This window comes from Opisthocomus hoazin, chromosome 8, assembly GCF_030867145.1.
Source record: "Opisthocomus hoazin isolate bOpiHoa1 chromosome 8, bOpiHoa1.hap1, whole genome shotgun sequence".
NCBI lineage: Eukaryota > Metazoa > Chordata > Aves > Opisthocomiformes > Opisthocomidae > Opisthocomus > Opisthocomus hoazin.
This window is the reverse complement of record NC_134421.1, coordinates 64,514,440-64,802,797: the sequence shown is the minus strand read 5'-3', so window position 1 is coordinate 64,802,797 and position 288,358 is coordinate 64,514,440. Positions and strand designations below refer to the sequence as shown.

General features: G+C 38.5%; 1 protein-coding gene and 1 long non-coding RNA gene across 2 annotated transcripts; one reads left to right on the top strand and one right to left on the bottom strand.

Annotated features, from left to right (window-relative positions):
* Positions 1-67,018: 67,018 nt before the first annotated feature.
* Positions 67,019-79,461, bottom strand: LOC142362164 (uncharacterized). The gene is made up of 5 exons (XR_012764728.1): positions 79,174-79,461; positions 78,878-79,080; positions 71,394-71,474; positions 70,992-71,262; positions 67,019-70,252 (listed from the first exon to the last, which is right to left on the bottom strand). It is a non-coding gene; the product is annotated as an uncharacterized LOC142362164 (long non-coding RNA).
* SEMA3A (semaphorin 3A) lies at positions 78,848-249,603 on the top strand. Its single transcript, XM_075428134.1, has 17 exons — positions 78,848-79,088; positions 127,426-127,583; positions 130,294-130,356; positions 146,939-147,058; positions 180,715-180,808; positions 187,387-187,506; positions 210,930-211,072; positions 212,226-212,340; positions 212,439-212,508; positions 213,599-213,743; positions 220,067-220,286; positions 225,437-225,528; positions 228,518-228,559; positions 234,109-234,266; positions 238,439-238,506; positions 243,603-243,745; positions 245,307-249,603. Exons 1-17 carry the CDS (start codon positions 78,977-78,979, stop codon positions 245,760-245,762), a joined length of 2,319 nt encoding a protein of 772 aa, XP_075284249.1. The 5' UTR covers positions 78,848-78,976; the 3' UTR covers positions 245,763-249,603.
* Positions 249,604-288,358: the final 38,755 nt, after the last annotated feature.

Genomic DNA, 288,358 nt, shown 5'->3' with positions numbered 1-288,358 from the left:
AGTCAAAGTTAGTTTTTCTTTATGTATTCATGTGTGTATGTATGTATGGGTGGGCTGGTTTACCTTCACATTGCTGTGTCTGAGCCATAAAAAATCTGTTTGAGGAAAGTGTCTGAAAGAGGAACAAGAATGTTGTCAGTCCTTCATTGCCTGGAGAGGTGGACCAGTAAAGATGTTTACAATCAGTGGTACTCATTCTATTTATGACTGGGAGGTTTGGATTTGGCTTCATATGCATAAGAAAGAAATGCATGCACCTGCAACAGGAATTTCAGAAGGGATTAATAATGTTGGGTGCTTAAACTTCTGATGCCCCTCTTGAGAATGTTAAAAAAAGCCTGATATTTTCTTTTCTTTTTTAATGTGTTTTCTGTGATGCCAGAAAGTTAGCTTAAAAAGCAGAGAAAAGAAACCTTGATGCTAGATTGTGTAGTTTATTTATGGTTTTGTGGCTTAGAGATAAATTTTGGATCTTTTCCACATCTGAAGTTAAAAAGCTTAGTTTCTTTGACACAGAATTTTAATTGGAAACTTTAGTATGGAGAATGCTTTTCTGCCCAGATGATAAAATTCTAAAAGTACAGCTGTTACCATATTTCCGGAAAGTGTTGATAGAACTTTAACAGAAGCACCACAATAATAATCTTTTAATATCACTCTAATTCTACTATAATTAAGAATATGCTTTCTTCAGCTATTGTGTATTAAAGTCAATAGTTTATTTATGTGCATACATATCACAGGTAATAGAGAAACTTCAGATTTACAGTGTTTAAAAACAGTTCTTTTTAGTCTTTTTTTTTTTTTATTTTTAGGAAAAACATCATTGTCCAGAGAGGACTGGATTAGTGGGATGTTCATAGAGCTAGTGTAGTGATTAATAAAGCTCTAGAAGAGTTGGATTGCTGTATCTGTTTAATAGTCCTAGGACATTCCCAATTCTCTTCCCAAATACTTGATAAGGATCAGATTAAGAAAAGAGAAAATATGTATGTAAAATATGTAGACGTATCTCTTATGAATTCTCTGCTAACTTTTTAAAGGGTCTGTGTTAGCCTCTACAGTTCTAGGTCTCTTAGATTTGATGGTTTTGCACCAAGTTTGGGTCTTGCTTCCATAGCTCATTGAAATGTCTTCCACCTCCTTCACTGGATTTTGTTCAGGTTTTAACACAAGACAGAGTAAGGTCTGAAATTTGTCTTTAGCCTGAAAACAACACTGGGGAAAAAAATTTAAGAGGATCCCTGGAAAGCAACACAGCAGCTATTGTATGGAATAAAATTATAAAAAAAAAAAAAAAATTATGATCTTTGTTCCCTTTAGAAGATAAGGTAATTTTTCTCCTTTTAAGTAGTTGACAGTCTAGGTTACAGAAGATCAACTCTTGTATTTTTGAGATATTAAAACTTATTTTTTCTAATTACTTTAATTGTGCATGTTGGCTTCTGTTTGACAACTGATGTAGGCAAGTTCACAACACTGATTTCTTCCACTGGATGAGTTTTTCTTCTGCCAACTCTTTCAAACTAGAGGCTAGACTGCATTTCAGGAAATTTCTTGTAACACATTTGTGCAAGAAAAGTATCCTGTAACCTCATATGATTCTTCTTTATTTAAAAAATTTATTTAGCACAGTTCCTCCTGTGTCAATCACATTTAGAAAGCCAGAGCACTTCAGTGAAACTGTAAATCATGATACAAATACAGAAAAAAATTTTTAACCTATACTTACATGTAACAAGCAAGACCTTGTGTAATTTTACGTGAGAATGTTACTAAGATATTTGCCAAAGAATGTTAGGCATTTTGCAAGCGCACATTAAAAGACAAGATGTATCCTCCAGAACTGTAGAGTCCCATAGGATCTGCCGTCAGAAATACAACAGCATTAACCAACACAATCCACGTGTTCCAAACAGAAATTTTGAGATGTCCAGTGAAATGAACCAACTGTAGACCAAACTGTGTTTAATTCCACTTGGACTTGATCTTTTGTGGATAAATTCCATACAGAGAGTTTTGAAAAGGTTTTTTCTCTGTTCATCTGTAGCCCTTTCACTCTTTTGCACTGCTTAATCCAGGACATACTGTAGGTCCCATAGCTGGAAACTCAGCCCAGGGTGTTTGTGTTCATGTGATGGGCACCAGGGAGTGGTAAGTTTGTCATATTGCCACTGAAAGTTATGTTCGAGTGCCTGGAAGTTCCATTTACGTGAGCAAAATTCTTGCTAATGAGTAGTAGAATGTCTTCAATATTTTTCATTTAGCTTATTTTCTTCCACCTTTTCTTGGAGAAATAAAAGGAACAGACTGGGTTGAGAAAGGTGGAATCATATAGTCTGAAGTTAATGTAGGAAGGTGAATTATATGAGTTTTTCCAATAAAGAAACTGAGGCTTTTCTACAACTGAAGTTTAAGGTTCGGTGTTCTGAGCTACTCCAATATGAACTTCACTTTCGGATCAACTTGCCTTGGTCAGAGTTAGCCTTTGGGAATGCCCACATATATGTCTGAGTAGACCTGAGAGTCAAAAATTGCACAGTAGTTCTGCCTAGCTCCTAGGCACAGGCAGCCTACATCTGTGTTGCAGCATCCTGACTAATACAAGCTCAGGTTCCCTGGCATGTGCTCTTGCTGGCTGCTTTTTTTCTGTAGAGTTATTTATGCAATGCTCCACACCTGTGCTGCGTGTTGTTCATACAGCACTCTGAAACTGCGTGTCCCCTCTCCAAGCAGGAGTTCCCCTTCTCCACCTTTCGTGTGCAAGGTTGCATGGGCCAATGTGAAGCCATGCCATAATGTTTTGAAAAGTGAGATTAATTTTGTTCAATGTCTTATGTCTAGGCTTGGCTTTATAAGGAGATGTAACTTCATTCCAATAAAAACTGATGAATTTAGAGGCGGGGGGGGTTCTATTAATGAGACAATCCTAACAAACTGCAGTTGCAAAGCAAATTGACTTCATTACAGCAAGAAGGCTGATATTTTATACAAGAGCAATACAACTGTGTTTCTTCACAAGCCCCCTACCGTGCACTTTACCATATCGTATTGAATTTATAATGTTCCCTGTTATATAGTCAAGGCTTTGGATGCTTCAAAGCAATACTGTGGTAATTGGTTATGTTCTTACTTTTTAAAACCTGTTGGTAAGCTTTTATATTTTTTTCTGTAAATTAGTTGTCTTATTCAACTATAAAATTATTTTCCTCTAGGAGTATCAAAAGAGATATCAATCAAACTGGATTTTTTTTCTTTGACCATTGAAAACTTGTGGCTGTGTGAGGTAAGCTCTTTTTCTTTTCTTTTCTTTTTTTTTTAACATGTATTTAAATAAGTTAAAGCTAATGGTTCATTCTTATTTATTTCCCATTAATGAAGAAAAATGTGCAAAATTATGTTTTTTAAAGATCCTAACCAGTACTCTAAAATTTGTTTAAAGGGTTGGGATGCTAGTTTTGATTAATTTTCTGTTAAAACCTCATCTAGAAGTTCATACAGACACAGCTGATTTGATGGAGACAGACAGATAGCATGGTTATAAGAAGGCATAGCTACAGCCTATGATATGCCCTACAGTTCTGGAACTTTGTATGTTTCGTGACAATGTCATGCCTGCTTACTGAGGTGGAACCCAGCTCATTAAGATGTTTGGTTTGTGTTTTGCTTTTATTTAGGAAATTTCAGTGGACAGGCACACCAGGGTCCCTTCCTCCTGGGCAGCTGAGAAATGAGACTATAGTATTTCTGCCTCAGGGTCAGATGTGTCCAGAGTGTGAATGTGTGACAGGACTGTAGATACACTACTGCTCTGAACTGTAAACGTTATTTTCATACTTGGTAGCCTTTTTCTTCTGGAGAAAGTAACATTTACAAGATTTCACTCTGGCAAGTTAAGCTCTTGCCTGAATATTTGTGTCTGAAATAGTTTCAGGTCTAAGAGCTCAGATATTGCATGTATGATTGATCTGAGAAGTACAAGTTTTGAAGATGAAAACTTCAGATGGGAAAGGAAAACCATAAAACGTTTCAATAACCTCACAAATCCTCTATGCATCTGGAGATTCACTAGTGAATGCTCCTGTATTTTTTCAGTGTTCCTCTTTTTATAGGAATTGTGACCGTCTGTGGGGTGAACCATGGAGTAATTATGATCACTATGCATATAGGTTCTTCTCACAGAGGTAGGCTTTGAGTAGTAGGTTTATTTAGATACTCTGAATCATTTTCTGGAGCAGCTTCTTCTACCTAATTGCAGTGCATTCGTTGTACAGATGAAACCTAATGCTAAATGGTATGAATATTTGTTTGGGGTTGCATCCTTCCAGTATATGCTTGGGTGAAAAGACTAAAGCAGTTCATCTCTTTTGTTGAAGAATTTTGTTTCTCATACTATGTATTAGCTGCTGCATATGGAGCAAGGTGCACCGGAGTCTTCTCATATCCCTGTCCTTTCTCCCTGGAGCTAAATCCACGGCGGGGGGGTGGGGGGGTTGGAAGACTTCTCCCTCCCTTGCATGAGCAGGAAAGAGTTATGATAATTTAGGCCTAAGTGTTTAAGCCATGGTCCAGTGCTGCTGAATCTCACTGAGCTTGGCATCATTTGAAGGAGCTTGCTGAAGTGTGAAAGACACTGATGCGGCTATGATTAAAAAGTTTTGAAAAATTATAGACCACACTGCAAGAGGCCCTTATTCAGGTGGATGAGGTCAAGACAGGTTAATGCACAAGCAACACTTTTGTAGTTGATGTTTGTGTACGTCAGTCAGACATATTAGGAGTTACTTCTTTGGGTGCATCCTGTCCTTCGCCTTACTGGCCAGACTCGAACTGGCGGAATAAATTTTGCAGTCATAAAAATTGATCTTGCTATTTATGTTTTTGGAAGGGATTATGCATTGGCAGGAGCCCTTCTCAATACCTGTTTCTCTCCATGCTATGATTTGATGTAAGTTTTTTATTCCTGGCTGAGAACCTGAGCAATAACAAAGAAAAAAAATAGAGCATGGGGCACATGATGTAACACAACAGAAAGCACATGTAACTAAATTTCTAGAGATGTGATGAATTTTAGGGACACTCCTGCTTTCTTGAGCAACTGTTCCCAAAGCTTAATTATACATATTAAAAATGTAAAGTAAGGGGTATATTTTGGGTTCATTTAAAAGTAAAAGCAGTATGTTAACAAGTGGCAAACTTCCAAGTTAGCTACACACTTTAAGATAGGACGAATGTCATTTCCAACACTCTGGAACTGCGATTGACCCCAATGTACAAATATCTTTTGATACTCAGTAACATTTTAGTCCCATTTTCATGGCTGTATCCCAGAGTATAGATGAAAGCTAAGTATCTGTTTTCTTTTTTTGGCAAACAATGATGTCCTGATTTTTCCAATCTAAATTGCCCTCCAGGGCACTAATAAAACAAGTCATGGCTCACAAAGTAAATTTCCTGTGTACTAATTGAAAACAGTTTCAAATTTATTAGGGTTTCAATCATCTTCCCAAGATCTAATGCTTGTGTTCACAGTAGTCAACGTGACTGTTAATATATTTACCTGAAAGGTGAAAGAAGTGTTTAAAATATTTCTCAGGTATTTTACAATGGGGGGGCAGGGGGGTAAAAATAACAAAAACAGAAAACCACACATTTCATATAGTTGAATGTGGTTTAAGACAACATTTGAAACAGAGCACTCATTCTCATGAAATATTTAGTTTTATTGTACTGCCAAAACCATTCCTATATGTGTTCCCAGATGCTGGCTGCAACGCATGATCTACTAGAATTTGCTGGTAGAAGTTCTAAGATGGTAGAAAATGTAGGAAAGCGACAACATTGGTATCTTCCTTTTGCTAGGTTTCGGTTTGTCATATATTAACTGCAGGAGATGAAGAGAGACGGGTTGTCGAACAGCTCTAACTTTCTTCCCCTTCAAACCACACCACAAAGAAGTGTAAGCGCTGTGCAAACCATCCCCCAACAACCCACAGAAAGTCTGCCTTCTGCTCTGTGCTTCCTCTCTCCAAAATATTGTACTGGGAGGGAGGGCAGTTGTCACTTTTTCTGGCACCACATTTCATAGCAGAGTTCCTCTAGCAAGAGAACCACAACCTCTTGTGCAGACTGAATTAATAATGCAACAAAAGCCTTTGGCCTCCACGTGGCTGAGGGCTGGCTGGAAAACTGGAACTCTGGTTTCTGAAAGATTTCATGGTTTGGAGATTTGTTTTAGTATCTTCATGCTAAATCAAATTGTGTAAAGGAAAAACAGGATCGGAGAAAAAAAAAGAAAAAAAACCCCAAACCTCCATAACCCTATGTCCTTATTTTCCTAGTAATACTGATATATGAATGCTCTAAAATAGGTCAATAATTATGAAGATCACCTATGATTAAAAAGCAAAACAAACAAACAAAAAAATCTATTTTTCTCTCATGTCTCTGATAAATCCTGGAATAAAATCATTCTCTTTTCACTGCTTATGTTGCAATTGTTTAGGTTTGTGAAATTACTTAAATGTTAGTCCAGAGTCCAGCTGTCCTGATGGTGCTAAAAGAATGAAATTGCTATGGAGGATCACTCTAAGTTTCAGGAGATGTGGAAGACTGCAGTTCAAATCTCACCCTTGTTTTTGTTCATGGTGATGCCTCAACAAGGGGGATGGGGCAAAGCCCTGTTTGTGCAGTGTGTCCAAGGATGTCGCTCTGTGTGCTGTGTGTCCAAGGATGTCGCGCTCTGTGTGCTCTGTATCTTTGGAGAGACATAGATAGATGGCACATTTATAGAAATTATCTTCACTGGACCATGACACCCATGAATTGATTCTCTGTTCTCATGTTCTGTGTAAGTAAAAGTACAGTCGAGGCAAATGTATTCCTTTGGGATATTCTGTGGCGAATATACCTGCAAAAAATTTCAGAAAAAAAATGTTCTTGAAAATTATTAGTTTTCAGTAGGAAAAAAAAAATATTGTTCTGACGAATCATAATTTTTGGATAGAAAAGGGACTTTGCTGGAAAAGTCCCAAGCACCTGTAATACAGATGGCCTTTGCTCTGTGTATGTGCCCTGAAAGCTGCAGTTGAACGACAGCAGTCCTCATGAGAAGGGTTCCAGCGTTGTGTGTTGCTCGCGTGTGCTGCCGTACCTACCGTACCTTTCACCCAACCTGCCTTTCCTGTCCTGACACAAGAAAAAGCACTCCAAGTGTGCAATCCCTATTTTATTCAGCTCCAATTCTGAACACTCTGGTTTGGGCTTCTCTCTGCTTACAGAGGCATGTTCTCAACTAGTATACCTAAGGGGACTACATTAATATCTGCTAGATATTTTATCCAGCCACAGTTTCTCTGTCAAGACTCATGTTCACGGCAAAGACAGCAGAAGACCAGATGAGCAACAGTTGCAATGCTATAAATGAATTCCCAGATGTAGAAGAGACTAGTTGTAATGGCTGTATCCTACATGTGGAAATTAAGTCTAAACATACTGCAGTCCCCATACGCTTGTGAGCTAATTAAAATGTCAGTCATGACAGCAGCCTAGTAGATACTGTGTTTCTCTTTCTGTACTCTTGTATGCATATCTTCTTGGTATGTTCATGATAGTTTATGGGAAGATACTACAGATATTTCACCATCATATGCTTTCTGCTATGCTACAATACTACACTTAATTCCAACATCTTTAAGAGATGCCTATTGAACTTCAGTAATTCTAATTTCTTTCAAACCATTCTAAGCAGTAGTTACACTTTTTTGGTCTTGCATAGTATTAGTGTTACTAGTATTGTCCTATAAAGCTGCAGTAGGTAATTTATCATTTTACTAATGTTAGCACATAAAATCCATGTTTTATACAGATACTTCTTTTTTTCTTGGCAGGATTGTACTCCAGAAAGATGGAGTACGGAATCATGATGCCAGTACGAAGTCAGTCCATAGTCAAATAATACCTGATGCGAAAAAACTCAATAGCCATTGTGTAGTTTCTCCCAGATATGAGCTTAGTTTTGAAGTCTTAGCAAAAATGTGTTTTATTCTAGTGGACAGTTTATACAGAAATGAAAACAGGTTTGATTTTCAGTTTTATTTCACATCAGTATGGAAGAGTAAAAGACCTTCAAAGTTACTGTAATTTTTGTCCACTTTTTGTATAATTTACTGTGATTAAAGAGTGTAAAGGTATTTGTTGGTTGTTTTTTTTTTTTTATTTTAAAAATCCAGATGATTAAAACCGAGTCCTGTAATACAGATTATTTTACATTCATCAGAGAAAGTAGCATTGTCAGTTCTCTTTTTTTTCCTATTGCAAAGCAGGGGGTGATGAACACTATTTTAAAGGGCACTGAGGCTGTGAAAAGAAAGGGTCATAGAATTGTTGTCCTGCATACTACCATGCCTTGATGAGCAGGGCTGTTGTGTTCAGTGACAGGTCAATATCTTTCAGTGAAGTTTAGCTTTATAACAAAGTTTGTATTTTCTTTGTTTCTAGAAGGGAAGTGTTTTTGCACCAAAGCCATAATCTCAGTTGCTCAATCTGCAGTTTATTGAAAATGCTGGCAAATGAGTGTTTTTCTTACACTGAAGAGTCAATCGCTTCTGTTCTGAGATTTCTTCCACTTCTGTCACAAACTTTGATCCTTTATATTCTGGTTCCAAAGTGCTATCAACTATCTGCCAGTCCTTACAGAGTGTGCCTTTATTTTCTTTTCCATGCAGAGACTTTGATAAACTAACATACACATGTCTAAATGAAAAACAGAAAAAAAAAAAAAAAAAAAAAAAAATCCTTGTATTTGTGTAATGCAGAGGATGATTTAGCAGCAGCAAACTCTTGAGAAATAAATTCTTAGATTTAGCAGACTAAGGCTCAATTGTCTGTGTTCCAAACAAGTTAAAGGCTGTAACTATATGTAGATGGAAAATGAAATCACCAATTTCCCTCTCCTCTTTCATAGCTTATCTATATGCATCACTTTGTGGTTTTCAAATGGGTATTTGCAAAATCAGCTACATCCTTTCTGTATAATCTTTTTTATCAAGAATGTGATTGTGCAATTGCTTCTGGACTAATGTGATCCTGAGGGGAGTAGTTTCAGGGTCCCTTGTTTCTGCTGCCTTTCCTTACATTGTTGCTTTCCTCCTTCCAGCGGAGCTTCGCTGCTTTCTGTTCATCTATTTGTTTAGGTCACACTCTGAGCTGCAATTTTGGGCTTAATTATGGTGGGGTTGTTTTTGCCACAATTTGAGAAATGGAAAGAGAGAAATATTAATAAGGGATGACTTTAATGTTCCAGATCACTATCTTGTGTACTGTCATAGTCATTTGTGCTTCTTGGAAAGCAATTAAAAGTACTTAGTGAATTTTGATGGTATCCTCCTATTTCCTGATACCTATTTCCATCTGCCACTTCTGGTCACTTTGTTTGATGTCCTATCTGAAAGCTAAATTTACAGGGATGTTGACTAAACCTCATTTCTGAAGGCTTCTTGAAATGGGGTGAGAAAATGATAATGACACTGAGCATTCTTAATAACGCGTTAATTTAGTTTCATGGGTTTGGTCGCTAGTATCTTTAATAATTACTTAACTCAATTAGCTTCTTTCACATTATGGTATTCACTGAAGGAGAACTTCTGTTTAGATAAATAAAGAATAGAATTTGTCCCCAAATATCACAGAAAAATAGCTAGACACCACTTCAAAAGATTTATATACACTTAACACTCAAGAATATTAAAAATTGCTCTGAGGTCACTAGTGCATTTCTGTTCCTCCAACAGTTCTGTTTCAGTGGGGGTCCAAATATTTTGGAATCTGAGTCACATACTAATGCTGATTAAAGAACTCTTAAGAAAATAAGCTATACCTTATCCTGTTACTTTAGAACTCTCATGAAAACTTTCCCCCAAGAAACACTCATTGATCTATCTAAATTTCGGAATAGCATTGCATTTTTTAATGATGTATTAGACACAGGCAAAAATGGATTTTAAAAAACCAAAAGTAGTCTGTGTTCCAATTTATAATTTAAACTTCTATAAAGCTGCTCGGAAGAACTTATGCTAGATTTATCTCCCTATTGTGTTTCCTTTTGTCTCTACATTCCTATGCTAGGAATCTGGCCCAGAGGGAAAGCTGTACTTTTAGCCTAGCCAGGGGCCAAGTACCGATCAGCCTATCTGAACATTCCTCTTCTGTTAAAGGCAAACCTCACTCTAATAGAAAATCTCAGCTATGTCCCCAGGACAATGCTACTTCAAAGGTCAACATGTCATTCATGTCTAACTTCAGGGGCATAAAAAACTGACATTTGAAACCACAAGCCACAATGTTTCCTTGGGATTTTTTTAACACGTAACCAGGGGTGGCTGCAGAGTCACACAGTCAGAAATACAATGTGGACTCAACGAAGAGGGAGGCGTACAAAAGGAAAGCAAAAGCAAGGCAATTTATGCAAGGAAAAAAATGTTTCTAAAATGCCAAAAGAATATTAGTTGCTATTCTATTCTCAGTATATGGTAGCTTAAGTCAAGGGGGAGATATAGATTTTTAGGAATGTCAGCATGAAGATAAACATCACACTAGCAGGTCAAGGGGTTGGGGAAGAGGATATGTTCACCACATTTTCTGGCTTTCTGCCCTGCCTATGAAGCTGAACATACTTGTACAAGAAGTTATATGTGGTTATGATAATCATATTTAGAGACATATTGGCTATTTTGTTATTAAAAAAGTACATCTGTATCTCTCCAAGAGGAAATGCAGATTTGCTTCTGAGTCAGCTGACACAGCAAAATGAAAATCTGGACCATCTCTTACTCAGCTGCACAGATATCCTTTCCTCACTGCCTCCTATTCTGAGTCAGTGTAGGATGAACTTAATAGGTAATTAATTTGTGCTGGCTGCTTTGAGGAAGAGCTTGGGTAGGTCTGTTTGACTTCTTTTACCGAATTAGTGGTAAATGTCTATTTTTTCCTTTTTCATTCTTTGAGTATAATTTCTTAGTTTTACGTGATTCTTAATGTAATAAAAAATAGAGATAAGTTTCCATGGTACTCAGACAGAGTTTATTTATACTGTACATTGCAACACATTCCATCCTACCATGTAGAGTATATGTCACATATAAATGTGTCTCTTAGCTCGAAAGATGTGTCTGTTTGGAATTCAATGCCATCAAATTTAAGGAGGATTCAAACTGAGATACTTGTTTATCCCTGTAATTTGATGTATATCTGAGTTGTTTTTTTTTAAATGGGTTATACCTGTATCTGTTGTTTTGATTCTGTCTTTACTGTTCTTCCATTTGAAGTATGCTTCTATAAAGTATTCTTTGTGCACTCTTATATCTACAGATAACCTTCCTTGGAAATTAAAAAAAAAAATCCTTCACTTCTCATAATGAAAGCCCTCTAGAACAGATTTATGAGGCAACCTGTGAATGTTTCTGCTACCCACTGTTAGAAGTTACATGGACATCAGATCTTTCTTTTCCATCAGCTCTTGTGTCTATTCTCTTATTAAGACTTGTCTTTACAATTACAAACTGTGAAATGAGCTGTCTATATTTATGCACAATGATCAAGAAACAGAGCCTATTTTTGCAGAAGTCGCTGTATCCTGTTTGGATATAAAGTTAAATAACAATTTAGGAAAGCTGCACACATACATGAATGCACATTCTCAACTCCCCTGCCAGTGAAGCACTGGCAGTCATCGATTTCCCTTTACCCTTCTTGTCTTCTGAGTAGTAGACTATTAAACAATCTTAGCTTTTTCGTAAAGCCTATCCTCCCAGTTGAAGCAGTATGAAAGGAAGCTGTGAGGAATTTAAAAACTAAGAAAAACAGAGCAAAGAAAGAAATATAAAGATTGATTTCTCTTCCCTTAGTGAGTGTTAGCAATTAGGTAAACTGACTTGCAGTGAGGTCATCAGTCACAATTGGAAGGTAATCTGAAAATGGATTAGCTTAGGAAGCAGCAATTTCTGCTCCATGGGTTTCAGCAGCAAGTGATTCAACCCTGTAACGGACCTCATAAACTGGCTGAGATCAATGCCTACCTAATGTGCCATTGCGCACGGGGCATACTCCAGTGACAGCACGCACAGCTGTGGCTTCAGGGAGTTTCCATGCAGGGTTTCCTCTGCTCGATACTCCCTTTCCCCAGGTGTGTTAGCTGATTATTTCACCTAAGGGAATAAACAGTTTAGGAGAATTAGAAGGGGTGAAACAGTTTCCCCTTCTCTTGAGAATGAGCTTTTCAGGTCTGAGATCGGTGGCAGCAAGTGAGAAGGATTAGTTAGCATACCCATGTCATAGAACAAGACCTAATCTGCTCTGTGAATGCAGGAGTCTACAACAGCACACTAGGGACCTACACAGGAGCACCTCATGTTTCCAGTGGCAGAAGGACTTGATTCTGGTCAGAACTTTGGAATGTGTGTGCACATAGGAGGAGAAAGACCCTTTCTCCTGCCCTGTCCACAGGTTTTACCTTTTCCCAGGAAGACCCCAATACCATTCCATCACCTTCTTTGAACTGCTGTGCCTCTTGAAAATTAGGACTGTAGCCATATTACGCCATCTATCCTTCTTGGGTCCCCATCTTGTTCCCTAAGGTCCAGCTAGTGTTCCGCAGCTAACTTGCTGCAGATCCCTGCAGTCAGCACAGTGATTAGAGCAGGTTACAGAGATTGGAGCCTGCAACATTGCATGGCCAGCCAAGCAGCTAATGGATGGCAATCACCTGAATGAAGCTGCTCCGGCCTTTACCATCAATTACCTCTGATGAATACAGAGATATTTGTGTAGCCACTCAAGTGAGAGACTGAATGCGCTAATTGCCACCAATCCACTGACAGTGACCAGTGACAGTCTGGAGGGACTCAGGTGCACTGTTCATATAAGGTTTTTTGGGGAGAAATTGAACGGCAGGATCAAAGGTCCTGCTGGTGTGAAACATCTTAAAGAGTTTGGCATGCTATCAGTGGTAAGAAATCTGCGGTTGGAGCTCAGGCTGAATTAGTAAGTCTGGAGGAATATGGTTCTCTTGCAGTTAGAATTTTCAAGATTTTGGAGAACTTTATGCTCTAAGCTTGGTCAAAACCTTTGGGCTAACATATTTAGAATTTCATGTTGGAGGTCCAGTCAGATAAATCAAACATCTTTGTTGTGATACTTCTATAGTGTTTCCTTGAAATAAATTTTGACTTAAAATGTTTAGGGGATGGGAGGCTAGCTGTACAAAATTAGATTTTGAAATGGAAATTGATCTTGGGAAAAAGGAGGGAATCTTTCATTTTAAAATGTGAAAATGTCAACAATTCCAAAACTTAAAATGAAAGTCTACACAAATCACTTATTTATTTTCTGACAAAAACTTTTAATAAACTGATATTTCTAAAGGGTAAAGATAAATTATGACCATCACCTAGTTACTGAGCTATAATGCTGATATAAAATTGAAAGCAAAAAGGGGATAGATAATTGAAGCATATAAAAGATTAGACTTCATGCCATATACCCAGGGCATGTGCAGTTTATGGTTACATTTTACAGTGGAATAGTCAGATACAATGCCAAAACAAAGTATTGAGATTTCTAAAACTGAGACTCTGTTTACCTAGATACTTGTTGCATGAACGACATAACTTTGCACACAATAATGAATTGCATTCAAACTTCAGACCTTTAGTTCCTGTTGCTAGCACTTCTTTTTTCAAAGTGTTTTTCAGAAAAATGCAATAGAAATCTTCGGATAAAATATGAAGAACTCTTCAAATTGAGTCCTTAGGAACATCAAACATTTCTGTCATCAGACATTAAACTCTTAGGAGGCTATCTGATTACAGTCTTTTTTGAGGGTAATCAAGCAACTATACAGTATGGCTAAAGTCTCGTCCCACATGCCCAAGACTTTTTTGAAAGTGAAATTCCATCTCTAAAGTGACTTGGATGCCTGTTAGAATTTTGCTGGGTATTAAGGGAAAAAAAGAAGTAATAAAAAATTTTGGAAAAACAGAGGTAATATGTTTTTTGTCTAAACTGTCAGAACTATATAAAGGTACACTTCCTTCCCTGCCATGCTTTCCTTGGAAAGGAAGCACATCCGCCTGGAACCGTAAGGAGTCACAATCTGTTCCTCTATGTCTTTTTTTTGTAGCCAGTTGAGGAATTAGGGTACCAGCGCATGGTATATTTGGTGCAGTCTAGATAAACACTTAGAAATCATCTCTTGTGCTATTCTAGGTTCTAGTTACCCACAGCAGCACCAACTTTAATGCAGCAAATGCAATAATTTCATGGAATTTCAGAGTAAATGTTTCAGATAGATGTGAAAAGATGTAGTTCTCTTGTTTTAAGTGCATTTTTACCTATGAAGTTAATGATAATGTCCGTTTTCAGAAACAGCTATTCCATGAGACTCCCTCTGAAAACTCAGAAAAATTAGCATTATTACCTTGACTTTTCTTTGCTTGGAATTTGTGACCAAAAAAATGGGAACAAAATACCAAACTGAGTGATAAAGGAAAACAGAAATCAAAAAAGTAGGGGTAAGGTGATGTTTGACTAGTTTCTGAAAGAATTGTATGAGATCAATGACTGCAACAGCAGTGAGGTAGGCTGTGACTTTCTGCATTTTCACAGCAGCAAATACACTTCATTTTCCTGTGTCACTTTTTTTCATAAATTTTTTAAGTTTGATAATCATAAGAACTGTGAGATTTGGAAATTAAATCCCTGGTTTTATTCCTGAAGTAAATATTACGTGTTATCACCACAGCTGGTTTCACAAAGGCTCCTATGAAACCACCAAGAACTGTAGCCCTTGTTAAGATGTCTTTCTCTTAATAATATCATGTAGAAAGTCTCTCACTCACCTATTGTCACACTGGTACAACTTTCTGCTTGTCTTTGGCAGCAGCGTGCTGAGTTTGGCAATTGGATGGGACTACACCTGTTTTCATTGTAGAAAGGGACATTATTTGAACCAAATCTAGCTGCTATGATTGGACTGTGGGGTCACTTTTATACTGCAATCATATGTCAACATCTGCTTAATAAACAAAATGACACTTTGTGATTATTGCATAGCAAATTAGAAGTGAGGTGAAATTTCCTGCCTTTTCCTTAAAAGAAAATCTGTGATGTTGGTGACACTGGCTCCCATTTTCAGATCCTACAAAGTGAAAGAGTCTGGTTAGGGGATTAGATGTAGGAAAAGCAGTTTTAGAGGAAGCGTTGGCTAAACATCCCAAGTAACATTCATGCCTACTATAGCTCCATGGATCACATGGGAATAATACCATAGACGAAATTTCTCTAACCTTGTAAACAAAGTTTCCCTTTAATTCTTAACCATTTACTTCGAAAATCCTAACAAGTTCAACTTTTCAGTGTGCCTAGTTCATCTATGCACAGCATGAAAGAACTTTGCAGCAAAGACTTAGAGGCAATTTGAATTTGCCTTTTTAGCACAAAGTGTATTAGCGTATAAGAAATCCTCTTGTCCTTTGTTCATGTAGTCACAAGTGTCCAAGTACTTTGCTGACTTCTTGCAGAATGGAGCCATAAGTGATATTTAAGTGGGGACATCCATCTCCCATGTAACCAACTGAGGCTTCATTACTCTCTGCAGTTGGGCATTGATATCCTTGGCCTTTCTCATTCCTCCTTCCAGGCAGTGAGCCATTGGGATATCTGATCTGTAACAAACTGTGACTCACAGAATCACAGAATGGTAGGGGTTGGAAGGGACCTCTGTGGGTCATCTAGTCCAACCCTCCTGCCAAAGCAGGGTCACCTACAGTAGGCTGCACAGGATCTTGTCCAGGCGGGTCTTGAATATCTCCAGAGAAGGAGACTCCACAACCTCCCTGGGCAGCCTGTTCCAGTGCTCCGTCAACCTCAGAGGGAAGAAGTTCTTCCTCATGTTCAGACGGAACTTCCTCTGCTTCAGTTTGTGCCCATTGCCCCTTGTGCTATCGCTGGGCACCACTGAAAAGAGCTTGGCCCCATCCTCCTGACACCCACCCTGCAGATATTTGGAAGTATATATTAGGTCCCCTCGCAGCCTTCTCTTCTTCAGGCTGAACAAACACAGCTCCCTCAGCCTCTCCTCGTAGGGGAGATGCTCCAGTCCCCTCACCATCCTTGTAGCCCTCCGCTGGACTCTCTCCAGTAGCTCTTCATCTTTCTTGAACTGGGGAGCCCAGAACTGGACACAGTACTCCAGATGGGGCCTCACCAGGGCAGTGTAGAGGGGAAGGAAAACCTCCCTCGACCTGCTGGCCACACTCCTCCTAATGCACCCCAGAATGCCACTGGCCTTCTTGGCAGCCAGGGCACACTGCTGGCTCATGGTTAAGCTGTCGTCCACCAGGACATCCAGGTCCCTCTCCGCAGAGCTGCTCTCCAGCAGGTCCACCCCAAGCCTGTACTGGTGCATGAGGTTGTTCCTCCCCAGGTGCAGGACCCTGCATTTGCCTTTGTTGAAGCTCATCAGGTTCCTCTCTGCCCAACTTTCCAGCCTGTCCAGGTCACGCTGAATGGCAGCACAGCCTTCCAGTGTATCTACCACACCTCCCGACTCACAACACCTTTGACTTACCAAGAGTCCTGTCAGATGCCCTGGAGACAGATCCACAAGTCAGGATGTAGAATGAAATACATGTGCTCCCCGATCCATTGTGCAAAGTAGAAATGAAGGTGCCCGGTTTGTGTAAGCTGACATCACCCCACTGATTTATAGGAGGTAAGTGCCAGAGTGTCACCTGTGGTGCTTCTGTTGCACTTCTGGTCTTATTGACTTATCAGAGGTAGGAAAAAAAAAAAGAATTATTATAGGATCTGGACAACTCTAAGTCATGTACTAGATGTGGTATATAATGAAATTTCAGAAAGAGTGAAGGAATTGAAGCCAGTCTGAATGTTTCCTTCCTCACAGGTTCTCAAAGAATGTGTTCGAGTCGCCCTGTAAATCAGGTTGGCACTTTTGTCATTTTAACTGTAAATGAGTATCACCTCATTTCATGAAGCCTGGTCATTGAATTAAACTTCTACTGACCTGAGATATTGTGGCAGGAATGAGAACATATCACATATCGTTGCTGTGTCTGCTCAACAATACCTGAAGATATAAGTCTATTTTCTGAAATATTCTATAGTCTAAGTGTCAATGTTATTGTTCTGGTGGGTTTTTTTAATCCATTGTGCCCAGTCACTTCAAAGAGGGAATAAAGCATGGCTGTTTGCATAAAAAGATTTCAGCTTCATGAACACATGGAAATATTTAAAATTAAATACTGTTTTAGATAGCTGGAGAAATACCAAGTTCCTGTTATGTATGCTTCTTGGTTTCTCTGTAGGAACAGGAATATAAAGCAAACCAATATGTAAGCAGTTGTATGTGAGTTTTCCTCTGAGCTGCTTTAAAGATTATTTGAAACCCACTATGTGTATTAATTTATGACCCATAACTTACTTCCTCGTATCAAATCCAACATCCACAACTAACTTTTCAGCTATTTAAGAAAGCTAGGGCATGTCTTATGTCAAAAATATCAGTGGAGAAAATAGTGTCCCTAACACTCAAAGCCAGCAGAATACTTAGTTTATATTTATAAGTGTGACTTAGAGTTTCAGATCCTATTGGATCTCAGATTGTATAGAGTCAAGAGAAATGCACGTCGGGTAGTAAACATCTTTTAAGCAGTTACAAGTTTCCTCTGTCTTAGTGGGAGAAGAGTCCATTTGGTTTCAGAAGGGAAATGGCAGAGGTGTTTCACTCACGCCAGTTGCCCTAAACTATTTCTTTTACCATCCCCTTAGATATTTCCATTACATGAAGGAAAGCCAAAGTTGTTTGGGCTGTTCATCTACTCCTTGTAGCTTCCTTTACATCTAGGGAATCCACAGGTGTTGTTTTTGCTCTTGATTGATTTTGCTCTTGTAACATCACAAAGTTTGCTTGGGGATTTGGCTTGCAGTCATTGAAGTCTCCTTATACAACCACACTTTTCTTTGTAAATAGTGACTCACCATGATTAATTCTCGGCCTGGAAGCTAGTGTTGACAGTAGACTAAGAGGGATGGGAAAGCAAGATGTTAAATAACCACACACTGAATTCATAAGGGACTTCCAGGAATATAGAACACAGCCTCTTTTCACCATGAATCAGTTTTGATATTAACTGGATCTCTAATCTATAGCTACTAACCAAATCAACATCCCATCATCTATAGAGTGGATAAATATACCACTCCCTTTACTCAGTCTAAGCACACATAATACAATCTGATGAACTTCAGATTGTTTATACAATGGTTTTCACATGAATAAGCTCTGGAATCTACTCCATTTAGCTCTCCTGACCTAAAAGAAAAGGAACGAAAATTCCAGTATCTTTCTACCCTGATCATATTTTTTCATTCAATCTAGTGAACAAGAGCTGTGGCATGCATTCTCGGACCTGCTGTAGCTGTGTTTATCACACGTCTATAAGACTGGTGCACAAAAGTGTGTATCACCTTTTCCTAGTGCCTAAGGAAGAGGTCTGGTACAGAGCAAAGGCAGAACTCATCTTTCACAGTCCAGTGGCTTTGTTCAGAGCAATGTGCCAACTAGGTTTAACATATAGCCTGTCCCATTAACCCTTGCTCTGTTCAGGTCCTCTGTTGACAAATTGCAAGATAGGTAAAACTTTCACAGCAAGGCAGGTCCACAATGGTGCATTGCAAACTGCCTACAGGCTCCCTCTCCTGGACATTTATGCATCCATGTGCTTTAGGAACCTGTCGTGTTTTCTGCGCACGCGCAGCCATGGGTTGTTCAAGTCTTTACAGCGTATGCTTTCCTCGTGTACCCTGCATGCTATCTCGTGATGCATGTAATTACACAGATCCTTTAAAAGGTAAATTTGATATTTTTAATAAGCCCTTTGAATTCTATCCTTCAGGTGATTTTCTAGTTATTGGCTGTTTGTTCATTATTTTGGGTTCCTGTTTTAAAAATTATGACTGCTATGCACTTGCATTTCAATATTTCATTTAATAGTGTGGGGGTGTTGTCTTGTTCTATTAAACACACTCTAGAATATTACTTTGTTTCCCCACACACAGGTGTTATGAGGACTATTTGTATTTTAAAAGTATATTTATAGTATGGTCACTGCAATTTCATATTCTCCTTTCCTTCCAAATGAAAAAAATACATCTTTATTAATCATGAATGGTTTAAATTTGTCTATTTAATGCATCTCCCAGGAACTTGAAACACCTGCTGTGTTACCCTATGCCTCAGAAAAACGGAGAAGTTATATATTAGATTTAGACTTGTGTATTAAAATAAAGCATTTCTTTATAGGAGTTCCACCTGGGAATGTCTGCTCTAAAATTCTGTAAAAACAATGACAAAATTTGCTTCCAGCCACAACTATTTTAGAAAATAAAAAAATTAACACAAAAATGTACCTTAAACACAATGGACAAAAAGTGCCATAGGAGAATCACAAATTCTGCCCTTCTAACAATGTTTTGAGACCTGCTGTTTTCCCTGTAGGTGTCCACATGGCTTTGATTTTCTCCTGATTAAAAAAAAACATAAACATTGGCAAATGTAGTGAAGAAAGAGTGCTGACCCCATTGTGTGAACTAGCACTGGATGCTGTCTGCCTTGGTAGAGACACAGTTTGACTATAAAGATGTATTCATTTGGTTTTAATTTGAGGAAGTTTTGTATTTCAATATAACCAAAATGAAATTCCCTTTGTTCAGATTAGTAAATTGTGACAGTTAAGTTTTGTATAGATTTGCTGACAGTTAACTGTGGCTCTGTCCTTGTTTGGTTTTTTTTTCTTAATATTTAAAGGAATATGTATGACTTTGTTAAGAACATGCAAACAAAAAGTAGAGAAAAATGGAACAAGTCTATAGTACAATAAATCAACACTTTGTAATTTTCTCTGTAGCTTGTGTACAATGGGAGAATCAAATTTAAGGTCATATTCAGGGCTGTAGGCAGCTAGTTGCGCGAGACGAGGTGACAGATTTAGTCTTAGAAAACTTTGGCCTCCTGGTATTGTGGCTGCAGTTGCTATTTGGCTAAGTTGTGGTGTTGGCAGCAAGAACAGATTTATGCACATAAAGCTGCCATTCTGTTAGGGCTTTTATAACACAAAGTACACTTCTGAAGTTGTACCTTGGTCTGAAAAGAGCTGAAAGAAAGAAGCAATTGAGTACCAAGAGAATGGTACCAGATGCTGGCCTTTTGACATCAGCCAGTGGGCCATGGCTGAGCACTTCCTCAGCAATCCCTGCTTTCAGCCACTTCAGTTACCTTAAGAAACCATCATAATAAAAAAAAACTATCAAAACCAAAGAGTTTCATAAGATCCATGTGAAAAAAAAGAAAAACAAAAGAGCAAAATAAAAGGAGTTAACTAAACAAGGAGGTGAGAAAACATAAAGCACGCTGCTCTATTCGGTTCCTAAGCTAGACGTAGGTTTTCGAAGGACTGTTTCTTACCTTTCTTAACACCAATAAAATCAGCAATTAGACTTCATGGCAGCACAGTGGGGAGACCGCAGAGGGACTGTACTAACCAGAATATCCTCTGTGAAGCCCTTGGAATGGGTTTCAGAGCTGCCCTCACATCCCTGCATCCACCGCTGTTTTTCTGCACATCATGAAACAAATATATCAAGTTGTTCATGTTTCACTTCTTCCTCTGTAAAATGGGGATGATAATTTTTAACTTCTGCCCTTTCATCTGCATTTTCTGTTGGAATTGTATGTTCTTTTGGGCTGAGTGTGTTTTTTACATCTTCAAATTCCACAAGGGTGAGGTGAAAAATCTGCCCATAAACACAGAGATACACATTAGGAATTGACTCCTGTATTTTCAATTAAGTCCTTTGCACTTTTACAGTACCTTTTAGCCAAAAATCTCCAAGTAGTTTACAAACAATGCACAATGCTATGTTCAACCTCACAATACTCTTATGAGTTCATTAAAAATTATTGCTGTTTTGTAGATGGAAAAAACAGGGGGACATAGAAAGTCTGTGACAGAAAAATCATCAGGCCACGGATATTTCAAAGTGCCTGTCCCCTTTCCTAACAAACAGACCATCTCTTCTAACTTTCCTTCTGCCAAAATATTTGCAAAATAATTGTATGGGGAGAAAGTAGACATGTCAAACCGTAAGAGATGTTCTCTCTCTAATGAAAACCACAGGCGCATATATTGCTAAATTATTACAACACCAACATATGAATGAGTGATGAAACACATGGAAATCAGTTTCTATGGTAGAAGTTGAGCACACCCTTCTGTGGTTTGGTTACAGAGCCAGACATAGTCTTCTTTAATGTAGTAAAGAGTCCATAACTGAGCAATGGCAACTTTAGCCTTAGACCTAGCAGGGTAGAACAAAGTGAAAATGGGCAGCTTAAGAGTAGAAGGAGAGTGAATGTTGGGTCTCCTGGTTTATCCCTGTTGGACTTAGTCCTCACTGCTACCTGCACACCAGAGGACAGACACAATATCCTGTTGACGTGATTGACTGAGTACTTTCTTTTCTCCAGAAAATAAATTTCTTTTTGGATGTGAGATTAGATCTTTATATTTCTTTATTATATGGTATGTGCTTCATTACATATTCTTCATTATATTACATATATCTATATCTTTGTTATATATTTTGCATTATATTACATAATGATCCTTCAGGGAAAGAAATTATGTCATGCTGAAAGCCGAAATCTGGAGACCTGGGTTAAGTTCCCACTTCTGCCATAGGCATCTTATGTCACTTAACTAAACCCTCTCATGATTTGTTCTTTTCTGCCTTGCATATTACTTAGTTTTTTTGAAAATTCTGTAATTAGTCCAAGCTGAAAAATATTCCCTTCTGCTGAAAAGACTATCCCAGGACAACTCTGAGTACGTGTGTGTCTATGTATATCTCCAAGAAATTAGTACAAATGAACAGGCATAGATGTGTATATGTCTGTATAAGTTTATATACCCATAAATAGGGACCACTTCCTCCTTTATGGAAATTCGGTCACCTCTCAGACAATAAAAGGTAGATGTTTTCTGCTAACAGTGTTTCTCAAGGATGTCTTGGAAGAGAAAGTGAAGAACAGCTTCTCCAGTTGGGACCTCTTGGAGAATATTATAATATAAATACGTAAACTGAAAGTAAGCCCGGACACTGGGGTTAACATCCGTACTCAAGTGAAAGGAGTTAGGGGACCATTCACAGCTATAAAAGTGGTCAAGAGCTGTGGTTTTAGGTTACATCCAAAATACAGGTAACTCAAGGATGTTGCTAAATGCATTGCATTTAGTGCAAGCTCCACTTATGTCAAATGGCCTAACATGCTTTTTATAGTCATGAATACTTGAAGTAAGCTGTTTCAGTTGTTGCTATTTGTGATACAGAGAGGTCAAGAAGTTAAAGACAGAAGGAAAAGTTATATTCAGTTCAAACAGGTATTTATTTCTGATCTGAGTGAAACTGTAGGGACATTTCCCTGCTATTGAGCGAAGCATCAGACTTGGTTTCAGTTTGATTGTGCGCAGTTAGGTGCCTAGCAAATAAAATGTGAGTCTTTCTATATGAACTTCTTGTTATAGAGAGATTCCGACATGATGAATGTGGTTTTGGTTTTGTTTTATGTGACTGTGTTCTGCCTGAGTGTTTTCTCAACACACAAAAAGTGCTTGGGAAAAACCTTTTTACATTAAAAGGGAAGTGGCTGTATAGTAAAACTTCTAAACACTTAAAAGTTTTTATAAGAAGTTTAGGAAAGAGATTAGTTGTGCTGCTGAGCATTTTCATTAGCTTTCTTGCCTTTACCCAGTTGAACTAAGACTGTTTGGTGTTCAGAAATCTCATGCCCTAAATTAAGTATACACACGGACTTGACTTGTTAGACAGCCTTATATCACACCCGACTTAAGTTGCACTAAACTAATTGAGAGCAGGATTGGCATACCTTTTGATATAATTACCTAAAGGTTACAGTGTTGCTTCAGGAAAAACAGCACTCCTTGTTTCCACACCACAGTGCAGTGCCTTCAGACACTATCTTTTCTGACATGTTCTGGATGAAGGGATTTTTCATCTATCCTGTTAAATTTGAGACAACTTATGACCAGCAATGCAGGAACAGAGGGACGTGGCCCGTAGATGTCCGTATCTAGAAATCAGAATACTCAGCTGGGGAGTCCTATTTCTGTGGGAAAGTCTGCTCCTCATTGCCTACATTATTCTTGTTTTCAGCTTGGTGATGTAAAATGTGAAAATAATTTATCTAAACTGTCTGATCATGTTTAATTCAATAGGTAGCTTTTACTTGATAACACAGTGCTTCTTAAACTGACCTGAGTGATTTTGCTCTAAAAAGAATGCAAAATGCTTATGCACTCTGTTCCAGTGACAACGGCTCGCATTAGAGCAATGGCTACAAACTGGTGGGGACAGTAATGTCTGACAGTGACCAGCTGTTTCCTCAGGGAAGGTCTGATCATGAGTTGCACGTGCAACTGTCAATGGAGGTGTGCATAATCAACAATACTGACAGAGAACAAGAGATACTAGGCACTTCCAGAGAGGAGAGGACTTGCCTGTGCAGAACTGTGTGAGTCTTAGGAAAACATCAGTGAGAGATGCTTGTCTTCCACTGACGTGAACCGTGCTACATTTTGCTGCGTTTCCCTTGTTTCCCAGCCAGACATGCTTAGCTTGGCAGCAGTCTGACATGTACGTACACCATGGAAACTTCTGCGGCAGCCTCAGTACAGCTGTGCTCAGCAGGCACACAGGTGTTTCTGCCTGTACTTCCTGTCTTGCCAACACTGGAATTGTTTTTTTTAAGAGGAGCTGGGATTTTTGGCAGTCCCACTCGGATGTTCTGCAGATACAGGGTGAGTGGAGCCCACCCAGCAGGAACAAATGAAATCATCCTTGTTCCTCATTGACTTCCTGGTCATTCTCAGCCTTTGAGGAAGAAGTCAAAGGGGACAGGTGAATAATTTAGGAAATGTTTCCCTATTAGCTTTCTTATTTGACTGTTTTGTAGCTTAGCCTGAAAGGCTTGGACGCGGCATCTGGCATTTAGTGAGATCTTGCCTTTCTCCCAGTGATACTGCTGGATTACTAAGGCACACAGAGGTCAAGAGACTGTCCACAAGGTCATCCAGTGACTCAGTGCCTCAATTCAAACTCAATCCCAGCATCTGCCTCACTCTTGATTTTTTGTTCTAACTATGAGACCCACTCAAAATTAATTGGTGGGGAATTCAACGCTGGTTGGATTAAGTAGGTCCTTTTATGTTTGTGACAATAGTATGTCAGTGTTTTCATGATGAATAGAGGAAATCAGGGACACAACATCAATCGTTATAGAAAAATTCAGTCCTTATAGGTGGAACAAACTTTAGAAACTCAGCCACACATACACAAACAAACGAGAGACAGTCTTGGGGCTATTCATCGACTCAGTCAAAGACAAGTTTTCTTTGCTAATAGCTCTTCTGCTTCTGAAACATTTTGTACTGTGACCAAGGTCAGCATAACATGGCAGAAATCACTCTGTGGTAGGAAAGGGCAGTGTCAACTCTGTTTTGTATCTTTCTTTTTCTAAATATTGCTTTTTAAACTTTGGGTTTTTTGAAAAATAAATGTTACACTGAAGATAAATCTTAAGTTCTTGTTAAATCCTGAAAATGTGAATATTCAGAAGTTGAGAACATGACGTCTCCTCCCAAAAAAAGTCTTTAAGAGACAGAATATAAAGTACTCACCTTGATTTTATATTTTACATATTCCCTTAAGAGAATACATAATTCTGTTAAGCGATTTTCTGTTATCCCATCAACAATCTGACACAATCCAGAACAAATTTCTAAAGAGAAGGAGATAAATCTGAAAGATTGTTTTATGAATGGAGTTTCTTGAAGTTTGTTTTTGAAACCAGTAGTCGCTTGAGGAAGTCGGGACTTCCAATGTTACCGAAATAAAGCATAAAATTGCCGGGTATTTATTTGGTTTTATTTAGTAAGTGCATCATAGGATATACACAGGAAAGTGTTCTGAGGGATGCTAACTCCTATGTAGATGAAGTAACTTAAGGTCTTGGGTTTTTTTTAGATCAGCCAGCTCTCATAAAAGAGAATTTCACAGGTTTATCCCATTATGTCAGAGAGATAGCAGCTTAAATTGAGAATATTTGCTTCTCCTGCAGGAGGGGTAGGTAGTCTTTCTATTTGCCTATTACTGCCAAGTATCACCTTTTCCTTCCGTCTTTGCTGGAGTCAGGAAGCTGAGCTGAGTTCTAGATTAATCTCAGGGCGTAAAATTACACACACCCACCCTAAACCATGAGGAATCTCGCTGTTTTCTGTTTCTTCTGGAAATATTCCTTCTGCTTTCATAGGTTTTGAACAGTGTAGGCATTTAAAACTCTACCAAAGCAAAGCACAACACAGCATAGACTGCTTACCCTGGGAACTACCGACCTGTCAGCCTCACCTCTGTGCCTGGGAAGATCATGGAACAGATCCTCCTAGAAGATAAGCTAAGGCACATGGAGGCCAGGGAGGTGATTCGAGACAGCCAGCATGGCTTCACCAAGGGCAAGTCCTGCCTCACCAACCTAGTGGCTTTCTATGATGGTGTAACAACAAGGGTGGACAAGGGAAAACCTATGAACGTCACCTATCTGGATTTTTGTAAAGCCTTTGACACGGTCCCCCACAACATCCTTCTCTCTAAATTTCAGAGCCATGGATTTGACGGGTGGACCGCTTGGTGGATAAGGAATTGGTTGGATGGTCGCAGCCAAAGGGTAATGGTCAACGGCTCAATGTCCAGATGGAGACCAGTGACGAGTGGAGTCCCTCAGGGGTCCGTACTGGGACCGGTGCTGTTCAATATATTTATCAATGACATGGACAGCGACATCGAGTGTACCCTCAGCAAGTTTGCAGATGACACCAAGCTGAGTGGTACGGTTGAGACACCAAAAGGACGGGATGCCATCCAGAGGGACCTGGACAAGCTGGAGAGGTGGGCCTGTGTGAACTTCATGAGGTTCAAAAAGGCCAAGTGCAAGGTCCTACACCTGGGTCGGGGTAATCCCCGCTATCAATACAGGCTGGGGGATGAAAGGATCGAGAGCAGCCCTGCTGAGAGGGACTTGGGGGTACTGATAGATGAAAGGCTGGACATGAGCCGGCAATGTGCGCTGGCAGCCCAGAGGGCCAACCGTGTCCTGGGCTGCATCAAGAGAAGCGTGGCCAGCAGGTCGAGAGAGGTGATTCTGCCCCTCTACTCTGCTCTGGTGAGACCTCACCTGTAGTACTGCCTTCAGCTCTGGAGCACTCAGCACAAGAAGGACATGGAACTGTTGGAGCGGGTCCAAAGGAGGGCTACAAAAATGATCCGAGGGCTGGAGCACCTCTCCTATGAGGACAGGCTGAGAGAGTTGGGCTTGTTCAGCCTGGAGAAGAGAAGGCTGCGGGGAGACCTGATTGCAGCCTTTCAGTACTTAAAGGGAGCCTATAGGAAAGATGGGGACAATCTTTTTAGTAGAGACAGCAGTGATAGGATGAGGGGTAATGGTTTTAAACTAAAACAGGGTAGGCTTAGGCTAGATATGAGGAAGAAATTCTTTACAATGAGGGTTGTGAAACACTGGAACGGGTTGCCCAGAGAGGTAGTGGAGGCCCCATCCCTGGAAACATTCAAGACCAGGTTGGACAGGGCTCTGAGCAACCTGATCTAGTTAGCGGTGTCCCTGCTCGCTGCAGGGGGGTTGGACTAGATGACCTCTAGGGGTCCCTTCCAACCCAAAACTTTCTATGATTCTATGATTCTACGGATAGTTCTGAGGAGAAGTCAAGAGAGAAGTTACCTATGACAGGAGTCTGTCATATTGCCTGATGCTATTTTGAAAAAGACTAGGTTACTCCAATGATAAGGGTGTCAAGAGCCTAGGGAGACTATAGCAGAATTTCTAGTCCTTTGTAACTTGCTTTAACAGATATGTCATTTTGATCAACTCTTTAAAATATGTCTTTTCTGTTTTACATTTCACTGCAACCAGACTCTAAAACCGGTTATCAACCTCCTGATTTTTAAGGAGTTTAAACTTGGAAGTATAAGAGTAAGTTTTGAAAAGTTAGAGACAGTTAAAATTTTCAAAGATTTTTTTTTCCTCTTTAGAGAAGTATTTTTAAGCAACTTCTCATTCAGCTCTTTACTAGCTGTTTTAAAATGCTTGGGAATGAAACAGTCTGGCTTCAAATAAGTGGCAGCATTTGTCCTGGAAATGAAATTCATTTTGCTAAAGCGTTTACGGAATACATGGAATGAGAGCACATAAATCACAGTCTCTCTGTGTATAGTTCAAAAACTGTGTTTCAAATGTTGCAGGCATGACAATAAGTTGTGCTGAAAAATAATGCACCATTTCATGAGGGCAGGTGCGATGGAACTGAAAAAACTTTTACCATGTGTAGCAAAAAAATCTAGCTTTATGTGCACCTAAAACATACACTTGATCGGACTTCACTTGTGAGCCTCTTTTAAAAACTTCAAAGATATCACTTATAACAACACTGAGACACTGGTGGTCTGAAGATCACACACTCATTGCTAGCTTTTCTTTAAAAAAAGGGGGAAAGACAATACCATATTTACTGTAATGAAAATAACTACATTTCCTCAAAGCATGACTCAGAGTGGGACAATTTTTTTCTCTTCTTACTTTGGCAACACTGTCAATTAGTTCCGATCTTTTAATGAATTTGCTTTTGTAGCAGAAAATGCAAGTGGTCAGACGTGATGATAGTGATGTCTGTTCTACTGAATCTATAAATGAATTATACTAATTTTTACCATTTCCAGAAATGGTGTAGAATGACTGGCTTTGTGAATGCAGGTCTTAGCAGCCATAAACAGATGGAAAGGAATCACAGCTTCAACTAACCCAAAATCCAGTGTGTAGAAAATGGAAATTATTTTTCATAAACATATTTAAGACTCTAAAAGAACGAAATCCGTTGTAGACATAAATATATCTTATTATGGTATTACTTTAAATAGCAGGTTCTAAATTCTGATTTTTGGATTCCCCATATCTTCCATTGTTTTGTAAAAATGGACTGCAATTTCAAGTCAAGAATACCTGAAGTCAGCTTCCTCATGCTGTTCCCAATTGCAGTTAGATAACTGTGTTCAACAGGAGAGTATTTGGCTTCTCACTGTACAGTACATAAATCTTCTCAAATTGCTGTTTCAATTTTTGTCTTTCCTTTGAACTCTTGAATGGAGGGAAAGAATTTCTTAAAGAGTTCAGTAGGAATGTCCCATTACGAAACATCAATCATCAAATGCCTATTGTACATGGAAAGTGAGGTGACTGTAATAAAATTGACATAACTAAGTAAGCAGCATCTGACCTTTAGGAGCCAGAGCTTATGATCAGAAGACCCAGTCTTCCAAACCTTTAGGAGTTAAGAGTTATCATCTCCCCCAAAAAATACCTCAGTAAATGAAGTGCGACATATGAATGTATGTGATAAAAGAGGTGGAATAAATTCTTCCCTGACCCTTAGTAGGGGAGTGTTGACAGAACAGAGGTAGAGAGTGACTTTTGCAAGGAAGGAAAAAAGGAATGTATCTTTGGGTCTAGATGGGAGCAGCTGCTCCCCTTATCTTGCATCAGTGTTAAAGTAGTTGCTGTTCCTGCCATGTCAGCCGAGTCACAACACAGCATGCAATGCTGCCTGCAGTTTTTGCAAAGAAAAGGCACAACGGGTACTGTCAAAGTGTTGTATCCACAATGTGAACATAAATCTTTCTTGTGCTTTGTCAACCTGTTTGCTTTTGTATGCGTTCTGTTTTCCATGTAACATGCTGTCATTACCATATTATTCTTTCCGAGCTTGCCTTCAAGTCCTTCAAGTATTACCAGGGCTGGTCAGAGGAGGCAGAGCTACTGTTGAGTTCTGACTCAGCATCAGACTGCTGAACTAATGCCTTTTTAATGTTATTTTATTTAGTTAGTTATTCCCTCCTGCTTTTCTGTTTTGATGAGTCAGCACATACACAACTGATGTAACTGATTAGTGCAAACCAAAATGTTCAGAGTTTTAAATCTTAGCAGAAGGCCTACAATCATCCCTTGAAAGGATTGCTCTTCCCATTCAGGTGCCACATACTTTTTTCAAAATGTGTGACCATAGAACAGGATCTAATTGACTCTCTGTGCACATACTTTTCCATGAATATAAATGTTACAGGGTTATACCAGTCCCTTCCTAAAGATCTTGTGTAAATTCATAATATCGACCAAAAGAAAATTATCGAAATTTAGAATGTAATATTTCCAGAATCCTTGAGAAAGTTATCTTGTCCCATTACAGAAGCCCTACTTAACTAAAACCTGGGTCAAATACGTGAGTTTTAAAATATATTGTATATTATAATAATTACAATAGAGGTGAACTGCATAGGGACTATTCACAGAAAAGTACAAATTTCAAAGAATTCTAGCAGAGCCTTACAAAAAAAAAAATCACAAAAAAAAAACCAAAGAAAAGCAAAACAACCCCCAAACCTAGCCTGTTTCTGGTGTGTGCTTGAAGTTTATTATTTTTTTTAGGTTTCTCTGTTAGAAATATTTTGATGATTTAGGATTACTTGACTACTGGCTTCTGGGGGTTAACAGTAGACTTAAGTGGCAAGTGATATTCCCTTATTACACCTTGATTGACAGAACAGTATAGAAGATACAAGAGTGGGAAGAAAGTACCTAGTAATAGTTAAATCTTTCTGTTCCTTTATCCTGGTGTTTGTATCTGAGACATCAGTCCTCTGAGAAATGTTATATGCAAAGCAAGAAAAAGGGTAGATTGACCTCTGTGTTTTTACATCCATCCTTCTGTCTCCATGTTCTCGTGGCCTCCATTCCTGAGGTACTACAGGATTTGACAATATACACAACGGATTCAGAGAGCCATTTGTAGCAGACAGTTACTATGGTCTCTGTTTTGCAAACAGGATACTGAAGTACTGAGGAACTAAGTTGCAAACAGGTCATCCAGATATGCCACTAACAAAGCAATGCATTAAGCTCTTCCTTGGTCCGTCAGTAAAGTCCTATTTGGGAAAGCACTTCAGGCGGTGCTTATCTAGCCCTCGCTTTCCTCATTCCCCTAACACAACTTATTTTCCCCTGAGCATAATGTTATAGTACGGATCCTTTGCTTGGTCTGGCTTGCTAGTAGTGTCTCTGTTCAAGGGCGGATTTCTAGGGTTCAGAATTAAGTATACTTATATCTCACAAACAAGTTTGTAAATAAAACAAAAAGAGGACGTAACCATATGCCATCTTCCATGGGCCCCGATGGAATGCACCCATGAGTGCTGAGGGAGCTGGCGGATGTCATTGCTGAGCCACTCTCCATCATCTTTGAGAGGTCCTGGAGGACAGGAGAGGTGCCCGAGGACTGGAGAAAGGCCAATGTCACTCCAATCTTCAAAAAGGGCAAGAAGGAGGACCCAGGGAACTACAGGCCGGTCAGCCTCACCTCCATCCCAGGTAAGGTGATGGAGCAGCTTATCCTGGAGGCCATCATGAAGCAAGTGGAAGAAAAGAAGGTTATCAGGAGTAGTCAGCATGGATTCACCAAGGGGAAATCATGCCTGACCAATCTGATAGCTTTCTATTATGACATGACTGGCTGGGTAGATGAAGGGAGAGCCGTGGATGTTATCTACCTTGACTTCAGCAAGGCTTTTGACACAGTCTCCCATGATATCCTCCTAGGGAAGCTGAGGAAGTGTGGGCTGGATGAGTGGTCGGTGAAGTGGATAGAGAACTGGCTGAATGGCAGAACTCAGAGGGTTGTCATCAGCGGCGCTGAGTCTAGTTGGAGGCTGGTGACAAGTGGTGTCCCCCAGGGGTCAGTACTGGGCCCAGTCTTGTTTAACTTCTTCATCAACGACCTGGATGAAGAGTTAGAATGTACCCTCAGCAAGTTTGCTGATGACACCAAACTGGGAGGTGTGGTAGATACACCGGAAGGCTGTTCTGCCATTCAGCGTGACCTGGATAGGCTGGAAAGTTGGGCAGAGAGGAACCTGATGAGGTTCAACAAGGGCAAGTGCAGGGTCCTGCACCTGGGGAGGAACAACCTCATGCACCAGTACAGGCTTGGGGTGGACCTGCTGGAGAGCAGCTGTGCGGAGAGGGACCTGGGTGTCCTGGTGGACGACAGGTTAACCATGAGCCAGCAGTGTGCCCTGGCTGCCAAGAAAGCCAATGGAATCCTGGGGTGCATCAAGAAGAGTGTGGCCAGCAGGACAAGGGAGGTTCTCCTTCCCCTCTACACTGCCCTGGTGAGGCCTCATCTGGAGTACTGTGTCCAGTTCTGGGCTCCGCAGTTCAAGAAAGATGAAGAGCTACTGGAGAGAGTCCAGCGGAGGGCTACAAGGATGGTGAGGGGACTGGAGCATCTCCCCTACGAGGAGAGGTTGAGGGAGCTGGGCTTGTTCAGCCTGAAGAAGAGAAGGCTGCGAGGGGACCTTATAAATGCCTACAAATATCTGCAGGGTGAGTGTCAGGAGGATGGGGCCAAGCTCTTTTCAGTGGTGCCCAGTGACAGGACAAGGGGCAATGGGCACAAACTGAGGCAGAGGAAGTTCCGTCTGAACATGAGGAAGAACTTCTTCCCTCTGAGGGTGACGGAGCACTGGAACAGGCTGCCCAGGGAGGTTGTGGAGTCTCCTTCTCTGGAGATATTCAAGACCCGCCTGGACAAGATCCTGTGCAGCCTACTGTAGGTGCCCCTGCTTCGGCAGGAGGGTTGGATTAGATGACCCACAGAGGTCCCTTCCAACCCCTATTATTCTGTGATTCTGTGATTCTGTGATTCCAGTTTGTGTTTTCAGGGAATATAGTTCCAAGAGCTCTTTGAACTTGAGAGCAAATATCCATTCTGTACTCCGCAGATGTTACAGCAAACTATAACCCATCATTGTTTCTCTGGACTACAGTGAACTGTGACTTTAATTCAGCAAAGTACAGCATGTCAAATGTCAGGTTGTTATGACAGCAATAAACTTGTGATTCCCTTGAAGGAGATGTTTTAATTTGTTAGGTGTTTTTTTGGGGAAGAAGTCTGCTTGCATTTAAATAGATGTTCAGATTGAGAAAGGAATTTGCTTGAAAACATCTTTTCCACCTGTATGTAATCTTTATCAGAGAGGCTTACGACACATATGTGAAGCGGTGCGAGAAATCATTGCAACGATGGCTAAATTACAGAAATCTCCTTCACACATGAAATATGACCTTTCTGAAGTCACTTCAGTATGGGAGCCAGATCTGGATCATGGAAAGGCCATGTTTAATATATCTGATATTGCAAAAAGAACACTGAAACCAGGAGTCTGCTGAGGGATCTTCCTCCCGGGGTGAATTTCCAGTACGTGGATGGTCCTTGCTGCTGTGAATTAACAGCATTATCTTCAGCTTCTTCACTCCTTCCTGTGCTGTCACTCCTATCCTTGTTTGTAGTGCTCAATGAGTAATATGATTTTAAAGCAAGTGCTAAAAGTGAAAGTCTTTGATGGCTTTCAAATACAGGGAAGAATTACATACCTGTCTGAGATGCAGGTAAAGAATGTTACAGCTATGGAAGCACTAATTCAAATAATTAATTTATCTCACTTTGCCGTGAAATATTTATTGGACCTCACTCTGTCCTCAAAAGATGGCAGGGTTGTCCCCAGGCATAAGTCTGATTTTAAAGTTCATAACTTGCTGGATCCATGTGGAAGGCAAAAGTTTAAGGAATAGCATGCCACAATAAACAGCATACATAGACAAATGCACTCAAAAGATCGGTCTAGGATTGCTCTTGGTCTAGGATTACATACTTCAGGTGTGGTCATTATTGTATCGTATATGTTGGCATAGCCTTCTCTCTCTGATAATGTTTTTTGGAGTTAACTACAGTCCACCTAGGATTAAAACACTTCAGCAGATGCAGCTGTGCAGGGTAAAAGCCCCAACTAACCAAGTTCAGCCCAGTGTAGACTGATCCCAGAACCAGCCACTCAGAGATATTGTGGGGCCAGTGTGGATTCATCAGCAGTGGGAGTACGAGCATTTTTCCACATTATTTTGAGTAGCTTATATATTGGAATGTCTGCCTACTAGATATCTCTGATAACTAAATAAGGGACCCAGTTAGATGGTTGCACAGCAAACAATCTTTTTCTTTTGTGGTTAATTTTGTAGCCTATGAAAAATTCTTGCATGTTTAATCTCAATACTTATGACCACTTGCATCTGAAAGGAGTGTATATATCCTGCAGCAGCGGGCAAGGAGTCAGAATGGCAGAAGCCTTTGAACAGAAACCTGCCTGTTTCTTGTTTGAAATACGTTTGAAATAAGAATTTGGGTCATCTGTAGCACTAACATAACTTAATGGGAATTTACTTTGGAAACTTCATTTTCATGACACAATATGGCTAATAATCTGTTTCCAAACACAGCAAACTTGACAACACGTGGTCTGTAAGTAGAGGGGACTCTCTCACTCCTGCTCTCTCCTCCCTACCACGCACGTACATCTGTGGTCAGTCTGAGGATTTTAGAACTTTGCTAAATGGATAGCCTCCCAGCTCTGTACATCATTGCTGTTTTGCTGGTAGTGTGTTTATCATTAAAAATCACGACATTTGACCTGTAGTCCATGGCCACAGCATAATTGCGTTCACCCTACCTCATTTATGAATGCAAATCAGGACAATTTAACTCAGCATTGTGTCTACTCTGCATATTTTTAAAAGACTCCTCTTGCCACAACATGTCTTTCTCCTAGGCTCCTGCACCTTGTGGTAATTGCAGAGCTCTCTGTCACACTGGAATTGCAGGTATGGATGGTTTGTGTGGTGATAGAGTTTGAGTGGTCTAGAGATGCTTTGTATTTGTCGGTAATGAGATAAATTTGAATGGGACAACTTTGCCTTTGAACATCTAACTGTACCCCAGAACAAGCTTTACTAGAACTAATATACCTTGTCAATAAAACTGGTACACCTTCCCTGAAGTTGTTTATGCTAGACGAGGATCTAACTCCCTGCTTGTTGTACAAGAGAGGAGACTGCAGGTTTCAGAAGGCCCTACCCCCAAAACTTGTCTACAGAAAGCCATTCTTCACTGTGCCTTTGAACCCTCACCATGCCTTGAGGTAAACTCCTCCCAAGTGCCAGTGGATTAAATCGCTCTTGTATGGAGGGACACAGGGAGAAGCGAGGGGAATTTCAACTGGTCGTTATCAATCACACAGCACAAACAGTTCGGAGGAGTAATCAGTCTCTCTGTCCTTAGCACAAAGAGGTTTACAACACCAGAGGAGTTTATTATTATTGTTAGTCTAAGATCATCAAAGTAATTTTGTTTCATTTTGAACAGTAGTCAGAGGGGTTAAAGCGAGGTTAAACTGCCTAAACAAAATGGAAGCAATTACACAGTGGGATCATGGAGGACTATTTGCTTTAACCCTCAATGACAAAAAAGGTACTATAAGAAATAAGTTCCCTGACTCTTTACAGTCATTTAATGCGTCTGTCTGTTTAAGTTCACACCAAATTTCTTCACCTAAATCTTTTGGGGAGTGTCACCGTTTTCAGCACTATCAGTTTCTTCACAGTTCCCAACACAGCCCCATTCAATGTCTGATCTTTGCAGTGTTGTTTTCACCGTACAAGCTGCTTTGCAGGATAGGACTTACACTGTGCTGGAGATGTGCCTGTAAATGTTATGCCTTGGCTTTTTCTACTTAGTGACTTGGCAGGAAAAGACAAGGCTATGTGGAAGAGCAGTATGATGGAGAATGCACATTTGGCCCATTCCAAGCTTTAAATTGCAAGATGGAGAACTGACTCTTCTGCTCCCTTCAACGTTATATCACAGCTGAACTGTCAAACTTGGCCTTCCAGTGACCTACATCATGTGATGGGATGAGCTCTGCCCTTTACTAGTTTCTTTTTTTCTGTTCCTTGAAAATGGAAGGTAGTAGCATAAACAGCTTTCACTTACAGTTTGAGCACTGCTGTATCATGGGTCTAAACAGATTCTTTGTTTAATTCCCTGCAGGTTCATTGTTGTTAAGTAGAAAAACACATCAAAGAGTCCTAGAAAGGTTGTGTGTTTAAAGAACGAATAGGAAAGAAGTTCTTCTAACTCTATAAGCAAGTATCGACACAGTGTTTATTGAAACTTGTCTGTCTGAAATGGGACTCAAGCTTCTATAGATAACCCAAATGAAGAATTGCATGCCTAATTTTATCATTATGAAATATGCTTGCAGAATGGTTCTTCTGTACCCTGAAGGAATGTTACTGAAATAGCTCCTGTATAGATCCAAATCTTTGCAAAGTTAATGGTGAAATATTTCTGTGATCCTGTGTCACACCTCCAAACAAGCGGTGACTCTTTCAAAGAGTCCTCTGTATCCTGTGAAGTGTTTATCCTGTTCAAGCTTGTTGCGAGACTGAAGGACAAAACCAGCAGGGAATAGGATAGGAGGAGAGCACTGCGTTTACTATTTGTAAAAGGGCTTGCAATTATGTGGTGTATCTTCTGTTGGCAAAAAAACATCCCTTTTTTTTATGCAGAGAACACAATAAAAACAACTTGTCAACGGAGTCAAAATGTTCAAATACAAAAAAGATTTAATGGGTTCCCAGTAATGGAAGTGGGGTTGCACAGGGATGAATCAGGCTCTTACTTCTCAAAACATTACTGTAAATGGTAAAGACTAAATAATATTCTTACACAAATATCTGAGCATCTCTGATAATTAACCACAGCCAGTGCATGAAGGAACATATTTCAATGTGTCTTGCTCCAGATTTAAAGCAATGGAAATTTTTTTGATTCAATGGGACTATTCTTCATTTAAAACTCTGAAGTTGCAGTGTGCTATTAGAACAGATCTTATCATTTATGAGGAGCTGCTTTGAAAATTTTGAAGCTACAGATGACAATACAGGTAAACTCATGTAAAAGGGCACTGATTTGACTGAGGTTCTGAGTAGGTGGAGGGTAAGACTGACACCTGTCATGGCTTGTATGTTAAAAGGAAATAAGAGTCTAATTTTTTCTGACTTGTCTGAGAGAATATAGCATTAAGGCTTCGTGGAAATGTGTTTTCTGTTACAATTCAGGAGCATTTGAATCTGCATAGTTAATACTAAAAAGCCAGCCAACCATGTTACAGCAGTGTAGTATGCCACTTAATTAAATAAGTTTCCTTTCCCTCTCTCAAATGAATGGACTACTGGACCATGGCATGATTTATGTATCCTCTAATACAGGCTACTTAGACACAAGGACAAAAATGCGATAGTGCAGACATTGTTTTATCAGCAAGCAGACTAGATATGTGAACAGAAATAGGTAATACTTCCATCACGTAATGATCACAATGGCAAGATCCTTGTTCTTGTGCAGTATCAGTGTAGCATAGAGGAGAGCCTTATTCCTTTAGCCTCTAAAAGTTGGATAGTCAAAGTTCGTGTGAAGCTGCATCTGAGCTAGCAAACCTGCACAAGCTCAGATTCAGCAGCTTGTTTAATCACACCTGGCATAGGATCTTTATATCACGTTTCTATCAATGCTTTTTCGTTGTACAGTCCTGAAATATAAATTATATTAGCCTGAATGTAACTGCAGGCTAGCCTGGAAGGTAATTTAGCCTGGCACAGGTTACTGGCATTTAGTGATTTTCAGACTATAACTTACTGTCACTGTCTCACTGCTGGCAGCAGATAAAAGAGCTGCTGAACTGCCCTGCAAGCTTCCCGTCACCAATGCATCTCCTCCTGCTGAACCCATCTTCCAGCAGCTGCCTCCTCCACGCAAAAGGTCACTGTGAATTGCTATACAAAAAATAAACTTAGCTCAGAACAGGACACACCAGGAAATGCTATTACACAGGATGAAGTCAGCTGAGCCGCAGGACCCATTTCTTGAGGCAAACTGCATCTCTGAGAGCCATACACAGGTTTTGCGCTGAGGTCTCACAAAGAAGACATTTCCCCAAATTTCAGTGAGGATGTCTGTTGGATGTCTGATTTGTGAGCTGAGAAACCAGGTTACTCTCATTAAACACTGAGTGTCACTGATTTTCCTGCTCTGTACTAGCTGGTCATCCATCTCCTGTAAGCACAACATCAGAAAGGGATGCTGCACTCAGGATAGGGGACAGTATTTTTGTCCTTGATTCTAGCACCAAGAGGGAGCAGTTATTTAGCAAAGAAAAATAAGAAGGGGTCATTTTGTCATCTGAGGTCGTTATTCCTGATACATATTATCTTGTGCAGAAAGGAGAGATGAGACTTTTGGATGGCTCCCCAGTAATTCGTTGGGATTTCATTCTTTCCCCTTAAAAGGGCAGGGAGGATAAGACTGATAGGTATTTTCGGGGCACTGCTTTGAATTAACAGTTTCAGTAGCAGGCGCTATAAACAACCAGTCTGGGTTGTGCCTTCTGATCTCACCCTCTGTTTAGACGCTCTGAAGCCAGCCGATAATTTTCTTTTTCTTCTTTTTTTTTTTATTTCCTTTCACAGACCAATTCCAAAGGATTCTTAAACTATAAAAAATAAAATTACTCCCTATAAAATATAATTGGAGCTGCACTGTACTTCAAGTGACAACCAGATGCTGGAAAAAAAACCCCAAACTATTGGTCCAATTATATAAGTTTCTTAGTACTCTCACTGCACAGAGTCTTGTCCAAAGGACATTTGCTTCTGCTAAGATCTTGCTGGTAATTTTTATTCACTCTTAAAGGCCTTTTTGATAGTTTTTCTCCTTCTGAATCTGTACTTCTTCTCCATATACTGACATTAAACATGTGTGTGTTCTGTAGGCTGGGAAGCAAATTTGTAAGTATAATAGGTACTAGAGAAGGCTATATAAAACCCATAGTGGCAATTACTGCAGCTGTATTCCCACCATCCCTTAAAAAGCACAAGTCACCTCACGAAACCAATGTATTTCCATCGGTGTCTAATAAATACAAAATAAAGAAAATCAAATCACTTAAGTTTGCAGATCTGGATCTTTTTATTAAGTAAAAAAGTATGTGTTTTGTGCTAATCAGATACTCTGGGGTTTGTTTTTTTTTTTTTTCTGTGAAGAATTCCAGTCCCTGGCTTTGAGTGGCTGCCCAATCCACCCAAACTCTGTTAGAAGCAACACTGTTATGTCTAATCTAGTTATCCAAGCTGAACACTGTGTTAGAAAATTTATTTACTTCCAGGTGAGTAAAAGCTGAGTAAAATGGTTGTCCTCTTTCTGTACTAAATATTTCTTGTAATGCTGCACTAGCAGCAGTTTCAGGGTGGTTTACTGGCACAGTCAGAGATGGAGGTCTGAGCAGTAATACAGCTTCAAGGTGATAAAGACATGAATAACTGTTGGATGGTTGCTGTCCAAAAGCAAGTGTCATAGCCTGTGCCTGTGCAAGAGGATGCATGTGCCTTTTGCCACTGTTACTTCTTAAATACAGAAGTGTAGTTTGCTGTGATCAATGGGCAAGTTCATACTCCTTTGGAGGGCTGAGGATTCCCTCCATCTCATTAACTGACAATTCACATTTCTCTCTTGTCTCACTTGAAGCACTCCGAGATGACCACAATGTGTTTTCAGTCCCTGCAGACCTGGAGTAAAGATTTTTACTGGGAGAGGAGAAAATGTTCAGAGTAGCAGAATGTAAAAGAAGCCTTTGGATTTTTACCTTGCACTGCTTTTGAATGAACTTTAACAACCAGGGCTGGAAAACCACAAACATCTAGCTAACAAAGAACGAAAATCAGAACCACTTGTTTTCTGGTGTCTGAGGTGCCTTGGTATCAGCTGTCAGAAGCAGCATTGTAACAGGAAGAATAGTTATTTTAAAAAAGGAGAAAAAACAAACAAACAAAGAAAAGGAAATTGCTTTGAACGGACAACAGTGTATGTCACATTTCTTCCCAAGTGGTTGCCATCTGTATGATATACATTATCTGCAGCATGAAGCATAAACAACCAAAAACAAAATCAGGAAAACATTTGCAAAGTTTTTAACAGGACTTTTTGAGTATTTTTTGATTTCATAGTTTTTAATCTTTTGAACAGAGCAACTTGTAACTAGCAGTGTAGACCATCATAACTGTCAGATACTAGCACTGGAAACACATTGTGTCTCCATACATACATACCCACCCTTTGATGTCTGGTCTGTCTTTCTATCTATCTATCCAAAACTGTACAGATATTGGAGCTATAACACATTAAGTAGTGTGACATACTGTTCATGACCCTGCATAGTTGCCCTGTGTCTTCCTGGAGATATATCCTCTTTAAAACTCTCAGACTAGATGATCTGTAAAGGTCCCTTCCAACCCAAATAGTTCTATGATCCTATGAAAACAAAACCAGAAAACTCAGCGTATTCAAAGCATTTTTTTTTTTTTTTTTTAGGGTGACAGCATCTGCATCTGAGCTGGGCTGGAAAGGTGAAATTTAAGTGTGAAAATGGATTTTGCATGATCAGATATAATAATCATTCTGTTTACACACTTAAAAATCTATGAAAGGTTGTTATTCTTTTGTTTGTCTTTTCTGGTTTCAAATCCTGCTAATATATTCAGCTTTCAGCTACAAGCACCTATTTGCATTGATATCTGTAGGCCTAAAGGAAGTGTGAGTTATGCACTAATGGTTCAGACATTTATGTTGCAAACTTTCTGGGGCAGGCATTCTGTCTTACTTGGTGTGTGTAACGTCTGAATCTCTGAGGACCCTGGGTCCCAGTGTTCAGTGAAAGCCATTAGAATAGAATATTTTGCTGAACTGGGCTTTGGATGAGACTGTCTTATTCCCTGAAATGCAAAATAGAAATAGAATTAATAATTTTTTTTTTCCCCCACCCTCCCCAGGAAGTGCCTATAATCTAACTATTCTTTGTCTTAAAGTCAGGCTATAAATTTTATGATAACATAGATGCCAGACGGCTTTGCACGCAGACAGGTTTCTCTGCTGTCATTAACAGTTTGCATCACAATGGGAAGTTTGACTGCTGTCTTCGACACTCAAACATAAGTGGCAGAATCACAACTCACAGTCATAATTTTATGAATAAATTAAATTTTTCTTCAGGTCTTATGGAAATTATTTTGTTTGGATTAAGATTTGAGCACCAGCTCTTCTGGCTGGTTTATATTTAAATTCAAGTCAGCTTATTCATTTGCAAATATTGTGCTAGAGGCAAGTGGAGCAGAGTAGCTGGCCTCGTACTTTGTTACCCAAAGAATGGTCCATGAAGCATGCTCATGGTGCTCTGCAGAAAGGCTGTGTTTCCATTTATATGTAACAAAAGTTCCTGTAGGACCTGGCTCCGCCATGAGCACGCCACTCACCTGCTTTCAAAACAGCTGTATCCTTCCCTGCCTTCTGCTGTTATGCACCATGTACCATGGAGTGACTGACAACCTTTCACAGATCATCCTGAAACAGTTTCTGAAAGCCACATCCTTGTCCTTTCCATTCTGCAAACTCATAGCGTACCTCAGACAGAACGACAGAAACATAATATGTCATCAAGATGGTTGCGATTGCCATGAATTATAACAATATCTCAGGGTGAATCTATCCAGCATCCATCTTTTCCCCCCAGACATTTGTGAATGGATCCGATAGAAATTCTTTCAAGTGTTTGCCAAGTGAATATAAATATGAACATCTGGGGCCAGGGAGGGAATCTTTCCTTTTTTTTCTGTTATACATCAACATTTAATTGGTTTGTTTAGTTGGTTTGGGCTTTTTGTTTTGTTCGTCTGTAGATGTATGAATTTTAATGAACAGAGCTGTCTAGTATGAATAAAATACGTAGTGAGAACATAGACTAGTGATTAAAAGACAGTGCTGGTGTTCAGGTTATTTAGACTCCATTTCAAGTTGTCTCACCTTTGCAAAATTTCTTCAGTTCTAAGCACACGCCCGTCACCAGTCTTTCTCTCATCTTTGCTTTTGCTTACAGTGTTTTTCACAATTTTCCTTTGTTTTTGTTCCATCTTATTTCACTGTTTGGCCTTTTCTCATCACGTCCAGTTCAAGTCCTTATAAATGAAAGGGTATAGAAGATATCAAAAGCTATTCATCACTTCCAATAACCTAGGGTTTAAGAGACAACAATAAAATTACCAAGTAGTATACATTTTTTTAGTTAATTATCCTTGGGCACAGCAAAAAATATGATCTGAAGCCTGTTGTTACTGGGTTTTGAGAAAGCCAAATCAGTGCAGTGAAAATGGGTTAAAAAAAAAAAAAACAGCCATGACGGAGGAGAGCCCCACCAGCTGCACACTTTGAAGATCTGATCACATGATGCTGGGAGGATGGCTCCCTTCATTCTTTTCATTTTACTTATTTCCATAAATGTCAATTTATATCTTCCACGGATAGGAACTGGTCTCTTGATCTGGACAGCTATGGCAGTATTAAAGGTTGAGCAAGGTGAGGATGACATTCCATCTGCTTTGAATACCTATGTTAGGAACTGGAAGAAATCTTGCAAGCAAAATAAAACAAAATGAAGAAAAATTGCAAGGCTCTACCAAAAATATTCCAGTTATCTTGTCACATAGAAGGAGTAATACCCAGACAAGGCTTTAGACTTATTCCCGCCAATAAATTTCTTGTAAAAGGACCAACCTGAAACACAGATGTCCCATCTCATCAGATGTATATCACGACTGGCCTTAAGCCATGCTGGAGTCTTACTCACAACTGATTGAGCATTTCAGAAATCCCTGTATCTCAATCGGAAGAAGCAGCTTTAGGAACAAGAATGTGTGTGACCAGGAGCTGCCCTTCAAATACTGCTTTTCATTTCTTACAAAGTACACATGCAGGGCCAACCATAGCCTGAACCTGACGGCAGAGTGCAGTTACAACCTGCACAGCCCTGATGAAGTTGTGCCCGGACTGTGGAGTTTGATTTCACAGCACTTTTTCGGTGTTAACAGGAAAATATATTACTTGGTTTTCCCTGTCTATGCTGAAGAGTCTTTGAGAGAGCTTGTTCTCACTCTCACTCTTTGCATAGGCTGAGCCTCATTACACAGGCTGACTCCGTGGCATCTATGACTTCAAATGTCTTACAAGAGGTTGTACAGGAGCAGAAAATCTTTTTTTTCCCTTTTTTCTGTAGTAACATGATTATCAGGGTAAACTTTTGTAGCACAAATAGTGCTTTTGTGGGGATAGAAAATGCCCCAGTAGGTTTCTCTAATCCTTCTTGAGAAAGACATCCTGGGGCAATCAAGTCATTTATACATTCTCTACATTTTTTTCCTCCTTTTTGTCTAAGAAACAAGCTAGTTTGTTGCCAAGACCTGTTTAAGTGGTAACCTATGCAATTCATTCTAAAAACACTCATTTATCATTCCCAAATTAATCTTGTAACAGGATAGTTGCTCTTATTTTCATTGTCATTTTGCCCTTTGCATAAGAGATCACAAACATAGAGATATCCAACCCAAGGATTCTAGGAAGCATATATAAAAGAGGGAAAATAGGAATGGCTTTTCTATAATTATAAGCAGAAACAAGTAGTCATACATCTTCATTTCTCGCATACAACATCTCTTAATAATAAAATGAAATGTAATTTGTGCTGAATATTGTTCAGAGTCCTGTGCCAGAAGCATAATTGTTTTCAATCAGATTGGGAGTTGGGAGGAAAAAGCTTTTTTTAAACCTGCAGTAAACACTCACTATCTATGCAAAATGATTAAAATTTGATACCTTCCTTTTTTTCTGGCACACAAAATACATTTTGACACGAAAAATTATACAAATAATGAACAGTTTGGTATGAAACTACCATGTAGAATTTTAAAACCATATATACGTGCTGTTGTGGGTGTAGAAAATCATCTTGGCACTGGCAAGAACAGCTTGCTACAATGAAAAAGTTATAGATGTAACTTTTTTACTCCAAGCATGCAGCCTTTTTCAAGCTATGTCTTATAAAAGCATTGCAGACAAATTTAAATGAAGGGTCAAGGTTTCTGTGGCAGGTTTGGACTCTCGATTCTTCCTTTTTTGGGGGGGTGGGTGTAAAATTTTATGGGTTCTGCTCACACACTTAGAGGCTTTTCTCTCAAAGGACTTTCTTGTAGAGGAACACACTGCAAAATGTGTGATTTCTGACACCTCTCCTGTTCCCAGCAGCACAGGCCTAAATTTATGTTCTCTGTCCTGCATCCCACTCTGTAGGGACATGAAGAAAATAATGTCTTATTTTTCCTTCACTTCCTCATGCACCCCCTTTCGTTTCATGCACTGACGTATCTCTTCAAACTGACTTTCCTTGTCTTTGGATGTCACACACCTCGATGTGTTTCAGACAGTCCATCTCCTTGTATAGTTGGAAGGACTAATAATTATGAGTTTTTTAACACACTTGAAAGTAGGAAGTATTCCCAAAACTCACTGAACAGTGATTCTTTCCATTGATTGCAATGAGCTTCAGACCAAGATCTCGATTTTCACTCTTCATTGTTAATTTTTTAAAAAATTAATTTCTTCACTAAGCTGTGAGTTACTGTTCTTTGAATGGTTTATGCAAATAAATTTACGCTCATAGATTTTTTATTATTTTTTTATGTGAGAAATCACTTTCTTTATCCGCCACTGGCTGCTCACTGGTTTGTCTGTGATGGGTCATTGAGGTCAGTGGTACTCTTTCTACTCCATGAATGGAATGACTCAAGTGTTTGAAAGAGACTAATGACTCTAATAGCCAACAAAGGATGAATTTGCTTATGTATAAACATCCTTGTTTGTATGCCAGTTAGGACATTTATGCACAGTACATCTATTCTTCAAGCATAGGTGTATGCAAATTGAAATAAAGCTGGGGGGGGAAATGGCAAATGGAGCTTACATCTCAGATGGAGAGACCTGGGAGCAGCCCAGCTCCCTGGCGAGAGAGACGGCATGGTGTAGCAGGCGCCTCCAGTCCCCCCGTCTCTGCCCTGCGTTTCCCACAAAAGAAAATTGCTGTAGGTCCCATCCAGTCTGCAAGTCCCAACAAGTCCCTAGTTAGGATGTTCGGAGCACTAGGACTCCAGGGCACAGTACTGCACAGGCCCACAGGTCACATTATAATGAGCTGGAGATGATCAGAGAGATGTAATGGACAACTCCAGTTCCTGAAAACAGCTTGAGAGTGTTTTTGGTGTGCGTTAGAAAAAGAAAAAATAAACATAAAAGCAAAAAAACCTTTCAGAAGTATCTTCCACCTCCCTACAGTTGGAAATATTGTAAGACGTGTTCCTATCATAAGAGTCTGCTTTTCAGTATTTTTTTCTTCTTTTTTACTTCTCTCATCAGAAAGTGATCTCAGAAACCTTCTCATTTAAAAATATCATCAATATTGAGATGTTTCTTAGCTTAAATAGGCTAGAATACATAGACTAAATTCTCTTTGGGTTAAAGTGTTCAAATTATCTGCAAAGGCAACCGTCTTCCAAAACTGTTGTTCAACTGAAAAGATTAAAATGATAATTTTTCAATCTCTTGTGTACTTTGTACTTCTGTCCTTGCATAGCCTGAAGTATTTGTTTCAATTTATTTGTTTTCTCTAGCATCTGATTTATTTTATTTAGTGTATCCATGAAAATGTTACACAAAATAGCAAAAAGATGAAATATCTTACATTTGACCAGTGAGCATATTTGTGGGAGGAAAGTTAAACTTCTGTAATTGCTGCTTGTATCAAACACTAGCAGCAAATGAAGAAATGAACATCTTCCTTTGAAAAAAAATTTACTTTCATTCTGTCTTTTTTGTCCTATCTCCTCTCTTCAATGCATTCTTCCATGTCTTTATCTACAGTCTTGACTACAGCATACTATTTTGTCCTAACTCACTTCCTTGGTAAACCATGAAATAGAAGCTGGAGCTCCATAGCTCAAACCTTAAAACCTTCCAGGGCTCTGAGGGCCAGACAAAGCTTTTGAGAAGTAGAAGCAGCAATGCAGGACCTGCTCAGGTGAGACCATCACAGACCCCAGACCCACCTCATGCCTTCATCTAAGAGCAGCACTGCTGAGTGCCGCCTTCTCACAAACTGATGCCCATTAACGCCTGAAATCAAACCTGCCACTTCCTAAGATCTGTCTGAAATCAAACATCTCTTTGGGGTGGACCAGGAGCATTTTCAGAGTTAGGCAAGACTGCCAGCAGCTGGCACCATCATTTCCCATAGCCTGCCAGCATGATGCCTGCCTGCCTTCATAGCGCATCCAACCCAGGGAGCTCAACACACCCTCGCCCAGAGCTCCAGTCTAGGGCAAATGTTTAACATAGGTATTGCCATAGACTGTCTTTTCTCTCTGCACTAGTGGTGATTCCAAGCTTCCACCCACAACTTGCTTTAATGACAGTATTGTGGAGGACAGTGACGCCCACAGTTTGGTACTAAGTCTGCTGTCAGCTCTCAAAGTTTCTCACAGAGTTTAGCTCAGCTATTTAAGGCTGATGAGATCATGCTGTTTAACAGACCAGAGACCACATACGGATGATTTACCACCACTTTGGGGAACCACAATTTCAAAGTCATTGAGCAAAGCTAATCCTGGGACTTGAAAGAGCAGGCAGGTAAGATGCTGGCAGGTAAGATTGGTTTCTAGAATTGCTTCTGTCTAAGAGGTGAAAAAAGCCTTGTCTAAAGCAGTATTTTCTGGATTTTCTTCTACAACAGTGTTATGACTTCACCGATGCTTGCAGTAGTGTACGGGAATGAAAGCACTGCCGTGATTACTACAGATCTCAGCTTTGGCATCAGCACTTTCAGAAACTTACAGTTTCTTCTTGTTTCTTAGCTTCATTCTGTTTATCTACAGCTGCCTCTTTCCTCCAAGCCTATGCTGTGTCATTCCTGTGAATTGAGCTGTGAAATCCCCACAAGCAGGGATCTGTCCCTTCTGGGTGAGTGGGTATTGGAGGCATTTTATAAATAAAAAGCTACCAGGAGCCAACGTAGTATAGGTGATTCTCACAGCTTGCAGTGGGTGGTCGGTCATGCTGAGTATTGAGAGGAGGGGATCTGGCAGGCCTAATTCTGTCTTGGCACTTGGCAGCGAGCCCCACGCATGTTTGTGCAGGAGCATTGGGGCAGGTACCTGTGCTGCAGTGGGTTTCCCTGCAGAGGCACAAGGGCTGAGTGCCTATGAAGCTGCACAGCCGCTGTATTTGCCTAACGCTGTGCGGTGCAGATCCCAGCCAGGGCTTGGATTTGTGGCTGGGCTCAAAGCCTGCAAAGTGAAGGATTCAGGATTTGGCCTGGATCTGTCTGTGTATTTATATAATGACAGAAAAAGCAAATTCCTTACAAGCAAATATGAGTCAAAACAAAAACACTGTGAAGGTCAGCTGAGCACAGCAGCGAGATGATGTTATCCCAGCCACACGTTCAACTCTTGAGCTGCCAGACCAGCCAGAAGGACTCCCAGCCAAAAGTCATGAGAAGATGCCAGCTGGGAAACCACCCACCGACACCCCAGCTGGCTTCTCAAAACAACTGGAGCCTCAGTGTTTGACACTCAGCTTCAGGCACAGCTGCAGGGCATAGCCCAGCCACAGAGCAACACCAAGGGCTTTTCATCGGGTTTTCCAACAGAAATACTGTATATGGGCAACACTGCCAGAAATCCTAATTTGTAAGGATTTCCTTTTTTCATGAGAGGAACAGCTATGTATTTAAAGCTAAATATTTTTTTGGGTTTTTTTGTAACCTAGCTGGCATAGCATTAATCCAGCAAGTCAAGCTCTGTTTTAGGGATTTTTTTTTCCCTAAATATATTGGTTAGCATCTTACTTTCAGCCAAGATACTATAAACAATTCAGAGACACAGATCCAATCCAGAGTTAATTAAGGTTGATCAAAGCTTACGTGCAGTCCTCAACTCCTAGTGTTGAGGATAAAAGCACTGAGGTCTTTGTTAAGGCTGTAGTGTCCTTAGAAATATGTATCCCCCCTTATTAGCTTTAATTTAATTTAATTTCATTATAACCTTATGTCTATAAATGCCCTTCCATTAAGTAATAGCAATCTCTATGCAACTCTTCTTTGAAAAGTTTCGAAATTATCTAGAGGCATTCACCATAAATGTGTATTTCATTTTTAGAGATGTAGTAATGTGTTTGCTATAGTAATTTTGAGAAGTTATACTGCATTGTCATCACTTTTCTTGTAGGAAGGCCCAGCTTTGGCCAGTCCTATAAGTTAGGCACTATACTTCGGGAGATACAATTGATATCTCAAAAAGTTTCCAGGCTACATGAACAAGACAGGCAGAAATCCTGTCCATATTCTACAGACAGATCATAGAGACATCAGGTCTAAATCTAGAGTTAAAAATCTGAAATCCTGGTGGTAGGGCTGTCTGTCTGTGAGCTCCTCATCCATTCTGGGGCAATGCCAGCATTTGCACCAGACACTTGTACCTCCTTTTCCAGGTGAAAGAGAATCAAACTTATCTGGTGGAGGAGAATTTAGCAAAGAGCAGCTGGATATCTGTTGCAAATAATTTGCAATTTTCATGCTACATATTTGCTATTCAGTTTAGAGAAAGCCAAAGAAATTTAAATCTTGACTTTTAATAATAGTTTTGTTTGTTCAGTGTCATACAGAACAAGTGAAGTGGCCAGTGCCTCCAGCGTGCACAAACTTAGTGTTTAAATTAGGTTGCCTTTAATAGATATAGACTCTTCTTGCAGACAGTATGACACTTTACAGTCCTAGGTAACAATTTCAAGTTGTTTTACTTCTCCGCACTTGCAGGAAGCATCACTCGGAGGCATTATCCTCTACATCACTGCCTAACAGGTATTAAACCATGCTCAACTTTATGACCTTCAAACTGTTCTGAGCCTAGTACATGTTTGTTCCTGAAGAATTATCCACAAAGTAGGTGTATTCTCTGTTCAGGGGAGTAATTTTGTCTGTGAGGGCAGAATCTAGCATGGAAAGGCCCTGTGCCCCACCCTTTCACAGGACAAGCGCTCATATGCAGCACCCCACAAAAGAGCTGTTTCAAGTTACATACAGCTATGGACTAGATGCTTCACCCTGAGCATAGCCACCTGCCTGTTCTGTTCATGAGCCTACTGACTGCAGGACAGTTACTCACTGAAACACTGCAATGCAAAATTAATAAAATTGGTTGAATACGGTTCTCTCATAGAAGTGGCAAGTGGAAAATCCTAGACCCAGCCTGCCTCAGTCCTCACGAATGTAACAGGAAACCTCTCCAAAAGCAGCAAAAGTGTTCTATTATTCTTTAACGCCAATGTGCTAAATTACACAGCCAGATATTTTGCTTTTCTTTTTCTTCACTTTTCTTCCTGTGTGAATTTTGTCTGTTTGGTAGTCTTCAGAACAAAAATTTCTCCTTATACTATAGCACTGGTAGTTCCTCACAGAACCGGCATTACGTGTAGAGGTAACTGCTTACTCTTTTCCTACTATTGAGTTTGCGAGTAAAAGTGCAGATTTTGCAACGTTGCCCCTAAGAGCTTGATAAATGTCACCAGACTTACTCCAATAGGCCAATGAAGAGTGTCTAGACCGAAACAGAGCTTCTGTTTGCTAATGCTGGAATATGATTTTGAACTGCAAACCCAGAAACAGAAGGATTTTCATTCTATTGTTCTGAGCCATTCACCAGTCTTCACTTAGTTTTACTGTCAGGAGGAAAAAGGTTATAGTGAAGTGTAAAGCAAAATGTCAACATTTATTGCCTGCCTGGTTTTGTTGTTGTAATGGGAGTTGATCAAACTGTTAATGGGTAGAAGCCTTGTGCTCACAGTTACTAGAGAGCCAAAACTCTTGTTTAACTTTGTGTTCTGCCTAGAAAAGCACTCTGGGCTACCTGGCTACTATTTCATGCTCCTCTGTAGAAGTGAAACTGTTGAAGCAACAGAAATATTCTTCTCTTTCATGAAAAAAAAATGGAAATTAAAAAAAAAAAGGAAATGTAAAGAAAAAAGGATGCCATCACTTTGTTGACAGTGTTTCTTAAATAGCTAGGGAATTGTAAACATTTTCTTTAGGCTATATTTAGGGAAATAATCCAACTCCTTGGGCTTGGATGAGTTTGCAGTTAGAAAGAGGGATTCTGCTATTATCTACTGTATATAAATGAAAAACTGCTAGTGGAAACATGGCACAATGAAATGTCATGTCAAGTCTCAAATTTGAAATAGGAGAAAATGGCACTTTTTTCTTCAGATTTTTTCCATCTAGGTTTTTCAAGGAAGATGGTTTATGCTGCCTGTGAAATGAATATCTGGTTCTGTGTTTCCTTCTAAATGGCTTGCTATCTATTAGTCCTCCCTTAACCTCAGTCTGTAAGGACAGCTGTATGTACATTTGAATTCTTCGGGTGCTTTAATTGGATGTGTCTCCAGTGTGGTACTGTAAGCATCTCATTTAGCGTCGGTGGTTTAACATCCTCTGCAGCAAAGTGAACCAATGACTTAATTAACTTCCACTTGGGCAGTTATCTGCACTGGGAACCTGCAGGAAGTATTATTCTATTTGAGGGTGACAAATGAACGTACATGAGGTACCACACGCCACCCAGTGGGAGATCTGACAAGAAACATAATTTATTTCATTAGTGATGCCAAAATGGGCTTTCAAGCTGAAAACCTAAATATGTAGCAGTTTCTTAGGAGAAGAGGAAACAGCATGGGCTTTGTCTGAAATAATTGATTGTGTACAGTTCGTAACATATATTTCCATGGGAAAGTTTAAGTTTGGTGTCGCTCTTCATCCATCATGCTGGAGTTTGTTAGGTGTTAGACTAAGTGGTGTATAGAATAAACAGTCATAAATACTTTTGGATTTGGTAATATTTATCAATTACAATGTGAAAAAATAGGTTTAAAGGAAAATAACTAGCCTTGCATCAGAATTAACTTTGCCGTTTTAGAACATATTTATAATTATTCTAAGTGTGGTAGATACTGAAACATGGCTAGAATCTCAAAGATCCGTGCCTTTCTTCAGATTTGTTGTCATTTATAGAGTAAAAGTTAGTGGCAGCCTCTAATTACCCACAGAACCAAAGTTTCCTGAGTGAAAACTTAGATCAAAGGGAATGAATAATAGCCTTAAAGGCATCTCCCCTTACACAGGCAACTCTTAGCCCCTCTGCTGTCCTTTGGTATAAATTAAGCACCTTAGGATGAATAAAACATGAAGCACAGAAGGTTTAGATTTCACGTAAGATGAATGGTTGGATTATTGATGGGAAAAGGAGCATGGGAAAGTATAAACCATGTAGATCTAAAAATTTTAAACTCTCTAAGCAATCACTTTTGCTGTAGTAATTTTTTAAAATTTTCTTTTTCATCATTTTGTCCAAATCTTTTCCGTTGATAAGGCAGCTGGGTTGTTCTGTGTCACTGAGCTGCACTTTTAAGCAAGCTCAGAAGCCTTTCACAGTTCATTCTGTTGATTTCAGTGGGCATACGACCAGGCCATAAAACCACAAGAGCAATCACTGGTTGTTAAAAACCATACAAGCACTTACATTCAATTATAATGAAAAAGGTGCATACCTCTTGTGTCTCATGAAACTCAGACTTGAAGGCTGTTTGCTTCCTCATATAGCATGCATCCAGTTCCTTCCTGATGTAAAGTTCATTGCCTTTCACTAGTGTTACACGTGCTGAATTTAATTGATTTCGTATCCTGTCACAGTATAGATGTACAGAGCTGTAGGAATTAGGAAAGTAGGATCAAAACCCTTTCTACTGTCGATGTTTGTTCATAGAAAAAGATTTTGCAGGATGGATGGGTGCATGAGGCAAAAGCTGTGTATTCGTTTTGAACAAAATTTTGTATTTGCTTGCTACGAAGAATGTTTTCTTTGAAGGACAAATAAAAGAACAAAAAGTCAAATAAGTTACTGTTCTGGGAAACAGTAAAATGAAATGTTTCTCCATGAGCTGTGAAAAAATCTGTTTTCATCTTGGCCGTATTTTGTTAGTAATCAAAAGCTTAACTTTTTGAAATGTGGACAGCTGAAAAATGATTGGTTTCGTGTTTACCTATACTGAAAGCAATCACACCAGTCTTTTTCTACTGACAGTCAAATTCCCAAACCAGCTTCCCTTGCAAACCAGAGAGATGTGCTATTGTAATCACATCTCATTAAATCCCATGGCCCAGCTATCAAGTCAGTCACACAAACATAGGAAAAGGGGTTTACTTACTCCTTCTGCTTGATTAACATTAGGCCTTTGAACGAAGGTCATCTGCTTTCCGGGAAGTTGAGTCAGGCTTTGTCTCTCCTCTTAAAGCTGTTCCACTTTTTAGAATATAATTAAAAATTCATTGGACTGGGAACAGGAACCCAGGTGCCTCGCATCCTTTGGGACTGGTCTAACCACTGTCTTACAGAGTCATTTTCACTCTCTCTCGCTGGCTCAGTAAATATTAAAGTACTTTATGCAAAGCAAAAGGCTTTCTGTAGAAGAAATTTTTTTCTGGGGAAAAAATGCATTCAAAGAATACGATAGACTGTGATGATTACAGCAGCCTCAGGGGAGGTGGGACTCCTGCCTTTAATCCTTGCTCTGAATCAAGAAAAAGGAGTTCTGAATCTCTCCCTTGTCACATGGGATTGTGCTTATTTTTGGAAACCATATAGAAATTCAAAATTAAAATGAAAAGGTGTACTGAAAAGCCCTCATGCTATCCCTCTGAAGGGGATTCCTGATTCTAAGGGCAGAAAAAATATAATTTAGAAAATTGTAATAGCATTGTTAGGGGTGTAATTTTTTTGTTGGGGGGAGGCTGCAATTTGGCATAAAATTTGCATTCTGTTCAGCTTATTTATGCAAAAGGGCTTAGAGTAACATAAACGGCATTTTTTCATATTCTCATTATTTAAAAGGTGATAAATAGATAAATAATCAACCGAAGACATTAATCAAAAACATTTCCATGCCTTATAAGCTTGTGTAATTTTTTTGTCAGGCCCTTTTATTTGGAAGAAGATCTGTGAGTCAAAGTTTTTTGTCTCGATCATAAGACAAAAAAATTGAAAACTGTGAGGGGGGTGGGATTCCCCTGCGAAGTATGATGCAAAAAGCACCATTTTTCAAACAGTTTTAATCTTATCTCTGAATAGGTGTAGTTATGCTTAAATTGTCGGGTTTCAGGAAAACTTTGAGCTCCCAAAGCTGATCTAAAGCCCTCTGAGTGGGTGACAGTCTTTCTGTTGACTTCATCTGTCTGTGGAGGGGACGCTATCAGAGTTAAAACCTACTGACTGAGAATCTGTGTCTGTGTAATCTAGTATATTAAGATGGAGGTTTACAGCAATGAGAGAGATTCCTCAAAGTTATCTCAATATTACAGAAATTTAATTAATTATGCTTTTGAAGTAAGGATATTTTTTATTTATTGTGTGGTTGTTGTTTTTTTCCTGCTACATTACAGACGCAATATATTGATGTTGAGGACGCTGTAGAGGCTAATGAATTCCAATCAATGCAGGCACAATGAGCCAGGCAATATGCACACTCAGAAACCCTCAGCAGTCAAACAGTTCTAGCAAACAAAGCCATTTTATAATATATCGTCACACTCTTTGCATTACGCTGTGGAATAAAAGGGGTAGTCAGTTTAGACGATCGTGAAAAATAAATCTCAAAGAGCAAATATTCTCGCTTACAACAGTTTTCTGACAATAAGGCCATTTCAAAAGGAAAAGGAGTTCACAGGTCATTCTTATTAAGTGCTTGACTGATTTATTTTAACACAACTCTCGCTTCTGCTGGAGCTGGGAGAACTGAGGTATATTTTTCCTCCAGAAAGGCCTGCTAATGCTGTGCCGGGCTGCTGGACAGGGAGAGTGAGCATTGCTATCCTGTTGAATTAGTTGCAGCACACTTCCATCAGTGCAGCCAAACTGCTCCTGGAGGGACAATTTGCCAGCTTGAACGCACTCCTCTCTCTGCCTCTCCCTGACCTTCAGAGTCTGCCAAATGCATCTTTAAGAACAGTTAGATGGTCAATGTACTTGTCCTTGCAAGCTGGATAAAATCTTTGCTCTATTCACTGCCCTTTCCTACAATATTTATTTAAGGAACAACCCTATTCTGCCTCTGGAAGCTGGCATTTTTTTATCTGCCCTAGAGCATTTGTGATGTCTCATAAAGCCAGACTGTACTGAATATTGAAAACATAATTTGGGATACAATTCCTCACCCATATCATAAACTATATCTTTGGAGACTCAGGCTTTGCTTTTAGTTACATCATTACCCTAATTATCTTACTAACATCCTCTGGTATAGGCAGCCCTTTATGGAAGAATAAAATAAAGACTTTCTTCTTTGCCCCTGTGGCAGGCTCATAATTGAATGTTCAGAAACTATTACTCTAATCATAAGCATTTCACCCTTATCTTCCGTTTTCCCCATCTGTTTGCCCATATCCTCTTGTCTCCTGCCATATCCTCAGACTGCAAGCTCTCTGAGGCAGGGTGTCTTGCAAAGATTTGCACATTTTTTGTTCCTAATTGGTGTGTGTGGGTGGTGGAACAGTTGTGACGATAGAGTTGTTTTCCAAATTATCAATAACATAATTACCTTGTATTAAATTGCAATATTTTTGTCAATGCACTTATTTGCTGTATAATCTTGGAGTATTGTGTAGCAGTTCCAAGTCAATTGGGATCAGTAATCCTTTTATTAATTAAGCAGATTGATAAATAACAACTGAAGCAGTTTGCATATAATAAAGGCAAATGTTTCTTCCTTTAGTGATAGACGTTCATGAGCTCAACACACTTTGCAGAAGTCAGATATGAAACACTGAAAAGAGAATTTGATTACGTATTATCACCCCAATTCACACGTCTCATTTCTCACAATAAGTTCAGGCCCTCCACCTATTCATGTCACCCATGCAGCACTTCTACACTCATTGTTTATCACTTTCTGCATTTTTTCCTGCCTTGAAAATGTGACATTTTTACAATATTGCTTAGGAGAAAATTATAGACCAGACTAGCTGGTCACATTTATTTTATTTTCTTTTTTTTAAAGCAAGAAGAAATGTGAATTGAACCCATTTTCACTGAACAGAGCATTGGTTTGAGAACACTGGATGTTGGTTTCAGTAGTAAAGGAGTACAAGCTGAAAATATGATACAGCTGTGCTGATCTCTTTGTGATTATTTTGAAAAGTTGGCTATCTGCCCCATCTGACTGTCTGTGAACATGGCAAATAATTTAACATTCATGCTGCTCCTGTTTGGGCATAATATATCTGAATCATGTGGTCACCACTTTCCAAATTGGTAGAAGATTAGAAAAGAGTTAATGACTAAAGTTTTGGTCATGACTTGTTCCACTGTTCCTTAATAAAAACCATTGTAAAATGAAATATCAAGGCACAAAAGACATTTTGTGCAGTGACTCAAAAGTCATGGCGGACTTCTGTTTTAGTACATCTTAAGGATTTGATTTCTAACTTTGGAAGTTTCCTGGAGAGTTGATCAACTCGGTATTCCTGAATGCCAGGCACAGTCCAAGTATTCATGGATTATTCTTTGACTACATAGGCTTCTACACCACTGAATAATCAGGCATTTGCTGTCACTTCTAGTGAGTCACAAGAGAATATGCTAAGTCGTATTTGATCTGTGCTTCAAAAGTCTATTGAAGATTTGCAATTAGATTTTCTTAAGTTACAAAACACCCACTTATTGTTTGCCTGGATTTTTTTTAGTATAGCTGAAATATGTGAGAAAGGCAGCCTTCACAAAGTTACGTGGTGAAAGGATGATTTTTGTCCTGAACGTTGCTGCAGCAAAGATTGTATGGCCTGGGATCTTTTCTAGGTACGGGTTTTCATTACACTTACACCTTTTGTGTTAAGGAAGTTTGAGTGTGAAAATCCCCCTGGGGAGTAGCACTCTTGATCCCAAGTCCACCTGGGCACTGCACTTCTCTGCACGTCATTCGGAGCAAAGCTGATAACCTAATTAGATTACATGCTGGGCGATTCTCAACACAGCAGTGAGCCATATCACTTCAACAATTCTTCCTCCGTGATTCATCATTACCTCTGAGGACGTGTGTGACCCCAACAGCTGACTTGAGAGGAGTTTTTCTGTATCAGCATCGCAAATTGGCCCTGATAGAGAGAATTATGAGTTTCTACTTATCTGAATTTTAGCTTTTGTCTTTTTAATGGCTGAGCCAGCAGAAGGTAAAAGCAGGGTTTTGTGTGGAGACAGACCTAAAATTAGACTTCAAGTAAACTGGGAGATTTCAGGTCAGAAAAAGCACAAAAGGGCAGTGGATACTGATCCGGCTATGGCAGACATGGCCTGTATATCTGTGCTTTGCAAGCAGGTACCTCACATGGAGTAAGAGTTGGGCGATCTTTTTGCTTGCGTTTGAGAACCCCGTTAAACTGTATATAAATCACATTTACGAACAGGGGTAGAAAGAGGATGCCTCTACAAGCCTTAGCATAACATCCAGTTTCTTTCCTTATCTGTCCTAGTAAGCAGTAACCACAGTCTTGGTTCTTGACTGCATGGAGAACAAGGAGGGAGGAAATAGTTGCACCAGCCATCCTAGACCCTGTGGAAGAGCCACCCTACATTTCACACTGAAGCTGACAAGCTCACGAGACAATGTGTAACAGCCGTCTCAAGGGCATCGTGGGAATTCAGGCAAACATTGTCTCATCACTACCCAAAGAACAGCCTGCCTATTTCATCAAACAAGGACTCTAGCTTGCTCGCTGTTGGTACAGAACACATGCGTACACCTGCCATATATTCGGCATCAAAGGCATTGTAGAGCTTATGTTCCAAACCTGAAACTGATACAAAACATAGCAATCAAAAGCAGGCAGTGCTTCAACTTGATCTAATGCAAGAAACATGAATTTTTTAACAAATATGCTGATTTTATTTTTGTCTTCTAGTGCTATACAAAAACATTCTTTTGATGATAATCTGAGCAAATAACAAGTCTGTCAAAACTTCTATAGTGAGAACACCAGGAGGACAACATTTTTGGCTTGTGAGGTTGTTTGTTTGGTTTTTTTTGTTACTGGTGGCAACTGGAAATGCTCACTTTCCCCTGAGTGATGGGAAAAATTGTCAGCATCGCAGCAGTACCCACTGCCCTACCCCTCCGAAGGAAAACACTCTCCTTATTCATCTGTGAAAACTCATACACCTACAGCCTTGATCTGAGATTTACCAAGTCAGTTCCTTAGCATTAATAGCATTCTTAGGGATTGCATGGGAGGCTTAAAATCCTTGACTTAGATTTTATCCACCTAATACCCAATCTGTTTTACCCACCTAATCTGCCTCTCTCTAAATAGACATTTGCCTGTCATAACTAGGATAAAACAAGCTCCTAGGTAGAAGCACAGTCGTGCAGTAGACGTTAGAAAGATTTGAACATAAATGATAGCTGCCCAAAATTTAAGAGGTCACCTTAACTTCCCGCTGCATCAAAAGCCATGACTGACTGGAAGGTTAATATAAGGAGATAATGATTTACGGCTTATTCATTGAACAATTCTTTGAAGTTGTCTTTACATGGAGATTTTTGATTTATTAATTAGCTCTGTTAACATTTCCCTTCAAAAATATCACATTAGTGTGAAAATAGCAAAGAAAGAATCACAATGAAGCAAAGTTTTCCTGACAGTAAAATTGATGTCCATGAAAAAATTAAATTCCCAGCTGAAACGGTTATGAAAGTACTGTAGTGACAAAAAACATTGTCAGGGCAGGGCATCTTAGAGTACGTACTCAACACAAATGCCATTCAATGACTGCAGTGGAATTTTTTGTCTCCACATAGCAATCAGATGACTAAGGTGTTATCCAATAGATGAAATGCAGTTGGTTTCATCTTCAATGTATTACTTCATAATCGTTATCATGTATGATACACATACACACACACACACTAAACTGTAACCCGATCAACTACAAACACACTTTTGAAATACTGGTTTTATGATAGAAGAATGGGGATAATTTGTTATTAACGACCTAAGGAAACAAAGATAAAACATCAGCAGCTATATTTCACAGCTGCATAAAAGCTTCAGCTAGGTGACCTGCAGACTCTACTACCTGAATAGCTGCTTTTGCTATAATACAGCTGATCCTCTTCTGATGATGATAGTAGCATACTAGCATATTTTAGACTCTTGGACTAAAAAACCAATTTTTTAGAAGATAAGACATAGCCTAATATGAGAGACTGAATGACAGTCTTATAAGTAATATATGAATCAACTGTAACCATTTTAGGGTAGATGTGTCTTTGTAAAGTCAGTGGCTTGAAGGTTCATTCTCAGGAATATCAGAGGCAAGAGTCCACCCAATCTACACTACCTGCGAGAAGCATACTCGTCAGTGGGCATCAAAGAAGTGGAAGCTGATTCATCCTACAGAAAGCATCTTATCCTGGTTAATGCTACAGGAAGACAACTGGGAAAACAAATTATAGAAGGAATTGGAAAGACAAGTTAGGGTAGCATTTTACAAAGCATCTGCAGCACTAAATATTTCAAATGTTGACAAAGATGTAGGAAAAGTATTTAGATAAATCTTTTTAAAATAAGTATTAAATGGTTCCTCTGGATGGCACTTAAATATTTTTATTTTCATGTTGCTCAGGCTCCTCTACCACTGCTGTTTTACCCATGAAATTGAGTATGTTCATCTATTTGTTGTGCTTTTCTTAAAACTCACTCTCAGATGGGCTGGAGAAGAGAAGTAAAGATATTGCCCTAGCTCTCATAACTTTTTTACTGCTGTATTTCTCTAAAATTGCTCAGAGTCCAGAAATCTGAGTAAGCTGTTCATCAGTTAGATCCTAAGTTTTCTCACTAAGCAATACTATTTGTGAGATACCACATAGCTTCAGTATTATTTCAACAGACGTGAAAAGGCTTATTAAAAATATAGAATCCCATGTCTTTTTTTCACAGCCAAGCATTAAAAAAAATAAGAATTATCATTAGCATAATGCAGAATTTCAAACATTTATAACCACTTTTTTACTTATATTTTATTCATTAGTTGTAAATGCTCTAAAGTGACCAACAGCTTTTGACACGCTGTCCCAGAAATCTTCATGCCTTCCCACTGGGACCATCAGTCCCATTTATTTTGGTTATGCCATGTCCACAGATTTCACTGTATCAATTTACTGCAACTCTTTCCCAAGTGACACTTCCTTGAGGGAAGTGACCTTTTCAAATGTCTGTCCAAGCTTTGTAAAGATATTACCCTTTCTTCAATATGTCAGTTTGGAGCGACAGTTTCATCCAAAGTATGCCAACGGTGACCATCTATTCTCAAAACATATTCTCACTTCATTTTCATAAAACAGTGACTTCTCTTGGTGGCACTAGGTCAAATGAAGGGTTTTTTTTTCCTAACTGTCTCTTTACTTCTAGCGTTGGGTCTGATGTCCTGTTAGTGTTTTCTGTTCTCTGTGGAACAAATAGCACCTCGTGTCAGATTCCTGAGTAGCACTCCACAAGTCAGTCATGCTTAGCATCATTAAGAGCCTGACTCCACAGGTTTTTTACTGGGGTCTTTTTTTTTGTTTTCATTTCAGTATGATTTTCTTGCTTACCTATAACATTAAGGATAATACTAAGTAATGGTTGCATTCTAAACCTGTACTAAAACTGCTTAAAATAACACTAGCTAATATGTTGCAGAGTCTACTATGTAATAGGCTTCTATTAGAGGTAGAGCAGGCAAAAAAAGATTTAGTGCATATGGCTACATGTTTAGCTGCAGTATTTTCTGCTAAAGTCATCTCTAGGGAGCTGGCATTATATTCTAACACGAGTATATTTGTCCTTGCCAATTTAAACAAGATCATCTATGTCTGCTTTACTTCAGTGTGCTGATTTTCCTTTATCATTAGCATGAGTTTATCACACTTTCACTTAGTTTTGGCTCATGTGGTAATCCTTGCCAATGTTCTTTATTTCACTGTTCACTTTGGGTTGTTATAAAATATTTTTGCCCTTCCTCTAACGTGCTCTTAAACCATAAAATTACTTTTATATATGCTTTTGAATATATATTCCTGTAACACCTTAGCAATTGCCAGGTTGTTTCCTTTAAAAGAAAACCCCATATAGGACTGAATAGACTCTCTTGAAAAGCTTGTGCAAAATTCTGATCCTACCATCCCATGCTGGTAACATTGATGATTTTCCACAGTGTTATCTCAGAAGTAGCTCTGGCAATCGCAGTCCACATCTAACCTGAGACCTGATCAGTTTGTTCATGTGTTGACACCTCCATGTCTAGTGATGGACCTTGTTCCACTGTGTGTTTGCCCAGACAGTGTTACTGTAGTGATTAAATCTTTCCCACTTTTTTATACAGTTTGAAAGTGTAGTTTTGTATCTGAAAAAGTAATCATTTCCAGGTTCTCAAACCCTGCAACGGTTTGCCAGATCCCATTCTAATAGCAGTAAACAACATCTGACCAATTTCTTTGTAAAAGGGCATAAAAAGAGTTAGAAAGAAGGATGTGGAGCTGCTTATTTCCATTGCTCAAGGTCAATGCCTCCTTTTGAGCAGAATGAAACTCAGTTTTGGTTAGTGGTTAGAGTGGTTAGCTTGATACATGAACCAGTGCCGATCATTTTCAATCATACTACTGTAAGTAGACTCTGCCAGAGCCTTTCTTAGAACTTTTGTAGAAAAAAATAGATTTCTGTCTTCTGGCATAGTAGCTAAGTATTACTGGGTCTTTTAATAAACCTATGAGTTTCAGAATCTGTTTAAGATTCTCTATGATAGCCATTAGATTTTTTTGCACTGTTCAACTTACACAGCAAGATTTATCACAAATGTCTCTATGATTTAACATTGAGAGGAACTTGGGAAACTTTTTGTTGCATCAGGCATTTTACTGATGACTTTAGCTTTATTATAATCTGCACATAAACCTAGCTGTATTACAGTCTCCACCAGATATGTTATGTCTATTATTCAGAACCTGCATTACAGTTATTCAGATTTGGGCTACAATCTCTGCTTCTTTTCAAAATTCCAAGAGATCAGAGCTGTTGGTCATGGCTGTCTAAGGTTTTATTTTATTATTCTAAAGCAAAATATTACTCGGGCAGGACTCAGTATTGTCTACAGTGTAGATGTACAACTTGTGTTATATAAACCAGCTACATACAGCCTAAAGAAATATATCATTCAGTCCCTGGCCCCTTTGTATGTTTTTTCTTTTCCTGGATAATCCAGAAAAAGTCTGTGAGCCAGAAGGGTTTCCCAGGTGATGCACTGGTCCAGGTCTCTACCTTCCTCAAAAGTCTCTTAGGTCATTCTCTCTGTCATGACATTTGTGTATAATGAATGCAATTATTATTTTAGAAGTGTTCTGTAAATCCATTTGTCTCAGGAAGGCCAGATTTAATGAGGGTGCAGCATGTTTTAGTTCTGTACTTGCACAGTAAATCCGATATGCCTAGAACAAGTGTACAGTATATCTGGAGAATGAGTGTCGCGCACTGAGACCACTCATTGCCCATCTTTTAGCTGATGGTGCTACATCAGCTCAGTGCTGGCAGAGATGTATATTCAGATGTACCCAAGAAGACAGGAGGGGAAATATAGGCAGACAGTGCCACGAATGCCACCTGCTTGAAAAGTGTACTTTGCTTGGCATTCTTCTTACAAGGGTGCTAGGGGACTCACTCTTTTTTCACTGCAAATTTGATTTTTACTACCCTGAGACAAAGTTGGGAGCAAAAATTTAGCCAAGACTTAGGTAACCAAAATATATGAACTCAGATATCGCCAATGATTGTTCTGCAAAGTTAAAAATGCTGGGTTTTTTCTATGTTTGTGTTGAAAAATCCTCCCTCAACTTTAAAAGTTTTGTGCTTTTCCTCAGATATGTGTGTTCAAATGTGCTGTGAGTCTCACTGTGCAAGGCGGGAACATTTCATGTGAAGCCAACTTAAGAACTCCTCCTTCATAAGTTTACCTACTTATTCAGCTACTTTCTTGAACTGTCACTGTACTGGCTCATAGTTATTCCAGATTTCTTTGGCTCCACTACTGCATGAGGTTCTTTTATGCTTACCAGATTTTTGGGTATACGTAATTGCAATACACAGAGTGTTCATGGAATCTTCAGAAACTCCATGGTGGCTGGGAGGAGGCATCCACCTCTACTCTTAACAATTAGATGTGATCAGATGGGGTGATTTTGTGTATTAATAGCACTATTTATCACCACTTTGATAATTTTTCTGATATTTTCAGTCTTCTTTTCAGGTATCTCAGTTCCTTATTAAGGCTACTGCTCCTGCATATGGCAGGTACAATATTTCTCCTGAGCGTAAATAAGACCAACCTTCTAATTCTGCTGTTTTTTATGTCCATATCTCAGAGCCATCTCCACAATCAAATGCACAGAGTATCCATTTGTTTTTCAAAGTAAAAATGTAAGACAACTTTTACTAAAGGAAACAGGTTCCCATGATATACATTATTAATGTCTATTATTCCTTACATTAAGGTGATACATAGAAATGCCACCTGACAGTAGCATTCCATCTTGCCACATCCCCATAGAATCAGCAAATGGTTCACACAGCTTTTAGTCTGCATCTAAAAAGATGTCACAGAGACAATACATCATATGCATTTTAAACACAGATAACTAAAGGCTGAAATTCATCCAAGACTCTGCAACATTTCTCTAAGAAAAATAGTGATTAAATTTCTATCATTAATGAAAGAACTTTGTTGTGAAATTCAACTCAGATTCCAAAGGATGTAGGTAGAACACAGAGATATTTCTTCATTGTTGAATTTTTTAACTATCATCTTCCCTCCCAGCCCTGGAGGCAGTTCACCTGTGGTCAATAAAAACACAGAGCAGAAATACAGAATGCTAGAAACATAGTAGAAACAAAACCCAGATATTATTTTGTTTTCCCCTGAAGTGATGAGACTCCTTATATTGCAGAGACATTGGAGAAATACCTTTATTTTTGAAAATTAGGTTAAATGGAGTGTTTGTGAAATGTTCTTCATCAAAAAAAAAAAAAGTGGTGAATCTAAGATAGTTTTTGAAGGGGAGCTTATTATGCACTGGAGAATTACATCCTTTTAGATACATAGAAAGAAGCAGCATAGATATAGCAGTGTATACTGCAAATCTCATCCCATACACTAAGCTGTGTTGTGGGTGCATCATCCTCTGGTAATACAGCGTAAGACAGTCTCTGTGCTTCTGCAGTTTTTGTTTCTCCTTTGACAATCAGTGTTATGACAGAATTTTTTGTAGTGTGAACAGTTGTCCCAGAAAAAGCACTAGAAAATCCTTTAAATGGTAAACGCCATCTGCCTGGTCCAGATTCCTTAGCTGACCGACGAATCTGTAACCCATATTATTGGCTGTTCTGAGTTGAAGTTTGTGTTACTTATTTATCAGCATTATAACATTAACCTGTCCTGTTCCAGACACTGCTGATATTCAGGCTTACATGTGCATAACAAAGAGTTTCTTCTGATTGAGAGGTGTCCTAACAAATTGCTGAAATGAAATTACAGCATTTCCACTAACTCCCAACTGCCGTGAAGGAGGCAGAACCCTGCTGTTCTCTCTAACACGATTTTCTTCATTTCTGAAAACAGCTTTTATCTGATACTAGCTGTGGTAGTAAAAATTCAAAATCAGAAGTGGATCATAGCCAGCTCTTCCACTTGTCCACAAGTATGCCATTAACCACAACTCTTACAGTTATTTATCTCATGCAGGCAAATGAGTTCAGAGCCCTCCATTTACTGTCATATTGTTGTAGATATCTTCTATCAGGTCTTTGCTAGCTAAAGTTGGGCACTTGACAGGGAGAGAAGTGGAGTTTGCAGTCCAATATGGCCCATGAATATAGGTTGTTTGTAAAATAATATGTGGCAGCTAATAAAAACATATGCCCGCTTTCTTTTTTTTCTCTCACTGTTTCTTTAAGTATGTATGAAGTACAATATTATCATCAGCCTTCTCCTTTACAGGTATGTATCCTGGCATGCTTTCCTCTGTTGTCTTGAGACCTCTCAGAGACACAGAATGGTCTAATATACGTAATACACTGGACTGAATTTATAGCATTTCATGGGAAATTATCTTCATCTCTGCACCTCTGTTTCTCTCATTATTTGACTAGTTCAGATTCTTTCCTCTTAGAGGAGGTACAAGATATAGTACAAATATCAGCTCGAACATTAATGCCATTACTAATCATAACATTCTCCAGGAACAACTTCATTTTCTTTCCCCACCACGTAAACAGTCTCTGAACTTGGAGAACTTCACTAGGATTTGGGGATTTTTATCAATTCCTTTCTCCATCCTTTTCCCTCCTGCCTCTGCTGAAAATTCCAACTAGAATTCTCAATGCTAGGTGAATTGTTTCTGTGATCACAGAATCACAGAATCACAGAATAGTAGGGGTTGGAAGGGACCTCTGTGGGTCATCTAGTCCAACCCCCCTGCCGAAGCAGGGTCACCTACAGTAGGCTGCACAGGATCTTGTCCAGGCGGGTCTTGAATATCTCCAGAGAAGGAGACTCCACAACCTCCCTGGGCAGCCTGTTCCAGTGCTCCGTCACCCTCAGAGGGAAGAAGTTCCTCCTCATGTTCAGACGGAACTTCCTCTGCCTCAGTTTGTGCCCATTGCCCCTTGTCCTGTCACTGGGCACCACTGAAAAGAGCAAAGAGCTTGGCCACATCCTCCTGACACCCACCCTGCAGATATTTGTAGGCATTTATAAGGTCCCCTCGCAGCCTTCTCCTCTTCAGGATGAACAAGCCCAGTTCCCTCAACCTCTCCTCGTAGTGGAGATGCTCCAGTCCCCTCACCATCCTTGTAGCCCTCCGCTGGACTCTCTCCAGTAGCTCTTCATCCTTCTTGAACTGGGGAGCCCAGAACTGGACACAGTACTCTAGATGAGGCCTCACCAGGGCAGTGTAGAGGGGAAGGAGAACCTCCCTCGTCCTGCTGGCCACACTCTTCTTGATGCACCCCAGGATCCCATTGGCTTTCTTGGCAGCCAGGGCACACTGCTGGCTCATGGTTAACCTGTCGTCCACCAGGACACCCAGGTCCCTCTCCGCAGAGCTGCTCTCCAGCAGGTCCACCCCAAGCCTGTACTGGTGCATGAGGTTGTTCCTCCCCAGGTGCAGGACCCTGCACTTGCCCTTGTTGAACCTCATCAGGTTCCTCTCTGCCCAGCTTTCCAGCCTATCCAGGTCACGCTGAATGGCAGCACAGCCTTCCGGTGTATCTACCACACCTCCCAGTTTGGTGTCGTCAGCAAACTTGCTGAGGGTACATTCTAACTCTTCATCCAGGTTGTTGATGAAGAAGTTAAACAAGACTGGGCCCAGTACTGAGCCCTGAGGGACACCACTTGTCACCAGCCTCCAACTAGACTCAGCGCCGCTGATGACAACCCTCTGAGTTCTGCCATTCAGCCAGTTCTCTATCCACTTCACCGACCACTCATCCAGCCCACACTTCCTCAGCTTCCCTAGGAGGATATCGTGGGAGACTGTGTCGAAACCCTTGCTGAAGTCAAGGTAGATAACATCCACGGCTCTCCCTTCATCTACCCAGCCAGTCATGTCATCGTAGAAAGCTATCAGATTGGTCAGGCATGATTTCCCCTTGGTGAATCCATGCTGACTACTCCTGATAACCTTCTTTTCTTCCACTTGCTTGATGATGGCCTCCAGGATAAGCTGCTCCATCACCTTTCCCGGGATGGAGGTGAGGCTGACCGGCCTGTAGTTCCCTGGGTCCTCCTTCTTGCCCTTTTTGAAGATTGGAGTGACATTGGCCTTTCTCCAGTCCTCGGGCACCTCTCCTGTCCTCCAGGACCTCTCAAAGATGATGGAGAGTGGCTCAGCAATGACATCCGCCAGCTCCCTCAGCACTCGTGGGTGCATTCCATCGGGGCCCATGGATTTGTGGACATCCAGATTGCTTAAGCGATCCCTCACACAGTCCTCCTCGACCAAGAGAAAGTCGTTCTCTTTGTAGGCTTCATCTCTTCCCTCCGGGGCCTGGGATTCCTGAGGGCCAGTCTTAGCACTGAAGACTGAAGCAAAGAAGGCATTCATTAGCTCTGCCTTCTCCGCATCCTCCGTCACCAGGACACCCGCCTCATTCAGCAGCGGCCCCACGTTGTCCCTAGCCTTCCTTTTGCTGCTGATGTAGTTGAAGAAGCCCTTCTTGTTGTTTTTGACATCCCTTGCCAGCTTCAATTCCAGGTGAGCCTTGGCCTTCCTCGTCGCATCCCTGCATGCTCTCACTACGTTTCTGTACTCTTCCCAAGTGGCCTGTCCCTCTTTCCACATTCTATGCACCTTTCTCTTCTGCCTGATCTCCGCTAGAAGCTCCTTGTTTAACCATGCAGGTCTCCTGCCTCCTTTGCTAAATTTCTTTCTCAGGGGGATGCATTGCTCCTGTGCATGGAAGAAGTGTTGTTTAAAAAGCGACCAGCACTCATGGACCCCCCTGCCTTCGAGAGCCCTGGCCCACGGGATTCCTCCCAGTAGCTCCTTGAAGAGGGCAAAGTCAGCCCTCCTGAGGTCCAGGGTGCATTGAGATGATGTGGTGCATTGAGAAGAGTAAGGCTTCAGCAGTGAATGGAGTTACTGTGCAGTGGAGAGACAAGAACTATACCCCATAGGTCTTTTTTTGCATTAGTGACAGAGGTAAGAGCTCACACATTTTTACCATGCATTGATAGGCTGAGTGTGCACTCAATCAGATGAGGCATAACAACTCCCAATTACAGTCTTCTAGCTCAGCCTGACATCCTGAGCCTCAAACTACGCAGCCTGCTGAGTAGTATTAAGATGTTTCATATTTCAGAAAAAAAAAAACAACTAACTATCCAAGAGCTGAGCTACCTGTTCTGCTCCCTAGACTCTTCATACATCCAGAGCTGTTTCTAGGCGAGTAGTACTAGCACCACTAAAGCCTGATGATCAGGGGAGCTTGCTACACCCCACTTAGTGTGAACAAACACCCCTGATGCTAGTCTTGCAGGTAACTCCATGCCCTAAATCCTTCCATGTCTTGCTTCTACCTCATGCTAGCTTTAAATAAGTCTTTGGTGCTCTAGCTTACATGAATGCAAAGAAAAATGCTCCACAGAAGACAGCAAAAATACATAAAGAAAAATATTTCCTGTAATTTCAAGTATTGAAAAGAAGACTCTCGCTTATTTGTCTGCTTGCATACAGAGACCCAATAGTACAGAATTTTAAATACTTTAATTCCCCAATTTTGAACCCACGAATAATGCTTTCCAGGAGGTTTGCAGAAGTAGTAACTAACTTTACTTGCCTCCAAATGTAACATTCTACGAAAGACACTTTTCAGGCCCCCCTTTATTTCAAATTCTTTTAATTTGGTTCAGATGGAGGCACTCAGAATTAATACATACTTACGAAGATGACGGTACATATTGCACAAGAGCAGATGTGTCAAAGAGAGCTGTGTAATAGATTTTTCAACTGCCAGCAAGAGTATGTTCATGACGTGATCGTGTGCAACTAGTGTTTTAACCTAGCTGCTCGGTGATTTTGCCTGTAACATGCTAGGTACAACCATTATAACGTGTAAGCAAGAAAAAATGCTTGAAATAGCAATGATAACAGCAACTGCAATAGGAATAATGTCATTTTAGGTATCTTTATTCTAAATGTTAAAAAAAGGTAAGGAAGATGTACAATCTCACACACACACAAAAAGATCTAGAATGTTTTGTCATACAAATCAATGCAAGATAGAAATAAAAGGTCAAATGCATGAGGATGAAATAACTTGCACAGAAAGCTATTTCCTAGTCTCCAGACTTGAAAATGGCAGAGAAGAACATGTGGCAATTATAGAACCATTTTTATTGCTTGAAAACAACACAGTTTAATTGGTTAGATATAAACATTGAAGCATATCTCAACTATGAGCAAAGCAGTGTACTCAATCATGTTACTTTTAATGGAAGCAGTCTTGAAAATAGGTTGCACAAAGAACATTTGTCATAACTGCTGGCCTAGCAAGTCATGCGAGCACATCTAGATAAATAAGGTAATGTGTCCTGCCGCTTGCAACTTAATTCTGCAGCATATTTCATTAAAGGGTCTTAATTTTCATCTGAATGTCTCCGTCTTAATGAGAATGAGACTTGCACTTGGCTGGAGCCCAGATCAATCTCGTGCAAGAACAACAGTAACCATCTCAAACTTATCCTTTCCAGTGATTGAATTATATAATATGCTAAAAAGAAGAAAAGCATATAAACAAGCAAACAAGTTAACAGTGTCTATCAAACTGTTCTTTTAAAGCTTTGTTTCAGGAGTCTTGAAAACGTGAGCAGTGGAGACATATGGCTTTTGAGGCAGTGGCTGTTGCCTACACAAAATTTTGGGAGAGATTAATGAAATAGATTTTGCATTTTTTACGCTGTTTTCACAAGAGATGTGCTGAAAGCCATAAAGATATGCTTCTTTCTCCAACTAATTTATTTCACATACACAATAATTTGCAGTCAATAAATCTAGGATGGATTTCCATGGTAAGGCATTGGTGTGGCAAATAGAATGGATAACTTTATCCATAATGTGGTTGCGGTATTTTTATAATCAGTTTTGTAATGTGATATCACTGGAGAGTATCATCAACCAGTGTTCAATATTAAACAAAGTTTTCCAAAGCAACACATGCTATATACTAATTCATGTCATCGAAGATCCATCTTATGGTGTAAGAGACTCATCTTGTGTGCACATGGTTTTCCAGGAGATGACAGCACAGAGAAATCTGCTTTTACAGTTCTGTAGCTGGGCACTCCAGATGGAACTTTTTACCATAGGAGGACCAGGTACCAAGAGGAAAATAACTCCTTCACCAGCCAGAGTTCTCTTGACATAGGAAAACAAAACCTGCGGGAGGGTGGGAGCTTCAGAGCTCTTTAATGAGAAATAAAGACTTCAAAATAACAATTGCAGTAAACATTATTCACAAAACATTAGTTTATTTCTTCCACCTGTTCATTTCTATGTTTAGCATCTTATAAAAACAAAATATCTAATTTGAGGAAGTAATTTCCTTAGAAATATCTATTAAAGAAGGAAACATGTTGAAATCCAGTCATTTAAACAATCCAGAGTTTAATGTTTGCTAAAAATAACTTACAACTCAAATCTCTGTGTAATGATCTACTTAAACATGAAACTTTGAGACTTTAGAAATCTGTGTCCTGCATCTGGCTGAGTTAGTTATTCGACTTAAGTTTAGGCACAGTCTGCCTTTTTTCAGGTGTTTTCAGCTGTCAGGAAGAGAAGCTTCAGGCTACGCAGCATCCGATAACCTGTTCCCCTAGATTCCTGTTTTTCCTGGAGTTTCTTCCTTAAGGTCCAAAGTGTGCTAAAGAACAAAAATTGGCTCTCCCTGATTCTGGATTGTGCTAGCTGTCCAACTCATAACAAAATTTCAACACATATGGGCACAGACCCAGCAAAACATGTGCAGAATTTGAAACCTATGAATAATTCTGGTTAAAGCTGTCAAAGATGATAGGACGAACAGAGAAACCACTCAATTTCAGAGCAAAAATATAGTACAAAACTGTCCTCAAACATAAGACTGTAAAATTTAGAAGGATATTCACTCAGCACTTGTTGAGAAGGATGTTGCTTTTCAGGTTATTCTCCTAAATCATTATGGCATCTGAAGTTCTTTGAACAATTAATGAGAAATGTATTTGCATTTGATTTTGCTTTTCTTAAGATTCTTCTCGTTGTGACTTTTAACTCCTGTGGGAGACTGGACTGTATTGTATAAGTAATGTTTTTCTACTTCGGCAAAATCATTAGACTTGCATAACCAACCATTGGATAGAGAGTGGATAGAGAGATTTTTAAAGGTCAAATCATAAAACCGTAAACTCCTGGGGGAATTATCTCTAGGGAGTTATATCCAGTGCACCACTCCCTTGTATGAAAACTTAATTGATGTCATTTGGTTGAAATTATTATCTCTTGAGCTGAAAGTTGATATGATGTCATGTAAGATATCAGAGTAAAATGCATTTTTCGGATCAGATTTTAAGCCCAGCTTGTAGTACCACAGTTGGTCATTGTAAAAATGATTAATATGTCACAAACAGAGGATTACAATGTCAGGTGGGGAATAAGTGGAGAAGCAGATAAATTCTTAAGAAATAACAGTGATCTGTTTTAAAGCACTGTCTTCAGAAAGAAAGAATGAGCAAAAACAAGTACAGGGAAATACACTGCACAGAAGAAAGCTTGTTTCCAAATAAGATATTTCATAAAGTTTTCCATAAGGTGACAGCTGCTTTTTCAAGCACCACATTCTGTTCTCTGTTACATCAGCGTGAATCCAGAGGAATTTCATTTGAATTGTTGTTGCTTGGAATTGACATCAGGGTAACTGAGAGTAAAATTTGGCTTTAACACATTTTCTCTGAAATAGATCCCATTTACTCCCTTCAAAACAGAGATGGGGGAATTACCACACATCATATGACATCATGTTTCGTTCAACACTTCGGAAGAAAAATGGAGAGCAAGATTTGTTTGAAGTCTGGGATGCTGGCTTCTTCCTCTTCTTCTCCTTCCAATTTTCACAATTTATTGTGAAACCTCTCTTTGCTGAAGCACAGTACAGACCTTTTGGGCACAAGGGAGCTCTCCTAACAGTTGGTTCTGCCATCATAATAAACCCTTTAAGGACACTCATTCTAGGCTTCAACATACTGTTCCATGTCGTTAGCAATATCATGCAAGGAGTTTCAAGGCTCTTTAACAGCAGCTAAAAGCGACTGTTTAGAACAAAATTGTCATTGGTAAACTTAGGTACGAAGTGGAACACTGCTTCGAATGGGTAAAGACTGGCTTGTGTGCCTCAGCTTTTGCAATTTCATGCGAAGTCACCCTCCTGAAGTCACCGTATTTCCCATAACTTTGTTCTGTGGCGGGGGGGGAAGGAGAAGAGAGGTTTTAGCTGCTAAAAGCAAATGACAAGTAGCTTCAGAACCTAAGCACTCACACACCAACCTGCTGTCTTCATTTGTATTCAACAGATGCCTTGTTTTTTCCCCCTCGCTGCCTAGTCTGTACCAATCAGTATAAACAATGGAATTTTTGTCTTTACGAACATATTCTTGTTCTGTTTCACTTGAAGATAGAGGTAATTATGAAAAAAAAAAATAGAAAGAAGAGAAGCAACCTTCGTAGACATATATTTATAGTTTATAAGATTGTTATGTAAAGCTTTAAGAAATACTCTGGAATTTGGCTGAGAGATTCATAAAACCAGTACATGATGCAAATAAGCTTTAAACAGAAAGAAAAAACAACAACAACAAAAAGAAAACCTAAGGGATCCATCTGTGAGATATTGTGAAATGCCAGGGAAAATGAAGATAGCTAATTATGCTGATTTTATGTTATACTATCCATACACAACACATATTGTCTCTATGTATATAAATAGACAGTGTGCGTGTGTGAGTCCAGTCTTTTCCTTGACTGCTTTTTTATAACATAGAATGTGCTGTGATTACATTATTTTGCATGTAAAGAATACCTGGCTTATTATTAAACAAATTTTTTCCTTCCTAGTCTGATCACAAGTCACTAAGGTGTTGCTAAGTAGCTAATTCTGGTCCAAAATTAAGAATTTCTATTGTCATGGGAAATATTTACCAGCAGTACCAGCATCTTTGTCTTTCCTTCTCCTCTGGTAGAGGGAACAGGGCAGGCTCTGAGAGATCAGAAAGGTATTACACAGTGTAAGCAGATCTCCATTATCGTATGATCTCCAACAATGTCGGGCTGCTGTGGTGCGGCGCTCCTCCCCACATCTGGCCATACGTTTCCTTTACCACTTTTACCACCTTTACCACTGCCACTAGTCCTCAGTCACCATGTAAGCTGCTCCAGGGAGCTCTGAGCACTGAAACTGCAGCTTCATACCCTGCTTGGAGAGAAGAGAGAAGGGGGAAGATGGACTACAACTGTTCAGACTTAGGTTTGACTGCACTTTCACCAAGTCCAAGTGCTGATTGAAAAAACTCTTTATATAGTCAGGGAGGAGGGTTTTATTACCTGATACTCTTTGCAGCAATGCTTTCTGTATGCACGTCCAAATGCCAAAATAGCAAAGTATTTGAAGTATTTCTAGAATGCCTGAGAAACAGAAAATAAGTTGGGTTTTCAGTTATTTTCTTAGAGAATTACCCTAATGGTATATGTGCGTGCATGTGTTCAACCTGCATTTGAATTTCTACAGACAAGATTTATGTGACTGACTGGTCCAGCTCCATCCTAAATTTGTTTTGGGTTTCAACACTTCAGGAGGCAGAAGGAAGCTTTCTTTCCTGTGTCTATATTTACCTGCCCAAAGTATCATGAACTCTGATGTCAGAGAAACAAATAGGAAAATAATATAGTGGAAAGGTTTTCTGAAATGGTTACAAATTCAGTCCAGAGGAGGAGGATAACATTCCCCGCCCCTGCTGAAATCCCTAGCCACTGGGGATTCAGAGAGGCAAAGAGAGAGCTAGTGCTTTCTTAGAGCTTATTTTTCTTTGAATTCCTACGCCCCCCCCCCCCCCCCGCTTCTAGCACACATTTCTACATATTGCTGACTCTAAAAGCATTCACAGAGGTCAAACTATTGAAAGTTCAACTGAGTTTTCCTAAGCTATCACAGTTTACCTACCATTCCCAGTTTCCACAACCTATCTGAGTGGTGATTAAATAGCTATCAGCTTTGGCATCAGAAGCCATAAACTGACTCTTTAGCCCCTACATTTTGTGTGATATTGTTTGATCTTCCAAAGACGATATGTACCGATACACTCTGTTCAACAGAATCAGACTTGTAATTTATCTATGAAAAAAAACCCATCCTCATTAAAAAGTTTTCCACTGTAGAAAGTCAAATAGGGCAGATGTATGAAGGTGACAGCCAGTGGTTACAGTTTTGTTGGTCTTACATCTTTGTCATATACTAATGAACCACTCAGCACAAGGAGAGGAAAAAAAAACAAAACAGAGAAGAAAAAAGGTCCAGAAAAGAACAATGAACATAGCAGATGTTGCGTACGCTTTTGGTTTGTGGTTTGCTGTAATTCACCTGGACTATTTAAAAGCCTGTGATGAATGGGTGACACACAAGATAGTGTTGTCTTTCAAGTCTTTGACAGTTGGCAGTAAAGGTTACTAAGCAAAATTACATAGGGCCAAAAGGTTGGCTGTGACGGATCCCAGATACAATAGAACTGAGGATTTTCTGTATATGGAGTGATAAGGAGGGACTTTCAGGGCCAACAGGAATGACTTGCATAGTGTGAAAAATGAAGAGGTAAGGATGCAACTGTTGGCATAATACATGAGAAATGCAGGATCAATTTCTTGTCATGTTAACATCTTAGTGTGTGGCCCTGAGCAAATCCCTTAGGATCAGACCTTGAAAGGTATAAAGGGGTCTAAAGATGCAAATCAGAACATAAACAGACTTTCAAAGGCAGGTAGAAAATCCTCAAAATCATATTTGATGTATTTGATGTTGATCTATGTCTTATTTTTCTAAGTTGTAGCAGTTCCTTGGGTTTTGTGCAGGAAAATATTTTATGTAGCATCAGTTGTTCTAATTTTGAAAAAACGTGGATGCAAAAGCCAAAATTGGATTTGCGTGCCAAAGTAGCTAAATCTGTAATGCATATGCGTGTAATACACCTTGCAATCAGGCTCTTCAGCCAGCAGTGGGGAAAAGGACAGGGCTGGTTTACTATCTAACTTTTCAGAGATCCATTAACCATTAAATCTGTTGGATTAGAGGAGCAAGTCATTCTGCAGCTGGTCATTTGGGAGGAGACTTTCCAGCTTGATTAGACTTCCCTCAACAAAGTTCAATACATCAGGCCTGGAATAGGATTTAAGGAGCCAAAAGTTTCATGGCTGCTGTTGTTTTGTTTTCCCTTTTCTAACGATTTTTCTTAAATTGGCTTTTCTCTGAAGAATTAGAACATCAAATATTTTTTTGCATTTCCCTTATCCCCTGTAAAAAAACATATGTCCTTGCCAGTATTTCTGCAATGAGGGCCCAACAGCCAATAAACGTGAGCAATCAGAGCAACGGAAGTCTCTGTGCTTTGAAAGTTAAGAGACTTGGAAGTTTTGTTCAATTTGGATGAGTATCCCGGAGTTAATCCATTGGAAACAGAAGCTACTGACCCATAATAGAGGTTGGTGAGAATAAGCTTTTCCTAACTCTTATTAATGCCACATGCCTGGCACTGAGCTATTACGGTGGGTTTCTTACCATTGCTCTGGGTGTCACAGTTGCCACACGTTTGTGTATGAGATGAACATCAGGCAGCACAGGCCAAGGGAATACAAAATGTTTGTTTGGGTTTGAAGAGCAATCTCAAAATGTTGCTGTTCAGACAGGCATATAACCTGCCTAGAAAACAGGATGCAAAGAATATTTTTGAAGAATTTGATGAGGTGTTTAAAAGACCTGAAAGCATTGTGAATAAAACACATCATACTGATACAGATCCCATTATGCTGCCAAAACTACAAGTATCACATACAGTACAGTCTCATTAGTCCTGAGAAATGAAGGATAAGTTGATTGTGACAAGATGGTAAGATGCAGTGTTGTTGAGAGAAGGCAGATAATAACTGGCATGGTTAGCAACCCGATCACATGCAACAATAAGAAATGTTACGGCTTTAGGTAGATCCAGGAGATCTGAATAAGGCTACCAAATGCAACATAGCCCAAGGGAGCGCTGGGGAAAGACATGTCTAGACTTCCAACAGGAAGAATATTTCCAGGTCTAGATGCAAGTCTGTGATTTTGGCAACTTCAGCTTGATAAAATGTTAAACTCTGCACCTTCAACTCCCTTTTTGCTGATGTATTTTCAAGTAACTCTGCTGTATGATTTCTTCAGAACTTAAAAAGTGCCACTCCATAGAATTTTAAATCCTTTAAAATCCAGGTGGAAGCAGCTATTTATAACCTCTTGAGCTAATGTGATAATCATCAACACTGTAAAAATAACAGCCGATACCCAGTTCTGCAGGTCTGGATATCAGCAGCATTTTTCTTCACCGTATAGGCGTTTTACAGGTTTCTTTCTTTTTTTTTTTCTTTTCCATAGGAAAGAAAGAACAACTGTGTCAGTGTTAAGCTCTGTGTCAAATACATTCCAGGTTTAGATTCATGTCTGATACAGGAAAAGGACTTGAATGTAGAGGTAGAGCTTCATGACACGTTGCTTTCAGCAGTAAGGCCAACACCCAAAGTTCCTCTGCATTGCTGGTTTTCCCCAATGCCAGTTCACAATTCTTTCTATGCCATTAGGTGATGCAAGCGCTGCATCTGCATGAAAAACAACCCTTTTCATAATCCCACAAGGATTTTTTTTTTTAAACAGGCTTCTTTGTCATGTTTGTAGTACTTCCCCACAAAATGTCTGTAGCGTCCCACATGAGAGATTGGCAGTCCGCGACATAAAAGTAACCTGTGGTAACGGATGTCTGGATCTTCTTAAATGGGATTTCGCTCCTGAAGTGTTTGACACCATGTTGTGAAACTGCATCCTGGGTCTCTCACACGCTACATGACAAACGCACTTATAATTGGGCTCTAGAATGAGCCTCCTTTTGGGCTAATAATGATTTGGCTATTCTAAAGCGAGTATCATTATGCATACAACTGGAGCAATTTAAAAGGGACCCTTTGCAGAATTGTAAATATTCTGCTTATCAAGCAACTCACCTGCTAAGGCAGAAAATAGCAGGGAGTGTATCCGAGTTAACATTTCACATTTCCTACAGGAGTGTGCTCTCTAAAGAGAGTTTTAGCAGTCAGATATAGACTGAGGGGTGGGATTTTTTCTCTGATTTTAACCAGAAATTGCACACTCAGCCCAAGAAATCTTTCCCTCAAAAATTACTGGATTAGTACTGCATGTCAAAAACAGATTCTGGTAATTCCTGCGTATTTCTGAGAAGGACCTGATCGCATCAATATAAACAAGTAATGACCCATCTAAAACACAGGAAACCATTCTGTACGTAAGTACGTTTTTAAAGCACGCTTAGAGCAGCTTTCTTAGAGCAGCTAAGCTTTCAACAGCTGCTAAGTATAAAAATCACAGCAGCAGTAAGAAGATTTGAAGTAATCATGAGTCGAGTAATACTGTTTCTGAGAAATGAGAAGCACCAAACAATGCCAACTTCTAAGTGACTGAAAGTAGTTCTACATGAATGGTCAACAGTGAAAGTCCAGACACATCCAAGTATAACTTTCTGTAGGATCTATTAATGTGAAGTTGCTGCACGTATTGAAAGGTGGTATAATGAACTCCAAATCATAATGTCACACAGCATGAAACCAGAAACGTAAAACAGAGTCCACAAGTGCTTGTCTGGCTCTTGAGATGTAAAAACACGGTATAGAATGTCATAAATGCCATTACAGAAAATAAAAATAAAATCTGCAACAAATATGGGAGGAGATGCAGAAGAACTGTTATTCCTTTTGAACTTGCTGAGCAATAATGGAATAATTAATTAAGCAAATAACTGTGATCTTCTTTTCTTCTGAAAAGAAGGGTAGTATTTGAAGAACTGAGGAAAGTTTGGATTTTACTTTTTCCCTCTCTCTAAACTCAGCAGCTAGATCTCTTTCAAAAGACCAAAGGAAAAAAGGTGAATAGGTTGTCATTTGAAAGTGAGTTGTTGCCCACCCTAAATTCCCAGAGTTGACATTTCTGGCACTTGCCGCAGGAGCGTTGGCCAAATCCTTCCTGCCAGGCAGAGCCCAGTTTCGCCTTGGCAGAAGCAACATATGGCAATGGGTGTCTTAGAGATACAAAGCCTCTTCAAGCACCACTGAAGTGCTGCCATTGCCCCTCTCCTTATAAGGGGGTGCAGCATATGCTATCCTGACTAGCTGATTAGCACTACTTAGAGCTAAATAGCAGGGGGACAACCCACAGCATCGGTTTTTACCCTTCTCTGTGTCTTTGGACTGGCGTATCTCACAGAGCAAGGCAAAACGTGAGTGGTCTCTCATGAGGGACGCAAAAATTATCTCTCATCTCTCCTAAAAAGATGCTCTATTTTATCTCTCAGATGCAATCTTGAAGAAGTTAGTACTCATTGTGCCTAATCCGTATGTTTTCTGGGCAAAATCTATATTGATGGGGACCATGTTTTTATACTTGTTTGCTGTAAAATAGTCTGGAGTGTTACACATTCATTCTACATGAGAAAGCCAGAATTTTAGCTTCATACTCCCTTTTCCTTATAAGAAAAAAGAAAAGTAGTTGTGCCTTCTTTACGCAACTAGAAGTAAACTGAGTGTAACAACATCATTGTAAAATGATGTGCTTTATAAAGTCCTGAATATGGTGCATCTTTTGTGTTTTGTTTCTAATTGTTTGCTGAGTACAAAAGGATAATTCATTAGGCCTTTTCTCCAAATAATCTCAAAGTGACATGAATTCCTTTGCAGAGTGAATATCTGTAACAAGTAATCCGTGGAAAACAGACAGGCGTCTCTTGTCATTTTGGAGCTCTAATCCACTGCCTGGAGCAAGAAAACGCTCAGGATAACAAGTGTGGGAATGACCAAAAGCAACATTATTTTTGGATTTTATTTTCTTAACAATGCTGCTGATCAATAGAATTGCTGAATCCGGCACATACAATGACATGGGATTAATGAATTAAGCTCAAGAAGCAGAAGAGTTTGTCAAAGAGGAGAGGGCAAAAGCCCCTTCTTTTCCACTGGTGTGTGAATATTAAGCAATGAAAGAAGCAATGACAGAATTTTAGCCCTTGCTTTACCACAGCACCAAGTCTTGTTGTGCATGAGGCTTTACTTTTTAATTAGAACCATACTGACACCCGCGTTTTCAACTGTGAACTTCAGTTTCAAAGTTAAGGCTATTTCCTAGGTGCTGGTTTGGTAGCTGGGTCTGAACACAAACAAGAGATGCTGTGTTCTGTAAAATTCGGAGTGTGCTGTGGTCTTTGTCAGAGGGACTAGGTAACTGGGTTTTAGCCCACAGCAAACAATGGTAAAAGGAAGGAAGAGATGTCACTGAAACACCAGAGTCTGTCACCTTAGAGCACTCACAGACTCCTTTTTCTAGAAAAGTATAGAACAAAGTAAAGAGGGATCATCGCACTTCTTTGATGATGCCAGTGTTTTGTAAGGGTTGATTGCCAGAGTTCCTGTCAATAATGCTTTAGGAATGTAACACAGGGTACATATATGTGTAAGACATTACACTCTAAAAATGCACATTAAATTGACGTTCCGCACAGTCCGGAAAATTTAATAAACCATCACTCACTAGAAGGGGATTGGTCAGATGTGTGGGGGGCGAGGGCTCAAGTTTGCTTATATGTTTGTATTTACAGCTCTGGAGATTTTGTGTGTCCTTTTGTTTAAACAAACAAACAAAAACAATTATCTAGTTTCATTGCATAAAAATGTAAGGTTGTAATAATCACGCAGTCCTAGAAATTGGAGGTTTGGAACGTTTTTGACTTACGAGAACACTTCAGAGAACACTCCAGTGCAATTTATAAGCCCCTCTAGACCTGTACATGTCTTGAACTGATTGCTGAAGTGGGCTTTACTAGGAATTTCTGTTGCTGAACTGGAGTAGTGCGGGAGGTGGGGAGGGCGGGAGGGTTGGAGCAACCTTCCCTAACAAGGCTTTAAAAGCTGCAGTGGTAAAGTTGCGCGGAAGACTTCGTTACTCGTGTTTAACTGGGAGCACCCCGAAGAGGATCACGTTATGGGCAGGAGATGTTATTCATGTGGGTGGCAACACTGCGGGTTGTGCTGTGCCGTCGTGGTTTTTAAAGGGGGACGTGCATCTTTTAATTAGGGCCGTAAAATGAAATTAAAGAGAAAAAACAACAAGCCAAACCCGACGACCCGGACAATGACATAAAATAGCTGATGAAATGTATAGCTCCGTGCCTTTCCCAGGCTAGGCGGTTTCTGCTCGCTCCTCGAATCTCCGCCGCGATGGGTTTCTTTCATTCCTTTTATATATTTATTTATTTATTTTCTTGCCCCCCCCACCCCCGGCATGTGTGGTGTGACAGCAGGGGGGGTGGGGGGGGGATGTCGAGCGTTCCTGCGCGCCCATTGTCAGCCGCTCCCGGGAGCGCGGGGAGAACCTGCGTCCCCGGCGCCTCCATGTGCGCGGGCAGCGCGGGGCCGCCGCCGCGCCCGCCCCCGCCGCCCGGGACCCGCCCGCCGCGCGGGGCGCGGGTCTCCGGCCAGCCCCGGCCCGCCCCCGCCCCGGCCCGGCCCCGGCCCCGGCCCGCGCCGCCGCCCGCCCGCCGCCGCCGCCCGCATCATGCCGTCCCCCCGCCCGCACGCCACTCGCGCCCGGGGGCTGCCTCCTTTTCCGGCCCGCGGCGTGTGCGTGAGAGGGGCTTGAAGTTGTCCCCGGCGGCGGCGAGGCGGGGGGGCCGGGGCCGGCTGGCGGCGGCGGCGGGGCGCGGCGGGGCGCGGAGCCCACCCCCATCACCTGTTACCTCCGCTCCCCAGGTCGCCTGAAGTTCCCCGGCGGCGCCCGGCAGGACGGGGAGCGCCGCGGCTCCGGCTGGCTGGGACCCGGCGGCGGCTGCTGCAGCATGGGCTGGCTCAGGGGGATTGCCTTGCTTTCCTTGGGAGTACTGCTAGCGGGAAGAGCGGACTGCCAGCATGTGAAGAACAACGTGCCGAGGCTCAAATTATCCTATAAAGGTAAGTCTGTTGTTCTCCCTTATTCTTGGTTTGCCTCAAAAGCCTCTCCTCCTTGCCCCGTCACTCCCCCCTCCCGCTTCCTCACCTTCCTCCCTGGTTTTCCTCATCTTCCAAGGGGGAAATTGGCATTAGGAGAAATTTCTGAAAAAAATAAGAAAAAAAACCTATAAAGCCGCTCCGCGCCGCGGTGGTACCAGCAGTTTAAACACAGACAAAGAAGAGTTAGTTGCGTTTGCAGACGAGGGCTGGGGATCGCGCCGAGCCGTGGCAGAGTGCTCTTCAGTCCTGCGCTGTTCCGCCGGACTTTACTCTTCCAGAGGCCGAGACGTGCCCGGCCACCCAGCTGGTCCCCCCGTGCCGGGCGTGCGGGGCAGCCGCGGCACCGGCTCTGTTTCGAACAGCGTGGCATAAAGGAAGATTTATATTTTCCTATTTTAGGCATGAAGTGGTTAATTTTCAAGTCATGAATATTCAGTTTGTACAAATCTGACAATCAGATGCCTAACATAAGCAGTAGATGGTGGGTTTGCCAAGAAACTATAAACTGAAAGGAACAGATCAGTCCAGAAAAGGAGGAAAGGACTGTTATGCGCGAGAAGATACTGCCTATGGATGTTCAACGCAGAGAGATCGTTTTCTCTGGAGTCTGATGTATTCCATTAGGGATCACAGGGAAGGTGTAACTGAAGAAAGGGAGCTGTGAGATTACGTTTACGTTTGAAATTGTGTAATGCCACTCGCACTGCAATTGTCAGTAATTAACTTTTGTATAATATTGCCAAGACTGAAGGAGGACTCTGAAGTAGGCAGAGTCTTTTGTCAGCATAGTTCCTCTCCAAGTACATTTTCAGAATTCACCAAATGTGGAGAATGTGCAACAGCAAAAGAAGTTTAAAACACAAGAGCCATAGAGTCTTATTTCTAGAGAGGGGATCTGTACATCTATGTGTGTACACATGTCTCTGGGAAGAGCTGCCTCCTCATAATTCTCAGACTGATCAAGGTTGAGAGAAGGAGCAGCAGCCACCGTGCCGAAAGAAGGGAGGAAAAGTAACACACTGCTTCTGCCGTGGAAGAAAAGAGAACATGTGTGTGCATGCCTGGTCATAGATGTCAATCTCAGTTTACAGTATAGTGTCAATGCATCCCTTGCCAGGAGAAAAAAAGTCTTCCAGTTTTTTCATCTTTCTGCTGCTGCAAATGAGAGGGGGGAAAGTCTTCTCTGATACAAGGCAGACATCATTTTCACGCTCCAGATGAAAAAGAATTAAACACCTGCAAAACTTGGATGTACTGCATGAAATAAATGCATGTGCAGGGTTTTATTCAAGAACACATACATGCATATTTGTGTGTGTTTAAACTTGAAAAGATCTGCATGAAAAGAACTGTTTAAGAGGTTCAGAATCTGTTAATTTGGTTTTCGTAAGAAAAGCCATTTGTTTATAACACAAAATCGATTATTTTGAATAATGGATTCTGAAGAAAGCTTCTACCGTAACTACATGTCATGTCAAAAAACTCATTAAAAAACTCTTAATAGCTTCCAAACTTTCACAATCACACTGAAACTCAGATCAGTATATAGAAGCGTAAATGCTATAAAAATATCCTGTAAAGGGGTTTAATGGCTAATTAATTATTGTTTATTATTTTTCACCCTTTTAAAGTTTATTGGTGGCTGAAGTCTTCTACCCCTGCTTGTACCGACTAAATTCACAGAAACTAATTTCAGAGGATGGCCAAACCTGACTGATTGTGTTTTTCTTAGTTTTTTCTTTTTTTTTGTTTTCTTTTCTCACCCCGCTGGTACTGTATCCATATACAGTTTAGCAACATTTTGCTACTCTGCTGATCAGTTGTTTTCCAGTTCTGCTCTTGCTGGGAGAAAGAGTCTCATTTTCATTTTTTATATACATCAGACATAAAATTTTAAGATACGGTCAATGCTATATGCGCAAAACAGGAAAATGAAAGGAACATTGAGACTGTTTTTATCATTGACGGGTCATTGTAAAAAGAAAACGATTTCAAACGATGAGCAACCTTATTTCCTATACAGCAAAGAAAGTAAATGCATAGTTAATTCAAAGCAAGCTAAAGTCTGAAGACTTAAAGGAATGCGCACTCTGGCCTTTGGTTCACCTGTATACCTAATCATGTATTTGACTTAAAACATCTGAAAATCAGATCAGACTACTCACACGCTGGATGTTAAGTACCAGTGTAAATGCTTGGCCAGGTCAAGAGGAGCGCGTTGACTATGCTGCTGCACTGATCCCCAAGTATGGGGATATCGTCATTAGTCAGGGAAAACTGAGCCTTATCTGCTGATGCTTTTCCAGGCAAATTTTGCTTCCAGCGCAGTATTCTCTGCACGGATCAATGTTAACACCTTGCGTAGGAACAGCCTGAAGATCTGCAGGTATCGAAAATGTGTCTTTTAGGTGCTGACTGCTTACCTGACATGATAATAGGTATCTCTCAGGGTATAACTCACCGCTATATGACTGTTGAAACTGCCAGCAATTAGGAAAAAAAGCTAAAGAGTTACCCATTCTGCCTCTCCATGAAGAGATGTGGTTGAGTAAAATAAACTTATGATATTAGAAAAAAACATGCAACGTATAAAGTATGACCCAAGTGACTCTTCTTTTCAGTGACTGTCACTGTGCCTTCTTTTAGGATGCAGGCTTGTTTTTTGCCTAAACTTATGCCTTGGAGCTAGTTGTCAGTGCTTTCTTTCAAAAGAAAAATGAGGATGTATTTTACCTTCTTGCTTTTCTCGACTAATAACATGTCAAACATGGTTAAAAAGCTCAGTCATTTGCTTTAAAAGTTAGCAAAATGAGTCATGAAGGGCTAAATCCCTGCCAACCTCGATTTCCTATGGTCACTTGTTTTCAAAGGTCCAGTGTTAGCTCTGCCATTTCCCAGGTTGCTGGACAGAAGTTTCGGTGAACTGCTATTCTTGCTTCCTCTTAACTTCTTGTCACTCTGTCTTGTAGAAGATTAGAAGCATCCTACGGGGCATGCTACGGGTAGGAAGAGGAAGAGAAAGTGCATAAATGCATATATTAAGGCCACATCTGCGGTCTGAAAAGGTTCTTTCTGTTTATTGTGAAACAGAGTTCCATTTTTTTGGTTTCTGTCACCTTGATTTTGGTGGCATATTAAAGGAAGGAAATCTGAGGAGAGCACTAGGGAAATCCTAGTCCAGGTGAAATCTGTGGTGAAACTCCTGCTTGGTAGCATCAAGGTTTTTCTCCATACATTTTAAAGTTTCCATGCATTTCCATCTTAGTGCATGGATTGGAAAGGTTTTGCACAGATGATATTTATCTCCCTATTTCAGTCAAAGGTAATTAATATGATTAAAGGCCTGATCCAAAGTTCATTGAAGTCAGTATGTTCTGGATCATAGCCTAAATGTGGTAAAACCAGCTATAAAACCAAAAGCTCACTTGAGCCCTTCAACATCTCAGCCCCTCTTTTTGTGTCCTTCAAAGACTTTGTGTCCTTACTGTAAAGTAACAAGAACTGTCATGGTTGATATGTCAGAAGTAAAGGAATCTTTCCTTAAAGAGTGTAAGGGGGGTTGATGGTGGTGGGTGTTTTTGTGTTTTTTTTTTTTTTTTTTTTTTAATCTCATTGGCTTCAGTTTTGATGTCGGTTGCAAGTCTCTGTATTGTGTCACTAGGTCACAGATTCTGTTCAGGAAACTTCTGTTGAGCACAGACTTCTCAGAGAGATGGTGATCAAGTTGAGTGTGCAAAGTTTAATTCAATAAATATAGTCTTAACTCCAGATGGATTTCTTTTATTGTTTATTGTTTCCTATTTTCTTTTGCTGTCCTCTGCATGGGGAGGTAACGGCACAAACAGAGACAGAACCAGCTACAGTAACCTTCTAATATAAACATGTAAGCCCAAAGAAAGAGTTTCCATTAAGGATTCCTTGATTTACAAATTTTTCCTAAGGCAACCCTGATTTTTGTCTCCACATGAGTAAATTTTGTGAACCCAACTTTCTAAAATCCATCTGTCGCATCCTATTTGTCTGCTGAAAATTACTAAATGCTCTAAGTGTGTTTTGTAAGAGTACATCTGTGGTTCTCCTTGTTATTGTTGCTCAATTGGATGCATATTACTTGACAATAAGTAACTGGAAAAGCATTGCACACAGATTTAGCTCTATTACTCCCTGGCTCCAATTCAAGCCATATTAAAAATAAGTGTTGTGTTTAAGGTTGCAGTGATAGAGGGAACTACTCCATCCTTGATGTGCAGTTGATTTACAGTTTTATAGGATGGATTTTTATATGGATGAAAAGCTGGCCCTAGCGAAAGTGATGGCAAAACTTCTGTCCGTTTCGATAAGTCCAACATGCCATGACGAGGGAGGAATGACACCGCACTGAATTACCTGTATGTATGCTAGTGTAAATATGATACCTGGTTTTGTAGCTTGTTGACCCAGTCTGGTTGTAGTTGATGACCTGCCAGTGGGTTTGATTGTGGTTTTTCATTTCCATCAAACTCAATAACTCACAATCCAATACCTTCACCAATATTGTGAAAGCAGGACAAAGTGGGAGAAGGAAATGGGGAGAGAAATATTGGCAAGGGAGCCTGCCTCTCTTGGGTTGGGACTAGCATTAGAATTTGTCTCAGATTTCAAGGTATCCATTTTAAAAAGTTTTGCTGAAACTACGTTGTAAGAGTACTGTCTGAAGGAAAAGCCTCTCTAATGTGCCTGAAAAGCAGAGAAGAGCAGCCCAGACTTACGAAGAGGACTCTGAAGGAGGGCAAATGAGTGACGTTTGCAGTCTAGGCACAGTCTGGTAACACTCTGCAGCTTCCACTGTTCCCAGCGGCACTTCTGAGTGGCTCTGGCGCTTGCGCACCTCATGGTTCAGTCAGTGCGGAAGACTGGGAGGCAGTGAAGATGCCAGAAGCAGCGCATCCTATTCGGCGTGTTTTTTTTTTACCCCCAAATTATGAGGCCTTCAGAGAAGATCTCTGTGTTGCTGTTTCTGATGTTGGTTCAATGGGGTCTTCACGAGACCTCAGAACTGTCAGGGGAGAGGGACTACCCTGCCTGCCTCTGACGTGTCCCAGAGGCTGACAGTAGAGAGAAGATGATGAAGGAAGTGCCTCAGATCAGATCTTGCCTATATAGGGAAATTTTCAGCTAGCTAATTAGGGCCTCAGACAGGCAACATAATTGGAACAAGGAGGGTGAAAACCTAGCCCAACATTTTCATTTCGTGTTTCCAACTTTCCCATTTAATTCCAGTGGAAAAAGTGGTTTCTGAATTGCAGAGCCTCCCTTTTCTGAGAAGCTGGAGTTCTCTGTAATTATTTGTGTTGTACGGTTTGCAAATGACTGAATTATTCATGGAAGGTGCCATTGTATTGAAAGCAATGGGAACTCTGCTCTTTTGCTGTGGACAAGGTGTGTGGCACTTACCCCTGCTGTTTGTTAACAGCATCTTTAAAACTCTGACCTACTGAGGAATTTACACATTCGTAGTTTCACTGAGCTCAGTGTATCTACTGATATGTGAAGTCTGCCTTATAATTTATTGCTGAGCTGGAAGGTTTTTGATCAGGACTGAAGTACCTATCTGTTTGCTTAGTGTTTATTCAGGTGTGTATTTATTCCATAAGGTTTAGCAAAACAATATTTAAAATTAGAACCCCAGTCTTTGCAAGTTGCTACAATGTAAATGGGTTATTTATGATAATAGCTCCTGTGTGTGCATCTGTATGTATAAAAAGCATTTACATGAAGTTCCACCTGAGAAGAAACCACAAAATGATTTGTATTTTTAACTCTTTTGTTCTGCTTGGAAGTGTTTTTCAGTTTTTATTTAATGCATTGCTATACTCTGATCCTTTTAATATGGTTTTGGTTTGCCTAATCATTGATTCTGCATATGGCCTTTAATGCCCACAGCTGCTATTAGAGAGACGTCTTTGTTATTTACTTCCTCTGGCCCACAGGCTTTGTCTCTCATGTGCGTACCTGGAATATTGCAGTGGAAGCACAAGCAGTGCAAAGTTGCTCCAATATTTTGAACTTTTTCTGCATCAGCTGGAGTCTGGCTTGACCCTAGTTCAATCTGAAGCAAAATCAGATCTTCACCTGAGGCAGTGCCTAAGTGACCGAGAAGAAAACAAATCCTTCTAAGTGATGTCAATGGTTGTGACATTTTCCAGTTGTTTGAAAGGTAAAAAGGGTAAAACTATCTTCAGGCTCCCACGCGCATGAAGAAGTGTGGGGTGGACCCTGCAGCTCTATGTCAAAAATTTAAATGGAAGTTCTGTAGCTTGTCCTGGTGCTCTTGTTAATTAAGGTTACATGAGAAAGTTGCTGCTGGTGGTGTGCTGGTGTTGGTGGGCGATTCAGCAAATTCCTTCCCTTGCAGGATTAAAGCTCTCTTCAGGAATGTCTGCAAGTTCACGGTCCTCCCACATACAGCCTTCATATAGGTTAGCTGCTCTCTTCCAGTGACAGCTGTGGATGGTGAGAATAACTGTGAGGACAGTACATTTACTTGACTTTTCCTGTTTTTTTCCAAGTGGGATAGTGCCCCGAATGTACAAGAGAGAAAAGGATGGCCACAGCTGTTGAGAGCATCAGAAATCTTGAGAGTGCTGTAGCCTTTCTGCTGCACCACAGGAGGTTCTCTGTGGTGTCTTTCACTTCCTTTTTGACTGACACAGTCAGCCACATTAGGCTCTTTTCACTGTCAATGGAAGGAGAGGTACCTCCAGAGAGCTAATCTTGGGTTAGGCAGACTGAATGAGACTTTAAGGGTGCTCATCACTTTTCAGAGACTGTAAAAGGAATTAAGCTCCTTGTTCATTCATCTAGTTTCTTTCTTTCTGGAAAGGTATCAAAAGAAGGTACCAATTAAATGCTGTAGAAGAATTTAGGCTGTATTCTGATCTGAAGCATCCTAATTTAAGAAACTGTCTCTGCTTGAACAAGTATTTAAAGTTGTGTAAAAATCCAACTGATTCAATTTATGTATGCTCTCAGTATCTGTGATCTTGAGGTCACTTGTGACACTGTCTAAATTAGCTTCAAACTTTCAGTTATAGCAAGAAATATACAGTACCACTACATCCTTCATATTCTTAAAGCAATTACCTAACTTACATCTCACATTTCCTATGTCTCTCCTTAATAAGCTCATCCCAAATCCAGTGACACATGCTGGAAGCAACTGTCTGGGGCTGCAGAGCTTTACGAATTTAACAGCTTAATCATTTGGAGCTCTCAGTAAACTGTCCCCTGACCAGCTTTGTTACTTTCTGAACATATCTACACTTAAAAAAAAAAAGTATTTTAAGACTCAATTTCATGTGGCGTAATTTGCAAATAAAAATACATATGCATATGTGCAGCTCAGAGGACAGGTTCATCGACCCTGATTCTCTCCCATTTCAGCCGAACTATTTCAATAGTGAGAGTAGGATGAAACCTAATTTAGGTGTATTTCTAAAAATTCTAAACAGACTTACAGTTTGGGGTATTCTTTTCTCACTTTGGGGATTACAGATTCCCCTTGAGCTAGACAGCTCTACAGCAGTCCCCGAAATGTGTGAGCACTAGGCTACTTTGGGTCACATCTAGTTTTCGTCCTTGCTGTTTGATCGCCAAACGCAGTAAAGTCAGAGGTTTTTGCTGTTATTCCAATGTTTTAAAGTTGTTTGACATTTGTTGGGCTGCCTGCTTATCTCTCCAGCTGGATGTTACAGAAACTTTAGAAGTGAGCAGTCAAATAAAATTCTCATCTCTTATAAATATTTTTGTGCAAAGTTGGATCTTTCAGGGAACAATCTGAGGAATGAAGTAGTTATTTGCTTTCATCTAACTGGTGGAAGGAGGAAAAAGAAAGCTCTCCTTTACTCTCCACTCTAATGAAGCAAAGCTCATGTTGGTTCTTATGGCCCCTCTTGGCTCCTTTTGAAATTCCAGCCTTGTGTGAGAAAAGGACACAAAAAAGCTCTGTGAGATAATTTAAAGGATTTAGAGCTGCCTTTCAAGGGGGAGGGGTTGGTGGCCTTTTCTAGAGGCAACAGATGATAAATACAGCTCACAAGCATCCAAAAGAGCTGCAGAGAGTGCAGGGTACAGCTTTCATCACCAGCTGACACTGGAATGGCAATAGCTATCCTTTGCTAGACACAGATCCCATGCCTGGCCACGGCATAGAGTGAGGTCTCAGATGAAGTGGAGATTTCAGGGTGTTAATATTATTTTTATAACCTCCATGGATTTTCCAGTGCAACTTTACTGCTTTTGCAGAACGTATAGTCTGAAAGGGTTCTGACCCCCCATAAAGCTCTTTTCTCAAAACACAGCAAGGGTCGTATCAGTGATAATCAGTAGTATCTGTAGGCAGTATCTGTAGGCCAGCTTGGTCTCATCTCCAAGCTGCTAGGTCCTGTGCAAGCTCTCCATTCTGCTAGGCCCATGTGGTAAATGCCAGTTCCTGTTGAGTGATAGGAGGCACAGCAGAATTAATGTCTGGGGATCTATGAAAGACAATTTTATCTTCCAGATTGCTTTTTTTCTCATAATCCCTTCTACTACAGCAGATGAATGGCTGTATCAATACTACTTGCTCTGATGGTCTTGCAGACATGGATACAGATGCATTCCTGAGCTACTTGCAAGTTGCATAGTTAGGAAATTACTTTGTTTCTAAATTGCTGCTCTTCCAAGATGTGTCAAGATCCATCCACCAAGACCAAGTGTATATTCAGATGTGTAGGAAGGTGTGATAATGTTTTCAAAGAGCTCTAGCTGGCACTTCTCTGAAATGACCTAAACATCAGTGAAGCAGTATTTGCAGGATGTTGGCTGTGTGGTTATCAGTATGGTAAACCTCCGTCCGTACTGCGGTTCTAAACATGTATCCTCAATTGTTTGTACTCTAGCCATAAAAACCAACCTCTAACAAACAGGCAAGCAAGATCTTATGTCAAATGAGAAGATTTAGGAATTTGTTAAACGTGAAAGAAAATTCCACATAGCTCTTCTTAAACAAGTGTTATGAAGTAAAGTAGTAGTAGTAGCAATAATAATAATAACAATGATAATAATGTTTACTGAAAATTTTGTTTTTCTCTGCATCCTGGGCTATTGAGATCAAGATTAACATAGTTTTCTAATTCTACTTTTTCAGATTTTTTTCCCGTCTGTGTTGGAACTGTAAGCTACTGGGTATTCTACTGCCTTTTCTGGCATCCCTTTACAACTTTGTGTCTTTCATCATTCTTTTAACTCCCACTGGAACTCACACTCTTTAGTGGACAACAGTCATGAAAATTAGGAAAGTTTTGTTATCCTCACCTACAAATGGAGGCTGGAGGTTGACAGAAACCCAGCACCACAGCTGATGATACCCAGGAAGTCTGTGCTGTAGCGGAAATCAAAGAAAATACCATAAATGTGAAATCCTATTATTTCTTTGGCTCTTCTGTGTCAGCTTCTTCACCTGTAAAGTGGTATTAAGTGATCTCATGAGGAATTGCTCGAGGTCAGAGACTTGCCATGCTTATTCAGAGCTGTATCCTACTCTGAGAATAATCCCATTAATGTGTATATTAAAAGTTCAGTCAGAAGTTATTTTTGATCAACATACAAAGGCCTTACAGGTACTTTAAAGTGATTATAATAATTATATTCACAACGGTGTATGCCTGTGTCATGAAACACATGCCTATTATCCAGAAAGCACATCTAATTTAATTGAATTTGGATATTCCAGGCAGTTCTGCACAGGAACACTTCACAATGTGTTTTGGTGCATCTGCCTCTATTTCACGCTAAATACACTGTGAAGGTGATTACAGCTGACTCTGGAGAAGAGCCTTTGTGTTTAGCCTTTGCAAGCTGTCTACTAAAGGTATGTGAGTGCTTGCAAGATGGTGGCCTGTTTCTCTGAGTTTAAGCTAGGCTTCTCATTTTTGCTGATCATAGCTGATAATCATATTTTAAAATTAAGGAGGTGTTAAAAAATGTAATCTTTTTCTGGTACTTATCAGACAAAACTGAAAACCTCACTTTGGGCACCTCTTCCCCTTTCCACCCAGCCTGAACATAACTTAGCAGGCCACTGGTATTTAACACTCCTCTGCCCCTACAAGTGTACGTGTTTTCCTTCCCAACAGATTCTGGACACAAAACATCTATTTCTTCCTGCACACAGCCCTTTTTCTGACTTTCTATACCCAAAATGCTTCCCAGCCTTCTCCAGGACAAGGACAGCCTTTCTCAGCCACTTGGGGAAATATTCAGTAACCAGTTCAGGCAGATATAATTGCCTGTCATTTGTGACTCACTCACTGGAAAGCTGTAGTTTGACAAACCCTAGTTCATGCCTAATAATGAGGATTAACTGCTATAATAAATTCATAAGTGGAATTCTGCATGTCTCTAAGATTCACATCCTCATTCCTAAAATAAATGAGAAAGTACCTGTTCTCCTCATTTTTCTGGCCTACATGAAAATAAAATTGATTGTTCATATATACTACGTACCTTAATTGCAGCATTTAAATATTACCTTCAGTGAATTAACTCAAGGAATCTTTTTTCTTTTCTTTTATGCTTTTATGGCATGCTTCCTCATGCCACTTAGATCATGTAACGGTTGTTTTGAATAGCATTCCTTTTCCGTAATAAAGTACCAGTTTTCATGCAATTAATTAAGAAATGCAAGCAAATACAAGATTTTGAAAGATTTTGGCGTACCTTTGAACTTCAGGCACAAGTTTGATAGATTACAGTGTCTTACTTAACCACTTGATACATAGCTTTCTGACAGTTTTGCTGGTGCTAGAAGAGCTTAGTCCAGTTCTTGCGGCTGGCAAACAGACCAGCAGAGACCAATGTTGAAGGTTCTGTTTACTGGAGTAAAGAAATTTTTTCATTTGTCTTCAAAGAGACCAATACCAAGTCTCATGTGTATTATTATTCTATATTAGAAATTTTAAGCTGTCACCAATTATTCTGGTGAAAATCAAGTGTGTAACTTCATTAAATGACTGTGACTGCAGTGATGCATGTGAGAAGGGAATTAGACCACTGATACTACTAAATGACATTGCACCAGAGGGACTGGGGACAAGAATGAGCAATGCAACTGTTAGTTTTAAACACAGTTTCTGTAGCTGAGATCACAAACAGCATTTCAAAGGACATTTCTTATAAATGCCATTCTCTTATATGTTTTTTATCGGTATGTAGAAATATGACAAACGCTGAATTTTGTTTCACTGTAGGTTCACCCCCATTACTATGCATAGAAACTATTTTACCTTATGCCAGACATATGGAAGTGATCAATGTATGTAAATTACGTGAGGAGAGGTGAAATACAGCTTTTTAGACTAGGAAATGTGTACTTGTTTCTGGTCATAAGACACTGAAACCACACCAGAAAAGGAGACTTTAGGTCTTAAGAGAAGTTTTTCTTTAAAATAACAACCAGGAAGTGGGCAGAATAGCAATGGTTTTTGAAAAATCACCATTAAAGCACAATATTGTCCTGAGCTGAGCCACTCAGTCAGGTCTTTCAGACACCAGGGTTTAAGAGGCAATTGCCTGCATGTTCAGGGCCAGAGCATGAACCTGTTCTGTGCAGAGGTGAACTGTTCTGGGACCCGCTTCTGAGCGAGTACAGACTATGGGCAAGTGCTCGGTAGTACAAGTCAAGTTTCTTTAAATATGGGCTTTAACAGGCAGGGACAGCTTAAGTGTCTGCTGTTCGTTTTCCACTTTATAGTAATTTGGATCTATTTTAAAAATCAGGGTTTTTTCGAGGGGCTGAGCTATTTTGTTGGGTTCTGAGTGACCAAGAGATGAAAAAGCAAGAGCCTAGCTCAGCTCTGCCATTCAAATAGTTTGTAAAACTACTGTCCCTCAGCTGGTCTGTAAGAAATCAGTACTTATTTGGTGACCAAAATTCATTCACTGTCCTCCCAAAATTTTCCATTCCAATAAAGTTGTGGGTTTTGTTTTTTTTCCGTATTCAGTATTGCAGAGTAATCTAGACTCTGGCAGGGCTTTATTCTAAGGCATTGTCATATCTTTCATTCAGAGTTGAAAAATGGACAGCTCTCTGGATTTCATAAATGTGTGGAGAAGCTGTTAAAGCTCCTATTTGCATGTGAATGGTCAGCTGAGGTAGGAAGGGAGATATGTAAATAATTCTCTAGGTAGCTCTTGACAAAGAACTTTGCATTTCAAAGCGCTGTGAAAAACAGCACCATAAAACTTTAACCTGTTCACAGGTATGGAAACTCCCATGCCTTAAATAGATCTGCTATAATAATGACCACTTGGGGAAAAATGAATCCTAAAAAGCAATATCAGGTCTCCCACTACTATACATTTTCTGCTTCTTTTAATAAAAAAGGAAGGAAAAAAAGAAAAGAGAAAAAAAAGCACAAGATCTAAGCAGCAAGCAGATGTAGACCTTCATTGAAAGTCTGGCAGACAAGTGTGATAGGAGTGGAAGAAATGTAAAGGATTTGAGCATTATTCTGAATTGTGTCAGTATCTGACCCAGGAGGCACCAAAAATAATCATTACTTTAATCTTCCTTGTAAACTGCTCAGCGTTTCACTATTCTGCTCTGCTGTTATATTCCAGTACATGCTCACCTAGGTAGAATGGGTAAATGTTTTAGTTTAAAACTAAATGTGTCCTTCAAAAGATACAGTTCTTCATGCATCCAAAAAGGTGAAAAAGTGAAAGTAAACAGTAGAAAAATGAGGAACACAAAGTAAAAATCTTAACAGGCTATGAGCCAGAGAATTTTCTACATGTTTTATTGTACCTCATGTCTGCTTAGATAGAATTGGCATGTGTATATATGGAGAAAGATTTACTAAGACGTTTATGCCTGAAACAGCTACAAAAACTGTGATTAGGCAGGCACAAGGATTAGAAAATGATTCCAAAGGAAACTTCACCTCCAAAGGTGATGTGAGTTATGTACCCCTTGATCATCAGATAACATGGGTCTGTTGCAGTAGTTTATCGATATAATTTCCCCCATTACGTTCCATCTACTTACCTGGAAATACCATGATGTATTTCCTTCAAGCTCTGTAATTCATTAAATAGCTTTTGTCGCCCCTTAATCATTTACAGAACACATTTTCTTTCTCAAAAAGCTTCTGTGCACAAATTTGGTCTGGTTACATCGTGCTGGAAAGGACTCACAGAGACAAAGTTAAATGCAATTACATCCATTGAATTTATAAAGGTCTATTACTCAAAGATGCTGGGATTTGCTCAATCACACTAATATTCCTGTAATGAAATGTGATTTATCTCAGTATTTACCAGGAGATTAAAAATGAAAAACAGGACTAATCTTAAAAACTCCTACTCACATGAGTAGCCCCACTGATTTTGATGTACATGGCACTTGGGATGTGGATAGCCCTTTTGGGAGGTTACACAAATTCTTCTTCACTTATGAAATAATAAAGCAACAAACTGAGCAGTTATAAGGATCACTAGAAATTTTTTAGCTCTGTCCAGTTACTGGGAAGAAATGAGACAAAAACTGTTCAAGATATTGTTCTGCTCACATGTGAATGTTTTCATTCAGTAACAATCTCTCTTGATCCTGCTTATCCCATGGCTCCACTGTGCTCTACCACAAGAAGAGCATTCACATTGCTTTGCTGTGGTTCGTTGCATCCTCATGTCCAGTAGGATACAACATCAACTGAAGTCACTGCAGAAGGCCCTCATTCAGTCTGATGGATCTTTGAGTCCTTTTAAGGATGCATGTCGATATGAAATTTGATCAGATTTTTTTGAGTGCTCAGGCAAGTTTAGATTGCGTTTTTGAGCAAAGCAATGTCATATCTTATCCAAGCCCTCTCCCGTTTTGTGCAGAAGTCCCTCTGTGTTAATGTAACATGGAGCACGCATTATACACAAATCAGCCTTGCAGCAGTTCCACTGATTCAAACACAGTAACTTCAGATAAATAGTACTGCAATGTTGGAATAGGATTTCCGTAAGTCAATTGTTCTGCTTCAATAATCATTCCCATATCTATCAAAAAAGGGCACAGCATTCTGGAAACTTTTATCCCTTACTGGAGTATTAGTTACTGTAGCTAAGGTTCCAGACACTTTGAGTGAAAGTTGCTACTGCCTACTTCTCACATGAACTCACTGGAGAGTGCCCAGGAGCTCTCCCCACAGCAGGAGACTCCAGAGCTGCTTTTCTGGCACTCCAAATAGCTGCTAAAGCTAGCAGGAGAGCAAGGAATCCCTGCTCCTTTTCAAACATCAGTCTGACAAAGTGGGATGGCGAGCACGGGGCCATGTGCTCCCTCACCCCAGACATCTTGTCAATGGGCTCTCAGTGCTCTTTGCAAAACAGCAAGAGGAATCTCAAATTGCAGCCGCTCAGATGTAGCCACTTGTGCAGACACTTCTATTATCCTAAAATTTATTGTGGCTTATGTCGTATGTTAAGAAAATGCAGAAAGTCTCAAATGCAGTAGGGGGTGGTGGGGCAATAAAATATTTTACGTTTTATGATAGGTATACATTTAAAGAAGGAAGCAAAAAGAATGTTTTCTATTAAAAATAGTAGCAGAAGCCATTTGTGGAATAAAATCCAATAGGAAACACATTTGCAATACTTCTGATTTCTGGTGCAGTTGGCTGTGAAGTCCTTCAGGGCTGTGAGGAGCATTGATATGATTAATCAGAGCTGTTACTTAAGCTATGTTAGCAATCTGAGAACAACCCACAGAGTAACTCATGAGTAAAGAGGTCTATGGTGTCCTGGAACAGAGGCATCCCAACAATTCTTTAGTGCTGGCCAAGGATGATGATGAAAGGTAGAAATTGCATTATATATTAACATATATACAACAGATTCATATATAAAGAAGCCCACTTACTGTAAGAAAGTCTCTGAGCCTGTGCAAGTGATAACTAAAGGACACACAGACATCAGATATCTATACAAAATTGTCAGCCAGTGGCAGGGTATGTGGAGTGTAAATGCAGCACAGGAAACTCCTTCCCCTGCTTGGTTCTACTGAGACCAGTAACTCTCTCCCACGACTGCTCTTCCAAAGGGATTTTTTGGGTCTGGCTAAGCTCAGCCTATGCCTCTGTGAAGCTAAGCTGAGGGAAGAAACTTCCTAAATTCTCTGAGTTTTGAAAGTGCCCTTAGGTGCATGCATACATTTACCTAGATAGTGTATACAAATATGAAGTTATTTACACACCCATACTTGGACCAGATCCATAAACGGTGCAAAATTATGCCACACCCTGCTGCAAGTTATTTTTAGCTGTTCCTCACTGTAAATATCTAATTCAAAATTAAGTTCCAAAATAATGAATGATGTGTTTTGTGTTTCAGTCGGTATAAACGTTTGTGTTGCATAGTGGATGATTTAATCATGAAAGGTCTTGCATTCCTAAATCTGTTACAGAATGTGGGTGGGAGGTGGATCTTTTCTCCTTTACTCATACCAGGAAACAAAGAATGAATGAATATTTTTCATGATGTTTCATCAAGACAGTGTTAACATTAATTGAAGATACACGTGTACATTGTGGAGAGAATGGTAGCTAGGTTACAGTAAAAATTTCTGAAAACCAGGACATTGGCTTTTAGTATTTGTACAGGGTGTTAGCAGTGTTGATACTGAAACTACCCAAACATGAGCCTTCTGAAGAAGTCAGTTAAGTAGGTGAGACATGAGAAAGATCAAATGCTATTTAAAAAAAACAATACCAACAAAAAAAACAAACCCAACCCAACCCAAACCAAACTAATAAAAACCCACCAGAAAACCTAGCACAATTTTCTCCAGCTCTGACATAAAGACTGTCAGGAACTACGTCTTCTCCTGTTCTCATGTTCTTTCCTTTATCATCTATGGCTGGTCACCAGTAGTCACTGCATTAGACTGGCTTTTGGTCTGGCTGGATATTGCTGTTCTTATTTTCATGTCTCCAAGATCAGCCTGGAAATTTCTCCATCAGTGTCAGGATTCGTGCTCAGTCCTGGCCCAGGGGACATGACACTCCCCATGTATACCTGCTAAGGAACGGTGCTAAGAATGAAATAAGAAATAAAGAAGAGGAAATAATACGAAGAAATAAAGGGCTGATTATTTTAGCAGTGTCCCTGTGTCTTAAACTGGAAATGGAACAGTATTTTATCCTTACATGCATTTAAAAAAAACAGTACAAAACAAAATAAAAAACCCAACAACAAAAACAAAAACCCCAAACAGAGTTATTTCTAATAAAAACATTACTCATACTAGTAACATGTCCCTGACTTTACATTTATTGGCATAAATGCAAACTTATAAAGCTGTGTGGATGCTTGCCATATGCAAATCCATCCATCCATAAATCAGCGTACAGACTGGAGACTGCACAGCTGAAGGGACTGTAATGGTAAATGAAACCTTTCACTACCAGGTCAAATGCAGTTCAGCGTATGTGGTAAATGGAAAGCACTATCATACAGGAGTTCATCTGTGGAATGTGTGAAACGAGTGACTGACCAGTTCACACTGTTCACCACCACAATTGGTACCCCAAGTTCGAGCTGCAAATAAGTCAGAGCTGATCTGTGATGGCAAAGCACTGAAGCAACCTGGCTGATGACCATTCCCTCCAAGTCACACACAAACAGAGAATTTGCCTTGTGGGACTGTCTGATAGTGTATTACAAGGTTTAGGCAGGCATTTTCCATCAAAATGAGTTGTCAATGAAAAAGGAAGTTTCCATTTAATCAGAATTTTCCACTGGTTCTGTCCAAATGAAAACATTACTTTGGATTGTTGTGCTGATCTAAGGCACATAATTTTGTATTCATCTGACATTAACCTTTATGTGTTCAGGGTAACAGTGAGGTTTAGAAAAGCTTCGTGTGGTTTGGCTGCTTTTTCCCCATTCTTTCCTGCACCGGACCGTAAGTCCTATTAAAATATTTGAGAGTACCTCAGAAATCAGAATAAGGTTTATATGATAGCAGGACAGCATAAAGCATATAGCCCAGTCTCAAATCCTGACCAACAGGCCTGAATTAGGGATGAGGCATGTTTACCCTTTGTGTAAGATGCAGTTCAGTGTCAGAGGATGCCATGTAAGACAGGACACAGTCAGAAGTATTCCCAGGCTTCTCGATTTGGGGATATGACTTGGCCATGTCTGGGTTGTGGAGTATGTGCACTGCTTTTCTCAGTTAAAGTCTAAGAAAGCTGGACACCCGAACCAGAACAGACAGAGATAAAATGATCAAAAGCAAAAGTTATACATTCCTGGATTTCATTTTTTTCTAACTTGTCACTCTGTGAAAAGCTCAGCATTTTGACTGTTCATCTTAATTTGAAAACAGATGTTGGAAAATTTTAATTCCCCTTGAGACAAAAAAATTCCTTGCTTTTCTCAGCTTTACTTATTCTTGCTATGAAACTGAGTCGTCTCAGAAAAACAGTACTTTGTAAAGCTCCTGTGTGAATTGTGAAGCTCCAAATCATATTGACACATACAACCACGTGCTAGTGTCCAAACATAGCCCTCAACATTTATTGCAGCAAAAACAGCATTAAAAATTGATGTCTGATTCTATAATAGAATTTAACACATTATTAAAAAAATAAGTTTTACTATAGTTTGCTTAACAGAACTTTAGCTCTACTTTTAAAGAATAAAGCTTTTAAGACATTTGCAAGTTGAGATATGTGTTGCCCTCGTGTTTCAAGGATGTTAATAATGTCAGGAAGATTGGTTTTGTGGCTAGAACTCGGAATTCATAGATGATCTTCAGTTCCAGGATCTTACACAAACATTCTAGGTGACGTTAGATGATATCTCTGTGCCTCAGCTTCCATTCTGTAATTACTTTTTGTACACATTTGTTTTATTTCCATTGACATTGCATGTTTTGGGGAGGCAAGGACTATGTTTTTGTGCAATGACATTCTATCTGGAATTCTCAGAACAAGTAGTACAACAGATAAATAGCACAAGCGTTTAGTTCAAGGCTCAAGTAAACATCTGAGCATGAAGAAAAAGCCTTGCTCTTACTTTCTGGTAAGAAAGCAATAAGTAAAATTTAAATATTTTCTTTTTTTAAAACTGAACAATTCCCTATCACTATATCCAGCCTAATTTCACAAACCCAAGAAATTTAGTCACTGGAAAGATACCTTTCTGGCTGTGTTACTTCTGCAACTGAGAAATGAATTTTTTTAGAAGCTTGTTCCTTCTAGACAGAGGGAAAAAAGGTATTGTTAGTTAAAAATATCACTTTTATAATTTCCTCTAGGTCTTATAGATTCTTTAAGTGATTATTCCACTACATATAAAATTCAAAAGCTGATGATTTCATTTTTCAGAATTTCTCCCTTTTGTGTCATCTTCATGTTCTGCAGTTCTCCAGGTATAAAGGCTGCAAAATTATTCAAGTTTGTTACATATATTTGTTTCAATATGAAAAGACATGTTTGTCTCACATTGCTGTTGAGGAGAAGCAGTTTCGTTTTCTTTCTGATTGGTGCTGAAACCCTTTATTTGTGCATTCTCCTATTTTTTTATTTTATTTAATTTTAATCTGTGGTTTCAGGTGTAGTTTGTTATATCAGTCGACTGGAACACTGTGGATTATCAGGGGACTTCCAGGTGTCACACAAGAAGAATGACTGTTTTCCAAAACAAGCTGTGCAGTCCCCTATGCTCTGGCACAGACGAATGTATGAGTGTTACTAGGCACAGAAAACATTTCTGAAAAGTTAATCCCATGTTGTGTTTGAATGTTAAGGAAACCATCTACTCATTCTGAGAGGTTTAACCTTTCTTCAGGAGGTAAGTCTGGAACAATAGTCCTTATTTACAAAAGGTTTCCTTTATTTTCCATAAGGAATACAAAACCAGGATTTCTCCTTTGCTGGAGTTGCTCCTTGCTTGATGTAAGTATGGATTGCCATTGTTGATTCATTCAAATACAGATTATTACGGTAATAATAAGTGACAAGCTATGTGTTATTTTGAAATAACACACATTATAGTTCACATCATGTCTTCAGAGACCCAGGCAATGTGTTATTTCACATTGACAAATGCTCCAAAGTGTCTGCGCTTATGAATAAAATATTCTCCATGTAACTCTGCTTTCAAGTGTGCGTTGTGCAACAGCATTAGGATGTGGGCCTCGCCACAGTCATCCTAAACCTCTGACACCTTCCTCTTGGATTGCTGCTTTCCCTGCTGTGGCACTTATTCAAAGCGTTTGGAAAGACATCGGTGCACTTCAAGCAGTCCTTTAAATCTGTTGTGCCTGCTTGCCACAGCCTTGGTCTGTATAGCTTCTGGGTGTAGTTCAAAGTCCTTGGTATTGCGCTATGGAGGTGCAATCTGAAGCCTACTAACTCCGTGAAGAGACTTCCTATTGATTTCAGTGGCCTACAAACCAGGCCGCAGTCGTTGGTTGCAGCTGATGTTGCAACACTAGTTCTCATTCGGAGCTCAGCCCTGAGAGCTGGCCTCGCCCGAGGGGACGGTCCAAGGTGTGACATTGCTTGATCGCCTGGGTTTTCTGACAAAAACTGCTAAGCGGTACGCCAACAGCGCTAGGTCTTGCTCTGCAAGCCAGACAGTGCTTTAACATACAGGAATGATGCAAGGGCCAATTTCTGCAAAGGCGCTTGCCTGCTAAATGCAGCTCTTGGTTTTGTCCCTGAGCTACTAAGTGTGCACGATAACTGAGAATTAAGAACGGTAACATAAAGCAGCACAGGACCTGGGGTTACACGAGCTACTTCAGGCCTTGAGCGACTGCACTATGTCTTTCGTTAGATGCGCTCGGGGTGCTGCAGGTCTTTTGGGGCAGATAAATGAATGGGCCCAACCTGCCCACCGGAGCCAATTCCATTAGATGAATAGTGAAATTGCTCTCGCATAAGAAATACCCAGTACTGTGTTTTGTTGCAAAATCCAGAAAAAAATGTAAATCAAATCATCAGCACATCTTTTCCAGTTCCAGTGAAATTTACCTCCTACATAACATTTCCAATATAGAAAGTATTTCAAGAGGAAAATCTCACATGGATTAATGTTTATTGGTTGCCAAGGCAATAGTTTGGAGACCTCTTTAGCACAAAACAGATAATATTGTAAGCAGAAGTAGATTAGTATGAGGAGAAAATGTATTAACTTCAGGGAAGGCAATGCTCTGAGTGTTTGTTATACCTTTTAGAGGTTATATCATTTTTACTTTGGTCATTTTTCCATTTGTTGCCGTATTTTTGTACTGTGGTTTGTGTGACAGGAGAAATTTAATCTACCCATGAAGATCAGATGCCACTGCACAATGAAAAAGAGTGTTTCTGTGTGGAAAACCGGACAGTCGATTTAACAAGTCAGCCCTAAGGTAGGCAGGGAACTGAGACAACATAGGATAAGTTGTCATGCCAAGGTCATACTGTGGCTCTTTGGGAGACAAAGGAAAAGGACACAACCACATCAGTGCTGAATTATCCAAGTTCTGAATGGAGAAAATCTGGAAATAAAAAGGTATTATTTGATTGTATTTCTGAGTAGTAAAATTAAGGAGCTTTAGCAGATGCTGCTGAGATTGACAGCTGAGAAAAAACAGTTCAGATATAAAGAAAGAAAATAAACACTGAGAATTTCTGTGTTTATTTCTTTTCAGCAAATAATGTCTTTAAAATCTCTTTTGTAATCATAAGAGAGTATCAGTATATTGGGCTTTTCCAAACCAAATACAACTGTGGGTCTAAGCAAAAGAAGGCATTTAAAACAACATTCACTCTGAATCATTTCAAGCCTAGCAACAGATTACAAGGGCATTACAGACAGGAACAGGAGCTGAATCCTGCACAGTTCTATTCCAGAGTAGGTCTGCACCAGCTTTTCCTCTCTTTCTGTATTCTCCCTACTACCATCCTGATCCAACTGGCATTACAGAAGAAGGCAAGAAGTTACCTTGTTCCTTTAGAGCTCAACATGCCCAGCTCCTTGACCATTATTGCTAGGTTTTATTTTCTACCATCTTACCTCTGCAGCTCTTTTTACATTTCTTCTAAGCATAACCAGGACAAAGTGTTAATGCATTTTTAGATTCTTTGATTGACCGATTTCAAATTATATTCGGTTTTATCTATACCCTTTGATATTTCTAAAGCAGCTCTGAACTGCGATTTTTCAAAGGTAGCTAGTCAGCAGAAGTGTTGGATGCTTAACATCTTTGAAAGTACTGTCTTTTAAGGAGACAAGCCAAATCAAAATAATATTGCTCATTCATCCTTTAAAAGTCATGTGTTCTTCTCATCTCTGCCCCACACTATACATTTTTTAAATCACCTCCATAGTTCACAGATCACTTTTAATCAGATGTCAAGATAGTCTCTGTACTTTCCAGTGTACATATGCATGTGTGTATTCAAATATATATATTATAAGGTAAGATAAAAATATTGCAAGTACATTATATTATAATGTGTCCTGGATACTAGAGAGAGATAGAAGCAAATCAGAAAAAAATTAAAAAACCTTGAACCTTTTGCCAGAAACCAAAGACAAACTTTTTGAACTTGGAAACATAATACCCAATCTTTTACCTATGTAGTTTCTTTTACTTATCATCGTGTTTCTCACTGTCCTGAAGAAGCAGGCCATATCAGTTTTCTGATATTTTTCATTCCACTGGATCAGAGGGTTGCTCATCTCTCTCACCCTGAGATTGTGTTTGCATCTCAAGTAAGAATTTTCTGTCTTCTCATCTTGATTATTTACCTGACTTTCAGGTGAAATGATCTTGCTGCCTGTATCAGAGAGATCTGTCAAGATACTAATGTTGTCCAACATTTTCCAAGAGTGGTGCACTGTACCCTGGCAGAGTTTGAAAGTGATGAGTGCAGTCAGACTTTGATATCTAGTTGGCAGAGATCTCAAATATGGGATGATCACTAACTCCAGAACTTCAGTTTTTGCGAAGTTTATTCAGTGCAGAGGTTTCTTAATTGTTCATGACAGTGGTCACCTGCTCCTCAAGTTGTTGCTAAGTCATACAAGCAGGTGTATGTTTTCTCCTGCAGATGATGACTCCAATGAATTTGGCACATTTTTCTTTAGAATGTGGGTGGCTATTTCTATTTCCTTTGTAGGTTTGACTCAAGCTCCTATTTGATCAATCAGGAGACAGGGGTCCAGTGGCACCAGGCATGTATTGAAGTTAAAAGTGTTTGCACTGCCTAACCCAAACATCACCTATTAATCATTCTGTCTCTCTTAGAGGAACTTCCTAGCATGGATGACAATTATGGATTTGTAGCTATTTTCTTGTTTGCTGGACAAATGAGATGAGTATGAAGGTTACAGGGATTCCAGGCAGGGTTACCAGAAAAAACCTGTATATTATAGTGGTCTGGGAAAGCAGTTTGATAGAGGGTCCACTCAAGCCACTGTTGAGATCCTGAATATGCAGTGAACAGCAGATTTTCTTGCATGAGTGGTAGAAAATGACCCTAGATGTTAGGCTGTCATGCTTGGTAGGACACATACACAGGTATGTTACAACATTTAGTAAGTCGAAGCTTATTGTTCTCTGTGATTACAAACTCCAAAGAAATGTATGGCATTATGCCAGCTCCATTTGATGCATCCACAAAATGTGCTCAAAGATCAACTGTGAGCTTGCTAAGACGCAGTTGTCAGTATGCTTTTGTCATACAAATTGTTCAAGAATGAGGAGCTCTGCCTACTATAGGGCTCAACTATAGAGAAAATATTCTGTCTGTAAAAAGGCAATACTAGGCCCAGAGTTTTGCAAATTATTCTAGTCATACAATCAGTGTCCACTGGTGGGATCTGATGAAGTAGGTGTTGACTAATGGCCAGGGCTAGCAATACCTGTTGACTGACATCCATAATCCCATCCCTGTGGGGCAGGAGGAAAAGCAGCAAGAAGCAGAATAAGGAACTGGTGCTCTGTCATAAAAGACATAGGCCTAAAATCTTCCTATGGATGTGAATGTAGTTTCTCTAAATAGGTCTTGAAATTAAAAAAAAAAAAAAAAAAAAAAAAAGTAGAAATGGACAGTATAAACCTTGGGAACATGGCCTTGTGCTTTAAAAATTCATAATGAAGTGAATCCAGACACTGATAGCCATTTCTTCTCCATATCTCTATCAAAAGCAAGTGCAAAAGGAGTGTATGGTCTTGCCAAGGTGACTTTTCCATAGGATTTACGGCAGCAGTCTCACAGAAGTGGAGTGCAAGGCTTCTGAACATTTTTCAGTAAGAGGAACTTAGTCCCAGACTGTGATTTGTACCTTCAAAACCAAACTAAACTTCTTCATACTTCAACTGCTAAATGGATCTAGTACTACCAAATAATTTTTGAACTGTGGCTGGAGGCTGAAGGATGAAAAGTATTGATACTATGAATAATGAATAATAACCATGGACATTAAAGGGGATTTATCTTCAACAACTTAGGACAGAGTTATAATTCTCTTGAGGCAGTTACACTGATATTAGACTTCTGTTTACCACATAGCACTGGGGTTTGGGGGAACATGAAGTTACAGAAAGACGAGAACATTGTGAGGCAAAATAATCTGCAGCATATGAAAAACAAAACTCTCCACCACATTTGATAATGTGCCTGTGACCCAAATGCTGATTAAGTCACATTAAAAAAGGAAAGTCTTATCATTGAAGAGTCATACTGAGAAATCCTGAAAGGTTATCCTTCTCTACTGAAATTAAGAGAATTGCAGTCACTTTACCAGGACAAAGTTTGCCTTTGTAATTTTGCATCTGAAAATAGATGGAATTTAGGTTTATCCTGCACGGCAGTTCTTGGCTTCTCACTTACAGGAACACGTTACATTTTTTTCTTAAATGTATTGATTTTTAACAGTAACAATTTATTTTTGTTAAAGGCAAAGGATATAAACAAAGCAAGATCTTGAGAGGACACAGAACATTTTTTCGTTAAAGCTGGTATAGTTGGAGAATGTAGTCCTTCATATCTGCAATAAGGAGTAAGAACTATTAAGAAAGAAAAGTATAAAGTTTTTATTTGATTGATTTTGCAATACTATATTTCTAGAACATTACTAAAACCTCTGGCTTATGGTGGAACACAGTGAAAAGGGCACCTTTGCATCTCTTGTATGTTGCCTTGGGTTTCTGTTTTGAGTTCATATTGGAGTTTGTAATTGAAGTAAAAACTGTAATAACTAGAAAATAAACCGAAATAATCAGATATGAACTTCAACAGTGTGAACCTCTTACACTGAGTGGAAGTGAGTGTTTAAAGGGCTTTCTGTTCATCATTCTTTATAATTCAGTGTGATATTGTATTCCATCACCAGCAGCTTAATTTATTTCTTTCACCATCTGTTCTTTTTTTTTTCTTCTTCGATGCCAAAAAATCAATAGTCCTCAATGAGAAAACTGAAGTTATTCTGTAATTCAATTAAACTGATTTTATGCTGCTGTTATTCAGAAGATATTGGTCTTTTTCTTGCACTGGTTTTGTTTAGGTAACCAACCCTTTTGTTTTCTACATCTTTAAAATTTGAAACAGTAAATACTTTGTGTGAGCTGTTAGAGCCAGCACTTTTGTAGCCGTTACTTTGTGAGAAGTATATCAGGCCAGTTGATTTTTAATTATAGGCAATAGCTAAAGCCTAATAATAGGTATGGGTACCCTTGCCACAGCTCTATCCAGCTCATCCCTTGTGCAGAGCAGGCTGAGCCACTTGCACAAACACAGACCAGTAGTCACAGCACTTTCTGTGCCAAGCCATATTAATCTAGCAATATCTCGAAATGTCCTTGTGTGTTCCCTGAACCGCCAAAATAATTACATAAGTTTTGTGATGTCCTAGAACTACAACTGTGGTCTCATTAACACCTTCTGTCCCTGTGGAGATATAAATATATACGAGTCTTCAGAATACAAAGTTTAAGATTGGAGCACTTTTTTGAATACAGGACCAAATGAAAACTGAAATCACTTTATGCAGAAACTCTCTTGGGGATTTGAAATACAGAAGTGGTAAGGACCACATGTGCTTGTTCATGATGTCCATCCATCTGTGATAGGCTTACATAGAGGGCTTCATGCCACATATTGCAAAGAAATTATGGTAAATGAGAGAGTTCAGTAACCTGGCCCTGGAGCTTCAAAACTATGATCACTCTTCTGGCCTAAATTGGAAGAAGTTGGAAGTTGGACACAGGTAATTTATCAGCCGAAGTGCCATGTGCCACAAAGCACTGTAATATTTAGGCTGGGTTTGACGTTAGATTTGTAAAACTAGATATGCTATAATCATAACATTGTTGCTTCTTCTATGTAACATGGTGTCACCAAATTTCACATCATGATGTCAATGAGTCCATAGTTTCAGCTGACTAGTTCTAAATGGCATACAAATAATGGAATATGTTATCAGCCAAAAAAGCCATGGCAAAACTCTCATAGTTCTTATCAGATTAGACTCATACTCTTCTGTATAAGAAATAAAGGATAATGAAATGTGTTTTACTATGGAAAATATGGCTAGCTGTACAGAAATCCATTCCACATGCACTTACAATTTAACACAATTCTTTCTTTCTACTAAATACTATTACTCTAATGCCAGGAATTATGTTGGATTTCAGGTTCATATCCCAACTGTACAATTCAGGATATGCTTGAGAGCTGTTTATTCAAATAATTTTATTCAGACTGTGGCTAAAATAAACAGAGAAGCAATTTGAAGAAACTCGACACAGGTTTTTCTGAAAGTCTAGTAGACATAATGATTAATATTTCCAGGAAGGCTGATGATTAGACAAAATAATGGTATAGAGAAGAGCTTTCAGAAAAAAAGAAAAAAAAAAAAAAGATGGAAAAGAGCTCTTACTGAAAATTACTGGTAACCTAAACCACCTGCAAAAATACAGTATTTGCAAAAGAAGCCCTTAAAGTTGAAACAGAAGTGAAAATAATACAATTATTAAATTAAAGATAATTGAAAGATAAAATAATGTGATTAATAAGTGGCTATACTGTACTTGCAGTTTTTCCTCTCTGATTTCAAACAGAATACGATATTCATTAAGGATTTGTTCAAACGGATGCAATGAAAGACAAAAAACTAGCAGGAAAAATATATCATGGCTTTACACAGTTATCATTACAAGATATAGCTCTTTGTCAGCTACCTATTCATCAGCACTGAGAGTGCTTGCCTTCCGCACCTAACAACATCCTCATTTTAACAGTGCTGTTTTCTCTTGAAGTCTCATTTATCTTCCTACACAGGTCGTTTAAGTTTGAACCTGCTTGCTTGAAGTTGTGTCTATGGTTGCCACTTTCTCTGTATCCGCCCCCACGGTGTTCTTTTGCTCCTGAGATCTCTTTATTTCAACAACAGCAGCAGAAGTACTGGAGTTTTCGCTGATAGAAAACTGAGGAAAGATTTTGTTTTAATTTCACCCGAGTTTCTAATTCTAACAAGTTGTATAAGTTTTCCCTGAACTACAAGATCTCACTTTTAGTTGGACTTGGTAAGTCTCAAAGTGTATGCTCTCAGCTACATAACACAGACTTACACTGCCATTATCTTGGAAATTTTTGTTTGCTTTGCCAGATCACTGATTCTGTTTTAGGTGCCTATGTGCCTTGACAGAAAACCTCAATTCATCATCGTGCTTGTTTAAGTGCCTTTCTACCTAAGGAAAGAAGTTTACTATGTAGACTGCTGTAGAAGTGGTGGGATACATAAAAAAGAAGGTTTGAATGTCTATGTGAAAACTACATTAGCTGTTAAAAAGAGAATATAAGTAACTGAATGGGAAACTGGATATCAGAGATATCCATGTGATCCTAAGATTTTTGCTTTCTCCTCATAGATGGTGAGAGTGGGAAAATGTGTTGGTTATTATAGAATCACAGAGTAATTTAAGTTGGAATGGACTTCTGAAGGTCATATAGTTTAACATCCAACCCCTGCCCAGAGCAGGGCTGACTAAATCAGGTTGCTCGGGACTCTGTCCAGACAACTTCTGAATATCTTCAAGTCAGAAATTCTACAGCCTCTCTGGGCCTCTGTGCCAGTGTTTGACCACCTTCATGCTGAAGAAGTCTGTCCTGATTTCTAACCAAAATGTGCTGTGTTGCCTCTTGTCCTGTCACTGAGCACCTGAGGGAGAGTCTGCATCAGCCATTTCTATAGCCTCTCGTTAGGTTGTTGAAGTCAGCAATAAGATGTTGCCTTAGAAGGCAACCAGTGTGAGTATTTAGGGATCAGTACTGCAATATACTGTAGCAGAAAATAATCATAAATATTATAGGAGATCAGCTGATACAGAAAGTGCCAGCCCAGTTTCTGACTGGGATAGAATAATTATATATGTTCTGTATTGGTATACTGAGTCCTGGATGACATACAATCTAAATTCTTTGACTTAAAAACAGACAGCATTTAATTTTGATATAGTTTTTGGATTATTATTGTTTTTAATCAAAATGTAACTGAATTCCTTGTAAAACTTGAGGTTTTTGAACTTTTTTCTAGTCCTCCTGTGTTTTGATACCACCCAGTGTGTATTTCGCTTCCATGCTTTTTTCTACTATTGTGTTACTACAATTGTTTGGCACACGATTGTTCCAAATAATTGGCTACATATATTCCACCTCTGGTTCACATATACTGTATATATGAGATCTGATTTTTCTGGCAGCTGCTGGGACTGTATCTCGCTTCTGGGTAACATCACCTCTTCCCGCACCCAAATTGGATGGAGTGAAATCAACATTCCCTCAGTTCCTTCACGCTGTTATAGCTCTTTTTGACTTCTCCGCGTACAGTATGGCTTTTGATACCAATACAAGAATAGTAGGGTGGACAGTAAGCTTATTCTAGCTAGTATATTTTGTATGGAAGAGCTGAATTCTTACAGTTTTCTCTTTTATTACACTGCTTAGTTAGATAAAATGAAAATAAATCTTATTAATGGTAGAGACAGGTTTGTTTCTCACTCTGGCTTAGAATCATGGAGATGCTGAAGGAAGACAGCTGGTGTAGACAGACAGTCCAGTAAGTCAAGAAATTGAGGAAGAACATCTGTGGGAGATGATAGCAGAATATTTGATTTCTACAAGGCAGACATAGCAGTGTCATCTTCTCTACTTAGCCAAATGACTGAAGAATAATTCAAGAACATTACTATATGTTGTGCACTTTAGAAAAGTATGTGGGAATAATTCAGAGCAATCTGAACAGGCAACTAAATGTTCTGCTCTCCTCCACATGAGTGTTTATTAATTACAGGTTACTGGAATAGGCAAAAATGCATAGCAAAATCTAGATTCTGTGGCACATACCTTTAAATGTGGGAAAGAGGAGCTCAGGTGTGCCTTATTAGAGCTCTAAAAATATTACATGCTCAAAGCATTCCAAGATTTCTTGGCTTTATGAGACCACAGTTGGCATATATTATGTAGAGTCAAGCTTTATTTCCTCCTGCCTTCATTTGATATGCTTTGTTCATGAACTCAGCTAAGAACGCTTGTCTTTCCTGGAACCACAGTACAATTCTGTTTTAGTAAAAGAACTTTTACTCTCTAGTAATTTGCTTTTTATACCATGTATTCACTGAAATTTCCTTTTAGTAGGCAAAGCTCTTCACATGAAGAGCTATGGAGATTCCTAGTTTCTGCTGTGACCGTAATGATGGTGTTAGCCCATACCCCATTCTGTTTTCCAAAAAAAGTCACAGATTTTTATTTTTATCAGGTCATTCACTTCACATTTTTGCCACACCCATGGAAATTACTTGCCATGATTACACGGGGAAACCAAAGAGCACAAATTTTTTTTTTTTTTTAATTAGTTTGATAGAACAAGACTTCTTGAGAGCTTCTCCAGATTGTTGATACAAGTCAGGTCAATGCAATACTGATGAAGTACAGCTCGGTTATGTCTATCCTACATAAAATAGCTGAGTCATAAGGCTGGGGCTATAAGGGCTCAGACTTTGAGAATCAGCTGTCTCTCAAGAATTTTCAGGGCAACTATATGGGAACCAGTCTTTTTTTTGCCTAGCACTGTACCTTATCAGATACTGCATGCTTTTAAAAAGCTTCTTAGCAGCCAATTTTCCATTGCAAAGTCACTGTTTGCTCATCACCAGAACTAGCATCCATGAAAAATGACAGTAGAAACATTTATTACCTTTGAATAAACCTGTTTCTTCAAAACATACCTCTCTAACTGTTGCTATGAGCCTGTGCTTCTTGCCCACTGCTACAGAGCCTATCTGGAGTCTGAACTGTCAAAGGAATTTAAGACTGGTTGAGCCTGCTCTTCACAGTATACCTCTGTGTGTGGGAGTCAGGAGAGGGTGAGATCAGTGCACAGCAGAGCCCCAACAAAGACTCCTGGCTTATGGGGTCTGAACTCACATTTGTGGGTCTAACACGCACACCGGAGTGAAATTGCCAGAAACAGCCCCTTCTCAGCTGTTGTTTTGCTAAGTAATTCTTCTTTTTCAGTCTCTAAGGTAACTGGTATCTTTGTGCTTTTTATCTTTCAGCACATCACATTTATCAGGTAATGGTAAAGTTAGAACAATAGGAGATGAGATGCTGTGTCAGCCTGTGGGCTGCAAACGGAACAAAAGAGTCTTCTTAAATTCAGTATGTTCTGAAAATACGAAGCAGTGGCAATGTTCAGCCATGCAGTAACAGGCCATAAAAGGAAAATGAGTTACTCTTTACGCTGCAGTTCTTTTGTCTTTCTGTATCAACATTCCCTTGTTTCTTAAATAGTTGTAAAGTACTACAATGTTAGCACGGTATTATTTTTTTTTCATTCTGAACTCAATAAGTACCTTCACCATTTCTTCCAGACTATTCTTCTGCAAAATAGACTATGAAACCACTGATTGTGTTTGTTAAGTGTCACTGTGCTCTTTATGGCTGCGGTGCACATGCTGTCCAGCAGCTAGAGCGAGATTTGGGGAATACTGAAGTTAAAAGGACTAAAATTTTCTCAGTGTGCTGAGATTGTTAATGGTAATCGTCAGTAAGGTCGTGTTTACCTATGCCCCCTTTATCTGATATTTACCACATTGTCTCATGAAAATTTTTCACAGGGACCTTTAATGTGGTAATGTAATAAAGGCAAACAGCAGTAATAACAATATGTGATGTGTTCTTTTTACCTGAAGACTAAATTTAGATGAAAGAAATGAATATTTAAGAAAATACCAATCCAGAGCAATGGCTGCCTGATCATGTTTTCGTGATTTGTAAATGTTGTTGCTTAAAAAGAGATTATGTTGAAGACATATGAGAGGATAACAAATGAAAACATGATTAGTAGATGAAAGTCTACACAGATTTATTGCGATATACTTATGCTATTTCAGAATCTGGCTGAAATTACATCTGAATTCCTGTATCTGACATATCTGACATGCATATGCTACAATACCACATTTGAGATTTTAGTCCTCTCCCTTTCTATGAAAGCTATGGATCCTCGTTTTCCCAGTAATGCAGAAGCAGTAGTATTTACGTTCCACTGTATCCCTCAACTGCTTTGCAAGGATGAGGATGTGCCATATCTCCTGCTGCCCCTTTGGTTGTTTTCTGCTGTTGCTTACAATAAGAAAGTTCTTGCCCTCAGGGACACCTCAGGCAAAATCAGCTTTAAGAGAGATTAATGAGTTTCGTTTTTTTTTGTTTTTAATAGCAGAAGGAACATGCCTCTAATGTGCTATTATTTTTTGTCAGGTCCTTGTTTATCAAAACTAAATCAGTACACTTAATTCATAAGGAAAAAGAATATGATTGGAAGGAACTAATTCAACCTCCAGCTCAAATCAGGACTATATTCAGAATTCGGTCAGTTATTTTTTTGGGTCTGATTCAGTGAAGTTTTGAAGATTTCTGAGGAAGAAGACTGTGTAACCTCTCTGGTTATTGTTCCAGTCAAGACTTCTTTCTTTATAGCCCATTTAGTATTTCCGTGTCACAGTTTGTGCATGTTACCTCTTGTCCTTTCACTGTGCACCTGTGGCAAGAGTCTGGTTCTGTCTTCTGTGTAATCCCTCAACAGGTAACTGAAGACAACAATTAGATCACCCCTTAGCTATATCTTTTTTTCCACAGACATTACTTGCTCAGGCATAGTATGTTCCAGTCTCGTGATGCTGTGTCAGCCTAAAATGTCACCCAGCACTGTGATTCCTCATGGTTCAGGTCAGCACAACTTCAGGATTTTTTGCTTCCTGTCATGGAGATTTTCCACAATTAGAATTGTACAAAGAAGCTTTGAAATATTTGTTTCCATTTTGAAACCTTTCTCCACTGCCCAGATAAATGACTGAGAATGAGACTCGGGTCCTATTGTTTATTAGAGTGTGGCTAGAACTTTGCGTGAAGGGTAAAGCACAGTGTAATCAGTATTGTTAGCAGTGACAATAATTGTGTTTACTAAATTGGTATCTTAATACACCTTGACAATAAATTATGCTTACTTTCTCTCACACAAAATACTCATCTTCATATTTATGCTCCATGGGTAGTGGCACTACAGATAAACATTTCAATAAATCAGACCCTGAAGGGGAAGAATTGGACACAGTTAAAGCATTAACATTAGATTGTAATTGCTGGCATAGTTAAAAGCTGGTTTATTTAAATATAGCCACCAAATTCTAATGGGCTCTAATGCATGGGAATGAATTGCGCTCTTGTTATGTTCAGTGAATACTTAGCTATATCCTTTGTGTAAACATCCTACTCACAGTAATCCACTAAGGACATAAGGTAGAGTCTGTTTATTTTAAGAGGTAAACCACTCAGGATTATACAGGAATTAGGATGTGAATGCAGATACGGAGGTTTCCGATGTGAGGAAACTACAGGTTGTCCATTTCACTTTGCTTTTACTCTGAGTAAAATGTGAAGTATGTTCACCTAATTATAACGCAGTCTATATTCCTGATTTACAGAAACATTTTAGTGTGTATAATCTGAATCAGGAGTTAAATACTGTTGACTTTAGTGGGAGATGAGTATGTGCTAGGTTTTAAGACTAGAAAAATTCATACATTTCTTCATGTTGAGTGCCTTATTATTTGAACACTAATTAAATGTGCCTGGTACTTCCTGTGATAAATCAATGGTTTCAGTTTCTTATAACCTGCAATAGTTTGGACTGAAAGTTTACATGCTGAGCATCCTGCTTTGTTCTGTTTGAAACTTTTTGGCCAGCATGATCACTTACGGATGTGAATCTGTGCCATAAAGCCTGGACTGCCACTACGACTGGGTCTGAATTCCAGAGAGGAAGCCTTGCTCTCCTTACACGACTAGAGGATCCAGCAGCCTATTTCGTACTGGAGCAACAGCAGTCCCATGCAACCTTTGATTACAAAATTTTTGTCTGTTATTTCTAAGGAACTTCTGTTTCCCTTGATGCACAGGCTGGGGCTGAGTAAAGAAGCAAGATGAGATCAGAGGTGCTTGTTGCGTATAACACCCCTACTTCATTTATTGTGGAATCTAGTATCTGTGCAATGAGTGAGGCAGGGGACAAAAAGGTTAAGGTACTCGATTCCTCTCCTGAATATCTAAACTACTGTCTTGCTGCTCTATCATTCCTGTGTGCTGTGTGTAGATGGTCACTGACTGAGGGTTCATAATTTTTCTGTCTGTCTAGCTACCTTCCCTGCGGATCCACGGGCGTATTTCTACACTCGGCGGTGTGCGGGGTTGTGGCTTGAAATCATGTATCTCATCATGCTAAGTATTCTCAAAGATCAAGGCTTGTTGAGTCAATCTGAATGCGTATTACTTCAGAATACTTTTATCTTCTTTCTTCCTGTGTCTATATAAATTAGGAATCATAACAGCTTCTCCTGTATTCAATCATGTTTCTGACTCACACTTTTGCCATAGGAAAGATAAAAAGCAATTTAATAATTCTCTCTTCCAGACCAGTATTTGAATGCTACGTAGTCATTAGGGCAAATAACAAAAAAGCTCAAAAAGAGAGATAAATCTGATGTTCTATCCATTCTGCACACTAAACAAAGTAAGGAAAACATACAAAATATATACATATTAGTGTAAGTTGTGGCAATGAATGAATACCTACAATTAAAATGATGCAATCCAGTTTAATGTTGATACCTCTTTTCCAGAATGAAATGGAATTTGATTAATTTAATTTAGGTTCTTAAATTTAGGCAGACTTGATCTCTTTGTGGGATCCTCAGGGGCACCTTGCAACTTCCACTGACCTACTTAACATTTATTTTAGGCAAACTGTTTGATAGCATAGCTAGAACTTAGGCCCAGATCAGATATCCAAGTTAAGTGTAGTGCATGTCATCCATTATTTTAGCATTATTCTGAAACAGAGTTCTCAAATAACATGGGAGACAGCAGGACATACATATAACATGCATGAACCAACACCAAATCCCACTTCCCAGAAACCACTCTCAGGTCACATGACTAAGGCAAAATAGAAAACGCCTACTACTTGTATCTTCCCTACAGAGATCATTGCAAAATATGTCGGATTGAATGTTTAATTACAAGATAAGAAATGCATTTGGAGCACAGTGCAGAAGAGCGTTACCTAGTGACATCCATTGGGAACCTGTGTTTTGGCTCAAAGAGTGTACTTTTTAAAAAATGTTTCTAAGGTTATGAGGGTAAATGTTTTGGGGGAAGTTCCTGAAAACACAGGTCCCGTAGGAACCGTACCCTTAATCCGTTGGCTTGATTCAGTTTTCAGCACAATCAGTAAAATCCCACTGCCTTTGCTTGGCTTTGGATTAGACCTCAAGGGTCATGAACTGGTTGAACGAAGCAGGGGAGCAGATGCAAACTTCCTCAACCTGTGGACCTTTCTACCAGATTTCTGTTCAAACTTGTTAGCGTCTGAATCTCAGGAGTGCTTTCTGGAATATACATCTGCAGAAACCAGCATATACAGCAAATGTGTAAATTATTGTCTTAAATCTCAAAGCTTATACTTCTAAAAAAGGCAAAAGTAACTTTCCTGTTAGGGACCTGGGTAATACGTTCATACATACCTCTAAGCTTGAAGACCTCCTTTTTTGTGGGGTGTTTATGCACTCCTTGTTCAGCTGTTGTATTACAGTTTAATTAAGCAATACGCCACTTAAACTGCAGTCAGCCACTATGGTAAGGGTACTTTTCCTCTGACCACCGTGGAGACTTGGCTGTTCTAATTTCATTTGTTCAAATTAATGTGTGAACCCCTCTGAGGAGGTAAGTAGAGTGTCACAGCTTGAGACAGGACCTCTGCTCATGAATCCTTTTAGTTCATAGCAGGGTTCAGGCATGCAAATGTTGACATTTTGGAATTGTTTCCCCAGTAGGTCAAATTAGTATTAGTGGCTACAGAAAGAAAACACATCTACCCTGATGCCTTTCATAATTAGACTAGCTGGAAATAAACCCAAATATTTGTCATTGTATAAGAAGCCATGTCAGCTTCTGCTGGAATTACATTTGCTTAAGAAAAAAATAAAACCAAACAAAATATTTTATCTCGAACATTTATTTGACAGTACAGGAAACAGAAATGGTTGCAATAACTTTTGAAAATTTTGAAAAAGTTTAACTTTGGAAAAAGTACTGCATTGGTTGTACACTGATTGGTAACGCTCTATGAAGGCTCAGGATTCACTGATTTCAAGACTGTGAGATATCCATCCTTGAAGATTTTCCAATATGTATGTGTCAGTAGGAAACCTCTTCATCATCAGGGCAAGGAGCCATTTCCCCAGCTATTTGAGAAGTGTGAATGTAGTCTGAAACAGAATGTCATGGTGCTGCTTTGTAACGGCTTTCTTAGGAATTACGTAGTCTTCAAACATTATAAACGTATAGAAACATTATTGTAGTGTTAGTGTATTACAGATTTAATCAAAATCCTGCTAGATGATAAGGAGTTTTGGAGGCACAGTATACTTCACCTTAAGTCTTTACGTTATATCCGCATCTGCTGTAAGTTAATTTGGATTTACTAAAAGCAATAGAGCAATAGAGTTATACAAATTTCTGTTGTCTGAAATCTGGCTCCTTAGAACTTATTTGGAACCACCTAGTGTTGCTTCAATTTGGAAACACTGAATCAGTGTCCTGTTCAATTTTACGTGAACTGCAACTTTAAAATATTATTTTTGAATAGATTTTTTTTGTAAATCTCTGGAGTATACAATTAACCACAATGTGTTAGTGTATGACCAGCAAGGAAAAATGTGAGTTCTCCTTTAACTTTCAGCGGGGGTTTTGTGTGAATGTTCCTCATCTGTCAACAGTGACTCATGGTATCTTGGATCAATGTGGGCATTTGGAAGCCTGTGCAGCAGTTGACATACATATACACTTGAATATTGCACCCAAAGGAGCATTCTTTTGGAGGGAAATTAGCAGAGTAACCAGCAGAGCTGCTGAGAATGAATAATATCATTGGGTCTGGAAGGGTAAGTGGAAAGTGCCCTGCCTTTTTCCCCAAAACATTCCAATTTTTAATGTGTCCTTTACATAAACCAAACTTACACTGAGGCTACACAACCTGCCTAAGCAATTCATTAAACTCATTGTGCAGGCATGGCGATTTGGTGCCAATGGAGAATGTTTCCTGAATTCAGGAGAAAAATGGTCCTGTTTTAAATCACTCAAAGTACAAAGAAATGTAGAGTGTGAAACAACGAACTAAATTGAAATTCACAGTACATTCTGCAGAAATTGTTACATTTTGGTAATTCTCATTTTACATAATAAGGAAAAGAAAGCAAACCTTGCTTTCCATTTCTGTGTGTCTGGGCCATTGGACTAATACTTTCAGTCTACAGATCATCATCTAAAGGCTTCTGTTCTGACACGAACCTGAAGTAAACGGTATGAATGTGATCTCTGATCTCTGTCGTGGTAAGAAAAGTGCAGGTTTTCTGGCTTGAGCATAAAATTATGTACTGATTCTCATTGATATTCTGCTGGAGCGTCAGAAACATAAAACTTTCATTATTTCACTTCTTTGACCAAGATTCCACTGAACTTTATTCCTGATGTTAACACTGAGGATAATGATGCTATTGTGTTCATGTAATGAGTAAACTATCATTTATTTAGATTGACGAGACACCTAGGATCAGTGGTGTGGACTAGATCTCCTTTGTGGTAGTACAATGAGAGGGGAAAAGAATTTAAAAAGATTAACTGGGGACAGATTAATTTGAAGCTTCTTTGGCAGTCATACTAGCTTTCCCTCCCTCCCCTCCCAGTTAATTTAATTGAACAAAATATTGCTTGTTTTTGTTACTTTTGGAACAGTATTTTCACTTTTTCAGTTGTAATTTGTGTGCATGTCACCTCCCTCTTACTGACATTTGCTGCAGAAGGTGGGAGGAGATGTGGCTGGACGTGCTGCAGTTTGGTCATTTCAGCTGCCAGCATCCTCCAGGAACCGGCTACAAACTGGTTCAGGTGGGACTGGCTGAGTGCACTTGGAGTCAAAACATCCTAAAGTTACTTTCAATTATCTTTGAGTCCCTCTCTGAGGCGGCTCTAAATAGAGTCTGATGCATGAGGTGGTTTGGTGTTCAAACAAATCCAACTATATTTACATTGACAAGTCTTTAACCAAATGAACTTGTGCTCCGAGGTCAAGCACCACGAAGTTGTATCCAAATCTTGTCATACATGAAGCCCAGCCGGATAGCAGGTGCTACCTGAGTGCTGATAATCCACTCACTTTCCCCCCTGCATCTCTACTGGAAATTGCTGATGGGCCTTTCTGCTGTTCACATAAAAGATGAGCAAGTTCACTTAAAATATGGACAAGCTATTTCAAAACAAATGGTATTTAGAAGGAATTAGAGGTTGAAATGCTGTCACAGAAGATGTATTCAATCAGTGTGAAAGGATGCTGTTTGCAAATACTTCCACTCACCCAGGGAGGCCCCAAAGGCTTTGAAGAGGGAAGACAGCGTGGGGAGGAGGATGGGTCCGGGAGGCCCCACTGGCAGCCTCAGAGCGTGGTCGCGGTGAGAAGGGTGTTGCAGCAGGTTTTTTGCTCAATTACATTTCATGATTTGCGGCTTGACTTTTCTCTGAAGACTGAAGTCATGGCTGCACTTTTATCCGCATGTGACCATGAGAGAAATATGCTTTCTCCAACAACAGACAAAGCAAATACATAATATGGGGTTTCCCTGACAGGGATTCTCCATAGTAGGAGAAGATGATAGGGTTAGGTCAATCAGATAATGATAGTTCCCCAGAATACTCTCTGTCTCCTACAATTTGAATATCAGGAACTTGTTGAGCTAGAGGGTGTGTCCCTTGAAACTATAAACAACTTTACCATCTACAACAGTCCCTGTCAAGGATTTCCACAGCTTGGCTGTGTGTTGTGTGCAGTGGATTGAAATGATTTGAGGGAGTTTTTAAAACTAGTTAAAGCACTTTATAATTTCCTGGTGTTATCAGAATTACAGCTTGCATGTCATGAAATTTTAGGTAGAAACACACTCCTCCCAGCCCCTTGGAATATGTTCAGAATCCAGAAAGTTAATGTAAAAATTGTGTTTAAGGTTTATTTTCCATTTGGATTCTAGCGGTTAATTAGAAATTTCTTGTTCCCCATTTAAGTGTGTAGTAATTACAAAAACAATGAAAGTAGAACTAGTTTGGTTTGCATAACCTGAAAGATAGTTAAAACTTTGACTGACACAGCAGCATTAAGCACTCTGAGTTGAAAAACAGTATTGGGGGCTTTGCTGCTCTTTGGTTTTTAGTTATGTTTATGACATTTGGATGGAAGGGAAGAACTGGAAATTCCTTTCTGATGTACAGAACCTAACCTAAAAGATTTTAGGTATCACTTGAAACATTTGATAAACAGTGGTAACTAATTTGAAGTAATATTTAATCTATAAGACATTAAATATATTCCACACATTGCAGAACCACAGCAATTGGATTCTATCATCCATGGTGTAATTCCATTGATTTTCTTTAGGGTAAATTAACAGCAAAATTTGACATCATCACTTTGAAACTGAATTCTGTGCAAGGAGGGTCAGTGGTTAGAAGTCCCTCCTTCATTTTGCTGCAATTAAAGTGCATTAGCAGACCTGTGTGTATCTGTCTGTATGTGAGCTACATAGGCTGTTTAACTGCAGTCGGTGCTTTCAGCCCCATGCTGAAATTCATCCAAACCCTCCGTTGTGGATCAGAAGAAAGAAGAAGAGAGAGAGATATACATCCAATCATGAATTTTACTCATCCATTCTATTAATGTGAAAAGACATTTCTTCAAAGTACTGGATATGTGATCAAAGTAAAGGGTGGATCCTACTCTGCAAAAACAAATTTCAACAGAAGGAGTGTTGATAGCTGTGTCTGAAATGGAAAATATGAGGTCACTGATTTGTACCCATATAAGAAAAGCTAGACACAGTCCATCTAAGCCAGATGCTATATAAAATATAATAATTTACCTACAAGTATAACTACCCCAAAGTCTATTTGCATCTTATTCATCACAGGACTTTGAAGAGTTTTTAGACACAAGAGTGATTTTCAAGCGTAAAAAGATCTTTTTTTTTGAACAAGTGAAAGGGACTTTCCATGATAAATCTGTCCATGAAGTTCTGAATACTCAAGTATTACTTATTCTCTTTTGTAATTTTGCATATGCAGCTAAATTTCTAGTGAAGCTTCCTAACCCTACTGTGCATATTAACTAATTCATCTTAGTAGATAATTTGTGCAGCTTTGTATTGTCAGTTCAGTAATGAAAAAAAAAAAGTACATCAAAGAAGAACTTGTTTAATTTCAGACCAAATCTACCTCTCCCGTATTTTCCCCTACATCGTGATATTTTAAGCTATAGAGAGACACTCTCTTGCAGCCTCTTATGCCAGTGGTGGAGTTCACACCCTTCCTCACTGATGGCTGACCCACTGCAGGTTACCCTCAGTCTCACGCTGTCTCAGATTTGACATTTAAATCCTTCACGAACCTGCCCCATTCGTCTCACCAAGAGCCAATGGTAACTTGGTTGTCAAATACCAAAGTCACACTTCAAAATAGAACCACTGGGCTTTTTGAAAATTTCCCCTGATATCCTTAACAAACTTAACACCTCATATTTATTAATTCTTCTAAGTGAGCTCACTTGTTTTTGAAATACATTGATGTGGTACCTGAAACAGAGATTTCTTTAAGAGTTAGAAAAAAATTATATACTCTTTGCCCTGAAAAAGGAATATACTTGCAGGAGGAAGGATTTTTTTGTCACAGCTAATACTCCAGTACACTTATTGACAAAGTTACTTTTGATTCCTGTTTGTCTATGGTATGTGTATTGTAAAGACACTGACTGGATTTTGGACTTTCAGGTTCAGTTGTTTGGAATTTAGAATAAATGACAGTGTTCTTAAGAGATGGGTAAGAAAAAAAAGTAACTGTCCTCGCTAGGCCAGCTTTTCAGAAAGGAGTTTTCTAAAACATCATGGTATTTTTAGCATTTTGTTGCTTAATAATCCCCAAACTTCTTGACAGGTTTCGACATTACCCAGGCAATTTTATTTTCCTCTGAGAAGATTTTTTTCAGAAATGATGGCTCTTTGAAAGGGGAAATGTCTTTAAAAATAAATAATTAAACCGAACACTTCTCAGATTGTACTTGTGCAAAAACCAGCACACAGACATTTTGTCTTTACGTAGAATATACCTGGCTTTCTTTCTTTGTCATGATTATGACACAGTATAATGATATCTCCTGACCTAACTTCAAAGTAGCTTGCCTGCTTAGCCTGATGTAACACCCTAGTCATTCAACATGCAGCTTCATCGAGGCACGATTAAATGAGAAGCAAAATCAATTAGTCTTTGGTAGCCTCTTAGGCAGTGTTATTAGACAGTACATGACTAGACAGTAAGTGAGCTTCAAGCTAGCTCAAATGTGTTTATACTGCAGCATGGTCAATATTTTGAGCAAGTAGGTGTGCCTATAGAGAAACAGTTCCTTTCCTGCTTTGCTTTTCTTCTGGAAGAAAAAATTCATGAATTGGAAATCAGTATCTTGCTTTTTTGGGGAACAGCCAGTGAGTGAAAACAGTGCTTCATGCTACGCGTGCACCCGACACGTGGGTAGGCCGTGCAGAGGATAGGACGTGACAGCCTTCCCATCTCATTCCTGCTTAGCTGAATGAAATGCATTTGTGCCCTGGGAAAATGACTATCTGTGCTGTTAGTCATCGAAAAGGTGTTCAGGCCTCTGTGATATGATATTTAATGAGACAAGGATGGCACTGCTTAGAGATAAGGCAATCCTTGAAGTGACAACTAACCACAATTTCACTTTCTTGATAACCAGTGTCAGGTTCTGCTCGTTAAAGGCTAACTTTCTAGCAATATCAGACAAATGGTTGAGAACTGATGAACTGCTAACTAGAAACTGGCCTCCTTAATAAATGGGATTTAGCTGGCTCTTTACCTGTGTTAGCTCAGAAGATGGTGCAATTTAGGGTCATGGAGTACCACACTGAGCTAACCAGGCTCACTGAGGTAGAGCAATGAGTTCATATGCCCACAGTGTTTCTGCTTTTCAAGTTAGCATGTTTAGAGACCATTCTCATTAGCTCAGTATTTTGCCATATTATTTTGTCATATTTTAGAAAACCTTGAGAATGATAGATGTTGTTCTTAATTGCTGGGGGCTTACTGGTGCAATGCATCACTTCCATTATTTCTTCTGAGCATTCCTTACACCAGCACAAATTGGAAGGAGCAAAGATGTTACTTACTCAAATCTTAAACCAGATAAATTTTCCCTTAGACAGATAACTGCGTAGTAAACCTAGATCCTGGCCTCTTTTTGCCATCGTGAGTTTCTGCCTGATTCATCACACACACAAAAACACTGTAGGTAATATTTATTGTCTGTGATTTTCTAACAATATTGTGCTTAAATACCAGAGAAATTCATAGTTAAATATGTTCCATAACCTTTCTTATTAGGCTAAATTCATAACCTGGGATATTACAATCATTTTAAAATATATTAAATTAAGCTTTACAAGTCGGTTTACCTGAGAGGTTAGTATTTCTCATGTTTTATAAGAAAACAGCTGAGCAATAGAGATAATCTGGATTCAGTTTCAGAGACAAAAAGGACAAATAATGCAAATAATAAACGGAAAACAGGTTGGCTTTGAAAATCTAAATGTTTTATGTCTTTGAAATATCATGTGACCCCTTGAATTATTCGAATCAAGAACACTTTAAGGGCTGTCATGTAGCTAAACAGTGCTGACATTAATGAGCTAAAATCTTCTCTCAGTTTTACAGTATAAAAAACATATGCATCAGTATTTTGAAGTCAAAGGAGTCCATGCTTATGCTGGTGCAACTGAAAAAAAACATTGGTGCAACATTCCTCCTTCCAAGTATCTGGTTTTAATCAAACTGTACTCATGGCCCTCGAGTTTTCTTTGCTGCAGTGGAAGGTAGGCAGGAGTGTTTCATTTTAAACGCTTGGTTTACATCTTGCATGCACTGAAAACTGTATATCTTGTCCTAGCTACTTCTAATTGATAAATTGTAATGAAAACATAGTTCAGGGAACTACACGTTCTTTCAAAAAAATAAGTTTTACAGCAAAAAAAAAGGTTCTTTTTTTTTGTCTCATTTCAGTAGAGTTCCATGAAACCAGGTGATTGGCAACTGTTATGATAAGGTAGATGAAGAGGATGAAAGCTAGGACTGATTGAACAGCTGTGAGAGGCTCTATTCCAATTGTATTTTGATTACTGATAAGATAAACCTCCCTTTTCTCCCAGTGATTTATCTCATTCAAATTACAATAACACTGAACTGCCATCAACAACAAATGCTGTGTACTTTCAAGTTTATCTGGCTCATAATGTAGTAAAAAAACAAAGGTGCTGATTACAAAGGTTTTCTTGTTACATGTCTAAAAATGGATAAAGCACTTTGCACTGTGTGATCTCATATACTTTATAAACCTGTTTTTTGTTTCATTTCAGATAAAACTGGTCACTTTCTGATATTCCCAAGCAACGTAATTCTAAAATTATGTGAAAGCATAAGTTTTTGAGGATTTTTCTGATAATTTTTCTGTGTCTTTTTTTCTTCTGCTCCTAATATGAAATCAAATGCTAATTGCTAAAAATAATTTGGAAATGTTGGAACAGTCTGGATATTACTAAAAGACTGACAGCCTGACCAGTTAAAGTAAAACATGCAACAAAAATGTTTCTGAAATTTTTTTTCTTTTTTTCTCAGATGAAATATTAAACAATGGAAAAAATAACTGTTCTTTATTTTAATTAATTACTTTGTAGAAATTTGAATTATACCACAGACTGTTAGTTGGATTGTTTGGTTTTTTTTTTACAGTGGATGGCTGAACCATTCTCCTGACTAAGGGCTAGATCTTAAGGTCCCAGCGATGTCTGAAGGGTAGATGAACGAAAGGAATAGAAGCACAAAGTAGTCAAATCCTGCGGGGGGTGTGTGTGGTGTGTGTGTGTGTGGGGGTGGGTGTGTGGGGGTCTGCGGGGGGGTGTGTGTGTGTTAAAGCAGTTATCCCTCAGGCCATTGGCCATGTTACTAAGCATTAGACTTGGGTATGGTGTCAAGCTCACCTGATTTCATACACCTGACAAGCACCCATCTGAGTTAGTTCCTGTCAACTTTTACTATACATGGAAATACCCCACTGAAACATTAGGCTGTGTGTGTGGCAGCCACCGTCTCTTTCAGATGGGGTACGGACTCACAACAAATCTAATGCCTTTTCCCTGCTTATGTCCCTGGTTTTGCCAAAGAAGCTCTGCAGGCTAATGCCCTGCAGGAAGCTGTCTTGGTATCCTGCCAGTCCCTGCCTCTTCCTTCACTACTTCACTTCACTATCTGCACTCAGAGCAATAAAATGGGGAAGCTGCAGGAGAGGTTGGAAGTTAAAATATCCACTTCTTTCCTTGCATGGTAGAATTAGTATCAGAATTCAATAAATAATCACTCAAAGAATAATGACTAATTTATACCTGGGATTACTTAGACAGATATACATACTGATATACAGAACAGGCACAGTATGCTTCTGTGTAAGCAACAAATGCATGTACAAACATGTGGCCACCTGATACTCTGCAGCTAAAGTAAAAACCTGGCGAGAGAAGAAGGAAATGTTCTAGCATGACGTCGTGGGAGGCATTGCTCCCAATTCAGCAAAATCCCTGTTTGATGGCATAATATGCATTGACTCATGTTTTATCTCCTGCTAGGAGATACACACTGAGATCTTATCATTGCTGGCAGAGGAATGAAGGTCGAGAATTTTGTGCAACCAGCAACCCACTCATTTGATTCACAAGCGTGTTATGATGAGCAGAACTGCCTGTATAATCCAGTCACTCTGCAGAGTCACCAGTAACAGGACAGGGCCAGATCTGAATCCTAGTGAGGAAGCTGGGATATCTGTCCTCTCATTTTTCAAGAAATTGATATGGCCCTTTGATCTTTATCAACAAAAATAATCTTGGCTGGCTTGTTATTGTGAGGTCTATAACAGGAATGCAGGCCAAAGCTCACAAATTTTGTAACTTGTTACAAACTCCCTCTCACTAAACAGATAGCTTGCCTAGTAGCAGATAAGTGAAAAATAAGATGGTTTTCTTTTGTTATGTTCTCATCTTGACAAACTCCACTGAAGGAACACAGACATAAAAGAAGGTTTACAGTGGAATACCAACCATGGATAAAGCAAATCTCAGGATCTGCCTGACTGTATTAATTTTAGCTATAGCTGTGGTTTTCTGGCTTATTCTTTAATGGAAAAAGTGTCATAAAAATAAATATAATCTACATTCCTTGTGCATGCATATCTCTGTGGATTTCACAGCAGGAATTTGGCTCTCTGTGTGTATACATACTATTAAGTTGTGATTCCATTAGCAAATTAAATAACCATGTATTAAAAGGAAAGCAAGAGTTAGGGACTGGTTTTCTTCTGTAAATTTGCCAGCTTGGTTTGGCAAAGTGAATGTTCTGACACAAGTCAGACTCGATCAACAAAAATATCAGTTAATAGAAGAAAGGCCATGCAGAGGCTACGGTCAAATTCCTCAAGCTTGGACACTGGCAAATAAAGAAAAACATGATGGAGCAAGCAACTCAGGACAGTGAGTTAAAAGTAGTTGGAGTGGTTAGTAGGAGCATCTGGCCCACAAACCTTGAGAACCTCAAACTCCAGCTGGTTTCAGTGATCATCACAAGTGAAAATTCATTGTAAGAGTATGTTTTTTAAGATATGATGCATTTGAAACCATTATTGTTGGTTCCCTGCAACACTCTTAATAAATGTGGGAAGTAAGGACCAATAACAAAAGCAATAAAGTCTTTATTACCTTCAAAATATCACTACCCACTCTAAATCTACCTCATACAGCATTTTATAGACAATACTACAGTCATAATGTGCAGTGGTTAGCTTTATAGGGTTCATTCATTCCTGCTGATAACAACAGCCAGGACTACAGCTTAGGATGTGTCGAAAGGAAATAAGAAAATGCTCTCTGAGCAATTACTGAAGAAATGGTACTTGGCTGCAACAACTGGTAGAGTAATGTTATCATCTCTGCAATAAAAATAACTGGACAAAGCATAAAGGAAGCAAAAAAAATACTTGAAGTACAGGCAAGCATTATCTGTCTGAATAGGTCACGGATATGCCAACCTTTAATTAGAACAATAACAACAAATGGAAAAGAATGAAGAGTATGTATAGTAGGCAGTGTTAATTTCATTGACTTCTTGAAAGCAGTCACCATTTTCCTTTTGTTATTGCAATACAATCTTTGTTGTAAATCTTGGTTTATTTTAGCACTGGTCACCCATGTACCTTGCCAGCATGACTGATCGACACTTAACAGAATTGATGGATGTCATTGCCCTTCTGGGAATGTTCCCCATCACTGCTCTTTCTGTCATTCTCTCAGCGATAGTCACTGGCTGGATACTGAAAAGACACAGGGTGGTAAACACTTTGAAACTAATTAATTTGAGGGAGTGGAATACATAATTTGTATTGATTGTGCAAATGCCATTGCTTTGCTCTTCAACAGCCCTTTCCAGAATGTCATATGAAGCAATCTCCATCACCGGAGGAACACATGTAAGTTAGAAGAAACAACAGAGGAACTGCAGAGATTAGTTAGGTTTTCACCTCTTAGTTGTGATGTAACTCAATCCTAATTAAATTAGTAGTGAATGAGAATCATCAGCAACCAAATGACACTTTTCTCCTCAATTTATATTCTTAACCTGATTCCTGATAGGGAGAAACCTGATCTCACATGATTTGAAATACGCTGCTTGGAATATGCTTAGGCCTAATCTTTTGAGCAATAGACCCTGGAAATCTGGCCATCTCCTGCAAAAGTCAATAATGGAACAATAGAACAGGTACTGGAGTAAAACCCAGGAGTAATGTCCTATTCTTAGAGAAGAGAATGAGGATTTAGCTTTTAGTTTCATTTTAAATTGTAAGTTCACAAAAAACCTCACCAGTGTTATCTTTAACATTGTTGCATACTCTAAATAGTCACTGAAAATCAAAACAAACAAAAAAAAGATAGATATATTTCCCTGCACAGCTACACCTGTTCCTGTTAATTTACACTGTGAAGACATTCGAATGGTGAAGAAGATGATATAATTTACTCTTGGCCGTAATAAAACCTTAGACTCCCATGTTATGATCTGGCATTTTTCATGAATATTAGAAAGAAAAGAAAACATCAATCATCCTCTGTAGATGTGAACATTTAGAACTCTGCAATAGCAAAATCATATCAGACTTATTTTAAACCAAGTAGCTGTGTGCCTAACTGAGCTTCTTTCCATTTATATCAGTTTTACATTTGGGTAACACTGACTTCAGCAGACACTTGTCTCTACACCACAGCCACAAAGGGCAGAAATGTACCTATGCGAGTTCAAACCAAGAAAGATGAAAAAATTACAAAGGTTTTTGACAGCTATATTATAAGAAAAATGATCAGATACAGATGACAGCAATGCATTTCTAGCCAAGAGAGTTCTAAGACAAGTTAAGCAATCAATCATCTGCATCACTCACTATTCAGTGAGTCGACATTCAACATCTGAATCAGTCATTACAATGTAAAGAGAATTAGTAAAGTCTCTAACAAAATGCAAATAAGTGAACTGGAGGACAATACAGTCAAATTCTAGAACTTGGCAGGAAGCCAGAAGAATTATTTTGACATGACTGCTTGGGGTGATTTGATTTCTTCTTGTTACATATTAAAAAAAAAAAAAAAAAAAAAGAGAGAACTTAAGTCTTGAGCAGTTAAAAACTATTCTGTAAGACAAACATATGGTTATATTTAGCCAGAAAAAAATACAGAATAAATGCATGCTCTGACACTTTGCTACACTTCTGCACAAATTAACTCTTTTTGGTGCTAGTGAGAGTTTTTCCAAAGAAGTGCAAAGAATAGTGGGGCAAAGCTAGCCTGAATGGTGTGCAACTCTTTGTGTTATCTTTATCTTCCTTGAATATGTTGCATACTAGTTCTTGCCGCCATAGAGTATGAGCCTGCTTCAAAATCCGCCTGGTATAAGTGCATGTAAAAAATAGATTTAACATCTGTGGGACTAACACCAAGCTGCAGGTGCTGAAATTCTGTAAAATCATAAGTACCACTATTATGTAAGTCCAAAAAATCCCCACCTAACACCTTCCTTGTTCTAATTAAAGTGAGAGCAGGGGGGGAAAAGAAGCAAAATGACTTCAAGAAGAAAATTAAGCAGAAGCTTCTGTTTTAGCAGCAGCTTCACCTTGATTTTTAGCAGCGTAGGGGATGCTATCTTACACTGGTTCAGCAGCTGGAGTAATGGTGGAGAATGAGAGCAATCTTCCTGAAAACCAAGAAGTCCTAGCAGGTAGCTGCACTTAGGCAAATCCTAGACATCTAGGCATTTGGCAGCTGTTTTGAGAGGAGTGACACACGCCCTTGGCTTGCACACATGGCAGTTAACACAAATGTTAGATGCTTAAGATCTGACTGTGCCCTCTAGCCACCAGCCCTTGGATCCTGATGTATTTACTCCATTTCTCATCTGTCCTCACGGGTGCTGTGTGAGGAGCTGCGCTGGCACGGATGGACCTGCTTGTGCTGCTAAAACTGAATGTTTGCCTCCGTGCATCCCAAGGTCGGGGCTTGAACCTCATAGCAGTTGTCATCACAAGGAAAGTTTCTTATTGATGACTTACAAGTGCAGACATGCCTTGATATGATAGACATGGTTTGGCTTTCGTCCTGAAGTGCATGTAGGTAGACAGGAATGAAGAAAGAGTGTATGTTTATACTAATAAGGTCTTTACTATCTTACCGAAAAACTATTTTTAAGAGGTTTCAGGAAAATGCATATTCCTTTGTTAATGTTTGTGAATAGCTAAGAGGATTTTGTGGATCCTTGTACATAAAGAAAAACCTGTCCTTGGCAAGTACAACAGCTCCTTGAGGAATATGACAACTATAAAATTTTTCTTGAGTTTAATCAGAAGCAAAATTACCTTTTCTAGTTTTATTCTTGTGATGTAGAAATACACAATTCCAAGAAAGGGAACAACATACTGCCTGTGTCAGTAAGCTGGGAAGATAATAACACATATAAGAATAGATTATACATGTTATTTTATCTCATCAACTAGTCATTCTTATCCCTTTTCTCATAACTTGCAGATCTACATGAAATAGTTTTGTATGCTGGAAGTAGAAGATGTTGTGTTTAGAGGGATTTTTTTATCAGCTGGTCATACTCAGGTTTATCCTTCTAATTCTCATTGATTGAACAAAATTGAAGTTGGTCCAGCAGTTGATGAGTTACATGGGTAGAATTTTACCACCTAAAGCCACATACGGGATTTTAATTGATTTCACTGTTGTTTTGACTTTTGTTTGTGTAGAGCTGAATCTCACAAACAGTTTGTGTTTGGCTACTTGAAATAAAAAAGTTCATGGTTTCCAACTTTTACTGGTTTTCACTCCATAAGTATAAATTCCTAAAATGAAATCCATACCTGTCAAAATATAATCTGTATTTTATCGGACCATATTAACAAGGAAAGTGTTACGTTTATCTTACAGAAATGTTGGAATCCAATAATATAATCAATTTCAATGGACTAGCTAATAGCTCCAGTTACCACACCTTCCTCTTGGATGAAGAACGCAGCCGGCTGTACATTGGAGCAAAGGATCACATATTTTCTTTCAACCTGGTTAACATCAAGGAATATCAAAAGGTACTTTCATTCATGTTTTGTACAATGTAAAGGTATACTTTTAATGTTGCAGATATTACTTAGACTGTATTGGGCACTGTACATATTATGTAGTAAATGTTTGGATGTCAGGAGTACTATTACAGCAAAAACATTTGCTGACTCTGTGAAGAGAAATGTCTAATAACCTATAACCTATGACTGTATAATCTACAATGCTTTTTTCAGACTGTTAAAAAGTAAATGATAAGTGAATAATCCAGCTATTTCCCGAACAAGACGTGCTTTCATGTTTACAGCTAAAAAACCCAAACAACTATTGGACAGTTTGTGCAAAAAGACCTTATTTCTCTGTATTTATTTGCAGATAAAAATAAGCTGTTTGGGAGTCCAAGTGCTGATTTCTGTCCTTTAACCCAGCACTTGTAGGCACTCTGCCTCTGCTGCTTTCAAACTAAAACAGATTCAGTATTAGTAAAAGAGGAATAGGTCCGTAAAAGCCTGCCATTCTTGATAGAGAGTATAATTTTCCAGAAAAAGTTGGTGAGAAATTAAAAGCTGACAGACTGTTCAGTGATATTCTGTTGTTGGCGTCTAAATAAATAATTTAATTTTTCATTTATTTTAATAAGACAAAATGCTAAGACGGTAAACAATGGGATGGAGGCTTGATTTGTTATATTTAAGTATTTTCATGGCACATTTTAAAATCCAGAGGGTACCCTTTTATGAGAGATATATTGCTTCAATAGCCAGGGATTTTTTTTTCTTGGTGTTCCTGACCTTTTGTCCATTTGACTATTAGCTTCCTAAGATGATAGCAATAAATACCTTGTGTTTTCTGTTCAGAGGGAAGACAGGCTATTCACTTGTATTCTCTAAGGAAAAAGGATAAAAGGAAAACTGGGTATTTTCTTTTCTATTCTCTTTAGAGCAGCTATAAAGGAAACTAGCTATTTATTTGAATTCTCTGAGGGACTGATAGCTTAATGTGCAAAACATCTGGAATAATTAAAGGAAAGAAGGTGTTTCCATTGCAGAAAACAGCTCTGTAGGATGGAAGGAATTGTGTCTTACATGCTTACATATTCAGATACCTATCTGAAATTATATACAGTTATTACTATTTTAAATAAAGAATTGCTGTTGGTAACATGGAACTGAATGTTGGCAACACACTTAAAGACTTACAATTTAGAGTTTAGATTTAAGAACAGACAAAAGACTTAAAGAATTTGAGGATGTACTTATTAAAGACAGGGGGATTGTGGAAGAAACTTCAAAATCACAAGGCAGCCAGTGCTGCACTTGAGCTCAAACTTCACCAGTTGTTGCTTCGACCATGCAAAAAACCCCTACGGTTTCTACCTAAACGCTGATAGCAATATAAGATTCCAAAGGAGCACATCTCAAAAGACCAAACTTTCCAGTCTACTAAAACCAGTTCAATTTAGCTGACGCTTAAATCGAATTAGAGGAAAATCTTCTGCTATGAGAATAAGGAAAAGAAACATCTAGCCATCCATTTTATGGATTAGAATACTAGTTTGAATAACATAGAAATCTTTGCCCAAAACTTGAACTGAACTTGAACTGGTCCTTTTGGGAGATCTGAGAAGTTTGGTTAATGTTTTTCAACCTAGTAAATTCAAATTTTCACATGTGTCTGCACATTTTAAGCTGAGAATAGAAACAGGAAGTAGCAGGAATCCTTTGAGAGAGAATATGCTCATAAAATTTTCAGCCTTATTTCATAGGCTTAAGATGTTCGGTTGCTGTTTGTATTTCATTAGGTTTTAAGGAAATTTTGAATTTAAAAACAATTGCAAACTGTATTTTTAAATGTCATATATAACATCTTCAACCTCTGCTGTCATTCACATTAATTCTTTTCTCCTTTCTTTTTGAATGCTTTGCCTTTTACTTTCTGTTAACAAACTATATTGAACACCAAGGCTGTAATCCAGACCTATGGCCATTCATATTGCATTATCTGAGGCTCCCAAATGAATAGCCTGGCATTTTATGGGAAGATCATGTTTTATTCTATATGTAATTCCTAAAAGCTTTTCAAAAAACCATAAATAATTGACTGTGAGGGTCTCTGGATTTTCTCTGTATGAGGTGAGATCCATTTTCTGCTAGGCAAACACTACAGTAAACCTAGGTTTAGATTTACTTGTGTTAGGATAGCTCTACAGGAAGAATATAAGCATTTCTATTTCTATAGTGTGCTACTTTTCAAATACCAAGACTTCTTTTTTATTGTTTAACTAACTAAACCTAGTAAAAGAGTGAACTAGTAGATACACTGAAGAGGCAAACAGCTCATTGCTGATGCTGTAACTCTAACGTCAGATCACATTTCACATAGATCCAATTTATTGTTCATAAGTGTCTGCAAGTTTTTGCTCTCAGTCTCCATTCCACTCCATCAGATCTCAAACAGTAAAAGAACACTCACTTAACGCAGAGGCAACCCTCTTGTCGTTAGTATTCAAGATTCACAATACAGACTATATTTCAAGATTGTTTTTACTGTGATTTCTATTATCCCTATTTTGTTGGTAACATTTAATTTCTTTATTGTCAAATTTTATGGAAGAATATGAAATAAGGAAAGAATGGGGAAAAGAGAAACTTAGTAAAGACATTCTGTAGCATTTGGTCTGCAATTTGTGATTGTTGAAGCATGAAATAAGACAACGTGATTTTTCTTCTGTGTCTTTAGATTGTTTGGCCTGTATCTCATTCCCGTAGGGATGAGTGCAAGTGGGCTGGAAAAGATATTCTGGTAAGTACAAATCTTTTCAGCATTTTTTTTCTCTTATAAAACATTGTAAATATTTTATTATGTTTTACTGTGCTAATTATTATGTTTTATTGTGCTAATTTTTCCTCCTCTGGAAGGTCACACATCTGATTATAACTTCGGTCTTGAGTTATCTTAGACTTCTTACTCAAAGTAATGAAACTTTATCTTCATGATCAGGGGTTTAAATTTATAAATGGAAATCATGCAAATGAAATAGATTTTTCCTACAAAAAAAAATCAACAAGAAAGAAAAGGGAAGAGAAACATCAGAATGAGAAATATTACCCCTTGTATACTCCTGTCCTCAGGGTGTATAATAGTTTGACCCATTTTTGCCGTGCTCCACGTCCCAATCCTACAGTGAGTTCCAAGTAGTGCTTTCTCTTTGTGGCTTTTCACTGGAGTCAGTGGGTTTCCCTGAGCTCTTTCCTGCATGGAGTTCATAGCAAGACTGAGGTCAAAGTGGTTTTAACATTCCACATCAGTTTTGGTGCCTCAGGAAAGACACTGTTACACTAGACATAACTTTCTGTACATTTTCCCCTCATTGCTGTGTACATCGTATTGCCTGTATTTATGAGGTAGGGCAGACATAGTCGGTAGCCCTAAAATAATAGTCACTCCACACTGATAATTACTGTCTCCTTTATAAGAAGAGTACAGGAAATGGGAATACAGGGCTGAAGAAGGGGAAAAAAGATAAAAAATACATGCATGCAATAAGTTAAAGAAATACTTGCATAGCACAGTAAAATGGGAAATCACTGTGGTTGCCAAGGTATAGCTGAGAGTGGAACTTGGACCCGTGTGTATATGCTATTGGCCTGATTTTCAGAGATGATTCTGTAAAATATTCATAATGCCAACCATATGCCTCTAGAGAGCTCCGTTTGAATAATTTCCTAGGTCATAGTAAAAATAGTTTGATAAGTCTTTACTTAGGCCACAGAGGACAGTTATCTTCATAAAAAGCCGTTTGGGAACAGTAGAGGTGGATTAGGTAAAAACGAAGACATTTGGGCTAAGCTATATATGAGAAGGGACAGCTGAAGTGCCAGATATTTGGGCTATCATCTCATTACGTAGAAATAATACATTTAAATTAATCCATCTTCATGTTCACAAATAATTTCCAGGAGTACACTGCAAGGTGAGGACTAGAGTATCTAATATTCAAGGTCAAAAAGAAATAAGGCTAGTGTGAAATGTCTGAGCAAATTAGCTAACATTGCACCTTGATCTTATACTAAGTATTATGATAAGTAGATTTTTTTCATAGCTGGGGTTGACACCTAGAAAACTGATAAGAGATTCAGCACCTAGAATGAAAGTATATTGCTTTAATTTTAATAATAATTATTTTTGCAAATTCAGAAAAGTAAGAAAGAGTATGTTTTATACATTGCACTAGGCTGATTCCAATCTATTCATTGAAACAGAGACACTATTATTCTGGAGTGAGATGGGAGGTTGAGGTCGTCGTCCTCTGACTATACATGTTGTAACGATTTTATTTGCCCTGATTCCTATGATATTAGGGCAGCTATCCCTGCTGATCATGAGTAAAAGGTGAAGCCGATACCAATGGTGTGCATTAGAAGCAGCACAGCTGTGAGCTGGTAGAAAAGAATAGAGCAGAACAGGAACACAGGGTTCAAGACTCAGTGCAGCCCAAAAGATAACAGTAGTACAGCACAATGTTACTAGAAACAGAGAATTTGTTTTCATAAATGTTTTTCATATATGTGGGTTGTTTGGGGTGGTTTTGCTTTCTTTTTTTAAAAATTTTTAAACTTCTCTACAAATGTAGGTAAGAAATAAAAGAAAATAACATAAATGCATAGATCATGTGCAATGTGGGTCCAGTTTTGGTAGGAAAATAGAAAGACGGAATATATATCATGGTGTGTTCAGGTCATCATCTTTAAATATTTACAGCTACCTACGCCAGCCATAAAACAGTGCATTACACACAGAGTATTTAATGTAACTGCTTTAACTGTAATTACAGATAACGATTACAGAACATTTAAGAAACTTATTATTCCTCCCTCATTTCTTCCTTAAAGCCATTGTCAGTACCTTGGGAGTGTGAAATATAAAGGCCATAAAAGCAATACAGCAGACTCTCATTAGAGTGAACAAGAGACATATAGGACAAATAAAGTGGTATATAAACCATGCTTGATTTAATATTGCTTTCAGCATGTACCACTGCTAAGATATTAGATACTCTTCACTTATGACGGTTCAAAACTTTCTACATGATAGTCTATGCTTCTACATTGAGGTCTTATTAAAAAAAAAAATTTTAATTATTGATCTCCAGGGAAAGGCAGTGCTGAAAATGCGAGTCCCCACTAATAGGCCAGGTGCACTGCAGCAGCTGCAGCGCAAGTATAACCCCGGCTCTGCCCCACTGCTAACCTCAGCTATGACCTCCGAGATTTCCTCTCGTAATTATAAGAGGTAATTTACTGTCGTTTTCACTCCTTCAGAGGGATTCCTGATACTGACGCTGTCAGTCGTGCCAATCTGGGCGCAGCAGGTTTGTAGCTCAGGACAGTCCACGCGGGATTTGAGGAGAGCGGCTGACTTGGGCTGTTCCCGCTCTCCTGATATTCCTTTGTTCCTTAAGAAGTCATTTTCATTTCTGTTTCTTAAAGGGCTATGTTAATCAGTTAAGCTTTGCTCACTGTATAGATAGACAAAGCTTTTAAAGTATGCTTTGGATCTTTTTTTTTTATATGGGTAAGCTGAGAAGAGTGGCTGAAAGACTCTCCCCGACTATGCAAGACTTACTTACAGCAGGGCTTCTCTGATAGAAATTAACTGCTACACTTTCTCACAAATTATAGATTTTTTCCCAATAAAATAGTAATTACTGTCCCATATAAGTACCTAGTATTAAAATACATTTCCTTTTCCTCAGTATAGAGTATCACAAGCACCATAGTAATATTGTTCTTGAAAAATTAAAGACTATAAATAACAAATAAGATATTTACTTAAGTAATTCAACTAAATGAGCACTTCTGTGAAGATTTCTTGCAATTCTGGACTTTATTCTCTCATTTGATCTATTCTGGTTGCTGTAAGTCCCGTGAATATTTCTCACGATTCCTGACCAGACCTTGGTAATGATCAAAGAAGACAAAGTCCCTATGGCATACTTCTCAGCTTTTACACTGAACTTACAGTACAGACATGGTGCTAGTCATATCCCTCACTAGAGAGCCGCAATATTTTGATTTTAAGATCTCACAGGCACCTGGGTCCCAGCAGAAACACATGGCAAACTCTGCATTACATATGGGTTAAATAATAGGTAACTGCAAAAAAAATGTGGCTACAATTCCACTCTGACATTCCTGGGATGTCATAAACCAGCAAAGCAAAGCTTGGGTGATTTACAAAAGATACCAGAAACTCTAGTTAGTTTTGCAGGTAGGAATAGAGTAGGGATAGCTTCTTGACTGGAAAGCTCATCTAGTCCTTAAACTATTAAGTTACTATTGTTTTAAAAGTTTTTGCTGCTGTTTAGTCGATAGATCTCTACACTAGATTTGGCTGAGGCACCATAGCAGTAGTTCGTATCATACACAATTAATCAGAGAAATCCCTACTAAAGCACATGATAGATTTCTACGACTTGAAAGCTTTAAAGATGTATTTCTGAAGGGCACATTAGGATGTTATTTTCAAGTCTGATTTGACTGTCTAATTTATTTAGCCACTCTTAAAGATCCCAGATAAAATTAAATTGTTGAAATGGTTGCTTCTGTCCTTGATATGGATAAATCTTTAAAATGTCAATGGGTACTTTAACAAACTCACACAGGACAAGCTACATAATGGCAGATACTTATACACACTTTGCATGCTGTATGATATCACCTGCTCCCTGGATGTTTCTGGTGACAAATAAATGTTGATATACGAACAGATACAAAGAGTACCAAGTACTTTTATTTGGTACCAGCAAGCTCCTATGTACGCTCTGGGACATGAACAAGCAGGTCCATACAGAGAGTGAAGCGCTGTCGTGTTATTTCCCTTCACAGCTAAAGTGTATCAACATAATTGTGTGTGTATTAGCACTGACTGTATTGTAATTTATAGGAGATAGACATCTACTTGGGCTACTTAATTGCCGTTAGGCTTTACCTAGTTATTAACTCTTACCTGAGTACAACTGGTGGTAATTTGGAGTCACTTCAGATCAGAAACCTATTTCCAGCTAAGAAGAAGCAAGACTCTTTACACTATATAGCTGTATTCTGTGCATGCTTCTTTGCATTTAAGTGTGACTGGCACTTAATAATTAAGTTTATGGTTCGTACAGGTAGAATACATGGCTGTAATTTAGTTCCTCATCTTATTTGTTATAGTAACACTTAATTCAAGCCACAACGCTCGTATGTCATCTCAGTTTATGCTTCCTTTAAAGTTTTCCAGCCCCTCCCTAAGTCACAGGAAGATTAGCAATTCCATAGGCTTATAGATCTGCCAGTAAGCAATGATTTATTTTGGAAAGAAAGAAGAAAAAGAAAAAAAAAGAAAAAGTGGTGTGTAGCTTAGCAAGTGTCCAGCACCCATGTCTGATGATACTTCAGAAAGACAAACTAATCCCTTTAACTCATTTTATTACTGTTGTTGCCGTAGAGAAAATACAAGAACATGGAGGAAGAAAGTAAAAGTAATTCTTTTCATCTGATATTGTAAATAAAGATCTGAAGAGGGAATTTAACAATTAAATATACAATGCTGGCTGGATCAAGAAAGCCTGCTTCTAAATTCATCTGACAGGCACAGTTTTGCTGGTCAAATTACCTCTGTCCCTTTGGGTGTCCCAAAGAGAAGTTCATCCCTTTCTGTCAGGGTTTTTCCTTTAGAGGACATCCTCAGTCAGTTTTCCATCCTTCCTATCACCAGTCCTCAGCACGATCCCCATTTCCTTTCTGGCTCCCTGTCTCCAGCATAGAACTGAAGTCCTTTAGCAGAGTCTAATGGCCCTGGACCACCATCCAGTTTGGGGAAAAGCGAAAGCTGAATGTCCTCTGGGAGTACGAAGGGGTAAAATGAGCAGAAATCCAAAGCAATGGACCTCCAGTGAGGTTAGAGACAGAATTTACTCTCAGTATTACCTACTACAAGGAGAAATGTGACTTCTGAGCCGTGCCACTGCATATCCCTTTCAACTCTACCAACTGTCCCAGTTAGTATGCTGGGTTTATTAGTTTGAGGGTTGCTCACTCCTTAATCTTGTCCATGATCTTTAATGTGGGCATGATTTCCTGCCAAAGCGTTGCTTACCGTTTGGGAGATGAAAGGGTGGGGCATTTTGTAAGTGGTGTGCTGCTTTAGTATTGCTGCAGTGTAAAACTGTTTTGCATAGACTACAAACAAAAAAGAAAAACAGATAAGAGGAAAAAACCACCAAACCTACAATGCCTTCACTTAGAGGTGAATTGAGCTTGGTAAAAAAGAATTATAGTAGACTGGAGTCTTTCAAAGTTCTGTGGAGCTGTCTAACAGAATTCCCCACCCTGTGAAATTCTGGTTGCGCTTGTTCCAGTCCTTGTATGGACCCCCACAACACACCCACCAGCATAAAGCCTCACTTATGGTTCTTAGTTCAGATGTTGATCCTACAGCTTCTGTTGATTTAGGTATTTTCGTATACTTTATGTGAACTGACCAAGGCAAATCAGTTACTGTAAGGCAATAACTTGTGTACTTACACAGAGGAAGAATGAAGTTGGCATTTGTTCAGATTTTCATGTGTTATCCACTTATGTATCACGGGAAGTCATTTAAGTCTTTCAGTACGGGGAACAAATATATGTCAAGGAGAAAGCTAATTTTACAATTTTGGGCTTAGTTTTCTGTTCATAGGTGTGACTATAGAAATCTGCTTCTGAAGAAAATTTAATATTCAGCAGATTTAATGCAGTCTTGCAGAAATGTTTTCTTTGTTGTTTTTAAAATCCAAAGTCACAGAGTTAGCAAAGGGGAAGTAAAGGAGAAATGAAGGAAAAATCATTCCCTTAATTATCGTGTTTAATTTTCTGTAAATAGGTGTTGCTCATGAGCCTTAGTCTGGCCTTGGCAAAGTCTGAGAATGACTTTTATTTATGGCTGAGTTACCAGCTATTGCTATTTCAAAATGATGTTGGGTAATTCCTTGTTATGATTTATTGCATCCCAAGATGGACATCTTAAATTTATTCTTTATACATTTATTTCCAGAGCAACACATTAAATGTATAACTAGTAAAAATGATCAATATATTTAATCCCTGTTTTTTTTCAGGGATTCAATCTGAAGCTCTTGAAGTCAGAGAAAAGCCTTTCCTTTGGTGGCAGTCACATTTTTTTTTGTGTTTTTTTTTTTCCTTTTTCTGAATTTGCATCATGTTCTTTCTATCTTAGCAAACAGACTGGGGCTTTTTCGGTTGGTTTGGTTTAGTTTGGGGGATTTTCTGCTGCTTTAAAAAAAGAAAGGCTAGTTTAAAAATGAAAGATAGGTCTGCTCTGAAAGATCACATATCATAGTTTCTCTGCACTCAAGATGTGGTCACTATGTCACCATTAAATTAGTCCACAACTATTTTTTTTTCCTGTAGTCCTGTTACATACACCAAAACCAGACCTACTAAATTCCTGCTTGCTGCACACAAGTCTAAAATGTTGTCTTTTATCTTTTGGAAGAAGTAGAATTACTAGAGGGAAAGTTCATAAAATAACCTAGGAAATAATACGCAATTATTTCCTATGTCAAAGCTAATGCTTTGTTCATTTTCCACATCTTCATGTCAGCAGAAGGCCTTTAAAAAAACCTTTTCAGTGCTTGGTATTCTGAAGATAATGGAGCAGGAAAAGTAAAAACAACAAATAAAGAAATATCTTTCTTTCTTGGTTTTGGTTCTTATGTTTGTTCTTTTTCTGAGTGATCTGTGTTGGACCAAATAATCTACTGATCTCTTTTTCCCTTGGGTAATTCCTTCCTGATTAACATCTTCCAGAACTTTAGGTCACCATGCATGTATAATGAATATAAAAAACAGAAAAAAAGCCAAAAAAACCCCACCAAACAACCTAACAAAAAACCCCAAAACCATTCAGCAAACTCTCATTTCAACAATTTCACTTTGGTGCCAAATTTTAACTGAGTGGGAATTTTAAGCTTCTGTCACTTAAGGGTTTGCTGTTCAGCATCTCTCTGTGGTGTCAAAATAGTTTAATATCCACACACAAATTTCCGGATTTCCACAGTAAGGCACATGTAGCTTACAGAGCATGTTTATTTACAGGCGCACATATTGCTAAGCAACTGTCCCTTATAGATGCAACAGTCTTTTGCTTCCTTTCAATACTTCACAGTTTTATGTTCACCGGCAACAAAGAAGTTTTGAGTATATTTATCTTAGGTGGCTGCGAGTGGAAGTCATTACAGGATATGCCTATAATATGCTGAATAAATGCAAGCTGACATATACACAGTCTAAGTGCTTTATGGGCCTACAACAGGCTTGACAACCTGTTTGTCTGAAATACTCCACCCAATTAGCAGGTGTTGATTGTACTCAGAAAGTTAGGGTGTAATCTGATATCTCCAGGAGACAGCTGATTACCCCACCCAGAGAGGAGAGGTAGAAGAGAGAGACTCTTTAGATCTAGACTGTGGTCACAACTTAAATTGCTGCTAGGCTTGGTGAGACTGCTTGAGCTGAAACCAAGAAGTATTGTTCATTTCTTTGCTAATAAAGCCATGCTGAAATGTGGGACAGGTTTCCTCTACAGAGCAAAACCAATTTTGTTTTAATATTATGGTCAGAAAAGAACTGGCTTCTGCTTGACCTCAAGACTTCCCAATGTTTTGAGTTGTTCCTGAAGTACTCCTCTGTTCCTTAAGTAAATTCGTTCTGTGCTGTAGGAAGTGCATACTACCGAAAACTTAACAATTCAAAATAAAGGAAGCTTGCTAACACTGGTGGAAATGTTTAATGTACAACAATCATGCGGTGGCTGCAAAATCCTGAAAACCCACTTTTTTGCTGGACTGCATCCACAAAAGACTTTGTTTTGTCTTGTTAACTATACATTAACCAGATGTACAAAAATATGAGATGATCATTAAATCAGATATTTTGTGCTTCTTGGCATTGTTCTAGCTGTTCACAGGTCCAGAACAATTATTATCTGCATCTGCTGAATGAAGATTTAAAGACTGGAAACATGTCTTGTAATTTGAACACACTGCATACAGAAAAATTTGGAGAAATTTTACTTCCTAAGATTGCTAGGTCAGATAGATAATCCTGACGACAAACATTTGAAGGATGGATGTGTTTAGTCCATGCAGTCAAGGGAGGCAGCTTTAAAGCATGGCTTCTTCTAACGGCTTCCGGTTTGCGACAGTTTTCAGGACAAACCTGAGGGAGTACCCCACCTGGCTTAGCTACCTCCATGATTAGCCTTCGTGGTAAACCCTGGGCCAAATGTCCAAGAACCGGTAGTGACCACCAGATTTGCAAGTAGGTAGGTAGACAGGCAGGCACACATTTTGTGTTTCACCCTCACTAACGCAAAGGAAGAACTGGAGGAGTTTTCCATCTGCTGTGCAAGTGTGCTGACAATAGAACTGTTTGCTAATATGGCATGCAGGGCTGTGGCTTGAAGGAACCAGGATATATCTGCTTTTTTTCAGTGGCTTTTGTTTATCATATACTTTCTTAGCTGGTTTCTTTTTTCCTGTCTTGATGCTTTAACTGTTTAAATTCATGCAGACTTGAGTAAATTATACATTTAAAATATTCTCATGAACTCTTGTCATATCAAAAAAATCAGACAGATAACAGGCATAACAACTGGAATGATAACTGGAAGCACAGTAAGCTGTACTAGACAACCAAAAATGCCTTACCAACTCTCATCAGCCCTTCAGCCTGAAATTTCTCAGGGCACATCTTGACAGCAGAGGAAAACCTAGGTACGGGATTAATCAAGGGTTCCTCTGTAGTTTTGGCAGTGGTCACTATGCCTAAAGGTAGTGTCATTCCTGACAGCTCCAAAGAGGTCAAGTCCTCCAGATCACCATACAATATAAGCGTCACTGAATGTGGGGATCTGTCAGCTTTTTCAGAGCTCTGAGGTGGGAAGACAAGTACAATTAAAATTCAGCCCACAAAATAATACAGATTTATAAAAGAGACTATGTATTTTGTTTACTTAGTCATATTCTAGGTTTATAGTGGATTTGTGTGTGAGTTATGCAACACACACTGTTTATAAGGCTGTGACTGGTGGTGTTGTAATCCTCAAGAACTAAGTTAATAGAAATCCCTTTCTGTAACACAGACTCTGATGCCTCAGCTGCTCAACTAACTTCACTCAGCACTGCAGAATGACTTTTTCAGAGAGTAGGACTATAAAGCATTGATCCTGCTGATTGCAAGTTACAAGAATGACAAAACAGGGATGGAAATGCTGTTATTGATCCAAACTGCAAGGGGTACACAGTAATAAATCATAGTCTGCAAAATGTTTTCATGCCAGCTGGCCTCCCCTGCTGTAAAATAATACACCTGCCCATACAGGTTCGGCTGGAAGGTTATCTCATCGAGTGCAGGTGCCAGGCATCATTTCCCCACCCATTAGGGCCTGTACAAATCTCCTAGTACTCTGGGACTTTCCAGTTGCTGTCAATGCAGCACTTAGCACAATGGCTTTGCAGCAGTGTTATTAATCAGTTTACTCAAATTTTTTAAAGACCACTGCATTTTAACAGAACTGTAGCAATTTCCTTTGTTCTCTGCCTATTCTGGGCCTGTTTAAGCAGATTGTGCTCTTTAACCAGCATTTTTCTAAGTGCTACTGTAATAGAAAGAGGGAAACAGTAACAATTTTTAAATAATCTTACTGCATTTTACAAAAATTTGCACACAAGCAGCAAGAACTGAGAAAACATATGCTGTATGGAGTTCATCCAGAAGAGGACTTCCTCGCATGTGCTTACTGACATGCTAAAGCATTTGCAGGATCTAGATGTGAATCGATTATCCGTGTACATGGCAATCACACATATATTTATTGCACTAACACTCCAGAAATGTTTTCATTGAAACAATGCTGCTGCATACTGAAAAGGATACCTAGCCAATACCGACTGAACTGATCGCAGCTGGCAGTAGCCCACAAGCAAAAGAAAGAAGTTAAAAAACTCCCTGATAAGTCCAGAACATCTTTCTGCAGTGTGATAAATTTGAATGACAGCAATAATATCAGGGATTACGTATTCTCCATGGATATCCCTGACCTTGCCACTTGAGTATTCAACTAATTGGACAGAAAAATAATTAAAATGTAAGCATACTAATTAAACTCATGCATGGGACTTTTTATGAAAACTGTCTACGCACTTTGATTTGAAACACAAAACAGGTATTTATTTTGCTTGTCCAGGTGTTAGATGATAGCTTTAAATCCCCTTGTCCATCCAGTTTAGACAAAACCTTCTGATATTTTAATCACTTGGATATGTGGGAAGGCTAAAATAAAGGAAGAATGTATTACAGGGTCTGATCCTTATCTGGATTAAGTCAGCAGAAAACTGTTGAAGCTAATGATACTGTAATGGAGGATTTGGATTTCTACTTATTGCCCTGCATAATCTGGCCATTTGCATTTGCTGTAATATCTGAGAAGTAGTATGGACATCAATCCCGGTTGGAAAAAAAGAAATAACTTTCTTAAAATAAGGAGAAAAATCTGGATATTAGTTGGTCATAGGGACTTACCCTTTAACTTCTTCTTAAAAAGATGTCATTAAAAACACTTTTCTGCGTCAGTAATCCAGATCGAAGGATGCAAATTCCAGGCTTCTGGAGGAGACATAATTACTGGAAACTCGTAAAAACCACCTAAATTCTGTTCTAATTTTCATATGCGGAGCAGATGTTTTGACAGATGGATGGACTTTATTTTTGTAACTGTCCGGGAAAAGTCTGCATAACACAGCCTAATCAGTGTTACATATCTTTAGTGTTTGTTTTTCAATCGTTCTGCATTTGGCTCCTATGCTTTTGGTTGCAGACATTTTATTTGTATTTTATTTTTTCAGGCTAATCTCTCTCTGCTTAAATCCTTCTATCAATTTGATGTATAAATATTAGAAAACTCTTAAAAAAAAAAGTGTGTGTTTGGTTAGTAAGTCAGACACATTGATCGTCATATAGTGGGTGTCATTCTGGAAAACTTCATTAACATTTTGTCATCTCTTCAAGACAGCCCCTCTGCACTTACACATAGTATATAATACTTGGAATTGAAATTTAAAGTTAAGATCTTTGTCCAGACACACTGGGACCTCTTTGACTTTAATTCATGCTCTGAATCTAAGTGACAGTCTAATAATTTCTGAACACAAGTCGGAGTTCAGCACAGCAGAATTTTGCAGCAGGGTTGATACTTTGGCTGTGTTATCATAGTATGATGCAAATGGTTTTAGCCACTTTAAATAAACTGTCAGCATGGAGCTGAGGATCTGATCTCCATAACCTCCTCAGTCAAGTTTAGAGGAAGCATAAACATCTATAATGTACCTGAAGTTAAAACCTTTTTCTCACTCAGGAATGCCCAGTAAACTTCTGGGGCACTGTTCCCTTCCAGGTGGCCAAATGAACCTTTATCTTCTGTATGCAAGGCAGAATGGATTCAGCTGGATGTTCTTGTGCCCTTACATGCCAGACTAAACCCAGGAAAGCCCATAGAGTCTGTTTGGGCTTTGGTGATGGATATGGTCTATATTCCTTCAAACAGAGAAACAAGCTGGATGGTGAGTGCTTCAGCCACAGCACATGGCAGAGCCAGGACAGGGCACAAACCATTTCTTTGGCCATATTTTGGAGGATATTGGCAGTTGTGCCACCACAGGAATGTTTGCAGAAGCAGATCCAGCAGCTACACTGTAAAAACATAAACAAGCAGCTATGTAAAGAAGTTCTCTCTGTCAGGACAGAGAGAGAAAGACCTTGCAGGCTATGGTAAAAGTTCTCAGACGCGATGTAGGAGCTTAGCTGCTTGGATTTTGAGATAGAGATACTTCTGTACAAGGCCAAAGGCAGAAAGTACAGCTCTTAGGGAAACCTTATACCATTTATTGAAATATGAATGAAGATTAATCCTCTCCAGGGGTAGGCAAGATAAATGAATGGGGATTCTGAGGACTGTAGTAACTCCCACATGATGTACCTAATTTTCTCTTCGAATAGCTACCTCAATCGTTCTGTACCATATGCAATCACTTATACTTTCTGTTGTGTGTGTGTATACATATATATAAACTCAAGCTTTAGGGCAGAAAAGTTTCTTAATATTAAGCTGCCCATAATAGTAAACAGGATTATTGGATGGAATTCTTGATAATGATTCACTACGTGATTCCAGTGCTCCTCTTCTCTAAGATTTGTTTTCATAACCCATCCAAGTAATACTTTCCTGTCTACAGAGAACTTTGCAAACCTTGCATTCATTTTAATTCACATTATTAGGCTAAAAGTATTTTAAAATCCCACACCACCCTGCAATCACATATGAAGAAAACCCCTGTTTTCCACCTGGAATATAATTTTTTGAAGTCTGATTTTCTTCCTTCAGATGTTTTGCTTGACAAAGAGCAATATTCAAAGGGTATTGGTATCTACAGAATATGTTTGCTTTAAACAACATCCTTTCCCTGGGAAAGTGAAAATGGATACAAAGGTACTGGGGGGATGAACTCATGTGCAGACAGTGTTTAAATTCCCTGACAATTTGTTCCTTACAGCTTCTGTCTCTGGGTTACTTCCTCTTCCTCCGGTGGAGATTTTCTCCTGTCTGCTGTATTTTACTCCTTTCCAGTGTCTTACACTCTGAGATTATGTAGTGAAATGCCTCGTTCTGCTGACACAGACCTTCACACTCACAATACAGCACTGGCCCGGGGGTCTGGCAAGGGGAGACTCTGTTGCCAAGTGGGACAAGCCCAGCTGGAGACACCCAAGTCATTCCAGGCCTCCAGCCAAGGAGTATGGGGAATTGCTTTGTAGTCGAGTTGACGTAGCCACTGGTGTCGGAGCCGGCAGAGCCGTCTGCCAGGTTTCACAACTGGAGGTGCCACTGTAGGAGCCTTGCACTGAGGGCAGGAATGGGGAAGCAGAGGCTGAAAATGAGAGTTGGTCACCCAAGTCTCATGTCGCGGCAGACCCAAATTGCATGCAAGGCACATATGCTTTCCCTGATCAGAATATCTTCTTTGTCATACATATGTGCTGAGATGTGGAGTCTGAGTGAACCATGAAAAGCTGTTAAGTTGTTATAGGTTTATGGGAGGCTTTTTCTTCCAAGAGCCACATAAACTGGGAAAACCTAATATTCACCATTACGAAGCAGACTCTTGCTAAGTTCGAAGTAACCAAACGCAAAGGTACAACATTTCCACACATCACGCTATACCTGTGCAGCTGTACTTGAGCACAATGAGGCAAAGGGAGGAATCTGATTACCCTGCAACTGAATTCAATGCGCCTGTCGCTATTGTTCCAGGGAGAATAGCACCGTCTCCCAGGCAGGGCAGAAACTTCACTTTAAACTTCCTGAGTTGACAAGGGCCTAAATCAGAACTGTAACTTTACTTTGATGTCATTTACTGTGGTTTAATACTCCTCTTTATTTATTTTTTTACAATCATGTAAAATATATAAAGAAACCGAATCTGTTAGGGAGGTGTATGAGAATTTACTGAATAGACCTTAATGGTTCCTTTATGCAGCTATAAAACACAGGGAAGCTATAAGAGCAGTCTGAACTGGACTAGGAACTTTGAATGTTATATAAATTTATTTGTCATAGTCAAAGGTTTATTGCTGTAGGTATTTACCTTCCCCATTGTTTAACTAGGCTGTGTATTTCTCAGACATCTATGGTAAAAAGTAGGTTGTACAAGGAATTAAGGGGAGCTTAACAGCAGGGATGAATAAACTAAATATGCTTTTGGAAATGTGTTATAAAGCTGGAGTAACTTTCCTTATGTTAATGCATTGACACTGCTATAAATCCTGCACACTTGAAGCACAAATATGGTTATGGTAGAGTTAATTCTCCGCCCCCCCCCAGACTAATCTGGAATAATTCAGTGAAGCTGATGATAAATTTTTTCTTAACTTCCATCTATAGAAATCAAAGAAGTCTCTGCCCCTAAACTAAGTAGGGTTTTCCATCTCACCTTTAAAGTATTAGCTGTCTAATACCTTCTTGCTGTATATTATAGATAAGCAGCTGAACAGTATTTAGCAAGTGCATATAGAGTTGCAGGTGCTGTGTTGCTGTAAATCAGAGTGGCACCTCTGAAATCAGCACAACCTCTGGGTTTAGCCCAGGTGTTCATAGCATTTTGCAAAGATACATGTCCACTGGCCTCTAAGATTTCATGTTATTCACGTAGGGAGTTTTTGAAAGCTTCAATAAAGCATCGCAATAGACCACAAAGACGTTTTTTAAATCATTATACATCAAACCAGACAAGGCAAAGCACAGTCCTACTGAAGCAGTGTTGGGATTAAATTTGGTGAGACACAACTCTAAGTAAGAACAAGCTGAATTATTTAATAACATTTAATAATATTTAATCATTGGTCAGTTATAAATTACGTGGAGTCCAAGTCAGATGCTCCATCTGAAACACAGAATATCAGAGTTTAAGAAACAATCCAATTCAATTTTTTTTTATTTTTAATGTTACTGTATTTGCCTATCTTTTCTCTTGCAGGCATTGAACTATTAACACACTTCCATGGTTTTTCCATATTTCTTTTATTAAAAGGAACAAAGAATAACAGCATTAAGAACAATATCAAAACATGCATTGTAATATTGATGATTTATGCCAGGTATTTGCTTAGTACTCTACCACTGTGACAGTGGAAGGCAGTCTGTGGATACATATAATAAATGTATGTTCATGTTTATATGTGTGTGGGAGGAAGAATATGTATGCACCAGAAATTGTGTGTGTTTTTGTTAAGAAAGGTCAGAATGGAAAGAATTAAGAGAGACCCCTGGTAACATCCATCTCCATTTCTTTCAATTTCCTGTTGAGTTACCTTAACTATGTCTATGTTTTCTCTTCCATCTGAGTTGGAAAGATAACGTAAGTCATCAGCACTAAGCCAAAGAGGTAGTAAGATTCTGTATGCTTTTCTCTGGATGCACTTTTTATTACATTGCCATTATCTATTATGCAAATAAACAATAAAATTGGAATACCATTGTCATTTCAGTATGGTCCTTTGTTTAAGGCAGGGAATCGGTATTTTATCTGTGTGAGTTCCTTGCTTTCCCCTGTGGTGGCCTAAGGCATGCCTCAAATTGCACAAGCATTTTCCTGGCAGAGCCTTTGTTTTGTGTTTGAGAGTATCTGGTTTAATTAGCAAGCAAGTTACAGAGACAGATGATGCCAGTCAATGAGATTTCTGTGGAGACAATATCTCAGGTGGTGTTTCCATGGGCCCTGGTCCACTTGGAGAGGTACAGCTGAGTGCAGTACCAAAAAAAGTTATCGAATATGCATAGAAAAGATTCTTTAATTTTTAACACCTGATAGGAATAGTTATTTTATTTCAATGTTCTTGTTTTTCCTCCTATTTGAAATCCATTGTTTGTAATTGTGTCAGTAGCCTTAGTCACAGCCATAGACATATTTCTTTTCATTGTTAGACCTGATGGAAATAAAAATATTAAATAGACAGAAAAAAGTTGACATCTTGACTATCAGGTTAGACATTACCATTTTAATAACATTAGACATTAATAATGACTTTTTTGTTAACAGATAATGTTTGTAGTAGGGACTGTTAGTGTTACTATTACTTTTTCCATTGCTGAGAACTAACATTACTCATGACAGATAATTTACTCAGGTAGAAAATGTAAAATCCAAGTCTTACAAATTTTACATTCTAGTGGCTGTCTGTAATTGCACTAAGGTTTAGCATATGTGCTCATCTTTGTAAAACTGCCCCCTAAACACAGACAATGGAGGTGAGGCAGCTTTCATATTATTGTTAGAAATGTTATATTAATGATTTGTTTTTCATCAGTTCCTTCCATCTGGCCCGTCTTTCTTCTAATTGTTACTTAATTGAATACAAGCAAACAGTTGGTCTATTTTTCTTCATTATTTCATTCTGACACATTTCTATAAATGGGTTTTGTCTTACAAACATGGCAATAGCATAAATTATAAAGATGAAACGTGTCTGAAACAAACATTAGGAAATTTTTTTGTGTAATCTTTTCCTCAGGGGTGGATGCTTTATTAAATGGCAACCAATGAGAACCTAAATCAGGCTATTTCTTAAATGCTTAGCAATAAATAAGTTTATAAACAGCATGTTTTAATGATCATGTTTTAAAAATCTGGTCATTCGACCATACATTGCTAACACAGAAAAGCTCCCATTAGTCGTAATCACTGAATTAACTTTGTGGATACATTTTTTTTCCCCCCTTTTCTTTGCAGAGAGAATGTGCAAATTTCATCAAGGTGCTTAAGGCTTACAACCAAACCCACTTGTATGCCTGCGGAACAGGGGCTTTTCATCCAGTCTGCACCTATATTGAAGTTGGAAGCCATCCTGAGGTAAACTATCTTAAAACAATATTTTTCTTTTTTCCTTTTTTTAATATTTGTTGGTGTTTAGGCACGATCTCTTCCTGCCAAAATGCACTCGCAGTAGTTTCTGTAGCTTGGTGAGTGGATCTGGTAGGACCTGCTCCTGAATCAGATGCTGACGTGCTGATTGATAAATCACAGCAGAATCTGTACTTTTCTCCCCTACACAGCGTCTTTTCCCCCAGCGGCTTAAATAATTACGAGTAAGCCCATCCTACCTGGTTCATGAAGTTAAATGCACTCTTTTTTTTTGTGTCAGGACAGATACCAGCTATAAGAATGGTAGTTCAGCCTGTGTGTTTATTCTGGGGCCAACTCTGTCCTTCAGTCTCCTACCAGTCAGTTCAGTCTGACACCACGGCAGCTTTCTTCAGCTGGGAGTTAGAATAGTGTCATACATTCATCAGTCCCTCTTCTCAGATTTGTTGTAATACACTAACAGTGTTTCCTATGTGACCTAGGTTTTTTTCTTTCCTTTTTCATGAAAAAAAAAATCATTTTTTCCTCTCTTTTCCCTCTTTTTTTTTAATCTGTAGTTTACTGACTTTTGCTTAGTGCTGCAGAGAGCTTGCAGGAGCTCTTGTACTGTTTTGTCAATGATCATCATAACTAAATAGGTAAGTATGGTCTTCCCTGGTGAAAAACAGTATCACTCACAGAAATCAACAGGGCTGTGCTGGTTTTTCTGGCTGAAGATCTGACTGGAATGTCTCTGTTCTCCATTTCAATCCTTTTTTTCTCCAGAAAAGCCAATCTTTTATTTTCCTATCATGTATGCAGTACTCCCCTTTACTTTGTTTTCAGTCTGGCTTACCTGACTATTGTTCCATAGACAGTTTCAGTTTAGCAACCAGGTTCTTGATGTGTTTTCAGCAGTCACTTAATTTATGGACATGTTTTACTGCTGAATCCATAGTTGTGTTACATGTAGCTTTTGTGATCTCCAAAGAACAGCTCTTTGAAGTTACCTCATGGTTTTGCAATTCAGGTTTGCAAATTTCCCTGAAAATAAAGACATCATTGTTAAATGAATGAGGACTCAGGTATTTAAAAATCAGAATTTCTTCTTGTAGAAAAATTGACAGACCATTTGAGTTTATAGTCTGGGAAGTATTTCTCCCTATGAAAATGTCTTTTGATATTTGAAACATGAGTCTTTAAAATGTTCTAAGCATAAGGTTTTGAAGGGATAAAGGAGCTGCAAAGTAGAAAGGGTTTTTTTCATATTCTTTAACACTTTATTCCAGAATGCATTCTTGGCAATTAGTGATTGTCTTTTGACCACACACAGTATGTCATTGCTTACTGCATTAAACAGATTCTCTGCTTCCTGAGATCCATTTGGGAATTGGTAGTCATATTAATTAACTCTAGTTCCGTAAGATGTGTGTCAATCAATTCTTGGCTCTCTGCCAAGTGAATCTATCTGCAGAGAGATAGCTGGTATGAGGTCATTTACTTCTACATTTGTCTGTTTTATGACTGTACCATAAAACTAACACACACTTTATCAAGGATTTATAGAAAGGATGATCAGACATGAGACTCCAGATACAACCTTGATTTAACATTCTGGATTTTTAGTCACTTGAGTCAATGATGTGTTTGGCCCTGGAGCTGGAAGAGGATGTTTGTTTTAGCTTTGTTTTTTAGCAGCCTCTAACTATCAACAAAATCTAAATTGTTGCATTTTTGGTCATTTATGCAGTAAGTTTGTTATTCCCCTTGTGCCTGAATCATTCTTTTGACCCTTGGTTTCATCTTCGCTAGCCAGGGGAGTCAGGAGTGTGTTAATCTGAACTGCCTCGGACGCTGTCAGCTTTTGATTTCCTTTTCATACTTAAGCTATGCATGAAATCATCTTCACCTGCACTGCCAGTGGCACAAGTTTCTGTATCCTCTGGACAGTGGTGCAGGAGGGGTCACTTCCTTCTCAGCCCAGGTCTGCCCATGCAGAAAGAAGGTGGGGCAAGCAGGAGGCAGCGGTATGCACCTCTTCTCAGGCTTTGACAAACTGACAGTCAGTCTGGGTACTGTCCCTTGCAAAGGTAAAAATCAGACGAAGAAATGAATGTATTATGTTTGCAATGAAAAACAATCATGTGGCCTGTCTCTGCCTCTCAGCCAGAGCCTACTCCTTCCTTTCCTGTACCACGTAGCCAGGAATTTCAAATGTGCATCTCCTCCCCGAGCTGGGGAAGAGAATGGTGCTTGATTGACGGTAGCTGTTAAAAACACCAAAAATGGGGGGGGATACAATATTAACCCTCGCACCCTGCACACTGCATCTGTGAGAGCCAGATAGTTTACGTTGTCATGTCAGACAGCAGCACTGGACGTGTCAAAGGGCCACTGCTTCTGTACCATGTAAAGTTTATATCTCCCTAACATACCAAAAAAAGTAAAAAGTAGAACTGAAGTGGTTGATTCTGAGTTAAAAAATTGTCAGCTAAAACATTTCCTGAGGATTCATTTTCTGCCACAACACTTGTGGAAAATTAACTAATTTCACCATCTGCTTATTTATTTTTCAAGCACTTAGAGAGGTAAATGTGAACTGATTAGGGGAATAGTTAGAGAATGTACATACTGTCTAATAAGATTGCTTGTTTATGTGAATATAACCCACCTGCCTGAGTCCGATGGAGGAGAGGAAATTAGTGTGTGCCAAACTGAAAAGGATGGAGAAGTGAAATTCAAAGAAAAGAGTGGCAAGCAGTAGAGGAGACAGTGGAAGCAATTGGAGCAGGCTGCAGGAGGCTGGAATATGGTACAATTTTTATGTCTGGGGAAAGGAAATAAATTACTTTGTGTGACAGTCATAAAGTAATGGGAATATGAATTGTTATATCTGTTGAATATCTCCTCGATATGAAGCAGCATATCGCAGCCCCATTCCATACTTGAAGAAAACCATTTCTAATGATGAAACTAGGCAGGTCTAATTGAGTTTGATGAAGTACAGTATCAGAAATAATAATAAAAAGGTAAAAGGATATGAACAGCATGCTGTGCATCTGATTAAAAATGATCTGCACAAATGTATACAACCTAATATGTTGTGAATTACGCCACAGTCTAAGGAGTAAAGCAGACTAATCTTTGCTTCAATACATTCCAGATGTGTAAGTGAATAACCACAGTATTTAGAGAGAAGAATAAAGTTCACGTTTGAATAGACTTTAAGCACGTTGTCCATGAATAAGCAGGAAAGAACATATTTAGAGAGAAAGTAGCTTGTGTGTGCGGAGAAAATACCTGAGGAGACCCTCATTTAAAGCTTGAGATCATCCATTGGAGAGGCCGTATTTGTACCTTCACTGAACGGGGCAAACTGGCCCATATGCAGATGCTTGTATTGTACAAGGCTGAGTTTAGGCAAGATGACCTAACAACAGACACCTACACCAATTCCAGGGATCTGGGGTTAGGCAACATGTGGCATTCTCTCCACATAACGCAACAGAGTACAAGAAACCAATTACCAGACAAAATGAGAAAGTAATTAGTAAAGCTATGTTCTGCTCCCACTGACTTCTGAGGAAACAGGATTGAATGTTTAGGAATGTTGTACTTAACAGTTGCAAAATTACACAAGTCAGATCTGTGCTTGAAAGGAACAAATCCAACTGCAGGGAGACACGGAGGTGCATTAAACCCACTGGAAAATCAGAACAGGATGCAGAATGCACCTGCCTGTGCACGCCTGAGCAGGGGCAAGGAGCCCTGCTCCCTTTCCCCAGGGCTCCCTTTGGGGTAGTTTGTGTGAACCAGCAGGGAACAGTCCTGTTTAGGAAAGAACAGGATTTTCCATTTACTTGACCCTTACATATAGGTGGAGGTATAGAGAATGCCCTATAGAACTTTTTTTTTTGAACGCTCAGAGAGACATTGCAGGAGCTGTAAAAAATTGTTTGCCAGAACCCCAGCAGGAATGTATTAGGGTTTCCTCAACACAGGTAAATCAATAGATGCTGTCTGAAGAACTAACCCAGCTTCTTTTATTGTCTCTTAATTCCAAATTTCTTGTCATTGTCCAACAGATTAAAATTAATTTTTAACTGGATGAACTTAAAAGATCTGGTATCACTTTGCTTGCAGGTTATTTCTCATTCTTAATCAATAAAACAGCTCTAAATTTAGTTCAGATTTATGATGTACATAAAACATTAAGTTATTGCATATGAAGTTATATAACACTACCACCTGTAACATATTTGCTTTTTCCGGACTCTGTGTATTTTAAAAATCTTTGGTTCAGCTCATAAAATTTTGCGGAATTATACTTTCCACTTTTTTTATCCCTTCTGTACTTCACATTAGAAGAGGACTAGAGTGCATTTTCTAAGTAATGGACGTCCTGTTCTGACACATTTATGCATCTGTCTTTTTTGTCTGTCTCTATATGTTATATACATGTATCTAGTGATGGAAGGGCAGTTTTTTTTTTCCTAAGAGAATGGCTGAAGGAATGCATTACTTGAAGGACCAGTGCTACTGCTGGTAGAAAACATGTTGTGTTTCATTATCTAGTATAAAATTCAGGGTGAAACATTGACTTCAGTAGTAGCAGATGTGGCATAAATTGGCCTAACTTCGTTGAAGACAGCAAAGCTCTGTCAGTTTACATCAGTTAAGATTCTGACCTGTGGTTTTTAAGTGAAACATTTCAGCAAATTATTTTTAAGTCAAGAATCACCTCAGACTAAGTTGTTTTCCATCCAATTAATTATACTTTTATATGTCATTTATATGCTTACCAAATATATAGAGAAAATATGAAGCAAAAATATAGTATTAAAGGATGATCCTCATTTGAGATATAGCAACTGTGTGATACAACTTTTATTTGTGCCATAGTAATTCTAAGCATCATTATAATCACAGAGAAATGCCAATAAAGGAAGATCTAGTTTACAGACTGTAACAGCCTGTTTTAGTTCAGAGATGCTTTAACCTTTCAAACCACTAGATATCCTGTTAGTGTAGTACATGAAAATAAAACTGAAGAGCCAGATCTCTACCTTGTGTACATTCTAAGTACTTTTTAGAGCACTTCTTTCAATCACCTGGGTAGTTTTGCTATGGAAAAAATAGGTTTTTAAAGGCTGATGTGCTTCACCCTGTTTCATAAAAATCAGGATAGTGATTTCTGCTATATCGGGAAATCCCAGGTACTGGACCTTTTTTCTGTACTGATGTTCTTGTCTGTGGAGGACAGCAGGTAACACGATAGTATTAGGCACGTTTGTCCAGGCATCTCACAGGGTCGGTGGCCAAAATCACAAAATTCCTCTTGGGGCTGCTGGATCTGCAAACCATCACTTCTGCTGCTCCACAACATTGATTTCCAGTCCCTTAGGCTACCCTGTGTGCAAACTCTTTGCATAAAATCAGGCTTTTCACACATGCACGATTTACCTCCACTTGCTAATAAGAATAAATCTTAGCATAGCTATGACCTTCCTAGCATTTTGGAGGTACCTCATTTTATATACAGTTATATGTAACTATATATAGTGTATAACTCTTTTTCCAAGCCATAACTCACTATGACACGGATTGGGAAGAGATATGGTGCAGGAAATTTCCAATGACCCAAAGACAATAGTTACAAGAGGAATAAGAGGAAGGGACAGAAAACATGACAATCCTTTTTGAGACAACCTAAGCAAGCCAATTGTTCAGGTAAGGCCTGACGAAGATTTCTGTAAGTAAGTAAACCAAGATGCTTTGGAAGCTCTACACACTTTTAAGCACCGTCATGCAGAAGCATGTATTTTTTGCAGGCCAAGTGCTATGTCCTGAAAGGCACCTCTTGTTATGTGACATTGTCGTGTGATAAAGTTACAGAAGTAGAAGGTCACGAGAAAGAGGTAACTTAATTCCCCATTTAAAAGACTTTTTGAAAAACTCCATGAACCTCTTTGTAAACAAATATTAATCAGGTTCATGGTTAAATGCTATTATTTATGAAGGCCTGTCTTGGAATACACTGCAGATCTCCTTTGACTTTAGCTGAATTTTGAACACTTGGTTTGCTAAATAAGAAGTTAAACCAGGAAAACTCAGATTTTTCAAAACTTCATCCTGTCATCCCCAGGCAAAATATAATTCCAATAAAAATTTATTTCCAGAGTAGATCCTTTAAAGTAGGACTATTAGGCTTTATGTAATAATTTAGCTGTCGGAGTAGTTTAATTTATGAAGTAACCTTCTCTCAACTAAATAGCACACATGGCAGCAATGGCTGACATCTTTCCTACTCCTCACTGTTGGGAAAGTCTACACAGCTGCTACAGATATTTCATCCTCAGCAAAATGAGACACTGAAGAGAATTTTTGAAAGATTGTTTTTCCAAGTATCTTACTTTAACAAGATAAGAATAGATTTCCAAATACAAACTATAATGCATACCAAACTTTTGATGGAAACCACACAGTTAAAAGTATAATAATTTAAATTTATAGCTAGTGTTCATTATCCTGATGTATTCAGTTAAGAAGGACATGCCTTTATGACAGCTGAATATTTGACAACTGGCAGATCCATTTGATCTTCCATTTACAAATATAAAGGTACATTTGTAAGAATAAGACTATTCCAAATCATATGCATGCAGAGGATCTGGCTCACTAACCTAGAATTCAGATAAAGTACAAATAACATTTTTTGGGGGAAATTATTTAGCAAAGGGGTCATAGTTTAATCATTGACAGGGAATGTGAACATTGTAGGTTTTCATCTGTCATTTAATGCATTCAGTCCTGTCCTTGCATATTTCATAATTACACCTAAGCAATTTGGAATCTATTTATGTCTAAAGTGACAGAAAGTCAGTAATTATGTCTGAGGTTCACTCTGAGATTTACAAGTTGAACATTTACATGCAGAAAATGAAATCAAGTTTTAAACTATCACAAGTCAAAACAGGGCGGTTGGCTATTTTATTTCTTCACCTTTATTCAGTCTACAGACTTAAATGGTTTAGGCAAAATGGAAGCACAGTTCTTTGATAAGTCATACAGAGGAGAGACATAAGATATGATGAGAAGCAGAACAAAGACATGGAATCTACAACTGCAAGGGCCACTTGTTGCACAGCAGAAACCACTAAAGAAATCCCTATTATTGTTATAATCTGATCAGTTTAACTATTCAGCCATTAACTTTGGTTTAAGACTTCATAAACATATCCAAATTGCTATGACAGACCTCCCAGTTTATGCTTAAAAAAACCAAAAAGAAACCAAAAAACCCCTTCAGAACCATATTACCTTATATTACTTTATATGTATGCTTTAAAGAAAATGTAAATGAAAGTCATCTGACAGGTGATGTTAAAGGACTCTACAGTTTGCTTTTAATTGAAAACTTCCCTGAGACGAGAGAGACTGGTAAGGATATGGTCTGTAGAGACTGTTGGTGTTTCTGTGGATCTGGTCTGATCACTAGAGACATGCAATAGCACAAAATGAAGCTTGAGAGTAGCAAGATCCTGCATATTCTCCTCCACTGTTAAAACACCCCTCACATAAAGTAAATGTCAACATAGATTTTTTTTATTTTATTTTCTCAGTGCAAAAAGAGTCCAGTGTGAATTATAGTGTCAAATTTGAACCCCCTGCCTCTTAACGAGAGGAATCTAGGCACTAGCATGCTTCCACTGAGATAACTGAGAAGACCATTGTTCCCTCACCGTACATGGCTTTCGCCTTCTGTGGCTGAGAAATGCTCGTTGGTTACAGTGGAGAACTGTATACAGTATGCCACAGCTGAATGACTTCCATGAATAAGAAACTAAAGCCAGTCAACATATTCATTAGGTTCAAAGAAATGAGTCTCAGAACTGTGGGAAAACTTTTGTTTCTGCTGCTGGAGGGGAGAAAAAAGACAGTGAGATAGAGACCTCCATGGAAGTAAATTCATGGAGTTGAGCGCGCACACGCACACATGCAGAAGTGTTGAGTGGATTTTCACTTATACCACATGCAATGTCTTGCTTCATGAGACCATGTCTTAAAACCATGGGTAGTTTTGAATATACTCATTGAAGATAATGAGTGATTCAAGATAAAGACACTCTTAGGATCTGGGTCTATTTTCTTTATTTTAAAATGGGGGGTGTTTTTTCCTAGTGCTGGTTGTCTTCAGTGAAGTTGTGAATGATTTATAATGGTGTAACTAAGTCTGAGGTTCACTCTTCATTTGTACAGTCCCAGAAAAAACCATTAATTTCTAGCATTGTTAGAGTGATAACTCAGAGTTTTGTGACTGCTTTAAGAAAATTAATTTTAGCGATGGCTACCCGAGGAGCTGAAAATACACCCACTGTTTGCATTGGGATGTTCATTATTTCTCCTATCAATTAAAGGATGTTAAGATGAATTATTTATTCCCACAATGTAAATATTCCCACTGGCACATAATTACTTTACTTTACCACGAGATGATACAGTTTTCCTAATTCATTACAGACTTAGACTGTACTTTTGAGAGAGATGGCAATCATATTAAGATGTTGATCCAATTTTCTGGGTGGGAATATTATGTTCATTGATCAACAGAGCCCATAAAGTTTCTAGCAGCACAGAAGTTCAGCATTTGCCTCTTGTTACAGTAACAATTGAAAACATTAACCCAACTTCACAGTCATGCAACATATGCAAAATTTCATCCACACACCTCCCGAAACAAAAGACAAGTATAGCTCAATCCTTTGATCTCTTGAACAACAGAAGGGAGAAGAAAATAAAATAACAAACCACCATCTGTTGGGAAACGAATGTAATAAAAACAGTGGAAAGCCAGGCTATAGTATAGACTGACTTAATTGAGGAAATGACTTATAAATAGAATTATTTCTTGATTTAGAGGCGCAGGATGAAGCCAAACTGAAAGAAGGAGTTACCGAGCTCAAATTTGGATAGATCAGCATCAAAGCACCATTATTCATTGTGGGGTCCACGTCACAAGACTCCAGTTGACAGGGGCTGACCTCATGAAGAAGAATCACATTTTAAGTGTGATTTCTGCCGCTGAAGGAAGTGACTGTATTGTGTTCTTAGCTCAGTACAAACATCTTGTCATTTAAACAACCAAGGTCACGATGCAGCAGGTTTTAGCTGTGGGTGATGCTCCACATACAGGTCATGGAGCTGTGAAATGCAGAACAGCAAACTAATCCGAGTTAAATTAAGTATTCAGTCACGAGGACCTAACCAAGAGCCTATTGATGTCAACCAACTTCACTGGACTTTGTCTTAAATTTTATGAGAGCTGATGTGTTGTGAAGTGCCTTTCAGGTATCATTTTTAGAGGCTGTAATATATATTTAACTCTCACAAGTTACATGCGGGTCTGAAAACACTGCCTATTTCCATGCTTTCAGGCCAATCTAATATTTATCCTTTCTGTATGTTCAGGTTGTGTGAGCTTACTGGTACATCAGCATGGTGACTAGCCTGTGGTTCATCACAGGAAGGGGCCCAGAGAGGCTGCGTACAAGCATGGTGCAGGCTGCTCAGCAATGATGGAGGGGCTCATACCTGAGCTTCTCACTAAAACCTCCTCTTGGTGTTGCTTCTGGCCATAAGAGTCTCACTCATTCACTGCTGAGCCACTCTCCATCATCTTTGAGAGGTCCTGGAGGACTGGAGAGGTGCCCGAGGACTGGAGAAAGGCCAATGTCACTCCAATCTTCAAAAAGGGCAAGAAGGAGGACCCAGGGAACTACAGGCCGGTCAGCCTCACCTCCATCCCGGGAAAGGTGATGGAGCAGCTTATCCTGGAGGCCATCATCAAGCAAGTGGAAGAAAAGAAGGTTATCAGGAGTAGTCAGCATGGATTCACCAAGGGGAAATCATGCCTGACCAATCTGATAGCTTTCTATGATGACATGACTGGCTGGGTAGACGAAGGGAGAGCTGTGGATGTTATCTACCTTGACTTCAGCAAGGCTTTCGACACAGTCTCCCATGATATCCTCCTGGGGAAGCTGAGGAAGTGTGGGCTGGATGAGTGGTCGGTGAAGTGGATAGAGAACTGGCTGAATGGCAGAACTCAGAGGGTTGTCATCAGCGGCGCTGAGTCTAGCTGGAGGCTGGTAACTAGTGGTGTCCCTCAGGGGTCAGTACTGGGCCCAGTCTTGTTTAACTTCTTCATCAACGACCTGGATGAAGAGTTAGAATGTACCCTCAGCAAGTTTGCTGACGACACCAAACTGGGAGGTGTGGTAGATACACCGGAAGGCTGTGCTGCCATTCAGCGTGACCTGGATAGGCTGGAAAGCTGGGCAGAGAGGAACCTGATGAGGTTCAACAAGGGCAAGTGCAGGGTCCTGCACCTGGGGAGGAACAACCTCATGCACCAGTACAGGCTTGGGGTGGACCTGCTGGAGAGCAGCTCTGCGGAGAGGGACCTGGGTGTCCTGGTGGACGACAGGTTAACTATGAGCCAGCAGTGTGCCCTGGCTGCCAAGAAGGCCAATGGGATCCTGGGGTGCATCAAGAAGAGTGTGGCCAGCAGGACAAGGGAGGTTCTCCTTCCCCTCTACACTACCCTGGTGAGGCCTCATCTGGAGTACTGTGTCCAGTTCTGGGCTCCCCAGTTCAAGAAGGATGAAGAGCTACTGGAGAGAGTCCAGCGGAGGGCTACAAGGATGGTGAGGGGACTGGAGCATCTCCACTACGAGGAGAGGTTGAGGGAACTGGGCTTGTTCAGCCTGAAGAAGAGAAGGCTGCGAGGGGACCTTATAAATGCCTACAAATATCTGAAGGGTGGGTGTCAGGAGGATGGGGCCAAGCTCTTTTCAGTGGTGCCCAGTGACAGGACAAGGGGTAATGGGCACAAACTGAGGCACAGGAAGTTCCGTCTGAACATGAGGAGGAACTTCTTCTCTCTGAGGGTGACGGAGCACTGGAACAGGCTGCCCAGGGAGGTTGTGGAGTCTCCTTCTCTGGAGATATTCAAGACCCGCCTGGACAAGGTCCTGTGCAGCCTGCTGTAGGCGACCCTGCTTCGGCGGGGGGGTTGGACTAGATGACCCACAGAGGTCCCTTCCAACCCCTACTATTCTGTGATTCTGTGATTCAGAATTCCCAGAAAAGGGGCATTTCCCCAAAGGAAAGATGAGGACACTCATGGATTTAAAAGCAATCTTTCAAACACATTCAGGAAAGAAAAAGGTCATTTTCCACAATGGGAGTCCTCCTTGGTGAGCTTCCAAGCTGCTTATACATCTCTTCCTTTCATCAACAGCTGCATTTGGCATGGCAAAAGAGGCTTCTCCACAATGATTAAATCTTCTTTCTCCTTTGATAAAAAGCAGAGCAACTGCAGGTGAAGCTACTATTTCTGTGAGTAAACAGCAGTACATAGGTATTTCCAGCAGTTGCCTGGTGGCATAGGAAATAATTGTTCTTGTCTTGCTATCTTGATCATCCTCATTTTTATGTACAGACTGATATTTATGTGAAAATGCTTTCATAATACATTCCAGATGCCTCCTTGCCTTTAGAAGGTTTTGAAACTGAGTTTCATCTCTGTCCTCTGTTACAAAAAGAGTGTCTCAAATCTGTTGCTAAGTGTGTTTGAATCATAAAATTCCTCTATTCCATAGTTCAATAAGGAAATAACACTAAATATTGATGCTTTGTTTAGGTATTAGTACTTTGGTTCTTAAGGAGAGAATTAAATGAACCATGTAAGAAAATGAATAAGAATTAATCATCTCATATATGCCATACACACAGAGAAGATGGCTGCAAGAGGAAGGATCTCTGCAAAACAAGAGCAGATACAGTTTAACCATTGTGTCACTTTCTAACTTTGCCAAATATCTATACAAAGGGTAGAGAAAATGTTTTTTATATTTTAATCTTTTTGCATCATGTGTTTTGCTAGCATAAGATGACGCAGATAGATAAACAATCAGGTATTTCAAGATTTTAAATGTCTAACATGAGAGAATTCTTCATCCTTCTTTAAACAACGCTTTTATGTGAATGCAAGACGCGGTAGAGCAATGTATGCTTGATTGCAGCAATAGTATGTGTCAGCGGGAAGAAAATCCAGTTTTAGGAATGGGTTGTAGCTTAGACAGAATTTGTATTTTGTGCAGGGAAGGGACATGGGACTGTGCATAAAATTATCTAAAACTAACAGACATGAAAGCAGTGCATAGGCATAAATAATAATCTTGCTTATACATTAGTCCGTATATCTTTTGCTATGAAGAGTTAATCAATTTGCTGCTGAAAGGCTGCAGGAGATTAAGAACAGCACTGGAACAGGCAGTGTTTTAAAGATTTGTGCTTGTCCCATACGCCTTCTGCTTGTGTGATGCTGAAAATCAGACCAAGTGATCACAGCAACACTTTCTGTCGTAAAAATTTAAGAATAAAACCACTTCAAGTCAGTGGGAACAAAAAATTATTTACTCTTCCATTCATTCTCTTTTCTAGCTTACATAATTTGTAACAACTTGCTTTCTGTTTGTGACACTCAGTAAGTCTGTTTAGAAATGTGCTGGCTTCTCTTTGAGCTCCTGAGCATACGGAATCTCTATATCTTCCCTCAAATAGCATTCCTGTGAGGGAAATGTACTGTGCCCTTCTGTTCCTTCGTTCACCTCTCCCTCATTTATATAAGACAAATAATTTAGTGACTATGACCTGACTCAGATGAAATACATGCCTCTGACTCGTTCATGCCTCTGTGGACTTTGAGTAAATTAGTTATTTCCCAAGTAACTCATTTCATTGGAAAGCGGTGAGTAACTTTCCACCATTACTTGGGAACTCAAGGAAAGATGGGCCAATACCTGCTTTTTTCTTTCTCTTCAGCTTCTGTATTATTTACCATAGACAATTCACATATGGTTATTTTTATTTATTCCCAGAAGGAAACTTTGTTTTTAAAAATGTGGTTTTTCTTTAGCTCAGTGAGTCACAAAAGAATGTAAGCAACACATTGGATGAAAAACCAGTCACCACTGGAAAACTTAATAAAAAGAGGTATTGTGCAGAATGAATAAATGTATTGTGATGAAGTCATGCCTATAAGTATTGGCGGTGACTTGCTTTTCTAATCTATTCTAATTTTTGTACACCTGCAGTCGTGTACAAGTCTGGACTGTCTTCTCACCTGTAGTGATACGAATCACAACTAGTGATTCTTGCAGTGCAGCATTAATTTGCATTTTAATTCTTTCATTTTCAAATATTGCACAGCTAATCATAATTGTATACGTTGTCCAGCCCTAAGCAATTCTCTTCCCATTTAGTGTAAGTATCAGTTCCAGAAGAGCTGTCATACAACTTTTGCCTTGTATGATAGCATGTATTTCAGTTAAAAAGTGTTACCCAGTTTATGAAAATCTGTGGGTTCCTTTGAGTAGCAACATGGTCACACTCAGGGAGATATGTTAATAAAGGTTCGTGAGTACATAATTAGATGAGAACACAATACTCTCCATTAATGAAATATGATCCATAATGAATCTTGCACGGGAGTGCTAATAACTACCTTTAGGTTAAAGTGCTCAGATGTCACAGTATAACAATATCTGTCTTAGATGTGTGTCATTACAGAAAAGTAATTAAAGGTTACTTAGCTGTTAAATGGTTACCTTGGAGGAATCCTTCAGTAATGTGGCCTCAAACATGCCTTCACAATGAAATCAATGAAGCAAATGAAATATCAGCCTTGTAGTGATCTATTTTTTGTGCAGAATATCTGGCATGGAAATATATAATATGGTTGGTTTTTAAATGTAAAACCATCTTGGTTGTTCTTATAAGTAAAGCAATGTTTATGCTATTGGGTTAAAAAGAACAGTGACAAAATTGCTGAAGAGAAAGGGAATATCAAAATTATCATGATAATTGTGTTGTGTTCCATGTGCTGCGTGAGTGCAAAGCTTAAGTAGCACCGCTCAGGATGAGAGCAGTATTAAAATTCACTCAATCCTCTTTACACCTCTGTGCTACGTGGACTTCAAAGCCTGGTGACGAGTGACTAGAGTTTTGCTAACAGCTCAGTCTGACCCATCAGAAGGATGCTTTCAGGGATTACTAGCTTGCTGCCTTCTTCTGTATTCAATATAAACCACACCAGGAAAGTAGAGTAAGCACTTGATCTGTATATAAACATTTCTCATCACCCATTCAAGTGGGAATATGACATGGGCAACAGCAGTGACAGAACTGAGCACTACAGAAATGAGAGAAATCTGTTTTTTCCCCCATAATCTCCATGCTGGATTGAAAGCTCATTTCACAGATTTTGACTTAAAAAATAATATCCTAGCATTATGCAAACTGGCAGTGACAAATACACAGTGTTTTCTGCTTTTTTCTTTGTTTAAAGAGAAACAATCCATTGGATAAATAGATCATTTATCTGAAACCTTTTCAGATGTAAGCAAGAAAGTGTAAAGTTCAGATCTCTGCTGTCCTCCTGAAACATTAGCCTTGCTCCAGGCAATGACATTATTCACATACCTTAAGTTTACCCTTATTTAAACATTTTGCCTGATCATGTCTTTTGACAAAACAGGAAAAAAGCAAAAAAAAAACTGTGTCTCATGCTGCAGAAATCTTTGCTCACAACACAGCTAGGAAAGTACTGGCAGAAGAAACGTAAAGATGAAGAATTCTTGATAGAAATCTGCCTTTTTCATGCTATAATACGTGTTTTTGTGCCAGTGAGATCATTAGCAGTGGTGGCACCATCTTATCGGTAATATGCAAAGTAGTGGCACGTTTCAGTTGAGGATGACACCAATGTTATGGATTCTTCTCCAGTCCTCAGGCTTCTGTGGAGGCCAGGTGGTTTGGCCTTAATTGGTTTTACTCTCTGCAATTCAGATTTCTTGAAAGATGAAGTTTCAGTCATTGTCATGTGAAAACGATCTCATGTCCTTGGTTGAAAAAAAACTCCAGACAAACTAAATAGCAGTGACAGAGCTATCTGTCCACTGAATAATCTTTAAATGCCCTTCAAAGACCTTCTACACACATAAGGGCCAAACCAACAGAAAGTCATAACATGTAAGTGTAAAAAAAAAGGAAAATGTCTGAATACCGGGATTCTCAAAGAAATGGTCAGTTTTCTGTGCTACAGGTTCAGAGATAAGACAGATTTTGACTTCTTCGGCACAGTAAAAGCATATACACTGGTTGATTAAGCCTGATTCCAGACCTGGGAAGAGCTTTTGAAGAGGGATTAGGAAAAAAAAAAACAGTTTAAGAGAGGAAGACTGTCTTCCAATGAGTTCTTTTGTCCTGAGGTATGATTTATTTTTTTTTAATTATGAACTACTAAATGTGTAATCAGAAAACAAATGGCATTGATTACTTTTTCAAAGGAGTAACTACAATCTTTTTATCCTATACTTCCAGGGTGTTTGAAGCATGGAACCAACACAAAACCTGAAAGCGTTTTGCTATTTGTATACATCAACATTGCTTTCTGTAGCTAACATTTATTTACAAGCTTGCAAAGGGTTTCATAAGGGATATGAGTGCACCTACAATACAAACCATGTGTCAAACAGCAGAAAACTGCAGAGCAATAGTGCTGTTTTTTTTTCCCTTTACTTGATCCAAGTTTCATTTTCTGTTTGGTTAAGCATCAGTGGTCATGAAGGTGGTATATCAACAATAGTCATGGTGGCATATTCAATTTGATTATAGCTGGTTGAGGTGCTTAGCTCCATTTACTTTTTCTGAATAACAATTTATTTTATTCTGTTTTAACAAACTTTTCTGTTTATGCATTCCATCATCTTTTGTTATGAGAAACAGGGATCTGGTTTCATTGCTCAAGTGTGGGAGTAATGAAAGAGTAAGTCTTCATTAGCCTACTGGTGCTATACCTAGAGTCTTTTCCTGGAATACTTACTAGAATAACAAATCCCTTGAAGTCAGTAGTGTTTAGTCTAGATCATGATTTTTGATTCCTAAATAAAAAGCTGTGAAACTCATACCAAATTCAGGACATGGAAAGATTGGGCATCTTTTAACACGAAACAAGACCACAAAGATTCTTCCAACACGCATACTATAATAATAAATTATTCAGACACAAGTAGAAGATTTATGTATTCTCTCAAAGATCGGTGGGGATGAATAGAACAGTAAGGGGGAAAGTGACTTTGTTTAACCTCAGTCAAGAAAGGGAGCAAAAACAGGAAAGTTTGGACAAGGCAGTGGAAGTTTTGATTGCAAAAGAGCTCTCTGCGTGACTTAAGCCTTGTCCGTAAGCAAACTCGTGAATGTCTCACTAAGGTAGTGCAAATCCCTGCACAGGCATTCTCATCTCAGTCAAAGTAATATTTCAGGTCTGGTCTTAACTGCCTGAAAGTAACTGAAAATAAGCTGCTCTTAAACTGAGCTCACTGTGTCGACACGGAGTGCATGTGTTTACTGGAATCTCATTACATTCAAACAAGTGATACAAGTCTGCAGATTAGTGCTTGCTCTGAAAAGGCTGTTTAGCGTTTCAAAGGATTTTGCAGGAAAGCAAGCTGGAATACAAGCCCTTTCTGCTTGTCATTTGTAGGTTTGTGAATTTGGCTTTTATTTCCATGTGCAAATGTGTTTTCATGCAGACATTGAAAAGCCATGACCCACTGTAAAAAGGATTACCTTGAAGGGAGATAGTAAGACTACAGCGTAAAGGATGGTTAACACAGAAATGCTAAATCCCTCTGTACAAAGATTATAGCACAATAAATTTTTTAACTCAAGGTACTTTCCTGACATTATAAAAACAATCACATACCAGAACCACAAAATAAAAAGTCTTAAAAGAGAGGGCTAAAAGAAAATAAAGGAACATGTCTTTTTTTTTTTAAAAAAAAAAAAGTATGATATAGAATTGCTTAAAGAATGTGATCTATTTTAGCTGATATTGCAGCAAGTAGTTTAGATAACACTTAATGACTTAGACGTTATTTTTACAATCAGTGTATTTAATAAGATATTAAAGATAATAAATATGAAAGTACTTTAAAATAGCCAGCAGAAGACAGTAAGAAAAGCTGGAGATTCCAGAAAGCCTGACATCTTACTTATATGAAGCAATGACTTACTCTTATGAGCCACATTAGCCATGTGAGTAAAAGAAATAGAATCCTCGTCCAAAATGATTCATTTGGAGGAAAATATAAAAAGAAGAGCAGGGCTTTTTTTCTTCAGCTATACCTACAACACCTTTCCTGTTTGTCTGTTTGGGTAGTAAAGCAGTATGGTCAGAAACAAATCCAGGCTTAACCCTTCAAAAGCTTCCCAAACGGATAGAAGTAATATCTTTTGGGGCTAACTGGGATTTAAATTGCTGCATGAGTTAAGCTGGAGCAAAAATGGATTCCATCTTTTTTATTGAAGGCTTTCTGTTTTTCACTGGCCTTGAGTTAGGAAAATACTGCATTCACAATAGCTTTTATGGATTTAAGAATACATGACTGTGTATTGTGCTTTAACAGGGAACATATTTAAAAACAGGCTTAAGTGCTTTCCTTACTTTCGGACTTTAGATACCAGAAAAACAATTTTAATCTACTCCTTAAATTTAGCTACCTGAATTTGAATTTTCATATTTACATACCTAGTTAGCAGAATGTAAATTAGACATCAAAGGCGCAATTTGAATGGGTACTTATCTGGGATAGTAACTTCAGTCTCATTTGCAATGATGTGTATAAGAACATAAATGCTATTGAAAGTAATTGTCTCCATGTTTCTTTGAGGAAAATAAAGATGGAAAGATTTATAAAAAATAATCAAATCAAACCTTTAAAGAAAACATGGTACCTCAATCTTTCTCTGAAAGGAAAGAAAATTGAAAAGAAGTTTAATATTGTACTTTAGAATAAACATTGAAACTGTTCATAATAATAATAAGACATAATCATTTATAATGGACTTCAGTCTTTTCCAGTGCTTTCTAAGAATTTCTAAGAAATACTTGTTTCAAATGAGTGTATCTTATTTTGAAATTTGTAATGCTGGTCAGTTCCACGTTTTATGTACTACAAGCCAAACTCATTACTGACAGTATTGGTGTCTGTTGACTGTGTCACTGTATAAGTGTTTTATTCTCATGTTTCAAACCTATGTTCAAGGAAAATTACTTTTTTGGATCTTCTACATGAAAAAAAAAGGGTATTTGTTTCAGTAGTCAATTAACTGCAATGAGTATTTTAAGCTTCCCTACCTGCATTTTTCTCTTTTGGGACTATTACTTCTAGATCACTTGGACTCCTCCAGGCTGACAAGACTGAAATAAAATCTGAAAAAGAGAATATGAGAAGCTGCAACAAAATTCACCCAAAGACTTCCTAAAAAGCAGAAGCAATGTTGTAGTAGAAGCCAGTAGGTTAAGCAGGGAAGGAAAGGTTGGATGTGAATGTCAGTGTCTGCTGTAAGGAGGATTTTAAATGTACTAGCCATCTGATAAAGGGAGAGATGAGGAGAGATGTAAAAATATGCACAAATAACTACTGCTATCATGCTGTCATTACAGAGATGAAGGAACAAAACTTTATGCTGAATTTAGTTGCAATAGCTAAATTTTCTATTAATTTTCATTAAATAGTGATTGCAATATTTTTTCGAGTGGTTTCAATGAATGATTGGAGACAAAGGGAAATATTATGGGAGCTTCATATTTCTTTTTAAAGCTAAATTTCTCCTGCACTATGATGGCTGGATACTTTTTGATTTCTGTAGAGGTAGGATTTGGCTATATGTGCCAATCTGTCAAATTTGGTCATTAATTACCTATGCATTTATATGCACACTAAGGTGCTTTTATGAAAAGCAGTCACGGAACCCCGTTCAGAAGGAACTTCAGCAAATTATTTCATTGTTTTCAGGGAGATTACTCATATATGCAAAATAAAGCCAAATTGAAAGTCCTGCTACATTTAGATGCTTCAAAAGCAGAACTTCCTTAGTTTCGGCTCTTCATAGACAACACCTTAGGCAGGACACTCTGAAGGGGAAAGGGAGAGAGATTTGAGATTGCTTGTATTACCAGGGAACACTGTCTCATGAAATGAAGGAAAAATGACAGCAAGAACGATTAATAGATGGCAACAGGACAGTATGTTGGAGGATCTGAGACTTTCAGTATTTTGCTCTTTCCTGCTGTTAGATAATTTACTCCCTCCAGATTTAGATTACAGCCTAATTTCAGAGGGTAGAAGTTATTTTATCTGATATAAACCACCTGAAATATAGTCAGCTGGTGTACTTATCCGGCCTCATTCCTTGTTAATGGTTTATGCATTTTGCAGAAGTAGTGACTATCTTTCACACCTATCGTAATATCTGAGATGTTCATGGCCATGAAATAAAAATAATAAAATAAAATGAGGCAGTCACTCAGAAGCAATGCATTTCAGAAAAGTTCCTGGATATCGATTTACATTTCTCTGAACTAGAAAGAATAAAATTGTACAAATTGAATCCAAGAAGGGAACCCAGGGAGCAGTATGAAATTTCAGACACAATTCAATTGTACAAGAGTTGAGGCAAATTATTACTCAGCTAAAAAAAAAATCCTCATCAGCCTTCAGAAAGAACTTAGGTACTGCTGTTAAACTTAGATTTTAATGCTGAAATTCTTCAAATGTAACAGTGCAAATATGTAAGTCTGTTAGAAACATTTGGTGTTCTTCCTTAGACATTGTCACCTAAGACAGTAAATTAAATCCCTATGAGTAGATTAAATCCCTATGCTGAAAACTGTAAAAGTGGCTACAAACTTATGTGATGGCAAGGTAGAGGTGGCAGAATGGTAGGAGTGCAGCAGGAAGAAAAAAGCATCTGGACATTGTAAGATAGAGCAAGTCTGATCTATTTTACATCCTTTTATTGTCACTGTATTGTCTGTTTGCTGCTTACACTTACTGATTTTCTACCAGGAATCTTCTACTGCCCTTTAGCTTCTCTCTGTAGGCACGTATCCTCATCATGGTACAATTTGTAGTAAATGGGGTTTTAACTTCTTATATTAGTTAAGAAGATTAACTGCAGAATTTAAAACCTGCGACCAAAATTTGATGAAATGACTTAAAATGAATGATACTTAAGATAGAAAGAGGCTTCTGAATACCAAGAGACAAAATCCAGACAGCAGGAAAATAAGGTTAAATCATTCTATCTGAAGCCATTTCAAAAAAAGAAGAGGAAATGTGTGACATATGGTATCAAGTGAGGCACTTGAAGTTGAGTCTAAAAATGTTTAAAAAGACAGCTGTAAGTTTGCATGATTAAAAAGAGAAAGGAAGGATATTATGATACATCAAGAAACAAGGAAGAGTTATGAAACCAGAGGTGGATTTGTTGGATATTTATTTGCTTTTCTTATCCAGTGGTTTCCAGTGTTTTTATTATATTTATCTTTAAATTCAACCTCCACCTCTATCTTCCGTTCTGTTTCTCTCAGTGACATCAGTGCTGGCTATTAACACAAAAACTGGGTGGTTCTTTGAACCTTGAAACCAAAGCAAAGAACAATTTAGGGAAAGAGATAATTACATATCAGCTCTTCTTCCCTCCAATATGTTTAAACACATTAGATTATTTTAATAAGTTTTGGATGTGATGGGAACATTTTAGAACTACATTGTCACAAGAATCACCACTGACTGTATTTGAATTGTAGAAGACAGCTTAAAAAAAAAATCCCAAACTTACCTCTTTTATGAAATTGTGTGGTGTGATTATCTGATCTTTATTCTAAGCTAAAAGACCTATTTCTTTTTAATTTTTATTTAGCTAATTAATATTAAGTTACCTTAGAGCTGGTAATCTGTGAGAGGGATTTTTGCTTATATTAATTTTTATTTAGCTAATTAATATTAAGTTACCTTAGAACTGGTAATCTGTGAGAGGGATTTTTGCTTTCGCTGATAGTTCTTGTAGAATCCAAGCAAATAAAAAACAAGCGGCTATTTGCATATGGCAATTTGTCCGTGCATTGAGAACCCAGCGGAGATATTCCTTGGGAATCACAGGGAGACTAAAGACTCTCTGGGCACAAAGACTGATGCACTCTCCCCATCACAAGTGATCCTTACCAGTCTTACTTGGCACACTGTGAGCAGCCTTGCATGTGCTGAGTAAGCTAAGTTGCCATTAGCTTTACCAGGATTTGAAGCAGGGCTATATACTTTTGTTATGGCACTGGACAAGGCTCAGGAACCAGAACATTAGCTTTTTGCTTTGGCACCGATTTCCTGGCTAAACTACCTAATTTCTCTCTGCCTCATTTCATAAGAACAGTCAAATCTGTTTAGCCCAAAGGCTCATTTAGCCCAGTATCTCGGTTCTCACAAGGGCCCATAATGGATGCCAGTGGCAGAGAATAAGGAGGCGAGCATGCAGCAGTGATGAAGTTAGTCTCCCAGGCTCCAGCACTCGTTGTTCAGGGATTTCTTGAACCAGAAGTGGAATCTCTGTGTTTAATGCTTTTCAATGACTTCATTTTGATGAATTAGTACTCACGTTTCTTGAGCTCATATATCTTTTAAGTATCCACAACATCCCATGCCCTACAAATTGTAACATGTGAGGAGCAAATTTTTATTTTGTTTTAAACTCTCTACCTGTCAGTTTCTCATTTTAGAACAAACTGAGAACTGTCTTCTTTTCTTCCAGTGTGCTGTATACTTTCTATGAGGACTTTAACTTCATGCAGTACTGAAAATGTAGGAGTGCCATGCATTTATAGAGGCATAAAGATGCTGTTGGTTTTGCTCTTTATTTCTTTCCTTGAAACTCCTAACATTAAATTTGCTTTTTTAACTGTTACTAGGCATTGACCTCATTCATAAAAAATAAAATAAAATTTTATAAAAGCTATTGTGACTTTAAAATATTGTTCTTGATCTATAAAACGAGGCACTGGAATAGTGTTTGCAGAACTGCTTTCTGTGGAAAGATACAGAAGGAAACAGTGAGTGTAGCTTTACACAAAGTGCCAGAAAGTCCTTGAAGTAAATACCCAAGTTGTTCTGGTTTATTGTAGCTGCCTTCAGTCAGTAATATGAGATTTTATCTGTCACATTGACAAATAAAACATTTTCAGACAGAAATGCAGTTTTAAAAATCCTGTTTCTCTATACAAAAAAGTGACTCTGCTTCTGGTCTTTGGAGGCCTTAATCAGCGGCTACTGAAAGATGAGAGGAGGGTGCCAGAGACTGCATGGGCTTTAGAGCAGATGCTTAGTCACTGATATGAGAATAAAATGCCAATCCTGCAATTTGACTTCTCTGCTACCACTAACACCTCCTGAAGCAGGAAGACAGCTGGGCTTATTGCATTTCAGATTCCATTTGTAAGTGTTAATTTTTATGCCTGCATACAAAAGAAAAGGGGAAATATACGTTTCATTCCCACAGTTTTTCTGTGCATCTCTAAACATGCTGTATGGGACTAGTGGACTTTTCTAACCCTCCTGACACTTTTCCTACAAGGAAACCCCAGCATCATTGCAGATGTTTGGTCACTTTTTCTACAAGGCCATCTCTCTGACTTCTTCCCTTTCCGAGGGACTTAAGTTTCGACAGCAACCAATTATAGCTGACAATGTTTCAAAACTGTCTCCTATTTCTGGGGGACCTGTAATCAGTGTTCAAATCTTAGAAAGTTTCATCTATAAAGAAAAGATAAGCTCAGCAGAGTTCAGAAGGTGCCTCAAACAGCACAAACACCTTCTCCTGTTGAAATGTTTACATCCAAGGTGATAGAAAGCTGAGCAGCATTATCTTGCAGATGATCTGACAAGATTTTATAAATAAATACAAAGGCATGTGTTTTTTCCCTACCAATTAGAATCAAATTTTCTGGATCCAGGGTTATCTTACAGTAAGGAAACACTCCAGTTGTAAAACTAAGACAAGATGGTTTAGAAGCAACCCAGTGCCTTAAAAATTGCATTTGTAATGTGGATGTGCAAACAACCCATGGATCCTTCTGATGTTTGTCCTGCTTGATAATCTCCAAAACTGACTTTTTCTTTTAGTTGTATTGTCTTTCACTGGGTTGCACAAGCGTTGCTGAGAACTCATCTCATTCTCTAAAGGTGTTTTTGTTTGTAGATGACAAATTAAAAGGGTGATTTGGCACAGCACATGGGATGACTAAGATTTCAGGTCTTATTACTTGTGTTTGTGCATGTATGTTTATGTGTAATTATACATTTCAAGAATCAACAGCTAAGTCCAGTTAAACATTGAACATTTATCTGCATAAATGCAAATGAAGCTTGCATTTCGGTTAGATATTCTAAAACAAGTAATCAGTGTGGATGAAGAACACACATGATTTTTCTTCTCAGTGTTTATTGCCCTTACTTTAATGATGACAAAAAGCAGAAGGGTGATGGTACGGATGCAAGTTTAGAAGTCGTATACTCATCAGTTCAAACCTTTTAAATTGATGGTGATGGAGAACAACTGTTGTAATTCATAGTCATTTGGAAGGATTTGCTGTGACCCCGAGTTAACATGTAAACATGGCAAGGGATATGAGAAAGTTTCCTCTGATGTTCACTGAACTTGAGGGTAGTGTTTCTTTGACTTCAGTGGGCTCCACGATGAAGCCCTGAGAGCAGAGCCTGAGAAGATATGCATGAAGGTCTCAGGGATCACACCACATTTGGGACAGCATGACCCTTAGTTGCAGTCTGTAGGGTTTATTGTCACAGTCCTTAACACTCCTCTGAGCACAGACAGGTCCTGCCTAACCCAGTGCATGGCCACAACCACTCCACGCCATGGCTGTCATCTGGTGGTGGGTGACAAAACATGAAGTAATCTAAATGTCATCTTTCTTTCTCAAAAAAAGTTGAATAACTTAATCATTTGGATTCCATTAAAAATGGCTACAGAATATTATCCCAGAAATCAACAGAACTTTCAGGAGAACTCCTTTCCTGTGAGAGGTTGATGTGTTTGTCAGTTTACTTTAGTCAATGAAGTCATTCTGTATTATACTGTAGAATACCACACTGCACGACACGACATGATATGACACTAGACTACACTACACTTTACTATGATCTTACCGGGTGAAACAGCCAGGATTTTGAGCCAAAATTCTGTTAGATGAAAGGCATCAATCCTTCTTCGAAAATATGAGTATCAAGAGTTGGGTTGTCCGGCTGGACACTGATTAGCCCCAATGACACTCTGCATTCCTATTTATGAGTTTACATATATAGACATATGAGCTGAGAATATTACATATTCTTGCCAGCATCGCTGACTTTCTTTCCTTCTGGGGACTCCTGGATGCTAGAAAAGCAGGCAAGATAGTGAATAAATAAGTGAATTTTAATGTCTTTTTTTTCCATCATCCTGAATCAAAAACACTTAAATCCATCTCTTTCTGTGTCAGCAAAATTTTTGTTGCACTGGGAAAAGAATATCAAAAATTCTTGACTTTTTAATAAAAAAACCCAACCTGTATGAGAAATGCATTGCTCTTAAACACAGTGCCATGAGGAATAATTGCAACTTGTCACAGAGAGAGGCTGTAATTATGTCTACTGTTAGTTATGTCTCCATGTGCACAGTAGAAGTTAGTTTTTCAAATCCGTTGTTCTCTAATGCAATACCAGTTATTAACATGTTGAGGATATTATTTTTTGCTAATGAAGAAAAATAAAGTGGGGCTGTAGAAGGGCTGGGTGCTGTCACACTGAAAGCAAGTGGAGGGAACAAAGAGAAAAGAGAAGTGCTTATTGGAGACATTTCAGACCTAAGCTTTGCCTCAGGAAAAGCAAAATTGCCCAAAGGGTCAGAATTTCAGCTTCTGTGTTCCAGACCTTGTTAATGTTTTTATTTTTTTTAAAATCTGAATGTATACCAAATGCTGGCTGACACTTTACAGGCTTTTCTGAGTTAAATGTTGCAGATAAATTGCAGTATCTTCGAGAAAAAAAGCAAAGCTTAATAGTTGCTACAGTAGTTGCTGTGGATGTAATTCTCTATCTCTTCTTTGTTATTTGCACAAATTCACTGAAAGCATGCCCACTAACTCTTATTTCAGGGGGAAAAGTTCATAATGTTTTTCTAGGCTTCCTCCTTATTCTGTGACTCATTTACAGACAGATTTTGGAAGCCTTTAGTTAGGACGTGTGCTCATATTAGGGATTTCTCTATGCTAGGAATTCAGAAGCACGTAGGCTAAAAAGCAAAGCAAATATATGCATTAATTTTCAGAAGTGACTGACAGTTTCATGTATCGGAATTTTTAACTGCCCAGAAAGGTATTTGGTGAAAATCAGAGCCGTTGAGCAAGACTTAAATTGGGTGCCCAACTTGGGAGCATGCAAAATCACTTGGGAAATTAGAAAATCTTGGCCATATGCTTATATGTTAACTCCACTTGACTAAGTCCTTTCTGTATGTTGCTTCCCCAATTTGCAGTTGTTTTTGTGTTGTAAATAAGATACCCTTGACTCAGACATGAAAGTTGCCCAGGAAAACTGGAGAACCTTTCTCTTGTTAAATAGCACTCTAATTATAGAAGCAATTTTACAAACAATCCCCTGGGGGAAGCATTTTCATTCTCATCAGGAAGGCTCTTGAATAAAATAACACCTTTGCTAACTTCATTTATTTACAACAGGACACAAGACTGAGACTGGGTTAGATTTATTGCCATTACATCACTGATGCTCAGTAATTCATAAAACATTGGGTCTAGGAGTTAGCACTGCTGTTATTTCCTCTGATGCCTTACCTCACCACAGTCTAATAACATACAGGAAATCCAGAAGACAAAGGGGGAAAGCAGTGGTCTTGCATGCTAAAAATACCCATAGAAAGCTAGTACAATCGTGTAATAGAGTATGGCCCAATAATTTATTTAACATAATAGTAGAATCTGCTAAAGCAATTAGAATCTGTTCCAAATGGTTTTAATGGAAAATATGTTGGGGGTAAGAATAAGAACACTTAAAGAATTGAGACTTTTAGGTTATGTGATTTAGTCACGTGTACTGGTTTTAGGTTTGTATATCTTATTGCTTACATATGCAGACCACTTAATAACTTGACTAGAACAGACAGACATTGTATGGTGGTTATATTTCCAGAGGTCATCCTATATGAGCCAGACAGTGATATTAGGTGATGTATTACACTTGACAACCCAGAAAGTTGCAATACAAAGGCATTCTAATTCTCAGTGTCCTCTGAGAATAGTTCAATATCTTTGATGGTATCTAGTGTCTGGTATGCCACTGAGATGACATTTTTGGTGTCTTTACTAATCAGTCAAGGTTAACGTCATTCATGCTAACTGTGCATTTGGTTTGTTTTGGGTTAGATGTTTTTTTTTCTAATCCCTCTATATTTGCAAATTTTTCTAAAGGCATAAGTAGTATGAAACTATAATGAAATTCCTCGATATTTTTCATGTCTGTTCATTTATTTGTGTTACTCAGAATTATTACGATATTTTATGCAAAATATAAATTTAGGCAGTGCTTTAAAATTGGTACAAATAGGTACATGACATCATTAGGGGAAAAAAGACCAACCCCCAAAAAATTTTTCATGAAAGGCAGATAAGGCTGGTATCTTTAGCTTATGAAATATTGCAAAACCAAGTTCACTAACATATATTTCTTTTTTGAACAGCTGCTCAGTTTGACTGTGCCTGCCCTCCTATTATTTACATATGTTGCACGGTTATTTGAAAGAGGCTGTTCTTCATATAAATACCAATATTAGTATGCAAACTGGTACGTTCAGGTGTGAACAAGTCTTCACTATTTGACACTGACACTTGGCTTGTCTTCCAATCAGAAGCAGAAACACTTACAGATCATAAACTAGGAATAATGAATAGATTGAACCAGCTGTTCCTGAACAGCCCGTTTGGCTATGTTTTCCCTTTCATTAAATTCATTGAATTATAATTATGTAGATAGATATATATGTAGTTAGATAGATAGACAAGAAAGAAATATTTCCCTTTTTGTGAAGGTTTATGGTAATTTACTATTATTAAATTTAATTTCAGAACACAGGAGAGAAATTTGGGACTTCTGTTGGTATTTCACTGAAAGAGAGCTATTGAGAGGGTGAGTTGTCCAAATTCAGCTTAGTCTAGGGAGACAAGTCTTCAAAACTTGTGCTTACCAGAGCTGTCTACTGCATCTTAAGGCATCTTCTGAATGTCATAAGCCAGGAAATCTTTACAGTAGGAGTGACATACTGGGGTAAAAGGAGAAGGAGAAATCAAGAGCTCTGTTCTGTTCTCATTAATCTACAGAAAGAACCATGGAGCTGTATGTTATCTCAACAGGTCTTTCATCTCAATATGAGAAATAAGATTTTCAGGTATGTCAGTGCATACCTACAAGTAGAGTGGCTCACTTGGAAAGACTGTTTCTTGGCTGTAAAAAAAAAATACACAGATAATGCAGAGACTGTTTCAGAGGTCTTGCAGTGCTGAGGAAGCTGGGCAAGCTGCCTGAGGGTAGGCACAGAGAGCTGGGCAGGTCTTCTTAGGAGCTCACGATCAGTTTCGCAGCTAGATGCTCTTCAACAAAGTTCCTTCTCCATCCCCTTTAGCACAGCATAGCAGCCCAAGAGAGTTTCAGTTCCGGGTCCTACAGAAGCTGGTAACCTTTCTTTGGGAACAACCCTTTACTAAAGATCTGTCACTTACAGTGGTTTCCCACAGGATTTTAAAACTTTTTTCCATTAACTCAATTCTGCTAAGTCTCAAGTTGGAAAACCGAAATGTAATAAAAGTGTTGCAGAGCCCAGTTTTACCCAAATGTGTTCAGGTAAAAACCCTATAGCATATGGAGCCTAACACTAAAAGTCAGAAGCCCATTGTGCATATTTCTTTTCTTTTTTCTTTCTTTTTTCTTTTTTTTAACAATTAATGATTTAAAACAGTTGCATTATTGCTTCAATCACTTTTCACCTATTTCCCCAATGGTTACCACTTGCCTCAATATTTACATTTGTTTTAATATTTGTATTTTTTGCATAATTTCTCACATTATATTTATTTGCACTTGCACTTTTTTAAAAATAAAGCATTCCATGGGGATGACTTTAATAAAAGTTTCTTATTAAAAGTTCCATAACAGCATGATACCCAAACCTGAAAACAAAGTCCTTATATTTAGCAGTTTTCATGACTCAATAGATTAAGTGTGAAATAGGAAATATAATAACAATAACAACATAGCCATATCCTGCACAGTTGTTCCACTGAAAATTATTCTTGAAAAGTTACACATTTCATAAATAAATCATTTCTCATAAAGTGAAATGTACTTAAAAGACTCTGTGAGTTGTCCTTTATACAGTCATAAAACGTGTGCACAAAAAGTTGTATAGGGCTAGAGGAAAATAAAAAATTCACTGAAATTTATATACTACAAGGGAGGAAAAGAAATAAAAGGAAAAAAAAAAAACAACCAGAGAAACCATCAGTGTCTGTTTTCAAAGTCAGGTGTCTCCAATCTGCTGTCTCAGGAGCATTCATTTCAGAAGAACTCTTAGCTCAGACCTGAATTCATATGAAGCCTCCTCTGTGGTCAGTGAAGAGAGATCTTACCCTGAGGAACGGCAGTGCTGGGTTGGTCTGACTCATCATTCAGAGGAATCTGTTGCTTTCTGCTGACTGTGACTAGGGCAGCAAATTTAGCCCACCCCAATTAACAGTTCTATGTAGAGAGGATAAATCTATTTTTTTTTTGCCAAAACCAGCCAGCATATGCTTGCATCTTTCTTGTCCTTGTTTCGTTGAGACAGTTCTGGAAGGGCCAGCTGCTGACAGAGATACATAAAATGGTTTAAAAACTTATCATACTGGATATATATTCACATATATGCATATGCAGGCATACAGTTGGTATATATAGATTTATATGTATATATGACATTGTATTGTATAGGTACACTGACTGACTGAACCTGTTCAACAGTAAGATACGAAATAAGGCTTGTCAGATAGGAATGTCTTGTCACCACTTGGTACCATGATATGGAGCATTATTTCAGCCGTCTTTCAGCCATTGGAAAGCGAATCTCTAGAGCCTTGAAATGGCAGAAGAATGAGCATTATAACTTTTACATTCATTTTCAGGACTGAACTGTAGTTCTTTCTGGCTGAGTCTTGCCATATGTCACGCTATGTGCAACACGGAAATGTGTTTTAAGGAATCAGAAGCATAATCTTCCACCACGCAGAGCATTTACTAGGTGACACAAGTCATGCCATACCATGGGCCAGCAGTCGTGTGACTGTAACTTCAGCTTGCGGTCAGTTGTTGTCATTATGGGTTTGTGGAATTTCAAGACCTAAACAATCTCTCATTTTCAGCAGTTTTATTATGGATTATAAAGAAGCATCAATGAGATATAAAACTAGAGTTTAATAACCCAGCACCAACATAATAAAACATGATACAGCAAGGTTTTTAGTGATGAGGATCCTTAAAGAGGTTTGAAGTACATATTGTAATGTCCTTTTCGGCTGCCAGTGCAACTAAAGAAGTGTTATGGACAATAAATTAGACTTGATGAGTTAAAAAGGCCTTTCTTTAAGTATCTTTTTTTCTTTTTTTTTTTTTATTTGCTTTTCTGGAGAATTTCCACCAGCCTGGCAAGCTTGCTTTGTCATGAATTCCTGCCTTTGATCAAATAATAGCCCTCACAAAACTTTGAAACAGTGAGCATTTAGTGAATACACAGTTTTTCTTGCTGTTTGTGGCTATTTGCTGACTCATTACATTCTTTGCATTCAATTCAATGTAAAATCCAAGATGCAGCAAAATTATAAACTGATCAGAATATTTTCGAAGAGCATATAATGTATATGCTTTCTAGCTGAAATCTCTTAGCTGCACTGTGCAAGAGAAGGCCAGAATCACACGATCCAAATTCCCCCTAAGCCTCTGAGCACAGGTCTTTGCTGGCTCCAGGCAGACGGATTCTGGCCCTGAGTTATTACCCAGGAGCTGCCCTTGCTCTCTCTGCTGTCTCCACAAAGGTTTCCAGGTGTAAGTTAGGTGGACAGGACTTGATAACAACAGGAGCATAGCCTGAGTTTCCCATCTGATGTGGAGGTGAGCTCTCTGGAAAACAAGGAAGTACAGCTTTTATAAAAAATAAAGAGATAAAATTTTACCCTCAGATATTGACATTGACATCTCATCTCTTGCTGTCATAGCATCCCAGGGCAGAATTTGGGTGCGAATGCCACAGACCAGTGACCAGTACAATCAAGTACCTATCATCAGTAATTTTGCTTTCTAGGTTTTTAAAATGGAGGTGGGGAAGTACATAGAAAAGAGTTTATTCCTTTGTTGCCTGTATTTATTGTTGGTTTGTAGGTAGAAGTAGCTTGACTTCAGCACCCAAAAAGCTATTTGGGCAAGTTGCCTTGTTTGTGACCAGTTAGATTTCCTATAGCATGTTTATCAAAACTCCTTGGGGCCTCAGACTAACCGTCATACATTTATTTGGCACTTAACAGTGATTTATTTATTGTCATGATTACTTGCCTATACATTTGGAAGCTTATTGTACGTGCCTCTACTTTGCATTTTAACTGAAATATGAAAACACTGTGAGATTTCCCTGTCATGCCTCTTTTTTCAAATGTTCTATTCCGCAAACATGAAGAGAAGGGTAGGTCATCTCTGACTTACTCTGACCCAGTTCTCCACTCTTTCTTGCCTGTTAGACACCAATATCAGTAGAGTTACAGTGACATAAACCAGAAGAATACAGTCAGAAAATCAGGTCCTTCCTACACCAAATCACTTTCCACATCTGTTTCCTATTTGTTTTACAATGACACATGGGATTATCTTGGGAATATATTCTGGTTTAACTGTCATGCCATTGACTTTATAGCCTTATCAAATATCCGTTGGTGTGCAGGTTGAGCAATTATCATCTACTAAGGAGAAATCCCAAGAAAATGTAGACTGATAATAACATTTTTAAATAATGGCTTGTAGCATTAGTGCCATTTTCTATTATTGTATTTGAGGTCTAGCATTCTCCTCAATTTACTTCTTTTATTTGTTGTGCAAGATCTAGATATGGACCCTACATCAAAATTTCAAAAACAGTTTTCTTTTTCATTATTTATCCGTTTCTGGTTAGAAGGAGCAAAGACAGAAAATTGGACAGAAGCAAAGAATGTGTCTGGACTATTAAGAAATAGAAAGAAAGACAAAGGGAAAGAAAGAAATTTAATACTGTGCAAGATATTACAGATACAAGATGACTGTATAAACATAATCAGGCAGACTACATCTACAAGAATATGTCTTAGGAGACTGAACTTGCATTCTGGGATCAAAATTCATGAAGTTGTGTCCAAACTTTTTATCTTACAGTGCAGTAAGCCCCTCCAGATAGACCATTCTGCTAACAGTCTATTTTCCCTTCACCTTTTTCTCCAGTAAATTGAGTGAAATGTGAAGTCCTTCTGATGTTCCTTTGAAAATATGTAATACACACACAAATATATGCTTGCATGATGTAATGAAACAAGCCTGTAATAAAAACTGTAGCCTGTGACCCACTTGTAGAAACATGGATTCAATAGCACCATTTGGAAGTATGTTTGGTGACTGGTCTGGTCCATGCCTAAATTCAGTATGGATGAACAAGATGGGGAAGGCAGGGTGCCAGAGAGAGCACTGCTTCCAAATACTTGAATTCACTCCTCATGAGAAAGACATCAGCTATTTGTCTGAATGATCTTCACATTAAAAAAACATTATCAAAGCAGTTGCTGAATAAAATTTGAAATGTTGATAATTTTTTGCATCCTCCACAGCATTGTGGAGTACCAAGTCTCCAGCACTGAGAACTGGAGATTGTCCTTGAGGGGGAAAGTATTGTGCACAATTATGAGACTTCTACTTGCGAGCACAGGACAATATAAGACACTGGAGTTTACGTGCTAGTTAAGCTTTCATGAAGTTCTAGCCTGAGACAATCTAGAGAAGTGAAGCTGAATGGGCAGCTTAGGAATGGCCTATAACTGCTTGAAGCATGGTTACAAAGGATGATTTTGCCATCTATTGGCATCTTTACCATCATTGCAAATGCCATGATAAGGACAAAACATCGCAACTTGTTCCTTGGAAGGTTCAGTTTAGAAAAAAAAAAAGTTCTTCACTACGAGAGGCAATGGAAGTTGCCCAGAAAGGTTATAAAATTTCCATTCCTGAAAGTTTTCATGACTTGGCAAGACAAACCCAAAACTAACTATACCCTGTGTTGACGATAGCCTTCTTTCAAGTATTCCTGGACTTAATAATATCTGGAGAGCCATTCCAGGCAGCAGCTCTATGGTTCTGTTTGGAAAGGGATGATAAGATTAAGAAAGAGGGATTTGAGGTAGTTTGTGGAAGCAGTAAGTGCTTGAGAATCAAGATAAAGAACTGATCTGTTATGAAATAAATAGAGCAAAATGTTGTAATATCTTCTTAGTTGCTTTCTACTCTCAGCACATATAGTTTAGATATATATATTTAGATATTTATTTTTTATTTATTTTCTTAAAACAGATGACTGATCTCTGAATCACCAGTAAGAAAGAAAAGAGACTGTATCAAGTTGTAATTCCTATTACAGACTAAGCTACTCCTGCAAATATTGTTTAAAGGAAGTGCTTCAGCATTTACCTCACAGAGAATGTTTAGATATAAGCAACTGAGAATGGAGAACAAAGGCCTAAGTAACCACAGAAACTGCTGGGGGTAGGGGTTGTCCAAGCTTTGGGGCTTCTTGACTTACTTAGGTGTCAATGTAAATTAACCACAGTGCAGGTGGGAAATGGAATTTTCAGTTTTTGGTGTGACCTCCACAAGTTGTTTGTCAATGTAGAAGTCTAGTGTGCAAAAATCATCTATTCTTCTGGTTTTACCTTCAGTGAAAAACATAAGACAAACACACTATTCAAATTGCTTGGCAGATTTGATTCTCCAGTTAAAGTAATTAAACATACTGAAAAGCCCATTGCTTTGGATTTACTAACCTTGATTTGAGTCAGATTTGAATGAGGCCCTTTTTAATCTAGGTTTATATCCCCATACGCTTTGCCATCACCCTGTATATTTTAAAAGTTTCATTGCATAGTATTGAAGAATAAAAAAATACCCTCTCCTAATGCAGTTAGAATTGAATCTGAGGATATATGAAACAGTAAGTCACTAAATACTCAGGTTAGCACAGGTAGAAAAGTACAGTCAGAGAAGAACAGGTTTTGTCTTTTTGCAGACAGAAGTTTCAAATTCCAGCTTCTTCAGTTACTATTACTCAGACATATACTCAGCGGAAGCAAATTCAACGAAACCATGTAAATTGTATGTGGAGTAAACAGATGAGACACGAGCTGTGCATGTGTATTTGTACTTTTGACTCGCACGATACTGATTAGGTGGGTACTTTGCCAGATCTTCACCTAGTGTAATTTGACTTCTCTGAAGCCACAAAACCTAGGATGAATCCTACATACTGCACGCTATTTAGTTCAACTTATTTTTAGTTTTCCTTGATCAAATAATGTAGCTTTTTCTTTCTCTTTTTCCACCCCACAGGACAACATTTTTAGAATGGACGAGTCACATTTTGAAAATGGCAGAGGAAAAAGTCCTTATGATCCTAAACTGCTGACAGCTTCTCTTTTAGTAGGTAGGTGTCACAATACAAGTTCAATGAAATGTGCATTCACTGTAAATGATTTCCAGTGTTCTGTATTTTTCTCATTGCAACAGCTATGATAAGGCTTTCTTTTATGCGTTTTATTTCCAGGCTAAAGTCATTCTGTTTTCATTTTTAATACAGTTGCCCAGCTGTCTTGAGAAACAAGGTGTGTGCAAACCAAGAATCAAGTATCACAAGAACCGCTTTATACCTTTGTAAGACTTGATTCTGCAGAGTGTTTCTCCTCTCCAGAGCTAGGTGACTCTGGAGGTATTTTAATTGCCCAGTTTACAGGCTGGCCTCACTGACGGTCACGGCAGCACAGCTGAAAGCAAAGTGAGAGTAGGAATAAGTAACTTCTTGCACCAGTTTTGCTGTCAAGGAAGGTCTATCACCCAAGTGTACCTGTATGTGAGCTGGAGATATACAAGCAGCCACAGATCTAGGGCTTAAAATGATGTTTCAGCTGAAGAGATTTATCTGACAGTGAATACAATTGAACTTCTGGCCAGAACAGAGGGATTGACATAAATTAGATATTTCTGCATTAGTAATACTTAATTTCATGGAATATATAAATATAGAGTACCTGGACTTGTGTTAGTCTAATTGAACTAATCCAATTGATTGAATTTATCCAATTGATTTAACCTATCTAATTGAATTACTTGTGTTCATTGTTCTTCCTTTTCCGCTACAAAAAAGACAAAATGATGTTTTGTGAGAAGAAACTAAGAATGAAACAAATTAGGTTCTTCTTTCTGTAATGACTCTGCCCTGGTGTAGCCATTTTATCCTTAATGTGTAACTTTCTGGCAATTTATCACAGCATCAGATCCAAGGGAGTAGAAGACTGCAGATTCTTTTATCTCAGAAGTCTTTGGGAAATGACACATAACCAGATACATTGGTTTCTTCAGGACTTTGTCCGTATTGTCTAGGGCCTTGCCTACCACCTACCCTTATTATATTTACATTACATTTAAAAATTAAGCTATTTAAAATAGCAACAAAGATTCACTCTTGAGTCTGCCTCATTTCCTGATCTTCGAAGCCCCTAATGATCACTGGTGATGAGCTGTCCTGGGGGGACACACTTTTTAACAGGAAAACCAAGAAAGACGTCCACATCTTGCTCCAACTTGTACCCTGTACAAACAGAAAGGGAAAAAATGTGTGTGTAAAAGGCCAGTGTATAAATTAGTGCCTAGAGCAGCTTGAATTTGTGGCAGAACTACTCTCAAGGGAATGGCTTTACTATTTACTTTAATATACAATAAAGAAAGAGAATGATGACAAACCAGTATTACATGGTATACCCGGTATGCAACTGCACAAAGTCAACAGCATCTAGCTTTTCACATTCTTTTTTTTTTTTTTTTCCACCCAGTTCGGCACAAATATGATTATCTTATTTCCCTTGGCTTAGATTACATGTCTTTAAAACATCTTTGCTTTCTTGAGCCCACTCTCTGTCACTACAGTTTTCTCTCTATGTATTTTTCCTCCTAATAAACAGTGGACTGAGCATGATATTTTGTTTTGAATCAGGCTTCAGTTAGAGCCATGGGTGTATTAACACTACAGAAAATGGCGCAAATTCAACATTCAAAGCCAGTGACTAATTTCTACTTCAGTGACTTACTCAAAATACAGGGTGAAGCTGAAATTAACAGTCCCGCATCCTGAACACGAACACCCTTTCTTCTCTGCCTCCTCGTAGCTACCTCACAGTTATACTGTGTTACTGATTATAATGTTATGTCTACTTCAGTCCTTTACTGCGGAGGTTCCCCTGATATTTCAGAAAGTGTACACCAGTTTCATCACTGATTTGTGGTGACTCACTCTTATCTTTGCCAAAAAAGCATAAATTTTATGGTAAAATGGTGACCTGAGGCAAAATAATTTCCTCTCCTCGAAGTAGGTGAGGAACAGGGAATGAACTGGCCAAACAAAGACTGCATGGAGACGTTTGGTCCAGCTGCTCTCTGCAGTAGGTAGCACTGGAGTGAAGCAGTGAACAGGGCTATGAAGACCAGAGGAACCTCTTGACTGCAAATGCCTCACATGAAGAACAACATGGATGGACTGTTTCTTCCTTTCTCCTGAGCTGAATGCTAGCTCAGCTGCTCCTGGCCCCTCGTGTGCCAGAAGTGTTTGTCCTCACAAACAACCATGATTTAGCTTACGTTCAAGAGGGCAACTGTGTAAAACAATTGCCCAGCACTCATTAAAATGCAATGTTGTAATTAGTAACACAATGTAACTCTCAGAAAAATAAAAGAAGGCTGAGAAGTAAGAGAAATTTATATGATTAAATACGGGAGGGAAAAATAACCTCTGTTCTTCATCAGAAACACTAAAGAGAGATTTTGCAAAGTGTGGAAGAGAGTATATTCTAGACTCCATAACGAGACGGTAAATCTTAGGTAAGTGAAATGTAATTACCCAAGCTGGAATTTGGGAAAAACACCAAGGTTAATTTGCAAAAAGTAACTAAAGATCTTTTACAGACATTAATGCCCAGGATTCTTATTTTATATTTCAGCTGAAATAAACTCTAATAAGTGTAAAAAGGATCTTCAGTTTTCCCTCTCTCCTAAAAAAAACAATAACATATGTAAAAAAAACCCACCAAAACCAAAACAAACAGTTCATCATTATTAAATTGTTCCAATATTTTTTCTAATATATGTTCCTTGTTCCATCCACCTGCAAACATTTTTCATTATTTTTTTAAGAGTAGTTCATTAAAGGTAGTTATTGCTACTCTACTCTAAAGTAAACACCAGCTGGGAACATGATATAACTAGTTCCTAGTAATGTAAGACATTACTCAGCCATTCCCATCTATGTGCTGCTAACTAAACAATCTCCATTTGAGCAGGCTAATGCATGAAAATGTAGAGACTAAGCAGTCCCTGGGCAGCATTAGTGTGTATTCCAGGGAGGAAGGAAAATGAGAGGCAGCATGGTTTTCAAAGAATGTAATCACAGGAGAAAATTATCACTGAATGTATTAGTCTAAAGCAATTGTATTGGGATAGTTGAAAAAACCTCAGAGAAGGAGACAGCATTGTCCCATTATCAGTGTTTAGGAAATGACCCTTTGGGATTTTCAAAAGCTCTGATGATCCAGAATCCTCAAAGCTGTTTATGTTCCTATATCTCAGTGATATTTATTAAAAAAACAAAACAAAAAGAAAAAAAAACAAACCTATTTAAAAAAAAAAAAAAAATCAGTTAAAGTGTCTGAATACTCCCAGGTATGGATCAATGTGATCTGAAATACAGTGGCTTCATACCAAGGAAGAACTTTACTATCTTATTTACTAGAAATTAGCTACTAAGTACATATCTGGTTCAGGATTTTAGAGTTATTCTGCTTTCTGGGAGTTCTGATTGTTGACTTTAAAAGGACTGGAGTCAAACCACTATACTATGTATGTCTGAAAATCTTAACTTTAGTGACTAAACCTACTAACCAAGGATAGCAGATTTCATCTGGGAGCCCGTTTACCAGTGAGAAGAAGCAGGACGTTCAAGGCTTTGTTTTGACTATATTTCCCATCCATTCAACTTTGTTATTTCTTTCAAAAAAGAAGCTTACACTTCTCTATTCCCCAAAAGCACTCTCCGATTTTTTAAGAAAGCTGTCTTCTTTGAAAGCTGAATAGAAATAATTCAGCTAATAAATGTATACTGCTTAGTTTTTAACATCTTTGTCTCTAATGAACTTGGTGCAGTGTTCACAATTTCATGCTGCTTGTGTACAGTATGTGGGAAAATGGTTCCTCCCATGTTTCCTGTGCGAACATCTGAAGGCCATCAGCTCATTTTGGACAGTCGTTGCTTTATGCTACTGGGCTGGATATACAAAGTGACAACTTTTTTTTCTTTTTTTTCTTCATTCTTTCCCCAGTTTTCAAACTGTTCATTTCCACTTTCTTAAAGTAATGAAAAATACATTTAAAACTACTGACAATGGAAATAGCACAGTGAAGACTATCAGTGACATAAAAATAATTTTCTAGACCAGCAATGAGTAAATTTCAGTTCAAAAGAAGGTCTGCAATAGGGAAACAAACATGAATGTACTTCTGTCGAGAGAAAAAATCTAGGCAAAAATCCTTATATAGCTTTTGAATAGTACTGACTCAAACGATGTGCCCATCTGGGACATGATTTGAGACTCACCCTGAATTTAGAAAAAATTATCTAAAGCTTTACAGAAATAAATAGTATTCTTGGTATTTCTACGTGAGAAAAGTCAATAGCCTCTTTTTGCGTGACTACAACAAATCAGTTCAAACTGCAGGCACTGGTCTAAGTATACTGAAACTTGGAGGGGCTGTAGTAGAAAACAAGGAAAGGTCGGCAGGTTTCCTACAGACCCCTCTGCCTTTGGAACATGCTGAAGCCCATTGCTGGCAAAACTTTATCACCACTGATGAAAAAGTACCAGCCACAAGAGCCTAGTAGCATGAAAAAGTCTCGGGCTGAACAGAGTCAAACCTGGAAGATGTGTTACTTTCAGAGGTGTTTATATATTGAGTTAGAAGTTGAGATGCCAAAAATCCTCACAGTTCTAAATCCCGCAATATATAATTTTAATGCATTTTGGAGATATGTTTGTTTTAATTTTAATAATGTAGTATTAAAAATAGAATTTTTTTCCTTCTTGATTGACCTTTAGATCTGTTCATAACTAGGAAGCAAAATAGGGCTGCTTGTTTTTTTTTTTCCCTCTTTGATTTATATTGATTTGGCAGAACTCACTAGGGACTGAAAGACAAGAAAATGAAGGTAAGGTTAAAGAAAGGTTAAGCATAGCATCAAAGACCTTTTCGCAAGTGAAAAGGTTTTATGTTCTTTAAAATCTCAGCTGCATACCCTGTACATAATAATCACTATAATTAAGTGATTGTCTCCCTTTATAAAAAGTTGAAAATGACATAGAGGAATGATAAATTGTTAATTAATGATATGCTGTTCTGTTTCACTTCTGATTATACCTCCTGCTGGGCACGACTGGTCTATTTGTTTCTAATCTCTGCTGTGAATTCATTCAATTCCACGCCTTTCTGCTATCATGTTTTCACCCTTCCTGACTTTCATGACTACCATATGGTACAGAGCCACTGTAGGTTCAACTGACAATTTCATGGTGTCAGTGTTCAGAGGAAAAGATGCCAGTGATATCCAGTAGGCATGCTTGGACATGGTTGTCCCACCATGGAAATAGCTAAAATTGCCATGAAAATGATGAACTTGTTCCTACAGGGTGTTTTAAAATGAGGATATGGTAGAGTTCATCATGACCATGAAAAATTTATTGCCTTAGCTTAAAGAAAGAGTTATTTTATCCTCAAGCTTGTCTCTTTCACAGAGGACCTATTTAAGATGGGTAGCTTGAAAATAGCAGTTGGAAGAAATAATATTTTTTAATTCCTTTTTAAAAATACAGGGTAGGGTATCTCATTTCACATATGGGTTTAAAAGGGCACAGTACTAAAAAAAAATGTTTTTAACACTTTGAATTCAAAGTAATTTCATGGATGAGCTCTACATTAATGCCAGAAAGATAAGTGGTGTTCTTTGATCACTGGTTCTTTTTTGTGGGTCTGATTGCTATGTACTTATTATTATTATTATTATTCTCTATACCAGTAGGAAGGTATTTGACTTGACCTGGTCCTTTGACTTTAGACTGTGTCTCTCTCCACCTCCTCTGTGATACTTCTAGCTGGCTGAGCACGGGCACACTGGGACTCTAATATTAGGAGTTTCTCCTCCAGCTAGGCTATGTGTGTACCATTTATAGGCTGAAGTATCACAGGTCAATTTCTAATTCGCTTGTTCACTGTGATATGTATGGGGTCAAGGGAGCAGGGAATGATCTCATGTATTCTCTCCCTTGGCTGTTGCCCTTTGCCAGTACCGCAGTTACAGACTGAGGTGGCAGAAGGAGAAAGGCATGTTCTGTCTTTCCTGTAGAAGATACTGTTTTGAGCGGATTTGCTTGCTCAGAAGAAAAAGAAGGGGGGGGAACAAAACAAAACCAGAGATCAACCAAAAGACAGTTTCTATATGAAAAATTCATGGGACTTGATGACTTTCTGAGCTAAGAGTGAAGAAGCTGGACTCTTCAATTCCCAGCAGAGAGCCACAAAATGCCACTAGGTCTCCAGTCCAAACTCCTGTTCAAAACAGGGTAAATTAAAAGTTGAGTAGGTTTTTTGGGGGCTGCATACCACTGCCTGACAGTGATAGGTGTACAAGCTGTGACTGTTCTAGCCTAAGAATCCAAACACATTTTTGAAAGTGGCTGCTCTAGCGGTCGGGAGATATAGTTTATTTGAGAGAGATTACAGTTAAGCTTTGCAGTGAGAAAGTGGGTCTAATTATATATTTTCAATGACAATGCATTGCATATGGGTTATTGCTTTGCGATTTTCTCATTATCCCTATTAGCGTAATATAAACATTGGACTGACAGCTTTCTCTGACTTACCATGACTGGAAAATTAAGAAATGTTGCTTACAATTATGTCCTCCCACAGACGGAGAGCTGTACTCTGGCACAGCGGCAGACTTCATGGGCAGGGACTTTGCCATTTTCCGAACGCTGGGGCATCATCATCCAATCAGAACAGAGCAGCATGACTCCCGGTGGCTAAATGGTATGTAAAATGTACATTTATTCAGTTACATTCATCTAGCCATTAAAGACTAGCACACAGCTTCATTCCAGTAACATCTGTGACATATACATTACATTTTTATTTGGAGCAGAATTTTGTCTTATACCAGTTAAACTAATCAAAAGTGATTTATAAAGAAGCATTTTTGGTTTAGTTACAATGAGATTTGTGGAGTGTGATTAAATTTCAAACATACACAGAAACTACAGCTAATGCAGTCATGCCACAGGAGCAGATTGCTGTAGGGTGCAAGTTGGAAAGAAGCTCAAGTCTTGTGCAGGCATCAGCCACACATCAACACAAAGTAGCTACAGAGCCTTGGGCAGGACTGTGCCTTGTACAGGCTTTCATTTTTGGCTGGATTGAAGGGAATCTGACACTGGCCACCAAAGTCCAGCAGAAAGTGAATCAGCAGAGCTTCCCGAGCAAGCCAGAGTTGCCAATAGTTTAGAAAAACTGGAAATGGTCCTCAGGATTCCAAACTGTTGATTTCAAAATACTCAATAGTTTAAAAAGGCAAAATAGCTTACATTATTGCATGGATATTACTAATCAGGCCTGTAGTTGATTGTTTGCATATATGGGGAGAGAGGGATAGTTTCAGAAAATATTTGGTTTTGGCTTCATGTACAAAAATATTTTAAAATACATGTGAGTACTCTGTCCAAGTTTTACTGAAGTCAAAATTCCAATAACTTAAATGGAATTACACTTGGCTTTAGCTATACAAGGATACAAGCATTTTGGAAATGGGAATTCATTTTTTGAAAAAGCTGATATTTGATTTAAGTAAGCCAGTAATGCTAACTGTAGTTATTCAAGTTAATTTGTATTTTAATTTTTGAGGAGTTGACTAGCTACTCTTACTGTACACACTGCTTGTATCTGCACTTCTGCTTCTGAATTCACAAAGTATTTTGTTCTTATGTATTTTTCACTCCTAGCCACATTATTTATGTCTGTGCTGATGTCCAGGTTTTCTTATGTGGTTTTGCAATTCAGTGCGAACTGCTCATGCAAATTTTAATGTGTAAGAGCAGATTATGTTTTAGCAATACAGTTTCTTATTAGCTACAGTCAGGAACTTTTTGTAGCATACTGGTCATCATATTAGCTATGTATACAATCCGTAACAAAACCAATCCCTGACTCATAATTAAAACATAATATTACAAGTTGGATAAACAACTGTATATATGATATATGCACTGGATATATGTATCAGATAAATGTGTATATGATGAGTTGTATGAATCTGTATCTTAATATGATAAGCTGTGTGAATCTGATTTTTGTCCTGTTAAATTTAGTTTTGTCAAAATTCATATGGACTACAGTGAGGACAGATTCAGGTCTATCACATTTCAGTTCTACAGTTCATGCTTGCCCAGTTAGCCAGAAATATTGTTCACTGGCTTATTTTATTATAATAATAGACAAGTTTTCTGGTCTTCAAGAGACAGTAAAGCACAAGGGTTACAGACATATCCATCTGTCTTCGTACCTGGTAGAGTAATAATATGTTAAAGATAACACAACACCGACTTCTGTTATGATAGTCATGATGACATAAAGACCAATCATGCAAGAAAAATCTGCTTTTGTGCAGTAGATTTGCAGTGACAGCTGAGTCAGGAGGATTTATGCAGTGGGAAAGCACAGCCATTGTCCACAGCTCCTGTACTTCATCGCTGAAAATGTGTCATTCCTTTGTGGATTCGGTTATCAGTCTTTCAGCACTAAATGTGAGAACTGCTTTTCCCAAATTAGCACTAAAGTTACATCTGACAGGGTGCAGAAACCACAACTGCTTTGGGCTCAAGTTGGAGAGGAGAAGACAGTTGCACATAAAGAGCTGATGAACCTCAAGCTCTCTAGAATTGAAGTCTCATCCAAAATGAGCAGAAAAGTAGAAAGGCAGAATTTATTGTAACACAGGGTGAAGATGATTTTCAACTTTAAGTATAGTTCTTACACTGTATTCCTGTACAGAAAGTTTAAAAAAATGCTAAGAATCAAGTAGGCTTTCAGAAATAATTCTCATAACTGTCTATAATTTAATAGAGAATGATCCCTAAGTACATTTTTGAAATCTATCTCTCCATTTCATCTTAATATGTTTTCATTCCTAATATGGAAAGATTGGCTTAAAATCTGCGCTACGGCATTCCTGTTAAAGGCTCTAAGACTTTACTGTTCATTTCCCAGTGATAAGATCCTGACAGCCTTTCCACACTGTACTCCTAATTTCTGCATCTAACAAGGAAATCCAATGATGATAATTGTTTGTGTTTGAAACTCCGCAGGCATGCCAGTCCTTTGATTTTTTTTTTGTCATTTGTCTCTTTTAAATATAATTATAAAAGCAGCTTTGTGTTTGCACCTATTTAAAGTGGATACACTTTTAATGAAACAAGCTGTCATTGAAGGATAAGGTGCGCACTACTTTCTTAAAGATCTGTATAAACTAGTTTTGAACCTTAAGTTTTCAGACTTTTACACATTTTCTAGTAAAGACATAGCTTGCGATGTAGTGGTGGGTTTGCTTTTCTAGTCGCTTTCTGTAGTGTGCTTAGCCTCAGGTTAAAATCCACTATTCTAATGGATGTGTACTGAAAGCTGGGTGAGAAGAGAAGTTATGATCAGACTTACAAAGAGAAACACTCATCCCCATGGAGTTTAACAGCTAGACAGTGAGACATCCTGTTATAAGTCCTTGCTAATGTTTACTTTGCTCAGAGCAGGAACTTGAAACTGCTTTTTCCATACTAAGGCTAAGGCCAGAGCTGACAGGGTGCAGAAAGCACAGTGGTATAGTACCAAAAATGGAGAGGAGAAGACATTAAGAACTTGAAAACTTTTCACAGAACTTAAATATCATCCTGAACTGACGTAAAAATAAGACAAGACTGCACAGAGCAATGACTTTTTTTGGATTTAAATATGAACACAGAGTTCCTACAGAGATCACACAGTCACTTTCTGGAGATGCTCCACCTTTCCTAAGAAGTTAAACGTTGCTGGGAACAGGGCTTTGAACTGTGCCCAGCCCAAGGGAAGGTGCTGACCAGTAGCTCTTAAGGACTTTTGAAATCCTTTAAAGGTATTAAATGCTCACAGGCTTCTAAAGACATTTCATTTTGTATAAATAATTAAACAGTCACCAAGACAAATAAAGCAAGGGAGACTGATTCTATAGCCATGTAGTCGGGGCGTTCATCTAGAAGGTAGGGAACTATACATCAGTCACTGCAGCAGCGTATATTTAATTATTGATATAGAGTTGGCCACGTGTGACATGGAGGCATTTGCAAAAACACAGTTAAAGAAGCTTGTGCTCAGTGAGGTCATCTTGGATACAAAAAGCTGCAGTTCAGTGCCCCAGACTCAATCATGTAATTTGTTCTAAGCCATGTGCATGCTCACCCTGGATGTTATAAGTGCATGGAGTTTCTCTGCTCAAAAAGCTTTGACAATCTTAGTTGGTCCCAGTGAGGGTCAAGCATAGTTTTGAACTGTCAGAAAAAAAAATCTTGAAACTGAAAAACATCTCCTATCCAGCATTACTATAAGGAACAATGTCTTTGATGTTACACATACGTCTTACAGAGTCTTGCCTATAGGCAAAAACCATGTTTTCCTTTAAATGCACCATTGCTTCTTATAGTTCAGAGCCATCAGAAGCTAGTGTTATTTCAAGAAAGCGTAGATTAGGTCCTGCTTTTATGAACTGCTTCAGCAGTAAAAAAAGATGAGTGGGAGGCCCGAGCAGGTCGGAGCAGCTTCCCCTGGTACCAGGGAGCTCCCTGGTGAGCTACACTCAGCTTTGCTGTACACGCGGCAGCGTCCATACAGGGCTGAGAGCATGACTGGAAGCAAGAAGGCAGAAACGGCAGTGCAGCGTACCAAAGCAAATGCTAAGCAACACAAAAGCAATGTACTGAAGGCAAGTTTTCAAGCTGAAGATCAGGGAAGTGGAAGGAAAGCTTGAAGCCTCTCTCATCTTCCCTGACTTGAGTACAGGGGATTTGGCCTTAAATTGTTAACATTTTGTGAAATAAATAACCATAAACATTTGTTTTAGAAGCGAAACAGAGTTGGGCTGCAGAAGATTTGAAAGGAAATGAAATCGCAAAAGCTGCATTAACGTAGTATTAGGAATCTGGTTTGCACCCCAGAAAAGTGAAGGAATACTAGCTTTGCTCACCCTCTCTACTAGACCCGGGGTTAAGAGACATTGTCAGTCTGGATTTCCAGCCTTGGCTTGGAATTTCCTTGTTTTTTATGGGTATGAATCAGCTCTATGATATTATTTTAGCATGCTTTCTACAACTTAATTTTTAAAGTGGGGTAGTAGCCGTTCTTGGTCCCCTGGGGTTATTGTCCTTGGTAATCTTTACTTTACGGTTACATAAACAGCTGAGAATTATAGAAGCTGAGCGACTGTTCAATAAAAAAGAAAATGCCCTTTTAAATTTCACAGGCTCCAAGGCAGGAAACATGGACATGATATTCTCCTGGCATTCGTACAGAACTTTAGCCGTGACTTTATGTTGTTTCCGCTTATGGCAGTCTGTAGGATGTCCCTGCACTAGCAACATACACACATAATTTTGAATATGTACGTATTGCACGGTAGAGGAATGTATGGCAAGAGAAGGACAAGATTGCAGTTAGTTTATAGGGTTTTTAGCTCTCTAATAAAAACATATTACATGTGTCAAGAAGTTTAGAAATGAACATTTGTTCTCTTCAACTACTCTTGCTGAAACTTGGATGTGTTAATTTGCTGCATCCTTGAATCTGTAATTTGTCTTTAGTTACCCACACTAAACCGTTTTCCCACCTATACATACCCACTGACGTTCCCCTCCTCTATGTCACTCCTTTGTCCCTAAATACCTTCCCGGTTTCCCACTTCCTAGCTCACCTTCTACATGTTCCTAAGCCAGATATACAGAAGGCACTAAAATACGTGCCACCAAAGGTATGCTTATGTGGAAAATGGCTGACCTGCCAGCAGAGACAGGACCCAACCATCCTGGTGCCTGCGGCTTATTTCATAAAGCACATCTGAGATATTCTTGGAGAAAGGAGGTAGTGGATGTTACAAACTCAATAAATCTCCAGCAAGAAATGAACTATTTAAATAAAGGACATTAAAAAATAAAACAGAATATGAACTGCATGTGAATGTATTTAGTCTTTGAATTAGAAGTCTTAAACCATGAGGGCAGCAAAATTAGAAAAAGCTGCCCAATAGAAGTAGTTAGTGAGGCAGTCTAGCTGGTTTTAAGAGGAACTTAGATAATATTTTTTTTGTGTTTTCATATAACAGGTTGCCTGACATTGCAAGGGACTGTAGTGAGTAGACTAAGTAGTCTTTCCTGGTTCTGCATTCCCTTAGGTTTACAGGGGCATATTTAAACAACCTTACCAGTGAAAACAGTCAAGGGATTTTTTTGTGTCGGTTTGTTTTGTTGTCTTTTTGTTTGATTGTTTTTTTTCCCCACAAGGATCTCTTGCATTTAAAATACACATATCTGTACATGAATCAAATTAGTCAGCTGATACCTCCTATCATGCAGGCTGTAGAGTGGACCAAGTCCTGCACTTTCCCACCACTGCTTATACAGACATGAACAACTCTGACCCTTGCAGGAACAAAACATGTCCATATATGCAAGTTTCATTTCTCACTCAATACACCCTCCCACCCCCATTCCCATTATCTTCATTGCTAAGAATAGTAATAAATAATTTCGCAGTGATAAATTCTATGTGTGACAAATGCTAATGTCACCTAACAGAGTGCTAGGAAGTACTCAGAAACTATGGTGACGGTGGCATAATAATGTGAACAGAACGGCATACAAACTCAATTTACAGGGTTTTTTTCCTCCCTCAAAATCTGTAAATCCAAATTTAAGAGACTGAATATGAATTTTAATTTTTTTTTTCTTGTTGCAATCTGACAAGTCTTTATATATTTTGATTACAACCCATTCTTTTTCTCTTGGAAGAAAAGCAGAATTTCTGAAATTACAAAATAATCACTTATTTCTTAATGATATTACTTGACATTTATACTGTCACTGATCTGAAATGGTTACAACTCAGGAAGCCCTAAGTCCAGCTGAGTACTTGATCAGAAGATACTCATGTATGTGAACCCGTTGACTCGTCCTGTCTGATAACTGGCCCCTGTACCTTTATACAAAGTAAGAGAAGCATTTGGTTCAGAAATCAAAACCAAGTAACAATTTGAGAACGTGTTTTACAGTTCCTCTGGATGTGAGAAGGATCATGAAGATGGTGGGTAAAAACAGCCAGAAAAATTATAATCTCCCATCTAGTGGCCTGAATGAAATTATTTTAAATCCAATTACGAAATAGATCTTCTTTCCCTCTCTCTCTTCCCCCTCACCCCCACCCCCCCATAGTCTAGGATTAGGTCATTTTCTTCATTAAATTTTGGGGCTCTGGATGAGATGTTGTTGTAGTTAGGTACAAAAATTTTGTAAAGGTAATCAAAGGATAAATTTTAAGGCTGGAGTGGAAAAAGCGGGTAGGAAAGGTGAAGCAGAAGAGGACATTCCTCTGGTTTGACTGCACGTGTTGAGAACTTGCTGACAATCTAGAGAACATGACCTGGGCCAAAAAGACTTGTATCAGTAAACGTATTGGTCTGAACAATAGCCACAATATGCTTGGGGAAGTTAGGATATAAATTAGTCCAGGAACACATGACTTAGGATACGTGTATATTACATGGTTAACCATGGACTCATTTATGGGTTATAGCTTGGTCAGCCTTATTATGCACACCAAAAAGTAATAGCTGGGAGTGTAGATTACAAGCCACGCTTTGCAGCAGTTCATACTGTGACTCTCTTTATACAGCATATAAGATCAAAAACAAGAGGGAGCTCAGAGCTCAATGCTTTGTGTACTGTTTCCACTGGAGATCAGAGAAGTTTGCCCGCTGCACATAGTGCAGATTTAGGAAAGAAGTTCATAGCTCTCGAAACAAGCACTGTGGGATATGACCTCAGTCCCAACCAGATCAGTGTATAGTCTCTCTCTAAACAGAGATTTGGAAGTGATTGTCATCTTGGGGATCTACGCTCACTCATGTACACTGAAATTATCTGCTGGTGGTATGCCTTAGGACTGCTAACTTTTAGGAGGTTTATGTCAGTGGTGAATACTGTATCAGGTCAACAATGCAGTAAATCAGGATGAGCTTCACGTCAAGGCGAGACCAGGGAGTGTACCCCTTCCCATCACTTATGCTCTGACTTTTCTGGGGAGGAAATTGAACGAATGAGCCAGACCAGGCTCTGGCTAGATGCTAGATGTGGGTAAATCAGTGCACCTGGCTGTACAGGGCAAATTGGGTGATCTCGCTTTGGTGTTCAGAATCAAATTTGATGACTCACGTGGGTTGCTTTTTATAGACATAGCTTTAGACGAACAATTCTGAGTCTCATCTGACACCTCCAGCAGCAGGAGCTGTATAAAAACCCAGCTGCATGGCTATACTGAATAATAAACACCAGCAACTGTCTGGTTACTAGTAGTCCCAGTGATATCTTATGTTCTCTAGAATGCTTTTTTTAAAAAAAAAACTAAGAAGGATTGCTTATTTGTATGTATTTATTTCAGTGGATAACTTCTAGAGTTGGCAATGGACAGCTTTATAAAGTGATCATCTGTGCATAAGGAAGGTGACAAATTCAGTAAATAAGCAGTGGCAGCTGTGGTGACAATCTCTGCTAGAAAGCTTTGTGTACTACTTTCAGTTAATATATGATTAAAAGGAACGTATCTATCTATACATATATGTATAAATATAAATATATTACCCACGCGCATCAGTTCATAAGGAGCCTCTCCTCTTGCCCTGAAGATGAATTGCAATAGGGAAAAATAGGCAATTTGTCCGGGACAGGCTGACATTCTATGCCTGCACATTGCTTTGCTTTGCTTTTGGTGTAGGCCCCACTTTAAAATATACTGCATGGGTTTCTTCATAATTATTATTTTTGCAAAGACCCAAATCAGTGCAAGGAAAAGAAAAGTCCAGATTAGGTGGCAGGATGCCAAAGACAAAGCTTGTGGCCTTGCAAATTCAAATAGGTTTCCCTTGATCTCTGAGATCTCCATGAGGACTCATCACAGCTCTGATGCCTGCAAAACAGTGACTTTTAGCTACCAAATTATGCCTCCTTTCCTGTTCACAAAAGTAACCAAACCGTTTTTCAAGAAAAGTGAAGCAGAAATCTCCCGTAAGGAATCACACAGCAGAATACTAATTGATTTAAACAAAGCTGGAATGGGTCTGTTACAGCCCCCTTCATTGGGATATGACATACATCTGAATCTCTTTTTTATGTTCTTGTGTTGGATTTTATTTCTCTTCTGCTCTAGCCATCAATTTAATGAGTGTTGACCCTGTCAATACCAATTTCCTCTTCTCAGGCCACCATGTTCAGAGTTCGGTGGGCATTCAATAGAGATTTACTGTTGACTGGGTAATTTGAGTTCATGTGTGTGGTGAAAAATTAGTGAGGAAAATTACCCAGAAAAGTGGATGCCATGACAATACATGTCACCATGGTGTGACCAGCTCTGCTGACATAGGTTTCAAAAGCTCTCCCCCTGTGAAAATGGGGCCTGTTTGCAAATTAATTAGTTTCTGGCAGCAGCTTGATTGTTGACCCAAAGTTTGTAGAGTGGAAAAACAATCAGATTAGTGTGTTCAATATAAAGGCCCAGTGCAGCACTCAAGTGCAGTTTGCCAAACTTTTGAAGCCGTGAATAGAGTGAAACAAATTCTTTTTTGAGAAGCCAAGGCAAAGGTTAAGTGTGATGTGACTAGAGCACGCTGGCTGCAGGGCGACAGGGGGAGAAATAGAGGTTTCAGCCACAGAAAAATAGAGAGTGCTGAGTGAGTTCCATTGAGTTTAATGAAATTCACAGCTTCAGACGCAAAAGTGTTTGGCAATGTTTTAGTCTGTGTTAAAGGGAGAAATAAGATGGCTTTGTTTTAAGAAGTTTTCTTTGTGCAGTCACGTGGGATAGCAGGGACTGAGCCTCTAAAGGGCATTAGAGGCACTTCCTGAGCCTCCACACTGTTTCTAAGCACCTGCAGGCTTTGAGGTTTGTAGCAGTTCCTCCCTCTCCCTGCCACACACTAAGTCCCTTTATCTCTAATGATTCAGTCCAAGCCTCCCATTCATCACCTCCAACATCTGGACAGGTTTCTTTTTTTAGATAGTGCTGGTGCCACAACTTGTGGACAAATGTGTTAGAAATCAACCCTTCCAAATAGATAGACTAGCGAAAACTTGTTATTCGGGTACTGAGACAAAAGTTAGATACTAAAAAATACCACAGGCCAGATCTTTAGCTGATAATAAATGAGAATATCCCTAATGCAGCCAAGAAAGATCTGCTGATTTCTACTCACTGCAGTGATGAGCTTGTTTCATTAATCTGCTTTGTATCTTCAATGACTGTTTTTTAAACAAGTTTGCCCTTCAACATCCTTTTATGGCATTCACTGTTATTTACTCCCTTAGATGATTTATGGATTTTTTGTTATTTTCCCAGTATGAGAAACAGAAAGCAGGAAGATGCCAACAAATGTGAAGGAGACAATGTTCATGGGTCATTTATCTAGTCTTCTTTTGAGCCAATGTCTTGGACCTGTCAGCCTGGATCAGAATACCTGGCAGAAACAGGGGAAAGGGAGGGCAGGGCTGCTGAGCTGAAAAGGAAAGGGTCCACCAACCCATCAAGTAACTGAGATGCCCAGCATGCACAGCAGAGTTAATGATGTGAGGATGCAGCCCTCTAGTCTGTTCCTACCTCTTTTCCCCTATTCCATAAAATTAGAACTGTTAGTTTGCAACCTATGCAAACTTTGTGATTTGTTCTTGGTAATGGGGCTGAACCTAACCCCCTTTACACTAACATTCCTGAACCATGAATTGCTTGTCCCAAAAGGCATTCAGTGTTGCTTGCAATTAACACAACTGATTGCTCAAAGCCGGCACCTGATGTGGCACGTAGCCAGCTGGAAACATAATTGGCTCCTTAGATGGAGAAATATCCACTTCAGAGTGGAGTTTGTGATGATGGAATTATTAGTTCAAAGTAAGCCAGGTATGTGAATGCCTGGTCTATACATTAAAATCTCAGTTAGCACTAGACAGCTGAATTAAATTGCAGACTCAAAGCCTCCCTTTCTCTCTGTCTCCATAACTTCCCCTTCTCTTTGTTCATGAAATCGTGTAAATTCCAGTCTGAATGCTTGTAAGGCTAAGTAATTGCTTTTGTTCTTTGGGTTATTTAATTACAAATCTCAGTAGATGACAGGTCCTCTGCACTAAAGGAAGACATCACATTTGCACAGTTACAGAATCCCAACACAAATGTGTGTGGCAAATCAGTGCCTGCAGATTTATTCATGCCCTCTGGGACCTGCACTGCCTTTTCAGCTTAGCATGCAATATGATTTAAATTACAGCTTGTGCAGAGCTGTGCCTTGGGATTACACTCCATGTTTCCAACTGTTTATAGTTCAGTGAGCTTTAACCTCTGTGATTCTGAAAATTAAATAATGTCACAGCTGATATCAAACTGATGGCTGGTACTAGATTGCTAAATACTGTCTTGTATTAAAAGCCTATTTCTGTGACAAAGTGGAAACATCAATGTATTTAAAACACTGATAACAGCTTCAGGTGGTTCAAGAGCATAATTCAAATGTCACATTAGCAACGAACTGCAAAGCTGATATTAAGCTCTGTTCTCAAGGATATATTCCAACTTCTGTATTTACCAATTGTGTCTGTTGTCTTTATGAGAGCAGGACTGGGTCTAATGAAATACTTTGTGATTGGGTAGACACAAAAAGCATGTAAGATCAAGAAATGTAGCTGGAGCATCTGTTGCAGTTAAATTTAGATTTGTTAATTCCTTGCAGATTTTATAGTTTCACTATTTCTGAAATACTGTGATATATCAAATCTTACATCTTGAAGACCTTTTTGTGCGGTAACTGTAGGACACCTGAATATTTCTGTAGCCTTTCATCAGAGGAGGAGAGAAAATGCCTCATTACAAAACTGTATATTTAGTATGGCATGTAATTTCCCAGCAGATTAGTTTTCATCCTTTGCAGGGTTTTAATTGATAACAAAAGCTTTTAGTGATTTTTCTTCATTTAGTTCTGCAAACCCATGGTTCCAGGATAGATACTGTTCCAATCCCACTTGAGCCACTTCATTGGGTTCGTCCCCAGGTTCCACCAGGCAACACCTCCAAAACAAACGGGTGAAGCAGATGTCACCACCAGCACCATTTAGCCTGTAGAGCCTGACTGATGACTGTGGTGTAAGGAAGAGGGAATAGGAAGAGGACAAATGGGAGCGACAAACGGATACTTATTTTTCACTTTTAAAGGTAGTATGATTGACTAAAGAACAGAGACAATAAACAAAGCAAATACCTTATTCACAGAATCACAGTTGTCAGATATGATGGACAGATCAGGAAAAAAAAAGTGACAAATGATTCCTCTTTTAATGCTCTGAAGTTTTGACAGTGCAATAGATCCTGAACTTCCCACTTTGCTGCATTGCCAAAGTACTTCTTTTTCCCCTTGATCTTTGGAGCACCGTATCTTACTTCTGTGTCTTCAATGCCTAGCTTTTAGGTTTCAAAGTGGTGTCAAAAGAATCCTATCCCTTACTATTCCATTTGATTCCATGGATTTATATCTACCTATCCTTGTTGAATAGCTGACTGTTAGATTTTATTTTCTAAAAAATGTTGCTTTTACTGTACAGTGCTTTTACACACCTAACAATAAAAAAAAAAGGTAAACTTTGTAGTTACCTTTAAGATATGTCAAGGTATACAGATATGCACCAGCTAATTGCTGATACTCAGAAGCAGTGAATGTCTCAGACAACATGCTAGTGTACTGAGAAATGACTATATTATTGAAATGTGGTAACACTGCTTTTAAGAGTCTCAATCTCAAAAGCAGCAGTGTTGTCTGAAAGTTTCCATATCCAAAAGACTGTTGAGAGTAACCCACCAAAACTGAACTCGCAGTTGATACACCTTTTATAGCTTTTTCCCTCTGTTCTCAGATCCATATCACTGGTGGCTGTAGGCTGAATGTTTCATGCCTCAGGAAGGTGAGACATCCTGTAGTGTTATCAGGGAAAACTATCTCTTTCCAAGGCAAGGGTTAAACTGTAAATCTTTGAGACTATCATCTCCTGTACAAAGTCCACCAGAATTTGTTGTCCCTGAGCACTTACGGCTGCCACAAGCACACAAAGTAAATGAGGACAAAATAATTCCCTTTCTGATTTACCTTTTGAAGTCATAGGCTGGCCTGTATATTTTTTAGATTCCTGGTTTATGGAAAAGAGTTTTTTTAACCTATGTTTATATATATAAATTTCATTTCCTGTTGGTAGTTTGTTTGATTTCTGTTCAGGTAAGTGCAGCAAGATTTGTAGGAAGTTTTTGTTAGATAAATTGGTACAAGAAGAAACCAGATAACTTTTCAAGGACAGAGCTTTTTTTACAGAAGATCATTCAGAAAAAAAGTTATTTTAAAGACTGGATTGCATATTTTTCCCATTCACTCCACAGGTCTTGTGAAATAGTTGAAAGCATTCAGTAATACTACATTGTCTGTGAATATGGCCATATATCTGAGGATTGGTGTTTATTGATTCTTTTACTGCCGTTTGAGCAAAATTCAATACCCTTATAAACAATAAAAAGTGTTCCGCTGATGTCAGTGAGATTAATCATATTTCCTGAGCTCTATGATAACAATTGACACACTGTAAAATCTGACAGTCACGGGGCACAGCTCGCTTCACTTACCCACCCCTTCAGTCTCTGTTTCCTATTCTCCTGTTTCCCGAAAGGAAGTTCCACTACAGGCAGAAAAAGCTCCATGAGAGGGAAAGGTGCAAAACCTTCCCATGAGAGGTTTTACATGGACTAGTGAGTCATCAGCTTTTTTCACAAGATTGTGCAAATGGGTTGTCATTATTAATACTCCGTTCTGCTCCATATCTGACATACTTTCAGCTTGCCTTTTTTTTTTTTTTTTTGCCAGACCTGTCAGTAGAAAGCATTCTTAAAAAGAATGTTCCATGGTCTCCCATTTATTACATGAACTATATTTTTTAGTGCATTTCATTCTTTTATTACTTTTTAAATACTTTTGCTAAACTTTCTGCTAATTCTTCTCCCTGCTGTTTATGTTTCACAAGCTTGTGTGCTGCAAATTCCTCCCTCACGGCTTGTAAAAGATGCTAAAATTTTGAGTCTGATATAATGCTACTCTAAGAAGGTTTTATTTCTTTAAAGTCACAGTAAATAGATCAAATATTTCTGAAATGCTGTCAGTGAAAAAAAAAAAGGGAGGGTTTGATTGTGCAGAATAAAAGTACACACCAATTAAACAGAGTTTGAGGAGAACAACTTTCTGACAGAGCAGTGCAATAGCTAATGTTGCAAGACTTTTCTACCTGAAGCAATTACGTGGTTTTCATCACACCTGTGCTATCCAATACTTTCTCTTATATTTTTTTTTTACTTAATGAGCAGAACTAAGTTTCACATCATCAATAAACTAGTACTTTGTTTCAGTTGGGTACAAATCCTGTTAATACCTAATGTTGACTGAAGCTAAATTAAGCTGCGATCACATGTTATGCTCACATGACTACTGAATGAGGTTGTCATAACTGATGCTATCACACTGAATACCTCAGGTTGTGTTCAGGGGTTTTGCTTCCACTTACAGATGCCTTACCACATTTTATGTTGCTGTGCTACACTGACAGATCAGTTAAAACCAGTCACTCACCCAACCCTTTTTTGAGTCTTTGCTGCCATCCCTCATTAATCTTACTTTAATGGATTTCATGTCAAGTTGCTTTACACAAGCTGTAAAAGTTAATTATAACAACAAACCCTTTTTCATAGTTTGACAAAATGACCTCAGTTTCGTGGCCAAATCTAAAGGATGTAACAAAGAAATTAAATTGCAGGAGATTGGATAGGTTAGGAAATTGCTACAGGAGTGTTGTCTGCTGGATCACTTCTTGGGAACTAGCTCAGGCTGATGATAATTTCCTGATGAATGATCATCCCTCACCGAGAATTGAGATGATAGCAGAGTCCTGTCCAGTTTTCTGACATGACGTCTGCGAGGGGATTGTTTTTACAGCTACACAACCCCTTCCGCACACTTCAAATTGAACCTGGCAGTACAGAATTTGAAAGTTTTCTTCCTATTTTGAAAATAAATTATTTTTGACACAAAGGCCTTATGTGTTCACATTGTAGGCAGAAAATAGTAATATATGTATGGGCAAATAGTTCTGCTGGAGACAGGGTTGTACACTGCATGGAGCCGACAGAAAAATCTTAAGAGTTTAGATCTCAGGAGATATATGGAGGCCGAAGACATGTTTGTCAAGCCACTGATGTTCAGTTTGGGGTTTCATGCTTTTGCCAATCATGCTGCTGAAGGCTGTCCCACTTTCCCTTCAGTGAAAAGTGTTTGCCCTGTTGATCTCCAGCTATTGCTCGCATTGAGCCAGGGACTTGTCTCCTGCTACGGTGCTGTGTAAGGAGTTTGGCTGATGGTGTTGCTGCAGCATGCTGTCTCTGCCTTCAGGACACTTTCATGTCTTCTCTAATTTCCAAGTTGCAAAGAAGAAGAATATTCCACCAAGACATAATCACACATCTCTCAGAGTTCTGGAAGGCCCGAGAAAATCACATTAGTGGGGAGGAGCAGGTTTGGTCTCTGAGTTTTGGGTCATCTAGCATAAACTGCTCGGGCATCTCCAGGGACTTGTGCTCCACCTGTGAATCTTCAGAGCTTACAAAAGGCAGGCCCGTGGCGTGGCTTTCATTGCCAAAAGTGTGTAACCACACCACAAATCAGAAACATCTTTTGTCTTCAGTGCCTCCATGCTTAACTTCCTCCCCTAATACATCACTTTTTAACATAAAGACTGTGATATTTAGGTTTTGTCACTCATCCAGACCTCTAAAGAAGTAGGTTACACAGTCAGGGCACGGGCTTTCCAGTGTTTTTATTTCCAAGCATCAATGTCAAAAATTCAGATAAATGACCGAGAGAGGAATAAACAGGCTCTTAGCTGGAACTCTCCTTAGCTTTTTCTACAGAGAGATTAAGAAATACATAAAATTGAGGTTAAAGTGTTTCTAAATGGAGACAATATGCTACAAGCCTTACTTCCTGTGCTGAGAAGGACACTAGTTTTCTCAGTTGCCCAATTATTCACTCTGAGGGACAAGTAAATCAGTTTAAAATTAATTGTGTTGATAGGTATACAACACCTTAAAACATAGTCAGCAATGGAAAAGAGGTGTTAATTTTGGTTGTTATTCTGTAAAGAGATAATAATCACCTCTTTGAAATTAAATAGGGTGGGTAGATCATAAGCATTGTTTTGTGAGAAATCTAATTTACGTTGAGAATTAAGCTATAATTTTACTGAACTTTTGTATCCACTTTTCTTCACCATATAATTAGTCGTTGCAGGGAATCAAAACTATTGTTGTCTCTTTAGAACAAAGGCTTCAGAAACTGATAATTGCATCAGAGATCAACATTTTCTTCCTTCTCCTTCCTGCCTGAGCTAAAAGGTTACTCCCAAGAAATATTCATACCGAATTATGCCTCTGAGGCAGCGGAGGAGACGGAGGTCTCAGAGGTCTCAGGGTAGTGGCACTGCCTGGAGATGGAAGCCTTGGCCACCGCTCAGAGGCTCATTTACACGACTTTAGAGGTGTTAAGTCCTGCAAATTAAGGTTGTGTTCCCCTTAAGGTCACCAGGCCCTCCTTCAGCAGTCCCCCAGCCGCCCCCCCCCCCTCCCCCCCCAGCTCTGCTGGAGGTGCTGGGTCCCCCCACTGGCCTCTCCACCCAGCATGCACCTTTCATGCCTTAGTATATTATTAAGATTCAGAACGGCACTTGATCTTCTTTGCTTTTGCTCTAACTATAAATCTGTAATTCCTTAAAATAACCTCCACTTAATTCAGATTTCACTTCTGACACAATTGGAGTGATCCATAGGTGACACTCCAGGTCAAAAACTCTGAAAAGCCACAATGACTAGATTCCTGTTACTGTGTGTGTAAGAGTGGCACTGAGCTGTGGGGGCATTTACATGTGTAAAAGCATTGTGCATCTTTTTTTATGTGTGTCTTTTTGCTTGTTATGTTGCTGTTGCATCCATGTATTGAAGTGATGGAAGAGTGATATCTTAATATTATTTTTAATAGTTTTTATTGTTGAAAATCTCTCTTCATGTCACAAAAACTTCCTGCGAGACACCACTGAAACAGAACAGCTAGATTCTTTTAGTCTTCAATCTTTAAGATTTTGTTCTTAATCCTGAAAAGGAAAAAAATTGAGAATTTGTATGCAATAGAAATTACAAGAAGCCTCAGCTAAACATTAAACTTATTAGCTCATATAATCTGACTACCTCACCAAAATTGTTTTTACTAGTCTTTATCAGTCTGTAAAGCTCTTTCTGATGAGAATTTCAATTGCAAGATCAATGAGTGACCATAGTGCTTCTTACCCTGTGACAGCTGCTAACATCTCAATCATGCACGGCCTGTGTGCCACACATCCACCTCTGTCTACCCGAGGCTTTGTAAGCAGTGTCTTTAAATCACAAAATCACAGAATCACAGAATGTTAGGGGTTGGAAGAGACCTCTGTGGATCATCTGATCCAACTCCCCTGCCAAAGCAGGGTCACCTACAGCAGGCTGCACAGGACCACGTCCAGGCGAGTCTTGAGTATCTCCAGAGAAGGAGACTCCACAACCTCCCAGGGCAACCTGTTCCAGTGCTCCGTCACCCTCAGAGGGAAGAAGTCCTTCCTCATGTTCAGACGGAACTTCCTATGCTTCAGTGTGTGCCCGTTGCCCCTTGTCCTGTCGCTGGGCACCACTGAAAAGAGTCTGGCCCCATCCTCTTGACACCCAACCTTAAGATATTTGGAAGCATTTATAAGGTCCTCTCCCAACCTCTCTTCTCCATGTTAAACAATCCCAGCTCCCTCAGTATTTCCTTGTAGCACAGATGCTCCAGTCCCCTCACCATCCTCATAGCCCTCTGCTGGACTCTCTCCAGTAGTTCCTTGTCTTTCTTGAAGTGGAAAGCCCAGAACTGGACACAGTACTCCAGACGGGGCCTCCGTAGGGCAGAGTAGAGGGGAAGGAGAATCTCCCTCGACCTGCTGGCCACACTCTTCTTAATAAACCCCAGGATACCATTGGCAAAATTGCATCTCTGCTCTGTAGTCTGTCCCTGGTACTCCCGTCAATGTCAGCACCAGAAAATAAATTACCACAAACCCCTCATATTACCTCAATATTAGCCACATCCCTTGTGCAAAGAGATTCCCTCCTTGAGGATGTGGTCAGATGCCATCCGTGTTGCTGAGGAGCTTCGCTGCAAGCGGTGAATCCGTGAGAGCTCTGCTGCGTTCCCCTGAGTCACCAACAGCAAGGGGGATGTGAAAGTCGAAGAATTAAAATGAAGGGACTTGAGAAGAACACCACTAAAAGCTTTGGTGTTTTGTAAACTGCATTTGAGTGTGTAAAACCACAAACCAGTTTAGTTCCCTCATCACCATATATTAAAGGCTTTGTCCTCTGGTGACCTTGCCGAGCGTGACCATGGCAGACGGCTCTGCTGTGCACATTTGTGACTGGTGCTGCAAGTCCTCTTCTCTGCGGGTAGTAGAGCTTGTTGTGATTTCAACTTCAGATTGTCTGAGGACAGTGCTTGGCTTTCTGTGCTGGGTCTCAGTAGACGGGCACTGTGCGTGTTTATGAAGTCCTGAGTAGCTGTCTATTTTTGGTATTAAATTTTTAATTTCAGCTTCCCTAGTCTTGTTCCTCTCCTCAGGGCCCCAGTCACCCTCCAGTACTTTTCAGTAAATTATAGCAATTGCAGTTTTACTGAGCGTAAAATTTCCCTAGTTTCCTAGAATTTTCTTGCTGTGAACTGATAAATTAGTCACTTTGACCGTAAATATAAAATAATAGGGGCATCCAGTTCAAACTCTTTACAAAACGTTTCCTAAGAGAACTGCCCTTTGGCTCCTGTCAAGTGATGAAGAGATGACTCCAGCTTCTGTTCCTTCAGCTTACTCAATCTTGACAGCTAAAGGTAATTTCTGTACCTTCAAGTTTATAGATCTTCATTAAAATGCTAATACAATTCAGTTAGAAATCCAATTTCTGACTTTTATTGTTTCTTGCTATTGGGGAGTGTATGTGTTTGTGTGGTTGTTGCTGCTAAAGAGTAACATTTGTAAAAAAACCAATGCAGATTGATTTTCCTTAGCTTTTTCTGAACCTGAAGTGCTGAGACAAGCAAAACGTGTTTCCATTACTTAACTAAGCAAACAACGGCATATAAATCATAGGGACAGCTGGACCAAGGTGTCATTTTCATAATGAGCCAGATTTCTCGTGACAGACGGTTTAATGGGCTGCTGCCAGTGAAATGTCTGCAGAGCTGGTAACTGCAGGAGGGCACGCAGAAAGTTGCATTAGAATGGTGTCATGTGGGAGCTGAGAAATAGCCCCACAGCCAAGACAACTGGAAAAAGGAGGCTGAAAAAGGTGTGTGCTTTAATAATTTGCTTCTTGAGGCTGAATGTTTTAAACAAAAATCTAAGTTTTTATTTTTAGCTTGTTCACATTGGCTGCAAGATCAGAGAAGTGTTTTTAACTGTAATTTTATTTTGATCGTGTTTATGCTGTGGCTTTGTTGCTCCTTTGATCATGCTTAAACATGTTTCAGACCTATTTGTTTGAAGTGTGATGTTTTTTAAAGCACTCTTCCACATTGTCTCCTTGTGTTTTGTTAGAGCAATGAATCATTGCAGAATATTTGCCATCAAATTATTTCTTAAACTAATTTTCCCAAAGTAAGCTTTCTGGACTCTTAACCGATTGGAGACTTCTTTCAATCAAGAAACTATTGAACTGTTGTAACAGCATTTCTGAGCGCTTCACGGATTGGAGACAGTTTTAGGGTGCAGAATACTCAAGAATTCATGCACAGAAAATTGAAATCATCCTATCTATCCATAATAGTTGCAGTGCACCGACTTTTACAGTTGTCACCTGTGGGTTTGAATCAAAGTCCTACTTTTCACTCAGTAAAACTTCCTTGAAGTTCATTCCAGCACTTCTTTTTTGACTGTGTTGAATGTATGAAATAGGTCAACCCTGAGTGAATTATTTTAAACTTCCCAAGGGGACCCCTTGATACCAAACCTGTTTAATTTTGCAGGGTAAGGCAGGGTAGTCTCAATACTTGAACATACACATTCATGGATGACATTCTTTCTTCTGCTGTATGGGTGAGCAATTAGGAGGGTCAAAAAGTCCCTTGTCTGTGGACAACATCTCCCCTTCCTCAAAGCAGAGCAATAGAAAAATGCTACGTAGTCCATGGAGAGCACTGTGTTGCATGACTGCCGGCCATCTGGCTGATTGATTCATCATGACCCTAAACAGTTAGCTGTAAGCATGGTCTGAAACCCTGGAGTTAAATGTAAGTGTGCATCAAGCCTCAGGCAAGTCAAATAGCTCCTCCGCTAATGAAACAATAAAGAACACACTACAGATCACTAGTTCACACCACCCACTTCTGAGCCTCATAACCTACAAAATCATCAACCACATATCTCTTCCTCTCTCCATACATATAATCATGATGTTGCTTTTATGGTTGTTATATTCATTCTGAGCAGAAATTAATCTATTTCTCTACGCAACAGAACACATGTAGTCTATTCTTCCTTTATTTGCTTCATTGCATAGACTTAGATCTGTTATATGGAAGAGGGAAAAAAAAAACCCAAACACCACCAGGTAACAAGAGCAAGGGCCCTACAACATGAAGAACCACTTTTCCATTGACTGAAACGTACCGATTTAACCAGACGGCAAAACAGCCTGAGGTTCGCTCTGTAAGAATATTTGTTATTCAGCAAAAATCGTTCATGATGTACAATGGATGTGTTCTAATCTGAGGCTGTGTGACTGCTTTGTTATCAGGGACTTAGTTAGGATTATTAATCGCTAACTGAAAATCTGAATTGGTCCCAGATCAGTACTGGTAAGAAATATATACAAAGCATATTCACATGTGCTCTAGCTATGTCGTTAGTTACATCTGCCTTCCTCCCACCCCTCTTCTACTGCCACTCTGACAGAATTATATGAAATATGTATTTTTCAATTTCTTAAATGATTTTTCCATCATTCTTGTTTCAATTCTGCTTTAATTGTAGACTGTCTTACTGTTTCTAGGTTCACATGCAAAATTATTAGACGGAAAGAAAAGAATAATAATATGCTAACTGGGGACAGGTTTACATAACCCATACTATATCAGCAATATTTTTGTCTCAAATGGGACTCACCACAGTATCTTCATGGGCCAATGTAAAGTCAGATTTTTGATGCCTGATAATATAGTGATTTATTTTAGAATTTGATACCTTGTGATTTACAAAACTCATTGCGCTAGAAACAAATCATTCAACCTTTTGGGAATGTACTTAGGTTTTGACTGAGTTATTTTTTTACCCTTTTCATCAAGACTTTATGATTGTAACAACAGTGTATTCAGACAAGAGGTTCTCCAGATCCAGTAGCCCAGACCAGTGTCTGCTAAAGGATATCCTCTTCCTCTGATGTAACCTTCCACGGGCTGCGATTCAGTTTTCAAGCTGTAACCTTGTGCTTCTTGTGATACAGGTTGCATTCAAAGCCCTGGTAGATCATATAAAAAATAACAGATGTTTACCATGGTACAATATAGTCTAGATATTTATCCTGAGCCTTGTGTCAGTGTAACTTGCAGGCTACCAAATGAATGCTAGAAAGAAAGAAAGTGAATTTAGTACCTTAAGTTACTGGTCTTTGGGGTGGAGAGCTTAAGGTGCTTACAGATTTTTGATGTTTTCAGACGTCTGAAAAGATTAATTTTAATAAACAATAGGTAATGGACACAGTTCCACAGAGATACATTCTGTGGCCGGTGTTGTTCAACACATTCATAAGTAACCTGAAAAAGAGGTTGAGCAGCAGGATGAGAAAATTTTTCACAGTGTACTAAGTTATTCAGCATACTGAGACAAAGGAAGACTGTGAAGAATTACAAAAGGATCTTATGCAACTGGATAGCTAACCAATCAAATGACAAATTAAATTAATCTTGATGAATGATGTAGTAATAAACTATGGGGAAAACCATGAGGAAAACATGCCTGTCTTCACATACAAAATGGTGGGCTGTGCACTGAGCATTAGCAGTGAAGAGTGAGATTCTGGGGTTATGGCACATAAAGTTCCATGAAAATTTCAGATAGATGCTTAGGAACTGTCAAATCCATATTAAAAGTTGGGAATTAATAGAAAAAAAAGGAGAAAATTCAACAAAGACCATTGCTCTAGCCCTTGTATAAAAGCACAGTTCATCCATATCTTGAACACTGTGGGTATTTTCAATACGGGAATTAAGAGGCACTAAATGAAGTTAATAAGATCGATGTTCAAAACATGAAATCAGAAGTAGGTTTCAGTTCATTAGATTGTGTATGTGAGGAACAAATTCCAAAAGGACACTATGAATGCTGGAAATTTACATGTGTTCAGGAAGAGTCTAGACAGATAACTGGATGAAAAATCTTTTGAGAGTTACTAAGCACATAGAAAACAGCCACGCTCAGTGAATCAGCCACACTGAAAACAGTTGGAGGAAGGGAGATTATTCTGTCAGAGTATTATTTGTACTTACCATATTTTTCTTTGTCCCAGATAATTACTACTGGACAATGTTGGATTCTGTATATTGATTTTAGTAAACCTTGGTCTAAGCCACTATGGTGATTCTCATGTACTGTGTATACACACACACACACACAGAGAGTATACAAGAATATATAGACACATATATATATATATATAAACACACAGAGCACATGTGAATATGTATGTAAACATAAACACACACAAAATTATGCAGTATGTGCTCATATAATAGACACATCTAAATGCACACATGCATATATATAAATATATCAGAATGTGTTGCTTACTAACACTGCCATCCTTAATAAGTCCATGGGTTTCACAGGACAGCTAGTGCAAACTGGCAAAACAAAGTATAGTTCATTATCTCCGTGACTATACAGCAATAAACATACACTGAAAAGATGTTACAGCATGACACTAAAATAGCTTATAATTTCACATAGGAACAGGACTCTTTGAGTAGTTAAATATAGTTCACAGTTAATTATCCTAGCAGGATGTAAAATGGTTATAAAACACATTGGTAAATCTGTTGGATATGCCTTCTTTTTCCAAATATAGTGAAAGATACCAGCTGAAATATCTCTGTGAAATACAGTGATGAGCCATATTCACCACTGGTATGAATTTACTCTAATGATTTCTATAAACTTCTCTTCCAAAACTTCTTTCCATCACTTTTTACATAACTAATAAATATGCTGCGTTTTATGTATTTTCATTTGTCGATGTATCTTCTTTGCCACTGAATAATGTTGTCACTCTCATTGTCAAGGAAATAAAGATTTTCTATGAAAAAAAATCTTTAAAAAATGAGAAGACACAGTATTTCAACAACTTAAATAGAAATTCACTAATGCAATTATCTTCTGAACACAAGACAAAAATGTTGGGTTGTAGGGTGGTATAGTGTGGAAGTAGACATTATCAATCAAAACTATGCTTTTTAACTCAATTTTTTGACAATCATACATTAATAGCTTTCTGGATATAAAATACTTTATATGGTCTTCATTTTTGCTTAAATTTAGAAGTATTACCTTTGTCTCCATAATTCTCTCATTTTATGTGCAACACATATGGAAAGATTATTGACCAAAAGTCAAAATATTCAAAGAAACAAGAATAATGTCAGTAATAAATACACAGAATTAGGAAGCCAAGCTGTAATGGTATACAACCATTTGTAAAAAGATTTCATGCATGTTTAATTGCTTCAATAATAATGTTAAGGTCTGTTCATTAAATACCTGTAGCAAACATCTCTGTGTAAAAGAGGAACATAAATACCTGTCACATGTTAATGGGTGATGATGTACCAAGCATAGATATATTTGCCATTTGATGCAAAGGTTGATTCTTAGGAAGGAAAATTGCCATTCATTTAGGTAAGGAGGGCAAGAGATTCAATTCATGGAGTAGTAACGTGCACAATGTCATTGTCTCCTCAGATCCTAGATTTATTAGTGCTCACCTGATACCAGAGAGCGACAATCCAGAAGATGACAAAATCTATTTCTTCTTTCGTGAAAGTGCAATTGATGGAGAGCACACTGGAAAAGCCACTCACGCCAGAATAGGGCAGATCTGCAAGGTAAAATATTGACTTCTTCATGTCAGCATGAATGCACTTGCAGGATGTTTTGTGAGTGATTTTAGAAACTTCGTTTTCTTGCCTGTAAACTATTCATTGCCAACACTGCCATTGTACTAAAGCAGAGATCATCCCAAGTGAAAAAGTTAGGGGATAACACACCCAAAGGTATGCTACTCAGTTCTCTGTCTGGAGAAGCTTCACAAACTACGATGTTTTGTTTAAAAAGTCTTAGGGGTTTTCTGAGGCTTAGAATGTGTCTGCAAAAGAAAGAATGTTTCACAGGAAATGTGATACTTCCAGGTAGGCCAAAAACATCTGAAGAATTTACTTTTTCAAGGAACATTAATACCTTTCCATTCACACATTAGTGAAAATATTTAAAACAGAGGCAAAGGAAGATTTACGAAACAGTTGTTTAAGCTTAGCTGTAGAAATGGGCAGGGGTTCCAAAGACACTTAATGACTGCAGATCGAATGATTCAGCCATACTGATAAACATCCAAATGTTTTTTCTGACAGACACTTAAAAGGATTTCTGCAGGTGAAATTTTATTAATAAATGTTGTAACTTTGGCAACTGTGATGTTTAAAGTAAAATTTCTTGTTAAGCCATAAGTACAATTTCAATTTATCTCCTGAAATCCAGAGGTAGAGGCTTGGAAACCAAATTATCCCATAAGCATGAAGTCCTTGGTGCACTTTATGAATAAGTTTTGCAGCTATACAACTAATCCCACTGTTCTAGCATTTTTATCTACTTTGTTCACTTGCAGCTTACATTTCTTCAGTTAAGAATAATAAAAACCCTTAAGCTTTACCAGAACATGGCAGCCCTGAAGTAAAATATTCTGCCTGTCTCTCTTTCTCCAGTGTTATATATATGTATTGCAATATATAAAGAGGTGTGGGTTTTCTTGGTTTTGTTTTTAAATGATGTGCTACTATGAAATATGTAGCAATAAAAAAATAAAATAAAAGCGAATCAGAATTAGTTTCTTTGACAACATAATGCCTTTGTATGTAGAAGGTGAATTCTTTTCTCTGTTTTCGGTAAGTAGCATCTAGTGGTTACTTACTATATTTGCTCTGTACTCTGTTGCTACTTCAAAGACTGTTGCTAGATATTAATGCAAAATACTTTTGTTATTAGAATGACTTTGGTGGACACAGGAGCCTTGTTAACAAATGGACAACTTTCCTCAAAGCACGTCTGATTTGTTCTGTGCCAGGACCCAATGGCATTGACACACACTTTGATGAACTACGTAAGTGGCAGTAATGTTTTTGAATACAGAAATATTTTCAGGTATTATCCATATGAATTTAACTTCATTTTCTTTTCCATCTCTTGTCATTGTTACAGAGGATGTGTTCCTAATGAACTCAAAAGATCCAAAAAATCCAATAGTCTATGGAGTGTTTACAACTTCCAGGTATGGAACCTATCATTTTACTTGCATGGAAACTTGGGTGGCTGCTTGTTTTAGAGAGCTCTCTTTGTTAAACATGTTTTTAAGAAACACAAAATTTTCTTAACCTTTGAACTGTGAAGTCAGTGGTAGTAACAAGTAATGAATTGGGTTTCTTTTCTTATAAGCAATGTACATAATCACTCTGAAGCACATGATCAGAGAGACTATCAGTTTCTCAGGCTGTTCTTGCCGTTGAATTGGCTTTTTATAGTGAGGGTCAGAATTTGTAGCCCTTTCCACACAGACCTGGAAAAATTACACAAGTATAAATACGCCATAAATATGCTTGTGTGGGGTGGGGGCAGGGTGAAATAGAAAATCTGTGGTTTGACAAATTTGCTACGCAAGAAGATATTAGTAAAAAATACTGCTGAAATCTGGAAAGTTTAATGATCTTTCAAAAGTTCTGTTATTAAATGACATGTAACTGTGACTTGAATGTTTTAGTTTCATTATGCTTTCACCAAGAACAAAATTATACTTGTAGCTTTGGTCTGAGGAAGGTTTGCAGTACTGTTTGCATTGCCATATTTATCCATGAAGGACAGAAGTTTTAGTTTCTAAACAGAAATAATGTTTCTAGTGATAACCAGGCATAGGACAGGGAGATTTACAAGTCCATACTGTCTTCCGCAAGAAATGTCATGGTAAGAAACAACACTGAAGTTTGTGTGTGTGCTGCCTAAATGATGGAACAGACTGCTAAAAAAACCAGAAAAACATAAAGTGTTGGAAAGAATTGAATGGTCCTCTAGGGACAGCCTCACTGAAGTTTACTCCAATTGGGGCTTTGGCCTTTTGGGGACAATATGTTTTAAATAGCGGAAGAGCAGCCATCTGCTTAGGAAAATGTCTGAGAGATCGTATCAGTTATGCTGAACTTTCACAGGAGGTGAGTCAGGATTGCTCTGAGAGCATGTCAGAGTTTTGATAATCAGCACATGCAATAAATTAGAAAGCAGCAAGCTGCTATTTCCATAACTCTTCCACTCGGTTAGACCAACCGATAATTTAAAGAACCTGTTTTGATTTCTTCCTCCCTCATTTTCAGTAATATCTTCAAGGGGTCAGCAGTGTGTATGTACAGTATGACTGATGTGAGGAGGGTATTTCTTGGTCCCTATGCCCACCGAGATGGCCCAAACTACCAGTGGGTTCCTTACCAAGGGCGAGTGCCATATCCGCGGCCAGGAACCGTAAGTACCCTAAGAAAAACAATAATCTAAAAAAGGAAAACTATGGAAAATATTTTCACACATTACATGGTCCTTAAGCTGAGATCCAAGAAAGAAACTGAAAAAGGTAATGAAATGTATAGGGTGGCAGAAGGGAAAGCTGAAACAACTCACCCAGGTCCAGAATGTACTGATTTTCTTGTAAAGCGTGAAACTGCAGTAAGAACTTCGTTTGGATTTTAATTTTGGCATTCACATTAGCAACTTCAGCATAAGTTTGAATGATGGCTAGAGAACTTTACTGAAAGTCAAATGTTTAATAAATTACTCTGCATTATCCTTTCCTTGGAATTTGTCTTTATTCCAAGTATTGACTGAGCCATTCTTAGTGAGAATAAACAGAAAACAGAGCATCTGCACGACTGTTAAGGAACTTTCAATTGTTCTCAACGTTAAATCTGGTACGGTATAACAGATATTTCTGCAATGAATGACAGAGCATCTATAATAATTTCAAACTTCCACTGTCATTTTTTAAAATCTCTGGTTCTATCTGTTCCTCTGTTTCTAGTTTATCAATGACTAAAATATCAGAGTGTATAAGATGTCTATATTTACAACTTCCATCTGCTGTCATCAAATTCCAAAAATATTTAACTGCCTCTGAAATTACCAGTAGTCTGAGAAGATGAGCCATTTATGAATAAAAGCATTAATTGTATACCTTGGGGTAGCTCCTTAGCTTGTATAAATCATCTTGGCCCATTTAAGTTCTGAAATATCATTGCCGAAGGTTAAATATATGTGTACACATGTATACATATAAATAGATAAATATAAATACTATATCTGTCTGTAATATTCTCTTAAAAGTCTCCTTAAATACAAAGCACAAAATAAACCAGGAACATCTTTGATTCTTTCTCTGAAATCATCAGATTTTCTATTTTTGTCTAATATGTTTTGAAATTGTTCTTTCAAGCCTGATCTTTCAACTGATCTCCAACAGTTAGACAATATATATGCTCAGCCTAATGAAAATTACTTCCTAAGTAAAAGAAAACAGTGGCTCCCTGACAGGCAGATTCCTCAACACTCCTCACTCCCTCACTACAACTGCTAAAGGTATTCCTAATTTTTTCCAGAGTTACAACACAAGCTCTGCCGCATGGGAGAGGTTTCATTTATCATTTGATATTAATTTTTTTTTTTTATTACTATAGTTAATGCTGATATGTCAGGGGTTTTTTTGAAGTTGTATTGTTTTACATCTCTGTGGAAAATGTGAATGAGTAGATATTTTTGGTATTTCTTGTGTAGCTAATGTCTCTTCAGTCTGACAGACTTAATAAGTTAGTGTTCACTATTCTGTTTACTTGTATTCCTCTTTGATTCCAGTATTCATTGACCTTTCTAAACAAAAACAAATAATAAATATTATGTGAAATTATAGACAAAGAAAAATGTTACACGTTTCTGTCACAGAAACAGACTGACACAAAGAGCTGACTGCTGCACTGTAGCCCTGTTACCTTCATTCCTCAGCAGAGGCCCGATGCAGCTCTCTCACGATCTGAATACACAATTTGAGTATTTGCCCGAGATACTGGCAACACAGTTCTGCCTGCCTCAGAGCCTTCTTGCAAGACTTGTCTGGCGGTCTCGAACCAAGATCCATATGGGAGAATAACTTGATCAAAATCCCAAGAACAAGCAGAAAGGCAAGGAGGCGAATCCAACCGCTAAGCGGCTAAGCGACCTAAGTCACCAGATCTTTTGCCAAAGTAGGGAAATACAGTGAAGTTCTACACACTTCTTTTTCTGCTTACCCATGGGTGTTACTTTTACAATTTCACAGTAACATACTTCTACTGCGATTCACAAAGAAAGTGCAAAGAATTTCAAATTTCATTGTAAACATTTTTCTTGCCTAAGGGCGAATGTGATTCCAAATTATACAGTTCTACATAGCCCTGCAGTCGCCTTATGTAGTGCAAGAGGCCATGACACTGTAAATGGCATTAATTAAAGAGTGACTAAGGCCATCAGTTTCTCATTGCCAGTGACTCTAATCCTGGTGTCTACTACTCTGAAAAAGATTTTTTTTTCCTCTCACAGTTGCTGAAATCATTCTATTGTATCAGTAGGATAAAACTGAATTTTAAAATGGGAGTAATTTCTGGCTGAAAGGCTTCTTCTAATATGATAAAATTGGGTGTATTTTCAATGACTTTGGAGACCTGCTGAGAATAAAGAAGAAAGGTTTTTGAAGTCCTTTAGATGTCAGACTTGTGGCTTCCTTTTCCAAGAAATGGGAAAAGAGAAAGGAGAAACAAAACCTGAGCTTCTTACAGTGATTCAGTTCCAGATCTCACTGCAGTTAAACAGTGCTGAATTATCTGAGGAATTTAATAGGTGAGGTGCCAGTAAAGTTCTTAGGCATCTGGTGACTTGCCCAATAAGAGTAAAGAATAAGGAAAGTTAATGATTCTTTTGAAAAGTCAGAAAACTTTATAAACAATTCTACATCAGCTTCACATTTAACGAAGAAGTTGCCAGGATTTTTCCTTTAAGAGCTAGAGAACTTTTTTTTTTCTTTTTTATTTTTTTTTTCTAACCTTTTAAGAACATTTGGAAGAGGACGGAGGATTTTTGTATGTACCTCGTCTTTAATGAGTTACCTCATCCGGAATTCATATCTGACCTCTTGTGAATTCAGCTAGCAGAGCTCAAGTTTTCTCTTCTTCATAGTACCAAGAGTCCATCTTCAGTTATGACTAAAGCACTTTTTGTTCCTACCAAAAAGTAGCTATTGATTTATTCTGTTAGATTCCCTAATAGGCCAGTTAAGTGATAACCTGGTTACCTCCTCCCGACTGATCAAAACCCCTGATGTAACGTACTGGGGACCAGCAGTTGGAAGTGGAAATTAAGTGCAAGAGTTCTTTGACTCTGTTTGAATCCAAGATCAAGTTCATTTCTCCAAACTTTTTCAGGACATTTGTACTCATGCCTGTCTTTCAGTACCTAAAAACTTTCTGTGTCCTTGATATCAGTGGGATCCATCAGGTACATGAATGAGAGATCTCATGAAGCACCTTGCCAGTTAGCTTCACCAAGAGCCACTAATATCAATAGCAGTCCTGTCATTAGCATCAAGGGTAAGGTCTTTGTTGTGTATCCTGATTTTGTGACCACAACATAAGTAAACATGACAGAAAGCCAACCATATCCTGGGCTACATCAAAAGCAGCGTGGCCAACAGGTCACGAAGGTGATTCTGCCCCTCTACTCCACTCTGGTGAGACCCCACCAGGAGTCCTGCATGCAGATCTGGAGCTCTCAGTACAGGAAAGACATGGACCTGTTCGAGCAGGTCTGGACAAGGGCTACAAGAAATTACTAGAGGACTGGAACACCTCTCCAATGAGGAAAGGCTGAGAGTTGGGGCTCTTCAGCCTCGAGGAGAGAAGGCTGCGGGGACACCTTACAGCAGCCTTTCAGTACCTGAAGGGGGCCTACAAGAAAGCTGGAGACAGACATTTTACAAGGATATGTAGTGATAGGACAAGGCGTAATGGCTTTCAACTGAAAGAGGGTAGATTTAGATTAGACATAAGGAAGAAATTCTTTACTGTGAGGGTGGTGAAGCACTGGAATAGGTTGCCCAAAGAAGTCATGGATGCCCCCTCTCTGGAAATGTTCAAGGCCAGGCTGGATGGGGTTTTGAGCAACCTGGTCTAGTGGAAGGTGGCCCTGCCCATGACAATGGGGGTTGGAACTTGTTCTTTAAGGTCTCTTCCAACCCAATCCATTCTATGACTTTCCTTCTCATGACGACTCAGACTTTATGTGGGTTGAGATTCTTCTGCAACCAATTTCAACTATAGATGGGCTAAACCTCACCTACTGATGGTGCCCATTTCACTCCTTCAACAAGGGAGGCAGTTATAGCAAAGATGATAGTTTTATTTCATCTCAGTCAGTTTCCTGAAGTGAGGTGGGAAGAATGTGAGCCACAGACTAGTCCAGGTAGTGCACTTTAGAGCTTAGATGTAATAACACAAAGTAACTGTTATTTGTTTATTCTCACAAAAACAGGGGATCCACGCAGTAACCTGGCTCTCAAAATTGGGACTCTCATTTAAACATACAGAATTGTGACACTACTTCTAGTTTTATGATTTTTCTGCCTAAAATATATCTTGGTCAAGATGGCTGCGAGTACAATTCTTTGTTAGAAAATGAGCCAGAAAGTAAACGTTCAAGTAATTGAAACACAGCTGAAATTCATTTACTTAAAATTGAAATGAATATTAATTTACTGTTTTTTTCAGTGTTTGCCCAGCTGCAATTAACAATACTTAGTTCTAGGGTAGTGATTTTTATACTTAAAGCACTTTACATATATTATCTAATTAATCTGAGTAATTAGTATTGAACTGTAGTTGGAATATAATCAAGATGTAAAGCAAACTTAAAATTGAAGTGTAGAATTTTAAATACAGTTTTTGAGACAGACAATGATTTGGCCAATATTAAAAAAAGCCTCTCTGATTTTATCTTTGTAATATTTCTGTACAAGACAGTAAGAACATATAATAATAAAAAGGCTGAAAAAGGTTGACACAATAAAGTAGATAACTAACTTGCTTTCTGCCTAGTGTGCTCCACATGTATTAATCAAATGTCCTCCCTCCCTCCCTTCCTCCCTTCCATACCATGTAATGGAATAGAGTGTCGGAATTTGCTTACTAACAAATATGCCAAAAAGGGACAATTTACACTTTATACGTCCATGCTGGAAGCATCACTTTGTTGAGTATAACAACTACTCATTTTGACAACATTGATTTTTTAATTTCATTTCTGATGAATTATTAATAATTTGGATCAAGTTCATAGCAAAGACAATTGATTTCTTCTGCTGAGCATCCTGCAATGTCTGGATTCTTGGATAATAAGATGTTGTCCTCTAGGTTTTTCAATTAATTAGAAGGTATTCTATATTTGGATATAAAGGGCAAATATCTAGGGCATTTTGACACCAGCTGTTTACATTTCAGGTTCAAATGCTGCAAACATAACAATTGTCAGCTGGGATTCAGTGTTTTAGAAGTCTTAAATAGGTATCTCTGAATAGATTAGTAGTGGGGGACACCAAGTTCTCTGCCGAGTATCTTTGGACTGGTGATTTAATGCCACTGTGGCTCATTTTCTTCATCCATTCAGCATTACTAACACACCACTAATGTTTACTTTAAAGTAACCTCTAATTGTTCATAATACTTACCAATTCTACTGAATAGAAGAGGGCGAATAGCAGTGATTAGCCACAGTCTCCATATCACCCCATGGGGACATGAGGTAGGTGAAAGTGGAGGAATATTTTTGTGGATACCAAAGCCATGGTCTTACCCCTGCATCCCTTCTCCGCCTCTGCATTTTGCTCAGGTTGGAAGAATGTGAGCAGAGAATTCTCTGCTTTTCACAGATAAAACTGGGTGGCACACTCATGGCTGTATAAGGGGGCAAAGAGACTCTTTACTGTGTTACATCTCGGGGATGAGCTTAATCCCAAGGGGACATCAACTTTTATGTTGCTGGACAGCACACAACAGTGAGGATTTTTTTGAGTTCTTTGGTGAAAGTCATCTCATTGACCTGTTCTCATTGACCGCATGAGCAGCAACACTCACATGAGTCTTTCATTAGAATCAATGGAGAGAGAAGAGGCACGCTTAGGACATGACTTGTTTGATTTGATTTAGTGTAACAGGATCTGTGTTATTGGGACTACATGGATAGCATAGGCTTTTTGAGACAAGGAGGAGTTTGAGAAGTCAGTAGAACAGGGAATTGTCCCAGAATCTAAGGATTTGGTTCCTCAGAGAGGAGTTGATTTCCAGTCAACTTCTGAAGACAATACTTTGAAACTAAGATGGTGGCATAATTTATTAATTTTCTGTTGCATGCATAACCGAATACTGTAATTGCTTGTTTCATATTGAATGATTTTAGATAATTCAGGATTTCTTCCTTCTGCTAATGGAATATTAATACTAATCTGTAAATGACTGAAAATCCTTTTGCACTACATAGTAGTAAGCAAAAAGATGTATGATGATCACTTACGTTCTGTTAACCATAATGGTTTAAATCCAAAATGAAAAAAAGAGAGATTATTAGTGACGGAATTAACTTTTGCTGTCTGTCATGAAACAGTTAGATCACCTGTCATATTTATAGACTGCAGTATTTGGGATGATTGTAACAAAATGGATTTCTAATATGTTACTAGTGATCAATAATAAAATGTAAAACATGTTGTTTTTTATTTCCAGTGTCCCAGTAAAACATTTGGAGGCTTCGATTCCACCAAGGACCTTCCTGATGAAGTTATAACTTTTGCAAGAAGTCATCCAGCCATGTACAACCCAGTATTCCCCATCAACAATCGTCCAATCATTATCAAAACGGACGTAGATTACCAGTTCACACAGATAGTAGTAGATCGAGTAGATGCAGAAGACGGCCAATATGATGTGATGTTCATTGGCACAGGTGAGAAGTCTTGAATCTACACTGTATGCTCCTCCAGGCATTGTGGAGACACAGATCAGATAAAATTCCATACTCTGAAAGACAGAACACTGACAGAACAGTGTATACCTGTGAATATTTGGGGCAAGACTCAAAACTGTGTGTGGGGATGTCTTTGTTACATACATTTGCTGTTACAGATTCAGGCCGTGGCCTGTACAGCTTAATTCTTTAGGAGCTTTGCCAACTGGATTAAGATCAAACCACCCGCTTTTCAGCTACTGTTATTAGGGAATTTTATTAGAAATATCTTACCCTATTAATTATACTTTAATATTAAAATGAGGGGTTTGAGGTATCCATTTTCAAGTGCAGCATAAGAAGTATTAACCTGAATGAGGCATATATCCAGGTATGGGAAATGTCTTGTGTGCCTTTCAAGTAGTTCAAGTACTGCCTTAAGATGCCTGGCTCTTTAGCCAGAAGAGTGCATCATTTTACTTTAGATGAAGATATCTGGCACATACAAAGTGTTTTAAGAAGAGCTGGTATTCACGTAAAAACGTGATATCCTTTCCAAAGCATATGCAGTATCATACAACTTGGGCATTTTATAAAAGTAGAAATATGCACTCAGAAAAGACTTTTTTTCCAGAAAAGTAATTATGAGAAAAAACAGTGGCCAGAAATTAGCTGATATGCTTTTGCCTATGTTCAGTGGCTGCAGAACTATGCTGATTTGCAGTTGGTGAATCTGCTCTTCACCTTTGAAGATATTCCATTACTTGGCTGATGTCTCAGTTGTGTTGAATAAAAGTTCTTTAAAATTCTATTGAACATAATTGCTAGTAATTAGACATTAGCATCATGAAGTCAAAACAATTCAACCAAATACCCCACTGTTTCTTTTTAGCTTTGGACCAAAATACATCTGTCTGTCTGTCTGTCTTATAACAACCCAATTTTTTACTTGCTTTCAGTAGAGTTCTGGTGCTCGAGACCTGGGGTCAGGTTTCCAAAGCAATAAATCTCAAGGTCTGTTTCATGTTGATGCCTGAAATGTATTATGAGCAAACTGAGAGCTGATGAAGCTTTGTGTACCAAACATGGTGCGTGAATAACAATTCAGAACATTTACTGTAGGAAATGCACCTCTGCAGAAAGTGTTCCAGCTCTTTAAAGCTGTGAACTGAGTTATTAGATACCAGTGCTACAATAAGTTCTTACTTAAAACACTGAAAAGTAGTTTCATATGATTTTACACAATACCTACATTTTCCATCGCATATTAGAGTCTTTAATGCCATCTACAATTGGCAGTGTTTTGTGACTTCAACAAGTATTCTATGACTTGATTCAGCCCAGAAAAAAAATTAATGGCAATACTCCCCTTGGCTGAAATGTGAGGGAACAAGCCCTGCAGCATGCAGAGTACAGTTCTGAACAAACATAAGGATCTGATTTATGTCTACATCTTGAGCACAAGAGGTGGCATTTATCTCACCAAAGTCTGGCACTCAGTTTAAGAAAGATGCCTTGGCTTCTGGAAGGGAGAGTGATAAGTACTTCCAGAGAGAGATTCATTGTACTTTCTTTGACACCTCTATTAGAATAAGGTCAATAGTCATGCAGAAGATCCTGTCTGTTTTTAGACTTGCTTAAACCTGAGCTACAGCTTTTAGGTAGCTATCGTTACATATAGTGGTTCTTACCTAAGCTTTGTCAGGCAGGGTCTCCCTCTGAAGAAGCTAGCTCTTACCTTTGAGTTGGGAATTTAGGTACTCACTTAATTCTCTAAAGCACAAATATTCAGGTGTGTGGTAAGTGCTCTGGATCCCATCCAACATTGCTGATATTTGTGCCCAAGAACTGTAAGGAAAGTACTGCAAGATTATTACTTGCACTTGCCAAAAGGGATTTCATCACCAAATACCGAGCTTTGTAAGGGCAGAGTGTTATTATTTCTTGAAATATTACTTTTGTCCATAGAAATTTTTCTTTTCCCAGCAGGAAGCTATACCCTCACGGGACTAGACCTAGCGTTAAAATATGTGTGCTTGGAGCTGGGGCACAACAGATGCTCTGTGCTCCTCTGAGCTCACTATCCTTGTTGTGGGTCTCAGAATGAGGAAAGGGCACCTTACGTGTAGGCGGAAAGGCAAAGAGTGAGACCCAAGGCCCTGCCTGCCTTCTGCCAGAAAGCCTCACAGAGCTGGCCAGTCAAAGTTAAAGAAACCAGAAACAGATACACAATCAGTGCATATTACATCTTCCCCAAGCAAAGAACAAGCCAGGGAGCAGATTAGGGACTCTAGTCACAGCCCAGTTTCCCACTTGATGATCTGAAACTATGACAAAGCCAGAATTAAGCTCTCAGGGGTATGACTGGATTTTTCTGTGCAGGTCTGTCCCATCAGATTAGATACATTGCTCTGTATTTTCCCATTGCCGTTGCAGCAATCTACATTATTCCCACATGCTGCTGAGATTCAATATGTGAAAGAAATACTTTTTTTCTTCTTTTCATTGAATAACTGATGATAATTGAACACAACATAATTAATAGCCATCCAGTGTGGTCACATTTTCCCTTCCTGTGGGCGAAATCTTTAGCCGAGCAGTTTCTTTCCCACTGTGATTGTACTAGTGTGTTTCACAGTGGAAATAAAATCATATCGGCCTGCTTGAAATTATATCAGAAAAAAACAGGATTTAAGATATGCACTTAATGCATATCCTGAGTGTCTGATGTTTGGGATCATTTGGCACAGTCGAGGTACATCTGTCAGTAAAGCAAATTAATAACAGTAATCTTATCTTGCAGAGCAGAGCTTATTGATGCTAAAGGAGAAGCCTAATTCCATTTGTGTGAATTTGTTTGAAATACTACTCTGTAAAACTTGATCTAGAACTCAGATAAAGCCCCATTTTGGTACCTGTGGCCTGACCAGAGTCGCCGTAGTGATTAACGCGGTGTATCTTTGACCTCAGAGGCTTTCTCCAGCATCAAGCCACTGTAATTGTTGCAGGATCCACTTAAAAGTCAGACCTTTTTTTGAAACAACACGATGTGGGGAACTCATGTCTGCTCGGTGCCCGCTCAAGCTCCAGTTTCCCTTGTGCTGTTTTGTCAAAAATCCCCCTTTATTTCTAGAATATGGCATTTCATGGACTGTGACTGAGGGTAGCCATATTCCAACGCAGGATACGCTCATAACACATTGGTACACTGTTACATTTATTAGATCTGAGTCCTCTTTTTTACCTGCACGATGTATTTCCTCGAAAGCACAGTCATCAAACTATCAGGATAATTAAGGAAATGAACTCATCCATTAAATTAGAAGCATAGCTAACATTAAATTATCTGTTGTTCTGAATTACTCCTTTGTAGAAATGTGGTTTTTTTTTCTTCTGGTTTTAAAGTTTATATTACATTTGTTTGGCATTGTTCTCAATATTTCTTGAATTAAATATATTCAATTGGTTGCAGTAACCATAATGAAAACTACTTCCAAAATAACTTATCTATTATATTTTACTAGCTTAATTTCTACATGTAGCTGCCGAAATAAAAAGATTTTTGACTTGTTTCTGTTTTAAGAAAGAACTGGTTTTTCTTTTTAAAAAAGAATCTGCGAATTTGTGACTAATGAAAGAAAACAGCGAAGTAGACATTCTATGGAAAAAAATTGCATCTTTCTAAACTTCAAAAAATCTGTGCTTGGAAACCAACAGCTGCTTAAAGAAAAGCAGACACAAAAATGAAAATCTCAGTTCTACAGGGTATTCTAGGATTTTTATAATATTTTATTCCAAATTCCTGTAAAGAAGTTGAAATACCAGAATTTTCTCGTGAAATCAATAGCTTTTCAAGATAGTCACCTTATAAAAATTACGTTTTCAACCTGTGTAATCTAATCATTTCAATTTTGTTTGTATTTTCAATATAGCAGTGGTGAGTGCGCATCTTTTTAATCAGACATTTCAGCTAACACACACAAATATATATACATATTAAATATGTTTTGAATCTATGTAATTGCTCCTTAATTCTTCCTTTGAGAGTATAGACCTTTATCATTCTGTTACTTTGAGAATTTTATCCATTTTAAAATGCCTTGTATTTTCCTAAACTATTGCTGATATAGAATGTACAACAAAAAAACTCTTCAGGGAAGTAGTTGTTATTCCTCTGATATATTTACAAGGCACTACACTTCGCTGGTTAAAAAGAAAAGTCACATCCAGAGTTGTTTGCATTTCGGAGTCTGCAGTGATGTGTACCAACCTAGAAATGATCCTTCTTTTTTTTTTTTTTTGCCTTGAAAATTCTGTTCATGGAGACAAAAAAATAAATTACAGATGCAGAGGCTGTAAAACTGAGATGATCTTGAGTCACAAACCATATTCACAAACCTAAAGGCTGTAGCTCTGGAATTTCAAGTGTTGGCCCTGTTCATGTTAACGCCAATTGCAAAACCCCAAGAATGTAAATCGATATAGCATTAAAATGCTGGCACACAACTGTTTCTAAACAGAAGATACATATTGTATTGCTTTTTACCCCTCAGTAAAGACTAGTATCTAACACACAGTGAAAAATGGATGCCTTAAGGGGCTTATATATCTTCGGTACTTTGTTTGACATGGGGAAGATCGCGTGTACTTAAGAGATCTAACAGCTTCATCAGTCTAACAACATTTGTCCAGATGTTTTTATATCCATACTGAGCCTTCTGACAGCATCTTCACGTGCATTTTAAGAATGACAAACATTGTATTCAAAATGGACAATAAAACATGCCTGGGTAAATTTAGTGCATTTCCTTCCTCAATTAAATGACTGAAACATCTGTCATTTTATGCTGTCACTTAAATAGTATTTCAGCTCTTTTCATTATTTAATTATTATAGTAATATTTATCTTCTTTGTTGCATTTTGAGAATTGAAGGACTTCAGTGAAATGTCCTACTGAAATTCAGTGGTTTTGCAGGTTATTTTAAATAACAGTTGATACTTTGAACAATGAATGCTCAGAGATATGTAAATTCACAATCTTTATACGTGAAATAACTCTATTCTTCAAGAAACTCTAGCTGCTCTGAAACTAAAGTATGCTTCGTAAGCACCTGAAAACTTTTTTTTTTCTTTTTTTTCCCTTTTCAAGATATTGGAACTGTTCTTAAAGTGGTTTCAATTCCTAAGGAGACTTGGCATGAGTTAGAGGAAGTCTTGCTGGAAGAAATGACAGTCTTTCGGGTAAGTGCGGCTAAATTTCAAGTGTCAGGTTGTAGATTTCTCTGTGGACAGCTGCAAACTAAACTCACAGTCTAGCCAAGGAATAGCCTGGCATACCCCTCTAATTAGCTTGTCATTTGGAGACCCAGACACTAGTCAAAATAAACCCTGAAACTTTCAGTGCTAGCTGGAGGTTAATGGTAAAAAAATTGGCATTCTGGGCTCTTGTTTTGCGGTTTAAAAAGTAAATTAGTACCTCTGATTCTTAGAGCTGTTACATGCTGTAGTTAAATACGTATCTGTGCCAGTCTGGGAATAATGTCTGTCTGTTTTCTTCCACAGAGATATGTAATACATGAATTTTATAGCTGCATCAACTCTGAACACTATTCAGACTATCACCATAATCTAACTAGGAAGATAGCTTAGGAGAAACAGTGATCTGCACAGATTGCTTATGCCTAATCATTTTCTTTACCTAACAAAGACAGTGTTTATATTTTCAAAGGTGACTTTAGAGTCTCATTTTTATGGTTTTAACGCAAGACACCATAAACACCCCTAATCTCTAGTATGTTTTTGTGAAAATCAAGCTCTTCCATTTTTCCTGTCTGAGCCACCTAAAAAATGAGGCATCCCACAGGCAGTCCTGAAAGTCAAGGCTGAGTATACCTTTCAAACACTTTCCAGACAGAACCCAGGGATGTCTTGTGTTTTGTACACAACAACGAATCATTTACATTCCCCACATTATTCTTTCTGTCAGTGCTGTTTTATGGCACCATTTCAGAGGCTCCAGGCTTTCGGGGGGTTGATACCCAGCTGGGAGCATGAGTTTTATCTGACAGCATGAAGATGATGCTTGCGTGCTTGGAGAGCCCCACATCGCGTAGTCTCACTTCAGATGATGTGTTGGCAGGGACTTTGCTCCGAACCTGCCACAGGGTCCCAGCAATCATGTCCTCATCATACTCAGTTGCCATCCCTTTATCTTTGGTTTCTGAACAGGCACAACATATCCAAACAGAGCTTGTATATCTTTTTATTATTACTTTCAATATTATTTTCATTTTTTTCTTATGGGCAATCTTGCCTTTACTGGTACAAATCTTGCACAGAAATCACTGGTTTGAGTGCAAGATACCACTGAAACACGGGTATTTCTGTTTCTGCAATCCATGGGGTTTTTGAGGGTAGAAATGTGGGCGGTTTTCTTTCTTTTTTTTAACAGAAAAATAAAGTAGAAACTATGAGGAGAAAATGAGACAAGTAATTTGTGGCTCCTAGCTTTTTTTCTTTTTTATACTTGCAAAAGTCATTACATTAATGCAGGGTAATTTGGCAATTGTTGATAATGTACGAATCTCTTCCCTAAATCAAGTAGAAGTGCCAAGCTAAAGGAGATCAGAGAAATATAAAAGTGAAAGGAAGAAAATAAATGGAGTGAAAGTTTCATTTCAGAAAGGCTTTACAGAAGTAGAATGTTTAATGGCAAATTCAAACCTGGTATTTTACTTTACGTGTGTGTTTACTCATTACACAAAAGGATTTTGGTGTTCTGATTTACTTGAAAGCTCATTTATCTCCTTTGGCATGTATTTAAGCCTTAAAGAGGGCATTAATATGCTTCAGTGGAATAAGAAGAATTTGTATGCACAAGATATGGATCTTTAAACAGGGAATTTGTAACAGATTTTACATGTACCTTAAGCAAATGTAAGTTTTCTTTAGTTACTAAAAGAGTCTACATGCATCATAAACAATGTATTTTAATGTTTAAACTGCAATATGCTGAATACAATGCGTTTCATTTGCGATTCCATGAAACTGAAAGTCTTCCATATCTGTTACATTGATAGCAAATGCTTCTTTTAACCCCATTTGTACAATATTTCTCTGAACAGTGGAGCAAACAAACTAATGTGTTCAATTTTCATTCAAATGTTACATTTAGGTGATGCTTTCTAATATAAGATCTATTAACCCATTTGTAAAGGCAAGTTCATATGCTTAACCCCCACTGACCCATATCAAATTCTCTCAGGATAAGCAAGTTGAAAGCTACACAAGAGTAGAAGTTTAATAAGGATTTTTTTAATGTGCGTAACCAAAAGTATGATGTGTGGGATCAACAGCAGATTTTTAGATGGAATAAAGTTCATACAGAATTGACTTGCGCACTTTGTAACCACATTACACCACTTTTATGATTAAAATTCATTCAAGCAGCTGGGCCTGAAAGGTGTCTTATAATCAGATCTAAGCATACTTATTCTGTTAATATAATATTTCCTACGTTCTCTCATGTAAGAAAGCAGATATTAGTTTGACATCTGCTTGCTACAGAGAAGTATAATTAAGAGTAGACTTATCTGGGAGAACAATAACTCTCCTAGCGACCATTTGGTTGGTTTAATAATGTGTATTCCAAGTTGCAAAAAACCTCTTGCCAGTTTAAGTTCTATGTTCTGCAAATAGAGTAACTTATTTGTACGTGAATAGTGTGGTGCAGTCAACAAGATTATGCTTGGGATTAAGGCTTGTTCTTATGAATAAAAATTTGCAGGAATGGATTTTTCACTTTGGTATGCTTAAAATGTGTGGCTTATTTCAGTGTTATCATCTTTAATATACAGTATCTGTGTGTTTTGATACAACCATTATTGTTTTCGTATTACCTGGGAGATCCTTTAAATGTAGTTTTAATATTAAGTGTAGAAATTAGTTTCAAGATGTGAAACTAGTAACAAAGTAATCATAATGAAACTGTAATAATCATGGAAAATAATATGCCTACAATCAACACAGCAATCAAAGATGCACCAGATATGTACATGCATTCTAATTCACAGCTAGAAACTATTCCAATACAAAAGACAAAAAGAAGCACTATTACTAAGGAGTGTCATTTAATTTCAGGGTTTCTAGGTTGGGCAAATAGCATTCTAGCAGAATTTTTGTGTTTATAGAACTCCTTTTGTATTTTAACTCTTTTTATTTTTTTCCTTAGGAACCCACTGTTATTTCAGCAATGAAGATTTCCACAAAACAGGTACTATGTGCACAAACTTTAAATCACTTTTAAATATTTATTGGTCTCTGTCTTTGAGAGACAGTAACTTGGCAGCAGCGTCCCATCCCTTTACATAAACATCAGTAGTTTCTCAGGAAAATATGACATGCAAAGGAGAAAGGAAAAGCCTAGTTTGTGTCACTTAATGGTAAGGTGGAAACTAAACACAAACTAACTAGCTGTCTGGAGGCTCTCTAGAAAAAAAAGAAGATTCCATATTATGGAATGTTCTCATGACGGAGAAACTGCTCAAAAGGAGTGGCCAAACTTGGTGCCTTGCTTTAATGGGACTAGTTCTAGTCTCTGTAGGAATCGCCTAGTACAAATGGGGGTAGTGCAAGCAAGGACTGGAAATGAGACGTACTCCTGCCTTCCTGTCCAATGCCCATTCCATTCCTGGATGTGCACCATTCGGCTTTAACAAAGAGGATAGATCTGATTTAGTCCAAATTTTCCATGGTCTTCTGGTTCAGTAACGTGGTTGGCATATGGATTCCAGACTCCAGAAATTATATTTCCTACTTTCTGTTGAGTGCAAGAATTTCTTAAAGATATGTATTATAGCCTTCATTGTAAACCAGACCGTAACTAAAATGAACTGGACTTCTTGATACATGGAGTTAATTTTTTGTCTGATTTACAGTCAAGGTGATTCATATTTCTGAGCAAATAAGCGTAATTATTATTAGGCTTCTTTGTGAAGCAGGTGATGAATTGTGTAGTTGTGAAAAGAACTTCGGGTTTCTGACCAAAGGTAAAGTGGGTGTTAGGGGCCTGTCTTCCAGTTCTGCCTGGAATTAGGCATAGGGATCCCAGCCACTGTCATTTCCTGTCTCAGAAGTCTGAGACATGAAATTTAGTGTCAAATTTAACATAACAACACTTTTTTTTTTCTTGTTCATATGTGTATTGATTTGGAGCCTAATTCGGTAAATACAAGCAACTTGTTCACCCTTCTGAATTTTTCCATTAATGTCATTGTCAGTGAAAAGGAGATTTGGTATTACTTCCAGGACTGGGTGCACTAAAAATTGTGTGTGTTACAAATAAATTTAGTTAATTCATCTACCTCGCTCTGTACATTGTTAAACAGAAGTTCAATTAATTCGGTAACAGACAGAGCCCAATATTATGTCTGAAATGCAGCATATTTAACTCAGAATTTACTGTATTTAGGAAAGTTGTCTGAAAAGATGAGCATATTTGACAGAAAATATTTGATTTGGGGACACTCTTCTAACATAGTTTACCACGTAAAACAACAAAAATGGCAGGACAAAAAAAAAAAAGTACTATTAAATATGGGGAATTTAAAAACAAACCTGTCAAGCTGTATATATGTTCACATCATACCACAATGCTCTACTTGGGATTATTTTTATAAGTACTTTCCGTTAAAGCAGCCAATCGTATTTGCTAACAGAACGTGCATTTTCACACAACTTCTTCAAAGCATCTTTAGTTATTCAGGAGAGATTTAAATTTTCCCTGACTCTTTTGAAAACAAATTTACACTGCTAAAATTGTCTAAAGCTAAAAAAGAGCATAAACACAAGTTATCCAGGCAGAGTTAAGTTCATGAAAAACCAACCAGCCTCAGGCTGAAAATGACAGAATCATGATACAGTATGACAAGCTTTTGGCATGGTGTCTCTGTATCGAATAAGTGTATGACAACATGTTTCCACTTTATAGTTATGATTTAAAAATACTGTAGTTTTATAACTCAAACACGTTACTCATTGTGCTCTGATAAACAGGGCGTTTTTCATATAAACAGAGTGATAATTCCATGCATTGTAGAAAGCAGGAGCATGAAATTTAAACAGTAAAACCAGCATGTCTTACTGAATAACTTGACAGAAACTTTTTCACTTTTTTTTTTCACTATCAATTTTTTCATCCAATTATAAAAACATGGTACAGGGAGTTCCTCCTCACTTTTTAATGTTTTACTACACTGATTGTTGAAAACTACCTCTTCTGCCATCCTGCCAATATGATATGTTACAAATGACTCTTCTACCTAAAGACCAAAATCTACAAATTCTTCAGGAGCAGAAAGTTTTAAATTATATACAACCGTTAAGGCTCCCTTGTCTCTCTATGTGAGTATGAATTTGGCCCTTGAGTGAGACTGATTTTAAATGAGGAAATTTAACCTTTCTGTGCAAGACTAAGCCTTGCTACAGTCTTTCTCAACTCTGCTGTCTTTAACTCACAGGAATTATAGTTACATTTTCTCACGAATCTACATATTCCTCCTAATTGTTTTCTGATCCCAAGGCTTGGGTAATCTTATCACTCAAACAACTTTTGCATGGTTAGCAGTAGGCAAAAACCTTCAGAGGACAGCACCCTAGAGCCACCAATAACACCCTGCAGGTGCCTAAACTCACAATTCTGTGGGAGCCAGGCTTTCAGGGAGCCCCTAGCTCAACAATTTTTTCCCTTGATTTAAAAATGTGTAAGCAGGCCAATAAGTCAGGCCTGGCTTTCAATCAGAGGTGACTTTTTGTGGAGCAAGTTTGCATCATTTTTCAGGGTGAGATTTGTGATCCTCTGCTTCAAAAGCCATTGAATTTCTGGTAAGATGGGAAAAAGTCATGGAGATCCTTGGCTGATACAGGCCATCTTGTCTGGTGAACTGCTGCAAAGGGATTTTTTTTCTCCTCTGTAAGATTCTCAATCAGAGACCTGCAGAAAGACATTAGTGACTACATTTAGAGTACTTTTCACAAAGTATTGAATTTTATTCAGAGATCGTCATTTCTGTCCATAGTAAGCATACAGAAATGGCCAGGTCAAAATGGATATGTGACTTAAAAAGCCCCCTGAACTATTCTGCATCAGTTACTTTTCCAGAAAAAATTAAATTAAATGGGGTTTGAACCTCAAACTCCCTGAATTCCTTTTAAAATTCTGCCTAAGTTATTGTTTTTAAATATTACATTTTTTCATCCCCCCTTTTTTGTAATTGCAAATGGGAAATTCTCAGTTACCTCTTTGTCCAGCTTCTAGGGAAAGACTGCATTTTGGGCAGGACCACAGGGCAAACAGAAACCACTGGATTGCTTAAAACATTAGTCTCCTCAGCTTTTCTGGAGTTCTGATATGTCTGCAAGAATTTTTAGAAGACAACTTTTTTTTTTTTCTCCCCTCTGGTTTGATCTGATAGTCAGCTGATTTATTAAATTTAACAACCTCCTGGGAGACACTCTTTGCCCAAAAGGCCGTTTGACTGCATATGGCAAAGAAAGGTCAGATTTGTGATGCAAATCATTCTATTACTGTTTTCTGAACTTCATGTTGCCTGGATTTATATATTATTAGTGTCCAGACTAATGGTCACCAGCTGGAGACTAAAACCATGATCAGAAGAGCAGCAAACAGGGCAGCAGTCTTCAGGCTCTGCAGCACCTGAAACACATGCCGTAGTTCAGTGACTGAACTTTATGAACTTATCTGCAAGGAAGAGTCATTAAGTTACCCTATTTTGGCCTCACTTTATTTTTTCCTATGTGTTTTTGGTCATTCTTTAATTTTGAAGTTTTTTAGAAATTAAGGAGGGGTTTTTGACAAAATGAAATTGGTTACAGGGCTACATAGGAAACCATTACACCATTCTTTATTTTCCTATGTGCATTCTCTGGGTTGATTTTATATTAGTTGCACCACACTTTGCTACATGCTTATATAGATATTAATGCCCCAATTACATAGGACTCAGATCAATACCATCTGGACGTTTAAGATACTTAACCGGAGCTCTTATTTGACCTATGCTGCCTCCATAACCAGTAAAGAGAAAAGACATCCCTTGAGAAACGGTTAGGTCACCGAAGATTTGAACTGCTGCTCTTTTTACTGCAGAATGTACCCCTAAGCTGGGTACTCGAGAGAATCAGCTTATCATTCCTGCTGCCTGTCATCTGCTTGTCAGGGATACAACACTAACTGGGGACTGGTATGGGTATGTACAGCTAAGCTTTTGTGCAGAGCTCTGTGTGGTCAGAGATTTTTGCCCAGATAATGTGGGTTTACAACCCAGCTATGGCACTATAGTAGACGGAAAGAGACACTTAGGAAGGACTTGGTTTTCAATATGCCCGTGAATTTTCCGTTGGGTGTTTTCCTTGTCATGTTTTCCTTGACAAAATACTGGTGTGTATATAAATGCACGGGATGTTTCTGTTACAATTAATAAGTCTGTATAAGCTGCCGAGCTGCTGTCTCTGAAAGAAGTTAAGGCAACACCTTTTACGAGTGTTTTTGGTTTTGTTGTCTCCTGGTATCCAGTGCTCATCTTTTCTAGTAGGTAGGTGACTTTAGCCCTGTTCCATCCCCAAATTCCCTGGAAATGGTATCTCTGGGACATCACAATGGAGGAGATGAAGAATTTTGATAACATTTATTGAAATCCTATTTTTCACACCAGCCTTATGTCTTTTAAGAAAGAAAAATTAATACAAATTTGTATTTTCTTGGTGGAACTGCTTGGAGTAAGACCTTACAAAGAAATGTGTTAATTGGTCTACCATGGGTGCTGGGTGACAAAGTTTAAGCTTTTGATAGCAAACTGTCAAAGTTTCCAAAACAGAAGAATTATGCCACTCAGTTTTTGGTTTTCTCTTTATTTTGTTTTCCCCTGCTTTTGCAGCTTATAAGGAACTGTCTTTACTTAATACATTCATACTTGTTTTCTCTGTGAGTTAGTGCTAAGCTGAAATACCTCTGGACTTTAACTCGGGATCAGTAGTTCGGTTTCCTTATGTCCCTCTGGGGACCAGCTTCCCTAATGGACCACCTGAATTTGATATCAGAGAGGAAACTGAGAAAGACAAGATATTCTGTTGTGATGCCATACAAAGCTGTAGTTCATTTTGTTTGCATCTTTTTTTCTTTACTTCATGGCTTCTCTCTGCGTTTGAACTACATCTTCCACTCCACATTGTTTTATATCTGAAATGAAGTAAACCGTTTCCACTCATTAAGGATATGAGTATGTCACCTATAGAAAAGAGTATGAAGAATCAGAATTGTCAGACATGCCAAGAAATGCGTGCATGGCACCACTTCCAGGCTGAAATATCTTAGCATCGGTCGGTCTGAAATAATTTACTTTGTGTTTTCCCACACACATACACAAATCGAGGTCATACATAGGAAATTTATGTTTAAATTGTTTTTCTTTTTCTTTGAAATCAAATGTGTATTCTCCTTTGTGTTCTGTCACTGGTAGTAGTGCTTTCCCAGTGCAGGGATCTGAATAGAAAAGAAAAAATGGAAGAGTACTTTGATTTTTCTTATTGTTTAGAGAAGCCACTTCACACAAATATCAGAGTTTTCCCTGTTTGACTTTTTTTCCTGAGGACAATTCTCTTTTCATTCCTTTAGTGTACATCAGGATCATGATCCTTTATTGTATTTGTAATGGTCTTAACTTATTATTATATAACTTTTTTTTATGCTTTCCTAGCAAAAAACTGATAATTTGTCTTTTTTGTTTTTTTTAACTTTTATAACAGCAACAGCTCTACATTGGCTCAGCCACTGGAGTTTCACAGCTTCCTTTACACCGCTGTGATGTGTATGGAAAGGCATGTGCTGAGTGTTGCCTTGCGAGAGACCCTTATTGTGCCTGGGATGGTTCATCTTGCTCACGTTACTTCCCCGCTGCTAAGAGGTAGGGACAGTTTCAGATGTCTGCATGGTTTGCTATTTGTTTTAACTGATGGTCTCAATATGACCAGAGGGCTTTGGAGATTTTCCATAGGATGGTTAACTGGACTCCTTTCTCTTCTAAAGAAAACATAATTGTGGGAGTTACAAGCAATGTGAAGTGTTGACTGATTGAAAGTGAACACTGCTACTTCTCGGGGTAGCTTAAAAAGCTGTTGTAAAAAAAATTCAGGAAAAAAGTTGTCTCTAAAATGAATTCAGAACTTTATATTCCATAATAAACAGTAAAAAGACAAAATCCTTTCCTCTATCATGAGGAAATAATAAAATATTAAATAGTTATTAATAAATATATTTACTAATAAATTTAAAATATTAAATAGTGATATTAAAATAAAAGAACTACTTGCTCAAGTAAATTATTCTACATTGTGATGAATTCTAATTAAAAGGAAATATTTATAAAGTGTTTGGACATGAATGGAAAGTTATTGTTTAGTGATAGATAACATTATTGTTACCATTCAAAAGTATAACTTGTATGTGTTGATGTGTGTCTAAATACTACCAGATCAGAACAGTGACTACTCTACCTTCAGTCTATACCGATGCTAAAGGCTTTGCGATGCAAAGGTTAAGGGAAAACAGACTCTGCAAGTGAGAAATATAATTTTTATTAAAAGTTTACAAGTCCTAGTTACCTGATCTGAAGATTCAAAATAATATTTTCTTTGCCTGCCTTTATCTCTGAAATCCCTTCTCTTAAACTATATAAGCTTGTTACAGAACAGGTCTTAGTTACTGAAGGAGAAATTAGGAATAACTGAATTTCCAGTCACTTGCAAATGAGACAGACATAGATGTAGTGTTGAGACTTTCATGATAACTCATTTAAAATGATAAAAAATTGCTCACATTAAATCGAATATGCCAAATATCTTGTGCTTTTAAAGAAATAAAGAGTCCAAGGATTTATATGCATAAGGAGCATTTATCTTTATATTAAAATTAGCAGCAAATACTTAGTTGAAAATATGGGGACTCCAAATTCCAGATTTGGATTGATTGTTGCAGGAAGTGAAGTGTAGTAAAGGGTGGGAAGTAGCATTTGTATTACAGACTTTTCAGATGGAGGGGATTAAAATTTCAAGGTTTGCATTACAATGTTCCATAAACAAATACTGACAACAAAAGAAAAATCTGCTTATGGAACAGAACATCAGGTTCTGTTTTTGCACCAGGAAACAGAGTTAATCTGAGACAATCTTTCTGTTAAATTCCATAGAAAATAATTAAAAAGGAGAAACTGAACCCATCCCGAAAGAAGAGCTGGTCAATTTTTCTCAGCCACATGGGCTAAACTCAAATCTGTGGTGGGAGCACGCTGGCTTATCTGGAGGAGGATGAGGAAAGAGAGGAGAGGGAACAGTGAGGTTTTCAAGGAGAGTCTGAAAGACTGATTTGATTTGAAGGTTTTAAGGGTTAGAAGTCAATGCGGTTGACTGCTGCCTCTAAATCGAAGGAATCACTGAATCACTCTTCTCTGCTACCTCCCTCCTAACTTCATCGCTGCACTACATCCTTTTTCAGCATTCACTAGCACCCATTCCTACTCCCAGCCCATTTCAGGACCCATAGAGCATATCATCCTGTCATCATCTACTTACAGTGATAGAAGAAATGGGGGTTTCTGTCTTTTCCTTAGCTGTCTCTCTAACTTATTAAACAGCAGACTGAGCTCACGGTTGCCATCGGGGTAAAGGGGCTGGGGCCTCTTCTTACAGAGATTAAGGGACAGGGTTACTGGGGCTAACCTGGGTTAAACAGCTACAGGAAAACCTTGGGGTGCAGATTTTACTCTTCTTGAAGCCACTATTGGAGAAAAAGTAAGTCCTGGGAGGCTGGGATTCTGACTGTGCATTCAGAAAAAAACAGTCGCCCTCTGCTTCCCCCCATTTTTCCCTTGGGAGTAGCAGCAGCAGAATGAAGGTCTGTGTTACTGGGGAAGAGGATCCCTCTGTTTACCTGGTACCTGCTGTACCCACTGCCTCAAGCCAACTTTGAAAGCATGCATGACAAAAACATCATTGCTGGAAACAGCTTAAAAGTCAATATTTTCTTAATAATGAATCCTTGTAATTTTGGACTCCAGAAATATTGGGAAAGTTGAGTCCTGAGGCAATTACACAGATGCTTTACTGACAGTTGGTTTGAGGGTTTGGGTTTTGTTTTGTTTTGTTTTGTTTTCTTCTTTTTTTAAAAAAGGAGCTTTTATGAGCCATTATTTTAATTTACTTTTCTTTATGTATTTTACAAGTCTAAATGACAGTTCAGAGCTCGTGTAGTGCGACCACTTAACTTTACCCCATGCAGATGTGTTCTGGTTCATATTTCATAAATCATCTTGTTGATACAATGGCGATATGTGCGACATTTTCCTGAGATTCTAACGAAACATCTCATCCAAACTCCATTGACAGTAACATGAGTCTTTCCACAGACGACTTCTCTATAAATAGCATCCTATAAATATGCCGGTTTTCAAAATTCAGAAAAGAGTAACAAAATTTTATGGTTCCTTATGTCTTGGGTGTATTTTTATTAGTTGGTAATGGGTAATATGAAGATGACATCTGAAATTAGGATTGGTACATTTTCTGAATCATGTATCAATCAACAGAAAATTCCTTCTTACTAAAGCATACTAAAATGTTCTAATTTATAATTTTAAAGAAAATTTTGTTCAAAAAAATATTAAAAAAATGCACATTCTGACTTGTTTTTTCAAAAAAAAACATGTTGCCATACTTCATATAACTGATTTCAGGTTTAACATTTCAGCAGTTTTCAGTGTGTAAAAGAAACGGTTAAAATCTCTCAGCCCAGAGGACTCAGCTGTGCAGTTGCTGGTGCCTCTGTGAGGACTCTCGGCGTGTGCTGATGCTGGGCTGTTAGTGAGAGCCTGCCAGTAGGCCCAGCGAAGGGACGAGAGATGCTTTCTGTGCTGCAGAACAATGGCTGCTTAAAAGTGTGGGCTGTTGTCACAAGGGAGTGACCAACAGTGCTTTTTACAAGGCTACTTGACTTTTGCATATCCGTTGCTGGATGCCATAATCTGAAATCACAGCATTGTTCAGCAGCCCAATCCTCTTTGTTCTCCTCTAATTTTGCAAGCCCTCAGGCTTTCTCTGATTCCTAAAGTAAAGTGCTCACACGTGAAACACATCTTTGATTGCCTTGTTCTTTTTGCTTTGTTTTATATGGAACCCTTTTCTCTGGCTCAGTTGAATTTTCTGCCACAGCTATTTAAATAAAAATAGGAGCAGACAAAGAGGGAACAACAAAAGCAACAAATGCAAAATAAAAGTGTACTAAAAAGCTTTCTTCTGTGAAATACAACATTTTTAGCGCAGATCAATATGTTTTCCAAAAGAGCCAGTGGAAATAAAACTGGGGAAATAATATAGTATGTTGAAGGGACATGCAGTAAAAGCTAGAACCCAGACTGAAGCTGCAAACGATGGAAGAAATGACTTTTCAAAATCTTCCTATCCAAGTGTTTTATTCTGACTATTCTAAAGACAAAGCTATTTGCAACAGTTTTGGAAAAGGTTTTATCAGAAATGTTTTTGTGAGATGTGTACTGGCTGAAATGATCTATGTATTTTAATTTTGATTTTGCATAAAATACAGCACTTCGACATTATCTCAAAGTTGTCCTTTCTAACATTTCATTTATCTAAAAGATGCCATGATACTTAAAGCATTCTGTACTTGCAGAAAAACTGTACCTTCTTCATGTTTTTTGATGCATGTTAAACTGTACTGTGTATATTTTGATCCTTTAGCAGTCCCCGTGTCTGTGAACCAAGTAATGAATTTGTGTGTGACCAATATTGCCACCACAGTTAAAATAAACTTCATAGGCTCAGTGCAAGAGATACATATTTGCCAGTTTCTGAAGACTTTTCCTGTAAGAGCAATGGCTAATTCTACAAACTGTGATAATGCTTAGAAGGTAGTGACAACAATATGATGTCCTTCCCAGTGCTGTTTAGCTGCACTTGTGACATATGTAGTTATATATCTGTTCCATTTGTTGCTCTTCAGTCATGGCAAGTATGACTGCTGAGCACTGAGAAGGTCACTAACAGTTTTCAAACATGATATTTGCAGACGTACTAGACGACAAGACATCCGAAATGGAGACCCGCTTACCCACTGCTCAGACCTGCAGCATCATGGTGAGTTGTGGGTGTGACTGAAGTGCAACTAATTTATATGTGATTTGCAGACTGTGCATGAGTAGAGTAGGAAGCACATGAATAATTTGTTGGTGAAATTGTCTTGAACATCTGTGAAAGATGAATATAACACATCATTATCCCAATTTAGATTGCTTACAATGGCCCAGATCAGACACTAAAGACTGGGTTTTTTTTTCATCAAGTTAACAGTTTTTAAGCATTTTAATTTTTCTGCTTCACTTACCTGATAATACCATACCGCCAGTCTAGGCATATTATGTCAGAAAAGAGTCATATTTCCTTCAGAACAGCAAGAAGTATGTACATGTTGCTTCATATAGTTTGCATAGAATGATAACCAAACACATAATTAACTACCTTGGCTAAACAAGGTCGTTGTTGTAGGTGCCACACTAGCAGATCCGGATGTTCCTTCAGTAGGCCTGCCCTGTGCGCTTTCAGCATGGGTTGTCTTTGACTCTTTTGGTTTTGTTTTTTGTCGGTTGTTTTATTTTCACAGTGTATTGACCAGATCTTCCTATCTTGAATTGTTTAGCTGATAAACTTCTCACAGTTACTAATTTGTTGCCAAACTCTTCAGAAGATCTTCACTCAGAAAATGAAAAATGTCCATTTTGCTGTACGTGAAGAGAACACTTAGGCAATACTTCCCTCTGCTGGAAAAAAATGATTACTCGTGTTTGTGGTACGTCTATAATAAAAAATCCTCACTGGACAGATTTCTGGAAAAAATAAAGAAAAGGTGACTGAAAATGGAGATACCTCAAACCCTCATGTCCTTCAAGTCCTTGCAATAGCAAAAATGACAAATAGTTCAAAACTGTACTTTAGTGTCAGCTATAATTCACCACCACTACGTTTCAGTGATCGTTTTCTCTATCTTTGTTTTAATAATTTGAAACTCGCACCTAACTTTTTCTTTTTACTTCTTGATTGTCAGACTCAGGCCAAGGTACTCAGAGGGGAAAAGGGTTTGGATAACTGCATGAATAGGCTATGATCGATATGTAGTTGTTACATTTTGAGAACATGTGAATGTACAACTAGTTTAGATTTGAACTAGTCGAAGTGGACTAGTAGAAAGTTCGCAAATTTCCAGTTGCATGATATCTGATAATGCTTACACTTAGCAATGAAATGAAAACAGTGTGATTAGAAAAATCACTAACTTACAAAAAATACTGAAGGAATACAATTCTAGGTTCTAGACTTTAAGAACACCCTCTCTAAATACTTAATGGATGTTTTAGATTGTTCTTGAGTAAAATTTTCTGTAAATTAGTTCTGAGTTGTAAATTTATAAAATTTTCCTGTGTTTACTTGTCATTTACACGTGATCATGCATTGTACAAACAGCTGCATGGCCCATAAACTTCCTATGCCAACTAATGCTGAGTCTTTTCCTTGGTTATGACTAGCAGCTTCCTGGACAACAGATGAGTAATTGGGTGTCTATAGCCAAAAATAATCTCCAGCTATCATTTACTATTTGTTTACAAGAAACTGCCAGTGGATTCTCCATGTGAACCAACAGAAACAAGAAAAAAGATTAATCACTTAATGTATCTCTCACTTTTAAAGACAGTACAGAAGCTTACTTTGATATCAGTCTGAAGCAACTATGCTTTTAATAAGCTTTAGGTACCTCTTTCAGTTGCCTTTTTGTGCAAATGTATAAGAAATTGTGTAAAATGACTACACAGCAACATTAGAGGGAGCTGAGGATCCTTAGCTGTGCGGATATTTGGACAGATATTAATGCTTAAATCTAAAAACATTATCACCTTTGTGTCAGCTAAAGAACCATTATATTTTTCAGCCTAACATACTAGTGCTATCAAGAAATTAATAAAAATCTTTTTCTGAAGAATTTTTTAAAGAAGAGGCACCTTTTTTTAGGTGATTTATCCCAGGAGAAGCTCAAAGAATCGCTCTGAATTTAACTGTATTGTGAGATTCATTCATCTGCAAGGCAATCTTGGTATAAGTACTTAACCTTTCATACTTCTTCAGTTATGTCAGAAATTATGTATTTAAAGGTTATTTGTTAGGGTAGTAAACTGATACTGCTGTTGGGTTCATTTTGGGAATTACAGCTCTCAGACAGGATTTTGGGTTGAAGCAACTTCATGACTTCTATAGTTTTCTAATTCCTCCAGCTGCTCTTCTGATCTTCCAAGACTTTCATTCTTCCTTCTAGTCTCTTTGGCTTCTCCCTCAGTTCCAGAGCTTCACTCTTATCCTGTGATTATTCCATCACTCTGCTTTCCTTCTTGCACTCCACGTGCTCAGTATTACATGAACATCATAAACGTTTTCTGGACCTGCATTCTGCTCGCCTAAATCATGGAAATGGAATTTAAAGGATCTCTTAAGTACTTCCTCTCTCATTGCATGACTGTCACCCATATTATATTTTCTGGAGCTGTGAGGAAATTTCAAGGGTGCTTCTCCCACTTTCCATGGTGATCTCTAATACACTAGAATTCCATGGACCAGATCCAAGAAAACACTCAGAAGTTTGAAATGGAGTCAGAGTACCCACCTTCAAGGTAACTTCCATGAGAGTTTGTGACTAGTTTTTTAGATACTAAGAATATCCTAGGTAACTAAGTTTTCCAGCAGAAGATTCCCTGTGTAATTAAAAACATGCTGCTGCTCATGGGCATTAGGATCTTTGCCAAAGAAATATCTATTTTTGTCCTTTGTACTGATATTCAGGATCTAGAAGACTGTCTCCTTGGATCTAATGAGACCAGTGTTACATGTTCTCTGCTTCTGTATAATTCACTTGGGCTATGCTGTGTTCAGCAAATGATAATCAAGTGATGCTGCAAGCCACCTAATCAGTAACCTGCTGGTTAAATCAGCTATTTAGGATGTGGGAGAAGAGGACTCAAAGTCCATATAGGCTTTGGAGATTGACTTGATAGCTCTACTTCCAAAACAAGCACCCAAACTATTAGATTGCTCTTGTTGAAGTTGGGCCATGCTTAATCATGAGACCATGATTAAAAGTTCGTGGAGTTTGGGAGAGAGGAATTCGAATAGAGGTTGCATCCTAAGGTGAAATCTGTGTGTTTCCATCCTTTATTCTGAAAGCCTGTAAATCTCTGTTTCACAGAAACACATTGTTGGAGCAGTAACATATGTGCTCCAGTCTACAAAAGGGGACATTTCCTACTGACTGTCTTATGCTGCAGCCTTTCATGTGCTATCAGTTGTGGATCCCAGTTCAGATATCAAACTGACTCTTGTTGACTGTGGGAGGATCTTTGGCTGCCTGCTCAGCCATGTGAATTCTGTTCCTAAATTAGAGTACTTAACTAGAAAAAGAAGAGTCAGGGCACCAGTCAGCCATTCACAATATTGAATCTGGACCCATGAGTTATCAGCCAATCATTTCCATTTCTAATCTTAATCTTACCACTTCTACTTATATTCAGTTATCTCTTCACATACTTCCAGTTCCTCTGTTTCACTGACACAAATTCACCCATGCTCCATCTCAGACCTTATCACTGATGCCCTTGGCTACATTCTCTTCCAGCTGTCTTACCCTTCTCTTACTGCTTTGCTTTCTAATTCATTCCTCCATTGCTCCCCATATTCCTGGCCCAAAGCTGCAGTGACATTCTTCATACGGATGTGGTTTCTGAGAGATGTCATAAAAGTTGTTTCACTTAGTTGTTTATATAGCACCCCACTTACTTGCTGGAAGGATTCACAGCAGAGGAAAGCAAGCTAATCCATTCCCTATTTGTCTAGTATTAATATGCCATTTGATTTTTCCTTACTGAGAACTGGGTAAGCACCAGTTCCTACTCTGTCCCCCGTTCCTTCTCCCATCCTCTCTCAGGGCTGCAAGTCATTATGGAAAGAGATGTGATTGCTATATCAACATACACCAGGAGCTCAATTTTCTTTTTACCTTTGGCTCAGTCATCTAGCAAACAGCCTGTTTGCTAAACAACAGAGCCAATACCATAAAGGCACAGTGAAAGCAAACAAAACTTGACAAATGATTTCTCTAAGAGTATTTTAATTAGATGTAATTTTCCTGTTAAAACATAAGAAAAGAAGTTGCTTAAAGATTTCCAATGCTAAAGATCAAAAGTGGAAAATGGAAAGAGTGAAAAAATAATGGCAAAGAGACAAGAAACCCCATGAGATCAACACAGTGTTACACAGCTTACCAACCCCTTCCTCCCCATCTAGTCTCCTGGATTATTATGTGGTTACCACTTAAGTCCATAACAGCATTTTAAAGAGCTAAGGTGGAGAGCTGAAATATGATGCCTTACAGCCTCTGCGGTATTGGAGAAGAATCAAATGCCATATAAGTCCTATAGCTATGTGATATTTCCAGCAAGTTGATGAATATCTTGGAACATTGTTGTTACAAAAGGAAGTAATTTATTTAACTTTCTTTTTCCCCTCCCATAATGTCTGGTTTATTAACCTCATTACATTTCCATAAATTATATCAGTATGAGAGGAAATGATTAATTGAAGATTGTTTCCTCAAAAACATTGTTCCTGGTCATTAACAGCTTCAGCAAACTGCAGTGCCATATAATCTAAACACATTATACTACTTTTAAATGGCCTCATGTTTTACTACTTTGCTCTAAAACATTATCATAGAGCCCAGGAGGCATCATTACAGACATTCTGCAACTACACCCTGAGTTTTCTCACTGCATACAGTTTGCTTTTAAAAAATTCTTGTTGTGTCCTACATGTTTTCCTTGATGAATATTAATGAGGTTTACACAAAATCTCACAATGAAATTCATTAACTTCACATATTGACATGTTAACAGCTGTTAGGATTTAAAACATAAAAATAATTTTTAAAAAACTACCAAGGGTCCTTACAAAGATAGAGATGTTGATGGAGATTTTCCAGATGGCATACTTATCTGAGGAATTTTTTTCTTTTAATGTTTTTATTTTTAATGCCCTGAAGGGAGCCCAATTTCTAAATAAACAAAATTCATTTAGCAAGTAAGATTCTTCTTTCCTGGTAATTTTAATTCTTTTTTTCTTTTCTTTTTCTTGTTCTACAGATAACCCAAGTGGTCAGACTCTGGAGGAAAAGATTATCTATGGAGTAGAGAACAGCAGCACTTTTCTTGAGTGCAGTCCAAAATCTCAGCGTGCTGTAGTCTACTGGCAATTCCAGAAGCAAAATGATGACCGCAAAGAAGAGGTACAGTAGAAAAAATAAAGAGATGCAATTAGTCTTCCTTGTGAAGATACACTTGAACCTGAGTCCTTCCCAGTTTAATGTCCATCTGTATTTTAGTTTATCAGAATTTCCCTGGATTCTTATAATTTCTGTTGTCCTTCACCATATTCTTACTACCATAAAATCTGGTAAGCGTTCTGATAGGTTTTTCAGACTGTTGCATCAGAAAATGTTCATATGCTCTCCCTGGTCAGACCCCCTGCAAAACACACTGGTTTTCCGTTAGTTATCTCAGAAATACAAAAAGTTAGCATGCATCTAACTGCCACCTAAAGCATCATGCAAGGATTATATGAACCTAAATATTACAAAGACCTTAAAACTGCCTCTGAGAAAAAGTGTAAGTGCATTCATCTAACTATATTGTTTGACTGAAACATAGTCTAACAGGAGAACTTGCTGTGTACTGGATGCTCTAAGACTTTACTGCAGGTAAGACAGAGACAGAATGAGGAACTGCAAACTGTAGTGGACATAAGGGTATGAGAACTTGTACATTTTTTTCATTAAAAGCAATATTCATAGAGCAAATATCACTGGCTTTCACTGCTTGCATTCCACTAAGCTGAAACTTTATTTTTCTCTTTCTCTTGTCACCAACATTCTTACATTATTACTCACCCTGGTTCTCGTCATGTTGCTCTCAAGCAGGTCACACGTGTTAAGAGAATAAACTACTCTGGTAGGTAGGGAGATCAAGCTAGGAAACAAAAACTTGTTTGTTGCATTGAAGTATTCGTAAATATACCCAAACTACTCTGAAACATTTATTTTTTTTAAAACAGGTACTAAGTACTTAGTTACATTAGCAGCTTTAGACACTTGTGCTGTTTGTTTATTTGCACAAGTAGTAAATTATTTAGAATTTATTCTTGGTGGAGAGAACAGCAAACAGGTTTTTCGCCCTTTCTGTCTACAGCAAAATGTGCATTCAAAGAATGAAATTATATTCCTAGTTATTAAGTAATTCAGAAAAATACAGTATTTTGGACAGCTGCTTTTTGACTATAGCAATTTTGATATTTAATCCTTATTGTTTCTTTGTAAATTCCCCACTTCTGCAGAACCCACTTCTATGCATAAGGATATTCTTAGTAAGGAACAATAGGAATACAAAGAACCATTCCTACGTATATATCTCAGCTTGACTAAAAGATAATGATAAACGTGACCTTGGACATATAGCCAAATGCATCAATGTCAACTCTGCAACTATAGGCTTGCATCTTCTGTAATCTTACCAGCAAGTCCATCTGACAGAGTTGGTACACATCTTTGTTCAGCAGCAGTATCGACTAAGGAGTAAATTGTTAGTGGCACATTAGTAGTTTCTCCAGAGTATTTGAGGCTCCAGTAACTACAGATGACTGTCCAGGGATTTTCTATTCATGTGGTTTTGGGGATTTGGGGCCAAGTTTTACCAGCTAATAGGAGCGGTACTAAGGAACTAGTATGGTTAGAGGATAATTTTGTACAGATATGAAAGATAACTACTGAAATTACTACTTTTTTTCCAATACAGATAAAAGTGGATGATCGAATGATCCGGACAGAACAGGGCCTGTTGCTAAGAAGCCTTCAACGGAGAGACTCTGGTATTTATTTTTGTCATGCTGTGGAGCATGGCTTCATGCAAACTTTGCTCAAAGTGACCCTGGAAGTAATTGATACTGACCATCTGGAAGAGCTTCTCCATAAGGAAGAAGATGGCGATGCCTCCAAGACCAAGGACGCTACCAACAGCATGACCCCCAGTCAAAAGATCTGGTATAGAGACTTCATGCAGTTAATCAATCACCCCAATCTCAACACAATGGATGAGTTCTGTGAGCAGGTTTGGAAAAGAGACCGCAAACAACGCCGGCAAAGGCCTGCCAATGCGCAGGTGAATACAAATAAGTGGAAGCACCTACAAGAGAATAAAAAAGGTAGAAACAGGAGGACCCATGAATTTGAGAGGGCACCACGGAGTGTCTGAGCTACTTTACCTCTAGGAACCTCATCCATGTAGAAACTTGTATAGACAGATAACTGGAAAAAAATGCAATATTCATGAACTTGTTCATGGCATTATGTGGATGTTTACAAGAGTGGAAAGTTCAAACAGTTTCCACCAGGTTTAAATAAAATCCATTTCTAACTTTCCTAGTAAGTCCTTCTTTGCTCTGATTCTAAGACCAGAAAAGACCAGAGTTTCAAGGATGATAACTCACCCGGACCTAGCTTACTGCTCAAAAAGTTCTGCAAGTGTTCAGTGGGCAAGTTTTGCTTTCTCTTTTGCCTGAGATATGAACAAAATGCTGTATTTCATGCTGTCATTTTCAAGAGAAGAAAAACAAACCCCACCTTTCATCATCAGCACTACCATTTCTAGACTTATATATGAAACTGCATGAACTCATTAAGCTGATGAACGTCTAGACACGTGATTGGACACAAGGATTTTGTTCTTGTTTTGTCTACCAGTTCTCCTGTTTATATGGACTAGAAGAGGAAAAATGATACTGAATAATATTGTGGAAATCTGAACAACAAAAGCCATCCATCATCTGGAAGAACAAAAAAATATGGAGTACACTGGCCTACTACTGATGACTTCTTTCAGCTTTGATCTAAAGATGTATTTTATTAAAACTATAATTTAAATGTACCATGAAGAATATGCAGTAAACATTAGCTCTTTTCTAAAATAGATTAGACTTCTTGTCTTAGAAACATTGTACTTTCTAATTATTGGTTTAGAGGAAAGAAAAAGACAACTTCCAATTATGAACTGCTTTAGTCTGTTGTTTGGAAAATCTTCCAAGGGAGCTAGTCACACTGCAGTTAACCTCCTCCCTCTCAGTAATCTATATGACATATAACTTCAAAACAACTTTAAAACTAAGCCATTTTAACATGAAAGTTGCTGTATCGAATGGAAGTCTTCTGCATTTTTTTTTCCAATTATGGTATTTGAAATGATTCAACTTGTATAATACTTTGCTACAGATTCAACCAATGAAAAGGAGAGCATTGATTTTCTGTTGTATATTTTTTTTAACTAAAAAAGTAAATAGCATTAAAATACCCTTTACTAATTACACTTTTGCTTTCTTGGTTCGTAAATATTTGTGAATGCTAATATTTAAATACTGTGGCTCTTAGATTGTCATATATCCATGGGTAAAGCTCACATTCAGTTTAAGGAGTTTTGTTCCCAGCTCAGTGGTAGAAATATGTCCACACTACTGATTCTCAATGCTCCATTTTTTCTGTGGGCCAGATCACCTGAATGCAAAGATCCAGCACTAGGCCACGTAAATAGTAACCTCAAAGACAGCTCTCTGTTTTAAGATCTAAGGGACAGTTTTATCTGTGGGCAAAGTCTGCTACAGTAGTAAATTGGTGAAGTTCAGTTTAAGACTAGTTTATATTAACAGATAATTTGGTCCTGCACTTCTGTCTTTTTCTATATACAAGAGAGCAACAGAGTAAAACCAACAATGTACTTGCACCACAAGTGTCAGTTTAGGGTTGTAAGTAGTGGGTTTATTCACCTCAGCACAGATGTGCCTTTGGTCCCCAGTTCTATGGTGCCCAGTTCTTTTGAGGTCATCTTTCTCCAGCCTCCCGTATTTTACCTTGGTAGACTCCGTAAATGACATAATTTCAAGTAATGTCATTGTGGGGAAAATTACTAGAACAATGTCCTTAGTTTGCTAAAAGAGCTTTTATATAAAAGTATGTCTGTATCGATGACTGATCTGTTTTGTTGTTATTCACTTCAGACCATTTAGTTTCTCAGTCACTCCACTATCAGCCTTATCAGATACAATAGAATGCAACTGCTGTGACAGCATCTCTTACGATATGTCCCAGTCTCCTTGCCACTCACTAATTCAAGTATCCTTCTGATTAGTGAAGCATTGGCTTCTTGTCTCCATAGAAATTGGATTTTCACTAACGACCCGGTCACTTTAGTCCCCTTTGAATCCTTTTAAAGGTATGAACTTGCAAGAATTTTTGTCATGTAAATCTTTAGCAAAAAATTCATTGAATAGACCAGGACAAGTCTGTAAGACCATGATTTAGGAAAGCACTTGGGAATTTAGTTTGAAAGCAACTTTAAGTCTCTTGTGTTTAATAACTCCTGTGAACTGTAATATGTCGTTAAATTCCCATGCTTTCATGATGCACTGATAGGGATGAATTAAACATAGGTTCAATTATGTGCTTTCCTGTACAGAAGTATTAATTTTTCCTCTTAGCTTGTGATTAATTTCTGAACATTGTTGTCAGATGAATTATTTAATTGTAATCACGGAACACTCTTTAGCCTTTTGTGTTGAGCTATTGTGTACCATCGAGTCATTAGAATCCTCTTTGTTACAAAAGGAAACAGTTTCAAAACAAACCTCAGAAAATTCAGTGGGAAAAATACAGATTGATTTCAACAGACCCCAAATGGCTGTTTCCTTGTTTATGTGTTAATGAAATTGCTGTCTAACTTTTTTCTCTACCACACTCATAGCAACTGGTTCTATAACAACTTGCTGCAAAAAAATCAGACCAAAACCAACCTCTTTCACCACCCCTGAAGAAGAAACGTTAAATGAAGTCAGTATTCTAAGATACGTTTTTCTATACAGAGAAAGATAATCTGTGGGAACAAAATTACAGAAGTTACGATGTTTTTACCATAACCCAGCAGTCTAATTGGACAATTGATGTGATCAGGTCTTGCAAACTTCAATCCAGTCATCACTGACATGAATAGTCTTATGTCTTTCTATTTGCTTATACAGTAAGAGGGCAGAAGGTCAAGCTAGCAGCGGAAATTTTTGATTTTCAGGTTCGTATTATGGTCAAGTTAAAACAGCATTTAATGCTCATGTGAAATGAATTTTTTTCAAAGAACATAGACCTTAATGATTTCATGTATAGAAAGACGCCCTGCAGCTTCAGTAAAATTCATACCTTCATTGGTGTCATTATTGATTAAAGCAACATAAGGTTTGAAGACAAAGGTAAAAGCGGTGTTTCTGTAAATTGTCAATAAAACCCTCTAAACCTTTAGTTACAGACTTTAGAAAAATTAAGTAAAAAGTTGTGCTTAAGCTGGACAGAAATAAAGGATTTCATTTATAACCAGAAAGATCTATTTTCATTTGTTTAAGATATCCGTTTACAAGGAACAAAAATTCATTGTATCTCATTCTTACTCATTTACACTTCGCACTTGCATGGATCACTGAAGATGGGAATTTGTTCAATAGCTCCTAAAAACTGTATGGTTATGTTAAGCTATAGCATCAAACTCAGAAAATATGCATCTTTGCAGAACAGAGTTAAATCTTCATGACCCAATAAAGTCAGTATGTAAAAAAATAAATTAAATGCATGTGAATGCGCATTTACTGATCCTTTTTATGTATTATTTAGTGAATATCAATGGTATGTGTTTAATAGTTCAGTTTTTGCTACCTACACATTAGCCAAAAGAGATGTAAATATTTTTGACTAGATAAGGAGGTACAATGTAAAGTAGTTATCTAGAGGTACTCCATTTCTGTGTGTTCAGCATAATACTAAACTGCAAGATTTAGCCACACAGGTGATAAGGTGGTTTATTTGCTATATCAGTGCAAAAGTTGTGCGCTTGTTCTTTAAACGCATTCCTCACTGAGTAGTAAATAATTCTACTTCTGTATTTATCACTTCAATTCAGATGGGAACTAGAAAACTGGAGAGAAAAAATGTAATGAAACTGCTGCTGTAAATTATTTCTTTTAGCATGTATTCAGTTGTTAAATAAACATTTCTTCCAAATATTTGAAGTTCACTGTCTTGACTGTTTACATGGAAATGTAGCCTGTAACCTTCATGAGCATATGGAGTGTGTTGTCACCAATATAATGCTATCAATGTATATGAGCTCTGTGTACTAGGTCAGAAGGGTTGTTATTGTTTTAATGGCGTTTATTGTTTCTTTTTGAAGACTACAAACCTGAAATGAAAGCTACAAACTTATCTTCACGCCTATCTTTTGGCATAAGTGCATGAGCTTGTGCAGATGAAGCCACACATACACACACATACCCCCACTCTGCCCATGAACCAAAGCATAAATTAGCCTGGAAGCCATGCGAATGCTAGCGAGTTGCTGTACTTGATGAAATTAACTCTGTGCAATGCTAGTCGCTCTGTACACCTATGCTGCTTCCCTTTGGAAACTGGCTTGCATAGACAGCAAGTAGAATAAATCAGGTTCTGTATGTTATCAACACACGCTTGTATCCTTAGGTAAACTTAGCAGCTGTTTGGAAGTGCCTTGGGGCTCTATCTAAAAGCGATATGCTGTGGCATTAAGTATTGTGCAAACAGCTAATGAGACAAATGCTGCTCTAGAAAGCACGAAGTTTAAATACATTGGACAAGAAGTGGAGAAAAGAAAGTATCATTATTTCCATTTGGCACATACAGAACTGAAGAATCAACCAGTAGTACTTAATCCTCACTAATTCATTCAGTTTTGCCCGTGCTTCTTCCTGTAAAGCAAGGATAGAGGTGTCTGCTTCAAAGGACGTTGTAAGGATATTTTGCAGTTACTACTGTCTTCTGAAGATGAAAACAAGCCAGCAGCAGCAGCCAGGCAACTCAGCGGGATACAAAAGATGTCTGCTAATACAGCAAGGACAGAATGGATGTGGCAAGCTGTGAATCCACTAACTGAAAGACCAGAGTAAAATTTTTTTGTCTGTCCAGTGCAGGAATTAATAAATATTCACAAAGGATGACCTTTGTTACTGGGTGTAGCCACACTGTGTCCTTTGCTAGAACGTCCTGCAGTGCGCAGCTATACTGATTGTCCTCTGTTACTACTTTGCTCTATTGCCAGGAGTGTCAATGTCTAGGGACAACCTTCATTTGCGTGGAGTAGGAGAAAAGAAGAAACATTTGCGTTTTAATGTTTGTTTATTCATACATATATCTCTATATAGTTATATATATACACACACACGTTTAAACCGCTAGCTTTCACTGAGATTAAACCCGCTTTTCCCTAAAGTATTTAAGGCTCTACATGTAATTCTAGTGCATCTCTCAAGAACACGTTTGGCGGTCTCAGCTATAAATTGTTATAAATGTTTCCTTTGTAAAGACTGAAACACACTTTTCTGTTTCCTTACAGGTCACTTTCACTGAGGTCCCCGTCAAACGTACATTTAAGGGTAGACAAAGTTATGCTGGCTTTTTGCAAAGCCTAAAACAAAAGGACTATTCTCCCCAGAATGCTCAGTAACAGGATACAAGTAGATCAGAGTATTAGTGAACCAGCCAGCTTCTTTGCTCCCCAGAAATACTCGAGTGAAATGTTGGAGGATCTTCATAGGAAAACTAGAAACTGTGGAAAGCAGGCTTTGTTTGGGACTTTCCTGGCCTGGAATTTATCAAAGGTTGACATTTTTGAGAACTTCAGGATGATCTGAGCTAAATCCCAAAGCTCTAGTGAAGCAATTTTCATACTGAAAATGTTTCACTTAGGTTAAGAAAGAGACTTCCCTTTCTCTCACAGGAGTTTTTCACCCCTTTAGGAAACAGGGCTCCTCTTGCCTTAATATTAACACAGAAAGGTCATTATATAGTTTCTACAGTCATTGTTGAAGGCTAATGTCTTCTTCAATACACATGGGGAACCCCATTTCTGATGACCAGCCCTTCCCAAGCTGCTCTGTGGCCAGGTGCTCCAGACAAACTAGCATGTAGACAACTCTTGCCACATCTGCTAGTATTACACCTAAGAATGTTTTGTTCTCATCAACAGAGATAAAAGCAGGCCATGGTGAGCAGTAACAAGTCTGTATTATAGTTGAACTATGAGGTACAGTGCAAGAAGCTGTCAGGGAACTGTGAGTGATGGCAGCAACCTGGGCTGGAGGCAGTGGGATCTCCCAGGGTTAGCAAGGCTGGACATGGCAGCCAGGGCCTGTCCCCCCCAGCCTGGACCAGGGCAGGCCGGGAGGCAGCCAGGGCAGACCCAGCCTTGGGCTTCAGGCACCTCCCTGGTGATGGGGACTGAACATTAGCCCACAGGTGGACCCGGCTTGGCAGGGCCCTTGGACAGGGCAGTGGTGGGACTGGAGATGGCATCCTATGGCCTCAGTGGGGCAGGAACTGATGGGCCCAGGGACTGGAATGAGGTTCTGGGCCATGGCAGGGTTTGGGGAGCCCCAGGGGTGTGAACGGATGTTAGGGTCCTTGAGTGCACTTAGGCGCTGACAGTGGGTCAGTAAACGTTCTTATAAGTCCCGTGTTTCCTCTGTGGAGACTGAAGAAAGGGGGGCTATGTCAGACTAACCCATTGGGCAGCAGATCTCAGTAAGCAACACAGATGCTAATGTGGTGATGAAGGCTAAAATATAAGAAACCTCAACAAATTTTAGGTGTGAGGGAGGTCCTGCTCCATACTGCTCTGTAGTGCTACAAGACTGGACATGAGCTGGAGCCTGGTGGTTGCAGCTAAAGAGGCTCAAACAGTCCTTCCTGAATTGCTCTTGATAATCTGAGGTTATTTGTCTTCCGGATTAAGAGAGAGTTCTCTGCTTTCTGAAAGCCTACAATAACCAACCTCACCCCAACAGTACAACTCTAGTTTAGTTTAATTAACTCAGTTTAGTTGACACTGATAAAAAGGTAGAATGTACACCTAAACAGTTACTAAGAATTAATGTGCACAGGACTATATTTCTTCTTCTTTGAGCAAAGAAGATCTGATCAAAAAAAGGAGCCAGGCCTTCACTCCGTGTGTGAACCTCCCATGTCTGCAAATGCACTAACGCATACTGCTAAGCTATGTCTGAGGCATCTTGAACAGGTTTTGAAGGAGGAATCTTGTTTCACATACAGACTCAATGCTTTTTCAGGACATTCCACCTTACAGCCTGGTGTAAATTAAATCTGATTATCTGCCCTGGGAACAAAACTCTTCTTTCCACCCCTCAACACGGGGTAACCCTGCAGCCTGTATTACTTTTATGATTCATGCAATTATATTCATTTCTGTGGGAGTTTCACGGTTATCTTTTCTTGTAAGTGTGTTAGTGTGAATTATGATTGTTTATGCAAAGACAAATGGAGATGCATGTTTCTGCATGGAAAAAGGATAAAGAGACTATGGTAATTCTGCTAGACCCAGTACATCAAGTAAATATCAAATATGACTTGATTTGAACTTCTCGTTTCTTGCTATAGCTGGGGGTAGGAGAGGAAAGGAGCAGACAAAAGAAATGTAGATATTTCAGCTATGCTTTGCAAAGACCAGTCCCTTAGGCCCATTAGTTTCACATGTCACTTTTTTCTTGGCTTGTAGAACTACACAGAAAAAATGCATTCCTATAAACTCTGCTTTCGCTGAACAATACCACATTGAATAGCTCAATAAACCAGAACAGACAGACTGTGCAAGTTCCTCCAAAGAAGGCTTAATTTTCTTCTTCTGTTTGTTATTCTATTATTATAGCAGGGCCACTGATGCCTTTTTCATTTAAGTTTTGTCAGTACTTCTATTACAAAGCCTTATTTTTAGGGCTTTATAGTTTTGTCTAAGGTAATTCACTACAAGGTACAAGTTTTATATATCAGCTTTTAATTGAGAAATAACTTTACAGTTCCTAAAAGAAAATTGCTAAAATGTGATTAGTTCAGTTTTGAAAACAAACCGAAAAATATTACCACTTTAGTCATGTCCGGTTGCTGTTTTAGTGACTGTACTGCAAAAAAAATTAGGAGCTGAATAAAGCTCAGTGAGCATAATATAAAGCTTCCCACCTCACTGGACTTTGTTTTTGAAACATCTACATGATCATCAGAGGTCCTGAATGAGATATTCACTTAAGCATATTCTTGTGTAATTATTCATGACTTATTCACATGTTGCTGTTCCTATGGTACATTCTGGAATGTTTTCTCGGATCATGCCTGAGTCTCTTCATGTAAGCTGACTTTTAACTGCTGTTCTATGTAAAGATAATGTAAACTTAACTCTTGCCTCAGTTTAATAGCTGTCCCATATCCAGTACAAATGAAAAAGATTGCTTGTGCTGTTTTGCATACTAGATAGTTAAGGAGAAGTGATTTTTTTTTTTCTGTGGTAACTGAAATTTATAGCATCTGGAATAAATAAAGCTGTGTGCTCCTTCAACTTTTTTACTGGAATCTGTCCAAGAGTGAGTGTACTAAAAGTTATGAATTTCAATCCTTGTGCTATTCACTATGGCTCAAAATGTTCCTCATAAAAACTAAACAGTTTAACATCACTATAAAGCAATTGAATATAACAGGGCTTCAAACTATGATAAATGTTTCACGTACTATACATCTCTGTGATCTTCACTAGCTGGAGGGGCACAAATGGTTGAATGTAGAAGAATTAAACTATTTATAGTTAAGTTCTCTGTTGCAAGTCAAAATAGCAGATACAATGCAGCTGAAAAAAATCTTCTTTGGACACTGAGTGGAACACATGCTTGCTCAGCAAATAATGATTCTTTGTCTCCAAGAAATTCTCCTGTTTGGCATTCACTGTGCTTAAGCAACATGTTGGCAATTGTACATACTGTTGCGTGATAGAAAAGCATATCTGCAAATACTTGGAATTATTGTGAAGGCAAAAACCTTTTTTGTAGCCATTGTATTTGGAAGAAGCTGAAACCTTAAATAAGGCTCCAGAGATACTCCCAGGTATGGTGCCCTCAAAAATTGCAGTTCATGTATAATCTCCATGGTAACTCTTTCTATGGCTTCTAAAAACATTAGTGGTGCACTGTGAACAGAAAGGAAGGATACCAGGACTTAATATCTGGATGTTTTTTATTGATCAAACATGAAAAAATATTATTTTAATATTCAGAGGAAATAAGATCACAAAGTGGCAGTCTCTATTCAAGTCTCACTGTCTTGTATAAATTTGCTTTATTTTCAAATTTAGGTATTTAAAGTTTAACACATTATTTCCTATTTTGTCACTAATATGAAAGTTACTACTATAACATGCATTGAACACTTTGGAGTTCCTTGTAAGCCAGATGAAAATATCCACCACTAAGGAGATAAGTGTTCTTCAAGGCCAAAAAGTGGACTGTATAATTGCTAAACCTTGGCTCTTAGACTGGTATGTCAGTTAGATTTATATCTAGAACCAGCATATATCACAAGGAAGTAATGTGGTCTATTGAGGAATACTTATTCACTCTCCCAAGGCAAAGCAGTGTCCTAGTATTTCTGGCCTTAGACTGCCTTCCCAAAGTGGAACTTCATTTAGCAGTGCCAAGGAACTGCAACCCTAATGCATTATTTAGTATTCCCGTGACTCCTAGCAGGTAGATAGTCCTGAATGAAGTCTGCCATATTCTACCTCTTTCACTTTTTGGCCTAGCATTTTACCCCAACACCAGAGATCTCTAAAAGGATTCGTCCAAGTCATCACAATAATATTAGAATTAGGACTGCTAAAAATCAGGAAAATTCTCGAAAATGAATGAAATCTGCTCCATCGCAGCTCTTGGAAATTCCACCATTATCTTTAATTGAATGGGATCAAGCCAGGATTTGTATTTCATGCCATGAGTTACTAAAAACAATGGCTTGAGACATTCAGACAAAGTCAAGCCCTGTATGGAAACCTGTTCTGGTAGTGACTGAGTAGAAAGGAGTGTAGTAGAAACAGACTGTTGCATATCTAGTACCGTGAAGTTGCTATAGATAGGACATGTTTTAGCCCTGATTTTGCATTTGACTTTTAGGTATAACATCAAGAAATGTTAATTTGATCTATTTGTTTTACAAAAAAGTTTACATTTCATTTCTACATCTGGAATTATATACCAGTCTGTTGTCACTGGGAAGGGTGAATGACACCACTTTCAACTCTAGATAATGACTCTCCAGATTTCTGCAGTAGATCTTGATGTCTGAAATACACATGCAGAAGAAAACTAAATAGAACTGTCAGTTTTTCATATAAACACTTCTAGTGTCTATAAGCTTCTAGTATTACAAAGAAGGATATTTCCACATCATAAAAAGAGCTCAGCCTGATATTAAGCCAACAATTTCGAGTCTGAGTTTTGTTTTTGCAGCATCTTTCCTGAAATGATACTTTATAGGAATGGATCAATATTGAAACTGCAATACTGGCCTATAAAAATGATGTGTGTTGTTCAGTCCCATGTTTCTGAAGGCAAGAAGTACTAACTGCCTCAGAGAAAAGTGTAAACAGTTCTTCAGTCAGCAAGAATGAGATAAACTGCTCACAGGGGAACTTTGTTCCTGGTGCTTGTTACTTAAAAGATACTTTATGCTTAAAGGTAGGAGTCTGAAGGGACCTCAGGAGATCATCTAGGCCAAAAACCCTGCCAAAGCAGGTTCACCTACAGCAGGCTGCATTGGACCTTGTCCAGGCGGGTCTTGAATATCTCCAGAGAAGGAGAGTCTATAACATCTCTGGGCAGCCTGCTCCAGTGCTCCGTCACCCTCAGAGGGAAGAAGATCTTCCTCATGTGCAGCTGGAATTTCCTATGCTTCAGTTTGTGCCTATTGCCCCTTGTCCTGTCACTAGGCACCACCGAAAAGAGTCTGGCCCCATCGTCTTGACACCCACCCTTGAGATATTTATAAGGATTTCTATGATCTCCTCTCAGTCTTCTCTTCTTCAGGCTAAACAAGCCCAGCTCCCTCAGCCTTTCCTCATAGGAGAGATGCTCCAGGCCTCTCATCATCCTCATAGCCCTCTGCTGGACTGCCTCCAGTAGTTCCTTGTCTTTCTTGAAGTGGGGAACCCAGAAATGGATGCAGTACTCCAGATGGGGCCTCACTAGGGCAGAGTAGAGAAGGAGGAGAACTTGTCTCGACCTGCTGGTCACACTCTTCTTAATGCACCCCAGAATACCATTGGTCTTCTTGGCAACCAGGGCACACTGCTGGCTCATAGTCAGCTTGTCATCCACCAGAACTACCAGGTCCTTCTCCACAGAGGTGCTTTGCAGCAGATCAGCCCCAAGCCTGTACTGGTGCATCGGATTATTCCTCCCCAGGTGCAGGACCCTGCACTTGCCCTTGTTGAACCTCATCAGGTTCCTCTCTGTCCAACTTTCCAGCCTGTCCGGGTCTCGCTGAATGGCAGCACAACCTTCTGGTGTATCTACCACACCTCCCAGTTTAGTGTCATCAGCAAACTTGCTAAGGGTACACTCTATCCCTTCATCCAGGTCATTGATGAAGAAGTTGAACAAGACTGGACCCAGTAATGACCCCTGGGGGACACCACTAGTTACAGGCCTCCAACCAGACTCTGCACTGCTGATCATAACCCTCTGAGCTCTGCCATTCAACCAGTTCTCAATCCACCTCACTGTCCACTCATCAAGCCCACACTTCCTGAGCTTCCCTAGAAGGATGTTATGGGAGACTGTGTCAAAAGCCTTGCTGAAGTCGAGGTAGACAACACCCATGGCTCTCCCCTCATGTACCCCGCTGGTCATGTCATCATATAAGGCTATCAGGTAGGTTATGTATGCTCTCCTCTTGGTAAATCCATGTTGACTATTCCTGATGACCTGCTTTTCCTCCACTTGCTTAGAGATGACATCCAGAACGAGCTGCTCCATCATCTTTCCAGGGATGGAGGTGAGGCTGTCCAGTCTGTAGTTCCCTGGATTCTCCTCCTTGCCCTTTTTGAAGATTGGAGTAACACTGGCTTTCCTCCAGTCCTCAGGCACTTCTCCTGTCCTCCAGGAACTTTCAAAGATGTTTGAGAGTGGATTAGCAATGACATATGCCGGTTCCCTCAGCATTTGTGGACATATCCCATTGGGGCCCATGGATTTGTGCGTGTCCAGTTTGCTTAAATGGTCTCTGACCTGATCCTCCTCAACCAAGGGAAGGTCTTCCTTTCTTGAGGCTTTCTCTCTTACCTCCAGGGACTGGGATTTCTGAGGGCCAGCCTTAGCAGCAAAGAAGGCACTCAGTAACCCCACCTTCTCTGTATCCTCTGTCACCAGGACACCCACCTCATTCTGCAGTGGGCCCACATTTTCCCTAGTCTTCCGTTTGCTACTGACATATTTGAAGAAGGCCACTTAGCCTTGTTGAATCTCACACATTTGTCCTTGGCCCATCGATCCAGCCTGTCCAGATCCCTCTGTAGAGCCTTCCTTTAGGGCTACAAGGATGGTGAGGGGACTGGAACATCTCTCCTATGAGGAAATACTGAGGGAGCTGGGCTTGTTCAGCCTGAAGAAGAGAAGGCTGAGAGGGGACCTAATACATACTTCCAAATATCTCAAGGGTGGGTGTCAGGAGGATGGGGCCAAGCTCTTTTCAGTGGTGCCCAGCGACAGGACAAGGGGCAATGGGCACAAAATGAAGCACAGGAAGTTCCGTCTGAACATGAGGAAAAGAATTTCTTCCCTCTGAGGGTGACGGAGTATAGGAACAGGCTGCCCAGGGAGGTTGTGGAGTCTCCTTCTCTGGAGATATTCAAGACCCGCCTGGACAAGGTCCTCTACAGCCTGCTGTAGGTGACCCTGCTTCAGGAGGAGGGTTGGACTAGGTGACCCACAGAGGTCCCTTCCAACCCCTACCATTCTGTGATTCTGTGATTCTGTGATTCTGTGATTCATACCCTCAAGCAGATCGACACTCCCACCCAACTTGGTGTCGTCTGCAGACTGACTGAGGGTGCACTCGATCCCCTCATCCAGATCATTGATAATGATATCAAATGGAACTGGTGCCAGTACTGAGCCTAGGGAACCCCACTCGTGACCAGCCACCAACTGGATTTAACTCCATTCACCACCACTCTTTGGACCTCCTTCTCTGGAGATATTCAAGACCCGCCTGGACAAGGTCCTGTGCAGCTTGCTGTAGGTGACCCTGCTTCGGCAGGAGGGTTGGACTAGATGACCCACAGAGGTCCCTTCCAACCCCTACTATTCTGTGATTCTGTGATTCTGTGACCCAGGCAGTTTTTTACGTATCGACGAGTGCACCCATCCAAACCATGAGCGGCCAGTTTCTCCAGGAGAATTCTGTGGGAAATGGTGTCAAAGGCTTTTTTAAAGTGTAGGTAGACAACATCCAGAGTCTTTCCCTCATCCATTAAGCGGGTCACCTTGTCACAGAAGGAGACCAGGTTAGTCAAGGAAGATCTGGCTTTCGTAAACCCTTGCTGACTGAGCATGATCACTTGATTGTCCCGTACATGCCATGTGATGGTACTCAGGATGATCTGCTCCATAACCTTCTCCAGCACTGAGGTCAGACTGACAGGCCTGTTGTTCCATAAATCCTTCATCTGGCCCTTCTTGTACATGGGTATCACATTTGCTAAACTCCAGTCAACTGGGACCTCCATGGTTAGCCAGGACTGCTGATAAATGATGGAAAGTGGCATGGTGAGCACTTCGCCAGCTCCCTCAGTACCCTTGGGTGGATCCAATTTTTGAGTTGGTACATAACATAACTGTCTTCAGGAAGACAAGTATCTTCACATTTCAGAAGAAATAAAACTACTGAGAGTCCCACTGTACATAAACTGTGCTTAGACCTTACACAAAACCTTTTCCACCAGGGCCCAAATTTTCTGATCATTTTTTTCACTTGCTTTTAATAACTATTTTGTTCTTACAGAGTTTCTTTTTTCATATAAGAAGAAGGTTTTCCCAAATATGACATGAAAGAATGCTCTTTTGCTATATGTAGCTGAGAGAATGTCAGTAAATAATACTACTTTCATAGGAATTGTTATGTTGTTATAAAACTGTAATTTTGCATATCTGGGAGTTTGATTAACTTCTGATAACATCTAATATAGGAGTTTCTTAGCTAAACTAAACTTGAGAGCTCTTAAGAGTTTTTTGTTAACACTTCAAGAGCAGGCTTCATACTCCTTTAAGCAGATCTATTCTCTTAAATAACTTAGGTACTTTAGAAAATCCCTCAGAACACACAATCATTATTAATTCTTTGTAACATAAGAGCATATATGAACAAGTATGCTGAGTCAGACCAGAAGTCCATCTTGTCCAACTGCCTGTCTGCAACACTGGATAAAAGTCAATGTGCACTTCAGACTATAACAAAGAAGTAACTATAGTGATAATTCCCCAGAATAATCTAGTTTTCAGCAGAGTGCAGCCCAGGAACCCCCTGGTCCAGAGGTAGTTTCTATGCAGCTTTATTGATGCAGTCCTCTGTTCCATGAACTTGTGCAATCTTCTTTGAAGCCACAGAAAAATTACTGTCTACAATAAAATTTTGATATGTAGTTTCACGTATTTAACATACTGTGTAAAGGATTACACAATATTTTGCATTTTATGAACTTGTTATCTGCTAACTTCACTTAATGGCACCCCTCAAATTTCTGCTAGGGCAGTCCTTGAGTTATCAGTCAGTAGGCACCCTCTGTTTGCCTCTTGTAAATAAATTACAGTAGAAGATTCACTCTTGCATTGTTTTCTGCCACTCACATGGTAGTTTCAAAACCTAACTGCTTTTGGAGTTTGCCAAGTGCATTCTGTCTTCATAATATTGTCTGTGAATTTCTGCTTAGATTAAATAATAGTTTGGTTCTTGTTTTAACACATATAGGGTTTGTTGTAGTTCAACAATTGTTCTGCTTCAAAGTAAATAATTTTTTGAATATAAGACTTTAAGGTACAATGTATGTCTCCACATGGAGAAGTATTTTGCAGGTAAACAGATCAGACTAATAAATACAAATATTCCTCTGCGTTGGGATTCCAGTTACAATAAGCATCCTTACTTGTAAATGAGAAAAAATTTTTTTATACATATCAGATATTAAAAAGACAATGGTCCCTAAAGAGGTACTGCAAAGTGATATGCATCTTTCAGTACTAGTTTTTATTTACTGGTGTATGTTAGGGTTGATGTAGCTTGAGAGTTAGCATGACTAGGCCGCTTAAGCAAAACAGTTATCATAACTGAACAGGCCGCTGGAAAGGGCAGCTAAAAATAGCCATTGAGAAAGTCCTGATAGTGCACATGATGTGAGTTAGCAAAAACAAGATGTGTTCAAGGACGTGGAGGCGGTCTGTTGCTATTGGCGTTAGTGCACAGTTACCAATCATAAGGGAATATGGGGTGCGTGAACAGCACATGATTTATGTCTGTAGTCTATCCGAATAAGTGTGATCGTGTGTACAGACAAAAAAAATGTATATAACCACGAAAGTAGAGCAATAAAGTGAATTGACTGTGCATTGCATCAATGTGTGAGAGTCGTTCCTGTCCCTGCATGGATGCTGAAACTCGGTAGGTGCATATTGTAGAATTGTAAAAAGACTTATGAATTACAAAGTTTAATTATACAGTGCACAAATAAGAAGATGACCTGTACCAAAAGTGTAATTACAGCCTAAAGCAAGAAAAAGCAGGTCAGTAGGGCAGTCAGCTGGGAAGCAGCACCAGACAATACTGATACACTAGTGATTAGCCTAATACGCAATTCCTTTAGCATATCAGCTACCCAACTATCGCTGAGTATTGTCATATGAAGTGAGAAAAATGCCAAAGACATTTTCACTGAAGACTGTGTGAGGAAACAAATTGAGCAGCTGAACTCTGTAGAACAATGCAAAAAAGAGGAGTATAGTTCTTCTATCATTACCCATTTTATTTTTATAAGCATCATGGAAAACAAATTATGATGCCAGCTGTGATAAGTCTTTTTTAAAAATTGTGCTGATTATCACTTGTTTCGGATTACCCATATGTGGAATAACTACAAAGAAAAATACACCTGATTCTATATGCATAGTACGGCCTAGTGTCTTGTTAATTCACTCTAACGATCTTTAAAAACAGCTGAATACAGCGAATAATCAAATGAAAACTATATTGATAAGAAACAACTTTGCTTCTAGAAATATGTTTTGTATTCATAGAAGGATCAGGATTATTTTATGTTGTTTGTTATATGCATTGCAATTCCCACCCAAATAACTTTCAAAATACCTTGAGGACTTCATACTTTAGTGTACAAACTTTTGTGTCTTCTGTGGTGGGGGTGGAGGTTGTAGTGGATGTCAGTGAATGTATGTGAACATTTAACACGTTGCCCACAATCAGAATTCAGTGTTGGAGTGGAATAACAGATGACTGAAAGAGAAAAGACATCTGTATACTTATGAAACCACAGTGATTATTTATCTTGGCATTTGTTCAAAAACATTAGATTAAAAGTACCTCTTCCATAAAAAGTCAACTTATTTTTTAAACTAAATTGAAGGATTAATTATTAGACCCACATAAAAAATTACCCTTTTTAATGCATTGTGGAGACAGCCAAAGTGCCTCCAATATTTAATTAAAAAGCATGTATGTTTTTCCTAATCTTCTTTTATGAATTGTCTTTCATTTAGTGAGGTCCTTTGAATATTACAAGAAATGACATAGCTTATTGTAGGGAAAGAGTAATCAACTGAAAAGTCACTTATTAAACCACTTGGATTTCCCCTAGAAGTCTTCTTTTTGAGTATGTCTTAGTTTGACAAAAAAGTTTGGGGTTTAGAGTTATCACATCTTGACAGAGTTAACAGAGCTAAATTGTTATTAATTGCAAGCAATCACAGCAAAATTTTCAGGCATATAATCAGAAAGTGACTTGATCTGTAAGGTTCTTAGATACCCTATATCTTCACATCTTCATTAAAAGATTTCTTTCTTCGTCATGACATGTGGGATACAGAGCTCACACTGCTCTACAGCTGAGAACTTTGGCCAAGGATAAACAAAGTGGCTGGGTAACATTACCTGAGTGCCTCAATCAGAAAATGAACCCAGCTTTTCTAAGTCTGAAACCACAAGACTGTCCATCCTTCCTAAATAAATGGGCTTGCAATGTGTCCTGCCACATGCTTTGTGTTTGTAATACCCCAGAATCATTTACAAAATATATGACATCTGCGAAATAACCCAAATTCCTTAAAACAATTTCTGTCTGATATGAAACTAACAGCTTTTTCTTGGTATATAATATAGCCTTTCAATCTACTTTTCATATTCTCACTCGTTTTAAAACATATCTTGTTCCATAGCAGAGATTATATGTGGTATGAGTTCAGGCCAGCTCTGTATAAACTACACAGTATCTCTCAAACATATGAAATATATTTGATCAACTATTTGGGAAATATGATTTTTCCATATGGGTTAGTTTTCACATAAGGGAGTTTAGTGTTTCTATGGAAAACGTAATATGCTCAGACAAATATAATAGGTAAAGAGTTGAAAACCACAGAGTGGGAGAAGCAGGTGTCCAGCTGGATTTTCACATAGGAAGGTCTTGAAGGTCACTGATGGTGATGAGGTCTCAGAGATTCCCAAATCCTCATAAAGCTATTCCTTCCTTTCCCAATACACTAATCTCCTACTGCTCTTGATAATCCAGTGACTCAGGAAGTAAGGCCTGGTTTTTCCCTTTTGTTCATCAGAAGCAGACTAAATGACAAGAGTTTTATGAACTACAATTTGTTAGGGCAGAACAAGAACATCCACAAAGGTCATCACCCAGAAGAATATTCATTCATTGATGTATCAATATTTGTCTTCCTGCTGTCAAACGAGAATCTCCAAAGAGCAAAAACATAATGGTAGTAAAATTTACAGCCAGGTATGGCTTTCCCCACTTTCCTGCAATGGGAGCATAGACAATTTGATATCCTTGTCTGGCAGAGAACTGAGTGATGTCAGCCTGTTATAAAGGGAATACTTGATGGCCACTTCCTTCTGCTTTCCTTTTCCCACAAAGTGATGGCTTCCATCCAGATGAGTTGGTTGATATTTGTCAGTTGTGTTTTATTCTCTCTTACCTTTCTTTCTGTCTATATGATTCAGTTTTGGTTATGATTCACAAGAAAGATTTGCTTGGTGTTTTCTTCCACCTGGAGTTCTCTTTGTAAATTATCCTTTACCTCCTGACGTCCTCAGTTCCCTTCAATTAAAGATTATTTCCACAAAAGAGAATACAGTCACTGCAAGGAATTGTCCGAGTGAGAAGATCCTGGAAACAAATGACATTCTTTGATCGTCTACTGTTGTTATTTCTCATTCTTAATGCAGCAGACTTGGAAGAGCTTGTGAAGATTAATGAATACTAAAGTTACTATGTTAATTAAGCATTATAAATAGTACTAATCTTTGAACTCATAGAAGTAATATTTTAAGAACACTATACAGATGTACAGTGATTTTCAGATAGCCCCCTCAGTTAGCAGCACAGCCATTTGGCAGGCTTTGATGTTTTCAAATTTAGCCTTTGGTAAATCTGCATCTGTTTTTTCACAGTAAAAATTGGCTGAGAGGAGGAACAGTGAATAGATTTTCTCACATATAATCAGATAACCCACATCCCTCCAAAAGTATTGCTCTTTGAAAGTAAGATGAGCAGATAACCCACATCTCAAATCAACTGGGATGTGAGAAATCACAGGCAGGGACACTGTTGAGGAAAAGGGACCAGGTCCAGGATATAAGAAACAGCAAGATACTGCGGCAAATATCTCATGCATTAGCTGAATATGCATGTAATTCACACTGTGTCTGTTGTTAAGTTCTGCTGTTAAGCAGCTCTAAATGGCGATGAATGAAAGTACAGCATCAGGTTAAAAAATACTTTTGTCTTCAAATCAGAAGAGAAGCAGATTTGCAACCAGTTCCCTGTAAGTGAGGAAGCTTAGCTGATGGGGCCTTTGTTTTGTGTTGGCAGGACTCAAGAAAGATGTGCAAGATGGTATTTTCTGTTTCAGAATAGTTATTCACTTCCACATTTTGTAATAGTAAGTATAGTAACTGCCTTTCACTTATGATTACAACAAATTACAGGCAAATTAGTTCATTTAGTTAAACAGTGGAGACAATAATAAATTCTACTGCATACTGAGTGGAGGTACATGCCTTTGCCCAAAACAACAGCATATTAATGACATCTTATGTCCTTGACTCTGGTTTCCTGAAGTTTGCGTGCTTATGAGGAAGAATCAGGGGTAAAAATCAAAGAAATAGAAAAGCAGGAAAAGTAAAATAAGAAAAAACATGCTTGAAAGAAATACTCAGAATGTGACTCTGAGAAGTGTTCAGAGAAACACTAACTGATGTCAGTGCTGCCTGGAAATAAGTTGAATATTTAACAAAAATTGTTGTTGTTTTGTTGTTGTTTCTAGTTGTTTGACTGATGTTGAGGAAAAAAAAATCTTTGAACATTCTTTGTAAATAATAAGAATTACATTTAAAGATAAAAAGAAAAAAGAAAATAGAAAAAAGAAAGAGAAAATAAAAGAAAAAAGAAAAAGAAAAAAAGGAAAAAAGAGGGTCCTTCTGCCTCCTTCAAATTTTTCCTTCAAAGAGAAAATGTCCACAGAGGCATGAATTTGGCTGAATACTTGAAATAAGAGGGATAACTAAGTAGTTATTTTGGTTGTGTTGGTCACTATGGTCACTATTGCTACTTGTAAAGAGCAGATGAAACATGTTGGGTGTATTACTGCTGGGTGACCTTGACAGCATGTGGCACGCCACCATACCTGCCACACAACTGTTGTCTCTTGTGCACGTAGGGCAGGCACAACCAAATTGCCCACTGGGAATACCACCTTCTCTCCCCCAATCCATTGCTGTAAGTATGGAGAGCCCCAGCTGACAGAGGGCCAGAACTGTAAAAGGGCATGCATTAACTGTTGGACACTGTGGAGAACTGTGAGCCAGGACCTGAGCCCAGACTCCAGCTCTCATTCACTTACCAGTACAGATGAGCAAAACCCCATGAGTCCCAGTTTCTCAAAGGAAAAGCTGCAGGTGGCCAGCTCAGTTTGGCTGAGTAGAATAAGAGCAACTAAGATACTTCCACCCTTATTTTTGAGTGAATAGTTCACTCTAAGAGAGATGAAGGCCTGAGGTCAGGTCTTGAAATGGTGCCCACTCCAGCAGCCCAACTCAAAGAGACTGACCTGTGTCAAAAAAAGAAATCTGAAGGATGAACCCTGATAGAGTTCATCTCCTTCTGAGGTCATAGGCGCTACACAGCTGGCTCAAAAGCTTTGAGTAAGCAGAGCTCCACTGAATGGAGAATCTTACATTCTACTGGACAGTCACTGTAAATACATTTTATTATGTGTGTAAGAAAAACAAGAATAAAAATTATAACTACTGCTACTACAATTGATCTTATAAATATTTATTTACCCAGTTGTGTGTCCTTTATAGTCATCATCATTGCCACAGCAGCCTGGAGAAGAGAAGGCTGCGGGGAGACCTGATTGCAGCCCTTCAGTACTTAAAGGGAGCCTATAGGAAAGATGGGGACAGTCTTTTTAGTAGAGACAACAGTGACAGGACGAGGGGTAATTGTTTTAAACTAAAACAGGATAGGTTTAGGCTGGATATAAGGAAGAAATTCTTTACAATGAGGGTTGCCCAGAGAGGTAATGGAGGCCCCATCCCTGGAAACATTCAAGACCAGGTTGGACAGGGCTCTGAGCAACCTGATCTAGTTAGTGGTGTCCCTGCTCGCTGCAGGGGGATTGGACTAGATGACCTCTAGGGGTCCCTTCCGACTCAAAACTTTCTATGATTCTATGATTCTATGATATGAATTCAAGAGCATTGTAAATACTTTTGCAACTATTTTGAAGAAAAACTTGTCCTTTCTAACTGTGAAAGTTTTTTCTCTTCTCTGACTTGACCCAGCAGATGTTTATAGCAATCTAGGATTGATATTAAAGGTGGAAAGAAAATTCTGCTGTTATTCCCTTGAGAGTTTATCACCTATCATCTCATTTATAAATAGAATGTTTGCTACAAGGCAATGGCGCACAGGGTCTGCTGAGATTTTTTTGACCTTAGGCAGGATGGAGGTTAGGCTAGCTTTGCCTCTTCAAATATGATGTTGACAATTTCTATCAACAAAGTCAACTAAGAATATGGATATCTTTCACCAGGCATGATAGATATGAGCCTAAACCAGTGACAGTGACACAGATTTCTGTTAGCACTTCTTGTATACCTTGCTTTCTGGTGTACTGAATACTTTGAAAGAAGTTAGTATATGTTTTGTCCATGTATCAGTGGATGATTGCTGCTGTCTGAAAATGTATTTCAAATGTGGTAATTGCTCTGTAAGAACTGTATTTTTGTACTTCACTAATGCAGAGTCAGGCTCCAGGGTGGTTTGCATTCAGATTGCATTGATAAAGCATGAGAAGATTGTTTGCTCTCAGTTGTGCAGAAGGATTGCAGTAACTTGTTGTGGAGTATTTTGTCTTCATCTGATTATGCTTTCTATTGAGGCTCCCTCTGGAGCAACAGAGGTGATAGCTGTGTATTCTACAAGTAAATCCAAAGCTCTTGAGAGGCAGCCAGCTGGTAGGGCTTGAATTTTTGAACGTGACATTTGCAGTACAGTGCAATACTTTACCACGTGCAAAACAAATGTACAGGAACAAGAAAATCAATGTCACAGAAATATGCAATATGATTTGGAAAGAACCAGCCAGATCTTGACATCTTAATAAAACCTATCAAAAGGGAAATATTCTTCACACTGTGTCTTTAGGCATATAATTCAGGTAACTAAATGATACCCTAGGCACTCTTCTCCACTCACCAGAGCTCCCGGGCACTGGTTCACTGCTTCAAGCACCTCATCTGCATAGTTCAGCTGAAATGGTGTGAATTCTTTACGTTGTCTCAGGCCTTCACCTTGTATGAGAACTATGAGATATGGGATGAGGAATATGTTTTTTAAATTGCTATGGCTCTTTCCCAGAGACAGACATTTTATTTTGCAGACCTAAGTGAGAGAGGAACATGCCTGTGTAGCGCGTTCACCCTATTTAGTGGAAATGTTGTTCTGCTAACAACTATGCTTCTGTGGCAGGGGGCTTCTGCAAACTGGAACAGGTATGCATGCAGTGATTTGTTACCTAGACTGAGGCTTGGGTACCTGCATGCCATTTTATTCTCTGATGCAGCTTTTCTTTTAAGTGAAACAGCAGACAACAGTGCTCTTAGAGCAAGGCTTTTTCAGAGTTTCATAAAAAAGCAGTGAGAGTTTTGCCTGGGATTTTTCATGGGATTGCCTTTCTAAGTGGTGTGTACTGGCCTTCTTATGTGAGTGTCAACTCTGGAATTACCACCAGTATTAAAACTTCTAATGAATTTCCTTAACATGCCACATGCAAACAAAGGTGAGTCAAGAGCTCATTCACAAGCAGCTTACTTGTTACTTCAGTGGGAGATGGATGGGGAGACAAAGCAGTAGTCTCCTTATTAGTCCGCATTGATTAAGCAGGGTCCTTGCTCTGTTGTTAAAAAGTCCTTCTGCTAAGACCTAAATAACGATGTCAGGGGATGCAGCAACAAGCAGAAATCTTTACTGACCATGGATTTGCTCTAGTATTTCACAGTGATGAGGAGGTTTCAAAATAGGGTCTGTTTCCTTGAGGCTGAAATGCGAAGCAGCAAAAGGTCAGCAGAGAGCAGCATAGTGAATCAAGAATTGTGATAATATGGCTACTTGCAGAGTGACAGACACAACAAGGAAAGCTTTTGTTCCAACTGGCAGAAGCAGGTCATGGAAGAAGGATACCTTGGCAAGGACATGGCAGGGGAAACCAGCTACAGAGTGGTAAATGAATCTGCCACGTGTTCAGGGCATTGGAGACAAGATTTATTCAGCTCAGATCTTACTGACCTGCTGAGAACTGTACCAAGATCACATTTGGTACTGGGGCATCTGGATCCTACAGGGGATTTGTGTTTGGAGTATGTTAATCCACATACTCTGACCTACCGTTTGCCTCTGTTTATCCATCTGGAGAAAAACATCTTACAGAGGCATGATCAAATTCATCTCTTGTAGAAGCAGAGGATTATTATTGTTTCAAAACAGGAACAACAAATATTTGTCAGGAATAAAAGATTTAATCCCAGACTTCATAAGGTAGAATTCCACACTGATGTCAGCAGGTTTAGGGGTAGGACTGCAGTAGGGTACAGGGCATCTTGGCAAAACTCCCCAGTTGTTTTCAGGAGAAAGTGGAATTATACAGGGAACATTTGGTCAGCATTTTTCAAGAAATTTGGAGAACTTCTTCCCACCTGGGGGAACGTGGTTCTACCAACTAAATTGGAGAACAGGAAAAAGGAAATTGCACACTGGCAGGATTTACATTAGACAATGGAACAACCTCTTTATTGTTTAAACATGCAACCTGCATACTTTTTATTTTACCTCTCTTCTGTTGTGGCACTCCCTCCCTCCCCAAAAAAGCTGAATAAACATGAAAGATCAGTGGACATACATTTTACACAACAGAGCATGGCCTTATAGGGCTTTGATACATCTTGAAAAGATTAAGTGCACCTGCACTTGAAGAATCCCTATCCCTCTGAATAAGCAGGCAAAGGCACCTCTGTTACCAGGGCGCAGGCAAAGGACACGGCTGGGCTGCAGGTTTATAAAAAACTTGTTTAACCAAGACTGGATCCTCTAATTTGTGAGGAGCAAGGCTGCCATCCAGCGGCTTTTCTCCAGTATAAAACTGATTTTAACAGCAACACATTCTTGTTCTCTTGGTTTAAATGGAGATCTGTTAATTTGCTATTTTGTTTTTTACTTTTTTTGTAACCTTTAACCTGGGTAACACGAGCTGCAAACTGCACTGAGAAAAGAAAGGTTATTCACTTATTTTAAATCATCACTAGCTTTTGTTCTTGTTGACTTGGATTTTATATGTGTAACTTGATAATAATTCTGTTTACACAAAACTGTAGATAAGCATAAAATAATTTTTTTAAAATGCCTCATATCTGAAATAGTAGCGTTCTGTTAATGTATGAGTCACATTTTAAAATGGCAGACACATTTATAAGCTTAATTCAAAACTAGTGAGAATCATTTCATCCTTCAACAGGCTTGGAATCAGGCCCTGTTTGAATAAAAAGGAAATTTGAAGTTAATCAATCTGGAGGAAAATTATCATGCATATTATACATATTCATCTCTCTGAACCGACAGATCAACAGGTAGCACTAGAAGGAAATATCCTGATGTTTATCCCCTTGCAGATCTCACTCAAACAGAAGTGTTTTTAGCTACTGAAAAGCTGAAGCTCAGGCTGGTGAATAAGGCAGAAGGGTAATCTGCTCCTGAGGCAAATCATAAAAGTTCCCTTTGCTTCCATTTCCCTCTGTCTAAAACAGGGATAATGCTCATCTAGCTTGCAGGCAAGATGTGAGATTCAATACACTGTGAATTACAAAGGATTTCAAGCTCCTCAGGAGCAAGAAAGTATTTGTGTACCTCTTGATACTGTTTATACAAGACATAAATCTATCAAAGGCTTGAAGGAGGCTGCATTGTCCAACTTCTTCCACTCTGCCTCTCCCCAGCTAATACTTCTTAGCAGCCCTCTGGTTCCTGGGGCACCACTGAAGACAGGGCACTGTCCTTTCTGAGTGTTAAGTTCAAGTACTCTTGTTTCAATAAACTCTCTAACAAGGATGAATCAATCTGTTTAACCAAAAGAAAGCAAAGGCATACCTTCACCACAGTTCAGTGGCTCTTTATTAGGAGACAGAACTCAATTAATGAAGAGCTCTGGAATGCAGACTGCAAAGTTTTAGTAAGGTTAAATTCTTAAGATGAAATGGAATAAATTCAGATGCAAACGAGGGCATGAATGGCAACAGTAAGAACGTTTACGAAGCAGGTTATCAGGAGTTGCCATAGATTCAGAATCAAGGTAGATGTTTAAATGAAGTTGAGATATTTTTCTGGAAATGATTCATTTGGAACATGAATTTCCTTGTAGAAATGTGTCTGGTTTAGCCCACAGAGCAAGCTAGATTATGACAAGGTTTTCTCTGACCTTAGAAAGTTTTAATGTATGGAGTCCTTTGTAAAAATTCTTTCAGTTTAAAAATACTTGTTAGGAATAACAGAAGTTATTACAGTTGCTTAAAGGGAAGAAGAAAAACATTTGAAGTAAACTTAAAACTGGGAATACCATCTAGGGAACAGCTGTTCACTTTTATTGGAAAATACTAGAATGCTCACATTCAAAATGTCTAATATGTGAAAAGTCAAAATATTTCAATCAGTCATATATCTAGTAACACAATTAGGAACAGCTTTTATCTGAAAAAAAATATTACTTCTGAAAATAGTTTGGACTTTTTTCTTTTTTATTTTCTCTAGAGACCACAGAGTGTTTTCCCTTATTCTTTTTCTTTGTACAAAGTTGCTATACTAAACCCCCCAACATTTTCTGCTCATGGCGAGCGACAGCACTCTCCCATTCCCTCCATCCTCTGTTCCAGCCCTGCAAATGGAAGAATCTGATCAGAGAGTGAACACTAACAGAAATGAATGCAGTCTTTGGTTTCAGGATATTGGGAGAATAGGGGTTCCATTCATTCTGAGTGAATTAACCTTGCTTCACTCGGACATTTAAAAATCAGTCATTTAAATATGAGGCAGTTACCCTCCAAGGTGGTTCAACTCATTTATCTTAGACGCTTATGCTAAGATGAGCTGAATTGACCTCTGGAAGTGCCTATTTCTCTTCTTTGACTATGTGAAGAGCCTAGCGTGACTAGCTCATTTTTAGATGTCTAACTTTTAGAAACCTAAGTCTGACAAATGAATTTTGCCTTCTGTTGCCAGCATAATCTAAACTAGGACCACCTAGTAAAGAACAGAAATCTCTTTCTTGACTCAAGAGGAGATATGTGATTATTTTTAAAGATGTTAGTCTATTTTTATTCAAATCCATTCACAACCCTCACTAATGCTTTTTTTAAACACATGATTCTTGAACATATAAGCAAAGAAAGAAAAGCATTTTCCCTCTTGTCAGTCACTAATATCAAAATCCAGTCCATTTTACTTGAGGTGGTAATCCTACTAATGAATTTGTTTGAGGCCATTCAAATAGATGGCTTCCAAAAGATGCTCTTTTGTAAGAAAATTTAAGCCAGAAGAAAGAAGAATGAAGTGGCTGTATTTTACATGTAATCTCCCACATCTGAAGTTTACTATTAAAGACTTATGTAACAATTGCTGTACAATCAGAAATGAATGTCCGTTTTATAGACCAGATATCAAGTGCCTGAACTGTGAAATATCAACATTGCTCTAATTTTGAAACAAAACTTACATTCTTAAACACAAAAAACTGTCTAATAACATGCTTTTATGCATATTTTCATTGACCATGCTACATTCATATTACTCTTCCCTAAAATTAACAAGCTGTTTGAAATATAAAAAGTAGAAGACAAAAAAAAAAAACAAACCACAATTGGTCCTGATCTCTGCACTATAAGGAAGGGGAAAATGGCCTTTCTTAAACAAAGACCAAGATGACAATATTGATCTCATTTTCCTTCCAATAGTTCATGAAGTGTCAAGCATGGTTATATCTATCCATTTGGGCTCTGAAAACTAGAATGTGCATGTGAGTAAGGACAGCTGCCCTAAAGCAGACCCTGGTTTAACAATATGCAGTGTTTTATCTGCCTCATGGAAGTTTTCAGGTCTGTGCAATGAAAACAGTTGACACATGCAGCCACACTTAGAAAATTTTTTTTTTCATTGATTTTTCCTTATTGCCACATGACTTCTGTGCCTGGTATGAGATACTCTCAGAACGAAATTATTGTAGTGAACAAGAATACTCTCCAGTGGTAATGTGGAGTTCCAGATAGGCCTATGCGTGTTTTTGATAGTCTTTTCCCATTAAAATTTATTTCTCAAGATGGCACGAGGGAACCCTTGCTTGTTTACAGGTACAGAGCTGTCACATCTTACCTGTTTAAGCTCACACAACAGCCTCTGCCTCAGCTCTGTGGTAGCCCACAGCTAGGACTATCTCACACGCAAGTAGCACAACACCGTGGCATCCAAGATCTATCATCATCTCTGGGCATGTCTTCTAACTGGGGTCACGAAACAAAGGATGCCCTGTGATATACTATCCTACAGCTGGGAAGTGCACTATCTAGTAGCCCTCTATGTTCAAAAGAAGCCCACTAAAAAGTGTCTGTCCCTTTTGCAGCCTGGAACTGTGCCTTTTTATCCACTTGACCTACTACAGGAAAATTTGTACAGTAGAAAACGATATTTAAAACATTTTATGTCATTGCTGGTCACAGACTCACAGAGCTACAGGTGTTAAACCTAGCTATACTTGCAGAATTAGCCCGGTGAAAACATCAAATACTAAATCTGAAAGCCCATTTAATTCTATTATAAATCTCTATAGCTAGCTGACATTTCCCTCAGAGTCTAGCTGGCAGGATGCTTCCTAGAAGAGACCTATGACTTACTGGGGAAAGAGCATGGAGACCTGAGAAGGTGCTCCTCTGCGATTGGATTTCCAAGGGTTTGGGAACTTCTTAGATTGACGGTTCTATAGTGATCAGATGTCATGTCTGTCCCAGCCTGTAAGTACTCATACAGCCCTTGACACTGTAATGACCAGAATCCCCAGATGACTTGGAAGGAAATTCCACACATCAAAATAAAGTTCGTAGAAAAAAACCACGTGGGGTAGCACAAGTGAAACAATCCAAATGTATTTGAAATGTAAAGCTATTCCAATATATTTAAGTGACAATAAAAGAACTGTTTATCTTTGAGTAGAAAGAGCAGCTGTGAAAACATGGACTTTTCTCAGTGGGGGCTTCTTCCAGGTGAGCTCAAATATTATCCATAAGCATATCAGAACTGAACATTTATTTTTTAAGATTTACCAAGTAATTCCTGTGGTTATTATTTATTATTTTTAGACCTACTTGATTTTTTAGAATATTTTTTAAAGGCTGAAAAATGTAAATTTCTGTTAATCAAAAAGGAAAACTTATATATGGGATTTGTCTTTTTTTGTAAAATATTATGCAAAATATCTTAAGAAACATACCTTGTAGAAACATCAGTGGACTATTTATTTGAGCCTTTTTAAACATCATGTTAAGGGCAGTCAAGGTGTAAAAGTATGAAAAAGACAAGTTTCAGAAAGATGACATTCCACACAGCTACTTTTCATTTAATAAGAAGCTCATTTTCGTGAAACAGGAGGATTGAGCAATTTCGCCCAATTCTGATATCTTCTTTTACAGCCTTGTTTCAAGATCCTGTCTGAAAACTGGACTGTACAAAGGAATATATCACTTTACAGTAAACAATCATCCTTTTAAAACACCCCTACCCAGTAACCCAACAGAACACTCTTTGACAATCTGAATAAGCATGAAATATAATACAGAAGAGAACAAGAAATGGCATGATCATTTACAAACAAGCTTCAAAAACAGTTCAGTTTGAATTTTCAGAACCTTTGAGCCCACCTGATTCTCACAGACATGAAGCAGAAAAATAGATGCCCACCCTTTTTAAAATTAGCACTCAGGGGATTTGCCCAGTCCTTCACAAAATGTATGACTGAGCTGAAACTTAAGTCAGTATTCTGTATCCAGTCAAGTATCTTTAATACCAAATGATCATTATTCTGTAAAGATAATGATGTATCTTACAATTTGGCCTAATCCTGCTTTGTACACTGAGTAGTTGTTGCTCCTTTGGTTTATGTACTTGAGTTTATGCGTTTTTATCATGAGGGACCACATTAGCTTTCCCTAATACTGTAGCCTACTCATTCTGTTCCTTTCTTAAATATCTTCTCGACACTAGATTTTGTTTCAGTGGCCTGAAGAGTTTTACTGTTCTTTCTCTTATTTTTCTAACCATGCTGTGAAGAAGAGATGGAAAGTAACTGTATGCCACCTGTCTTTTGAATGTCTCCAAAGCTTTTATCTGTTCATCCAGATGGCTCAATTTGCACTGACAGATTTTGTGGCCACTTCAATCAGCTTAAGCTGCTTCATGGTGCATCTAATTACTCTACTATACATTTAAAAAGAACCTGAAATTCAAGAGCAGATTTTAAATAAATGCTGGAAGAATAAAACACAAAAAAAGTCCCGCACCAAATAGAGCAAAAATATCCAGTTCTCCCAAATATGTTTAAACATGTGATGATGAATTTCCAGTCCTGTAGCTTGGGTAACATTAGAAGAGTTTCTAATTTAGGGGTTTTTTTTGTACATTAAGCTTGATGTGGTACGGAAAGGGTTGTTTATATTTTTGCTTTTCTAACAGTTGTTTTATCTTCTTTATGTTAAATTGTAGTATATTCTGAAAATTTATATTGCATACATACCTTTATTATGTAAATACCCATATGGAGCAAATTTTGCTTTTATGAAGGTTAATGTAAATAGGTTAATTCTAAACTAATTTTTTCTAATATAGAGGAGGCTATTGTTTGTAATTATACATATTTGTTTCTTGAGCTTCAAGGAAAACAAACTGGAAGTCTTTGATCACATTCTGAGGCTCAACTCAATCTGAAATATTTTTGTCAAATAAATTTTCCATGGAGGGGGAAAACAGTCTTCTTGTTTTTTCTTGTCATCGAAAATAAATAAAATAAAAAAAAATAGTTTGGATCAGATTGATCTAGAAAACAATATTTCATTCTTTATATGATCACAAAATATTTTTGGTGTTCGTTCACTTACATAATGAATTTGTTGTCAGCCTGGCTTAGCCCTATTTATATTTGCCAACATTGACTAATAAGGCAATTGTTAAACTTTGACAAAGTTTAACCATGCCAAATCTACCGCATCTGTACAACTGATCTGTATCACGACTCCATCACACCCTAGACACGTCAGATTTACCACACATGCCAATTAGCCAGTTTGATGAGCTATGCAGAGGTTTCTTCTGGAGATCTGATCTATGATCTGCTAGAGATTCCTGCTCAGAATCTTAGCTTACCTTGCAAACTGCTGGAGTAGGTAAGTTGCCTCCCTGGCAGTGCAACTTCAGTGTAACATTCCAAAATCTCCTTTATTGTCCTATTCTGACTGCAGCTCTCTACATTTCTAGATTAAGTATATCTTAATTGTGAACGTGCTCCTGAAGTTTTAATGAAGATATACAACTGTTTTATGTATTCATAAGCAACTGGAAAAGGAGAATGGAGCAGAAGCAAGAGATAATATAGTGAAGTTCTTTCAATTTTATTGTAGTCCAAGCTCAAAAAAAAAAAAAAAAATTCAAAATATCAGTTCAGACACAGCTCTAGTTCAAGGGAATAGTTTGATTTGTTATTTGATTCAGCTAAAATTTGATTCCACTACATTAATGTACTTGTTTGTGATTTTGTTTGTGTTTTATTAGCCATTACTGTGCCTGTTTTTTACCCACATAAAATGAAAGAAGTTATAATAATAAGTAGAAAATATTAAAACAAAATACAGGGTGGGCAAAAATAATACCTTATGTTTATAAGAGTAAGGAATAAATAGCATGACTGGTATTTTTCCCCTCCATAATTCCAAAGCACATTTCACATGCTTTCAGTGAGACTGAGTCATGTTTCAGTTCACAATGAATTTGACGAATCTCCCTGACCTCTGATTTCCACTAGAAGGTGTCCACTCCTCAGTGATATCTATGTGACTATTGATGTATAAATCATTCATGCAGTTAAGTAAGATCCTGTATTCCTCCAGCTTGCAGTACCAAAATCAGATAAACACATGGAAGGAGCTATCATTTTTCAGGAAAAGCCTAATGTGACTGTAATTAGTTTAAGTAATACAGTTGTGTGATTTTATCAGAGGTCTGTTTTAATGATCACTACTCCTTTTAGGTCTCTATATTAAAAGCCCTGCCTTACTCTTTAAAGAGCCCATCATAATGTTTTTCTTTCTTTCTCACTTTATTCATTTTTCTCTGGTCTGATTTGCTGAGTCTTCCAGTGCCAGACATGTTTTGTATTATCAAGTTATTAATATGTAACAAAACCAGAATTAAGCACATGGCAGCCTCTGAAAGAAGATTGGCCTGGATTGAACCTCAGGTTTTGGATTCATTGACAAGCTGTGTATAGCCTCTCTGTATAAATGTGAACAGATCTTCTCTACTGTGAGGATAATGAGGCAATGGAACAGGCTGCCCGGAGAAGCTGTGGCTGCACCCTCCCTGGAAGTGTTCAAGGCCAGTTTGGATGGGGCTTTGAACAACCTGGTCTAGTGGAATATGTCCCTGGCCATGGCAGGTGTATTGGAACTAGGTGATCTTCAAGGTCCCTGCCAAGCCAAACCATCCTATGATTCTATGATTCTATGGTTCTGTGATCTTACCTTCTTTTTCTATTTGGAAATGGGGATTATAATCTAATTTTCTACTAGCACAGTGTCACTGCAACATTCACACATGGAAATCCAGTGATTGTTGGGACAGTACAAATGTCCATCTTACCATTCACTGACAGGCTTTATAACGTCTGTGCTGTGTCAGTTCAAATTCATATGCAAGCAGTGGATATTTGGAGTAAAAATGTTAAAGCAGTATACTATCTGTTAATATAACCAAGTCCCTACTTAACATATCAGAAAATGAAATATGTTCCCATGTATCAACAGGTAAAAGTGTGACGATTTTAATCCCCTTTTAATGTGTAAGCCTTTACCATAGATGAAAAGTAACGTAATTTGATCAAACTTGCAATGAAAATGGGTTAAGCAAAGTTACTAATGCTTTGTTGCCATCAGCTGAGAATATAGACAATTACACTGGTTCAGTGCATGCTCAGAAATGTGTTGAGCAGTGGTAGTTTGAACATGTGCCTGAGCCTTCTGTGCAATTATTTTATATCTCCCAGTTTTCCTTGATGTTGATTTGTTACGGGCAGCAGTATGTGTTAATTTTTCTGTGTTTTCTATGTCACTTATTGCTCAGACTTCTTTTCTTCATTCAAGGTCCACACTGTCCTTTTTTAAAAATTCCATGTTTTTTCAGAGTGTGTTAGCCACAGCAACAGACTAAAGAAGACCACTTCTTAAGCAACTAAATTGGAAAAGGTCCCAGAATAAATAAAGTATTAAATAGAGCAGAAAAAAGTCAGTGCATGGATGCTATCGATGCAGAAGGAACATAGCCAACTGCAATGTAAAATTCCCAGTCAGAAGAAATACAGAGAAGCACTGTTTGTTTAGCTCACACTGCTGCCAATGCAAAGGATCATCATGACCTGTAAAGTAAACCCAGGAGACAGAAGGATTGTCTCATAAAGGGAAACCCAAATATTGCAAATTCAGTTTTAATTGTGATCAAATGTACATGAAGAATACATTAAAAATTTAGAGAAGACCTCTCCTTGCTACCACATGGGAGCCTAAGATCCAGCTACTTCTCAAGATTATGAGGCACCTTTAGTGACAGACATCCTCAATATAGAAAGAATTTCTGTAGTCAACAGCTGGTAGGAAGGCAAAATCGTATCAGTTTGGACTGGAAGAGAGACTTGTGTACTTAAAAACCAATTAACCATCATTAATTACCATCTGACTAGCTATCATTAGTGATATTTGAATAATACTTGTGAATTTGCATCTCTTGTGGAATCACATTGAGATCATACAGGCTCCATATGGAATTTACTAGTGAAATATGTAATGATCTCTGAAAAATTATAGTAAATTGTATTTTTGAGATATAGCATTATGTCTTTAAGACTTACATGGAGAAATGAGTAAGGTGTGAACCCATGTACTCCAGTGAGCAAAGACCCTAAATTTCTGTTAAAAAAATTGGGAAAGAACATCTTTCAGAGAAAAGAAGAGAAATCGTAACGGCGTGTGAAGCTGGTAGTTGAAGAAGAAAGACTTAAACTTTGACTATAGCTTACCTGGGTAGATCAATTTACAATAGATTTAACTCATTATCATATTACTCAAAACCTTTGAACAAAATATTCTATTGAGCAAGAACACAGACTTCTGAAATATTACGCAGGAGCTACTTCATGATTAGCATCAAACCCCGAAAAAGTGTATTTGCTCCAAGACACCAGCATTTATAACTCCGTGGCTTGTGAATTCTTCATTCCATTCCATTGTTTTCTGAGACACAGTCAGATTAAGGATATTTTGATAATGAAAGATGAACAAAGGAAGAAAAATAGAGATCTGTGGCTGGGGAATCCCAGGCCATACTACAGATTGGAGGACAGGAGAAGTGCCCAAAGACTAGACAAAGGCCAATGTCACTCCAATCTTCAAAAAGAGCAAGAAGGAGGATCAAGGGAACTACAGGTCAGTCAGTCTCACCTCCATTCCGGGAAAGGTGATGGAGCAGCTCATCCTGGAGGTCATCATCAAGCAAGTGGAGGAAAAGAAGCTTATCAGGAGTAGTCAGTATGGATTCACCAAGGGGAAATCATGCTTGACTAATCTGATAGCTTTCTGCGATGGCATGATTGGCTGGGTAGATGAGGGAAGAGCAGTGGATGTTGTCTACCTCAACTTCAGCAAGGCTTTTGACACTGTCTCCAATAACATCCTGCTAGGAAAGCTCAGGAAGTGTGGGCTGGATGAGTGGTCGGTGAGGTGGATTGAGAACTGGCTGAATGGCAGAACTCAGAGGATTGTGATCAGTGGCGCTGAGTCTACTTGGAGGCCAGTAAATAGTGGTGTCCCCCAGGGGTCAGTACTGGGCCCAGTCTTGTTTAACTTCTTCATCAACGACCTGGATGAAGAGTTAGAATGTACCCTCAGCAAGTTTGCTGATGACACAAATCTGGGAGGAGTGGCGGATACACTGGAAGGCTGTGCTGCCATTCAGCGAGACCTGGACAGGCTGGAAAGTTGGGCAGAGAGGAACCTGATGAAATTTAACAAGGGCAAATGCAGGGTCCTGCACCTGGGGAGGAACAACCCCATGCACCAGTACAGGCTTGGGGTGGACCTGCTGGAGAACAGCTCTGTCGAGAGGGACCTGGTGGACAACAGGTTAACCATGAGCCAGCAGTGTGCCCTGGCTGCCAAGAAAGCTAATGAGATCTTGGGATGCATTAGAAGGAGTGTGGCCAGTAGATCAAGGGAGATTCTCCTCCCCCTCTACACTGCCCTGGTGAGGCCCCATCTGGAGTACTGTGTCCAGTTCTGGGTTCCCCAGTTCAAGAAAAACAAGGAACTACTGGAGAGAGTCCAGCGGAGGTCTACGAGGATTGTGAGGGGACTGGATCATCTCTCCTATGAGGAAAGGCTGAGAGAGTTGGGCTTGTTCAGCCTGAAGAAGAGAAGGCTGAGAGGGGACCTAATATATACTTCCAAATATCTGAAGGGTGGGTGTCAGGAGGATGGGGCCAAACTCTTTTCAGTAGTGCCCAGTGACAGGACAAGGGTCAACGGGCACAAACTGAAGCAGAGGAAGTTCCGTCTGAACATGAGGAAGAACTTCTTCCCTCTGAGGGTGACAGAGCACTGGAGCAGGCTGCCCAGAGATGTTATAGATTCTCCTTCTCTGGAGATATTCAAGACCCGGCTGGACAAGGTCCTATGCAGCCTGCTGTAGGTGAACCTGCTTCTGCAGGGGTTTTGGACTAGATGATCTCCAGAGGTCCCCTCAAACTCTGAACATACTGTGATACATACTGTGATACATACTGTGATACTGTGATCATCTCCCCTGTACTGAGTCCAAGTTGTTGAAATCTCAGAAGGTGGATGAAAGATAAGATTTTGGTCCTTTCCATAAGCATTATCACTTTTAGCCCAAATACAGAATTTAGGAGTGTGTGCTTCTGTTGCAGTGTTCTTGTTTTACAACGTAGGATTTTTTGTACCTTTGTGGAGAAAAAAAAGGGTATTAAAGGAGTGTTTTGAAGCTGACTACATGTGTTAGATTAGTAAGGAATATGCATATATTTTCTAGCATCTTCTGTTTGCAACTTCATAACTATCTTCTAATGTTAGGTAACACCTCAAAGTCTACAGCTGATCTTATACTTCAGCAGTATCTTCAAAAAATATGTCACACCGTTTTCTTTATGATCAAAAAAATTCTCATTTTCTTAGTCATTAAAGAAGTAAAAGTGTTTTGTGTAAGTACAGAAATACTGTGGATCATAAAATAGTGGCAAAAAAAAATCTTATTAAGCTTTTAATGAACAAAACTAAGTGCAATCTAGAAAAAAACAGTGAAAATCGGCCATGGAAAGCTGTGAAGCCCAAAATGGTTTATAAGCACATGTACACTGCCCCATCCTGCCCCTTGGCATCCTATAATGCACAAATATCGATTAAGTATTTTCCCAAAGATCAGGCATTAAATAAAAGATGAATACTTTCAAATTCCGTTTGATTAAAGCATACAGATAATATACTTCAATCTTTAGTAGTAAAAGAATTTAGTGTTGAGGAATGATTTTCTTAAAATTTGAGCAGACATCTTTGACATTCTGATAGTTTTCAGAAACATCGTTGCTTACAAGAGCTGCAAGTAAAATGAACCAGCAAATCCAAAAAGCATATGGAATGATGGAGTACAGAGTTATCTTGGTTGGCAGGAGTAGGATATAAATAGTCTATGGATACCTTTAAAAAAGCACATAAATTTATTTTGTATTAATTCTGCCTGTCAAATGTAGAACAGCTTTTAACCTCTTTTATTATTATTATTTAATATTTCTGCTGTTACAACACGAGTTAGCAGTTATGACACCTCTGTGATGGCTCCATGCCTAAGAGTGCCCTAATAATCTGAGCAGTCAAAGGTTCAAGTGAATAATGAAGTTAGGACTTTTTAATAGGTTACACAAATAGTGACTACTATACATTCTTTCTTCAACTGTTGTTAATGAACTGTATGAAATTGTAATTTAACTGTCTTTTCCTTGTTACTCTATTTAACTTCGTCTTTGCCACAGTTTTAAATAAATCAAGTATAGCAATATTAATTCCATTCTAACTACATGAAAATTCAGTTTCTGAGAATTTTTTTTAAACTTGAAAATGAATTTCTGTTATTCTAGAAATCATAACTTCCTTTCCTGGTGATATGCTTAAATCCCTACTTGAGTAGTTCTACATCTTTCTGAAACTGTGTAGGGAAATTCATTGTGGCTGCACTGGCAGTCTGATTTAAATAAAAGCCGATCACTATATGAGGAGATTTATTTTACCCACTTCCTTTCTGTCAGCTGGAAGTCAAGAAAGCCAACAGCTCTTTGACAGCTGAGATTTAGAAGCTGTTAAAGGTTAAATGTTTCTGGGTTCATATTCTTTTATTATTTCAGACAAGAATGTTCATGATTAAACATCCATATTAAAGCTATAATAATTGTGCTGTCTAAAATATGGTCTGTTTCAACTGAAAATGTTGTTCCATTGTATGATGTTAAATGTATTGATGGAAAAAATATTTTCTTCTAATTTCATATATTTCTAAACATGTCTATAATTATAACATACAGCATACTGCCCCAATCTATTTTTATCTAACTAGTTTACAGACTTAATTTGTTTGCCAAAGCCAGAGTTCTGACAACTGTTTCCCATTTTGATTCACATAACTTCTTCCAAAATAGCTCATTAGGGAGAAACATGAAAAAATGGAAAACAAGAATATTTTTGATAAAATTTTTCAATATTTTGAAATTTTTCCTCGTTTTCTGAAAAGCTTTGACTTCTGTTTGATTACAAAGTGGCAGTATTAAATCTCTCTCTAACAAGACTTAAATTCAAACATAAGAAGATAAAATTTGGTATCTGTAATTGAAATTCAATGCATATGGATCAAGCTATTACAATGGTTTATTAATCTTTCTTAATTCCATCCATCAGGTGCTATTTATCATATAAAAAGTTCCTCAGAGCAGTAATAAAACCTTTGAAGTGGCAGACAGGTGTGCTCTTTGATTACGTGTTTTTTTATTTTGTTTTGTTGCGTTTTTTGACACTTGACGTTGTATTTGTAAAAGTCAGGTAGTAAAACAGAAGAGAATTTTTCAATTTCCAAAGTCAGTGTTAAACATGATGTGGCTGATTCCTGGACTCAGAATGAAAGCCAGAGCATGGGCTGCTGTAGCTCCTGCTTTCAGGGCTATGCAAAAAAATCTACTGCTCACAGTCATTCAGCCTCCAGCCACAGTGATCATTGATAATGACAGCTTTTCAGGGATGAACTGACTGGGAAAGTTCCTCTGTACCTCAGCAAGCAAGAGAAGATGAGCATCCTACCATTTGTCTTTAGCATCAAGAGAAGGAAGATTTTTAACTGGACTCACAGTACTCAGCATCAAGCTTGTTTCTCAGGAAGATGAATATGCTTAAACCATACGACCAGATCATCCAGATCAGACTGGCTTTCAGAGGGCTGTTTTTGCCTTGTCTGCTAAGGCTTCCATAACACCTCACATAGAACATATACTGTCGATCAACCACCTTCCAAAAAATAGAAAGGGTAAAAAGATTGATGAAAGATTAACACAGGCTGTAATTGGTACAACTCTGTCAAAGAAAATGTCCAAGACATTTGAACATGAAGAAGTAACATGTTATTCAACTGTATTTTAGCTCCCAAAGAAACACCAGACAAGACCATGTGACTGAAGCAAAGACTCCTGAGTAGAACTGGGGAGGTGTTATTACTTTTAATATTCTTACAGTTGAAGTTCAGTGAATGAAAAATTCAGTGCAGCCTCCAATGTGTTGATGTTACTGCTTGAAACCATGCAATAGTCTCACAGAGACATAGAAAACACTGATGAGGAATGAAGTTCACAGTTCCATATCAAGTGATGTAACTGAGCAGCTACCCAAGCAAACTCATATTAAATTGGCTGATATCACTTGAATCCAGGGCTCTGAGGAGACACAGAAGAAAGATTTTAGATATCATGAAGAACACTGACATAGCTCAAAGAATGCTCCAATGTGCTGAAGAAATGGAGTCAAGAGCATTGTATAGGCTTTATACCTTTTCAGAAATTGTAGTATTTCTGATATTATCAAAACCAGTTATTTGAGAAATTATTTGCCATTAATAAATTTGGCATAAACAATAAATCCAGTGGCATTCTGTCTTCCAGTTTACAATGTTAAGAATTCTGGGAATTCTAGTGGAATCTTCTGGGGATGTCAGAAGGGCAAATCCAGTTTCCATGAGGTTTCTTTCAGTAAGAAGTCTTACACTCTTGTCCTTTATTTCTGCTTAACTTCAATAAATGTACAGACAAAAAGCGTTTGCTTCAATTTTGCAAAAGTCTAAAAATGAACCTTTGCTTCTAAACAGCTAGATTAATTAGACGTCATATATATGGCTATGTTTATACCTTTTCAGTGTCCTAGAGATGCTGGCTTGTAGCCCACAGCCCAGCAGACTGTGACCCAGCAGTGCAGCCTAACAAATATCTACTTAGAGTACTAACAGGAAAATTAATCATTGTAAAGCTTTCTTGAGAGCTTTAAAGGATTAAGAAAAAAAAATAGGGCTTTGTTTCATGGTTTGTTTTATTGTTCAATTTTTTTCCTTCTCTCTTTAAAAGTCATGTTTTAGCTCAAATAAAAATATCCTATGGTCTGTGCTAGGAAGAAGGATACACTATTACAATAAATCCTTCTGATTTGATAATCTATGTTTGTGGAAATAAACTTCAGCATTTAATGATGCACACATTTACCTTTTCCTCTTGACACTTAGAAATCTTTGATTTGATATTAGTTCCTCCATCAATACAACAAAAAGGTATTAGTTTTTAATATGCGCAGCTTAACTTTATATTGTATTATTCATTAAAACTTCATTTTCCTTCCTCTCAGCCAGTCTTTTTTCTTGATTCTGACTGAATCCTGCAGTGCCCGAAAAACTTTAACATGGAAAATATGTCATTGTGTGAATAATATTTTGTAATCCATTGGAAGATTTTCATATTATCTATGGTTTTTTACAGTTCAGCTACAGCTTCATATGAAATGAAACCTACACTTCGAAGGCAGAAGACAGACAATGATAGCCCATTTCCCTTCAGAAATTCTGTATTTAAAACTGACTTAGATGATTACTCACAGGTTGCCTTTATCTATTACTGAAAAAGAAGGAACAGTAGCAAATTTGAATCTACCTGCTCAATAAGGACTTTGAGGTCCTTGTGTCCTGAACGACAGTAATCAGAAACACATGTAGGATAAAGTGCAATTTGTGATCAAGTGTTCAATAAAAAAAAGTAACTCAAAAAGATCATCTTTCATGCCTCACTTCACTGGATGCACAAAGGTCCCTTAAGCAGCTATCCTTAGTACAGTATATCCTGAAATATATCTTTTTAATGAGAATAATAATAATCCAATATTTGTTCTTCCCTGTCATTCTTTTTGATCTGTTTTAGATAGGCTAGAATCAGATTTCCTGTGTTACAGTAAGAAAATCACTTAAGGGATAAATAGTGGACAAATGTTCACTAAATTTTTTTGACAGAGTGCGAAGCACGTAAGTCTTGTTTGAACCTTTGCAAATAACGTCTTGTATCTCTCTCTACCTCTCTTGACTGTCAATAATATGGAACACCAACATGTTGCGAATACCTTGTACAAATCAAGTGAGTATTGCATGTAAACTAAAAGGAGAATTATTTTGTCTTTGTCATTCTGCTGTTTCTTTCTGCTCCCTGACTGCAATACAATTTTATGACATAGTGGAATTTTCTGGGGATCCCCAAACAGTCTGGTCATCGTCTGATCTCCTGCAGTAGTCAGTTCCTCAGTCCCCTATAGTGCCAAGCAGCACATCAGCAGGCATTGAATTATTTCTTTGTGTTTATGCTTACCAGGAATTTTTCCTAGAATACAACGTACTTTAAGAAAACTTCTGGTTATTTCAGACAGTCTCTAAACATTTAGTTATAGCAGTCTTGGCATGATAATCAGACAGAAATGCAAATCCTGTCTCTTATGATGATGAAGAATCTATAGTCAGCAAAGGTCTAGATCAACCAAGAGTCCTGTTGATGAAGCAGAAACAGGAGGCTGACCAAAATGGCCTCAGAGGTCACTTTGCCAAGAGGGACTGGCTCAAACTACAATCATTGCTGATGAGAGTCAGGGTTGTGAGACACCATAGGAACAGGTGACAAGTAGGGTGATACAGTGAATGTACAGAAAGGTTCAAGGTCCCATAAAGTCCTACAGAAATGGCTCCTTGACTAAAACTGTGCAATATCAGCAGTCATCTCAAATCCTTAGGTGAACAGGATCTCACTGCCTGGAGATACTGCCCTGAGCTCAGGAACTTCCTCTTATGGAGAGGCAGTGCTTAACCACAGTCCAGATAAGGATCCACATTACTGGAGGCAGACTTGGTGTCCAGCTGGTTGTTCTTTGTGGGTTTCCAAGGGCTTTTTTTCCTTGCCAGTCTCACCCTGTAAGTAATAGCATTTCCTATCGACTACCGGTGTTTGAATATGTACAAAGCAAGAGTACATCACATTTGCTGTGGTGGTGGTATGCTTTGTTGTGCTTTGTTGTGGAGATGTATGGGAAGTGGCTGGATAGCATAGCATTTACTGAAGTTATCATCTGGTTCAGACAGATACTGCTTCAGAGCATCAGGCAGTCATGCAACATAAGCTGTCCACTGAATAGTCTAAGTGACTGTCCAGTTGGGAAAGTGATCTTTTTCTGACCGATGGCAGACACATATCATTTGTCTACTTCATAAAGAAAGAAGAGAAACAGTCACACTTACCCAGTATTGTCTGCAAAGTGACTGTAAGCAGCAATCACAGGATTGTCCTAATTGTGGCAATAATATTTTTTTTTTCTGCTGTCATAACACCTGTTCTCTTTCCATCTTTCCAAAATCATCAAAGGACATTTCTTTGTGGGTTTTGTTGCTGTTATGTTCCACCCCCCCCCCCCAAGTTTGATCTAGCTGGAAAATTCTTCTTTCAAGGTTGTCTCTAAGCAACTGCGTATTAAACTCATCAGAAAAACAAGTCTGCATCACCAAATCAAAACACAAAATGAAACCCAGCTTTCTCTTAAAAACACAGTGCAAAACAAACCAGCTTTGATATACACTAATATTTATTTAGTTGAGATCCTGTTTGTCTTGGATCTTCATGCTTGTTAAAAATAAGGTAACAACAAATGAGATCAAAACAAACAGGCAGAAAATGTGGAAAAAAGACCTAGATGTAATCTGAGTGAATCATGTGGAAGTATGGTCACACTGCCCTGGCAGCCACCACCTTGTTTTTCTTATGTGCCATCTAGAAACAGAGAAATTGCTGCATCTGTCGCTCTCCGGAAACTGTGTTGCACATCACAGATGTTGGGTCACTTTTCCAAGTTATCTATACACTGCAGCTTAATGTCGTATCAGGCAGAGAAGGATAGATGGGAAATAGACTTCAGGACTCAAAAGGGTCTTTGATTTCCTGTCACTCCACATAGCTGTCATGTTGATTTATCTGACACTTTATTTCAGATACAGTGATTTTTCTGCTGCAAAACTTTTCTTCATAAGGTAGCTCAGCTTGATAGCCCAGAAAACTCTGGCTGTTTGCACTGAAAAGGGCATAAGACGGTCTAACAAATCTTAGAGTCACAGCAGGAAATGGTGAACTTCAAACTTTTGGCATTTGGCTTTGATTGAGGTAAGAATCAAAAACCTGGGATATATAACTGAACCAGTCTGACAACTTGAGTTAGTGATGTGAGGTTGAGAGTCTCCATTTTCAGGCTTTCTCAAAATATTTTTATCCCTTTGCTGTGTTCCTGGCAGAAAATTGCAAAAGAACAATCTCTGCTCATGCAGATCACAAGGCATCTGTGATTTCTTTGCTACAAAATATTATTGAGGCCAAAATATCACATGATTTAAAACAAGACCAGACATTTGTACGCAAAGCAGAAAAATTCAGAGTGATCCCTTAAAAAATTAACCCCAGTGTTCTGGAACTTACCAAAAATTTGTAAGAAATGTAAACCTTTATCATGAATGGCATAAACCACTTCTTTATAAAAAGCGATTTGCAGAAATCTCCAAAGGAGCCACTAGGTAATACCACTATGTTACACTATAAATACTCTACTGCAATATTTCTTCTGTTTTTTTTTCCAGAGTTGCTTATAAAGCTGATTAAGACTTTTTCCCACTACTTTTTGTATGTGACTTACACTAATTAATGGAGAAGGGAGGTGGGATGAGAAGTAAAGAGTTGAGTAGAAAAGGACACATCATCTTCCCAAGGCCATGGCAGATCCACTACCAAAAGATCCAAGTGAACTTTGCTCAGGGCAGTTCCCTGAAGATTTTGCCTTGGGAAAAATTCAAATACGAAGTGATCTAGGAAAAAAAAATACAGTTCATTAAACATACATTTTTAAAGTAACCTCCTCCTATGAAGAAAAAAAGAACTCTGTACAACTCTTTTCAGTTCTATTAAATTAGTCCCTTGGTTTCTTAGGGCACTGTATAAGCATGATTTCCTTCTTTGCTGTGTCAAATAGTTTCTGCTTTATACCTTTAACATGGCATGTCATCTATTGGTCTGAATGAGTACATCACAACAGAAACAAAAATTCAGAAAAGCATATAAAATTTAAATTTTAAGTTTCATCATTTATATGGCTCCTACTTTGTGA

Bases quoted from the DNA above. Each gene is read 5' to 3' on its own strand.
- SEMA3A (XM_075428134.1), top strand. From the start codon at position 78,977: ATGGGCTGGCTCAGGGGGATTGCCTTGCTTTCCTTGGGAGTACTGCTA. The intron at 127,584-130,293 runs GTACTTTCATTC...CTGTGTCTTTAG, and splicing joins ACATCAAGGAATATCAAAAG to ATTGTTTGGCCTGTATCTCA. The intron at 238,507-243,602 runs GTGAGTTGTGGG...CTTGTTCTACAG, and splicing joins CTCAGACCTGCAGCATCATG to ATAACCCAAGTGGTCAGACT.